General features: G+C 36.1%; 5 protein-coding genes across 7 annotated transcripts; 1 reads left to right on the top strand and 4 right to left on the bottom strand.

Annotated features, from left to right (window-relative positions):
- Positions 1-1,157: 1,157 nt before the first annotated feature.
- minar1 (membrane integral NOTCH2 associated receptor 1) lies at positions 1,158-12,663 on the bottom strand. Its single transcript, XM_088921933.1, has 3 exons — positions 10,414-12,663; positions 6,160-6,414; positions 1,158-2,022 (listed from the first exon to the last, which is right to left on the bottom strand). The coding sequence occupies exons 1-3, from the start codon at positions 12,661-12,663 to the stop codon at positions 1,825-1,827; spliced, it is 2,703 nt and encodes a 900-aa protein (XP_088778059.1). The 3' UTR covers positions 1,158-1,824.
- A 57,733-nt stretch (positions 12,664-70,396) lies between these two features.
- adamts17 (ADAM metallopeptidase with thrombospondin type 1 motif, 17) lies at positions 70,397-210,941 on the bottom strand. Its single transcript, XM_088921470.1, has 23 exons — positions 210,717-210,941; positions 209,568-209,950; positions 204,303-204,468; positions 183,625-183,797; positions 181,735-181,818; positions 180,969-181,126; positions 174,439-174,482; positions 154,146-154,251; positions 147,606-147,746; positions 143,263-143,413; positions 139,195-139,296; positions 138,718-138,863; positions 137,301-137,470; positions 133,600-133,727; positions 120,366-120,486; positions 114,034-114,114; positions 106,505-106,662; positions 102,843-103,002; positions 97,900-98,035; positions 93,454-93,658; positions 83,835-83,987; positions 71,499-71,676; positions 70,397-70,611 (listed from the first exon to the last, which is right to left on the bottom strand). The coding sequence occupies exons 1-23, from the start codon at positions 210,787-210,789 to the stop codon at positions 70,460-70,462; spliced, it is 3,369 nt and encodes a 1,122-aa protein (XP_088777596.1). The 5' UTR covers positions 210,790-210,941; the 3' UTR covers positions 70,397-70,459.
- A 5,814-nt stretch (positions 210,942-216,755) lies between these two features.
- Positions 216,756-245,025, bottom strand: cers3a (ceramide synthase 3a). Its single transcript, XM_088921469.1, has 11 exons — positions 244,856-245,025; positions 237,529-237,711; positions 236,986-237,103; positions 235,870-235,988; positions 235,239-235,296; positions 232,711-232,761; positions 229,165-229,257; positions 228,589-228,717; positions 227,741-227,847; positions 225,831-225,984; positions 216,756-220,114 (listed from the first exon to the last, which is right to left on the bottom strand). The coding sequence occupies exons 2-11, from the start codon at positions 237,699-237,701 to the stop codon at positions 219,977-219,979; spliced, it is 1,140 nt and encodes a 379-aa protein (XP_088777595.1). The 5' UTR covers positions 237,702-237,711; positions 244,856-245,025; the 3' UTR covers positions 216,756-219,976.
- A 782-nt stretch (positions 245,026-245,807) lies between these two features.
- Positions 245,808-250,814, bottom strand: lins1 (lines homolog 1). Of its 2 annotated transcripts, XM_088921129.1 has the most exons (7): positions 250,766-250,814; positions 249,431-249,861; positions 249,076-249,165; positions 248,660-248,801; positions 247,953-248,537; positions 247,320-247,509; positions 245,808-246,921 (listed from the first exon to the last, which is right to left on the bottom strand). In XM_088921129.1, exons 2-7 carry the CDS (start codon positions 249,806-249,808, stop codon positions 246,126-246,128), a joined length of 2,181 nt encoding a protein of 726 aa, XP_088777255.1. In that variant the 5' UTR covers positions 249,809-249,861; positions 250,766-250,814; the 3' UTR covers positions 245,808-246,125. The 2 variants fall into 2 exon arrangements, with proteins under 2 accessions (XP_088777255.1, XP_088777256.1); XM_088921130.1 differs by lacking the exon at positions 250,766-250,814 and having other exon boundaries at positions 249,431-249,871.
- Positions 250,815-259,065: 8,251 nt separating this feature from the next.
- Positions 259,066-275,014, top strand: asb7 (ankyrin repeat and SOCS box containing 7). 2 transcript variants are annotated; one of them, XM_088919943.1, is made up of 5 exons: positions 259,066-259,181; positions 261,024-261,126; positions 261,332-261,591; positions 265,802-266,407; positions 270,126-275,014. In XM_088919943.1, the coding sequence occupies exons 3-5, from the start codon at positions 261,381-261,383 to the stop codon at positions 270,263-270,265; spliced, it is 957 nt and encodes a 318-aa protein (XP_088776069.1). In that variant the 5' UTR covers positions 259,066-259,181; positions 261,024-261,126; positions 261,332-261,380; the 3' UTR covers positions 270,266-275,014. The 2 variants fall into 2 exon arrangements, with proteins under 2 accessions (XP_088776069.1, XP_088776070.1); XM_088919944.1 differs by lacking the exon at positions 261,024-261,126.
- Positions 275,015-288,358: the final 13,344 nt, after the last annotated feature.

Raw genomic sequence — 288,358 nt, 5'->3', positions numbered from 1 at the left:
GCATTTATTTGTTTTTTTCCTTGCCTGAAGTCTTTTTTTATCTTTTAAAGAAAAAAGCCTTGAAAGCTGTGGTAAAATTATCAATTACAAAATGCCACATTTGTTTCTAAAACATACAGTATTTTGCACAAAAAAACATTCATATTAGAAGATTTGCGTGAAATAGAAATAATAACTGCAAAGGACAAAAAAGAGTTTAGCTGGAAGAGATTTCAAATACATTCTTCCGCTATTGAAAAAATTAGCCTTCTATGAGAAACACAGATGAAATTACACTTTTAGCAAAAATCGTCCTAATGGAAAGAGCTGTATGAGGTTTATTTGGGCAGAAGGAAACAGAAAGGCACATGAAGTAACAGTCAGAAAGGTATGGTTTTATTATTCTAGTTGAGATACACAAGTGTTTACATAATGTGTTGGTAAACTGAAATTATTTACAAAATACTACAGTTGCAACGGCTCACAGTTTGTTTATAAAGGCGGAGGGACAAGACTGATCAGACAGTTTCTGTAAACTTATTTCAATCTAAACACTTCTCTCCCTGCTTAGTGATATTGATGTCAGCACCAAAGGTTATTCAGTTCAACCACATAAAATTCTGAGTGTAGAAATGTGTATGGAGCTATGATCAGAATACTGATCCTGGTAGGCAGTTTACTGTTTCTAAGGCCCCAAGGGAGACTACACTGAGACATTACTACTGGAAGCTCTGGAGGAAAAGTGTTTTTCTGAACCTGGCTTTGCACACATGGGCATCTCTTCTGCCTAAAACAAAATAAGGCTCATCTCAAAACACTGAGCTCCTCTTGGTGGATGATAAAAGCTTATAGTAAACCAGCTGTAAGGTATGTTTTGCTTAAATATGCCATTGCTATAGCTGTTAATGATGATGCTGACAACAATAACAGTATAGTGTATTTGCCTATAATAGTATGTTAAAGGCACACCTAAAGCTTATCCTGGTTTTCAGTTCATTCATGCTAGTTTGTAATATTTTAACTAAAACTTAGCCGTTACTGGTGTTAAAAATGCTTACTCTGTAATGATTTGCAAAATACAAGTAATTTCCATTACTAACCATCCACCTACTTTGGATCTCCCTGGGCTACAGTATCAGTTGAAGAAAAACAACTATACAGCTGACATAAAGAAATAAGGTTCAAAGCCACATTTAATTCTTACTTTCTAAGCAAAGCATATTCCTTCTTTTACATTTGAAAAAAAGATAAATGGTTGTTTAATATTTGGGTGCTTGTTTGTAATGAACATGTTTTTTTTTGCTTTCAGATTAGTTATACTTCCACCTCAGAAAACACATTGCACAAACCCAGTAAAAATTTACTGATTAGAACAATGTCAATAATGTTTCAGTTTTAGGGCTTAAAACATCTTCATTTCTCCCATTTACATTCAGAGAGAGAAATTATAATACAAAGCCAGAGCAAACACATCAATGCATGTCAATTTACTCAAAGAAAATCTGAATTATAGAACTCTCAAAAAATAAATATTTTTTTCATTTGCTATATAACCAACCTGTAGTGAAATTATGTTAAAAAACAACTATAAACCTCTTACTTAGCTTTTAAATAGAACAAAACATGGTAAATATTTAAAATGAAAACATTCGTAATGAAATTTACATATCCCACAAGATTGGTTTGTAAAAAAACCATAAATAATTATATAAATAAAAACACATACAAAAATCTTTCCTGTCAACCTACTATAATAAATATTATTTATACTGTATATATAATTTAAGACAAAGTAGCTGAAGGGTTACATTACAGCTGTATAAAATATGACAACTTGAAATATTTTTAGGATTTCATAGTGCAAATAGGGACAACAATGACCAAGATGACTGTGCAGGCTGCTGCTGCAATCAGTGCACCTATCTTACAAACCTTCGCTCTCCTGAACTTTGCCTCCCTGCGTTTCAGGAGAGAATCATATCCGGGAGTATAAATGTCCTCCATCCAATATTCTAAATTATTGGGGTTTAAGGACTCTTGAGTCTAGAAGGAAGAGAAAAGTAAAAAGGAAATGTTTTAGTGTGGCAATTGTTTTGCAAAGAGAGTCGTCTGATTTTATACAAGCTCAACTATGTGGAAAATGGATTGAAAGCACTTCAGGCCTTCAAATTAAACTCCAGTTCATGTTCAAGCACATCTTGGTAGATTATTGTAGCAATGCTGGCTGTCTAGATAGAGTCTCAGCAAGAGTATCTAGTCTAAAAGGTATTTTAACTACTTTTCATCATTAAGATACAACAAGCAAAAAGAGGGACATTGAATATAGCTGTTTGATAACAAAGATGAAATGACAGGGATTAATGTTTTAGGTTTTACTGTAGCAAACTTCAACAACAAAGAAGCTCAAAGTATGGGTTTTCAGATGGTAAAAGGTGTGCAGTAAATTAAAACAGCCTTGAAAATAATGACAAATATTGTGTTTCCATTGTCATTAAGAATTTGTTTTTGGGGGGGAGTTTTTTAAATTAAAATTAAAAATAATTATAATTACATTAGGATTCAAAGGCCTACCTCTAGCCTTCAAACTTTGTTCTGTCATGAATTATATTGGTTTGTTTCAAATTATAGATGCACTAACAATAAGCCCTGGAAGCTATAAACCACTCTGACATTGACCAAGAGATACATTGTACCAGGTAGAATAATGTTATCACCTTAAACAGGACATAAATAAAATGTAGGTGCATACCAGAGCCTATTCTACAGATTTTTGAAAAAAAAACAAAACAAAATAGTACTTCTTTTAATCACTTTTCTGGAGGTTCAAATAATTGATTACTATAAAATGAAGAGGGACAATTTGCCATTGAGTAGTGTGTGTACTAATCCATGGCAGCACAAAAACACCTTTTTATTGAACTGTTAGAATCAAAAACAACTGACATTAATAAAACTTGATTCAAATTAATTTCCTTATTCAAGGTATTACAGTTGTTTTGAATAAAATGGCAGTCTCTGTGTCAGCCCTCTGGGTAGGGCTGGGTTTGGTCGTCAGGATCCTCTTAGCTTTCGGCACATCAGCAGGTCCTGTGACTTGCATGGTACCTTGGAACTTCAGAGATAGACTCTGTACTCCAAACTGTGCTAGCTCTGCTGTTAATCATTTGTGAATCAAATGATGAGTGGTTCTGCAGGTATGCGTGTCAAAGGAGGATGTCTGCATGTCTTATATTCTCTCAAGTGGATACAGGAGTCATTCGAAGACTTTAGGCAATTGATGAATCCAAATTGTGTGGGTAGATAATAAAAAATAATTGGTGATTTCATTTTTTAAAAAGAGAGCTTTTCAAACTTCAGAAAAAAAAGCTTTGTGAAACTGTTACCTGCTTTGTCTCAGACTTGCTTAAAAATATACTGAGAGGCATTAAAAACACAACAAAGGTTATTGGTTCTAGGACTAATTAGTTGCATTTGTAATGCCTGTCAGTATACATTTCTTCAGAATACCAAGATTCTCATATCTAAACCATAATCAGAATTTGCAGAGTAAATGTGAGTAAAGAGAAATCATATTTTTATGTTTATAAACGCAGAAGAACAGGATAAAAAGGAAAGATATACAGTAATCATCCTTTCCAGCAGTGATGTGCTTATGTGGTAATGGAGCTATAAATTCTGTACTGGCCTTGTGCCTGAGTAGCTCAGTCAATTTCAAGAATTTTGTGCAAGGGTAACTACATAGCCTTTTGTTATACCTGGCTTTGCACTTAAACATTTAGCTCTTTCAGTTCAGGAAATAAAACACAGCTGTCTTTAATTTGGATAATGTATAATTTTAATTTTATGAAGCAGGTCTAAATGCTAATGTGAATTCCTTCCTCATTTGGTTGTAAAATTATTATTACAATGAGGGAAAGATTCAAGAAAAAAGAAATGAAGCAAACTTCAAGAAGGTGCAATGATCTCAGTTCTAATACCTATTTTATTCAGAGTTTTGTGTAATGATAATAATGGCTGAGGCCCAGACAAGGTAATCTTCAAACACTTGCAATTTTGTCACAATCAATTGCCTGGATCACTTGGCAGGATTGCATGTTACATCAGAGCAGAGTGCAGGTTTACTGGAATTAATGGTGCAGGTCTCTTAGTGATGCTCTTTTGCAGGTCAAGAAGCAAGTGATATTACTAGAAGAATCCTCACAGAAGATTGTAGCAATCACGTGTCTTTAGGATTAGCTGGGCTGGAAGGTTAATTTTATTTCTACTTTTGGATAACTGTCAAAATTGATCATAAGTAAATTAAAAATCACTGCTTTTTGAAGGTGACCGTTTTTAACAGTTCCTTTTTCAGATACAACAATTGGATATGTTACTGGAGTAGCACAGACCAAGGAGGAATAGTCAGTGGATGTTGAAAATAAGATTATTTTAGAGATTTGAGATTAAATTTTAGCTGCCACATTAATAATAGATTGTACTGCTACTGATTTTACTTTACTTCCCTGTGGACACAGGATGTTTTAAAGTTTAATTATTAAGGGTGAATGTCAAAGTCTTCACCTCAAGCAAAAAGCAAACAAGGGTGTAATACTGTATAAAGCTGAACCAGGGACATAATTAATGGTTCTAAGAAGAAATCCTCACACCTTAATATTTTACTTGCCATCAAAGCACAGCATACCACACCATATCATATAGTACCACGCTTGCTATTCTTTTACTGAAAGACACCACCCACAGGTCTGCATTATCAACCACCGTCTCCCTGAAATCATAAATTCAAAACTGGCTTTTGAAAGTTTTACAGTGTAGACTTAGGAATGGGAAAATTTAGTGTCCTGAAGAAGGGCTATTCAGGCAGACACAATGCCAGTTTTACACCACTGCAGAACACGTGACGTGGGAAGAGGAATCTGCACAGTGTCTGAGCAGCACCTGGCGTCTCCCTGACCAGCACTTGGAATCCTACAGCATCTTATTGATGGGCCACGTTATGACAGAAAGCTCATGTTATAAATCACAAGATATTAACTTGTTTGGAACCTTTTAGATATGATTTTATTCTTTGTCTCAAAGTCATACACACACAGATCACCACAGCAGCATTAGTGAGGACAGGGCAAAAAGCAGCTATTTCCAATGAGTTATTGGCTCAGCATTGGCTTCTCGCACATTATTTTGTGCAAGTGAGAAATAACTGCCAACCATGTTAATAAAAAGAGAGGCATGTTGAGCTTGTCTAAGGCTGAGCAATCCCTTTTATGAAAAGGAACGGGAGAGGAATACTAATAGAACCTGATGGCATGAAAGGGACTTTCAGCTCCATAGACAGTGACCTATTTGCTATTTACAGTGCAAAGAATCAGTATATATTCTAAAAATATTGATCTAAACAGTTACCAACCTGTATTTTGCCCCTTTTTATTGCCCATATATATAAGATGTGCACTGCTACAGTATGTGTCAAATGATGGGATACTATTGTCATGGAGCTCAAAGAGACTGTGCATTGTTGTAGGACCATGGTAAAATGTACAATCCATGTCAACGTAACAAATACAAATACAACGTAACAAATATTTGTATTTGTATTTTGATCAGTTAGGTAATATTGAAATTCACCTTTCTTCCAGTGAAAGACAAAATGTCCTTCGTGTGGAAAAACATTTCTGTATATACAATTTCTGTAAATAAGATGGTTTTATTTTTTTGGTTTTAACTGTTTAACTTTAACTGAGTTTGTAACTGAGTAACAAATACAAATATATGTTTGTTCAACCGTACCATCTAATCTCTCTTTAATCTGTACAAATAAAGCTTATTCTTTTTCAAGGAAGCATGTAACCCACTCCTACTGACCTACTAAACCCAGTAGTGACTTGGAAAGGATGATCATGGGTTCAAATCCTAAAAGGAGTGCTTCTTAATTATTCTCAATCGACATACCTGGTGAAATAATGTAGTAAATGAAAAAAGACAATAGACAGTTTCCTGTCATGTGGAATACTAACGTTCTGAAGAACCCAGGGGCTAGGTGCCAGTAAGAGACTCATTGAGCACTAGGAGCTGAGTTACACATAAACTGAAATATTGTAAACAAGAAGGTGCTCAGATAGTGGAAATGGAAATCAACAAACAGTGCATGTACCGTACAAGAGAAAGAAGATCATTAAGACTCACTTGCAGGTCCAAAGCTGCAAGCTTCCCTTTGTCTCCTGAGTTTCGTTTGTATTCCTCTATCGTCCAGGAGGGTTGAGGCCGCTTTGCCTCAGACATCTCAGTCAGCCTCATATCTGTGTACAGGGGGTTGCTCTTCATGTGCGCTTTTCCAGACACTGGGAAAGGGTGAGGGCTGAAGACTTGCTCTATCAGGTAGGAATCTTTTGGTTGCTTTGAAGTCCGGTGTGCCTGGGGAATTTCATACTGCCGGTCTGCCTATAGATAAAAACCACAAAAGTTCCTTAAGCTAGAAAAAGACGGTCCTTGAGGGAAACAATTTACAAGCTCAGAACACAGAAGCCACAAGGGAAATGAAAGTAAAAAGCAGAGCTACTAAAAGAAGGGATTTTAAACGCCCTTGCTAGACATTAAAACTGGAACGTCATATACAAGCAGTGTAATTCCTATCAGTGTAATGATTAATATTATCATTAATATTATTGGCTCCGTTATTAAACATAATATGTAAGGATGATTTTAAGCATTCCCAATGGACATATCATTATTTCTATTTGCACCTTCATCAGCAAACAGACAAAGGAGACCTCTGCCAGGCCACTAATTTATTAAGACAAGCACAGCAAGATTATGAGAACTAATGTTGGCATTTAATATCTTCAAGCTGATGATAAATTGCCCTCCAATGCAAACAGTCTTCATCACATGTAAACAAAGCATGATTTGAGGATGTTTTCCAGCATACACTGTTAAAATTGCCTCCTTATTTGCATGTAATTGCTAGCTCAAACAACACATCTACAAAGCAGTCTGGGATTGTCATAAAATACTATTTTCTGTTAAAATTTTCACAGTTTTTCCAAACAGTTTCTGACTGTTCCTAGCAGTCGGTAATTGTTTGCAGAATGAGTTATTGGTTTTGATAAGGATAATTCCAAGACGTAGTGCACCAGCACTACATTGGTGTTAGGTTCAAATGTGTCACAGTGGGGCATGTTAATCTTTACTTGTCTGTATTTGTTTAAAAGATTGAAGACCTGACCAGAGGGGTGTGCTGGATCCAGCAGAGTTGTAAAAAACAGTAGATTTAGAGATATAAGATTATGTGCCAAACATAGCCTTTTAATGGGAGTTATATATGCTTTTAGTAGCATGAATACATGCTTATAATAATCCTTATTTATATATGTATTATCCTATGAAACTAACTCTAATTCTTCCCTCTAGAGCAATCTTTTCATTTCTGTTTTATGCATAACCTTACTTGTACCCTTACATGATTTGTAAAGAAACAACATGCAATGCAGATGTAAGCATTCATTATATAGCAAAATCTGTTACATCTTAGAGGTTTTTCACTGAGCTTTACAATGACCTCTCAATACACCAAATACAAAAATATTGAAAGGAGAAAGTAGTTTTATTGATTCAAGCCACAAGAAAAACAACATTTACTGTCTCCCTAGACTAGATGTTTACTCTGCTGTATACATTAAATATTCTGTACCATCTCATACAACAGATTGCTAGCTGCAGGATGCATAAATATACTCAAGTGACTGACTTTTCATGAATTTCTATAATCCTCACGTTTTAAATATCAGACATTTTTAATTAAAAATATGGAAAATAAGAATGCTTTTCATAATTTTACATCTTCATATTCTCCCTGCCACAATAATGGGATTCACTAAAATGACAATACTTTTTTCTTCAAGGAAATTCAGTTCTGCTTTATTCTGCTGCAAGGCCAATTGGACAACACAAATTTACTACCCTTTTTTTTACTTGATATCGTCAAAGCTTGAGCTGTTTGGCTGTAAAAAATGATGTGAGGTCTTAAAACCCTTCAGGGAACCTTGCATGCCGGAAAGAGAACACTGCTACAAATTGTGTGGAGTGATACTTGGTTAGGGACTTTACAGATGGTTTTAACAAAATGACTTGCAAGGCTCATTGACAGTTTGAGGCAATCAGTCAGACGAGAGTGGAAAAGGATACTGTAAATGCAGAAAGACTGGGAAAAAGGCAAGAAAAAAGTGGCACAATCGGATAAGTTACTGCCCTCTGTCTATCTCTGACAAGGGTTTTAAATAATTTGTACCACATAATAAACAATCACTATTTAATGTGAAATATTAAGTTCACACTTCTTCTTAATAAACAACCCTGGGAAGGACCAAAAGGCCATTTGCAGGGCATTTTGGGAAATGACAACTCAAGCTGGAACATAGGTACTGGCTAATGCTGTTATTAATTAGACACAGAAAAAAAAATTGATTGAAACTTCCATAAAGCAGGGAGTATATAAGGAAGCACACAATTCAAATGAAGCTCCATCAGTTACTGTATATAAGTATATATCTAGGGTTAGTAAATTCGCATGGAAATAGGCTAGAGATTCCAAAAGCAGAAGCAGAGCAAATAAAAAGAGAGAATGTATCTGCTGGGAAGGATTAAACACACCATACTGAAAGGAGAGGTTGTAACACAGTTCTGCAGGGTGGTCCAGAAAATGTTTGGTCCCAGGAATACTTAAAACAAGTAGTAAACAGCAGGCAGGCTTTGGCAGTTGGCGGCCTTCTCTCTGGGCAAAGAGCCAGCAGTGAAGCCAAATAAACACTAATGTGTATAAGAAGAAATGAAAAAAGGTGCAGATAGAACAGTAGAAGAGTATGAGCAGATGATTCATTGACTACTGCGAATTGATCTTGCTGACAGTGATTGATACCGATTGCATAATTAGAACCAGAGAGACCCTATACAGCCATCTCAGCTGAAACATAGTTGAGAAAGCAAGTTATTAATTGGGAGCCGAGTATGCAGAAAGCACAACTGCTAGTGGAACATACTGTATGAGGACTAAAAGAAAGGGAGGACATTTTCAATGTAGAGACCATAATACAGTAAAAGAGACTACTTATACTGTATAAAATGGCTGATCTTTCTTTTTACACAGTATACTGTATATGTATGTCTTTGGTGGTATTTGTTCAAGTGTTCAAGAAGACATCAACATATTTGTTTAGACAAGACAATTTGAGTAGATCTCAACTCAGATTTTTATGCATGACCAAAAACAACACATTGGAGTTATTAACGTGCATCTAAAAGATGTTCTGCCACCTGACTGAAGAGATGTGTTTATGAATTGTGAAGTTTGGGAGACTGACTTGGTTTGGTCAAGATTTCATGAAGAAATCCAAGGCCATTGTTTAAGAAAAAAGAGGAGTTTGTATTTTTCATAGCAACAATAAGGAAACGTTAAAGTTTTGCATGATACAAAACAAAAGCTGCTTGACATTGCTTCTAGCTGCCCATAATGATTTAGTGTTTTTAGTGATTAAACAGCTGTGAAATAACCTTAAAACTTATATCTTATCATAATTTAAATCTAAAAACATACATTTCAGGAGCACAACCTGCTTACAGAGATCAAACTTACTAAATCTTACATGAAGATTTGCCCATAGTGAGCAAATCCCTGAGTCACTGAGCCTAACAATACTCTACATGATATTTTAAAGAGCAGCAGAACACCTGATGATTTAAAAAATACATCCACCTGTTGTTAATTATTCTACTAATCATGGTATGATTAAAGGTAAGAATGTGCTGTCAGACTTTGTTGTGTTTGGGTATGATTAAGCTTTAATTTAGTTAATTAAATGTAATTGTTTTGTAATGATCTAACTGTTTTGCTTGAGCACTATCTATCTATTGAAAAAATTACATTAGTGAAATCTGTAATACAAGAAATGGCTGCATAAAGTCCCTTTTCCTCTGAGCTCAGGAAGTGGATTTCACAAGAAGTGGCAAAGGAATGCATAACATAATTAGTCAGTTATGCAGGATCTGTCAAAGCTCATCAGATCCATAGTATCTTGTCAGACTCTCAGCAACAGAGTCACTGTTATTGTGCTGTTGTGTTTTGATAGTGTGCATAACAAATCTAAGGATTATAGTCAAAGAAAACAAAGCACCAAGGAAACATAATACATCAAATAAAAAACTACTTCTGTTCACAATATACAATAGTGAATGTACTATAAATTTGTTTTACACAAATGTGAAGATTAAATAAAATAACATAACACATTAAATAACGTAGATGTTTTATATTATGATTAATGTGACCAGGAATAACCAGGAAGTAAAATGTATTTTATTTTAAAGAACAAAGTTATGCTTTTGGGATGCAGCTATTCATTTAATTCAAAACCAATGTAAGTCAAAATTTTATATCATACAAATTACCTCTTTGGATTTTCTGTGTCTTTCTTTGCTGTCTCTATCTTTTTCCTTTACTTCCTCCCCAGGGTGACTGGAATAAGAGACAGCTCTCCAGTCTCTGGGAGAATTGGAGATGCTGGCAATTTTGGATTCAGTGGCACTGTTTTCTTCTGTTAAAGACCTGGATGACCTCCTGATGAAAAGACTCTTTTTCAAGGCTTTGACCCTCAGACTTTCACTATTACTCCCACTGGCATCTGAGCAGCACCACTCTGGGTTATTGTCTAGTTTGACGGCATGCCCAGTGGTGTGACACTGGAAGACCCTTGGTGAGATGCTTCCATCTGAATGCGCCTCGCTGGCCACATCTATCTCATTTGGTCTGCTGTTTGCTTCTGGTTCTTGAATCTTTTCATCCAACTTGTTCAGCTTTGCAAGGACTTGAGAGATTTCATCTCGTACGCCAGAGAGCGTTTCAAGCTTTTTCTCGATCTCACCTATCCTTAGGACCAGTTTACAGACGCTGACCTTAAGCTCATCATCAGTGTTTTCTAAAGAGTGAAACAATTTGTCCAACTTGCTGCCAGTCTTGTTTGATTTTACTGTGTTATGCTCAGGTGAACTATCTCCATCTGATTTTGTCAAATGAGACAGGGACCCATTGCTGTTGTAGCATGATGATTGTATGACTCCACTGGATCCACAGATACTCATGTCATCCAAGAATCGAAAAATGTCACTGATGTCATCACTGACTATTTCAGAGTCCTCATCAGAGTGTTTGAAGGAATGCCTTTCACTGTATTTTGTGTGACTGGCACTGGCAAAGTCCTTTAGTTTTCTCTGCTCTGACTGGTCTGTTTGAGTCCCCACGCTCAGTGTGTTGTCTACATTTGCAGCTTGGAAAGATGTGCAGTTAATACTTTTGTCTTTAAACCTTTTCATGCCTTCTCTTTTATCCAAACCAGGGCCACTTGACATTGAACTGACCTCTTTTGTTTTTGGCCCATTTGATTTAATGGCAAACCCTGAAGGTGAGATAACTGACTGTTCTTTGGAGCACTGATAATGCTGGTCTTTGTCCATGTTGCTAACATTATGGCGATGATTGTCCTTGGGCTGCTTGCCATTTAAAAAGGACCTTTCAAAATCGGGTCCTTCCTCCGTATTCAGGCTCAGGCTTTTCACAGGCCATGCTGACTGTTTGCCTTGTTTCCCTGAAGACCTTCTGGTGTTGATATTTTCTGTTACCGTCGTTGGTCCGAAGTAAGTGGATGCCTGAAGATCATCTAAACTTTCATGCTTTACCCGTCTTTTTTCTTGAGGAGGAGAAGCTATTGGCTCAAAGTAAGGGTTATTGTACGGTAGCTCAAAACTGTGGTTAAAGAAGGTAGCAGGCTTATGAGACTCCTTCCTGTGGTAGCCTCCAGTTACTTTACCACTCGGCTTGGAATCTGTGGTAATTACTTGAGGAGTGAAAGCTGCAAGATTGTGGAAATCCTCCTTGAAAATGTTCCTTTTCTGCACACAGGAGTGCACTGTAAAAGGTTCTGAATTAGACATAAAAGTCTCTTTTATCCCTGAATTCATATGCAAGGATTCCTGATCCGTTGTTGATTCACTATCTATATCCATAGGAAAGTAGGTGCTCTGCATTTCACAAGGTGGAGGACTGCTGCTGGAATACTGAGGCAGAAGCTGGAGCTTGTCAAGGGAAGCAGCCCTGCATTTCATTTCCTTATTAACTCCCAGCAAGAAATTTGGATCAGAAGTCGGGATGAAATGCTGAGTGCTGTTGCATTCAGCTTTGGAACAGGGTGATGTCCGTGTTGCAGAATGCCCTCTTGCATCTAAGAAGTCATAAGCTCGTTCACAGTCAGAATACTTGCACACATCAGTGTCTGATCGACAGGATTCAAAAGATTGATTTTTATGAAACTTGGGCCGTTGCCCAATGGGCAATTTTTCTTTGGCTGCCCCACCATTCATTTGGATTAAGTTGAACATGGTCACTATGTCTGCGGCCACCATTATTTTTTTGGACTGCTGGTCATCCATTGAACACCTCATCTTGTCTTTAAAGAGGGTAGCGGGGAAACTGGGATCCAGACAGGCAGTATAGAAGAGCAGACTCCTGAGCTTGGCTAGGTGAGCCAAGTCAAATCTGGCACAGAGAGATTTACACAGATCCTGGTAAGAAACACTGCTTTGTTTGGTGTCTAGCTCTTCCAGAATCCTGACCAGGAAGAGAGAATACTCTGGTGTCGGATCCATGATCAATTCGTTTTTCTTTCGTTCTTTATTTTAAAAGAATGTTGTCCTGGAATTAAAATACATGTGATTAGTAAGCAATCTACTGTATTACGGTTTATGATCAATACAAATATACTATTATTAGTAATTCTAATCATAAATTGAGGAACTGAAAAAATATATGAAAATATAGTATGGCAAATTCTTGATTTTGGATCACCGTTACAAATTATGTTACACCAGAATGACAACACAAAAGTTATTGTGCTACTCTAGCAGATTTTGCACTTTACACATAAAAATCAAGACCTGTACTGTTACAGTCTATAAAGTGTCTTTATCAATGACCTATAGTGTATATTTTTGAAGGCTAGAAATACTGATTCTATACATTTAACTAATTTGGCTTATTTTAGTATAGAAATAGTAGAAATAGAATCAAAGTCAACTAAAAAAAAGTAGATAATATCATCTTATCACCTCATCCATAAAAGCAAACAACCAGAGCATGTTCTATAGCTATCTTGGGCACTCCACATTGTTTGTAAAAGACCAGTCTCTTTTAAAATAATGCTTCATCCCAAATGTGATGGAAAAGCCATTGCCTCAGTTAATCTGAAGTTCTTTAAGGATGAAATGAAAAATCAGCTAAAATGAAAATTCAGCTTTCATGTTCCAAAGCGTATCTGTTTCTAACACGCTATTGTAATAATTAGCACTATTAAAGACATATTGTTATTGGCCAATCGTACTGTACCTTTAGGTACAAAATAATGTTTGAAAAAAGAAAACAAAGGAAAATTAAGCAAACTGGACGAGTTGGTTTCTTGAGGTGTCATTAGCATTAACAAAAGCAAAACCCCCTTTAAAATAATAACATTGAATATAACCCATGTCTTCCTCGTTACAGCACCTTGAGATGATGTACCGTGAAAGGCGCTATATAAAATTAACATTGTTATTATTATAAGTTTAAGTACCCTCGTAACAATGTTGATAGAAATGCACAGTTCCCACCATGTTTAAATAAAACAGCATGATGTGACAAATACGATACACACGTACACTTTTATATACACATACTATTTAATATGTGTGAGTAAGTATGCATGGACATAAACGCACGTTAACAAAATCAGGTTAAAATCTTTAGGAATTACAATGCATTTTTTTAGACAATCTGTTATTTGATTTTATAGCTAAACTGAAACATGATTCTTCGTAATTTAAAAATAAAAGTGAAGCACAAGTAAAACAAATACCTTATGTTCGGTCCTTTTTTGCATCCATCCATGCTATATTTTAAGTCAACGCTCTACCTAAACTGTAAGGAAGCGGTAAATCAAAGTTAACACTTAAAATATTCAATTTGCTTTCCACAGTTCATTTCAAAACGTTTTTCATTCGAGACTGGAGACGCACATTTGATTTTCACTCGTTTTCCTCGAGTCTTCAGATTCACAACAGTTTATTTCCCTTTACTGTCTTCTTTCTCTCCGCGACTCAAATTCTCAATCAATCCGTTTCAAAGACGGAGCTGTCCCCTGTCTGACAGCGGTGCTGAAAGGACCGAAGCGGCTTTGTTTCGACGGCGTATGACGTAATTCTACCTTCTCGCCAACTGCAGGGGAAGTACAGCAAAACTGGTTACCGTATTCAATTTAATAAGAACACTGCACCTTTACACCTTATGATTACTGCTGCCTCAACAACACCAAAAACAACAACTGCTACTACTGGCACTGCGACAGCAAATCTGCTGCTGCGTTTCCTGCTGCTACGTAGTCACTGTTCTTACAAAATCAACAACAGTTAGAAATAAGGTAGTATTTATTCCCATACATTTTAGAAAGGAGATTTTTTTGTGCAATGTTTGTTGGTTATCATCTGTAATACAGAGACAAGAATATCTCTTCCTCCTGGATTTGGTTGAATCACACTTTTGGAAAAGGCGTAAAAGAAAAGTGTTAGAAGCACCTGTCTCGAGTGCAATGCTAAATAAAGCAACCAATCAACATGGTAACAAGAAAAGGTGGTAAGAGGTTTAATTAGAAATTGCTTCTTTTGCATCTTCCATGTAAATCTTGACTGTCGATGAGGTATTCTCGTTTTCTGAAAAATAGATTAAGTGATCTATTTAAATCCGAGTGAATTTAATCATGGTTTGAGTTTAAAACAAGCCTTATATACTGTATGATCAATTAAATACAGGAGTTTCATCATTTTAAGTACGGGTTGTTAAACATCTGTGAGCAACTGATTTCCTTCATAGTAGTGAAACTGGGGGAATATTTTGAAGATTTTATCTCTGAAGATGGGAATGTGCGATTACTTCTTGTCATTTTGATAGCGTTACGTCATTTTGCTTTAATCTTACGTTTTTTCCTTCCCCCACGAGGTAACAGTAAATATGTTATATTTACTCAGGTCAGCTCAGACGGTCAGGCGATAGCATTATAAAATGCCCCAAACTATGCTTATACAGTACATTTTAATTGGTGCTTTTAAAGCTAGTGTAAAGTGCCTGCCCGGAGTAATTAACACTTTCTGGAGACTTCTGTTCGAAATACATTGAATTATTACAACTAAAACACCATCACTCCAACCATCAGGTCTATACTGTATTTTAAAACTTTTGTTCATGTGTTTACTTTCCTGGGAAAAAAAGTTAGTTTGCAGAATACAAAATCTTGATACTGTTTTTATAGTAAAGAAGGACATCTTTGAGGTATGAAGTAGTTCAAGTAGGTAGCTGCGTCAGCATACATAGGCTGCAATGGGCAAAGTAAAGGTTTATTCCATGCTGAAAAAAGAAGAAAAGAAACGTTGTGTTTACTGCAATGCAAAAAAATATTACTAAATTTGTTGAACTTTACAGAAACTCGTTATTAACTGGCAGAGACAGACCTACAAAATCTTCTTAATCTTCTAGAAAAGCTGCTATTTGAGAGGCTAATGGTGGGTGTATTTTATCATGCACCAATTTTTGATAAGTACCATTGATAGAAGACAGAACAAAGTTAATGGACACTAAGTATCATACAGATGGATCAATTGGTTCCTGAATAGCTGTCATGTATGTATTTCCTGCACAGTACAACTTCAATCAATAGTGGACAAGAGAGCACTGTGTATGCAAAGTTTCATGTATTTGTATTTACTGCCTTATGCTTTTTCCTTAAAAAGTCTCCTACAGTATATGTTTGTCCCCAGTTATATTGCTTTGAGTTTTACAAACTCTGAGTGAAGAACCTTACTCAAGAGCCAAACTGCACGTGGGATTTGAAGCCACAATTGTCTAATTACAGGCTGAGATTTCTAACCTAATTTATGAGAAAACAAGTTTTAAAAACTTTCCAGAAATCAAGTATGTCACAATATTTAATAGGTTTCACAATATTTTAATTTGCTTCCATGGCACAACTATAATCTCAAAAGTAAATATTCATATATTCATCCATCTATTCGTTTTCTAACTGCATCATCCAATTCAAGGGAGTGGGGAAGCCCACGCCTATCTCAGCATGCAGCATATTCTCATTCTATTTAATGACTCATTGAAGAACTATTCTTTCATGAGTCCTTATAAACCCCTCTTTTCCTACTATTCATTATGATTATCTCAGTCAACTGACCCTCTATTTGTGGATGAGAATTTCCAATTACTCACCACTCATCCTGTCCCGCCTCTGAGATGTCACTCAATCCTGATTGGTGAAGCATCCTCTGATGCTCATCAAGAAATGCTGATCTCCACAATGAAACTGGATTGGAATGCTGGACTTCTATTAGGTACACAGTAGATCAGATTCAAACAAGCTACAGTACAAGAAGCTCATTCTAACCTCTGCAACTAATGGATTCTACACCAACATATGATGTCTGACTCAATTCTTTTAGGGGGTTCAGGTAGTTTTGTTCTTATGGTCAGGTTGTCATTACTTCGGACAAGCAGGTTAAACCAATAAATCAGTCTAATTCAAACTTTTTTCCATTTTAATTAGGGTTTGGTTGGCATATTGAACTAAAGACAGAACTAAATTAGAGGAATACGTAGAAAACAATAGCATTTTAAGAGACAACCAATATGGATTTAGAAAGGGAAAGGTTGTTTAAAAAGCTACATGTGTATGACTAAAGTATTCAACATGATATACTGCATGTAGACTTGTAGAAAGCTTTTGACCCCCTTTATCGTTGATTCTCAATTGAAATGCCATACAGTATATAATGTATGCACATGGATCAAGTCCTGGTTAATGTATAGGGTACAGTATGTGATGTTGAGATCCACAGATTCCAGATAAGTAGATGTACACAGTGGTGTGTCATTGGGATTCATTTTAGGTTAATTGTCCTTCCTGATCTATGTCAAATATTTCAATGCAGACAAAGTTAGCAAACTAGTTATACAGTATATAGCAAACATAGAGACTGTGGCAAGGCAGTTACAAAGAGACTTAGACAAAATCATTGAATAGGCAAACACATGCTTAATAAAATTTAATATTAAGAAGTGCAAAGTGATATTTGTAGTGACATTTATAGTTTGAACATACAATCTATACAGCACATGGGCTACATATGAAAAGGGATCTAGGTGTTCATATTACTGTAGATTTTTGTAGTTCATCGTTAAGACATTAAGTGTGGGGAGGAAATAAAGCAATAGAATGTTTGTATATACTGTATAGAAGTTAATTTAAATTCAGACCTAATATAGAATATTGTGTTCAGTTCTGGTCACTACATCTGATGCTCTGTTTAAAAGTATGTTGAAACAGAGCATCAGAAGTTCTGGTTTCAGGGCACTGTCATATACTGACAGGTTAAGATAGTTCAGTCTTTTCGGTCAAGAACAAAAGAGACTGAGAATAAATTTGATTCAAGTACCTATACTGTATCTACAGTATACAGTATAAGGGTTATAAATACCGTAGGTTTAACCCAGGGGACTAATTCACACTCAGTAGAGAAACAAGACATGGGATCACAAGTGGAAACTTAAAAGGGGAGGAAGAGGAAATAATTCTTTATACCAAGAGCTGAGAATATCTTGAACAGACTTCTCATAAAGGTCATTGATGCCCACACTCTGAGCACTTTTAAGAAATGGCTAGCCAAAATTTCAGTTTCACTTAGCTACTAAACTACCAAATGACTTTTTCTCATTTGCAACTGACTATAAAAGCTCCTTTTGAGTCATAATTAAATGCATATTTTTTCTCCTAATGTGATCTGTTGTTTTAGGCTTCTTTGGCAATGCTCAACATTGAGGTCAGCATCTTCCTCCGTGTTTTACTCAGAAACACAGCTTTCATTTGCTGACATTATACTTAAACAGGTATTCAGGCACTCACATTTAAAAAAAGGAAGTTAAATTTCCAAAGTAGAGACTTTGACAAGTAATGATTTGTATATCACTCTTCTTTCAATTATATTATGAATTATTGTACAACAAAATCAATATCAAAGGACACCAGAAATTATCATCTTTTTCCCTCTGTGGTTTTGTAATAAATGAGAAGAGTTATTATATTAACATTTCCTTAATGCTTAATCACTCAAGTACCTGCCTAATAACTACTATTTTAATTTTCTTTATAATTAGATTTTTAAGTTTGATTGATACATAATATTTACATTTCCAATATTTTCACATATTTAGGACAATAAATGCAAAGGGGTAAGAATATATTGATTCACGAATTAAAGTTTTGGTGTATATTTCCTTTTTGATCTTTGTTCACCATGATAACTTCATAACTTTGCATTTATTTTTCATTCCCAATAAACTGATGAATTACATATTTCTCTGTAAAGGTAATTAGATTTCTAAGACATCAAGAACACATTGGACAGAATTATTGTACATCCCCATTGTAATGCGAGGAGTGCATTTTGTTATTGTGCTTTATGAAGCGTACTGTATATCATCAGAACGATCCTTATGATGTTGTCAAAGTCAGTGGTTAAATTGTTTCTGATTACTTATAATAATAATAATAATAATAACAACAAATAATTAATAATTATATTATGACTTCCACTATCTGAGCATTGTAGTTCCGTCTATACTGACATCAATATACATTGAAAGGCAATTACTTTTTGTAAACATTACAGAACAAAGTCACATTATTCAGTGATGACATTCAATGTATTTGTTTTCGTTTTTTTTCCACAGGGCTCTGTGTTGAACACTGCTATATCCTTGCCAGTACTTACCTGTGATGTCGAGGGTTATGGGTGTCTGGGACATGCTACCCAAAGCTGACCACATGGCCTCTTTCAAGAAATGGTTATGTTTTGTAATCTTCCCCATTCCTTCATAATCTGCTTTGTTAAAAACCGTGTTTTAGACTCTACGTGTAGAGTTTCAAGGTATACTTCAAAGCATGCTATTATGACAGTTTCCAAATGCAGTAGCTCCAAAACACATTCTTGTGCCTTCTAGTTTTCCTTCCAGCCAAGCTCTAAATCTCCAGTGCTAATTGACTTAATTAATCTACTTGCTTGTTTAGACATTTGTTAAATCTGTTTCTGCACTCAGTTCTCAGTTTCAAAAAAATATTTAAATATCCTTTTTAAGGGTATTATTTCCAATGACTTCAGTCCACAGTCCACAGAACTCAAATAGGTTACCCTTATTTCTGACTTAACAGCTCTTATTGGATGATTAGTTTATGAGGAGCAGAGACAGTTGGGATTGACAATGTATCAAACATTCCTACAATAAATATTTGTTTTCTTATTCAGAGGTCCAGTCGATTACATTTCAGGCGACACACTTGCATGAGAGTATTTCTGAAATTGAAAAGTTCGTATAGGGTTGATAACAAATACTTATCCCATTAGACTCTTTAAGAGCCAAAAGCAAATTTAAAAAAATGCCCCAATTACAAAATTGAGATTAGTTAGTCAGTTGTTAAGACATTATTCAGAGAAGACACAGTGGTCTCCGGGACCAGAAACCTTTTTCCTGTTTATTCTCTGCTCTGCTTTCCGTAATCTTTGGGAAAGATTAGATCAACCCAGGAATACTATCTAAAACGTGGACTGCTAAAATGAGTAGGAAAGCAGTTGTTATCCATATCTACCATTTAATCTTAATCCTTTTTGGTCATCCCTTTAGGGTTTTTATACTTTTAGATATTTCTCTTTATATGAGGGTGGTAAGTTCAGACGAGATGGAGATCCTTGTTTGAACCACATTCTCCTAGAATGCTGTGGGCAATGAGCTGCTGTCCTCAGTCACCTAACCAATTCTGCAAAGATGATTCTGCAAAGATGATCAAATTACTTTTTAAGGCAGAGGCAGAGGCCTCCCAGGTCTTTATCTTTATGTTTATGTTTGCAGAAAATAAGCCGATAGTCTGATATACAAACAGCACCAGAGAGGAAAGGAAACATCTGACCAAATGACAGGTAGAACTGTTATGAGTTCTGAAAGTTTAAGAGACAGTTTTGTTTTGGGGATGGTAAAGAGCTGAGTTGCCCAGCTACTAATACAGAGGGACTGAAGAAATCTAGTTTAGAAGCTAAAAGAGGAACTTAGGCTTTTGTTTAGTGTTTTGGAACTGATTTTACAGGATAAATAAAAACACTTACTCTTTACCTTATGGGTGCTTTGACAAGTTTTACCCTAACCTGGCTCTCACCATTCCTGAATTAGACACTCTCTGCTCCATGGTGTGGTTTGGAAAGTTGAATCAATAACTACTTCTTCCTTTTCGTCTTTTATTCCATGGCTCTGCATTATTACTGTCTGAATATGGTAGTCTGTAGCATACTCCTAGCCTGACCCATATTGTGTGTGAAACCACCACTGCATCTTGGGTACCTTCAAGTGCCTGAATTCACTTTTTGATATATGGTGCGGTGTATCTACGTCTTTTATGTTTATTGTCACAATGCTGAGAGACCATTAATGTTGTTTTCGTCTCCCTAACTCTTCATTAGTTATGTTTCAGTGATTCTAATTACATCATAATCACATGCTAATGTACTAGATTCAATCTTGTGCATTTTGTTCCCCATACTCCTGCATTTGTTATTAGCACTTAATTAGCTGGTCTTCTAATGCTTTTTTCCATGGGTTATTCTTCTAACTTGACTCCCTTTAGAGAGCAACCTTAAAGTAGGATTTCCACAATATAGGAACAAATATGTGTTGGTCGGGATGAGATGGTACAGGAATGATACACACAGGAACAGACAGGAGTTTAAATCTCAGGACAGGCAAGAAAACATGCTTTGGAAATGGGATAATAAAGAAACATAGTACCAGGAATGAATGCTCAGTCTGCAAAATTTGATTTTCTACCCAGCCAATCAATAATTGATATAATACTTTTTAACCAATTAGAACAAGAGATGCTTAAGTAATAAAAAACAGCCAGCTTTCCAATGCTCTTTCAAAGGGTAACAGTGAGAATTATTTCACAGCACAATGGCGGATGGGACGAAATTGTTTAGAAAGGCTTATCTTAATGAGAAGTGACAGTCATTTATGCAGTGCTGCAGGATAAAAGCGATGTTTTAGAAACATTTAGGTGGCTTTCTGTAGATTCAAAGGATATTGAAAAAAATAATCTAAAGTAAGTGATCTAAGTTTTAAATGCGACTCTACAGTGAAATATAAGTTTAAGTTGTATAACAGTGAGTTAACATTTGTAGATAATTTATGTTAGCATGATTTTGCACAGGAACATTTGTCATAAAAAGCTAAGAATGTACTTTGGTACTTCCAAATAGATGTGCTCAGTACATCACATAATGAGAGGGATGGAATTTTATTAATAGCATTACAGGACAGGATGTTACAGTATATGAAAGACTGGACGAGATAAGACTGGTAATACTGACACTCTCGTAGGATGGGATAGGAAAATTTTGACAGTACAGGATTGGACAGGACTGAATCTTTAGTCCATCACTTTTTATTCCCTATGTGTCCCACTTGCAGATATACTATAGTTCTATCTTTTCAATCTTTTAGCTGGTTGACATGTGTCTTATGTTTGTCAGAGATGAGTGCAGATTTTATTTTTGATTTGTAAGATTTCATATGGGTATTGCTTGTTTAAATGCACGCTTTTGTACCATGTCTGTGCATGCTGGTCTTCAGCTATGACCTGCTTTACCTGCAGGGAGTCGCCTCTAGCTCCTTTCTCGTTTTGAGACTGTTGTTTATGGCTCCAGTTTCTATTCCTCCCAGGCATCTTTCAGGATATTGAGAAGCTCTCTCAGGAGCAGCAGCTGGAATGGAGAAAATCCTGTAGATGTTTGTGGTTCATCCCTGTATGTAAAAGGCAAAAATAGCAGCTAAAAGTCCCAGTAGTCTTAATCTGTTTATATGAGTATAAGGCATTTTTTGTGTTTGGGGTCTTCAATTTCTATGTATTGATTATTTTTAATCAGTTTTAAAAGGGATCGGTAACTCACCCTGAGAGATAGTGGGCATGGTGATTTATTTGCACAACTGGAAAGTTTATGTAACCAGTTAGTAAATGAGTGGAGACTGGGTGGCTTGTCAGGTTATGATATTACAATTTTCCAGGTGATGACCAGTAGCTCTTATGAACAAATGATATACTTAAAAAGCAGGAGATTCAAAGTAAATAGAAAAATGATGCAGTAGGTGAGATGAAGAGAAAGACGAGAGTGATTTACAGTGATACAAACATCATCATCACTGGTGATCACCAATTTCTTTCTTAATTGATTAATTAAAATCAAATGTGAGGCTCTAAAGAGGCTCTAAATTTAGGTAAAGGAGTTGTATTTTTGTTATTTGTGGAATAACAATAATTTTCCTTTTTTACATCTGGCAGATCAGATTTGTCATTCTTCATTATTTAGATTCTTCATTGTTATGGATTAGTTTTTCTCAATTCTATTGTCAGGTTAGAGGGTGGGGTCAACCGTGAAGGGCTAGGTGATTTATAAACCAGTTTTACTTTTCTTTCTAAACATTTGTCCATTTTTGAATGCATTAATGTTGTCAATTTTTAAGGTTTTAGCACAGACATATAGATGTAACATAATGAGCTCCAAACCTCACTGCAATTATAAAGATGAGTTTGGAAGCATTTTATCTACAGCTTCAAAAGGAACATTTTAGGCTATAGGCTATGTACAGTAGTCTTTATTATCTCCACCACTAAATTGTAAGCTCAAACAGTAACAGATTTTCATGACCTTTTTCTAAAAATATATTTGTTAAAATCTTGGTTCCTTGATGCTCTAAATTCCAGATATGCTACTTTTTTTCTTATAGTGTACTTATTAAAGCTTGCTTAGACAGCTTTTGTTCTTGCACAAAAGTTTGCATTATCACCCACAGATTGTGTCAGCAGATCAATATGCATAGCTTTTAAGGTGATGGAGGACTGGGATAAATATTATAAATGCTCTATAAAAGAAATTCCCAAAGCAAGCTTTAAAGACAAGAGGATGAAGTAGCATACATGAACATCTGTACATGGGTCGAAATATACTGTTTACATTGCCATATAAAAGCTGTACCAGTCTTTAGCATATGTATTTAGCAATGTCAAGACAACTTTTTACACTATGCAATTATTGTTTTTAACCTTTTAGTAATGAAGACCCTTTTAACCAATGTCCGCCTGGAATTTCCTCCCCTTAAACATTTTGTTATATCTCTGCAGCAGAACATAGCAGGGGCCTGTCAGGAGTGACGTTTAGTAGTACCAGGTTGGACCCTATGCGGCGCTGAGACTGTAGGCGGTTAGTGTTTGGCATCCAAATTCCAAGGGTGAAAGGCAGAAGTCGTGGTCGAGGTTGGAAGGCTAGGTCGGGTAGCCAGAAATAAGATCGAGAGTATTAAACGCGCAGAAGAGAAAGCCAAAGGTTATTCTCAATAGTGAGCGAGGACTGAGTGGAGTGAGAGGGTATAACTAGGGAAGAGCATGAGGAATGACAATTGAATGACAATTGATTAATTAGTAGTTTTATGAAGACTGGACCTGGAATGAAATTTCTCGCATATAATAAATAAATCATAAAACATATTGAAAGCAATAACAATAAAAAACCATTGCAATTGCTATAAAAACCTTTAGACACTGCTAGAGAGCCTTTTTCTGTTGTTAGGGATTGAAAAAAACCTCGGAGTTGCCTTCTGGTGTGAAAAAAAAGGAGCACTGATAAGAAACGGATTGATTTCCCCTTCCAAGTCAATGATTGACAGCTAGAAGGCAAGCAGAATGCCTCCTGAGGCTTCTAGAGGAAGTCTCACCCCCTCTGAGTGGCTGAAAATACAATGAATGACAGCGTTTTTTACCAATCGGATCACCTTATTTCTGGCGGTCCTGCTTCTATCTATTCCAAAGTCAATAACGTTCAGTTTCCTCCAGGTCTGGAGGTGGGTTAGTATTACCTTTTTGGACATATATTGTGCTTCAGAATAAGGTAAAAACATGGGATGTATATCTATATATTTTGCTGGTTTTTGCTGGCTTATTGATTACCTTATCGATGCATTTTGGACGTTTGGAAGTAGATCTTCAGATAAAAAGTGACTTTGTGATCGAATGTCAAGTTCAAGTTCAAGTTCAAGTTTATTGTCATTACACTCATATACATGGTATATGGTATAACGAAATGCTATTTAGCTAGCTCTCGGACATAAGTAGTACAAAGAGAAAAAAACAAAAAAAAAACAACAACAACAATACAATTGTGTAGCAAAAGAAAGACAGAGACAACAGGCAGTGTGCAAAAAACAACAACAGACGGTGTGCAAAAAAACAACAACAGGCAATGTGCAAAAAACAACAACAGGCAATGTGCAAAACAACAAAAAGGTAATAGGTTATGTGCAAAAATATGCATCAACAGAATAAAATAAAGGGATAGAAATTATGGGGAGTGAGCTTTTGACATGTATGGTAGAGGTAGATTTTCAATATGTGTTTGGGTTTTTGGTAAGAAAGAATGAAAGGAAGAAGGCACTGTGAGGTTCAGATCATAGGTGAGAGGTGAGGTGAGAGTGAGAGTGAGAGTGAGAGAGGCTGGGAATTTAACAGTTTGATAGTGCGGGGGTAAAAACTGTCTCTGAGTCTGGTAGTCCAGGCCCGAATGATCTGGTACCGTTTTCCAGATGGTAGCATATCATAAAGTCTGTAGCTGGGGTGTGTGGGGTCTTTGATTATGCTTAGAGCTTTCCTCAAGCACCGTCTGTCATAAATGTCCTGTATAGATGGGAGGGTAACCCCAGTGATGGACTGGGCAGTTTTCACCACCCGCTGTAGGGCTTTGAGGTCAGCAGCACTGCAGTTGCCATACCACCTGAAACCTGTTGTCAAAACAACAACGTTTTTTTAAAGCTCTGGTTGTCCTTTTTCGACTGATAACATGTTTTTGTTGTTTTGTTGGTAAAAAACGATTAAATATGACTCAGGAATCAAAAGTAAATATTGTTTTACACCATGGACGCTTGCGACTATGCCAAGCACGGGACACATTTGATTAAATGAACGTTTTTTATTTCGGTTCTGAAAACGGTTTTGTGAAGTTCTAGTTGATCCTTTTTCGATTGATAAAAGGTTTTCTGTAAAGGTTCTGTGGATTTGGTGATGTAAAACGATGAAGTGAGATGCTCCTTTTAAATCAAGTTTCTTAGTAGCCGCAGGCAGTCACGTTTGCACTAAAATACCCTTCACTTCACTGTCCAGTTTATTCTTAAAGTTTCTTTTAGAGAAAATAATTACTTTTATTATATTATAATTATAATTTATTTGTATTATAATACTTTTATTACACTATAATTATGTATATTTTTTTATAAAAGAAGCAGTAGAAGAGAATATTGAGGGAAAGAGGCCACTAGGAAGATCTAGAACAAGATGGCACTCAGTGAAAGAAAATGAGGCAGAAATTGGTGTAGATGCCTGGAGAAATAGGATGCGATGGAGGAGGCTAGTGGGCGAGGCAATGGACAGGCTTCGGTCGAGGCGCCACCTCAGTAAGTAAATACTTTTATGCTTTGAGTGCAGCATAAAATCTTGCTAAATGTGTCCTTGGACACATATTTGCATGTTACTACAGATGGTATCACATTTGTTTTCCCGGGTTAGGGATTCACTGACTCGAGTAAATTCTCATTTAGTCACAAAGGTGACAGAGCAGCTGGTGGTCACATGGGGTGAATATCGAAATGAAATAAGCAGTCATCAATGGCTTGACAGAACGTCTTCTGTTGTGGTTTGTTTGACCATCTTCAACAGTGTAACCTGGGGTTGTCAAACTTACCTTGCTTGTAAATCACACATGCAATTTTACACATGACCTGCTTATATATGTACAGTGTGAACATGGATGACAAAAGAGGAAAGAAAACTGTAAATTCATATGTAATACCACAAAATGAGTCTTGTTTGGCTGTTGTCCTGGTGTCCCATAGGGATTTAGAGGCTAAAGACCCTCTTTTCTGTATGACATTAGTTAAATTCACTACTGTGAGTGGGTGGTTTTTTTACTAGCAGTTTGTAAAAATCTGAAAGGAATCTGATTGGAATCTATATCATACCAGTCTTGCATGGCCTGGCAATAGGCAGCGCTGGGACACCTTCCTGCCACTTTTAAAATGCAAAAATCGAGTACAGAAATGAAATACAATTAAAATAATTAATTGTTCTAGGGCGGCATGGTTGCGCAGCGGTTAGCATTGCTGCCTCCCAGCACCGGGACCCTGGTTCAATTCCATCCTTTCTCCCCTCTTGGGAGGCTCTGGCTCCCCCCTGGCCCAGTGTTGGATAAAGTGATGAGAAAATGGATGGGTGGAAGAATTGGACATTAAGTTCTGTTCCAACAGCTGTCTTGGTCACAGCAACAATAAGTTGAATGAGCAGTATAAAACCTTGGGATGCTCACCTTGCCACCTTTTGATGCATGAACATTAGAGACTCCTGAACAGTTTGAGTGAATGGCAATAACCATCTGTCAGGCTGTCAGCAAGACACCTGTACTAACACCCCATGGTGTCAACAGCTGTTACTAGGAAACTGAGAATTTTGACAATTTTGAGTCTGAGAAAGATGAACTGGATGTTGTCAACAATTAATAGCATTGGTTACTTGTTGACACATTCATTGTTAAGGAATGAGGTTTGATGAAAAAATCAGACTGAAAGATCTAGGACTGGATACATCTGATTTAAGGCTACAGCAGCTCCCTGAGAATGACAGAGGTAAGGAGAATGCTTGCAAGTTTCTGAAATTGTGGTATGAATAACCAGTGCGGTTAGATTTGCTGACTTACAAAATTAAAAAAATGCATTTTAATAATGTTGTACAGCTCTAAAGTAGTTAAAATTTTTTTTAAACTACTTTATGGTTCAACTTACCTGACCTATCTCAGTTCACCAGCTGCACCGGACAACACCAACCAACCATTAAAACAAGCCGAAATATCAACTAAAGATAGTGTTTAAAACCACTTACTCCTCTGAGAACATCATCTTAACAGAACTCCATAGAACTCAATAATTCTGTTGTTAATCAAGGTTACTGGCCATAATGGCTGTGGGTGACCCGGAAGGCTCACCCAGTGACTTAAAACAATAGTTTAATCAGAGCTACAAAACTTGGAGTTAGATTTTTTTTATGGTGGTTAACATTTTGGTTGTGTACACTGTAAATAAAACTCAGCTCTAGCAGGGTTTAACAAGTATGGTTCCCCACTGTGTCAGGTGCTCTGGGCCGTGATCGAATGAGAAAAGGGAGTTTAAATGTTGTGATCAGCACCCCGTTTGGTCATAGTATCATTACCATTCGTTGTTTGTCTCTCACATTTAAGGATACATGTCTTCCATGAATGCATACTGTAGGTGACTGAAAAGGCTAGTATGGGATCCCCTCTCTGGCAGGTTGAGCAGGTGTTGTCTTGGCAGAAATGTGATTATGTACAGTACTATACAATGTGGTTGTGGGGAGCTCTCTTCAGTGCTCTTGCTTTACGTTTTCTGACAGTAAGGTTTTTTATGTTTCACAGTGCTGTTCTTTCTCAGATACTCTTCATCCATTTGATTATGGCACGATTATCTCCAAGGGGATGATAATAAGGATCTCCAAAGATGTTCCATTCCTCCCTCTGTCCTTCTCTAGTGTGTTTGACTTGGCTGAGATGGGAGAAAACCTTCTTTGGGATCCTGGATAGTATAACTAAACCAGAGCTTTTTGTGATCATTGCTTCAATAATTATGCCTACTGTACAGAGAACAGTCTTATTGATTCACCTATCCTCCAGCTTGATGCATAAAATCTTATACAAACAGTGTTGTTGTTACAAATCACGTCTTTTTAAGTATTTCTTGTATGTAGTCCATGTTTCAGCCCTGTGTAAAGTGGGAAAGGAGACTATATGGTAGATTATCAGCTTGGTTTCAGTTTTGATATTGTGACCCTCACGCCTGATTCCTTAGGTGGCCAAAAGCTGCACACACAGATTTCATTTGATTCTAGATTACTTCATCAATATCAACCTTCTGTGAAAGAAAAATCCCAAGTTATAGGAAGAGCTCTAAATTCTATAGATATTCATTGTAAATTTGGAGTACACATTTGGAGATTTATGATGGAGAAATCTGGTTCCTCTGAATATTGAACCTAAGTCCTGTTTTTGCTCTTTTTTTCTGTAAATATGTTGATTATTGTCTGGAAATCCATTTTTATCAAGGCACATACAGCAGCATTATCAGAATACTAGCTTTTGATGACTGAAGCTTGAGTGAATTTAGTTTTGGACTGGAGTTGTTGAAGAATATTTTCTTTATTTTTGGATGATAATAATTCTCCATCCTTTTGGGAAGTCAGCTGCACTCCAGCAGGGAGCTTGTCTGTCATCAAGTGGTGCAGAATGCAAAAATAATAATAGATTTGCGGTGATGACACACACTTGTTCGACTCCATCTGGATTTTAAAGGGTTCTGTAATGGATTCTTTAGTAAAAATTACTGCATGCGTATACCATCAGGAAGCAGGCAAAGAAAGGAACAGCAATAAAAATTCTGACAAGTTATGGATAAGTTCAAGTAGTAGCAGTGTCAGCATGCGTAGGCTGCAAAGGAACAAATGAACAGAACATTTTGTCTGTGGACCTGAAGAAGGATCCACAGCTGAAACGTTGTGTCTCTTTTCTTTTCAGCCTGGAATAAACCTTTACTTTTTCCTTTGCAAGTGTTGGATATCCATACTTGAAAAGGATCTACCAGAGTTCTTTGTAAATCAAGTCTGTGAATGCTACATAGAGAGGTTGGTGTTCCTACAGTCATTTTTTATGGAAATTAAAGGCTGTAAAATCATCTTAGCCATGCCTTTCAAGGGCCTAAACCAACAATGCAATTCTGGGAGACATTCTTCTGATTTAGGAGAATTCTTGTAATGATTTTGTACATGATGTGCAGAAGGGAGATCTCTCTGAGTTTGTACATAACTGGATTTTTATTCTTTCTTAAATATTGTCACAGTCACACACTTCACAGTTAGGATTACCCCTTCATTCCAGATCTGTGTGTCGAGAGCGTGGAGGTGTACTGTTGAGACAGTCCTGTCCCCTGTGCTTAAAATTCTCAACAAGAATTCCATCACATCTTGCTATTTTATTGCTGTTCCTTTCTCTGATTGCTTTCTTCACCTCCTAAAAGAAGTAGCTCCAATCTTGTCTCTAACTTGGTTTTGGTGGGATGGAATTGAATATACTGTATTATTGTACTGTGCTATTAAAGTATACTGATTTGTCATAATAATATACATACTGAACACACATACCTTGAATTCCCAGAGTCTTGTTATATTCAGTTATGTTACTGTATATCACATAATATGAAAAATAGATTTGCAGATTCAAATCAAGAAAGGTTCAGTCATACCAACAGAAGCAATCTAAAAGGAAGTGTTGCACTTTTAGATATGAGCACATTAAAATATTGTTTACCTGTACTGTTTTCAAAGTCTGATATATTTGATTTATTTTCAGATTCTTTAATACTGATACAGAATAACTGGAGTAATTTAATGCAAGTACACCTCCTCAATTAGATGGCCCATTAATTATTGTAAATTGACGTCTGAGGTTTGGAACCGATGGAAACATAGTTCTGGACCAGGCTGTAGCAATAAAGTAAAGGTCAGATCGTAAAATCCAGCACTTCAAAATGGTGTAGTAAAATAAATGTCTGCTTTCTAAAATAAATAGTAGCTATGACTCTTTCATTTGCCAGAAACAGAGCTGTTATCATCCAGCCTATGAGAGACATCTTCTTAATAAACTTTCACTCATGACAAGATAGTGAGGCACACAAAATATCATTGCACAAATATTTAGCAAATGAAGACAGCCAGAGTCATTGTGGCTCTTTTCCTCATTGCTGTTTGGCTTACAAACCCATGCTGCTAGGCAAGCCCCCACTGTAGTAAAAGCTGGCCAAAGCTTTTCATTTTCCAGCTGACTTCACAGACCTTAATTGAAAGTTGGAGGAATTCTGCTCATTCAGGAGGGAAGAGTCAATCATAATGCCACAGGCATGTAAATGAAGTTCTGTGGTACACAAAGGAGCTGTTAATGATGTTGACCTGTGTGTGTCCTGATAGGAAGCAAGGTGGCTGATTAGCCAAGAATTAGTTGATGTTCCCTCATTCGTTTTGGGATTATTGCCCAAACACAAAATACCACAATCCAGTAATAACACAGAATTGATTGTTGAATACAGGCAAACACAATCAAGTAAGAAGAATACCCTTGTTCCTAACAAGAACTGCTTGTTTAGTTTTGATTCCTGCAACATTAGACAACTTTGTTATGTTTTTTTCTAGTGAGAGCATGTGATGGCTTTTCCTTTAAACAATACATACAAACATCCCTCACTTGAAATTAGAAAGAACCTTGTGACCTTGTGCTTGTGTTTCTTGTCCCTTGTCTGCCAGGGGTGTGAGGGCTTTGTAAAAATGCAGTGGACACTTGTCACATTGCAACCTCATTGAATTGCTCTGTTAAATTTTATTTTAGAGGAAAAAGAATTCCACTAAATGTTAATTAACTTACTGTGACCAGCCGCTTAATGTTATTTTTCCATTACTGTTTTCTATTCTGCTGAATTACAGATCAAGAGCAGTGTTTAATGTGTGCTTAAAGCTTCTACAGAAAGAGAGGAAATGAAATAAGTATACAGGGGCTGAATAGAAATCACAGACATGGTCAAGCAATGAAACAAAAATGATTTGCAGAATATATTGCTAGATTATTGAAAGTCCTTTATCTTAAAACTTTCATAAACTTTAAAAATTGTCTCAGTAACCCATTCACATGCTTCATCAATTTTTATGATGGCATAATTTTTCAAGCATGTGAATGTGTTCATGTGCAGATATTTTTAGCTTTATTTCTATTATAATAAAAATAATATTAACCATCAGCAACTTCAATAAAGGCCCCATGTTTCTCTTGGTAATACGATTTTTCAAGCTTTAGAAACCAAGCATTACTGAAACACCAAAGAGCTAAATTCTGGGAATGAATTAGGGTTGCTGGAAATCTGGCCACAGATCATTTTGAAGAAAATTGAACTTCTATACCTGTGTATTATTTGGCAGAGAGCTAGTGGATATACTGTATGTCTGGATGCAGCTAGAGCAGGTTGAATAGAAGCCTAGGAGCTAGCGTATGAGAAAAACCATATCATGATTTCATACATTTTCTAAATGTCCTACAAATGCCAAAGTGCTATAAATTTCTTGAATCAATTGATTTCAAGATGTTTACATTGCTCAACCCTACAATACACACAAAGCATATTGTTGCCCAGAATGTCAAGTCCTGGCTGGTTAAATTCACATACAGAAATACATAGTTTGTATTTGGACATATATACTGTAAAATCTCCCATTGATTTTAACTCAGATTTATGTTTTAGAATTATCTGGAGGAAAGATACATGTTTTTGCTAAAATAAATTTAAAATTCATTTTTTTGTGAACACTACTTCACTTTTTCTTTACAAGCCTGGCTTTTTTAACGATTTCAGAACACAACCTGGTATCAGGGTCACATTCTCAATACAAAGGCTCTGCAATATACTTCCCACACTCACATCTTCAACATTTTAAGTAATTACAATGAATGAAATACAGTAAATAAATCCCAGCATGTTGTGTAAATTTTACTTTCAATAGTGTTGCAGTTCTCCTTAAACTAGTAGCCACTAAATGGGCTAGATGAGCTTCTTATTTGCAGCTTTTTTAGAAATGGTTCTAATTAGTGCACTTGTGTCGTACAGGTACCTGTACTGTACATGTATCTGGGTTACTACACAAGAAACACATTATCTCTCTGTATAGGCCACATCCTCATCATAGTCCATTGTTTCCTATAGGAGAAACTTCCCCACATTTCATCACAGAACCTACTGTAAGCCAAAATTCTTTCTGACCCCACCCTTCCTATTGTCCATCATTCCTATTAGAAAAAATCACCTATATAGTTTCTCTGTAAGTAGCCTTTTTTGGTACCTAACCACAGAAGATATTATTATACCCTAAATTTGTACTGTTTAAATCTAAATTTTTATTCTAAGTAGAGGTAAAAGCAGAATATGTTTATTGCAGACACTATCTTTAGTGAAAATGCCTGTAATAAACACATTTTACTTACTCCTCCATCCTGAAAAGGCATTGTTTAAGAATAGTATGATTTAATAGTCTTACAGCACGACCCATTTCAGTTCCAAGCTTTGCTCAGAGTTGAGGATTTGTGTGAGTCCAGTGATACCCTGAAATTCGGGTATGTTAAGATAGGATGGAGACATCATTCTGAAGTACAGTACACTTGGATCTGCAGATTACCAAAAAGAACTGTATTACTATAATATACTCCATCAATTTTAGAAGGCAAAGTAATTAAAAATGACCTTTACATTTTCTCACTTTACAAAGACTGTATTAGTAGAATACCAAAAACAATCAATATGGCGATTCTCATTAAGCTTGTGATACATTTGTGAAAAATAGATGCAGTAACACATGCCTATAATGTTTATCTTTTAGATAATCTTATTTAAAATCCTTTACACCCTGAAGTATTTCAGTCTCAAAACACAAGTTTGAGAAAATCACACCCCTTTTTCATTAGCTTTGCAAAAAAAAATGTATTTGCCTAGCATGGAAGCAAAACAGTGAAATTATGTTGATTTAAGTGGGCTTTAAAGAACACCACTCTCACTTCCTTTGAATAAATTATTGTCAAGTGTTCAGTTCTGACATGCCTGGGAATGTTCTAAATGATCATGACTTGCTTGATTTTAAACACTAGGCAATACTGAGCACCACAAACAAAGTCTGCAGGAAACAATCTTAACTGTGTACTACAGATGAACTTCAAGGAGTATATTTATCTTGTGAATTACATTTGTGCATATAAAATCAACTAAAAATAAAAAGCACATTTGGATGCAAGCACTTTTAAATAAGTGGTACATAACTACTGTTTATCCATATTTTATTTTATAAAAAATAAAACACTTTTTTAGTAATGATACATTTAAAAGATTGCATTTCTAAGATTATAATGAACAAACACCTTTTAAAAGTCATGCGTTTATTTTATTAACAGTCTCAATATTTGCTGTGTGAGCTGCACTCTTATTAAAATTTCTTTCATAACATAAGCTCATAAATTCTCAATGAAAAGGACAGCAAGTGTAAGAGTCACATTGGACTGATTTGCTATCCGTATTCCAAGTCATAATGGCCAGAGCACCTTGAGTACTCCTTTTTCCAATGAAGGGCTGGCACTGAACAGATGCATTTTGTGCAGCAGGAAGCTCACCTCCTGCTGCAGTGCGACACCTTCATGCGAATCCCCTTCTGGTATCTCCTGCCTACTAGACACTTTAAAGGCCAACAGTAATCTTGAGAAGAGAAGACTACCATGAGACTACCAGGGGAATCATGTATTTAAAATCCTCAATGGTATTGAAAAAGTCAACCAGGTGGACTTCTTTAGAATCCCCACTGTCACAGTGCATCCAAGTGCAAAGTGAGGGAAAGTGCATTTAAATAGAGAACAGAAAGCACTTTTTTTACACAAATGGTTGTTAGAGTCTCAAAATAAGCTATGCAGTCATGATTTCAAAGCTATTTATGTAGCTTCATTCAATAAATGACTATATGACATCCTCTGATCGATTAGCTATGACATCATTAGACTGATTATGCATCAGGATTTATCCTATCAGTGATAGGAGGCATTGCTGAAGCCATGTGAGGTATGTGGAGAATGTTTTGGTATCCCAATTAAACATCCAGATATCTGCTGGGTAAGGCGACACACAAGAGGACCTCATATTCCCATAAAATGTAGAAGGCAGCCAGACATTTGTGACAGGATCATTACACCAGCTGTGGTAGAACACAGCATCACACAGGACTTCAGCTTCTCTGACAACCAGCACAAACATTACTATAATTCCATCACCGCTAGTGTGTCACCTTAGTTCCTCACATTTTACTGGTCTGTCTTTCATATTTCAAACCCTCTCCAGGATCATAGGTCTAGCACATCAGTCCATTCTTGGTACACGTAATTTCTTATAAGCTTCATCTTAACTCTTAAATCACTAGAGAACTCAACTTCATTAACTCCATGTCCCCCATTTTGCAATATTTACTAAAATTGGATTGGAGGACCTCAAGAATGGAGATATACTTCAATGCCCTCTAGACTTACACAAGGGGCTGTTCCCACCCATTAGGTGTAGAAATTAGCACAGACATTCTAGTATGGGACATGGAGGTGAACTCCTTTCATGCTGTGTCTGAAGACTTTGGAGATCGTGGTAACTTCCCAAAACTTTCAGGTCCATGGTGTGGTCATTGTAGTCAGCATGCACACATTTATGAATGCTGTGGTGCAAGCCAGGAGTGTCTAGTGTGGGGGCGGAGCCCCGGATTAAGGAAGACGCGTTTCTGTGGAAACCACACCTGACGTGAATAAGTGATTGAATGGCAGGTGTAGAAGTGCTTTAATTGGTAATATGGCCAGCAGCCATTTCAACCTGCAACTCACAACTGGCAGCCCACTGAAGCGAAGCAAGTGTGAGCCTGGTCAGTACCTGGATGGGAGACCTCCTGGGAAAAACTAAAGTTGCTGCTGGAAGAGGTGTTAGTGGGGCCAGCAGGGGGCGCTCACCCTGCGGTCCATGTGGGTCCTAATGCCCCAGTATAGTTACTGTAAACATTCGGATGGGATGTAAAACCGAGGTCCTGACTCTCTGTGGTCATTAAAAATCCCAGGGTGTTTCTTGAAAAGAGTAAGGGTGTAACCCCAGTGTACTGGCCAAATTTCCCATTGGCCCTTACCAATCATGGCCTCCTAATAATCCCCATCTATGAATTGGCTTCATTACTCTGCTCTCCTCCCCACTGATAGCTGATGTGTGGTGAGTGTTCTGGCGCACTATGGCTGCCGTCGCATCATCCAGGTGGATGCTGCACATTGGTGGTGGTGGTTTTACAGGACATTACCTGTAAAAGCGCTTTGAGTGGAGTGTCCAGAAAAAGCGCTATATAAGTATAAGCAATTATTATTATTATTATTAAGAGGGGGGAAAGATCCAACAGGACTTAAGTCTTGCTGTCGCTACAATTGCGGAAGCTCTGCTGTGAGAGAGCCGGGCTAAAGCATGACAGTAGCGGCTGTGAGACGCTACTAGTTGGGACGATGTCAGAAGAGCGTGCCACGGTGTATGAGTGAATAAAGAGCGACTAGCCGCTGTGTCAACCCCTTGAGGGGTGGAGAAGAACGACAATCCCAGAGGGTATTGTGAGATGAATAGCCTATGAGGAAAAGAGTGAAAACGTCATTCTGCGAGGAGAGTGACCGAAGAAACTGAGCTTTATGAGATCATTGAAAGATTTATAGGGACAGCATCCTGCTAGGGTGTGAGAGCAGGGCTGTCGTGTCCGCCGCATGAGTGAGTTAGTGTGTGTGGACCCTCCCCCTGGCAATACATTGGTATCTGGGAAGCGAGTGAATTCTATCTAGCTGCACTCTCTGGGAGATAGTGCAGTGGTGGCTGGGCACAGTGAGGTGCGCTGGCAGCTGCTTGGTGTAACGGAGTGGTGGCTGGGCACGATGTGAGGTTCACAACCTAACGGCGTGAGAGTGAGACGCCACAGAGGTTGTGAGTGTGTGTTAGAGAGAGACTGTGTTGGGTCTCGGCACGGTGTGTAGTGCGAAAGAGACTTGGTGATGTAGGTAGTGTGTAAAAGGAACCCAAAAGAGCTTATAAAGGGGCTTGACAGGGGAGAATAAGAGCCTGACCATGCCCAATGTGGTGTCAACTACCCCCATGGCACCACAATACCCAAAGGATCCATTGCCCTGTGTAAACAGTTAATAATGCCAAAATAAATGCAAAGGTGTAATTCAAAATGAAGACCCACAGAGGGATTGTAAACTTGAAGGGAGCTTCTCAGATGACCTCCCTCCTTTTTCTCTCGCAGAGAGAAACTAGTAGAGAAAAGGGGGATTAAACCATGTCAGGTAGGGCAGGATCACATTGGACTGATTGGGCACACAAACTCACCACAGGTCAGAGATGTTACTTCTGTGTTGGTGGTGACTGCATTCTGTCCTTGAAAAAGAAAATTGTGTTTTGTCCTGGTAAAGAAAAAAAGTCTCCGTTTGCAACAATATAAATAATTAAGCAGGGAAGCTGCAAGCAGCAGGGTCTTCCTGGGTCATTTGATTCTGATAATAGCAGTCAGTCATTAATCACAACCACAAGGTCTAATGTATGTCATTTGAAATGTATGTAATGAGGTCTGGGATTTGGTCACAGGTATTGATCTGACACTTTGTTCCTTGACTTAGACATTCCAGAAACTATTTAACTCACACTAGGTAGCCTTTCCGCATTTTTAAATTTTTGCTCCTTTCTTTGTAAAATCAACAACAAGCATTTTTTTTTGCTCACAAGACATTTCTCTTTTCTTGAAACAAGTCGTCACTCTTTAATAATTCATAGCATATACCCATGCATTAGCAGAAAGCTGATTATTCCTGGAAAGGATCCCAGTAATTCACCTCCTATCCCAGAATCACAGGGAAAGATGCAGGAGTATACTCTGGACAGTACAGTCATCAATCACAGTATATACACAAGTCATAGAGACACCAATTAATCTAAGTCAGTCTGTGTAAAGTGTGAATAAACAAGACTTCCCAGGGAAAACCCACAAAAATACTTTAAAAACATGCACACTCCACACAGAATGGACCCCAATCTGGAAATTTCCATACAAAAATACAAATAAGTCCACATAATAACAAATGGGGAGGCATGGTGCCATAGTGGTAAGTACTGTTGGCACACAGCAATTTGGCCCTGGGTTAAAGTCTGGACTTGGAGTGCTATCTGTGTGGAGTTTGTATGTTCTTGTCATGTTCATGGAAGTCTTTTACAGCTGTGGTTTCCTCCCAAATTCCAAGGACATACTGGCTTCTGTGGCCCTGGAGTGAGAGTGTCACCCATCCAGGGTGTACCGTCTTGTTCCCATTGCTTGCCAGGATATGCTTCAGCTCCCCTGTGACACTGAACTGGAAGAAGTGGTTAGAACATACTGTAGATGGATGGAATAATAACAAGCTACCACAATGCTCCGTGAGTGCTTGAAAAACAAATACGTCAAATTATATTTTCTTTACTCCACAAGAAAATGAGAAGCAAATAAAAAAATGCTAACTAATATTATAGCTAAATATTGAAATATTGATGTTTCGGTAGAGCTTTCAAAAGTGTTTAGCAAATTACAGTAAGTAGAATTCTGAGTTTGGCTTGCTTGTTAATATTATTTTTCCTGCGATATTCCATTTTCTCTAGAGTTCTCATTATCTAAGATTCACATTCTTATGTGTGAAAGTCAATATTCCCTCACCAAACACTGATAATTAATAATTTCTGAAGTTGTATTCAGTTATAGCTCAAATATTACTCCTACAATATTTTCAAACCTTAAAGGCAGTGTCCTCTGTGTCAAGATATCCCCAGAAATCATCTGTTTACATTTGAACACATAAATATGCACAGTGATAATTAAACAGATGAACAATTTCAGCTATTCAAAAACATCTTGAAAGTGAAAAGTAACACAAAGTACTTGAAATAATACAAAATAAGTTTCAATTTTTCAAGACATTTTCACCTTTCTTCTATCTGCTTTGTTTAAAAAATGTTCAAAATGCATTCATTTACTGTATGTGCTAGCTGACCAAAACTAGGATCTGGGCACTATTAGTTTCTTCCTGTTGGACTAAAGCCAAGTGTTGTAAAATTCATTTAGTGCATAAGTAGTCTTGGGTAATATGAATTTTAATAATGCTTTGAAGCAGGGGTGTATTCTAGTTTTATTGTGTACATTGCTTTTTCTGTTACATTAACTTATTAGCCATTTTTGACTAAAGGAAAAAGCAATTTTGCTGATTGTAGTTAATGTAAATGACAATGAGATGTTGTTATCTTACTTAATTGAGGTAAGATGAGACTGAAAAAAAATCAGGCTGCACAAAGAATTTGTCTTTGAACATCTGAGAAATAAATGTTGAGGACTGTAAAGCCCTCATGCATTGAATTAACTGAAGTCTAAAGTCCGGCAAATTTGTGAAAATGTGTGGTGGAATGTATCAAGATATAAAGATATTAAAGACTTATTAATGTCATTATTTTTACCTTTAATTTTGCAAAATACAAACACTTTTTTTACTTAAATGCTTTTGATGGTAATTCAAATTAATTAATGAAAGCACGTTTAATTTATTCACATTGCTGCCCTGAAAACTAGTCAGCATTTATAAACCATATGATATGACACTCCTCATAGCACACAAAAATGGAAAGGCTTGTTAAGATGTACATTTTCTGAAAGCAATTGGCATATTTCACATTGGCAACTACGGTAATAATTTAACTGACACTGCATCTAAAAATATAAGATGGTACTGAGCTGAAGCATTGAAAATATTGAACAAGTTTAGAAACAGCATGATGTCACCACATATTTTTAAATATGCTAATTATGCTGTAACTTTTCTGACATTAAAAAGTTAGTGATGTGCCTTGGAAATGTTGGAACTAGCATCCCCTTTTTAGCAATTTTTTTTACCTCCTGAATATACAAGAGAAAGACAACAAGTATAACGTAAAACATACATAATAAGAAATTTGCAAGTGATAGTTTGCATGTGCAAGGAAAAACATTTAGAAACCTGCTGTTACACTAACATAAATGTAAATCGAACTCACTCAATTTTGAATAATCAATCAATAACTCAGAACTTTGTGACAGGCAGTCAGCTTGACGCACTGCCTAAGAGGAGCCAACTGTTGATTTTTATACCACCTGACTGATGAGCTCTTTCCTTAACTTGCATTTCTCAGCAGAGGTGTGAGGTAGGTGGTAAACGGCAGTGAAGCTCACAGTGCAGCAGGGCTCTGCAGGAGAACCACCACACTGTGAGACAAGCTACAGATACAGTGTAAGAGTGACTGATTTGAGAAAGAGGCACAAAATTAAAAGAGTGCCGTTGTGCCATTTTTGTTTAATTTATGTTGTGCTGTCATTTTGCCATCAACCTATAACTGAGACTTTGACTAATATCATCACCCAAGAAATGGATAGGATTGAAGCTTTACTAGGAGCTGCTGGAGTCATCATTCCTGGCAGCACTGAACAGACTTTCCTCCACCATGATCTAGTCCTGGAAGTGAGTGTCTACTCAATAAGCAGCTCAGTATCAAGTCCTGAATATGGGACTACAATAGTGCAAGGCAAGGGACAATCAAGACTTGCTTTGACCTAAATTCAACATCGCACACTTGCCCTCTTTATTGAATCATAACCCAATCAAGATTAATGTGTCCATGTTAGCCAGAGATTAGACTGCTTCATAGACTCAATAGAAAAACGTGTTCTAAAACAATGTCACCAACGTTCTCAAACTAGAAGACACATCACGAATTGACCACTCATAGTACAGTACATACTGTACATGTTTCTGGCATGAATAAAAAAAAAAAACTTCATCCTAATTCTGTCTTAAATCTACCATGTTGTAGTCTGGTTTGTCTCTGATTATTAGTTTAGATTATTAGTTGTAATCTGCAGTATGTAGTTATGCCTCACAATGGATAAATATATGATAGCTTTTATCTAGCGACCACATGTGACTATATTTAAATATTTTTTACCACATAAGCAGCAGTGAATACTCTTTAAAAGCCACCTTTAAATATGATAATTAACTTTTGTGATTGCTTTATTTTTGCCTCAAAGTAATGGTATTCTAGCATTTCCTATCTTATTATATACTGAACATATAAATGTGAAAAGAAACATTATATTACAACTGAAACAAATAAAATACTATTAAGAAAATGACCAAATCTTATATAAGAGGTACTCTTACATTTTATTGAACAGAAAAATGTAAAAAATATGCTGATTAACATTTCTTTCCACAGGGCTGATCAACAGTGTATCTGCTGAAATGTCGCAGCCTGGTAGTGATCGTGGCCAATGCTGGAAACAACACAAACTATACTTCTGCTCAGCAAAGAATTGCAGATCCTAAATTAAAGGGGTCTGTCACATAATTCGGGATAAGCATCAGTCTGTTCACTAGTCAGTAAATCCTAAATGGCATATATCTCATTTCACATAAATGGTTAATCCCAAAAGAAAGCTTTTGTAATATGGTAGATTAAGCACACAGAAAGGGAAGCAGATGAGGTCAAAGGACTCATAGTTTTGTGAAGTCAGGTTGCCATTAATTGCTTCAGAGATGCATTGTAAACTCCATTTATTCAATACATAAAGTCTATATACATTCGTTTTCTGAAATATATTTGCATATATAAGAGCGATAACCTTCTAGGGGTGATTCTGACTTAAAGACATTCAGTCAAAATTCCTGTGGATGGTTGCTTAACACCATGGCTTCTCGGCCATATCTGGTGCATACACCAAATGTCTGAGCCTGTGGTTCATTACATTCCAATCAGGATTATCATTGCAGCACATCAGTAGGTAAAACTTCTACCCTACTCTAACTTTTTTACATGCTCAGTGTATAGTAATTCTTCAGTAACACACAGACATGGGCTTCCATTCAGTGGCAAAAAGTTAGTAATTTACTCTTTGAAATCCATCAGTAGATAATGGCGGAACCCATTTTGTAATTTGTAAATATCTTTCTTGGAGTTGCTGTCTAAAATAAAGATCATTCCTTAAAACTGTGAGGGCATAGACTTTGATTTTTGGACTGTTACTGTGCTGTTTAAAATTGATTGGGTAGGGGGGTCAAGGTGTTCCTTAATTGTTAAATGGGATTGTCACGAACACGGACTGAAATCCGTGTCAGATCTTATAGAAGACCCTATGCAATGCGGTAAGAGCTGGAGAAAACAGGAGGCATGGTAAAAGGGAAAACACAGGGGTTTAATAGTGCACAAAATAATAGTGACAGTCCGTGAGACAGTGTACGGGGAAGACAAAACGGCATCCAAATCCAAACGGGTCCAAGGGCAGGTCAAAGCACAGTCCGAGAGTCCATCAACAAGGAATCCATCCTGGGACGCGACAAAGTTAAAATCCCCGGGAGGGGGGAGCACACGGACAAACAAAACATGGAGGTCCAAGGGTGACGGGGCGAGATCCTCCAGACCCCGGGCTCAGGAAGCGGGAGGTGTCGGGGATGAGGCCTATGCCCTCAGGAGACGGACGTAGGGTTTCCTGGTGCTAGGCGGGCCTCGCGACATCTTACCCTAATGATGAGCCCCGAGGACTTGAGAAGCTGGTCTTTAAATAATAACTCTAAAAGGGTACACCTGGAGAGCTTAATCACACGGACAATCATGAGAGCAGTGGAGCGCCCTCTAGGGAGGGATGTCGGGCGTGACAGGGATCTCCTCCTTCAGATTGGAGACTGTTATTGTGCCACGTAATTTGAGTAGGTAGATTTATACCTTAATATTGAGGAATTGTGGTTACTGTATAATTTAACTTGAGTGGGGGTTACTGTTGTAACTATTCAAAAAATAAAGCTAGTGTGTTGTCCCATTTTGTGCTGCATACTGTATGTAAAGCTGTGGAAATAAGTCTGTCACACCAATAAAGCTGAATTGATTTTGAATTTGAAAAAAGAGTGGTCTTAGAGTCTTAATATACTGTATGAAGCAATTACAGTTGCTTTCAGGGAATTCTCAGGCATTATTTTTCCTGGACAAATTAGGAAGAAGTTACCTTATATTTTTCAAATGTGCCTTACTCTAACAAGGAGTAATGATTTTTCAAAAATGACAGTTGACCAATCACTCCATAAATCCTGCTTTGTAAGTCCTACTGTTTCAGCCATGGCTTCTGACAGCTGTTTGGTAACTCTTTACTTGAAGTGAGCCTACGTGTTAAGCAGAATGCTGTGGTAAACACTTGTCAGCACCTTGGCAGCATTTTTTTAAAATGCAGAAATGTAAAACAATATTATAAAGCAATATATGAAAGTAAGGTAGTGTAAATGAATAGTAGTGTATTGACAAACAACTGTATTATGTGTCAACTTAATGAGTCATAAGACTTATAATGTATAATATTTAAGAAATTATTTTTATTTGAAAAAAAAATGTTTCATAAATGGGTAATTTAGAGTTTAAAATTTAAATTTAATGAGCCACACAGTAACAGGCCAAAAATAAAAACCTACATCCTCCTGTTTTTAAGGAACATTCTTTATTTTGGACAGAAACTCCTAGAGTTATTAAATGGCAATGGGTTATTCCATTATCTACTTAACTTAATCTACTACAAACAATCCACTATTAATTAATTCTATTAATGTCTCACTAATACCACATGGTTATGTTAACCTCTCCAGGAGCATACACTGTGATCAGAAGTGAAGGTTTATTGAATGATAAATATTAATAAATGATTATAAAAAAAGAAAATAATAGTAAGGATCCATTAGATTGCCACAATTATACGCTATAAAAATGAACTGAAAAACACTGCTAATAATAATAATTATCATCAAGTATTTTGTACCTGCCCATGTTCTAGTTTCCTCACACTTCCAAAAACATGCAGTCGAGGGTCATTAGTGCTTCTAGATTTGTCTGTGATTTTCTACTTGTTTGTGCCCAGTGAAGGCCTGGCAACCAATCCAGACTAAGATGGGTTCCCACCTCGCACCCTGTGCTTTCAGGATAATAATAACAATAATAATAACAACAACAATTCTAATATTATTATTAATGTATAAATAAAATACATACTGTAAATTAGGGTCAAATTAAGAGATAAATCCCTAAAGTAAGAAAGGTATTCTCGACAGAATCAATCTGAATTTTTGCAATTCTGTATCTTCAGAGAAAAAAAAGACTACATGAGTACAATTTAGGCAGAAATCCTGCATTTTGAGAAAAGGAATATAATAGAAATGGAAAACTATTAAACAGAGTGTAGTTTTTTCTTTGAGTATTCCTTAAAAATAGGTTGTCTTATCTTATAACATCATTTTAATATAACATCATGTTATATTTAAAGCTTCATGAAAACATGGCAACAGCATTTACATAAAATGTCCCCCTGAAAAGTAACCTTGGGATGTTCTTGACACACCTACATCTCTCTGATTCTGTTGAGCAGCGTTAATCATGTTTTTCAAAGCTGCTGATAGGTGTCATTAGAAAAACCCTCAGGCATCCTATTTTAAAGCCAATGCATGTCCCCGTTTCACAGGATGAAAATTTTAAACTATCAGTCACATTGAGCAATTATCCACGACACAGTGGTTAATAACCCTGTAATAAAATATTTAATATTTCTATAACATTGTGGTTTACACAATGCAGAAGAAAAGGCTTATGAAGTTTCTCAATGGATCATTTACAACACAGCATGAAATGATTCTGTAAGTGTAGAAAAGGAAATGGCCCTAAATAAGAACTTATAGTATATCAAGATAGAAGTACCCCAGGTGGGTAGCTGCGTCAGCATGCGTAGGCTGCAAAGGAACAATTAATAGGTTTATTCCATGCTGAAAAGAGAAGAAAGAAAACTCAACATTTTGGCTGTGGAGCCTTCTCTGGGTGTCACCGAAGAAGGTGACTTACAGTATTTGGTCAGATTCAGATATATGCATATATACACACATGATGTAGATGATGGAACACAGGTCAGAGAACAGGTGGTAGTACAGGCATCTAATCCTAGCTAGATTGAGACTGACACTGAGTAGTAGGCAGTGGAAGATGCTGTGGCAAACCCGAAAATAAGCTTTAAGTAAGAAGGAATAAGTAAAGAATTGAGTAAAGAGTTGAGGGCCAACAATGTACCGGCTAGACACCAATTGAGGGGAGGGGTGGTTAAAAGAGAAAATGCCACTTTAGCATCCACGGTCGTGACTGAATAACAAATACAGGCTGGGTCCGAGGACGTGGTGTGTCTGACGCTTGACTAAAATGGAGAGAAAAAAGAGGGAAGACCAGAGCAAGTGAGATTAGAAAAAAGGGGACAAGGGGAAAGGCAGGACAACAATGTACCACCTGGATTATTTCTATTTTCTATTGGACGAAAGATACAGATAAATTAAAACTATTTTTTTCTTCGGATCAAGGTCTTGTTTTATCAAGATATACAGTATGTGGAAGCTTGTGTGCAGTACACAATTAAAGATGTCTTGCACAGATATCTTCCATCCCAACACATTCTAAAAGATCTTTGGCAAGCAGCTAATGATGAAGCTTTGTAGTAATGTTTGGAAGTTCCTTGTCACAATCAGGAACACAAGTGGCTGTTTCAGAAGGGTCATCCAATGGGTTGAGTCAGAACTGCATTTTATCAGCTGTAACTGCATCTAAGAAATCTTTTAAGCCTTTTTATAAGATCTGTTCTGGTCACCCCTTTAAGAGAATGGGTTAGAAAAGGTACTCTAAACATAGTCTCCCACACATGAGAGATCACCTATCTATGATTTAAATACACAAAATCAAGAAAAATGTTGGGCTAATTCAGTTGCATAAAGGGAGCTAGAAGGGAGCTGATTTCCCAAACAGATGGTAAATTTTTTATCTTCCATTCCAAACTAAATTCACCGTGCAGTCATTCATAGAATTCCAGTATGATGATGATGCTACTGCAGTATGTTCTTTCTCTGGTTTACATGATGGAAAATAACATTCCTGTGATAGTTATGATTACTATAGTATTTCACGCCATTAAAGCTTTTTTTGCTGTCCAAGACAAATGTTGTAATCTTCTCTGTCCACCACCTTCCTTTGTGCTGCATTGTTGTTGCCTTCCTCTTAGAGTAGTGAACGTTTTATGAGACTAGAGTTTCGTTGTTCAGGCTGGGTTAAGTTGCTAGTGTTAAAGGGACACTTCTCATAGAGTATACCTCATTATTGCAGTATTTAAGACTGTAATTTAGAGCACATAATTAATGTTATTACCTAAAGCCTTCTGGTATGCATACAGCTCTCAGAAGAGAAACTATTGCTATCTCTCTTTGTTTAGAGCAACCTATATTCACATCCAATTGCTTACATATTTTGTACTGTACGTTCCCATCACACATGGCTTTGCCTTTAGCAGACCAGGTTAGATGTGGATGGATTTTAATACATCATCTTTTGCTGTGACATTTTTCTGATAAGGCAGAGAAAAACAAGCTATTTGCTACAGCCTGATACACTGCTGAAAGAACTAAATCCCTTAATATTCCTGGGCACTCACCAGTGAAGAACAGCTTCTTTTGTTGATATAAATCCATTCAGCACACAGTGGGCCATTTATTCATGGCAGGTAGTTTCTCTACTAGGGAAAATGACAGACTGCTGTCACTGGGGCTGAAGTCCAGATATCTAGTGATAACTCTGGACTATTGCCTTCTGTCAGCACCATGTGTCATTTCAGGTATACTGCTATCTGGCTAATTCTACCAGAATTACAAATAATTTAGTGTAACAACTTTCACAAAATTGATGTCCATGAAATACTGTAGTAATTAAGGTGGGCTGCCACTGTATATAATACTGTTTAAGAAAACTTTAAAACAGGTTGGGCGAGTATCATAGTTTGAAAACTTTTTCAAACATACTGTACAGTATACAGTACTGTATTCTAAAATATAATATAGTTAAGTTAAGAAAGTATGGGGGTCAAATTAGATATTAGAATATCTATATCTAAATATACGATTTACAGAAAGCACATTTAGAGTAAAATGAGGAAATTGAGAAAAACATTTTTTCCCCATAAAACAGAAAATATTAACAGTAGGATTTTATGTTGAACATTTTTAAATGTGTAAACAACGACAATATTTACAGTACGATACTATCTAGTGAAGTAATAACGTTGAAAAGACATACTGCATGGCTATTAAATAATACATAATACTTCACTTAGATTTGTTAAATTCATAATAATCATTACATTATAGATCATAGAGATGATTATAACTAATTAAAAACAGTATGCAAAAAATAATTAATCACCATTACTGTAGTTTGTTATATTGAAACAATTGAAAGCCATGTCTTGTTGTTTACATACCAAGTTATGAAGGACCTTGTTTGTATAATGACAATAATCGACTGGTCCTTATTTTTTGTTACAACATTATAATACTGAGATATACTGTAAACCACAATTTTTACAGAAGGTGAACCTTTCTGTTTTTAATATGCATTTCTTTCCAAACTAAATTCCATGTATGTTTGATATATAACTGTAAAGTCCTATCTATACAGAATAATAAAATTTAATATAGTATGGAATTGACTACTCAGAATTAAATTAATAGAAAATGTCACTTCCACAATGCTGGTTAAATTGCTTAGAACACTGAAAGCAATGTAGATCCGTTCTGCATTTGTAATGTCATAGAAAAGATGCATTTCACTTCTGCATTTCATTGCACTGAACACTGTAATCTAATCTTCTTCAATGTAGCTAAGGAAAGTCTAAGAGCAATTGATAACATTTTGTAATTACACACAGAAATGTCAGCACTGTCACTTGATATAATGTACCTCATAAATCAAGAGAAACCTCAAAACTGCACTGTAAATTGCATGTTACTTTCAAAATGATTAAAATTAAAAGGAAAAATTGCTGTAAACCTGGTAATCAAAATTTAAAAAATAAAATTTATTTATCAAAATACTGCTGTATCATACCTACAGTAAAACCATAACCCAAACCCACTACAAACCCATAAGGTATCAAAATCTGGATGTTAATCTTTGTCCAGTATTTTAACATCATGTCACTTCAATATTCTTATTTAATACAAAAATGACATTTCAAAGTCTTAGTAGCACTTTAGGTTTCTAATAATAAGGAACATTAAATATAAAAGAAAGAGCACCCTACAAAAGAACAAATTAAAGTTTTTATTTTCCTGTGATAGAGAAGTAGGTTTAGACAACATGGAGAATGACTGAACTACATTTCCCAGAAATATGTAGGAAATTGCCATCCTCAATCACCTGACCAATTGCTGTATGGCAAGTGATTGACTGACAGTTTAGGTTTTCAGAGTTGATCATTATCTGTTATCTGGACACAGAGGGTCAAGGGTCAATCTTCTTTATGCAAACAAAACAAAAAAGGAAGAGAGGGAGTGAAGAAAATAAGCAAGTATGGGTTAATTGCAAAACACTGAATGCAAACATGATAAATATACAAGGTAAATACCAACTGCAATGAACTAGACGGCAAAATTAGTCCCCAGCTTCTGTACTACAAATGTTAACAATTGCAATGAACCCATGGTAGCAGTTTGTCTCCCTAAAGGATACTAAAGGATAACAGTAAGTTAGTACACTCTTGCTTACCCTTGCTGAGTTATCAGGCTAGTAGCTTGAAAATTTAAGTAGCACACAAACCTCTGTGTTAAGTTGTTAAACAACTTCAGAAGGGACAAAGAATGACTGTTCACAGATGTATGTTGATCCAAATGCTGTGAGCAGTGAAAACCATTATCTTCAAAAAGTCAAATTTTACTGGCAGGAACTTCTAACAGATCGTGAAAGAGATGCTGCGATTGCTATCAGTAGCCTCAAGTGTGTTTCGCAGATCCCGGAAATTTGAGTTCCACAAATATGAGCACTGTATTTCAATTAGCTGCATTTCAAAATCCTCAACACCCATTCACTGAAACACTGAAAAATCCATGTACTGGTATCAAAGCTGTCTGGTTTAATTAGAAAAAAAACATTGGGCCAAAAAAGTTGGAAATCCTCAAATCTGACAGAAAATTGTAGTTTTCCAGTTCTATCATGTACAGTACACTCCAAACTGAGCAACATGGGTTGTGCAAAGTTCTTTAAGATGTTGGAAATAGCAGAAAGGTTCCTTCCCAAGCTCCCCCTGCTGGCTCCACTAGCACCTCTTCCAGCAGCAACCTTAGTTTTTCCCAGGAGGTCTCCCATCCAGGTACTGACCAGGCTCACACCTGCTTCGCTTCAGTGGGTTACCAGTTGTGATTTGCAGAGTGATATGGCTGCTGGCTAAATAAAACACTCTTATTAGTGTCTTCTCAGAAGTGATTATTTATGACAGTTTTTCAGAACACTACTTCCTTCTCTTTTTCATGGTTGTGGTCCAATAATAACGGTGATGAATGTCTTGGAGATTGAACAAGTGGTTCATCTCAGTGTATAGGAAGCTTGGGATGGACTGCAAATAGTAATAATAATAATAATACTGCTAGCTCCTGGTGGATTGGAGCTGTTTTAAATCCTATCTCAATCTTTGGAAAATCAAGGTCAGTATTAAAACTGTAGAGAGCTACCACCAACAGTCAGCTCCATAGGTATAGATTAGAGAACATTCTTAGAATAAGTGTAGCAAATACACCACATGAAAGTACATAATGCTTACCTTAATAGTTTGCATACAGATAAATGTAGTCTATTATAAAAAAAAACAAATTTACTGTTAATTCTGAATCATACCTCCTCCAGATCCTGCTTGGTAGACAAAAACAGTGTTTATTCCTTAGTACTGTACTAAACATGGAGTTCGCTGGTCTCCAGCCTTGTTCTTCAGGTTTTTTCCTTAAAATTGTGCACACAGCTGGAGGATGATCCTGAGATAATATCAGACTAACTATTAACAAACATACTGTAGTATGCAGCCCCATATTAAATCTGCAAGATTGTTGCAATGACCCTATCTGACCAACCCAGTGACAGATGGAATTGTGAACTTTGAGTTTTGGTACAGACTTTTGCAGAGACTTAGATTTTGGAGCTGGGAAGCTGAGCTGCCCAGCTGTACTATAGGGAGGACTGTGAAGAAGTCTAGTAAGAAGCTAAAAAGAAGCTCTAGCATGGTATTGTGGTGTTGACTTACTTCTCTAGCACTGTAAATAAGAGCACTAACTCATTAAACATGTGTCTCATACATGGACCTTGGTACAGTAACTTACAGTACATTAGTATAGACAGAATTTTAATATAAAAATGTTCTGCTCAGTTACTTAACAAACATTAAGAATATTGTCAGAATAAACTGATTATACTAAAATGCTATACACAATTAAACTAAATGATAAATATTTAATCATAACGTCCTGATAAGTTAGTTACTTTGGCATTTTTACTGCAGCACAGTTTTCATATTCTCTTATGTTTCATTTTAATAACTGAAGTATGCAAACCACTATGTTGTTTTTTTAGAGGGAATTCTATATAAGCAATATATTATACATTATTAGTATTAGTATATTGTGATGCTGTGTGGCTCATTCGTGCAGACAGCGACCTGTGTTTTACCAGGGAAGCCTCCATATTTTTTCTCTCTTTCTTCATCTGAGCAATAACCTAACTGAGGAACCCTTTGCTCACAGAGTCCCAGGCTCAGAGACTTGTACATTAAGTCATCTTTGGTCATATTTTTTTCATGCCTCAGTCCTAGCTTCTATAGCATCCACTGATATGCATATAACATACTTGAGGTCCTACTGCGATTCTCACTAAGGCCTGTCACTGCCTGCGTCCCTAGCCCTTCAGGACATGAACAACTGCCTCTCACACTAACCCTCTCACTGGGTAGTAGCAGTGTAAACCCTCTCTCATCTGTTCCCATTTGGTCAGAACTGCCTTACCACCTTCATTACCTTACAGGAAGCCTGACACAGCAATGACTGAGTCTGCTACTATTTCAGAGCCTCCTCCTGCTTCTTGCTGTATCACTTTTTATTGGAGCACCTGCATCTCAGTTTAACTATATTTCGGACCACATGGTTCCTCTGTGTTCTACTGTATATCTCGGAGCACCCAAGCTCCTCCACACTAGCAGATACTGGCTCACTGGTTTTGCTAGTCTGCCACTCACACAGCCTTTAAACATGCTAAACTACCAGAGCACCTTGCACCCAGCCAGCGTGCTCTTCAACTTCCATTTGTATTGACATCACATCGGCCCTGGACGTACTCCATATCAACTGAAACAGCTGCCGGTGCACCTTGTGCCCAGCCAGTCTGCTCTTCAACATTTCATTGGCATACAACCTCCGAAGCCTCTGCCCCCTGTCACAAGGTTGCATTAATTAACACCTGCCAGTGTGCCCCCTCATGTCCGGTTAATCCTGCAATATAAAAAAAAATTCAACATAAGTCACTCATACAATATACTGTAAATGGAATCCGTCTTAAGAGGCTCCCATTCCAGGGAAGGAAGAGAAAGACTGCAGCCTGCATAGCCTGTTGAATTTGACACCCCACTCATTCTAATGCAGCCACCAGTGTCTTCAATGTTTCAATTCATCTGCAGGTGGATACATGTCTGTGGTTCTTTCCCATACAGAACATGCTTGCTCACTCACAATACAAATCAGCAGAGATGAGCACTATTGCATACAGACAAACACCCCTACATTTCCATAGCCCTGGCCTGCCAGTTCTACTGCCACACCTCACATTTGTTGGGTGAACACATCAACATAACACCCACACTGCAGTAGCTCAGGGCCAGTCAGATCTAATGCCGTGTCCCACATGTGCTGGGTGAACTACTAACAATGTGGCCCCACAGCACACTGATCAGGAGAAATACTCGTTTCCTTCTCTGTCCTGCACTGCTCTGTCTGTCTGTTTCTGCCTGTAGGGAGGCAGGCAGAATGTATAAGTAATACCACCCACAGAACAACTTTCTTCCCCTGGGATGGAGCTTGGGGGGAAGTAACACTCTTGCAGACCCTGTCTCAAGTGATATCACAGTATATAACATGGTCCTTTTGTATTAGAAATAAGAAGTTCTTTCCTATCACAAGCTAGTAAAGATTTGGAGTTGGTCAGAGATCAAAAAGCCGCATATTGATTGTGATACTGTAGAAGATGGCTTAAGAAAACTTCTAATTGCTGACTTACAGCACTTAAAGTGTTGGTTAAAAATGTGCATACCACAGGGTGATTTATCAGACCTGCTATAAGAACCTTCCTCTTTCTCCTCCCAAAAGCCTTCATTAAGTATTTATACCCAAAAAGTGTTGGTTAGCAAATATTAAACCTTTACACTCTGCTTTCTGTACACTTACTGTTGACAGGGTTATTTGTTTCTCAAAAAGAGCCTGCTGTTGCAGATATGCTTAGGGTAATGATGACTTAAAAAGCCATTAGATAAAATAGCATATTTAGGATTTTGTCTCCTAATGCATTATAATAACAACATATGTAACAATAAATAAAATATAACACAAAATCATTAATTCAAGAATGTACCTCCCCAGCATGAGAATGTTGCTTTAAAAGATTGTGGTTATTGGGAGAACTGGAGTAATACAGTAGCTTGTCTTGTCTAGATTGACCATTGGATGGCAGAGTAATGTACTTGACATTACTGGGTGATTCCATTGTGACCACCTACATTATGCCACCCAAGGACCACTATATCAAAGTGTAATTCTGCTGAGGATATACTGTATTGTTGTAATAGCGTTCTTTTACACAAGACAACAATAACTGGAAAACAGTAATCTAAAAATCTCCACTACTTATGTCTATTTGTGACTTGAAATTCACTGAATAAAACAAAATAACATCAGAAATCTATGTGTCTTGTATGGCCCACAGGTATAGATAACAGTTTTACTCAAAATATTGCCTTAAGTAATATGGATGTTATTTTGCAATTTTTATCATTTGAAGCATACCCTTAAGGGATAATGGTCCTTGTGCAATTACAGTAAAGTACATTTTAGACTAAATAGGAAAAATGTCTTTAAAAAAAATGTTATGGAGTTTGAAGTCTGGAACAAGCTACACAGCCACATTCAGTTATTAAGGCAATAGATTGGCTTCTTTCAAAAACAGCTGGATGAGAACATAAGATCTGTCATCATCTAAAATCCAAATGAGCTTGATGGGCCAATGGCCATCTTTGGTTGGCCATTCAACAGTCACACATCTGAAGGTCATCATTTTCCATCTACATGTTGAAGTTTTCATTATTTCTGAAGTTTCTCTGTGTTAACTGTAATGGAGCATCTTGCAAGTAAAATGGTACAAATAAAATTCAAAATCATTCAGAATAAACATGCTCTTAACAACAAGGATGTAGCATATTAAAAACTCACATCTTGCAAGTAAAATGGTACAATTAAAATTCAAAATCATTCAGAATAAGCGTGCTCTTAACAACATGGATGTAGCATATTAAAAAATCAATACTGATATAAGAATCAATCATTTGCTGTGGCAGGTTACTGAACTCTTATCTCATAGGATTTTCATAGAAGGAAGCTGGGACACATTTCAAGGATTCAAGCTACATGATTTATAGTCCCTGTGTAACACTTCCCTGGGATTTCTTAACCAGTTCCTGTGATGGTAAACCCTAAAGTACTTAATTTGTAAGTTATTTTATTTATTATTTATTTTATTTCACTAAATTAGTTTTTTTTGTTGTTGAACATACAGTAGGTGTACAGAGCCCTATTAAATTTCTTCGGTTTTCATTGTTACAAATTGTAAAGGAAAAAATCTATTAAAATATCTAATTTTAACACTGCAAAAGCAATCTTCACAACAGTAAACAAAACCTACATCTAGGGAATGGGTTTTATTCATGCAAGAAATGTTGATGATAGGTTAAAATGTATAAAAAATAATCATGCTGTATTTAGTTTATTCTTCTGATGACATGTTTATTCATGTCTGCTTTTTTTCCTTTCCAATCATAATGTATTCAAGAGGAAACAAAAAGCACTGAGGATGCTCAGTCCTCAGACCCAGAGGATCTTTCAGATGAACTGAAGTAAGCTCAAACAGGTCCTTGTAGATATATTGTGTATATATAATATATTTGTTCATCAGAAAAAAAGGAATGAAGTGTCTTGAAGTGCATGTAAAATATACTTAAAATTAATTACACAGAGTTTGAATTGTCAATATATAAATGAAATATGAGAACCTTTATAATAAAAGCAGCAGAAGGCGACTGTCGACCTTTTTAATTTGAAATTACAAGGCAGTGCAGAAACATTGCTTAGAGTCATATCTTGTTTGAATTTATGACTGAAAGTTATGGAGGACATATTGTGAGGGAATACGATTAAAACTATTTCCACAGAAGCCAGAGAAGTCAGAGATATAATAACCAGGTTGCAGTATTGTTTTCGTCTGACTGTATTAACAATTAAGCTAATTGCCAGGAAAGAGTAAATGAAAGTTCACAAAGAGAAGCACTTTCATCAAAGAAACCCCAGGTTTGGTTTTCAACCCACTATTTAAATGTTTTGTTCTATTTCATCAGACCGTGCTCCCCATTCGATCCTTCTTTCAGCTCCTAATTCAAGTGACAATTAAAGGCTACCAAGTGCAACATCATAAAAGTCTGTATTTATTTTACATTTGTGTAAAACAAAGAAAACTTTTCAAAATCAAGGAAAAATATACAAATGTAATAAAATCAGCAAAGGAAGGGCTAAATAGTATGTAAAATCAGTCACAAAAAATGGCTTAGCATACAGTATTATTTCCAGTACAACAAGGAACCTACAGTAAACACATTTCACTTTGAAGTTTCATTCTACTTGATGGGAGACAGTAAGTGCATTGGATTCAGTATAGTGCTACTTAATTCTTAAAATTAGACCTGAGCTTATTGCTGAAAGTATAAAATTTGCTGACCATCTTTATTTATGCACCACTGAAAAGCCATGACTTCTTGGAAAATTGGCCCCTGGTGTGAGTGCATTTGTCTATGTTTGCCCTGCAATTGACTGGCCTCCTGTCCAGGGTATATCCTCTCTTGTCTCTTTTGCTCGCTAGGATAGGCTTTGGCTCCCCCACCAGAACTGAATAAAGTGATTAGAAAATGTATGGATGAAAAGCCAAGTGCATTTTGCATTAAAATTAGTTCAATATCTCAAGGAAGTGGTATTTCATGACTTTTTGCTGAGCTGTTGTGTGAAATGTATGGACATACTGTTTCCATATAATGGAAAAATGTGATACCACGAGCCTAAGAAAACTGATATTTTTGTGCATTCACGTTCTTTGAGCTCAGCAGGCAGTATTAAAGCTCCAGTCAGTTCGGGTTACAGCTTCTGTACAGATGGAGTTAACTAGGAGTGAGGGTGAGAAAAATGTGAAGCTTTTTTCAGCCATTTGATAGGGTATTAATAGGATTTAAAGCACATAATCTGTGATAAGAGAATGCTGACCATACACATAACATCATAGTATCCTTGTGCTTCCCTGCCTTACATTTTCAACATTTGGACAGATGTGAAATGCAGATGGAAACTATATTTACTCAATGTTCTCATTATTTTGCATTTTTAAGCAAATATTAAAATTGTATCTGGATACAAATTAGTATACAAAAAGATATGAATCAATATGATTTGAAACCCTTTGAAAAACGTTATTTACACAGTAATAGAGAATTAATGCTGTTAAACATTTTTGAATAACAACACTAATACAATTTCTTTTATGACTGCTTTCAAGAACGTGAATAGCACACATATAATAAGCAACAGAATTAAAAAGAAATATCTACCTAAATGGATTCTAATAGGAAGAATTGGGTTAGGCCAGTTGGCCCTACACAATGAGTCACACTTAAATTTGAGTGATTCTTAGGCACCAGTGGGTTAGAACTTAGCTCACAATGTTAAGGTTAACTCACTTAATGTTTTGACAGTCATGGCTTAGTGATTTCTCTTAGACAGAAATTAGAATTGGATTGCTATAATTACCATGTTGTGATTTGTAACGCAAAATTTGCCTTGTGGCAATATACTGACACAGAAGCTCCTGTGCCATTTTAATTTCCCTCTCACTTAGAAACCAAATGTGGAGCTATACTTCTTCTCTGAGCTGTGTTACTTTAATTATCATGGAGAGTGAACATGACTTAATGCAGCATGCCTTTCCAGTCATAACAATGTGTGAGCACACAGTGAAAGCTAAGACCTCCCACAAGGTGCCAGCAGGGGGAGATGGGTCTAGTCAAAACACAAAGCAAAAGAAAAATGTTTGTAATAAGACAAAGTTTTTAACATTTTAAATTCTCTAGAATCATAGCAAATTCCACAGAGTTCATGAGATGATTTCAGTACATACAGTAAATAAGCCTTATAGACTGTTCTCAGATAAGGGCCCTCAGACTTGATTTAAGCTCCTGAAGGTACACAGGAAACATAGGTAAACAGGATAATTTTGAATTCTATCCCGTAAGTTAGTGATAGTCAATGCAGTTTTTCAGCACAGGAGAAATATCTGAATTTTACAGACTTGGTCAGCACTCGAGCAAAGTTCTGGACATACTGTGGTTTCTGAAATAATTTATTTTATGATCCGCTAATAAAACATTTTAGTAGTCTACACTGTAGAGGAGATAAAAGCATGAACTAATTTCTCAGCTGCAGTAAAAGAAAGAGTTGTCAGGAAATGTTTCATGAATTGAAGAAGGATGTGCTGCAGACTTTGTGGACGTGTGCTTTAAAAGACAGAGAAAGGTCAACAATCACCCCAATCAAGTTTTTAAGAGAATTTCAGCGATTTATTTCAGTCTAATTTTGAGACTTAATGAGTTGAGCCAATTAAAGGTATCAAGGTCTTATTCTTGTTTAATTGAAGATAATTTTAAGCCATTCACAGCTGTATATCTTAAAGGCATGTCATTATTGTTGAATGAGCAATTTGAGGATTCAGTAATGTAAGCAGGTAGATATGAGTATCATCAGCATAATAGTGGAAGCCAACACCATATTTCGTGAAAAATGAGGTCTAATGGCAACATATAAATAATGAAAAGGTAAGACATTGAGCTCTGAGGGACTCCAAAGATTCCAGGGGCAGGATCCGATTTAAAACTGCCAGGCTAACCAACTGTTGTCTGTCAGAAAGGTAAACTTAAACCATTGCAGTACATTGCCACTTAAAGCTGCATAACACTCCAGTCGATTAATCAAAGGCAATTGAAGGGTCTAATAGTATGAGATTAGAGGAAAAGCTAACATCTGCAGAGCTGAGAAGGTCATTCACAACTTTCACCACAACCTTTTTCAGTGCTATTGCCTTCCCTAAACATTTATTGAAATGTTTCAAACAAGGAATTGGGATGCTACCACACATTTTAATAGCTTCCCTTCGAAACCGCAAATTTGAAATTGGCCTAATATGTGAAAAATCTGACTACAGCAAAGCTTTTTTAAGAAAGGGATCATTTCTATCACTTTTAGCTGTGGAGCAATTAATGAAGTAGACACAGAAAAAATATTATAGAACAAATAATAGGAGATAATGCAGAGAAACACTCTTTAAATACTATAAAATGACATCTAGAGAACATGTTCAAATTCATTTTCAGAGATAAATGAGTTAAAGGGTGACAATCTCTGAATGTCTGAGAGCATTGTTCCAGATTGTTGATCTTATTCTAAAAAGAAGTTAAGAAATAACTTGTATATCTTGCCAGACAAAGTGAAAAAAGAAGTCTTTATTGGGTTTATTAAGTTAAGGATTGTAGTCACTTGCAATAATATTGGAGTAGTAAGCAGAATGGGTTAACCTTAGAGCCTTATTGTAACTAGATAAATGGTCTTTATAAGCCTCAAGGTGAACAGAAAGAGCACTTTCCTTCCACAAATCCTCAAGTCTGTGACCATGTGTTTTCATAATTCCTAGCTCATCAGTGAACCAAGGAGATGACCTAGACTTTGAAATCCATCACGTTTTAAAAGAAGCAAGAAAATCTGTGGGATTGAGAGCAGTACTTGTAAAATAATCTAATAGCTCTTTTAAAGAGGGCAGGCTTGCTGACTGACTGACACCAGAGGAGAGACTTGCTTCAGAATTGCAATGCAGGGAGTGTGAAATGCCTGTGTCATTGGTCTAAAGAGTGATGTCTGTATTACCAGTAATGACTAAGTCTAAAGTGTCACCATATTTATGAGTGGAAACATATACTGTACATGTTGAGATGTACATGTACAGAATACAACCCTCACAAGTCCAGTTGAAACCATTTCATCCACAGAAAAAGTCCATCAATCTAAATTACCTATGGTCAATTTTCCAGTTTGTTTTCAGTAATTAGCCTGCTGAAGCAGAGAGACTCTTGTATTAATGATGTAAGACATAATTTAGTAAATGTTAAAGAGTTTTTTAGTTTAAAAAAAATTATAATTTTCAGATGTGAGAGGGTAAAACGTCATCATAATGGCACAGGAACTATAATAGAGAGATTTAGCATTATTATGAAGATTTCTGTCGTATTTAATGCAAACTTCTCAGGTTAGTAATACATTGGTAGAACAGTGAAATTAGTTCCCATTCACTTGTGGACAGGTTTTAGACAGGAATATTTTGTCCTGGGTAGGACCCATACTGTATGTCTTAAGATACAGGTTTTTACTCTTTGGCCTGTTAATTAGGACCTGCATTTTCTAAATCACTGTTGACTATTCCTCAGAATTTAATTTCCATAAGTGATCTTCTAATTTAGTTATATTTCTTGTTATAACCTTATGTATAATAGAAGTTATTATGTTCTATATTTAATTGGTTCAGTTTTGTCCCCCATATCATAGGACACTACCTTTAGCAAGAGTTGTGTCAAAGGTTTATATAAAACATATTGTTTTCTTGAGTACAAATGGCAATATACAATCAGCATTATTCCTCTCAGTTTCTTTCGTGGCCTTTCTAATATTCTTTTGAAATGTTTTTTTAATGAGTCAGAGCCATGAACCTGCCAATGTGGTAGCTTGGACCTCATGTTATTTATTTCTAATACTCCTGGCATTTAGGTATGAGCACTTAATTACTGTCATGGAGCAGCGACCCCTAAACGCAGGAACTGCTTTTACTTAATAGCTGACTATACCACCTAACAATTATAAGGGTGTTAGCATTATTTTCCCCTGCAACAGATTCTTTTTATACCCCAGAACCACCAGTGCCAGACAAGAAACTCATATTAGAATTTCCCTTTTTATTAACTAGCAAAATGGAATATCTAATTTATCCATGGGATACATATTCCAGACCAACACAAGAACCCCATGGAGCCCGGTTACCAAAGCTGCAGAGAAACAGTCCAGCTGTACCATTGTCAAAAAATAGCTCCATTCTGTGACCTGGCAATCCTCCTCCCACCACGGTGAAGAAGCTCTGAGGAGTTGTTGGCTCCTCAGTCCTTGCTGTCCTAAACAATTATCCATTATGTGCCACATTGTGTCTCCACTACCCTGTTTTGTCCACCTTCGGGTAGGGGCATGCTGGAGACGTCTTCTACTGCTCTCTGTATAGTTCCTGGAGTCCTTTCCTGAGGCAGTGGTACAAACTACATTTCCTCCAGTTTCTTCTCTCTATGTGCTCCATACTGTATGTCCTCATGACTAGATTTTTTTGAAGCCTCCACATCATGCCTCAGGACTCGTTCTTGAAATCTTGGGTATGGACAGAGCTAACTGCAGATAAACATACTTAACAATACATTGTGTATTTGTACCCTGTTCTATAGCCTCCCTAATCACTCTGATACCCGGTTAGACCTACAATCCCACATGTCACCTCTAGACGTGTTGGTAATTAATGAGTGTCTGTGCAAGTAAGGTATTTGATCAATGGGGAGCTCAAAAGACAAGGGGGGGGCAACATCACATTCTTTGAAAACTCATAGTGAACACTGCCTCCTGAAGTCGCAGACACGTTTTTTCACTCTGACATTACCTGGTCCTTTGTTTTGTTTTTCTCCTTTGGTTCTTGTGTTTTGGTCCCCATGTACATTTTTTTTTTATTTTCTATACTTTCCCCACTCTTAAAAAAAGACAGAATACATGTACTTTATGTATATTCAAGATAATGCTGGCTGTTTGTGTGCTAAATGTTTATTTATAACGGGTGTCAACAACTAATGGCATGGCAAAACCATTTTTTTAATGACATCCAATGAAAGAGACGTGTAATAAAAGTCTAATATGCCATGAACAATTAAGTCAATTACAAAAATGATAATGTAATACTGTTCTGTAATTCTCTACAACATGCTACCCAATTTAAGCTCTGTTTAGAAAAACAATACACTATTTACTGCATTATTTCTAGTGGGGGTAGCCTATTGTTTTCACTGGAAAGCTTGTTGGTAACATTTTACACACTTAAGGGCAAAGTCAAAATGGTGGATACTAAGAAAACAAATTTAGATGTTCGCTCATTTCAGAACATTTAGAGATAATGAATATGGATCTGTGCTTTTTTTGCTCTATGTTGTGAGAGTGTAGTTTCTCACACATCAAGTGTCCAACATAATTTTCAGACAAAATACAACAAACACTTCATGGATGAGGCAAGTGGCTCAAACAGGCTGTAACAAGATCCTGAAAAACAAAGCAGCATCTTTACTCATTTCTGCGGGACTCAAAGTTCCAGGATGTGTCAAACACTCCTGAGGCCACTGAAAGTGATCACAGTGTCTCTATCATTGCCTGTTGGAAGTCCCTGCCAGTTAAATTTGACTATTTGAAGAAAGTGTGCGGATTCACTGCTCTCAGCATTTAGATCAACATACTGTGAACAGGTATTTTCACCCATGAAGTCAGTTACCCTATCTAGTAAACAACTGAACATTTAGAGGCTTGCGTGCTGCTTAAAGTGTCAAACCATTGTATGAGCCTGAGACTGCAGACTTCAATAAGGGAAAGCCAGGGCAAGGATTACAATAAATAGTAAGATGTGCATATTAATTTATTAAAAATATAAGTAGGGCTATTATTGGAATTTAAAAAAAGTATCAATGGCATCCAAATCTGTAAAAACAAGTGCATGAGCTAACTCCTAGCATGCCCCTTCTGAAATTTTGCTGACCCTTGAATTTGATTATACTGTATTTTCTTTCTCTTAGTTTTACCTTTAATATGCCTTGTCTGACATATAAAAAAAATAATTCTACACTGGAGGTATAAAATTGTGTTCTTAAGCTAATAAAGAAGATTACATTGACAGTTTTGCTATTATTGTACATTGTATACTAGCTTTCTGTGTTGTCATGCAAGTATGAAATAGGAGCATAGGATGACAGATCAGCTAGTCAGATTGGTTTCTGTACTTGATGAACTCTGGTGAGTTTGCTGTCACACTGCCTGGTTTTGAAGGAATCTGGATTCTAGTATAGCTCCCCTCAGTCTAACTGAGAACATCTTTTCAGGTGAATCTTAGGTTAGTTATTTGGTGCACACTGATCCAAAACATTTTTGATATTTTACACTTGTTGAAACAAACTGAAAAAAATCCTTGAGTGCCAGCTGAACCCACTTCTGTACTGAATTATCCCCTCTAAATGAACTAGATATGGAGTAGGTCCCGAAAAGCTTGTTTAAAGTTATACAGTTAATATAGTATAGAGGTTCAATATTTTTTAGGGGACAAACCTTTATTCATGAAGACAACCCTAATTCCAGTATTTACTTTCATCACTTTATAAAGAAAACTACTAACATATTTTACTAACATATTTTTTGTCTTTGAATCTGGGAAAACCTTTGTATACATACACTTTTAAATACCATGCATATTACATCTGTCTTAAAGTCTGAGCATTAATCAAGAACCACCATCTACGAAAAGAACAGAGGTCTTACAAAACCAAAGGGAGAGAGCAGCAGAATTTAATTACAGCTGAAGATGATTAATGATATATGATATAAATAATATATTTATATATTATGATAAATATGATGAAGACTTGCTAAGTACTGCTTATTTTTGGGAGCTTTAGCTCCATAAGGTATAATCCACAAAGACGTGAAGATGAAGGATATGGCTAAAGCAGTTCTAAAACAAAGTAATGATGGACCAAAGAGTTACAGCATGAAGGCACGTAACTATTGCAGCACACCTATCCTTGATTGAATACCTGGAGTGATGGAATATGAAACATAGTACTGTACATGGAATGGATCATTATTTGAAGAATGTCCAATAATCCGCAGCAGTGTGGGGTATTGTAGAAGGCCCTGCCTCTTCTGGACAGCCACTGAAATAGAGCTCACTTTCCTGTCTGTATTTTCCATTATGGCTTTGTTAACGCACAGCCTGTAATTTAGTTCATTTTTGGGTAGAAACATGAACATCAGAATCTGAATTTTACTGTTTGGCCATGCATACTTTCCATAAAAGCTTCTTCAGATATTTTTCCAAAAGACTCATATAGACATGGATCTTAAACATACTGTGCTCTTAATGGCTGCTGGACTTCAAAACAGAAGCATTATGTCAAAACTGTAACTTGATTCACCTGTTGTTTTTCATTCATTTTCAATGATTATGTTTGTCATTTATTGAAGATTTCATAAAAAGCTTCACAGCCAGCTGCTGTCCTGACATCTCTGAATGATTGAACATGCAGGAGAAAATTGACTTGCAAGTACTATATTTTCAGCTCCACCTCTGCCAAAACCCTATAGTCCACAATTACTCTCTGTATTAAAAGCAATTATAATAAACTGCTGCCAAAACAAAATACTATTTATTAAGTGGTTTTGGAGTCCATGTGTATACATGGCAAGGGTGCACAATTCTCTGTCATTGACATGTCACTTTCTCCAGGCTATTAACATACATAATTTATCTGTCTAGATTGAGTATGGAAAAACAGTTTTGTCTAGGGTTTTCTCTGAAAACATATATTTTTACAATGTGCAACAGTAGACACCTTAGTAAAGTGGTTTCTATGAATTATTAATAATACTTTGAAGTTGATACACCAGTAAAACAAACAATAAGCAGATTTCCAGAATCAAGTGCCAATTACAATATATCCCTGACTATCCTTGATGAGTTCAACATGCACAGTATGGCAAACATACATAAAATTGCATAAAAGTAGCATTTTTTAAATGCCTACAGAAATCCAAAGACAAAGCTTTAAGATGATCACCTTCTCTCATCAGCTATAAAAGATGGAATGATAGTGGTTGAAAAAACAAAAGTCTCATCAAAGAATGAATCCAATTATCATTGCTTTAGAACTTCTAGGAATATTATGCTTTTAATTCACCTGGTGATTAATTTTAGACATTAACACCTTCTGTCAACTGTCACAGCTAATGATGGTGTACATAAATGTTGGACAACATAGCAAAAAATAATATCATAAGAAGAGTCTGCCAGCTTTTCTTAAGTACAGAATGTTAAAGGGACTAATTTAATCACCAGTTTATGTATGTTTTATTTGGAAATGTCACTGTTAGATAATAGTAGTTATGAACATTAGAATATAGTTCCTCATAAGAGGTTATAAATACTGACGCGAGGGTAATTTCACGTTAAACTATTCAGCATAATTTCAGTACCTTAGGCAATCGCATGAAAAACATTGTTTCAGCAAATAAACCAATTAAAATTTGTATTTTAAAGTATTAAAACAGAGACTTGACAGCTGATTGAAAAGTAGATTTTTAACTTGCTAGAACCAGAAGCATGGTGACTTTAGGGAACATGTTGTAGACATAACTACCACTAAAGACAGAAAACACACACAAGATTAAAACAGTGTACAGTTCAATACTATTTGCTATTGAATTCTCTCAAGCATCATTAAAGATTCATACTTCCACACTATGGCTGTTGCACAGCAAAAACATTGTTGAGAACCTTTTCTTCCGGTTAATCTGTTTCCTGTGTATTGTGTTATTATTAAATGAAAAGTCCCTATTGCAACATTATTGATTTCCAGGAGGTGAGAAATATGATTTTGTTTCAAACTGTCAGTCCAAGTCAGTATCAGATGAAGTTTACACAAATTTACCAATGAAATTGAATTACTGGCCATGATTTTAAATCTTGAGGTTTTGCTCAAGGAGGTAGCAAAACCATGCTGATACTTGTGTTCAACATTTTACCACATATGCAGGATATGCGTAACAGTTTTGATGCAAAGAGTTCCCTGCCACCTTTAGAATCACAAAATGAAATAATAAATGGTTAAATAAAGTAATCTTGTTGAAGTCCAAAGAAGAAACATTTTCCCGTCTTAACAAATCTTGGATTCTTACAAAGTAGTCACAGCCACTACTTTCAGTTGTTTTGTTCCTGTAGCTAAGTCTATTGAAGAGAATCCCAGCGAGTACACTGATCATTACTACAGCAGATGGACTCTATTTTTCAAAATAAAGCTTAGTTTAGTTTGTAGAGAGAAATAAAACATTTATCTAATTTATTAGAACTACAATGCTGAAAAAATAAAAGCTGAATATTACTAAGATTATTTGTAACCCAGCATTTTTGTTACAACATTTGCACTATAGGAATAAAGCTGTCAGTGACACCTGCTCCAGATTCTTGTTTGACTTTTTGCTTGAGTGCTTTCCATACTGTTTAATAACAACCCATTCCCCTAGGAACCGAGTAAGCAAGATTTTAAAAGTCGTAAACCACAAGCCAGTACTGATTTTGAAAAGATAGCTTACATTGCTCCTTTTTTGTTCAATTTTCTTTTGTTGCAAAAGAGAAAATAAAATTGGATTGTGCCCTGTGGAGCACAGGCTAACCAATCATGAATTATGGTGATTCTGTATCACTATGATAATAAAAAAATAAGAAATTACAGCTGAATGTAAGTGATTAAGATGTTCAGCACTGTCATTGTTTAAGTATACTGCAACCCTGGTTTTGAAGATATTGTGGTACCTGAGCATACCAAGAGAAAGTAGAGATTTACAGCAGTGGCTTAAAGGGTCACCAGCTCACTCTCAAATTCAGCACAAGTCTTAAAAGTGTCTGCAATCAATCCGAATGAGTTCAAGTGTCAGGGCTTGTACATTTAATATCCCATGTGGTTCAAAACCCATCTCACTGCATTTATCTTAATGGAAGGGAATCCATTTGTTTATGAATAAGTAAACAAAACAGATCGACACTACCAATGCTTTTAGTACAGAGCCATTAACCAAATCTTTTTAAAAGCAAACAGAATGCCGACAGCCTTCTTTTGATCTTGTCAAATGGGATGTCTACAGAAAAGTGACCTTAAAAATGTTCTGCTGTAGGCCTGCACAAGCGACAGGTCACACAGTGGCAACACTTGGTAATTCCAAATACAATTAGTTAATCTCTCCGTGTCCAAGGCTCTATGCAAATCATCTTCACTTTAAAGACTTTGGATAACATCCTGTTGGTTTAGCTTTCTAGTTATGTTAAAAATAAAATAAATCCTTGCAGTCAACTATTGGTGATATCATGTCTTTATGAAAGTGGTCTTCTTCTGATTTCTTCATAAAATATAGTTTGTCTTTAGGTATACTACCAAACATTTTTATGTTCACTCACCATATTCTTCAAATAAGTTTCAACTAATAATAAGAGTGTGTTGTGGCATTGCTCAGTGTCAGAAGTTGTATTTTCATATTGCTTTGAGCAGAAAACACCATTATCTACTATGTAGTCATATCACTTTAGACAATATCAAGAAATTTGTTTCACACAAGAAACTGTGGATGCAGTCAGGGAGATAGAACTCCTATTTCCAGAAGGAAATAATCTCTGTTCTCTTTTTAAAAGGGGCTTTCTTGTCTTTATAACTTTGCACAATTGGATGTAAAGAAACAAAGTGCTGGGAGAGAGACAGGCAAACAGGCAGAAAACACAAAGCAAGAAACAGGAAAACTAGAAACAAACGTAGGCGCAGACCAAGACTCTTCAAGTGCCAAGAGTACTGCCAAGGCAGACCTTAAATAACCTGATCCTCCTGAGATGGTAGAAGTCATTAATAGCGCACAGGTTGAACAGACTTTCTGGCTGATCGTGTAGTCATGGCAACTGGCTGACTGACATGTGAGTACAGGCATCACTGGTTGCCGTGGTAAAGCTAGCTTTCACATCAGTGCTCCATTAGTGGCAAACATGACAATTGCAGTTGTTCTCTGGTCCTAACTGTAGCCCGGACAGTGCACACCTTCTTGTAGGAGCTGAACATACTCTACACTAGACAAGGATAACCAAGAGCTCCAGCAGCATTGGGTACTAACATCAGCTAGTCGTTGTCACCAAAGCATCCTGAGAATGCTAGGGGCATCATGTTTATGCTGATTGACATTGATAATCCTATTGAATGCTATTAAAAAAATAAGTATTATTTAATTAAAGTAACGTTATCAGCACGTAAACTCAGGTTCAGAATCATGACATTGGAATGAGACCCAGAAGAGCATCATGTCACTTTTCTTTTTTTCATGAGATTTTGAAATCACCAAGGCATCATGACAGGTGGAACAGTGATTTAATGTCCAATTCTTGACATTCACAAATCCAGGCTCACTTGGTCACCCTGATCATGGTCTGAAGATAATGTCATCATTATTCTGTACTGTAAGAATTTGTAGACAACACAAGCCATTGTGTAGTTTGATTGATTTCTTTCTCCAGGCAGGATTACAAATGTACAACACCAGAGTTCTCATTTGTGATTTGTGCATCTTTTGAAAAGCCACCATGTACAAACACTGCTGTGGAAAAGTTCTAGATATCTTAAATACAAGCAGGAGTTACAATAACATTGGAATAACACAATGAGCAAATGAAAAATTTATTCAAAACCAATATTAGTTTATAAAAGTATATTTTATACTGAAAGAACAACTATGGATATTATTACAGATAATTTAGTCAGAAAGATATTAAGTTCAACATATAGCAATGTTCAATTTAAGTTTATATGAATCTTCAAAAATGTGATCAGAACAATTCTTAGTAATTCTTTCAGAACAGCCAAAATGAAGCATTATAGCATTTACCAATCTAAATTCAAATAGACTCATTGGTCTTTGTCATTAATATTATTTGTTCTCTACACACCCGTAAAGCAAAAAATGATTCTTTATTGCTACAAAATACAGCTGTATAAGGAATAACTACTGTATTATCTGAAAAGAGATAAAGCTCTAAGCAAAGGATCACTATAAAACTGTTTACATAACAACGGAAAAATATTGACTGAAAAGAGATCAACAATGCAGAATGTGCAAGACATTTCACAGCAGTGTATCACTCTTATTTTAAAAAACGTTTGCTCATAAATGCACAGTAACTGTAAAAAAGAACAGATTTTGTTTCTTGAGATAGATGGAGTTCAAATCAGAAAACACCTTTGGCCATTTTAATTGGCCATCATTAATTTTAAATGCTTAAAGGTTGCAATTTTAAATAGCAGACATTCCTTTTCCTTGTCAGATGTCACACTTAAACAGGAACTCTGGCTTAATTCTTTTTGCTAGTTAATTTCTTTTTTTCCTACCAGCAACCAAATGAGCAAGATGGTATCTCATACTTTGCAACCTTGCTTACGTTCTTATAGAAAGTACAACAAGTGCTGAAAACACACTGAAATAATAACAGGCTAAATATGCATTAATTTAAACACATTACAATGCAATACAAAGCTGATTTAACATTTTGCATGTACTTTATGACCAGCATTCTATATAAATTTAATTACTATATCTATCCATCCACCTCAAACGTCCTATTAAATAAATCTATTAATCTTTCTCTAAGAACAAACTTTTATTCTTATATTCCTCAATTTGTTTTTTGTGTAGCCTACACAATTTGAGTATTGTACTTTACATACAGTACACATACGTACGTAAATTACAAACAAGAACATTTTACATTATAAAAAGAGAACAATACAAAAGACATTATGGTTATATCCATACGTAACAAAATCTTTTGTAGATATAATTAATACAATAATAATGCAATTTATTATTTTTAAACCAAAACAGCACCATAAAATATATAGCGGCAGTCTTTGTACCAAACAAACTGTGCAACTAATGTCTTACAGTACGGGAATATTAAAGAATACTGACAATATCATCAGTACAATAAAGCCAATAGCACCACAATTATTTGTAGAGAAAAAAGCTACATTTTAGCATTAAATAATATAACAATATTATTCATAATACAAACATAGATGTATTCCACAGTAGTGAAATGTCTTTTACTAGAAGTAGATTACTGCTATCTCTAGGTGATGGGAGACAGTACATACAGCTTTGAACTTCCAGATGTGGAATTTCTTGTCCTCAATACAAGAAACAAATCATTAAAAGAAAGAATTCTACTCAAAAAGCAACTTAAAACTGTTGAAATTCACATTTTCCAAATGTTGTCATTTTTTACTTATTTTTAAGTCTCCCATTTTTCAACTGCCCCAGTCACTACCTAATTCCTGAGCTGCTGAAGAATCCTCAGTGACTAATGGTTCTCCTCTCCTGTGTCAGCACCATGCCCTCTGTACTGTGCCACTCAGACACATAAAACAGATTAGATTCCAAAACAGGGTCTGCGCCAAAGATATTAAAGTATAAATAATCCTCGGAGACACTGAATAATCGCTTATTCCAGGAAGTTAGTGTGGAAAAAGTGTCTAATGTACAGTTTCTTTAAAACGTTTTATAGGTTTAAATGTAAATATTACCAGTCATTATCTTTGTTTGATTCTTTAGGTGTCTTGACTTGAGAAAAACTTAGTGTACAGTAGACCTTATTCATTTATTTAGGCTTTAACCATAAACTCTGGTTAAACTACTGGTTCTTAATTTTTAGCCACAGGAAAACAATTGTTGATTTTTTAGAATTTCGAATTTTAGAATTTTCTTTTTGACAGACAAAACATAAGACTTAACATTTACAATTAAAAGGTATTCTAATATATTGTACTTAAAAGTGCACACATGTAGTATACTATTTTGGGCAAAAACCGGGCAAGTGTCAGTGAAATAATTTCACACTGCATTTCGCTTGCTCAAGACAATTACGTAAAATCACTTTAAAGTAAGCCTCTTTAATTATTCTGCAGCTTTGATTGAAAATAAAAGCAAAATGTATACATGAAAAAATTAAATATAAAACAAAATATAAAATGGCAAACTTATTGTTTCAATAATTTTGACTTTTTAATACTGCAAATACATGTCCCCAATGTGTGCCCTTCACTGTTGATGTTGGAAGGATATTAATTACTATGGACAAACAGTACAATGTGTGAAAGCAAGCATGCCATCACTAATAAGTATACAATTGTTCTTTTTAGAATGTCTCACGTTGTAACATGTTAACAGGATTAGTAGCGGATTGAGCCCCTGTAGGTTATTAATGCACAAACTGTAATTAATAACAATAATAACAAAAGAACATTCCCAAAATGGCAATTTTTATCATAGTCTGTGTAAGTGTAGCAACCAGAGAAGCCAGGGCTTAAACCTGGCCTTGTCACAGCCAGATACAAGTGTAACCAACAGAATAGGTCTTCAGGTAGATAAAAATGTGGGTTGATTGTAGAGCTCAAGAGGTGATGGGAACATTCTTCATACATATGAGCCCATCAATAGTCATAACAATATGCTACTGTATGTTTGTCAGGATGTAGTCTCACCATAGGATTAATACAAAGTAAAGAAGTCTGTGTGCTTGATCTTGTTTTTTAAATTTTTTGTGTGTTTACGTAGCCCTGCACTGCTTCACTGAAAAACATCAGCAGAAATATATGTTATTAGTAATGATCAACTGTATTAGCTTTCTGAACCTAGAGCAGGGGTAAATAACTCCACTCTGGAATGCCGCATTTGTTTCTGGACTTCATTTAACATAAATCACCTTGAGTTAATTTAACTACATGGTGATAAAGTCAGGAACGAAGTGAAAGGATCTACAGGAACTTGATACTGGAGGACTGGAGTTGTCTATCCCTGTTCTAGTACACCATACTAAAGCACACATAGTGTAGTTGTTAAGGTTAGGCACCATTTATGCAGGAGGGCTTCACTTTAAATTTGTAACATGATTTTACATTGACATGTTTGTTGATCTCAATGGTAGCTAACTGCAATGTGCAGCAGGGTCTACTGTAGGTTTGTCAGTTTAAGTGGTTAAACTTGGCATACATAAAGTATCTATACTTCTAAATGGGTTGAACTGCCCTCCAGAAAATCTCACAGATTTCCAACGTAAATTCTATAAAAAACAGACACAGGCACAGAATAATACTGTAAATGATTAATTTGACTCTAGCCTGGTCTTTGGGCATAGAGATGACATTAATGATAGTGCCCTGCTTCAGACATGACATTACATTCAAGCCTTGCTGGCATGACTCTGTGGCACCAGGCCCTATTTTGCAGTTTAGAAATGTCAAAAAAACCCTCAAATATGCTGGTGTGGCCTCCATGACATCTCTTGGTGTCAAGCAGTAATCCATTATTTGTAAATTCTTCCAATCAAATCTGTGCCAAAATGAATTAAATCTCACCCTTTCATCCACAGATACTTATCCACCCATGTGAACTTGCTGAAGTGAGATTTTCAGTCACTAATGGCGCACTCTGTGGTTGGCATTTTGGCTTGACTACATGCTTTTCAAGCTGCAATGTTATTCCTGTGCGGACTGGCATGTGAACGTTTTATCAGTTTTACCCCACTTAGTAGTAAAATCATGTACTCTGAATAAACCCGCTGAACGCTGACAAGGAAAAAATCACATTTAACGTCAATACAATTGGTTGGTTATAGCACAGTCCCAGTATCTAGAAAGCCTCTGGACACTGAAACTGTGATATGGAACAAGGCCTAGACTTTGCCATACAGATGGACCATAACGACAAGAATTAATTGAAACAGAAAGGGGACCTTGTGGACTGAAGAATGCACTGCATTATTGACTAACCATCTCCATACAAGACAATGTCTGATTACAGTGAATAATGTGTTGTGCCTTTCTGTCTAGTAATGTATCCCATACTGTACATATTCATTCTGTCCATGACAGTTGGTTCTTAAATCGTGTGTCTCAGAAAATGTTAAACCTTTGTGCTTTAATTGCTTTGGCAATAATAATAATAATAATAATAATACTTGACCATGGAATTGAAATGAAACCATGTCACATTTGCCCATCTTAGGGTACTGGCCAGCCAGTGGCTTGTGAAAAATGTGGTTGACTGAAAGCCTTCATGAACCAAGGGTTGTCAAACATGCTGTACAACAGACCTCCTGACAACAGGTTCCTGGAAATAATGTTTTTAAGGCAATAAGTTACTATTTTGGTGTAACAGCATAAAAAATTCAAGTCATTATAAAAAGTAAGCTTTAGAATCAACGTGCACTGTCATATCTTGCATTTCAGCTGTTTTTTTTTTAAATCCACATCCCTAAACTTCATAACAATGTTTAAAAATGAAAAAGCATGATATGACACAAATGATAATGCAATTACTTCCTCTGATAAGTTCTACTGGCATAAAAGTCTCTGCAGGTCTCACAGCAGCGCAGGTACCACCTCATATCTGAGCACAAGTTATTCTCTCGGATCACCTGGCAGTAGACTTTCCACTGGTCTGCTGTACACTTGTAAGTGAGAGCAGCTGAATGGGAAGATAAAGAAAAGGGTTAAACATAACCTCTGTCTAATCCTCTTTTTTCAAACTTACAGAACGCTGCAAACACAACAAAGAATTCTTAGCTTTCTAAGTCAACTGGATTGTTTCTTTCATCCAATTACCTTTCTGAAAATTAAGGGATACTTGTTTGAAATTACTGTGTTACATGTGAGTTTATGCTGATTAAGGTGATTTTTTAAAGTTTTAGTATATTCTCAGGCAGTTAGAGCATACAGTGAACTGTACTGTGTATGATACATAATCACAAATAAACTAAAATTTATTCTTATACAGTACAGCACCTTTCAATACAGAGTATTCACAAGACACTTTACATAAATTACAGTATACTGTACATATAAATTGTACAGTATGCAGAAAAAGAGAATAATAAATTACAAAAAAATATATATAATAAATTAAAAGAACAAATTAAGCTAAGAATTGAAGGTCATAGAAAACAAGTTTTGCAAAGAGATTTAAAAACATGAGCAGAAGGAGCATTTGCAATATGGCCAGGAAGTGTATTCCAAAGACGAGGGGCTCCTGCTGAAAGGGCTTGGTTCCCTAACGTACAATGTGAAGTCCTTGGAGAGCTGAGCAGCCTAGAGCCGGAGGAACTAAGAGAGTGAACTATGATGTGTGGAGATAGTAACTGTTGAAGGCTCTTGAAGACAAATAATAAATATTCTGAGTCAAATTACGTAGAAAAGACAACAAAACAGCATTCCAGTAATGAGATCAGAGGCATCTAAGTGTTAATTGCTGATAAGTGCTGCCTTTATAGATGAGTTCCATAAAAAAATGAAAAAGCACTGTGACGGTGTGAATAACCTTGGAAGTTCTACTGATTATGAATAGCACTGTCTTACCGAGCCTTGGGGATGTGATGGTGTTCGCATTCACTCTCTCGTTGCACACCCCCTGGTGACACTGTCTGTAAGCTGGAGGCTTCAGCACAACTGGGCAGTTGTTGCCATGGCGCCCAGTCACTTTGTGCATGCACTGAACAACCCTTGACTGCAAACCTTTTCCGCAAGAAGATGAACACTAAAAAACAGTACACAAGAAGTAAAGATACAACTTTAATATTGTTTTAATATTGCCCAAATACTGTAGGGCTATACAACATATTCCTAATTCTCAAAATTCTTAATCATATTATTGTTAAAACAGGATGAATGCATTTTTATAGTGTTCAAGAACTATATGAGAGATCGCCATATGACTGTGCCCACACAATGCTAAATAACTATTTTATCCTTTGCAGGACTCTGTTCTCAATTTATCTCACTGTTAGATCATTATAATTGAGTTTATTTGTTTTTAACAACCTATCAGTAAATTATAAGCAAATGATGTTTGAATCAGGAAAAGTGTCTGTGCAGGATAGCTTCTGCAAATGAGTAAACATTACAGGAACTATAAAGTATATTTCAGAAAGAAATTTTAAGATTTGAAACCCTCACACAACCCAGCATCTGTACTTGACTTGACCTCGGATAATAACAGATACCGATCTGTCAAGGTGCTGAATGGTGGAGAGTAAGCCGGTAGCAGTGCCATAGACTTGAACATCAGTATTCATGTGGGTCGCCATTAAGAGAATGACATTTTCCAAAAATTAAAATACATCTGCAAAACCAAGGGATTCCTGCAATCCTGCACACAGTATCCTCTCTGAGCTATCAAGGTTTGAGAGACAGACACATATTATACTGTATATAGTAGTAGCTGCGTCAGCATGCGTAGGCTGCAAAGGAACAAGTAATAGGTTTATTCCATGCTGAAAAAAAGAAGAGAGAAAAAACACAACGTTTTGACCGTGGAGCCTTCTTCAGGTGTCTATATTATATATAGTAATAGGTTTATTCCATGCTGAAAAAAAGAAGGCGGCCTTGTCTTTCTCAGACCTGAAGAAGGCTCCACGGCCGAAATGTTGTGTTTTCTTTCTTCTTTTTTTCAGCATGGAATAAACCTATTACTTGTTCCTTTGCAGCCTATGCATGCTGACACAGCTACCCACCTGAGCTACTACATATATAAATACCGTAGGCTCCAAATTAGGGAGTAGGAAATTCATTACATACTGTAAATCCTGTTCAAAACGAGAATAAAAAAATTGTAATTTTTGAAGGCATAAAAAAACTGTTTAATATTGTTAATCACCTCCATTAAGTCTACTCTGAACATTCTTTGTAAAGGGCTAACTATAGTTGTAAAATGAAAATATGACCACACCCTTAAAAGGAACAAACACAGAACCGGTGCTTCAGAACTACAGATGCAGCCATTCAGAATGCTTGAGGTATAATGGGCTGTTCCGCAAGACACATGCCACGGTATTTTTCAAATAATCTGATGCGGGACTGCACAACTTATTGATATAACTTATTGATATTCAGAGACATTATAATACTTTGGTTATTTTAATTTTCAGCTACAAAAATTTCATTTTAGATACATAATTCCATATTGATATTTCATATTAATTGGGTTTAAAGAAGTACAGTTATGAAACAGATTAAATGAACTAATAATTTCACTAACATCTAACACACAAGTGCCCCCTATCGATTGGCTTTGGCCTGTGAATAACACAGCTTGCAAAGTGAAGCCAGTTTAACGTGACAATGAGTTTTACTGCACGTTCTGAATGGCTGCAGCTGCATTGTATATTAGGATAAAAGGAACAGCAATAAAATATGTCAGCCTATTAATACAGTCCGTGTTGAAAATGTTATACATTTTTATAAAATATTTCTAAAATTGGAAAAGCCAGTTATTTTTATAACCACTTAATTTGGAATACCGTTGCATGTTTTCACATATCAATTCTCAGCTATCATCCTAATAACTGCAAACAAGGGAGAATGAAGGGGAAAGGGGACACTCTGTCTAGCAGTTCCCATCCTGCCCCCTGTGGGGCTCAAACGTATTCAGCATTGCTGCAGATGTCCTCAGTTCTTGACTCCTCACTGAAAAAGGAACTGATAACTCCAAAGCCTCTCTCTTTCTCATGCTGAAACCCAAAGATGTCAGTTTGAGTAATAACAGTTTGGCATTGTAAATTCTCCAGTGACAACTTCCTTTTGAATAAACTAGATGCTTTCTTGCAGGTGAATATTATACCACATGTTTTCACAGATGTTCCTATGTACCTTGCATGGGCTGGGTGGTCGTGGGGGTGATGTTTGTTAGAAGTCTCTTTGTGTTTAAAAGTCTCAACATATCAATTAGGACTAAAAAGCAAATTAACAAATCAATATAAATAAAAATAATAAAGAATGGGTCCCCTCTTCAAATACCCCATTTGCTACAAATTACCATTTTAAAGTGTCAGCATTTACTCTGCCTTAAAAATTATTATAGGTAATAATTGTAATACTGTATATACTGTATAAAATGGGCCCATTGAAAAAGTTGGGTAAAATACTGAGAGAGATTACTAAACATTATTGTAATGCAAATGCAGATTTTGTTAAGAAAAGTGGGGAAATGATTACAGAATCATGTCTTTTATTATTTCGCCATCTGTTATTTAGACAAGCTGAAGTTAAGTAAAAATTTTGAAGGAATACAGATAAGATTCATCTGTTTGGTGACTGGTAACAGAGATATAAACCCAGTACACAAGGGTGGCAGTCTGCCAGTTGGCTGTGCTTGAATACATTGTTAATAAATGAATGCCACATTTATTTAAAGTGAATATGTTTATCTCAATGACTTTTTAATGCATTATAATAAACTTATCCTTCAATATTGTAAGAATAAATTAAATCAGGATGCCATCTTGCTTTAGGAATAGAGTGCTTTGATAATAGTTTAAAACAAACAAACAAATTTTTCTTCACCTCATGCAGATGACATTAATAAGATGCATGTACATTTTTAAAAATTTACAATTACTATGGCAATAGAAACGTCTTTTGCTTTCTTGTTGAGAAAGCAAAAGGATGTCACTGCTTAGCCTTTATCTTGTATACATTCATTTATTTCTATGACTTGCTTCAAGGGCTTTACAAGCAGGAACTGAATGTTTCACATTCAATGAAAACATACTGTATTGTATAATTAAACTGTAGCACATTACAGCACAAATACCATTGAAAAGAGGGAGAGCTATAACTTAAGAATTATTTGAAAATCCTTTACTAGGATTGTTTCATTACCTTCAACCAGGTAAAACCTGAAAAACATTTAAAAATATTCCTGACCTAAACCTTAACTCAATATCAATAAATGGTGGTGGTGTGGTAATACCTATGTGTATGCACAACAAAACATACTTTCTTCTAAAAAGAGATTCAGTTTAAGCTTCTGGGTCTTTAAACACTTTTGACCTTTGAGGCAGTCTGTGGGCCCCTATGTGTAGACTGCAGTTCCAGAACAAGTAATGTGTGCAAACACAAGTCCTTCTGGAGCACAGACACATGTTCAGAACTTGAATGAAATGCTGAGAACCAGTTTGAACCAGAAACCAGAGTTTGCATTTTGGTGGCTTTTCAGGTGGTGACTGTTCAGTGCAACTTTATTACTCCTACTGGTTATCTGTGCAAGACTACATTATACAACTAACAAGGAAAAGTTGCACTAACACTTATCCACGGTCATCAAGCAGCTCACAGATTTACAGAGAGAATAAAAGAAGAAATGTGTTCTAAATGCAACCATGTGCTATGAGTACATTTGTTTAAATTTCCAACAGATAAGGCAGAGAAACAACAAGGCACTGAAACTACAGTATCAATCACAACTTGGAGTCCTGAGACACTGACAAATCACATAATCAATTACATCATAAAGAAACCATTAAATGTTTACATCAGAATCATTTCTGTATAAAGCTTAGACCACTTCAGACATGCAGATCGAAAGGCTAAAAGATGGGAGAATGTGTGAAAAGGCTGTCATTGATTATTTATAGAGAGTGAACATAAGCCCTGCATAAGCTGTCATGTGCTTATGAGAGGCTTTTAAGCATGTGACAGAGGACACAGAGGAATCGGAGAACACAAGTGGAAAGATTAGTAGGAGAGTTAGTACGCGGGGATGATTTTGAAGCTGGTACTCAGAAACCTAAACAAATGCTGGAAACTAGAAAATAAATTATTGTATTCTTAATTGGTAGATGTTTCAAAAGTGCAAATATTGTGTGCTTTTACCAATATTAATGTGGCTACAAGTTGTATTTTAGCACACCAAAATGTAAAAGATCAGAGTATTGCATTGCTTTGGATGTCAAAATGTTATCAGATCTGTTTTTATTTCTCTGAGAAAAATGTGGCTGAGAATATTTAGTCTCTGTGATGATTCTGTGATATCACTGACATTGCATACAAGTGTCAAAAAGAACAAGATGTTATTGTTTTTTTTTATCTAAACTGTGTGTTATATTTGTTTGTCAGACAGTTTTAACAGCAGAACCAGATTGAGAGAATATCAATGTGCAGTAAAATGACATGATACAATCACTTCCCATTGTGGTTATGTAAGCAGCCCAGCCATTATAACATAGAGAGTTAAACTTCACAGCTGTGACATGACTTTCCATCTGGTATACATATAGCCCAGTATACAAATAAGCCCTTTATCCCAGAATTCCTGGCTCACATTCTACAAAAAACAGTTTGGAATCCTTACCCTGACAAAAATAGTTGTAAAAACTAAAAATTCAAATGCAGATGCTACATAGTATAATAACATAAGCTGAAATGACGCACTAGTACAGTATATGTCCCTTTAATTCAAAGAGACAAATAATGTTGAGCTCTTTCATCTTTCCAATATGCAATCTAATGCCTTTTTATATCGTTGACAAAAGCAGCTTCGTTAAATGGCTATCAGTACAATTCAATGCATTTGATTTCAAAGCTTACAGTAATTACCGACTGTATTGCTACGTGTTACAGCCTAAAGTTGTTTTTCTTTTAGGTCTGTGTATCGGCTATCTGTGCTATACAAATAGAATATTCAACATAGTGCATTTCTTGTCATCTAATGTAGTTAAAAATTATGAATCCCTAGTTTACATTTATACAAAAAGCAATAATTACTTATAATCCTCTTCTTGGAGTTTATTAAAGAAAATCATTAATACCACAATATCTGCAATTACAGGAAGCAATTTATGAGAGTGTCTTAGAAACCTGGTACTTTGGTTCATAACTTGGAGCATGTTTAGAAAAGACAACTGATGCTGAAGAATGGAATAGATTAAATAATTTGGTGTCTTACATGAAATTCAGGAAAATCTTTCATGAAATCTTCTCCTAAGGACTTGCCTAATGCTAGATGTTCTTTCCTTTTAAAATAAAAACAACTAAACCACATTTGGTAATCTTTAACTGCATTTCTGATGTTGTTTGAAAAAACAATTTTACACAGAGTACATACAGTATACCTGTACAGTCAAATCTCTCCTACCACAGACTAGGAAACAAGCTCTTGTGTAGGGGTTTTAGACTAGGGTGCAGTTCGATCTTTAGCACTGACCACTGTTCGCATCTTATTGCTGAGAGACAGCCTTTTGAAATTAACTCCAATGTTACATAATCTTGCCTGTAATTTTGCTTTGAGAGACTTGATGTGTTTTACAGATTTGTTAAGCTCTAGGGTAGAATTTAACGTTTAGTTATTCTGCCATTTTGAGAAACAAGCTTCTAAAGTTTGTCAGCATTTTTAATCATAAAAACAGATGTGGTCACAAAGATTATGCTGCAACATAAAGATCTGACCTTCTGGGGAAGTAGAAGGGGAGAAACAAACCACTTCACTTCATTGTTCTTACATGTGAAAGCGATTTCACGGCCCCTTATCACCCAGATGAAATGACCATCAAATGCATGTTTGGCATTTGTTCTTAAAAATGCATCCATTAAACCCAATATTAAATTACAGCACAAAAAAGGATTATGAGTAAGGAAAAAAAACATTTTAGGAGTGGAAATCTAATACACTTTATTACTGAGACAGGAAAGGGGAATATCGCTTGCCTAAATTTCCAAACATACTGTACTAATAGTCTACCTCATACTGTCAAGTAATCCAAATACTATTTTGTACTATTTCATAAGGTTTGCAGAAATGTTGCCAGATAATGATTACACTAAGTTAAGCCTTCAAAAAAAGTATTCTACAAACTTTAATATACTGAGCATTAAAAAAATGTTTTAATCTATTTATGTACATTTTAGGAAAAATAAACCATACAGATTTGGATTTTGATCAAATGTTTTTTGGCATAATTTCAATTGTTAATATTTGACAGTGATTACACTCAAATACTTTTTGACAACTACATAAGCACTAAATCACCTCATTAAAGTCTTGATTGGGCACAGGTAATGAGGAGATTATACTTCTTGAATGTCAAGCCTAGTGAAATTCATGGAAAAAGCACACAGAAAAGAACTAATGTGCCAAGCTTATGAAGAGAATGACATAATTGTAACAAGCAACCAAGTTGTTGAAACACTAATTTTTGTATTCTCGTTCTCTGTTATGGTACCATTTACAGAACCTGCTTGGTCTTGCTCTAAATACACTTCCTTGTTTTGTTTTACTTTTACTATTATCTCCAAACCCCTGGAAAAAACTCCAATTTAGGTAAATTCAGCAGAATTGAAAAGGCATATATGAAGCAGTCACATAAAGTGAAATGTATACCAGATCACATGGAACATTTTGGATTTTTGACGATTTAAGAAATTTAAAAATATCTAAATTAAAACATCATAGAGGTTGCTCTCTTAAAAAACACGGTAGCCACAAATCAATCTAATTTAAAGTCTATGTAATTAGCATGTACTGCATTGTATCTTAGTGGTATGGTGTACCAGATTTACTAAACTTCAAGCTGTACCACAACTGACATGGATCTACAGTGAATTTGGAAGTGAAATTTCAAGGTCTGGTCACATGATGCAATACCATGGATTTACTGAAGGAGGTCACAATTTTGAAAATTATTCTTCTTTACAACCAACGGAAATACAACTTTAGTGCACTATGTTACAGTACATTATTCCCTACGCGTTGTTTTTCCAGTATGTGTATGGTACAGTAGGTCAGATACATGGTACAGTATGTCCATCATTCTGGATTTGTTAAAAAAACATTCAAGTAACGTTTTCTCTGAGTATGTGGATGATTGAAATGAAACTTTGTGTATGCATCTAGGATACCTTATTCCTCAAGATTGATGCAACAAATTACTATATTAAAAAAAAGACATAGCTGGTTTAAGCCAATCATATCTCATAATTTGATCAAAAGCTGATGAATAATTACAAAGTAATAGTAGGCTATGGTAATTATAGTTCACAACTGAATACAGCTGATTAACCACATGATTGTATTAGCTGTACAGTATATGACTTCTGACTTGTCCCTCTGATCAAATAAAAGTAATGTATAACACCATAATAAATGCATACTGTAGGCCATTATGGAACATAATTAAGACCTCTATGTACTCTAGCAAAAAGAACCCTTTGCATGGCACAATCTTATAAATCCTTACACAGTAAACATCAGTGCAATTCTAGAATACCCATAAAAAGCCATATACTGATTATTGGTTGGTAAGTTAATTAAAAAATAAAGGATGTAATTTGCTAAGTATTTGCCCACATGTTAAAGCAAATTTGGAACCAATAACTTGTAAAACTTAGTAAAAATCATTGCCAAGCTAGTATATATGTATTAGTATCATTAATGTATTATTAATGACATTTATTAATGACATGATTATTCATAGGGTTGTATTTCCTAAAGATTGTGTTCGCTGCTTAATGCACAAATATCAATATTTACTAAATGCATTTCTTATACAGTATTTATGAGTGTGGAAGATCCCAGGCACAGACAGCAAGTGTCTGGAACTCATACATTTAAAACTTGGAATGGTAGGTAATTTTTGTGTTCCAAGTAATACAGTCTGGGAGACCCATGACATTTTTGTTCCTGGTGATCATGTAACTAGTCTTTTGTTCTCTGTTATGGTACCATTTACAGTACCTGATTGGTCTTGCTCTAAATACACTTCCTCTAGGCTCCCTAAGCCTATAATGGCAGTCGAAACTGACCGGTCCAACAGAGAGCTGCAGTGTTCTTCCCAGTGGATTAAGCTCTTTCTGGAGGTACCATTCCATTATAATCACATACTGTACATCTAGGTGATGCAAATCACCTTCATCTTTCTATGTCCACTGACTTTTGGTATCTTCATTGCAAGGAGAAAAACTTTTCACTTTTTCACTTTTGAGCTTCTGATAAAAAACAGAAAAAAACCTTTGTGATTTCAACTCCATGAACATCTGGGAACTGGAAGATCAATCATTTTATTCAAAGTGTTCTACAAAAGACTTTCCTATTGTTGTCTATTTAAAGAAAATACGTGTTACCTCTATGTACAAATCTCTCAATACAATTGCCTACAGTATTTGTGTACTTTTATAATGTTGATAGATACCATAGTCTTGTTGCTTTCATCTTCATAATTTTTAAATTCAATTTTAGTCTAATTACTGGATTCCACATTGTCCATCTGTCCTTTACCTTAATTGAACAAGGGCAAACTGAGATCCATGTATTATTTTTTCTAGTTTCTGTGCTGTTTCACTGTAAGTATAGAAGAGAAGCTGGATCTAGAGTGTAAAGTATGGGTTAGTCCACCAGTGGAAGGAATAAAAATACTTCAGATACACAGAAATAATGTAATCTAAAATATTTAATAAATTATAAAGGGTGTCACCTGTGTGAAGCTAGTTTTCCCTATATAAGGGTTCAGGGAGAAGATGGTTTTTACTCAGGTTTGGGTTAGACCTTCAGTGTCAGGTGTGACAGTGAGCTAATGGGTCTCACAGTGAGAGCCCAGTTACAAGACTTCTGAAGTAAGACTCCTGGTTAGGTCTCGCAGTAAGACTTAGAGTTATGGGTAATATCCTTGCTGTCAGCTGTGGCGGCGAAAATCTGGGTCTTGCAGTGAGATGCCAAGAGGGTGAAGATCAAACCCCAGAAAGTACGGGTTGTACAGCAGCAATCCCAGTGGGTGTTGGGGGGTTTTACGGACAGACTATTCTAGGGAAAGGACAGGGCTGTCTGAGGGAAAAGTTGGCTCAGATTTTAGCAAGAGATGGAGTCTTTCTTTTAGATGTTTTGCGGTGGGAATTCTAATAATTGTTTGTTCAGGTTTGGGTGAGATATTTGGTTGAGGTTACAGAGATAGTTGTTTAGTAGTGGAAGGTTAAAGGTTCCATCTAGTTTTCAGGGAGTAGGGAGACCCCTAGACAGAAATGGTTTTGAGAGGAGGGAAATCTCTCATGGAGTAGCAGCCTCAGTCGTTGCTGTGCTGGCCTGCCGGTAAGGTAATGAAAGCAGTAGGGTGGTTCCGTAATTGGTTGAGGAAACATTTTAATTTCACTGCTACTTATTCTCAAGGTACAAGATGGAGAAAGGTGAGTACATTAAGTGTTGGAACGAATTCCGAAAGACCGAATAAGGTTAAAATATAACAGTGTTGGTCCAGTCACCACATTATTTCGAATAAACAAGGGTTTTAATGTGTGCAGATTCTCCACACTCAGCTAACCTCAAAGGGTGATCTGTCACAGTAACAGATCTAGAACAGTAACAGAACAGTACCTAACAGTGTAAATGAATTAATAGTGCAAATAACATTTATTCATCATCCAAGATTAGATGTGATTTGGGTGATTACTCTGTGGAGTTACAAAACTGATGACAGACCTTAAATATTTCCTTACTGATTATTATAGAGTTTAAAAAGCAAAGACACTACATCAAGATTTCAGCCTTAGTTAAATGAAAAAAATGTGTTATAGTTCCAGTCCCATGGTCAATGTACTGTCCTTGAGTCTACAAAGTAAGGACGAATTTGTTTCCACTCATTTTCCTTCTGCAAAATATGGCACAAGCCGAAATGTACTGTAAGAAATTCCATAAAACTGGCCGGGTGCCTCTTCAATTCTAAAATGTTAACAAGGAATGTGATACATTTCACAAGGCTCCCTAGGAATTTAACAAATGAATCAGCATAGATTTCTTTAGGAAATATGGAAAAGCAGACACCTTTCAGAAGCAATGTGGGAGTCCACTGTTTGATCTGGAAAAGCGTCACAAGAACACAGAGATCTCCCGGCAGTATTGAGTACAGGCTATGCCTTATTGGGTTTGAACTAAAGGGGTCTGAATTGGGTTTAAAGATCTAAAAGAGTTCTGTTTAATGCACTAGCACAGAATTTGCGAATTAAAGGAGATAGGGCACAATTGTTTTACCTTGGCCATGAGCTATTACCACCTTCAAGGAAGTTTATGCCAAAAACCATCCTTATCAAAAGACATGTACAGTACAGTAAAAGTATTCTAAGGTAAAATAGTTATCTTTGTATAATCCCAAATGCATTTTCCTTAATTATTCAAGATTAATGAAAGAAAAATGATCAATTTTATATAAACCTGACATCTACTGCAATAAGGAACTTTTCAGATCTGCAACATAAGAGGAATAGCTCTGTAGGAAATTGTAAAGGGTTAATAAAGTGATGTTATTATTATTATGTGTGTCGAAGAAGGCCTTGCAGAAATTAATTCTTACGCTACAGAAGGCTATTTGTGACAGCTGTAGATCTGCATTATTCCCTGCATTTTAATATTAAATTTTATTTGACCTATTTTGTATACCGTACATTATTGTATTTACTGCATTACTGTTTTCATAATACTACATACATACACATACTAATACACTTATGATTGATTTTATTTGTTCAAGGGAGGGAAATAGGAGGGTCTAAGTGGGTGCTCTTGTTATATGCGATTCTGTGCTATGACTGGAACCTAACTACTGTATAAAACATGACTGTATTGTATTTTGAATGCATGAAGTTAGTAAGCAGCTGTGTTTATAACATAGGCACTAGATCTCCAGTAGAACTGCAAACAAAACATGTCAGACCCCATTAGGGCAGCACCTCTGAAAATCATGGCGTATTACAGCTTCCTATTGCAGATGGCAGCCTCGCAAGTCATGTATCAAATGACCTGGTGCATTCTAATGGCATATTTCAATAAGTCTTGCTCTGGCTTTCCAATTTCCTGCTGCCCTGCACCCCATTTGTCCTAATACAGATGAAATAACCAGAAATACTGAAGGAGCAAAACGAGACAATACGAAAACAGTTGTGTCAATGAAACACATACTTCTCAACAAAAAAAATTGGGAATATCTGAAGTAAGAGCTTGAGCTTCAGAGTCGAAAGAAAAAAATATGAATACCCAGGAAGGCTTTCAAAGAACTGGAGAAAATGAGCTGAGGTTCTACAGAGAAGCATGCACAGTATATGAATATGGATTACATCCTTTGCAGGATCTACAAGTATAATTTCACTACTAATTAAACTAGAATGTTTGCTATCTTTTAATTATTATGTGTGTATATTAGCTTGATTGCAAAGAGTGCTGCAGGGTATAGTCTGATCTTGGTTGAGCTGCACTCAATTGCACTTTGTTTACATACCTCAAGGCTAAATTAATTTAAGCAGGATTGAGATTTTGTAAATACAATACCTATAATGATTGCATGTATTCATTTTTATCATTATCTTTATTTCTAAGTCTAACAGCTAAGAAGCTTAAGAAACACTAATGATTTCAGCAAGAAAGAAACACAAACTCTAGTAAGAAAATAAGAGGTTTCTCCTTGGACATGCCAAGAGATATGGTTTCTGATTGTGAACATGAGCTGTTTTTGGCAGTGGTCCAAGTAACTCTGGTTACAATACCTCTGTTGATGGCAAAATTTCGTCTTTGTTAACAAATTTATTCTTTGTTTTTTGTGCAGTTTGCACTTTACCAGATGTTTCTGTAATTGTGTATTTTTTTAGTGGTTATACAGTACTTGACCTGGTGTTTGCATAAAAAAATGTTAAAAGCAATTAATTACAATTTTTATTAGTTCTAAAAAGCAGGTGATTTCTTTGTTTCTTCCCAAACCCCCTAGTTTGTTTTCTTTTCTTCTGATACAGGGAATGTGGTTTTAAAGCACATGCATTTATTATGGTCTAAAAGTATATGTAAAACTACCAACACTATAAAAATGTGTGAAAATGCCCCAGAATGCATGAGACCAAAATTATCGCAAGCTTGAGAGAGGACTGTGTGTGCTTTCCTGTACTTTACCATACCTTTGACCATTCTCCAGTCTTCCACTCATAACACTTAGAGTGATCCTCGCACTCCTCCACCTCAGGAGGCCGGGTGGTTGGGTCACATCTTCCCTGGGGGTTGCTGCAGGAGACGGTGCGCCTGTGGGTGCCTTTGCCGCAGTCTGTAGAGCACTGACCAAGACAGGGTGGAGACGGGGACAGTGTTACTCATTAAAGAACCCCCTCCGGTAACAGTGTTGCATTGCATTAACCTTTTCTCACAGAAAATGAGCTTTTTTAATAAAATGCTGTATAGTGCACAAGTGGAGAACAGCACTCTTCTAGTAGTTTAGTGATCCCTGACATAGGAAACTACTGCATTTTTTGCAGAACTTTTTTGAAAGGACAATTGCTCATTATGATGTGCAGTTTTAAATGTTGAATAATAACATATCCCCCTCCATAATCACTGCAGTAGGCATATGCTGTATTCTACTATGATTATTCTGCTCCAAAGTTATTTTACCTTTTTATTTTATTGTGTTTTCCAACAAATTATGACTAAAAAGACAAGAGAATAACATTTTGCCTACTCCATATGTACACCTTACTCACCCCCCTCAGTGTTACTCTCCTCTATGTTTCTACCTAAGAACTTTCTCAGGCATCTTTTCAGCCACGGTCACAGCATATCAACAGATTAATTTCTGTAGATGCGTAAATCCAAGATTAGAGTCACCATGTAGCATTGTACCATGTGCCATCACAATATATTCCTATGCAGAATACATGTAGCAAACAAGAAAATACTAATTTCCAGAACTTAGCAACCTACAGATAGTCCCACAAGAGGTATAAAAAGGTGCCCTGCACACTTCTTATGATACAATCTGGGGTTGGATACATCTTGTATCCTTGAAGGAAATGTAAGTGGGTTTATATGAAGATTGTTACAAAAAGACAGACAGTAGGAAGCCATTTTGTTTTGCTCCTGAGGCCACCCCCCAGGTGACACCATAAACACACATTGCAGAATGGGAAGACACACAAAAAAAAGGAAAGCCAAATGTTGCGATTACACATCCTGAATGAGCAAAGACCATAATAGTTAAAAATATCTGCTAAAATGTGAATTCCTTTGTCACTTCAGTATGGAAAAGAGAAATGGAAATTGCGTATATGCAGTTTGCACATGTACAAAATAGGGAAATTAATTGCGCAGTAATTTACAATTATCTAAGAAACACCTCAATATAAATCAAATTTTGATGACTATGACAAGATCAGGCTTTCTTCAGCTGGACCTTAAGATACAAGAGTGTCAGGGTTAAACAATACAGACAATGCATGCATAACAAAGGTGTACAAACAAAGCCAGGCCTCCTGAAGAACCTTCCTGATGTACAGTAGAATGGAACATTTAACATTGCAGTCGTTTCCATTCCGTATGAATTTTGTAATTCCAGAATGCAGTCCCATTCATGAATAGAATGCGTAGTGTACATATATAGATATAGAAATCATAGAATAAAAAATCATAGATGCATGTTGATTTTTATTTAAAAAATATGTGAGCTTGAAGAGAATTTGGTAAATTTGGTAAAATAGTCCATTTGTTCATGTCAGTGTTTACCTGGCTAAAAAAGTTATTTTTTTTATCCTTGCCTGTCTTATGTTGAGATATTTCTACATGAATTTATTTAATCAAGTTAAGACAATGGTAGCCTTACTTACTGAAGTATCTTCTAAGGTACTAAAAGGCTTTTTGATGTCCAGAATTCAGTGGCCCATGTACAAGATAAAAGTACTCTGTATCGGTCACATGCTTTGAAATTGCATTTGCTCCCAGGAAAATTTAGAGTACACTTTAGAGTTCTTTTCCTCACATCAAAACACAGGATTATCTTTAGGAATGACTGCACAATGAAAGAATGCAAGATCTATGGATTCTTGCATTCTTACTTAGTTGAAGTCTGGCCTTCACACAACGGACAATTAAGCTTTTCATATGCGGCACCACGGCTGTGGAGCCCAAATCCATTAGAGACTCTGCAACTGCTGACATTGTCAAAACTAAGACTTTTTACCAAAGGTAATGTGTGATTTAGTCTCGTCTGTCGTACAATTTTTCTTTCACTTTTGTTCCTATTGTTTATTGTGTGGGCCATTATACAGCACTTTGAGCTTCATTATCATCATCGTTGTAATCGCATGTAAAGAAGAGTAACTCAATTCTAAGGTGTCTAAGGTATTTGAATAGTATTACAGTCATAGACACTCCTGTGAAATTTAATTAAGAAAATTTAAAACCTGGTTCCAAGGGCCAATTATAAATAGCAAAGCTGATCAAAAGCCTTTTCAGCATCTAATGACAGAATGCCACAGGGGGAGACAATGTCTGTATTGGCATCCATCATGTGCAGAAGGCAGCAAACTTCAGGAGCAAGGACACCTTTAATTAAGTCGGTCTGGTCATGGGAACTAATTTGGACATATAAACCTCCAGCTGGCATGGAAATATCTTAGCATATAGCTTGGCATCCGAGCAAACCAGAGAGATGAGATGATAGTTCTCACAAAGTTTGGAATGTACATCTTATTGGAATTATAGATATAATAATGATGGTTTTAACACATGTCCAAAAAGGGCTCTTCTTAATGACTATGCATTATGATAAGCATAAAAAGGACCTAATCCCTTCAAATTGACAGATAAAATCCAGGAGGGATGACAGAAGATTTACTGTATCTTTGTCAGTCCTAAACTGGATCATTTAGCTCAGAAATGAATATAGGCACCTCTAGCACAGCCGTTCTCTACAGCACGAGTATGGTATTGGTAAATGAAAAGACTGGAGAAAACGTGCACTTTCCCAGATAAAACTAAATGTCTGAACTGTAGATTTTAGAGTAAAACATGCAAAATTACAAGTTAGTCTGTAGTGTATCTGTAATTCCTTTTTTGTTGATATGAAGAGTAGACAGTTAGCAAAATGTTAATTTCAATGGAGCTTCAAAATGTAATTCAGGTGGGTAGCTGCGTCAGCATGCATAGTCTGCAAAGGAACAAGTAATAGGTTTATTCCATGCTGAAAAGAGAATAGAGAAAACACAACGTTTCGGCTGTGAAACCTTCAGGTGTGAGAAAGACAGGGCAGACAGCAAAGCACAGAAGAACAAAAGCTGGGAGAGGGAAGGAGGCAGGAGGAGCAGGGAGGCAGAGAGGCCACTCAGGAAGTGCAAAGTGCAGAAGTGTGAAGTCAAAACCTGCATGAGAATAGAGATGATTACATGAAAACAAGTCAGTCATTGAGAGAAGGGGGATGGTGTGAACCTAGTTTCAGGATGAGTTTCGTTTCTGTTGTTTTTCTGCTATGGGAGTTGAGAAACCCTTCTTTGAGAACAGAGACGGAGAGATCAGTGTGATCATGGCCGTTTGAGGTGAACGATGACATCTGTAAAGGAATAGGAAGTGGTTAGAAAGCCAAACTTTTATTCAAAATTTAATTATTTTTTAATGAGGTTGATTTTCAGTGCAGTGGCCTCTGAAAAAAATAAGTTATAGAGCATAGTCTAGAAAAGCCAACTTTGTGGGCGCCTTTGTCGTAGTCTGTGGAGCACTGACCAAGGCAGTTTTGGTTAACAATTTTGTAAATTTATGAATTTTGTATTACAATAAAATATCTGTAACAGAGTACTTAACTGCATCTCACAAAATACACGAATCAGTGACTGAACTACAACAGAAAATAAGAAATATCACTATTTAGCCCAAAACTGCACATAAAATAAATCAGATCAATAAATTAGTAGCAGGGTATTGGAATACCAACAAGATCACTCAATGATTTATTAGTTAAAACAAATCTGCAGAAATTATCTTAAACTCTTATTGCTTGCTTCAAAATTTCTCATGAATTAGTTGAATAAGACCTTCCATTTCAAAATCCATGTCGGCTTTCCCTTAAATGTCATTGATTTCTAGGTATTATCCAAAATTAGCATTACCTGTAAGACTGATTGTTCTATAGTTATTTGGTTCAGTTTCTGCAATTCTCCAGTCAATCACATTTTAAGTGAGAGGTGAAATACCCTAGCTTGAAGAACATCCATTGTCTTAGGAATGTCTGTAAAAATACTGGTAATGTATTAATTGCTCCATCCCATGTAGAACCTAAGTATTAGTTATGTTAAAAGTAGCCAGTACCAAAAGAAATTCTATATCATGGGGAATATTCTATCTTCTATTCTAAAAACCCGTGTGGAATATTCTATAGCCATGTTTATACTGTAGATCATGGAAATGCTCAGTTGACAGCCCAGGCAGGGTTAGGGTTAGCATTCATATACTACTTAGGAACATAATAGGTTTATTCCATGCTGAAAAAAAGAAGAAAGAGAACACAACGTTTCGGCCGGTGAAGAACCCACCTGAAGAAGGCTCCACGGCTGAAACGTTGTGTTCTCTTTCTTCTTTTTTTCGGCATGGAATAAACCTATTATGTTCCTTTGCAGCCTACGCATGCTGACGCAGCTACCCACCTGAACTACTACCATATACTACTTAGACAATTTTTAAGATCAGCGCTGGATATTGGGACCCAATTCAGGTTTAGGACCAGTGGTGTTTGCTCGTATCTCAATTTTTTTTTCTGAAACTCTCTGGGCCCTGGATGGTGAGGAGCACTATGCGGTAACTGTATCCCAAAACTGAGTCGGTCGGATCTTAAGTTGAAATCAAGCATTATTGAATCTCATTCACTTGTAAGAGCTTTGATCAATGGTCTTGATTGTTTCCCAATCATTATTTTTGATTTGGGGAACATGTCAAAATCTGATGTCTAGAGAAGTTCATATATAGAATGTGGAAATGCTCAATTGACAGCCCAGTTAGGGTAAGGGTTAGTATTCACACTCTAATTAGACCATTTTTAAGATCAGCGCTGGAATTTATGACCCAAGTGAGGTTTAGGACAAGTGGCTTTTTGCTCCTTTTTGAATTTTTTCAAAGCCTGATCAGAGAATTATTTTGTTTCTTACATAGCTGAATATATAAAAATAGTCCACTATTACAGCTTGTTGTTGGCTACAGTGTGAGTGTATCTGGATGAATTATTAGTGATGGTTTTGTGATTTAGGATTTCTGTATGCAATTCTTTAAGTTAAAGTAGGGGAAAAAAGAGGACTGTACTGTCACCACGCTGCAACCGACATGCACCATCTGTTTGCCTGCCATTCGTTACAATATTAATAATGAATGACCATGGACGAGCTGTAAACTTAAGAGTTAGAGAAGACACGTTGAGTCTTGTCTTTTCAGCTTGGAATTTAACCTTTACAGCGATCCTTTTGGCTATATTTTTTACAGAGCCAGATGAGTACAAATAGATTGAATTAATAACTGGAGTAAGAAAAGATATTTCACACATACTTTGAAACCATACCGCTCTGGAACAGTGGGCAGCGAGACCCGGCTGGGAGGTGGGGCAGTCTTTTGATTTTCCTCCGTGAACTGTATTTGGTACAATACTATAATGAGTCCCTGAGGCATACTGTTCAAATTTCGGAATGATAAAAAATAAACCTTTGTTGAGTTTGCACGAGAGACAAAAGATACTTTCTGAGAAGTTGTGTACTGCTTGCAAAGTAGCAGATTTTGACAAACAGCTAATTTTGCTTGAAGAATTTAAAATCTGTCTGTATTGTAGCTTTATTTAATTGAGAAGAAAGTCACCTTGCTCTTACAAGCAGCTCTGTTAAGCAGAGTTTGTGTTAACACACCACACCCTTTGAATGAGGCACTTTTCCTTCCCTCCTGGTGTGAGGTGACAATGCGGAAAACATTTTTTTTTATTTTACAACTTAAGCTATAAAACTGAACAGGTCAGGGAAAAAGTTTCCAAGTAATCGTGGATGAATGAGTCAAACTTATGCAGATGTTTACAAAGAAAGTGTACTACTGTAATAATTTGAGCTATATGAATATAATTATATCGTTAATAATTTCTTTAGATAAGCGATTCCATATTATTTTCCCTATTAATCAAATTCTATAAAGTATGCGTTTTTTACTGCGATTACGAGTGCAAATATTCATAGAAAAGGTTAAAACATTATAACTTTTTATGAAGTATATAAACTTAATAAAGTCAGAAGGAGCATATAAAAACTTTTCCAAAATAACCACAGTATGTAACCGAATGAAAGATTTTGATGCTTAAAATGTTTATGAAGGAAGTGGAAAACTGGTGTGTATTTTTTATTTAAACTACTGTTACGTCCCAGTGTGTGTTCTGTGTATGTTTTTTCTGTTACAGTGTATGTCTACACAATACCAGCCATATACAGTTTACATAAAGTGTTAATATTCCTAAATGAATATCATTTATGACCTTCAGACACGTTATGCTCCTTTTCTTTTTATGCTCGGTTACTAAACATTCCCTTTAGTTGTAAAATTCCATATTAATATTCAATATTAAGCAGATTTAAACATGCACAGTAAAGAGATTAAATGAAGCAATCAATTCACTAACAACCAATGCATCACTTTCGGTCATTTTGGCCAGCCAATCACGTACTGTGATAACGCGCTAAACCGTAGATAATTTCACATGGTACAGCGTTTTACCATGCATTTTGAATGGCTGCATCTGTATATTGATCCTCTATTATTAGTAAAAACTCATCCTTTGACAAGCACCACTTCTCACATACTATACAGTATATACCGTAAAAAACAGACTACTTTAAACTCTTTCCTGTGAAACCTGACTTTGAGTCGATGGTTATGTCTTAATTGGGCAGATGATGGAAATGCACCACAGCTTTTTGCATACTGTCAAAGATTCATGTAACTTTGAATTGTCCAGCTTTTTCAAATGCAATGTTTACACAAGAAAAAAATTCTGAGAACAAACTAAGTTTGTGCCTCTCTGTTTTCAGCAGACTTCTAAAACAAGGATATTACTGCATTTCTTAGACTCTGTTACGGTTGTGGAGCTGCTTTCAGTTTTAGCCCTTTACTTTCTATGATGATTGAATCCAGAGTATTTGGAGTACTAATCCATGGTATTCTTACTAGTGGTATAAAAAAGGTTACGTCTGTCACTAAGAAAAGTTTCTACTTTGCACAATTAGCTGCCATTACATTTTTAGCTTACAGCAGGCCTGTAGTACAGGCCATTCTGCTTAAATTTCTAAATAATCAAATAATGACAATGACGGCAATGAAAGAGTGACGTATGAGCACCTCTATGAGCAATCTTCATGTATCCTGTGAACCCTCTGCATAAATTAGGTCTTGATGTGTAAGATTTTGGAAACACTTAAGGACAGCTTTGTTCAGGAATACAACTTCATCACTGTAGTGTCATACTATTGGGCAACCTCGTGTCGATCAACATAGTAACAGTTCTGATTCCAAGAGACTGAATGAGTAACATTAGGCAGTAAAATGGACTAAGCTGGGTTCCTTTGACCTGAACCAGCAGCTGAAGTGGCTCCATCCACCACAGAGTTTATATTGTACCTCTTTTTCTAAAGGAGCACATTTGTGGTAGCTAAAAGTTTAACCTATGTCTAACAAACCAAAACCAATAACCCGACAGGTGAACAGGTTTTATCAAATGTTCACTTTGGTGCTGACTCTAAAACTAACCTAACCAAATGACTGATCTCACAACAAGATCTATCTCCTCCTGTGTTCTTTACCTATTTATAGAGAAACCTATTGAAAATCAGCTGTGTTTGATTCCTCTCTTAAAAACTTATGTGTAGGACTACATTTATTTTCCCTTTGGAGCATTCCTAATCCGCCCTCTAGTGGATTAAATTTACACAGGCATTCCAAGATTCAGCTGCTCTGTTACATTTCCCTGATGTTATGTCCCTGTGTTCTTCTTAATAAGGTTGCATTCTACTAGTAAAGGCCTGTGGACATTCAAGCTATTACATTTGTTGATGATGATAAAGTGAATGTCCAACTTTGCCTGGCTTATGTGAGTGAAATGAAATTAAAAACCATTTCACATGATATTGTCTGGAACTACGGAGCTGAATGATTAACATCCAAATGACTGGGGTCACTAAACAAAGATATTCTATACTATTTCATTAAAATTATTAAATCACCAATGAGGAAAAATGTGGAGCCATTCTGTTAAGCATGGATTGTGTCCCAAATCCGCCAAGCAGCATTTCATTAGCAGAGTTTGTGGAGCTTGTAAAGACTCCATCTGAAAATGTGCACCAGTTTAAGTTTAACAGCAGACTCTGTGTTTCAGGTGAGTCTAGAGTGGGTTTTGGCAAATCTGAAACAACATTGCAAATTTGGGAGAATACTGATTGACATGCGCTATGACTGACAGGTGTGCAGAGTGAACAGTGCAGTGCCACTTACTTTTAAAAAGCACACTTTGGAACTGCTTCTCTGTTGATTAGACATGTGAGCAGCCCATACATTTTAGAATTAGCATTAATGAATACCTGCCCTTAAGAGAAACCTTATGATATTGAAGAGCTCAAACATCTGGAAAAATCATTATACATCTTAAAAGATGTTTCCTTAGTTTACTTGCCATGAGCATCTACTTTAAAAACAAATCTAAGAATCATACTGGAAATACTGTATAAACATCCCTATACTCTCACTTTATTGTAGTACGTTACAATAAAGTGTACCTACTTATATTTTAAGTTAGGCCATATCACCCTGCAACTCACAACTGGCAACCCACTGAAGCTATGCAGGTGTGAGCCTGGTCAGTACCTAAATGGGAGACCTCCTGGGAAAAACTAATTTTGCTGCTGGAAGAGGTGTTAGTGGGGCCAGCAAGGGGTGCTCACCCTGCGAACTGTGTGGGTCCTAATGCCCCAGTATAGTGACGGGGACACTATACTGTAAAAAAAGATGCCGTCCTTCGGATGAGACGTAAAACCGAGGTCCTGACTCTCTGTGGTCATCACAAATCCCAAGGCGTTTCTCGAAAAGTGTAGGGGTGTAACACCGGAGTCCTGGCCAAATTTCCCATTGGCCATTACCAATCATGGCTTTCTAATAATCCCCATCTATGAATTGGCTTCATTACTCTGTTCTTCTCCCCACTTACAGCTAATGCGTGGTGAGCATTCTGGCGCACTATGGCTGCCATCGCATCATCCAGGTGGATGCTGCACATTGGTGGTGGTGGAGGGGAGTCCCCATTACCTGTAAAGCACTTTGAGTGGAGTGTCCAGAAAAGTGCTTATACTGTATGTGTAAGCAATTATTATTATTGTATATTACCATCTGGTTTGAATTACATTTGTTTATTGTAATGTAAACACTGCCACACTGTCTTTTAAAGGTAAAAATAAGTCATTTCACATTGTACCCTGACCTAAGAACCATACCCTTAAACAACATAACATAACATCCTTCATAACAACATGTTGTGCAAGCTTTAGATATACTGTACACACATATAAGTGCATGGGACAGAAATTCCTTCCAAAATGAAAAACAAAGGGAACTCCTCAGGGAAGAAATTCTGCTTTTACAATGCTAACAGCAGGCACATCCGAGCAGTGTCTTCTGTATTTTTCTCTCTGTTGTGGAAACCCAGAGAGACTGCTTCTCACAATAAACACCCTACAGTCTGCAGTGGGGAAGTCATACCTTGGACCACTCGGAGGCTTCCCAGACTATGAGGCAGTCCCGACCCTCACAGCCCTGCACCATGGCGGGCTTGGGCCCCAGGCAGTAGAGGTCTCGGGTGTTAATGTAGGAGCCGTTCTGCAGCTGGTACACACAATACACGTCCCGCAGCTGGAGCCCTTTTCCACAGGTGACAGAACAGGAACCCCATTCGCCTGCTACCCACCTGCCAATCACAGGACAGGAGAGACCACAATCATCACTGCAGGTCAGAGCAAACAGGCATAAAACTCACTCACTAAAACTGAACTGAGGTGCTTAGGAATGAAAATGGAGCGCTGAGCAACACACTGTTATCAATTACCCTTCTTTAATAAATAACGTAGCTGCCATGATAAAAGAAACCAACACCTTATTTCTCTGATCTACTAAATAATCTATTAGAATTAAAAACAAGAAACCTTTCTATCCAGATTGTCCAAAAGACCTTAAACATTTTTTTTCTGTTCACACTTGATGTTTCTTAGTTAGAAGACTATACTAAATCAGCATAAGAGGGACTCAGGTACAATGGCAAATGAGATCTAATCAGGTCAATGTATGTCATTGTGAACAAACAGCTCATAAGTGGTAGGTTAGAGTAAAGTAAGTAAGTTTTCAGAACATAATGCCTCAGAAAAACATATCAACACACAGGGATACCAATATTGGCATTTTTAGGCTTCTGCTGAAGAAGGGCTATAAAGAATCAGACCAACAAAGACCAACAAGTGCTTGGTTCCTCTTCAAATATCAAGAACAGTCTCTCCAGAGACTATGATATTGATACTAAAATATATGTACAGTATATTTAAATTAAAAAGAGCACCCAGACAAAAGAGTGCAAGTCACAAACCACAAAAGCATGAAATAAAAATTCAACAAATGTTGACTTGTGATTAATAAACATTGTATGTCTGCATATTTTAATTAATAATCAATGCTTAATGATCTGTAATGTTAAACTGTTTTCTTTACAAATTCATGTTCTAAAATAATATTGTATTTCTGCCTACTTTTATTAATGAAAAATGCTTAATGATCTGTAATTTGTTGTTAAAGGTCTGATATTTTCTTTACAGATTCCTATAATGTGGTTTTGGCGCTGTGATTTTTCACTGGGTTATGTAAAAATGGTATTAAAACAAAAAATCAAAATATCTTTTGACAGATTATACCAAAAGGTAAGCTAGATAACTTTACTACAACTACCAGGTGTAAAAGGAAAAGCCATTACCATACAACAATATGTAAACATTTATTTTGATTACTTGCTGTTAATGAAGTGCATTCTTATTAAAAAAAACTTAAATGTCTTTGACTTTGAGACTAGATAGTGGAATAAAATATGTTTAGGCAAACGAGGCAAAAAAAGGATGAATAACTGAGTGGCTTCCAGCTGAGGTCAATCAGTGTGGAGAAAGTCTATTTTCTCAAATAAAAATTTTAGGAAACAAAGTTTAAGATGATAAAAAGCATTTACCTTTGCAAGAAATAAAGAAAAGTAAAATGACAGATATTAGTAAAATCAATCAATTAAAATCAATGAAGATTTTTTTTAATTCTATATACTGTAGCCTATGAACAGACAACGTTTTTTTATAAGAAAACAAAATACTGTAATCTCAGTATTTAATAAAATATACATGTACCAAACTACAGTATGCTCTCAGTATATACTGTAGATAATATTGAACATGTTTGTAAGGATGCTTGCAGACACAACAGAATACGAAATTGTTGTATTCGTATAATCGTAAAACCATTTTTTGAGGCGGAGCCCTTGTTGAGTAAACTATGTGTTGCTAGGTAACCACAGATGAACAGAATCATGAGTTAACGTAATTCAGCAGTGGGACGTCTTTAAGAGCAAGCGTTGTACTTTCCTGAGAGGAGACCAAGCCAAGACCTCAGTTCTGCACTAACCTGCAGGGTAATTTTGGCTTCCTTAAACAAGCGTCAAACCTTTCCCGTTCTCTCAATGATAGACTCGTCTCCCAACCCTCTTTATTCACTGGCAGGTTTTCACTTCCAGCTCTCCTCCAGTTCTCCCCAAGTTTCGAAAATCCTTCTCCCCTATTTACTGCCTCCTCTTAACTACCCTGTCTTTTGTTCTCCCATGCTTCATTAACTGCTGGTTTCCCTATCTCCTAACACCTGAAGAAGGCTCCAGAGCCAAAACATTGTGTCTCTTTTCTTTTACTTTCAGTGAGATATGAGCATGTAAGTCTCGGAGGAGACTGAGGAGAGAAATTGTGTGTGTTCCCAAACTCCAGAAGGAACCAGGAAGATCTATAATTTCAGAGGGAATCAGAAAAGTAGGGAGTAGAAAAGGCCAACAGTGTCAGCTGAATGAGGGTGAAGGAAAGGGCTCATTTGGTTGCTGACCTCTGTTAGAAAATGAGCTAACTTCTGAAGTGAATGAGAGTTGAGTGGGAGCTGCTGATTTGGTTGAGAAAGCTGAGTGGGCTGGGCACAGGGAAAGGTGCGTTGGCAGCCACGTAGACAGCCTGGGAGGAGAGAATGAAGTGTGTTATTAAGTCTCACTGTGAGAGTGAGGTGCTGAAGACTTGGTATTGAGAGTGTGTTTGAACCTGAGCATGAGAGTGAGATGCTGGAGACTCATATGTGTATTGAGAGTGTGAGACCTAGCCTGATGGCATCGCGAGAATGTCAGCGGCTGGAATTGGATCTGGAAGTCTGGGGCTTGATTGGTGGTAAGAGACCCAATAGCCATTGTAGAGTGAGAGTCATCTGGGTGGAGGAGGCTCCTAATGAGAGAGTCAGTGTCATCGAGGTGCAGGGAAGGCCTCAGTATCCTTGGGTAGTATCCTTGGTTGTTGTTGTGCTGGTAAGGTAAAGAAGGCGGTTCACTGAGTCTGGCCAAACAAGTTTGACTGAGTCAAAGGCCATCTACTGCTACTCCCCAAAAGGGATGAGCCAGAGGGTGAAAATTGTGTGTGAAGCTCATCAAGTCCAGGAATCCGCTAGTAAATGGCTCAGCGATGCAAGGGACCTGAGTAATGATCTCGGAAGAGATCATATGGGACAGTAGCATAGAGAAACCAGAGATCTCTGAATATGTGATGCCACTGGGGTAGTGCCTGCCACTGTAGGCGTGTCAATCACTCCGAACATGCCCCTCACAACATGCTTGGGAATGTTTTCGTACTATTTCTCCCTTTCCAAGCACTCTCCTCTGAGAGTGGTGATGAGCACAGCACCCTCATCAGGTCTACCAAGACACGTGGTGCACATATTCGGAGATCTCTGATCTGCCTTTTCACTGTGACAAGCCCTCCATAACTGGTTGCGTTATCTACAGCAAATCTTCTTGAATTGAATTTGCTGCTTCTTCATTTTTTTGCCAGTCTTCCTAATAATCTAGAAACTTGACTAGCTTATTAACTATTACATTAACAAGATTACTGATATAAATTAAGAAGATATAATCTCCGCTGACTTCCCTGTCTTTCTCACAGCCGAAGAAGGCCCCACAGCCAAAATGTTGTTTCCTTTCTTCTCTTTTCAGCATGGAATAAACCTTAACTTTTTCCTAAATTAAGAACAGCAGTAGTCCTTGTCCAGATCCAAGTGGTACTCCCCTAATTAAATCTACCTAATTTGAGTAAACAGCCCTTATCTGTACCTTCTGTTTTCTATTTGATAATAAATTCTGAATCCTAACACTCATGTTTCCCTGAATGCCTACCACCAATACATTGAGAATTAATCCTCTACGTGGAACTTTATGAAGTCTTCAGAAAATCTAAACAACATATCATATGCCATGCATTTAAAAGAACAAATTCTTTTGATTCTAAATCCAGGCTAACAATTTTAAACAGGTTTAGTTCTAATAATTGTTACTTTGCACTTAATTGAAGTCTACAAGTCTTGGTTCAGTTTTCACACCTTTGTTATGGATTGGTAATACAGTACATTAGCTATTCTCTATTCCCTGGGTAAGCCCCTGTTTTAAGGAACTGGTAGAAGAGTTGCTTCAATGACTTTTGAATAACGTTTTTGATTTCCTTGAGTAGAATTCCATCAGGCCCTGGGGATTTATTCATCTTCAGTGCTATTTGTACCCAACATACTTCTGCATCTTCTATGCTAATATTGTTTAATGAAAGAACTTTGTCCTTCCTCTGCCCGACTCATGTTGTTGACTTTTTCCTTAGTGAACACCTGACTGAAATACAGTATGCATTGAAAACATCGGCTATTTCCCCTTGCCTAGAAGTTTGCCATTATCGTGCTGGATATAATTTACTTCATTCTTAACAGTTCCTTTACTGCTGTAATAGTGTATGAACTTATGTATTTCAGCCTCCATTGTAATATTCCTTTCAATTTCTAACTTGTAGAACTTGTAAAAAGTAGAACTGACCAGGCTGCCGAAACCTGGCAAATTTAAGTTCTCACCTTGACTGGCAGGGGTGGACATTGCAGTGCCTGACCTGAGGGGCTGGACGATTTTCCACCCAGCAATGGCTGTCATTTGTCACAGCCATGGTTTTGTTAAGAATCTTCATGCACGATACAACAGTTCGTCTTTCCCCTAAGAAAACAAAGTAAAACACACATTAGAAAATTCTGATGAATGTGATTAAGAGTAAAAGTTAACACTAATGTTAATCTATATATAATTTCTAAAATTCTACTGCTAAGATAGATGGTAATGATGGCAGAGGAATCTTAAGACACCTTTTAAGCTGTTATATCCATGTAAAACATATTGGTAATTCTAAAAATCATATAATTTTGCCAAATAATATGTAATCAAATCAAAATCAGTGCTGTCAACAAAAAAACGTTTGTTACACTTTTAGATGATAAAAGGCATTATTAATCATATCAATATTAATGTGTTAACTAATGACAATATAATACAGTGTTTATGATCATATCTCATGTGTCTGTGTAGATGTTTTAACTAGTAGACCGGAAATGATGTGTAATCTTTCAGAATCAGCACATTTAAGATGTCTTATTTGAATTTTTTTTATTTGCTGTGGAAATTCTGAATTCCTTCTGCACTAATGAACAGACATAACAATCATAACCACTGCTGGTGGGGTTTTCACTGCCCATCTGGCCTTTCTGGCCCTGGCAATGTGACCTGTAGCTGCCAAGTTAATTATGTCTCTATAACCAACTCATTATAAAACTCTTCTGTGTACTGCTATGGAATAATGGCCAAGTTTAATGAATTTTAAAACCCATTTTACTAGTGACTGTAATAGGATTCACATCCTGCAGGGAAAAGCTAATGAATTAATCCTCCATGTCACCTGGACTTGCAACTTCATTTAAAAATGTTCACTAAAAAGACCCCAAGAAACAAGGAGAAATAAAGTTTTAAATTCTCTTATTTTTGTAGTTACATGTCATTGTCATACATACTGTAGCTTTCCATTTATATTTTAATGCCAATCATTAGCTAACAATTTTGAATGCCAAAATATAATAAACTACAATACCTGTCTACAAAATATTTCTCACTACAGGTCTAGACTACAACCTAAATCAACACATGATTAATTAAGGTAGTCAGGCTCCTATACAAAAGCAAATGATCCAATATTTCAGCATAATTCATTTGCCACTTTGTAAACCTACAGACTAGATTTGTATAACTAGGAAGCAATTACAAAATACAGTTTAGAAATATTATTATTACAAAAGTAGAACCCATCTTTTTAAGATAACATGTATCCTTTGCTCAAGGAAAGAAAAATTAATTTTGCTTACAATTCATGGCAGCCAACCAGCTTTGAGGATTGGTCAATTATTTTCTGTTACAATAAGATGCAGGAATATATAGCAGTTTTTTTAGTCAAGGCAATAGATACTGATAACATTGTAGTAGCAAGGACAACCAATAATTCTTGACAAACAAATACTAGTGACTTTTTTTAAAACACCCATATGGTACTTGCTTAGCCATCTAAGTTTTGTAAGGACTGGATGTATTATAGTTGAGAAATTGTGGATGGTCTTCTCCGTTTACTAGGGGCTGAGGAGGAGGTAAATTAGGCCTACTGCAAGTGTGAAATCTATATCATTCTAGATAGGATGGGTGGGTTGTATGAAGAGAATACAGAGTCCTGGTAGCATGAAATTCATTCTCTGTAGAGATCTCAGATTTCAGGTGGGCACAACTCATTTAATTGAAAGGAAAAGAGCTTCACACTGTTCAGACTGTAAGTCACAAAATATTACTCTGGAAGAGGCAGGAATCCTGGTAACCAAGGAAACAGCTGATTCAAGACAGGGATGTAATGAAACACCTGCCTCATTTAACAGTCTCTGGGGTACTGTATGTCTCAATAGTTTTTAGATATCTGTATTGGGATAAACTATTTAATTATTTGTAACTTCTTATTTTGGGATGCTTTTCATGTTAGTCAATGTACTTTACATGAGATGTGTGAAGAATCTGTCATTTAAGGGCAAAAGCAGTTAAAGCCTTACAGACTCACATATTTTTAGTTTTCAGTGGAACAAACATTATCCGTGTCAGCTGTGCTTGAAGACTGTCACACTTTAAGTCTTAAGGCTAGGGCTGTAAATATTTTTCTCAGTGTAAGTTGCAGCAACTGTGGAAAGGAAGAGCTTTTCAAGGGCTTAGTCATAATGTTATTAGGCTTAATGAAATGTTCCATTCAATCTTAAGTGACCACAGAAACTTTCTAACCAAATTAGAAAAAGTTACCAAACTAATGAGGTTACTTGTTACACAGCTGCATTCTGATTAGAATTTTCCAGGGGGCAATGTCAAGAAATAATTTGCACTTTTGATATATTTGTTATTTTTGCAGCTAAATATACATTTTAGTTTGACTAAAGTTTTATTCACATGATCATAGGTGAATCTATATGGAACGTACAGCCAATAAACCTTTCATATCTTCTTGCAGTTAGTAGTCTAGGATAAAAAGGGATCCTATATAAAGTACAATGTAATCCAGAGTGGATTACAACATGAAGGGATCATATTAATATATGATTAGTTGGTAATTGGGTCAAAAACCTATGACCCTGCCTGTTATAACTCTGAATATGTTAGTTTAAGAATATTTTTTCTTTGTACTAAACTCAATTTCAGTGTGTATCTACAAAATATACAAATATTAGAAGGAATAACAACACCCAACAATTAAGTAATATTGAATATGCTTATTGAGTGTTTTAGTCACAGTAAGGTTGGCTTAACCCACTTGGCTGAAGCGACAGCATGAGGCTAGGATCCCCATGGAAAATGGGAGGTAGGGGGGGCGTGAACTATGACTATGATTTGCTGCTGCTCATCCTTTCCTTCTGCAATTCCCACATCTCTCACACTGGTCACAGGTGAGGTCAGCAGAGGCTCACATGAATAGCACTCAGCACTAGGGTTCAACCTCAATGATCAGAAAGCATGCTCACCCTTCACTTTAGGAAGCACCACCCCTCACTGTCCCCTGAATTCGCAGAATCTCCCTTTGTCTTAGTCACTAATTCGCAAAAAATCCCCAAGCTAAAATGAATAAACATGGATGAGGGAATGAAAAGGGCTATATAACCTATTGAGACTACTCACAAAAATCAGAATTCATCAAAAACACACTGTATATTGAAAATGGTCTGATTGTGTAGAAGAAATTTCCAAATACAGGAAATGCTTCCAGATACTGCACTTGGCCATCATCCGATACAATACTGTACATAAAGGCGTAATTCCACAGAATTTTAGGGGATCTGTGATGTCTGCATTAATTAGTTACTACACATTGAGACCATCTACACAATAAAAATACAATACACAAAACATCAAGCCTTTCTTTACATTCCATGCCTGCAGAAAAAACAAGTTGTCCGCAATTTCAACTCACAAAAATTATAAAATCAGTCACGCCCATAAAAGCTCTTATACCAAATTTCTGTGTCCTGCCAACACTTCATCCAAAGACATTATGTCCAATTTCAAATGAGGAGCAGCATGATTCAATTACATAAAAATAAGACTTAATGAAAACAAGATGCAAACAAATGTTTTTAGATACATTTTAATTAGCCATCTTACTGTACTAAAACCAAAAGTAAATTCAGCTGAGTGCATGAAGAGTTTTGCACAGTAACATCATCCATAGCAATAAAAAGTGATCCAAAAATTGCCTAGCTCTTGGTCACATCATTAACCTCATTACTAGATCCTTATTGCAGGCTCCAGATTTCCAAAGAGATACAGAAAAACTCATGTTCTTGCCTTGTACTGACATAGCACTGTAAGAGTGAAAAAACTGCAAATAGCTTCTCAGGAACTTGCATAGAGATTGTGACTAAAATATACTGTTGCTAAAATGCACCTGTGCCAGTCAGCAATGTTTTTGTTCTTTATCTGTATATGACTGTTACAGTGAGAAAGAACACTAAAACCTTTTAGGTTTCTACTGTAACTCTGAGAAAGATCATAAAACTCTGATGGTAGGACTATGTCGTATACCTGCTTGGCTTTGCTCAAAGACCATGGTGTCCTTGTGCAGACTGCCTTGTGCTCTATGGGTGGAAATTTGGTATCGTTTAAACTCTTTATGTCCTGTTGGGACTTGATCATTCACCAACAGAAAAAGTATTTTTGAACTTATGGAACTTCTGGCAGGAATGCAAACTCATGTCAAAAGAAAATAGACTGCAGAACCAATTTAATCTCACAAAGAGCCTGGTGTGAGTTGTGTGCCACTAACGATGAATCTCAATTGATCTTGAAACTGATCTCCATTGTACTCTTGTCATTGTTTGTGAGTGAATCTTTATTCTATAAATGTATCTCACTGATCATCCTTGAAAAAGGTATTAAGCTCATAATTTTGTGGATGTAATGAAAATATACTGTACCTTGCACACCATGTATCAAACTATTTTACAACCTAAAATAAACATCAAAAACAAAATATTCAATATAGATGAAGAAAAACATGTAGCGACATCTAGGTCCCGCTGTCTTTAGTGTTGTGTAAGAATGAAAACTTTGAGTTGTTTTCTATCAAAAGAAGCACTACTATAGTATTTGAGCACATTTTATTTTTTCCCCACAGAATCAAAAATACAGTCCATTGAGGGTTAAACAAGAGATGGAAATGCCATTATTGATACAATATCCTTTTAATAACTCTACCACAGTCAAACTGATTTTTCCTGTGGTTTTACCATGCTCATGCGTTGCATTTAGTGCATTTAGCAGTGCCTTGGTTTGCTATGGCTTGAATTATCTTTAACACACTCTGGCAAAGATTTCATTCAGTTAGGCTACACTTTATTCTGCTTTTAGCACACTAAGCTTCTACAAGGAACAATATTGATGATGAGTGATGATGAGAACTCACCTCCTCCACACTGGACGCTGCAGTCCTCCCAGCTGCTGTGAGTCCAGATGTACAGGGGCTCTGGCTCCCTCTCTGGTTCACTCCTGTTCTCCAATGACTGGTTCAGTGAGATAGTATACTCATAATGGATTCCACAGGTCTGGTCATGAAACAGCAAGACCTTGTTTGGAAATAATGAATTGGAATTCTATTTTAAAACAGAAGCACTTGCAGGATAGGGTCATGGTCAATACATACATTTTTACCACTCTAGCGCTTTTCAAGTTTGACAGTTCATTTTGCAAAAATGTTAAAAAATCTTTTATGTACTGCTTAAATTATTTTTTTATAAAATATTTTTTATTAATTCTGGATGACTATGAACGTTATATTATCATTACATTTTATCTTTTGTTCAGATCAGTGATTTGTCATTTTTGAATTTCAAAATTAAAACTGATTTATTTTTCAGTCAACTGAGTGGTGAAAATGTAAATACTGGGAAATATTCTCAGGCCTTTTAAAGCAGCCCTCACTTCCAGAGAGGTACAACACTTTTGGTACATAAAAAACAAATAATCCTGACTCATGAGTTATTCTTTTCTTGCATAATCTTCTGAAAACTATGTGTGTGGAGAGTTAGGATTACTCTGTTTGTGAAAGACAAACTTTGCTTTTTTTCTTGTCATTTTTATTAAAAGTTCCTATAGACTTTCAAATAAAGACCCCCCGAAATCTGAAAAGGTCAAAAGAAAATCTTTGCATGTTTCTCTACAAAACTGAGAATTAACTCAGCTGTTATTCAAAAAGAATTAGATAGTCATGTAAATCATTATTAATAAAATGTTGCTTATACAAGCAATTTATTACGAATTTCTTTCTGCAAGTAAGAAAAAAATAAAAGGAAAAGGAAAGCCTCCAGTTATATGAGAGATAAAGGAGGTAGAAATCTACTTTGCACTCTGTGTTTCAGAATGTTCAATAAAGCTTCAATGATGTTTAGATCTGTTGACTGGAGAGTACTTGAAAGGTCTTTGATTTCATCCTGGTGTTCACAAAACCACTCTGTATGTGGGTATTATCATCTTGGAATATGGGAACACCTTGAGGAAACAATATTTAGGTGCACCAGGTTGCCTAAGGTGATTTTGTATTCCTTGGCCATTATTCTTTCATGCAGAGTAATAATTGGACCCAATTATTCCCACGAGATGGCTGCCCATTCCATAACAGATCCACCACCATGTTTAACAACTGGGAACAAACAGTGTGGGTTGAAGGCTACCTTTCTTTCTACCTTTGACTTTCTCCAAACACAAACCCATCCAGATGTAAAAAAAAGAGAGTGGAAGATCACTCATCAGACCATATTACTTTCTTCCATTGCTAAGAAGTCTGGGTTTAATGCTCATTCACCAGGTTACATTTTGTTGCCCATTGGCCTTGTTTACAAGTGGTTTCTGAATGGAAGACCTACAATAAATATCAGTTTTGTGAAGCTCACAATACACAGTTTTTGTTGAGACTGGGTCATGGAGGTATAGATGCAGTTCTGTGGTATTTTATGAGGCAGTTTTTTGGCAACTATCCTGTTTAGCATCCATCTCTCCCTGTCAGTGAGCTTTGATTTCATCCTGATGCTGTTTTCCTTGTTTGGAGTATGCCGTCATGATTTTTGACACCGTTTCCTTTGACACATAAAATTATTTTGCAGGCAATTCAGAAACCAACTACTTGACCTCTATGAAAATCTGTTAGATTTCTTGTGCTGTTCTAGAAACCCACATTTTAAAGTGTTTATTTTAAGACATTTACAGAAGACACACATTGGTTATTAGTATTGAAATTAATCTGAAACATATGCAGAATCCTTTATAATTGTAATTTAGTTACTTCAAATACAAGTTCTTTTAATTAGGCGTTTCTATTATTTTGTCCAAGGAAACAAACATTTTCTGTAATCTTTCAGTACTGTTTAATTTTTAATTGTCCAAAATCCTGACTGTGTTACAATCGCTCCTCTGACTCCACTCGCTATGAGTCAGGTGTGCATGTTTTCATTTTGATTTGGACAGCACCTTCTTGATATGACGTACTTCTTTAACAATCATTTTGAAAATATTTGATGCTTGTAAGTATCAAATTTATCTGAAGCACATCCAGGGATTGCAGTCAAGGACGCTGCTTGAAGCAAAGAATGTCTCAAATAGTAGGGAAGTAATTCAGTGCAGAGCAGCAGCAATTAACCAGAGCATTCATTCAAGGTCAGGCGTTAACGTCATGGATTCCAAGAGTGCCTTCAGGCTTATGAATAATGCTGTCAAATGTTAGTGAAAAGATGAAAATGCTCACTTTATAAAATCACAGCTTCAGACGAGGTCATTTATTACTGTATATGTCTATGGAAACAGACATAGGGACGAACATGAAACCTCACATTTATTGTTAAGAGATATTTAGTTTAGAAAAAGTGAGATGTGTATAAACTCAACAGTTATCTAGGAACATTAAAGAAAGTTCACAGTTTTCATTTGAAAAGCTGAGTCTTATTTATCAATATAAATAACTTAAATATTTTAGCAAACCTTTAGAGACATTAACCAACAGAAATCAAGCACTCTTTAATTCCTTTAATACAGTACTGGCTCTAATAAGTTAGACTTCCCTGCACTATTGATTTCAAAATAAAGCTGGTCTGCTTTTGTGAGTCAACTGACACATATACAGCATTGTCCTCTTCTGCAAGACAGATGATTGGTTTAATTTTTAAAGTAGCTGATTCTTGTTCACAATTGTTGGAATTGTAGCCATTAGATAACTAAAAACTGAAATAGTGCATCTCTCTCTCATTATGCAAAGTATTTTCTTAAAAAAGGAAAAATGACATTCACAATTTAGCATTTAAAAGCTCTCTCATTTAAGAGATACTGTTTCAAATAAGTACTTATTTGTTGAATTATCTCTAGAACTTTGTGAGATATTGGCTAACAAATCACCCATGTTTAACACTTTACACTTAATAAATGCTTTCATCTTCTTAATTATCTATATACTGTAAATTGGTCCAACCTGGATGCAAAGGAAAAAGTGCTAAATTTCAGGTGAAATTTAACACCCGAAGAAGGCTCCACAGCCAAAACGTTTTTTCTTTCTTCTCTTTTCAGCATGGAATAACCCGATTACTTGTTCCTTTGCAACCTATGCATGCTGACGCAGCTACCCACCTGAACTGCTTTAAAATGTATGGCTGACCAAAATTCTCTGACAACATACCACAAAGAGAGAAAGTGCTACAATTTCACAAGTTTCTTATGCAAATAAACCAACCAATTCCTGTATATTTGGAATCACATTCTCTCAAAATATTTTTAAACTGTAAAGCTACATTCTCTCAAAATATTTTTTTAACTGTAAAGCTACATATCTCTCAAAATATTTTATTACTGTAAAGCACATAGGGATGGTCATTAAAAGGTGCTAATGATATTCTAAATCATATAGATATACTGTAGATCATGATATACTAAATCACTAAAATACGTTTACATTTAAATACTTTAATTTCTTGAATTTATAACATAACTCAAGAGTTCATGAATTTGTAAAAGAAATAAAAATAAGCTCTGTCTTGAGGTTGAAAGAAAGCCTTCCCTAGACAAACAAACTTAGGGTAATGACTTTACCATTAGGTGAAGGGGTGTTTTAGTGGGTCCCTTGGCAGACATTTTTTCCCAGAGTCCCCTCCTCACGTAGCGGACAGTAGTGCCAGCAAGCTGGAACTCCCCAGGAAGTTCAATCTTCCAGTCGCTGTTAATTGATCTCTTGCCAGAGTCTTTTAAAGCTGAGAAATTCAAGACCATGAGACAAAACAAGGCAATCAGTGCAACGGCAGCTCCCCAATAATCTGAACTGTTTAAGATGCACTCCAGTACTACAAGGACATACAAGCACACATCTGTGAATTTTAACAGAGGGGCTCCAATGGTGAACCATTCCACATTGTGCTCTCACGTCTTTTTCCCCTTCTCTCCACTGCATTTAAGGAAGCCTTTCCCAGTTAATATCTTTTGAGCAGGTTTAATAAAAGAGCTATGAATCCATAATGAAGACATGGTAACTATTACAATATGTTGATCTCTGCAGACTTGTTGAACTCCTTTTTTAAATAGATTTGGATTTGCCAATAATTTATATGATATGCACATTTAATATAAAATTGTGTCTTTGTCTTGGCTCTCAGGATCCATCATGTATGGATGTGCAAGTCTGGAGGAAACCCAGAAAGTTATTGTCAGGGGTTGCTGTTCATATTCAACTTTATTTGTCATTATACTTACACATAGTGCACAGTATAGTGAAAAGTGTTTCTCATTAGATAGAACAGGAGACAAGACAATAGACAGTAACACAATACAAATACAGTGTAATCAAAACTGTGCAAATACGCAAACAGAGAAAAGAAAACAACAGGACAAAAACAGTGCAAAAGTAATTCGGGGAACAGAATTGTTGTCCTGTCGTCCTGCAACTGAAGAGAGAAGTTCACTGCTGCTTTGGAATCCTGGTCTCAGTCAGTCAGTGAGATGACCCGGGATTGAACATGTGATGTTTGGATCATAGACCTCAACCTTAACTCAGAGTTAAAGCCTTTATTGGTTAAGGCTCTCAAGAGCACCACACTTTTTTGATTTGTTCTTGATTTTTGCTTTTACAGTTATAAGTATACACTTATTTGATAAAACAGCAAAGGTGAAAATAAAAGATAACACAAAGGCACAATAAAAGACATTTGTGCAGGCCTTTGGCCTAATGCATAATACCCACAACAAAGGCATGCTGAGGTGTAGATTGAGTTATGAAGGCATAATTTAGTTTACTGACGTTTTTCTTCTCAAGAAATGGTGATATTTTTGTGCATTGGCTTGATGTGAGAAATACTGTGATTTTTATGTAGATCAAGGCAAACAGAAGAGACTGAGTGGATGAGACATTAAAATCTGTGAACACACTGCAGTATATACACAATATAAAAACATGCAGAATGCAGAATGACAGCATGCTATCTCTGTAATTCTATTATTAAATTACAAAGGCTTTTTCAATGTAATCCTGTACAGCACTGAATTTTGTCACGAATGAGTAAACTATTCAAAAGCCGGACAGAAAAAAACTTTCAAATCTCCAAGAGTCCTTGATTTGAATTTTTTGTAACAAAGCCAAAAAAAACGCTTCTCCAAACATATAAGTTTTAGGACACTTCTATTAAGAGTCTTTGTGTGACTGCTCAGACTAACCAAACTTTTGAAACTATGAAAAACTCTGATACCTCAAAATTATACTTAATAGTTATGATTATTTTAGGAGATGGGCAGGACAGATGGAATTTATTTTAAAATGCCATTCAAACAATTAAAATAGAACTATAATTTAAAAAGATCATTTTTACTTTCCTTGAGTAAAAGACATCCATTTCTACACATGACATACTGATTAATGAGTCTAAACTCATTAAAAAAAATCACAAAAATGTGGAGCTCGTAGGAAGAGGGAAGATGGAACAATACAACTCTTCTCTATGTCTTTCCTCATCTCCAGGGTTACTCTGTGTATCAGAAAAGCAGTTTGCAAGAACAAAGTCCGCAAACACTGATAAGTGAGAATCTTCTCACTTCTGACAAGCAGAATATAACCATGCCTCCTGGGCATGGCACTGCACCAGTACCAGTACCTGACACACCCTGCACCAGCACAACACACACGCTGCCACACTGCACCAGAACAACACACACTGCACAAGGACAACACACACGCTGTACCAGGACAACACACAGACTGCCACACTGCACTAGCACAACACACCAGAGAAGTGCAGAGACCTTTAGGTGGGCAGTGGCTCAAAAGGGGAAAAGGGGCACTTTCCAGGGCAGGATTTGTTACATTAGAGTACCCTGGACACAAATCAGTGCCCGCTTATATTTCTACATTACTGAAGAAATGTAGAAATCTCTGTAATTACTACTCATACAGCCTGTATATGTTTTGTAAATAGGCTACAGGCAGTTTTGATATTCATCAAAAGTCGTAGAACATTTACTAATGTAATCATTCTTGTGAGGCAAGACTCTTCTGCTGCTAGCTGTGACCCAGTTATGAAGCAATGTACTCCCTTTAGCTGCCTCCCTAAATTCTTTATTTTTTTTCCTTCTTTTTTCTGAAGGCATGCTCTCCTGTTTCTGTGACTGAACCATATATACTGTTTATATATGAATATGCATGTTAGCTGTTTAGATCAAATACAAAAAGGTTGGCTTGTCTACTCAGTTAACTCAATTTTCTTAAGAAAATTTCAAATCTAGCTAGATAAGTAGCAATGCAGACAATAACGTGGCGATTTGCAATAGGTGAATGAAAATAGTCTTTTTTAAACACAAAGTGCTCCATATGACACCCTTGGTGTGTTGCTTTTGTACAGTCCTTCTGAAAAATCTGTGTATCTTCTCACCGCTCACAAATGTTTAACACGACCTCCACAGGTGTAGTAGCCCACATTGCTTATCGCTGCTTTTTTTCTCCACATTTTACAATGAAGAGGAGGCGGGCACTTGTGCTCGGATGAGATAAATTAGGTCCAACTTTTTTTTTTTCCTAACGGGAGATATGTACTAAATACAGAAGCAGAATCGTCAAGTGGCGAAAAAAAAATGCAATTGGTTGGACTTTTTTTCTACAAGCAAAAAAGGGCACTTGGGCCAATGAGGGCAAAGGGGCAGGGGCTTGAGCCACTGTAGCCACCCCGCTCCGCACGTCCCTGCAACACACACAGTATGCTGCCACGTTGCACCATCATAGGACACACACCAGCACTGCTTTGACCAGGTCTCATGATACAGTAAATGCTGTGTCAGAGCAAGAAAGAGCATAGATTCTTGTACAGCCACTGACTTTCTCCTTTTACATGCCCTTAATCCACAAACAAAAAATAGTCACACTATCAGGCTTACAAAAAATTAATATTATGGTGCAAAAAAAATTATACAGTAAAGGCAGACCACCTACTAATGTTTTTCCCTGTTGTGTAGCAACAGAAATATCACAGAATATTATCAGGATTGTTTTAATTAACAAAAAAAACTAAACAAATGAAAGCACCAGAATTACTGTACAGCTCAGTTCAGGCTCCTGTTTAAGAATCAGTTTGACACTTCCTCTGATTACAGGTTAAAAACAGCACAGGGAAAAGACTAAGGTCTTTCTCCAATCTACCATTTTTTAAAGAAATATCCCTGGGTTGTTTGCAATAAAGTGTAACTCAATACAACATGTGTGGAGTAATACAAAAGGAAACTGTTTTTTGTGCTTTGAAGAACAGATGTTCTCCGCTCAAAGGAAGAGCATTAAATTTACTTCCAAAGCAACTTTGTGGATTACAAATGCTTTCTGTCTTTGAAGAGCTCATGTACAGAGTTAAATCACTTCATATACAGCACCTTATTTATAGAACTAACTTTATATACACTGTAATTTTAAAATAGTTTCAACACACATAGCAATTTTCCCATGCTTACATATTGTTGTGAATATTAAAGATTAAACTAGACTATTCCACAGGACTTTTACACAAAGGCTATAATAAAACCATAAATGAAAGAAACCTGATCCAGAAAGTCTGCAGACAATTTATCCTGTTTCTAAAAAATAACCATTTGCTCCTCCCATAATAATATCTTTCTTCTTAACTGTAGCTGCTTTTGCCATTCACTATTGGGCAATTCGTGAGAAGAGCAGTTTTTTAAAAGATCCCTAAAATAAGCACTGGGTAGAAGAAAACATTTCAGTTCTGCTACAGTATATCCACTGTGTATTTATATAGTTTTAAGCATATAAAAGTGTGCTGAAAACATTTCGATAATATGTGAAGGGTCACAGCTTATCCACTGATGTTAACTCTTCAAAGATCCATTCTTCATACAGTAAGATAAAAAGTCTCCCTCTAAAGATGGGGAAACCTGAGAATTTGTAGACCCACACGCAGCATCCAGAACCCTTTCACTCATCTTCTTATTTATATTCTGGTTTCAAACAATCAAAACAAAATATTTATAAATCTTTTAATTCCCAATCCAGAGTGTATATAATATGTGGCACAGTGCTGGTGAGATTTTCACATTCTCTATTTAATAATCTAATATATATTATATCATATATAATTAATAATAAATATATTATAGTTCAAGTAGGTCTTTCAATAATTATATTATATATTATAGTTACTATTATTACCTTAAATATAATGTGATGGGGCCCATCCCCTGCCTGCAGGGTGTTGCAGACCTCTAAAGTAAAGGAAATAAACTAATTGAGAACTTACCTTTGTGTTTGCAGTGTATACTGTATGGCGGTAGGAGGCCAGAAAAAAAGAAATAAACAAAGGAGAAACATAAGGGATGAGGTTTGAAACTTGGAAATGTTTGTTGGCTTGCAGTCATTATTTGTTAGGTCTGGCCCATCCCTTTGGTAACACTGGTGTTTTAAAAATAACTATTCATGTAACAATTTTTTATAAGGAAAGTATATTGAAGAAATAATTTGTTGGTGACTGTGGTATGTTTTATGTATTGTGTTTAGTTATAATGGTGTACTTATTAGGTGTAAATGTACAAAGGGCTATGGTACTGTATCTTTAAGTATGGGAGGTTACAGGGGATGGAGCCTCCACAATAAAGGGCAGAGGCTGAGAGCTCCTAAGGGGTTCAGGGAGGAAGGTCTCCGGTCCTTTTGTAAAAGGCATAGAGGAATCTATGTTGGTTTTTGTTGTAGCTCCATCTGCTGACTTATAAATAAATTATGAATCTTTTTGTGGATTAATTTAAATTGACACCTACTAAGAACTGATTGTAGGGAAAGAGCAAGCATGTGACACAAGAATATACTGTATGAACCATCCAGCACAAACCCAGCAATTAATTTATCTTTTTTTTGTATTTTGTTGGCCAACACCACTTTTACACCTCTTATTATGTCTGAACTGAATGCAAAGTGAAACTGAGTACATTGTTTTTTTTTATCTATCGGTTTCTTAACCCTCCCAGTCATAACCAGCTGTTTTTAAGTGATCACACAAAACACTTCAAAGCTGTAGAGATTCCTCAAAGCTGTTCAGAGCTTAGTCTGATTAGGTCCTATTATCAGTGTTTCCAGTTGTAAGTTTAGTGGATGATTCATGGGTTCAAATAATAAAAATGTACACTTAATGTAAGCTGTCTTTAGGTATCCATATTAAAAAAAAACATTTAAACATTAAAATCTGTGTGTTTCACATGCCAGAAATCTAATTATTATACCTTAAGAACATAGATGTGAGGGGGACAATTAAAAACAAGTTGCAGAAACAAGTTGAAATGTTTAACAAATTAAAGAGGGAAAAATAATATGAACATTGGACCTTTGGTCATAAACATGTGGTTTAATTCACTAAGGACTGACAGGTGTACAGTATAAAGTCGTGTAAAGTCTGATTGCAGGTCAACCAGGAAACGGAATTGAACGCCTGAGATCCTTCATCTCTCTGACAGAACAGCAGTTAGGAACCAAATGCCATCCCAGTAGGCCTACCTGCAGAAGCCCAGGACCACAAAAAGTGTAGAGGACAATGGTGCTAAAGACATGGCACAGCATGCGCTTGTCAGGGAAGGGACTCCCGTTGCAGATTGTGAGAAACAGTCAGATCAGAGCTCACTTTCACTGCACAGCTTCACGTACACTTGAATTACTGTGTGCTTTCGTTTGAAAGCAGAGCAGGTTCACTTTATATGCTCCTTTAACAAAAAAAAACCTAGGGCAAATGTTTTGTACAGCAGGTGCAAATAATGAAAAATGTTAATGCATGTGAAACGTTTAACAATGACTAATTATGATTTATAAAGAAACTTAAGGAGAGAAACACCAAGAACAACTATTTGTATTCAGCAAGCCGAGTGCATTCCATTACCTTATAAAACAGATACAACAGATACACGTTTGAAGGATGAAGTATTTTTCTCACGGTAATATCTTAGGTTTGTTTCTTAAACTAGACCATAAGTCAAAACATCTAATATTAGGAATTGGGTTACTTGACAAATTAGGGTACTGTAACGCATCCAAGCCTTTTAATTACCTCGCTTTTGACAAAATGTCACACATTAATACTTAGGCTAACATTTAAACAAACAGTTAACATGAGCTGACAAGAATTAATTTCAATATTAAAGGATGAAGGGAGTTTCAGATTTACAGCAACAACATAGGATGCCTGTATTGTTCTTACACCAAACTGATAGGGTATTATTTCTTAACGTCTAGTATAGCAGTTCCCAACCTGTGGCTCTGAAGCTCCAACAAGGGGATATGGAAAAGAAAAAGCTAATGTGGCATTAGATTTCATTCTAAAAGAAGCCATTGCTTCAAATTGATGTCCTGTGTTTGAATCAATGAAACAGCACCAGCCATCATTTGATGTACAGTAAGTTACCCATTATACACATTCAGCGCAAAACAGGAGTAAGCATGATGTGTTTGTGTGCAAAAATTCTTGAAAGTTGAAAAGGACTCCAGAGAGTTGAAAAGGTCAGGAAATGCTGTTTGAGTGAATATAGCATTTTATATGCAAGTACCTCAATTAGAAATGTACAGGTATGGGGGAAATCAGACGATTTACTTCAAAAGGACAATTCCAGTACTACCTAATACAAAACAGCACCAGTTTATTGCAATAAACTATTGCAAACTTGACTATGCAATCTGTTAGAATTTTTTTCTCACTAGCAAACAAGTACATGATCTCAAGTACTTTGAGCCACAAGCTCAAAGCTCCTTAGAGAGACACCTGGAAATACCTTTGAAAGTTCCTTGCCAAAGTCATTAAAATCTATAATTAGCTCCTACATGCAGTGGCAGGATTGAAAATGTTATCAAACAGTACAAAATAAAACCCAGCTTTCACAATTATTTCAGGGAATTTTTCTGAGCTCATACCACATTTAACAATGAGGACCAGACAAGCACAACACTGTACAAAAAGTCTCTATCAAACTCTTAGGGAAACGAATGCTGTTATATAGAATGCTGTACACTGTACTGTATATTTGTTTTGTTCTTCTTGGCAAAACATCACTCTTGTGGACAAAAAAAAAGTTGTTAAACTTTTTAAAAACAGAAATAAATTACTATTTACCGAGAAAGCTGTGTGATGGCTTGTCCTCTACAACTTTGATTCTCCGAGCACCAACAGGGATCACTGCTGCCTCAATGTAACCTGTAGCAATAGAAGCTCATGTGACGAAGGGCATCATTACACAGCCAAGACCTGGTTTAAGATAGGAGGCACAGAGAAGCTCACCACACACTTAAAGTCAAATGTTTTTTTAATTTTTGTTATGATCATTAATCTGGATAAAACTCCGTTCTTAGTACTTGATATAGCCTGAATCTTTTTCCCAACGCCCAATTCATCATTCTTTTCTTTACAACAGACATTGGTGAACTCTGACAGGTAAGGAAGAAGGAAAATGAAAATGTTCCAACAGCAGCTGTAGGTGATAGTTATATCACATTGAGCTTGAAGACATGACATACAGTAGTTTTCACACTGACTAGGATTCAACATTTTAAATTTAAAGTGGAAGTGAAGGCTGATTTACTAAGTTAGGAAGGTTTATGTCTGAATGAACGCCTTCATGTTTATCATGGGTTCCAAGACATCAGTAACTCTACACATTAACAGAAAACAGTGATCATGATTGAAACTATACAGGTACACAGTGAGTCATAAAGGACATGTTAAGAATGTTTTCTTTATTATCAACATGTTTTCCCAGAACGGAGTTTTATCTGAACTAACCATATGATAATGTCTGAGTCCAAAGAGAACATTCACAAGCATGTTGTGATGAATCCCAGGTTCACCCTTTTCTGGTGTAGCTCCTGTTCAGAGCTCAGGCAGCAAAGGCAAAAAGCAGCTCAGTGTCTTGCAATGGTTTCAAGAAATTAAAAAGAAAATGTATATTCCCGCATGAACATGCTAAATCAATTAATGAAAAACAATGTTTAGCTGCATTTTATTATGTATTTTGTATTACTGCTGCATCCATGAACAGTGGTACCACCACTTTGTACCACCCAAGTTCGGCAATTAGGGGAAAGTCAATATATTAAAACATACAAGTAATAGGTTTATTCCATGCTGAAAAAAAGAAGAAAGAGAACACAACGTTTCGGCCGTGGAGCCTTCTTCAGGTGTGCCCACACCTGAAGAAGGCTCCACGGCCGAAACGTTGTGTTCTCTTTCTTCTTTTTTTCAGCATGGAATAAACCTATTACTTGTTCCTTTGCAGCCTACGCATGCTGACGCAGCTACCCACCTGACATATTAAAACATATTTTATGTGCAGCCGCTTTAAGACTTTAAAGTTCATTAACACTGGAAATATACTTTTATTCCTGGCAAGCAGTATTTCTGTGCCAGACTTGTAAAATTCTTCTCCACATATTTGTGCATTTTACAAGTCTGTATTTAAGAATACTTCAAAACAAGACTGGAAGGGGGAAGGTTTTGAGTGATTCTTTCCAGAGAACCAGAGACATTTGTTGGAGAAACCATTCTAAAACACTGATTAGAGGAAAGGTACAGCTTATGTTCTCTGCTAGTACAGTACCTTGCAAATGTATTCAGACTGTTCCTGTGGTGTTCCTATTTTGTGAAATTAAAATACACATTTTTTAAACTTAACATTTTATTCAAAACCTGATTGTGCAAACTGAAGAATTCTAAGAATAACTTACAATTAAAAATTCTAAAGTGAAAAAATAAAATAAGCTGATTGCATAAGTATTCAGAACTCAATATTTTGTAAATGTATCTTTGTCTGCATTTTTTTTGGGGGGGGGATAAGTCTCTACCAACATTGCACATCATCTTTATAGAGTTCTTGCCCATTCGTCTTGATGTGTGGAAGATCTCTCAAGTTGGGGGTTAAATTATGAACAGCATTTCTCAAGACATTCCACAGATTCTCAATAGGATTCAAGTTGGGACTTTGACTGGACCAGTGAAGCAAATATTTTTTATGCTTAAACCACTACAGCGTAGCTTTAGTCTTGTGCTTTGGATCATTGTCCTGCTGAAAGGTGAATTGTCACTTTAGCTTTATGCTGGTAGCAGGATTTCCTCTAAGATTTGCCAGTACTTTACTCCATCCATGTTGACAAGCTTCAGCTGATGCAGAATTGTAATTTAATGCCGTCTCTGTCATGCTAGACAGTGAGAATGGTGATGACTGTGTGAAGCACTCTGCTGGATTTGTGTCACACATACATCTTTTAAATTAGAGTAAAAAGTTCCACGTTTTTAGCACGTTTGCAGTAATTTGTAGACTGTTGCAAACCCACTACAGGATTTGAGATGTTTTTTTTTCTGTTCCATAACATACCCTTTATGAAGTGATGGAATTTGAGATGGGTTTTCCATTCTGTCATACATACTGTACCAGCTTTTTGGAATAACTAGGATGTTGCTGACTCATGGACATTTTCTCCCATCTCAAGTCCATAACTCTTTCAAAGTCACCGTTGACCTCATGGTGACATCCCAAACCAGTTTCCTCTGTGCCTGACTGCTCAGTTTGAACAACCTGATGGAGGCAGTGTCTGAGTTCCTTCCATTTCTGAAGAATTGACTTCCCACACTCAAAGGGATATTGAGATTTGAAATGTTTTTATACCCTTTCCCTGATCTGTGTCTTTATGCAACTTTATTACTGAGTTACTTTGAAAGCTCCTTAGTCTTCATGGATGAATCTTTGCTTGAAATTCATTACGTGAGCAAGAAACAGGATTCTGTGTTTTCTGTGATGTTTTGGATTCTGAAATAATGAGAACCACTATTATTGCTTAAAGAGGTCACTCAGCTGGCTTGTTAAAGTAATTTCTGCACCTATATTAATTTGTTTGCCACAGCAAGGAGTTTGCACACTTATGCAATCATGACTATTCATTTTTCATTTTATTCATTTTATATACAGTATGTGGAAGAGGTTATATATATGTATAATTAACATTCATTGATACTTTAAAAGTCAGCTTTAAAGCAAAAAATGTGAAAACTGTGTAAGGATCCAAATACTTTTGGAAGGAACTGTAGCTGTATTGTGCATCAGTCAGAACTGTAAAAATGTTTAGCTGGTACTGAATTTGATAAAACCAAACAAAACCATTCAATTCAGAGCAGATAAAAATCTCAATTTCAAATGTCTAACTTTCAATGAGCTGCTTTATGTTTACCACCTGACACTCTACACAGAATCCACTTTGTATTCACCAGCGCATTCCCCAGTCCCAATTACTACCATGCTGTTACCAATTAAAAAAACACATCAAACGATTGTTAAGAAGCACCCATCACCATTATCATTAGGTTGCTTATGTCTCACCCAGACTGTAGATAGTTAATCCATAGAAGAAATGAATAATATGCACATAGATAACATCATCAAAGCATGTTGTGCACAAGGATGATGTCACCATTGCATACTGAGCACAATAAGAGATCATAATTCCTAGCATTTTCTAGAACTGTTTTTTAAGTCTTATATGAATTATTAAAAATTAATATTTTTTATTAAAATTAATAAATAATTATTATTTATTTGCTAGAAACCAAAAATATCACATGCTAAGACACAATTTGGTTCTAAAATTACAGTAAAAATATATGGAAAAAAAATTAAGAGGTATTTTAAATGTATATGTGACATTTATTTCAGAGTGGTAACAAAGTCATTTAGTAGTGTGGCCACTAACTGATATGCTTGGAGGAATAATCCACTTCATCTTCATTTGACTTCATGTAATCTAAACTAATCCTGGGGAGACAGAATTTCCCACTCCTAGTTTTACACTGCCCCTCATTTGAGCTATCCTGGGAAAATAAGAGTGATTTGGTCAAGACTAGCATGATAAATTTATATTTCTGAGAAAACTGGATTCTTTAGGTGGATATTTCTTTATCTGACAAAATATTCCACAAAGACATCAAGAAAATCATTAAATAAGCTTGTTAAACAAGTTAGAATGCAAGGAAATCCTCTTTCAATTTCTACTGTATCTGGGATGTCTCTAGATTAATCCAGCTTCTCCAGTATGTCTCACATATGATTATAGCAAGATTGTTTTCAGTAACATACAGTACAGTGTTTATTTTTGTACTTTTAAGTAAACCCATTTTGCTGAATTTCTGCTGACTTTGTGTTTGGATTTCTACTCACTTGGTGTTATTTTGTCTTCTGCATGCTAGCTTACAAAAGCTAACACACTGCAAGAATCAGAAGACACATAAGATGGCAAAATAATATATTTTAATATGTTACAGGTGACATCTTTCAAAAATGAAAAAATATAATACTGACTGGGGCAATTATGTTAATCAGAAATAAAAAATGGAAGCATATTACTGAATGTTTTTTATATTTCAGTAACTCTTATTGTATGACAACAGCAATCCTTTCTGCTGAAATAGTCTATATTTATACTGTACATTAATAGTGTTAAGTACAGTCTTAACATTTTAAAGATCTGCACAATGGAGACTTCAGTGACTATACATTACATTAATGGTGGTTAAAAAATGAATTAATTGTTTTCCATGATACAAAACTTCTGCATTAAATTCATGCTCATCTTCTATGAACTGAAATGGAAAAATGACTTCAGGATATACAGTATATTGGGCACTCACTAAGTTAAATATCTGCAAAATGTTTTTTCCACTTTTCCACTTCCACTTTTGTTATTTTAAGGTTTTTGGATAAGGGGCTACTGCCATTAATATAATGAAAGATACCCAACAGAATAAAAATCTGATTAAATGTCCAAATTCTGTCCAAATGGTGCAATATGGGCTCCAACCACTCTGTAAACTGAAATATTTTTCTGCCTTTTCCTGCTCAGACACCACTGTTCTCTTATACAAAATCCCAGGAGAACCCAATGAGAAGTGACACACACATCTGTGGTCATTAAGTACCAACCGGGTAAGGTGCACATTCACAACCAAGTATCTTACACGAAAAACACTTGGGAACAGCCCTGGGTTTTGACATCACACACGTAGAAACCTTCTTACAATGGCTACTGGTGACTGGGAAACAGAAAATGATTTGTGAAGGTTTTAGTCATGCTAAAATCATAAACGTTGCTGTTGTTGTCTTCACTGTAAACCCACATATCACATACTCAGAAACAGATGCTGAATACACATTCTCACAATGTAGAACAACTTTTGTGTACAAACATATCATTAACACAGCTGGATGGGAATTTCAGACATAAACAGGAATTAGGATTCTTGCAGCAAATTTAAAAATATGTTATGGAATATAAAGTCTTAATGTCCTACATAATACATTTCTTCTACCTGTTCAGCATTCATGTTCATTCAGGAGATATTATTATATGTATAATCATCATATCTGTAGTCACATCATCAGTGCTGCTTGGTTTGTTTCATGGATGTGAAAGAGTCCTACTATGAATTATAGAAAATCTATTACAATCGCTTGAAATCAGTCTTGAAATGAATAGCAGTTAGTTTCTGTTTGTTAAATACTGTTTATATTAACAACAATTGTGTCCAACAAGTTATAAATTAAAATTTATCTCCGGGACAAATGATTTGCTTTAAACCCCATAGTGGTTAAAATCGAAATAGAAAACAACCCATCGCCCCTACTGGACCTTTGGTTCTAAAGGAGCCTTGCAGCCACTGTTCTTTCTGCTGATGTGGAGAAGGACATGACACTGCTGTTTTGTGGCATCAATGCAGTATTAACAGTATACTTTTCAAAAGTCAGTCTTGGTAAATCTGCCACTACAATAAATAAAACTGGAAACAATACGTTAGACTTTTGTACAGAATTTGCTGCCCTTTTCACTTTTTTAACAAAACTTACAAATTTTGTCATGTGAAAACTATGCCCAATTAAACCATTGCACCTCACCTTTCACACAGTATTCCTTATAATAAATTAACTGTTCTGATTCACAAAACCAGGCAACACATTTACCATTTCTGTTTCTGAACATACGTTTTTACTGCAATAAATTCAACGAGACAATCTCTGCGGTCTCCTTCCCTATTTTTGTGAACCACTTCAGCATTTCTTCCAGATCCAATGCCATAGTAGGTGGAAAAGTAAATGAGTTCATTCTCTCATTTTTAAAAACATCGTTCTGTGATTTTGTAATGTTTTTTTCCGAAGATTCCCTATCCCAAGGCAAAAGCCTGTGAAGTAAAAATGTGTGTGGAATTTTTTTTCCAAGTCACCAGGGGTCACTGGTTGCCTTAAAGGACCAGATCACATCCTGTTGACCTGCTGCTTCTGTTCTGGCATCAGTGATGCTATTAGGCTGGAATCAGTGCAGGAAAGCATCAGATGTAACCTAAGCCTTTAGAATTTGTCGAACACCCTGCTCACATTATTTCTTACAGACATGGAAATAGTTTTCACTCACCCATTCCCTTGGTGTGGTTGAAATCTCCCTTAACTATCTTGCAGGATTTGCCATCCCCATTACACACACCGCAGCGGTCCTCTTTGGCTGAGGATCCAATGATTCCATCACAGCCAATTTTCTGCCAGTAAAAAAAGAGAAGCAGCCAGAAATCTTTCATTATTCTAAAGATATTCAGCATCAAATGAATCAGGACATGCCTGAGGAAATAAGGAAGACATTGTTTTTGTTTTTGGAACACATGCATAATTACTCTAGGATAACAAAAACAAGGGATGGGTTATAACTTCTTAAATATATACAATTATATTTCACACTCTCCATATGGGAAGAATTTGTATGTAATCAAGTAGTTACTATCCAGCAATTATTATTTTAGTTAGCCCAATGAGACTTCAGACAATTTCCCCTGTCCCCTCAAACATTTTGTAATATCTCTGGACGTTTTTACAGGGGAACCCTGGTTTAAAGCTTAAATTAAAGCAAACTCCTTGGAATTAAATGCAAACCATCAGACTTCCTAGATGTTTTACTGTGTCCACTCACCAGACAGAAATTTCCAGAAAAAAATTCAATAAATGATTTTTTTTTGTCCTGTCTTCAAAGATAAATTTCTCAAGTTGTGGCCCTGGAAAATGGCTGAAAATACTTGTAGATCTTGCCCTAAGTGTCTACGAGACAAACTGGACAAATATCTAAAACAAAATCTACATAATTTGTTTGTGAAGTCAGGATCTGGAATTATATGTTCACATACACAGAAAATTATATTCAGAAATTATTAAAAATATTAAAAGGTGTAATAGCTATTGCAATTACTATGTAAACCTCTAGGCAGTGCTAGAGGATTTTTCATCGCTTTTTTTACTGCCATCTTAGCAACAGGTGTGAGTTGCTGACATAGATAACTCCTAGATGCTATGTCAACAAACATCTTGCTAGATAGATACTACAAAGCCTGGCTGAGGTTTTTTTTTATTTCCCCAGTCATGTTATAGAGGCAGTGACATCTCCTAGGACTCTGAATGGTCGAAAAATAATGAATGACAGCAATTTGAACCAATTAGACCCCCCCTTTTCAGACTTCATTATCGTGGACAGCCAAACACATTTACTCTGTCGGTTTACATTGACCCAGTGGTTTAGCAGGTAGGTATACCGTTTTTCAGTGGGTACAACATCTAATTGTGTATATCGTGCATTTTGGTTTTGTGGGATTGTTGTTATTATTGTTACTATTATTGTTGTTATTATTGTTTAAATTGGTTTAAATTCCTAAACAGGGAATTTAATACAGTGAAAAAATACTTTTTGTCTGTTCTGGTATTGCTGTTCCTTTTAGAAGATATTGGGTTTCACTTGTAAGTTAAAAGTAACCTGATTAATTATGATTACGAATAATTTATGTTTTAGTGTGCTGCAGACGCCGGTGACTATGTTTGGTTTCAGTGGGCCTTTATACTCATACTTGCAGCATCTCTCTGGCACATTACACCTAGTAAGTGGGGAAAGAGGTGGGGTACATTGCTTGCTTTGTTTTTTAAATCATTAATATGTGTCAAAGGAAACCACACAAGTTGAGGCTTGTGAGACACACTGGTTGCAAATAACTAAGTATCATAAAGTAAAAATGATAATAAAGGTTAAAAACAGGAGCAGGCCATGTAGCCTGTTAAGCAGTTAGCAGCTAATTGAGTTGAGAATCCAATCGAGCTGCTTCTTTAAGAAAACCAGGATATCAAAAACATGAACATTCACCTCTTATCTGTAGTTTTCTATTTATTAACACATTCTCGGTCCAAACACATAAATGCCCCTGAATGCCTTCCACCTGTAATTTGAGAAATAATCCTTGCAGGGAACTTTATCAAAATCTTATGAAAAAATACAAGATATCATACCAAATACAACATATCATAACACCATGCATGCAATTCTTTAATTTTTAATAACCTTCAGTATTAAACATAAAAAATATTTAAAGTACTTAGTGGTTACTGTATGTATAATTAGACAGGCAGGTAGAAATGAGCCCCTCCTGACCTACAGTATGTGTCCTTACTACAGTTACATCATTAGAATAAAACTATTTTGCTATATCCACAAGTGGTACAGTATGATTGTGCACAGTATATACAGTAGTTATGAGGCCACAGTATCTACAAGTGTGACATGGGCCCTTGAGTAATACCTTTTGAAATTGAATAAAATCAGATGATTCTCATTCTAAATTCACATAAAATCCATAAGTGCTGTTTAAAAAAGCAAACACAACAAAGGAATTTGTTTTCTATAAATCCTACAATATTTTGCAGAAGATAACTCAAATTATTGTGACATGAAGAGATAAACAACAGCAATACCAAATTTGAAGTGCATTTTGTGTAAAGGGAATCAGGGGTACAGTGCTACCAGAGCATACTAAAGCACTACTCTGGGGCCTTAAATCTGTCTCACCTGTAGATAAGGACCATCATTTCAAAACAAAAAGTGTGTCTAACTAAAACTGTATGCTCATCCCAATCTGAAATTATGCACTGTATCTTGTACAACTGAAATCCAAAAGCAGAGTACACAACAGTACTCTGGCAGAGTTTGCTTACTCCAGGATACATGAGCTCCCTCTATACCCAAATGAGCTGAGGTTTAACATCTCAGATTAATCTAATGCTACATTAATCAGGTGTTTAATATTTATTACAGAATGGTCCTATGTCCTTAAAAAACACATTTCATAAAACTGTTTTTACATACTTAGAGGACACTTTCTTTTCTTTATTTATTCTGCATTTGGGCAGAAAGTATGCACAGCATTTTACTAAAGTCAACATTGTTAGTAATGTACCTTGTACCACCAGTACTTTGTTGAAATCGGACATTTAGCAGATACTTTTATAAAAACTTCCATGGTCTTTTTTATCCCTGCAACTAGCATATGTGTGGTCCCCAGCATTACAGCACACAACAGATGAACACATCTGCTAACACAAGGAGATCAGTCCAGTGATCCAGCATATCGCTCAAGCTTCAAAATACAAATTTACAGGCTCACACCAAATGAGCTAATTACACAATTAGTTGTGTAATTAGTTTGTGTTTCATTGTACTGTATGTACCTGTATTTGCTGTCTCTTGAATATGTTGCTCAAACTTCCCTTTTGTCTGCCCCCTTAATAACTAGACATCAGTCATTTTCAATAATTTCTCTATTTACATATTCTTGTCATTAATGTTCAGCTTTTAATATTGGGTTTTAACAGCATCTGAATTGATCAATTCTAACGAAACATTAATTTTCATTAATTTAGTTTTCAGAAGTTCAAGAACTTCTCTTAAACACAGTCTTTCCACAGTCCAAAAATATACTGGTAGGTTAATTGTTTTCTCGGAAAATTGGCCCTAGGTGTAAGTGTGTGCATGTCTGTGTCTGTGTGTGCCCTGTGATAGACTAACGTCCTGTCCTGACGTATCTTCCCATGTGCATGTTGCTTGCCAAGATAGGCTCTCTATAGGCTCTCTTTGCCAATCTATAATTCCTTGGAAGAACAGCTTGCTTCTAAACTGTCATAATATTTCAATGGAGTTTGAATCCAGACTTTGACTTGACCAATTCAAAAAGTGAAATTTCTTCCTTTACACCCATTTTGTTTAGATTCGCTTGTATATTTAGGATCATTGAATCACATGTGTCACCCACTTTCGGCTCTGCTTCAGCCAATGTATAGCATGACATCCTATTTCAGAATTTGCTGATATAACACTGAATTCATGGTTCCATCAATGTTAGCAAGCCATCCAGAGACAGCATAGCAGCCCCAAAACATATTACTCCCACCACCCTGTTTGATGGTTGGAATAAGTTTCTTCTGTTGGTTTCTGCAACCTAAAAAAATTCTCATTGTTGCCTAAAAATTCAGCTTTCCCTCTCCAGAGAACATTCTTCCAATCACAATAGGCCTGTGGATTGCCCACATGCTCTTTGGAGAGCTTGAAAGAGGTGGTAAAGTTATTTTTAGAGAGCAATGGTTTCTTCCCAGATACACTCCCAAAAGAACCATTTCTGTTCAATCTTTTCCTGATGGTTAAGACATGAACATTAGCTAAAGTAATAGAGATCTGTAGATCCTTAGATGTCACTATGGGGTTCTTTGTGACTTCCTAGTTGATTTACTGGGTTGTTGTTGGGACTACAGTATCTCGGCAACACAACCTGGGTGCAGTCACTATTGTCATGAATATTTTCTATTTCTAGACTGTTTAACAGTGGATGGATGGTACCCCAAATGATTATGAATGGTTTTCTTACCCTCTCCAGATTGAGGAAGATGAGCCTTTTTGAAGTCCTCTGAAATGTCTTTTATTTGTGGCATGATGCGATATGAATAAACAAGGTTATCACTTATGAAATTGTACAGTAATTCAAATAATTATATTGGGGGGTTAAAAACTTTTTCTCAGGACTATCTCTTCAATTTCAGTTCTTTTTATTATTTTCTATTGTATAATACTAATAAAACAATATTGCATGTGTATAGTCTACTAAATTAGGGTTCTGAGCCATTTAAGATGACAAACGGGCTTTCTTTTGATAGTTTACATGACCCAAGACAACTCAACGAAATATATTTTGATTCACTACAGCCTATAAATTCTCTATGTACTTACACACAATGTTATCTTTATCGGTTAAAAGATCCAGCATTCTAGTGCTTAGATTTAAACATGTCTTCCTCGAGCACAGCATATGTTAATTTGCCCCATATGCAGAAACTAAACTGTACCCTCAGATCATACACAACTGCTGACAAGACTTGCCTCATCCCTCCAAATTAAGAGAACAATTTTAGAAGTCGTAAGTGCAGTACACTTGGGGAAAAGACTGCTCCACCAGCTAACCCTCATGATGAATCGGTGCTTATTTATTATCATCTGTATGTATAACACATGAGATCGGGTCAGTCTCTCATCACAGACTCACCAAATTAATTGGAAGCAAATGCGAGTCTTTGCCTCCTTATGTAACCCAGCTAAGGCAGGCAGATCGTTAGACTCCTCACTTAAATTAAAATAAATGTCCCGGTAGAATTTGATACTTTTCACCTGAGATGACACAGAAAGCAAAAAGTAAATGTTAGCTTAAGCCGACTGTGTGGAGACTTGAAAGTGAAACCAAACAGCAACTGGTATAAAACAAAAATGTCAGCAGAAGAGTAACACATTTAAGACATTTTAATGAGTAAAACATTCAAATGTCATATTTATTATCATTCATTTCTAAAATGCTGATTTATAACATTAGTTAAATTACAGTTAAAATCAAACTAGATTTAATTAATAGTAATGTATAATTCCTTACATTTCTATTGTGCTTTTCATCCCAAGGGATCATAAAACACCTAGCATAAACTATACAGTACATTGCCTACAAATGGTTTTAGACCATTGCCTATTTTTTCACATTTGGTTTTTAAAGCTTGCAGTCATGACTTTGAAGTAGCAGTCAATATTTCTATGCACAACCAACAACACATATTTAATGTACTGTATAACTCTAAAAAACAGGTAATTAGATAATTAATATGAAAGAAAAATGGAAAAGCAATGATTGCATTAGAATGCAAACATTTTTATGGCCTACCTAAATTAATTAAGGTGCACAAATTTACCTTAATGGGCCATAACAAGTTTGTATTAAAATGTATTTTATTACAATTTTTTACCCGTCTCTGAACAATAATTGTGTTTAACATGATTTTAATAAAAACATCTGACCTTTGTGAGGTCACGTAGAGAATTTCAAACACAGGCTCAACCATCAAGATCATGAACCTTTCTTTCAAAGCAAGCCAACGATAAAGTCACTGAAAAGCACAGATTAGAAGGGTTTATGACAACCTGTATGAGCACAGTCTACTCAGTCATCAAGAAATGGAAGTTGCATCCTACTATTAAGACACTGTCTAGGTCAGGCTGTCCCTCAAAACTGAGCAGCCAGACAAGGAGGAAACTGGTTAGGGCCACTCATAAGTCAATGACAACTTTGAAAGAGTTACAGAGTTCAATGCCTGAGATGGAGAAAATGTACAATAGTTAATTTCAAGTCAGTCTATAATATCCCTATCCCTCCATAAAGCTGGCCTATAAAACTAATTTCATATCACACATGCAGTCTGCAACAAAGCACCAAAGCAAGAGTGGTTCCGCAAAAATCCTATAGATAGGAGATTACTAGCAGGAAAAAAGGCAGGAACACCTGCTTCAGTCTGCCAAACTGAAGGTTTAAAACTCACAATGAATGAGTGCTCAGCTTCTGAGATATAGCCAGAAGGCGGCAATACTGCTGTAAGATTTCCACTTAATAAATACATATGTAGAAAGAGTCAGGTAATTAAAAGTACTCCAATCCTTGTAAAAGCTGAGATAGCATATCTTCCCTTTTTTGTTCATGCATAATAAATGCTAAATTGACACAAGTGGCACCATTGGTACATTGGCATATTGGCAACAAATCTGTATATTCTTGATCATATTATTGTTAAAACAGGGTGAATACATTTCTACTGTGTAAACATTTAGGAGATTACTATAGGACGTACACCATACTTAACTTTTCATGCCCAAACGGGCACTGGTGATCACACATAGGACAGCACACCTGGCGTTGTTAGAACATGCTCAGGCAGACTTTCACAGCGTGCATCTAATTAGTTTATTATTTCATGAATTGTTTCATTATTTGTTACATTTACTTTAAATACTTGCCTTGCCCTTCACTCACGGCTCTGTCATTAATAATAATAACAATTATTATTATTATTATTTGATTATGCAACGGCAGCCATAGTGCGCCAGAATGCTCACCACACTTCAGCTGTCCGTTGGGAGGAGAACAGAGTGATGAATCCAATTCATAGACTGGGAATTATTTGGAGGCAAATGGGAAATTTGGCCAGGGCACCAGGTTTACACCCCTACTCTTTTCAAGAAACGACCTGAGATTCTGAATGACCACAGAGAGTCAGGACCTCATTTTTATGTCTCATCCGAAGGTTGGCGCCTTTTTACAGTATAGTGTCCCCGTCACTATACTGGGGCATTAGGACCCACACAGACCGCAGGGTGAGTGCCCTCTGCTGGCCCTCTTCCAGCAGTAACCTTAGTTTTTTCCAGGAGGTCTGCCATCCAGGTACTCACAAGGCTCACACCTGCTTAGCTTCAGTGGGTTGCCAGATGCAAGTTGCAGGGTGATATGGCTGCTGGCTCCTATGGATCCTGAACACATTAGCTGAGCTACTGTGCGTTTAACTAACCTGTCTTGTGTGGGACTCTGTAGTCATTATATCTTGTCCAAATGATTCATTACCCTTGACATTTCCTAATCTCCTAAATGTTTACCCTACCCTTGACACCTTTGGTCCTTTAAAAACTTGAACCATCTTCTTCTCTCGCCCTGCCCCCTGGTACAACGACCATTTGCGATCTATGAAGGCAGCCTCTCGGAACCTTGAGCATAGGTGGCATCATTCTGGCCTAAATGTACTGTACATTATCAGGCTTGGAGAGATTACTTGTCTGAATATAAGGTTACTATAGAATCTGCTAGATCCACCTACGTCTCTCCCAACATTGAAAATTACCTACCATATCATTTCCATACCTCCTCCCTCCTTATCCAACTTTTCTGGTTCCCTTCTCTCCAGTTTCTCTCTTCTTGACTTAGCATCCCTCAATAAACTAGTTACACAAATGAAACCCACCACATCTATTTTAGATCCCATTCCCACCACTTTATTTCAGTCCTGTTTCTCATCTCTCTGTCCCATTGCCCTCAATTTATAAATGAATCCTTGAGCACTGGCATTTTACCAACAGTCCTCAAAACTGCTGCCATTACCCCCGTGCCAAAAAAGCCTAACATGGCTCTCAACAATCTTAACAATTTTCGCCCCATCTCCAACTTACCCTTTCTTGCAAAAATTCTAGAACGTGCTGTCACATTTCAGTTACATAAACACCCCATGACAAATAACCTTTTTAAACCCCTCCAATCTGGCTTCTGTCATCTTCACAGCACGGAAACTGCCCTGGTCAAAGTCACTAACGATCTTCTAATAGCTTCTGATTCTGGTTCTCTTTCTATACTCATCCTTCTTGATCTCAGTGCTGCTTTTGACACTATTGACCATGATATCCTACTTTCTTGTCTTGAGACTGTGTTTGGAGTTTCTGACACTGTTCTCAAATGGTTCAAGTCTTACCTCACTTATCGCTGTCACTTTGTCTCTCTTAATCGGCATAGGTCTGAAATGGTCTTGTTACGTGTGGTGTTCCTCAGGGCTCAATACTGGGCCCCTTGCTCTTCAGCATTTACATGTTTCCACTTGGTCAGCTTTTAAGATCACATGGCCTCAGCTATCATTTCTATGCTGATGATACTCAAATATACATCCATACCAAACCTGACACTGATGTGGCTGTCTCTATTCTATCTAATTGCATCTCTGACATAAAAACTTGGATGACTCAAAATTTCCTTCTTCTTAACTGTGACAAGACTGAAGTCATGCTTATTGGCACCCCCATCAACTTCGTAAAGCCAATCCTGTAACCCTATCTGTAGATGGTTCTGTACTTGAGCTAATGTCTAAATTGAAAAACCTTGGAGTGATATTCGATTCTGGATTAACATTCAACCCACATGTGCAGCATATTGTCAAAAAAGGATTTTTTTTTCACCTCTGAAATATCGCTCGACTACGCCCTATACTATCACTAACTGTGGCTGAAAAGCTGATCAACACATTTATGTTCTCTCAAATTGATTACTGTAATGCTCTAATCTTTGGGGTATCTAAATCTACTTTGAACAAACTGCAGTATACAAGTGATCACATTACTCCTATCCTGGAGTCCTTGCTTCCTGTCAAATTCCATGTTGGAATTTGCTCACCTCATGCTCACCTATAAGGCTCTGCATGGTTTGGTACCTCAATACCTGTCTGAACTATTATCGCCATACTCCCCACCTCGCAACCTTCGCTCTTCAAATTCTGGTCTCCTTACTGTCCCCCAAGCTCGTCTACATTGTATGGGTGACAAGACCTTCTCCTGCTGTGCCCCCAAGCTCTGGAACTCTCTGCCCAAGGATATCAGAGAGTCACCTTCTCTAAACTCCTTCAAATCCAGACTCAAAACCCTCTTCTTCAGAAAAGCCTTTACTTAACTGTTCCATTCTTCACCCCTCTGCTTTTCTTAGTACCACCATCCTCAGTCTCCTCTGTATATTGTAATTGTTTTATCTTATGTATTCTTTTTATTTATTGTTGTTGACATTCTGTAAAGCGCTTTGAGAAGCCACCTTTAAAGGTGCTACTGTATATAAAATAAAGTTTATTATTATTATGATGATTTGTTGTCTAACAACCTGACATCAGAATCATAACTAACATTTGATCGTAAAATCGTAACTGACATTTGATCTGAAGTACTTGCATAGGATGGCTACTGCCAATGAAATCAACAGGACATATTTCAGATATTAATAAATTTGGAATTTGGAAAAATAACCCTGCAAAAAGATTACAAACCCCTGTATCTGCACTAAATTTTACTTCTGGTTTAGACAGCATGAACAATCTGTCACAGTGAACCTTCTATCAAAAAAATGAAGGCTCACGAACAGTGTAATGAAAAGTTCTATCAAGAAATCGAAACTCATTTTGGTGCTTTTTATTCATGCACATTAAGTTTCACTGGATGTTGAAGACGCTGTAAATAACTTCATTAGCACGAGTACAACATAAAAGAACACATTATCCTTAACAGCAGTATGAAGCTTCATTAATAGTAAGAACTGTTTTACCATTTCTTATAATTCATGAAGGAAACGGGGGGCAGAGAGATACTTGTTAATGTGAATACATTTTAACACAAACACCTCCAATAATTCTGAAAAGTTGCAATCCATTGTTTACATACAAAATATTAAATTACTTATTGTACACCTACAGATCACTGCTCGTAAAAGGTAAATATGTTAATACACCATAAGAAGACTATTTTAGTTTTTTACAGGTTTTTGGTTCATAGTTTAAGCTAAACAGTTGACGTGTGTACAGTTCACACAGCTACTTAAACCAAAACACTTTAAAGCTTTATGCAAAGGCAGTCTTATTTTTGTCTTGTCATTTCTGTCTAAGCTTTTTATGGGCTCTGCCTGACTGGGTTCCTTGGTTATTTGCGATTTGTGTGATGTTGATGGATTGGATATAATCTGAACTAAAAATCCTCTCAGTACTGTATATAATGAATGTAGCTGGATATACCCCAAAAAGAGAACATCCACACACTGTCTCTACATATGCAGTATCCATCTAACCATCTAATCTTTTTCAGCGCATTGCTCCTGTCCCTGTTCCAGCTCAGACAGCGATTACAACAGAGAAAATGCTAGACAGAGATTATATAATTGATACACTGATGTGAGAGCTGAGGCTTACATTTTGTGTCTTCATTATCTTGATAGAAGCTTTACTCTGACATATTTTCTTTTTATTTTTCTCTTGTTTTTGTTTCTCTTTCAACTAATTTTATTTGACTTTGCACGAGGCGATGGGGAACCCAGGAAATACCAATCCTGTCTCGGACTTCTTCTACAAGCAAAATCAGGAAGAACTGGACTCTCATGATTTGGATCAGATGTCAGTGTTGCTTTGGGAATTACTCTCAATGGACAGGCAAACGTAGATGGTGAAAATTAAGACAGCAGTAGCGACCTCTCTGACTGGATTTTAACTGAGTACTTAAAAGGTAAGATGGTACATATTCCTCTTCTAAACTGGACATTATTTTGGGAGAATGGTGGGTAATGAGCAGGACACGAAGTTCAAAAAATCTGAAGAGCAAGGAAATTGAGTTTGAAGATCACTGGGGATTAAACAATATTTGAATCACGGCCTTATTGTAAATTTCTAAACATGATGATACAGTTAAATTACAGTACAAAATGATCTAAAAATGGTTTCCAAATCTGAAACTTCTTTATTAAGAAGAAACATAGGATACATGGAGATTGCGTGTCTAGAGTCCATGACAGGCCCTAGGTACTATCCTTGTCACTATCACATCACCATATCAATTTCAACAGATTTGGTTTAACTAATAAAATTCTTAGGTCCCTTCTGGTTTCGACTACCACGCTACTACCACTTTTCAGAGAAGTCAATTCTGTGATTCTTCAGTTTTGCAAGAAGGCCATGTGCCTCTTTGCAAACACTTCACAGGAGTGGCTTCTGACTAGTCACTATCCCAAAGTGGCTAAATCTGTGTAATGCTGTGTAGTGCTGAAGCATTTGTTGTCCTCTAGACAGGTTCTCTGACCACCTCTGTTAGGGTGGTCATTGGATTTTTGGTCACTTCTTTGACCAACGACCTACTTGTCTGATTGCACAATTTGGGAGGAAAGACTGCTCTAGGAAGAGTCTGGGTAGTTCTGTATTCTTTCCACTTCCGAATTATGGACCTAAGCGTGCTCTTGGGAGCTTTCAAAACCCTAAATATGATTTCTGCCCCTTCCCAAATTTATGCCTCCTCACAATTCTATCAAAGAGTTGCTCTTCATGGAAGAGGTTCTGTTCTGACAAGCACTGTCAAATGAGGCACCTGATATATATAAGGGTGTATTATTTCTGAAATCATGTTATTCAATTAAATGGACCACAGTCATGTACAGTATATGGAGAACACAGGTGGACTGTATTCAGGCATTAAAGTGATGTTATAAGGAAACTGGAGTGCTGTAGGAAAGGAGGTGAATACTTTTCAAATCAAGACACTTATTTTTCTTTTAAATTACAGGTACCTTTCCACTTTAATTCCACTTTGACATTATAGAATAATTTGTGCGTTTCAGTGATCTCATATAAATGTATTTCTATTTGAGTTTGCAACATTAATTATGAAACATCCACTGGGCGAGGGACACTTTTTGAAGGCACAGTATAAAGATACTGGCACTACATTGGGAGCCTCCACATTACCTTGCATCACTGGATCCTGACTTGGCTTAACATCGTTTATATGGTTCTGCTCTCTACTACTAGAATCTATGGCGAAGGCTTGGAGTGCTGCTGCTAGTGCAGTAAAAACGTTATTGCAAGGGGTTCCTGTTGTAACTGTTGTGTTTTGTGGGTTCTTGACTGGAAAGTCTAGTGTTGCTGGAGTGGAGCTGTTCTTGCTTTTATATTTCTATAAAATTTAAAATAAATATTTGGTCACACAAAAAGAGAAAGTGTTAGATGAGGCCATGGCCATCTGAGGAACTGTGCTTTCAGGAGAAGTCAGTGTTCTCTTCAATTCAAAGAAATGTGAACTGGGATACAAGTACCTGCTTAGACGTGCTATTGAAACTTACATGGTCACAAACATTGGGAGAAGTAAAGAAACAATGTTCTTTTCAAAAGTTCATCATAATCTTTATTTTATTTTAGTGCCTTTAAAGTCGGCTTCGCAAAGCACTTTACAGAACGACAACAACAAAAAATATATATACACAAGATATACACAGTGAAAACACACAATGAGAGGAGACAGTAGATGGGGTACTGAATACAGCAGGAGCAAATAGGGTATATAACAGAAGTTAAGTAAAGTCCCTTCTAAAGAAGAAGGTTTTGAGTCTAGATTTGATCAAGTTTAGGGAAGGTGACTCTCTGATATCCTCAGGGATAGGGATAGGAGAAGGCCCTGTTACCCATAGCATGTAGATGGGCTTAGAGGACAGATAGGAGACCAGAAGTAGAAGAGTGGACGTTGCGAGGTGGTGAGTAGGATGATAGCAGCTCAGACAGGTACTAAGGCGTCAAGCCATGCAGAGCATTATAGGTGAGCATGAGGATTTTGAAGCTAACATGAAACCTGACAGGAAAACAGTGCCAGGACTCCAGGATAGGAGTAATGTGATCACTTGCACTAGACCTGGGCAGGATGGTGGCTGTTGAATTTTGGACATACAGTACTGTACCAGTGTTTGTTCAGTGTGGATTTAGAAACCCCAGTGAGCAGAGCATTACAGTAGTCAATATGGGAAAAGACAAATGTGTTGATCAGCTTTTTAGCAACAGTTAGCGATAACATAGGATGTAGTCTGGCGATGATAAATATTAAAGAAATCTTTCATTATCCAAGGGCTGATCTGTATTATAAACATCATTTATTATATACTATCATTCCTTACCTGACATTTTCCATTGACACACAAATCTGTCTCATAAGGTCCACATGGAGTGCCATCTAGGACTCTTTCTGCTACCATCACAGGTGAGTCTCGTCCCACTGGACTGCAGAACAAGACACAGGGCTTTTCTGTGGAGAAGAAAATATCAAACATATTTTAGAACAAACATATAATGCACACTGGGCAATTTAAGGAATGATAATATTAAATTTACCTCATTGATTTATTTGAAGAATACACTTCTGAGTAATTGATATCAACTGTCATTTACATTCACATAACTGAACATTATGAATCACTGACTGATTAGTACAGCTGTTGTAAACAGTAAAACATTACATAAGAGCATAAAATTGAATACACAAGTAAAAGAAAGAGAAGTGTAAATCTGTTCTGCAGGCCCCAAGCACCGCATATCAGCAGTTATTAGTTCTGATTTTCACAGCTTCATTCAGTAGTAGAATACTGAAAAAAACACATTTTTCACAGAAGTCGGCCTTATTGAGATTAAGAAAGCATTAATAAAAACAAGCAAAACAATTAAGCCTACTGTAGCTCATTAAGACTAATGCTAGTGATGCACTGTATTCTTCATAAATGCTCTTAACTTAGCTGACCTAGTCAGCAAGAGTAGACACTAGTATGGCACAAAAAGAAACAACATCAGTGATTAAAAATCAAGATTTGGAACTTGCTGAATTGAATCAGATGAGTAATCTGTACAAATATGGTTCCAATCAGTTGTTTAATGTTAGCTGAGGTAAAGTATTTTGGATGGTTAAAATAAAAATTACTTAGCGATAAATTCAATCTGAACAGTGTCTTACGGTATTACAATATGGCAGGCCTAAATGAAATGTATTTAAAATATTACATCTACTTTCATAATGCAGTTTTATCCCTAAAAACTATTTTGTAGCGAAAAGGTCGAAAACTCTACAAAGCAAATTTAATCACTTAAACTGTTTAGGCAGAAGTAATGGGAGATAACATTGGCTTAGATTCCACCTTTTGAATTAAAGTCAGCCAAGCAATTACTGCTGCTCTCAGTAGGTAAAGAGAGGGCGTATTGTAATTTCCACTGCCTTCACAGAAACAGCTCCACATCCTGTTATGAAAGTTAAAATAGCATACATTTGGCCAGCAGCTGTAATAATTTTATACTGTGACAATGGATTGAATGGGACACTGATTAAAGACTGCATATTCATAGTGAAGGCATTTAACTCCAAACACACCCAGGCAAAATACAATTACAGTATTTTCACTATTTTGTACATCTAATGAAATACAGTATCTGTCAAAACTAACACCATATCAGCATTACTGTTTACAGAAAGACAAAACCAATGTGCCTAATTAGGTTTTTGCCAAAAAACATATTTTCAGGAGCTCCAAATAAGAATAGTTTAACCTTGGCCAAAAAAAAAACAAAACAAGCTTAAATCCAAACAAATAATACCATGGCCAGGTGGCTTGTTCCAGCCTCCCACTACCCTTACCGTTAAAGATGTGTTTCCTTTCTTGGTTTTAAATGCACTTCAGCCTAGTTTTCACTGTTCCCTCTGGTTCATGTTTCATTGTTAAGTTTGAAGAATTTTAAATACTTGTAATAGGGTCTCTTGCACAATTCTTTGTTCAGGACTAAAAAGGTTTAGTTCCTTCAGTCTGTCTGTGTAGGTCATTTCCTTAAGCTCCAAAATGTATCTGGTTGCTCTTCTCTGAACTGATTCCAGAGCAGCATTACCTTTTCTACAATGTGGTGACCAAAACTGTATATAATATTCTTACTTGGGTGTTATACAATTTTAAGATAACATCCTTTGTTTTAATTGTGTTTTTAACTTTACAGTACATACTAACATTTTTTTGCCTCTAATAAGTTGGTTATACAAGACCAAAATCCACTGTTTTCTAAATCCATATTGGCAGTTTCCAAGGATTTTATTTCCATATAGGTGATCCTCTAGTTAGGTTCTAACAATTGTAATAAAATAACCTGCCATGTAATACAACAGTAGTTCTCACAAAAATGGTATACAAAAAGGGAACTGTATGTAAATCATGCAGATCTCATCTTATTAAAACATATTACCTTTAAGGTTTAGCAAGCTGTTTTGTACAGAGTTCAAGAGTGTGTTTAAAAGTTACCACCACCTGCTGTAGTGGTGCAGTGTATGGGTATTTTGCTGTGAAAGGAAAAAGGGCTTTTATTGTGCAGAAACCTGGAATATTATATACTGAACCATGTAGCTGCTCAAGATAGCAGAAAAATATGACCAAAAAACCAAATATTCGGTGCATTCTGCCAGATTTTAGTTAAATAAAGTTTGAGCTATGGTTATGGCTTGTAACAGCCATTCATTTTCTAACCGCTTCATCCAACACAGGGTTGAAAGGTAGCTGGAGCCTATCCTGGTAAGCAAGGGGCACAAAGCAGGATACACCCTGGATGGGACACCAGTCCATTACAGGGTACACACTCACACAGATATGCACACATCACACCATTTGTTTGGATTTGTTTGTTGAACATTTCCTTGCATACTCAATGAAATGAAACATGTCATCTATGAACATTCTATAAGTTATCTGTGATTTCATGGCATTTTACACTCATATTTTTCATATTATTCTTTAATTTTAGCACAACATTTCTTAAAATATATATCTTTCAATTAATTTTCTCCTTTCTTTGGTTTTCTGCCAGGTATAAGAGTTGGAGCATGATGATAAGCAACATCTGTGAGCATTCTGCAACTCTGAAAAGTGGGTATGTTGCTAATTTAAATGTTTTTTAGTATCATTTTCTGTGCCATTAGTATGACAATATGATGAATGCTAACACTTTTTGAATGTGCCTGAAAGAGATCTGTGCAAATAACCTGCACATGAAACGTCACTAGACTGTTATTTGCACACGGTACAAATGAGAAGTGGATTTTAATCATTATCCTTGACACAAGGGGAAAAATTGTTCAAAAACATTGAAAAAATGTTTTACTTTTAATCAGTCTGCAATACAAAAATAGGCAAGACAAAAAAGCAAGTTGCCATTTCTTAACCGGACATTTTGCAGGGAGACACCCTGGTGCTGCAGTGGCTGGCCCTGGAACAGGAAATTGCTTTCTGTTCTAGAGGTGGGAGACGGGAAACTGGTGATGGAACTGGACACTTCCCTGGTAAGCCCAGGGCCTTGGGGACACTTAAAAATGAGCAAAGATGCATTTGTGCTATAAGTGCTCCCAACACCCGATTGTTTAACTGTATTTGAGTTCTTCAGGTTGGTTTAGTTGGCTTAGACCTCACTGTAAAAAGTTAAAGGCATTAAACTTCGGGTATCTGCAAAGTGGTCTATTCTGGATTTTCAAATTCCTCACACTACAGTATGCTTTAGCACCTTTGGCAGTCCACCTACAATATTCCAACACTGAATTAAAATCTTGTGGGATACCTTCAGTCCTTTCAAATTTACCACAGGTTTAAATGGGCCCTCTACACTTGCAAGCTAGCACTGGAAAAGGTGAAGCCATACCTCACAGAAATTAGGACATAGATTGAAGGAACACAGAAACAACAATCATACCAATAAAAGCATGCATTGAGCAGTGTTTGCAGAGTGTATGAAGTTTTTAAAATGGAAGCCTGTTGAATCTCCTTCTGGGAGCAGAATTAGTCTGTAATAATTTAAAGTGCCTCACCATCGTTAATGACAGCAGTCCACATCCTAGCCTTCTTCTTGCTGGCCTGCCTGTCATGTGATTGGCACTGCTGGTCCCTGAAGCTGGGAGTGCCCTTTGTGCAGGGGGGGCCCTCACAGGCTTTGTGCTCCACACTGGCCTTCGGGCAGTTCTTCCCTCCAGGCCCAGGGCTGTGAAGAGCAGGAACCCACTGATTAAAAACACATACATTTCCCTCTCCCTGCTCACTGTGCTGCTCACCCCCAAGGAAAGTCCATCTGATAGGACAAGCCTCAAACCAGATGCACCTCATAATTCTCAATATGATTGAGCTGGATACATCCTTTTCCCCTGCTGGCTCAAAGGCAAGTAAGACAGATAGGCAGATACCAAGCTTTCTTGTTAAATAAAGTTTTCTTGGCTCTCTCTGTAACTGTTAATCATTTCAAGCATAACCTGCCCAATCAATCTAACAGTTACAGTTACAAAAGTCAGACACTTGATAGAGGATTTTAAAATAATTATCTCATACTATTGGACTACTTTAAAAATAGTACTCCTCCGGCATTGCCACTAAAAACAACTGATTTGAGTTAGTTCTTACACAGCCCCATGAGCCAGGAGTGCCTTCTTTCTCTGGCAAGGTAGTTACTTTCCTATTCATTCTGATCTATCCTTGTTGTGTTGTTCTCTTGAAAATTATATAAAGCAGCATCAACAGCCAAGATGCAAATAAAAACAGCATGTCCTTTTCATGGATTTCCAGGTGCAGTAATACACACTGAAACAGACCCTACATTACCTTTTGCAGGGTTTAATGAAATTAAGGATAGATTAGAGCCAAAATCATACTTGAGGTTGAGTGAATGTTTCCATGTATTGTCACCATACATAATGATATAAAATTATTTGTTCACTTTGTTTTAATGTTGATTATATGCAATCAAAGTCCTGAAACTAACCTTCATAGAGTCAGTATTTAAGGGGAAGGAGAACGTTAATTCAGTTATTCTTCAGTAACCACCAGTACTGGGGAAAGGCTATTTTAAAAAGTAATCCATTAATCGATAGCACATAAATTACTTCTGTAAGAGATTACTGGTTAATTTAATTTAAAATTAACAAAAAGTAGTGGGAAATTATTAAACGGTCATCTATAATGTCTACATTACAATCATCTATAATGTAATTGCTAGCATTACCTCTTAAAAGCAATGTCTCTCAACTCTTTACTGATGTAAAAATTACGATTAACTGACTCAGAACTATAATTTTGTACCTATAAAAGACTATTTTTAAAAGAGAGTTCCCCAGCACTGTCTACAAATAATTAAATGCCTTAGTGTGAAGGATACTCATAAACAGTACAAACTGGCTGTACTGGCATGCACTTAAAGACCTGAGTTCTCACACGACTTCAGTTTTTTCAGAAACGTACGGTGGATTATCGCACTTCCTCTGCCTGAACCTGGCGCCTGTCCCACATGTCCGGCTGCACATGCTCCACTGGCTCCAGGCGCTCCAGTCTCCATCTATGTGCTGAGGGATGGGGGTCTTGCTGACGCAGTCTCCAGCCCTGCACCACTGAAACAGTCCCAGGGCAACAGTGAGTGTCTCAGGAATGAATGACTGAGGCACATCAAAGACAAATCTGCACGGTAAAGCTGCAGATTCTTGGTATTTTACGGTGCCCACCAATAGAACACACAATAGGGCTCATAATCATCAGAGCTAGTGACTCATTCCACACGTGAAAAATTACTCTTCAAGCAAACTAATCGGACATGAAAGCAGAACATCAAAGGTTGCGTGAATGTAAAACCTATTTTTTATGCAGTAGTGTTACGAAAATCACAATTATATACAATATATAGTATATAGTTTAGTACATACAGTATACAGACATTTTTCTTACCTTGTCAGGTCCACATTCAGTTCCATCTAGAGGGGGGTCTAGCTTGGTTTTGCAGGACGTATCTCCTTCCACAAGACACCACAGGCCCGCGCACATTAGGTGCTGAAGTAGAGTATCATGGAAGAGCACTCATTCTTTTATACTAAACAAAAAAACTCCATTGGTGTCACAACTGCAAAATCCTACATACATGTCTCAAAAAGAAGAGTAGTATCTTTATCCACAAAAAGATGCAACTTACTCGGTAAAAAACAAAAATGTGGATAACATTGTACTAGTTAATTTCTAATACATTTCTCTTTCTCCAAATTATTACAGCATGTTTTACAAGACAAATTCTTTAGGATCAGGATTTCAATATGTAACGATAAACAAAGTAAGAGATTTTCATGCTTAAAGACCACAAACCACAAAAAAAAACCAGAAAAGAAGCATGGGAAGTTTTTATTGCTTCCCCATTTGTCATAGCTTTGAGGAGAGATGATCAAAAATGCTTCCTACCAAAACATGCACTTGATACACAATGTATGGTGCATGAGTATACATAAATGAAAGGGCTCATTTGCTTTAAAACAAAATATTTCCACTAACCCCAACCCTGAGACATCAGTAGGTAATGCACAGGTTTTGTTCTGTCATTAGTGATGTACCAACAGAACTTTAAGGCACTGGCAATTGTTTGCCTATAGGGGAGGGATAAAATCTCCAGATAATTAAACTTTTTACTGCCCTAACAGGAGATATGGTACTTTTACAGCTTGAAGAACTACTTTTACAGATGGTCGAGAATGTAGCATTCAATGGGATCTGCCTCCCAGATCATATATTTATCCAACATCATAAAACTGTCAACAGGACAACCCTTTAAGCTTTACTTAATATTTTTCCAGCCCCACGTCTGAAATAAAATAAACCTGACAATGATACCAACTGTTTTATTCTCATTCAAAATACAGTGTACATTGTTGAACAACATCCATAAGTGAGCAAAACAGGTTTATGTAACCATTCTATTTTTACGCTGTACTGTAATTGTTGTTTTTCAGAAAAAAGGTCATTTTAGGTCAAAAAAAGTTTTCACAGCTTTTTAAAGATAGAAAGAAGAGCAAAGGCTAGACTCATTTGAAGCTATTTTGTATGGAAAAATTGACAAGCAGCTTTTAAAAATGAAAAAAAAACATTCTTTGAAAGACAATGAATAACTGTCTTTCTTAGCTGAAACAGATTTATTAAGTTTTCTTTAATAAACTAATTAAGTGGTAGTGATATAAACTGTAAATAATTGACTGAACTACATCAAAGAGATTACCAGTAAAGAACTATTTTCAACAGATCAATCCAAACATTGTTTGCCCAGTGAGAAACCTGGAACATTTCTACCAATGCTAGCAGCATGCCACTGTGTCACTTCCTGAATGCAAACGTAAATTACAGCCTGTCAGAGACAAATTCAGTATTAGCTCCGCAGGCAACCCCACAACACATCACTTGACAGGCACACCTCACTCCTGTCATTTCTCACTGTCGGAAACTTGTAAACTATAGAGGATTCCTTTGACATTGACCTCACACAAATCATGCTACACAATTTTTTAACATGACATAATATGTAACTCAGTAGTGGAAAAATAAGAGAAATATGCAGTAATTCATCACTACTCTAGAGAAACATCTGAATTTGTAGAAGAACATAAAGTTTCTTTTAAAATAAAATTTATAAATTTATAAATGCTATCATTCAGTTTAAATTCAGTAAAAAAAAACAATGCCTTGATAAGATTGATGAAGATTGATGTAAACTGAATTTTATTACCAATTATACCATGTGATTCCGACATTTGTCCATTAAAGATTTCCATTTGTATATGACATTCTCTAGATAGCAAAGTAATCGCCACAAGGTAATTAACCCACAAGCACACCATCTTCACATCATTCCCACTTCAGCTACGTTTTTACATTATAGCTTGGCTTTGTATGAAATGCTTCCTTTGGGTTTAAACTGTCATCTGGTTTGAGACAATACATAGGCTCCTAGCAATTACAGTACTTAAGCAGTCTATGTAAATTAACAGCAATCGTACACCATTAGGGACTGCTGTGCTGTTTAACATGCAGCTAATATCTTGCCTTAATTGCTGATCTCAGTGTATTTTAAAGGAACACAAAGTGACTTTGTTAACCTTTTATTTCTTAGGTACTGATAGTCTTGGATTTCGAAAAATTACAATATAATATCAATGCAAAGTAGATTCAATAGTTGTTTCAGAAGACTTCAAAAACTAAAAAAAAATAATTGTGAAATTAAAATGTCAGTAAATTTAGCTGACATGCTAATAAAATGAACATTTGTCAATGATGTACCATATTATACAAACTGTTTTTCATGTTTCCCCAGTAAAGTGTAATTTATTAGAAGTATTACAGTAAATCACTTTGTACAACAAGTCTAAGGGCCAATGGGAAATTTGCCCAGGACGCCGGGGTTGCACTTCTACTCTTTTCGAGAAACGCCCTGGGATTTTTAATTACCACAGAGAGTTAGGACTTCGGTTTTACGTCTCATCCGAAGGACGGTGCCTGTTTACAGTATAGTGTCCCCATCACTATACTGGGGAATTAGGACCCACATGGACCGCAGGGTGAGCGTCCCCTGCTGGCCCCACTAACACCTCCTCCAGCAGCAACCTTAGGTTTTCCCAGGAGGTCTCCCATCCAGGTACTGACCAGGCTCACACCTGCTTAGCTTCAGTGGGTTGCCAGTTGTGAGTTGCAGGGTGATATGGCTGCTGGCAATGTGTCAACAACATTCCTGCGAAGCATGGGTTTAGAACCAACCACTAAATATTTATTTTCTTGTGTAGTCGGCAGAAGTCTTTAACTATAGTTCACTCAAATGTTGATCATGAACACCAGCTAGAGAACATAAAGTAATTAGCATATTGCTTGTTCCACAAAAACACACATTTCTGTTTCAAAATAGTACTTCTAAGTTTCACCTAGTGCATACAGTTGAATGGAAAGAAACATAATATGAAAACATAAAGCTTTCAATGGATGTGAAATTACATCGTGTTCCACTAAATATTTAGTTTTATGAATCCTGTCTATCTGTTCACAGTACTTCAGGGAGAGTGCTGTTACAGATTCTGCCTGAATGTATTGGTGGATAGCTATATCAAACCAATTGGTTTGAAAAATTTAATTTGAAGCAATGCTGATCGTTTGGCTCATGTGTCTATTCTGTGTCCTGTGACTAACCTGTCATGCCCACAATTTTCCAAGTAGTGGCGCACAATTTACTGAACACCACCAGGGGTAGAATGGAATTAGTGACCCAGGGCTTTCTGAGATCTTATCCACACAGTGACCCCTGTGACTGCCTGTGCACTCACCAACAAGGGACTCCAATCAGCACTGCACCACCAGCATGGGGCTCTGTTGCTAGTGATATGCCAAAAGATGAAAGTCTTGAAGATGGGAGTACATCTGAGAGGACAGATTCCTACCTATTATTTTTCCATGTACAACAAATACACATTTTAAGAATAAGAGACTAAACTGAACAAAAATATTTCAGGGATTTTTTCAAACTACAAGACACAATACTTTGCTTTTTTCACAAAGCAAATAGTTAAGCATATCTGCAAGTACTTTCCTGTAAGTATATAGTTTTAAACTCTGTGTGTCTCTTTCAGGGATACAAACTGAAAAGGCTATATTCTTCATGGCTAAAAATAATATACAGTAAATTAGCACGTGAAGATTTTGTGGTGAAAAAGAAGCAAACACATGCTTTGCCTGACACTGTTGTTCTATGTTCTATGTTCAAAAAAAGGCTGGATTCAAAGAGAATCAGACAAGTCACAAAGGGATACTCGTCCAAACCCTTGGAAATGTTCCTGCAGATAAATCAAGTGCATTAGAACAATATACAGTAGCATTTTGAATGCAGGGGGACAATCAGAAAAGCTTGCCACATGCCTGATGAAGCTGTCTGAATCCAGGGTATGATGCACAGAAACAAAGAAGATCCATAAAGAAGATCAAAGAAACATGAAAACAAACCTCCATATTATTGCAGAATGTCGCATTGGTGCCAAATAAAATCTGGCACTGCTCATCCGCACTGTAGTGCATGCCTGGCAGTTTGGGAGGAAGCCTCACCACAGAACGGCTTCGAAGATCTGTCTCCAGCAGGCAGGCACTGGCCTTTGACCTGGGAGCCACAGGGATTGCACAACATTAGAAGGAATGCTGAGAACCAAATATACACAAGCATTACAAAACATGGAAAAACAAATCACACTACATTTGCTTTTCCCACAGGAAAATAAGAGGCATTAGAACATCTTCTGACCCTCTGAAGTTACAGCAACATGCACTGTTTGTTCAAATGGAGAGTTTTTGTCACGTCTTCGAATCTTAGAATAAATAAAAAATCAGGTTTTGCAGTATTTATTTAAAGGAGGGGGCTATTTTACTAACTAAACACATCAAACCAAGGGAAGATACAGTGCCATGCACATGTATTCACCCCCTTCTGATGATGTTTCACTATGCTGAATTACTAATGATGTATAACATTTTTAAAGCAAATTGTTTCACTAGAATTTGATAGAGAAACAAATACTTTCATTGTTGAAAGTTAAATGTCAGCAGAACCTGCAAAGTAAAATCAAAAACTAAATTATATTGATTTGATTGTGTGATTATTCACTCCACTGAAACAATATTTGATGGAAGCACCTTTGAAAGCAACGGACGCAATTCCTTTTGGAAAAGACTACATTATTTGCACTCTGGGATGGTGCAATTGTTATCCATTCTTTTTTGCAAACTTGCTCAAGTTCTGTCAAGTTGGCCGGGGATCGTCTTACCACAAATTTTTTCAAGAATTTAAGTCTGAACTTTGACTGGACTATGGTAAAACATTGGATTTTTTAGATACTCCAGTGTAACTTTGGTCTTGTGCTTTGAGTCATTGTCCTGCTGAAAAGTGATTTTTGTCCCACTTTTAGGTCTTTTGTAGACTAAAATAGGTTTCCATCTAAGATTTGCCTGTACTTTGGTCCACACATTTTTCTCTCAGTCTTGACAAGCTTCCCGGTCTTTACTTATGAGAAACTGGTCCAAAATATAATAGTTGTAAGGTTTGCAGCATCCAGCTTGGGATGGCTACAATGGCTACAGCCATTGAATTCTGCAGCTCTTTCAAAGTCGCATACAGTATGTCACATTTCCTCTTCACATACCTGTTCAGTTTGGAGGGACAGCCTTATCTAAGCAGTGTATATCTTCCACATTCTGATGATTGACTCCAGTGTGGTCAAAGGGATATTCAGTGGCTTCATGCAACTTTATCCCTGAGTTATTTGTAAAGTTCGTTTGTCTTAATGGTTGAATCTTGAAAATCAATACCTGATTTAGGGACCTTACAGACATAGATGCATTTATTATTATCATGTGAACCACAATTATTGTACACAAATGGACTGCATTAAAATAATTGCGTGATGTGTCAAATTATTTTGGGCACCTGAACTGATTTCCTTTTTCTATACAGTAGCAAAGGGGATGAATACTTATGAATCCAGCATATTTTATATTTATATTTTGCGTTTTTTTAGAAATTTAACTTCTTTCACTCTTGAATGTGTTCAGTGTTAACATTCAAGTTCTGATAAGACATTACTTTCACATTGAAATATGTATAATATACTGTATGTCAATTGTAATTTAACAAAATGTGACATTATGTTAAGGGTATGAATACTATTGCAAGGTCATCTATATCATATGTTTTTCCTCATCAGATTATTTAGGCATCACTTTTTTTTTCCACATGAAGTTAAGAGTGAGTTGAATGAAAAGAAAAGAAGGAAATTTTATCTTCAAAAAATGGTATATCCAAATTGGTAGAAGCCAAATGTATTTTAAGATGATGTTATACAGTAAATTAAAAAGTATTTGAAGTGTTATGAGCGATTTTAAGTTGATGATATGCTAATTATTTTCTGCATAAAACCCTTGATTCTTAAGAGAATTCTTAAGTTTTTCACAAAGATCCCCTAGGTTTTACAGTGGACTGTTCTGCCCTCCATTGTCACTTCATCTGAATCAATGAGATTCTATGCTGTAATATTTTTAGACATAATTGTCTGACATGCTTCAGAATGTTTTGTAGCAAATACCTCTGAGCTTATGGAGTTAAACATTTCTTTTAACCAAAATGTGAAACACTAATGTTTACATCTCTAATTTGTTGTACTGTATTGTACTCAAATTCTCATTTGGGCAATATGTAAATGTCCATTAAAGTAAAATTCTCAGAAGAATAAAAATATCATCCTGTAAATGCTGTCTGTTCACATTTGGTTTGTACCACTATAAACAGTTTTTAGGCAAAGTTCCAAATGACCATAAGGAAACAATGCTTCAAAAAGAGTCTTTGTTTCTTTTAGTTCTTTACTTCCCATGTCATCATTTGATAGTAGGCCTAAGATAATACTGAGTAGTATGGTTTCTCTGTCTTTTCTTTCATCCCACAGAAAGATGCTCTTTGAAAAATGTCCCTTTCCAATTGCAATTCATTAATCACTGGCCTCACAGTTTTCAGAGATATTTATAAGCCCAACTAAGTCTGAAAAACACTTAGTTAACACTTAATATCTCAAATATTACAGATATACAACCCCTTTTGTAAACTCTTACCATTAATTTTAACTACTTAAAGAGATATATTCTCCATTCCTACAGCATTGTGTGTGCTTACTCTGTTTTTCACAATGTACAGATTTAAAGTGCTACGATCAAGCAAAAATTCCAGTGCATTTTTGCACTATGCTGTTGTGTTGTAACTTAATATCTACTTACAGTTCATCAGTACATCGCAAAGGCACACTTGGGCCATAATGCTCATTTGGTTGTATTTTCTATAATTCCATTGCAGTGTTCCCAAATCCCCCCCATTCCCAATTCCCTTGAAACCCATCCTGTAAAAGTATAACAGAGTAGCCAATCACACCTAACCTGGGAGGTGGGAGGAACCAGACCTAGCAAAACCCCATTGAGCATTAGGGTAACAGGTACATTCCAGATAGGTACTTGTTACGTCCCAGTGTGTGTTCTGTGTGTGTTTTTTTCTGTTATGTCCACACTGCTAACCCTTGATTGTTCTCCTTTCTCCATTGGCCCACCATTACACCACACTTTCAGTATGACATCATCATCATCATCAATTAGCTCTCAGCCAATCAGAACACATCTTATTCAGCATATAACATGGAGGTTTTTAGCAAGAAGGGGCCTTTCGTTTGACTTCGGTCCCGTTTGGTTTTGGTTATTGCTTCGCTTCGCTTCTGGTTATTGCTTCGGCTTTGTTTGTTGGTTTGTTTTGCTTTGTGTGTGTGTATTTTCGTATAGCTTCGGCTTTGTTGTTTTGTTGGTTTTTTTGTTAGTTTCTTTGTACTTTCGTTTGTTTGTGTGTTCATCCTTGTTTTGCCATTACCTTGTCCCAGTGTTACATGTTCAACTTTTGTGTTCTTTTGTACCCTGCTCCTGTTGATTACTCTTGTTTTCCCTTATTTGTATTCCTGGTTCACTTGTGTTTTTGTGTGAACTTTTGTATATAAGGTTAGTTTAGGTTGTTGGGTACACTTACACACTTAGTTGATTTTGGATTAGTACACTAGTTTAGAATGGGTGAGTGCCGTTTGTCTTGTATGGTTTTGGGTAGTCAGTGCAGGTTAGCTAGGGTGTTGAAGACGCCGAAGACCGTGTGTTTCGGGTTTTCTTTTGTAGTCAGATTAGCTTTCCCTCACTGTCCTAGCCAGCTCCATTTTGTTTGTCATTTTCTTTTCTTTGGCACCACTCTAGTTCCTTACCCTTGTTATCACGCTTCCTAGTCCCTCACCAAAACCCCCCTGCTTCCAAAAGAATTATCCTAAATGTTACACCCCTTTACCCCTAGACACTTTGGGTCGTAACAGTACTCAAAATGGAATTCATCTGTGAGACAGCAGTACTATCCAGTACTCCGACATACTGCCAAGCCACTGCTCATTTAGTCACCATCAGCACATCATAAGCTGCCATTAGTCTATAGATTTTAGGTCTGAAAATGAGAACTTCAACAAGTGAGCAGAAGATGAGTTTACTGAAATTCAGCCTGACAATGTTCTTTATTAATATTATTGATAAATGTGATGAGGTCTTTAAATTACAACTAACTTTTAGAATGCTCAGAAAAAAATACTATGTCTAGTTTATGTCAGAACTTTGTGAATAGGAAATTCCACTTACATTTTAAACACAAGGCCCTTCTGACCAAAATACTATCTCTTTGGTTTGGCAGATTTGCAGAGAAAGGAAATGACAATTAATTGTTTGCTCTGTATTTCTGAACTCACCTAAGGAATTTTTCCAGGTCATCTCGACTGCAGGACGACCAGGAGAGATCACTGGGGTTCCTGCCCTTGATCCATTCCCCTGACATGATGTGGGAGTGTCCTGCACAGGTCGGGTGGTCATCATCGTGGCTCATGCCCATGCTGTCCAGAAACCAAGCACAGAAACAGATGTGATCTCCTTTTTTTCAGAGCTGCTTGATGTTTCTTCTTCAACACAAGCCCAAGCAGACAGAGTCTAAAAACCACAGCAAAGCCACACTGAAGTTTCCCTCCATTCAAATCTGGCTAAAACATATGCAATTGCTGCAAAGTACCACATAAAAGATTTTAATTCTTAAATTATTTTGTGGATGAGGTTTTTCCTATTTCCATAAGTCTCCAACTCATTTACAGTAGATGAAAGCATTGCAATGGACTTTATAGAAATTTTAGAGCTAAATGATTTCAAAGCCAAACTTATATTATTAAGTACACAGATTTAAAGAATCTGTTCAGTGCTATTAAAAATAATCTTTAATTGAACGTATAACAAAAGGAATGAAAATTCAAATTCAAATTACGCAAGATAGCACCAAATGCTTTTGAAACAAACAATAAAACATTAACTTGACCGAAACAGATTTCCCTTTTTGAACAGATAATGTATGGTGTTTATGGCAAACACACTGTTAGAAGATAAAACAAAAGACCAAAATAACCAAGACAATTACCTTTAAAAATGTTTACGTGAGATATTAAAGTAGGGTAAAGATTGAAATATACATTTAATTAAAGAACGTGTTTAAGGTGAATTGCAAGAAACAATTCTTTCAACAAATGAGCCTGACTCATAGGAAGAGGAAACGAGTGGGTTTAATTGCAAGAGTGAAACAGAAGAGGTCTAGACAGAGTAGCAATGGCCAATACTACAAGGTCAAAACATACACTGGAGCTTGGCAGTAACCAGGCCCACCACACAAATCCCAAGACAATGTGATTGTCTGATGCAACAAGTCAGCTGCAATTTATGATCTGAAAATTCTCTTCAAGGCCAAAAATGAGACTGCCAGGAAAGAAAACAGTCTGTGCAGCATCTGTAATTGTTACTGCAAGTGTGCATAAGCTGCGCCAAAGACCACTGTCTTTCAACTGTGCTGCTTTGTATTGTGAAGGCCTGAATGCAGAACAGATTATTCACTCTTCTCATTTATTCTCTGAATTGCAAGGCCTAGGATATGGAAATACATTTCAAGATTCAGCACCAAGAAAACCACTTTTTTTAAAAATCAGTACAGTTTTGATCTACAACTGCAACACTAAATGATTAATTAGTAAATGCATAATTAGTGAGCCCCTGCTATTGAAAGACTGATTCTCAAGCGTCTACTTTCTGGAAAAACTAGGTTAGTTATTGATGTTGTTTGGTTCAGTCCATAAGTGAGAGATTTGACCAACTTAGCAGTTCATGTCCAATTGATGTGTGTAGGCAAAATATCATTAATAGATGTGTAGAGAGACCAAAGCACAGTGCACAGAGGCTAGTAGTTATTTGTTCTGCTCTCTGTTGTCATGTACATGATAATCTTACTGTGCTAATGAAAAAGCTATGAAATTGAATGTTGGGCAGTTTAAATTTCCCATCTGACTAATGAAGTATATGCTTTGTGAAACATGCCTTGAGTCTTTCATTTAACAGAGTCTCTTGTATACATTATACCATAATTATTCATTTAGATATCTCGGTCATGCTCTTCAATGGGTCACTGACTTTTGATTTATCTTTGAATAATTCTTCAATGCTTTGGAGAATGTTCATAGAGCCTGTTTTTTTATTAACAGTCAACATGTCAACACCTTATTGGTATCATATTTTTAAAGAAGCACCATACACTAATCTGTTAATTAATGCATATTAATGTTTAACATCAAATGAAAATCATGGGGGCATCTATAACATGGGTGACACTAAGCTGAAGTGTACAACATCAGACTATACTATCCCACCCACCCCACAATGAATATTAAACACAGCAGAAAGCTATTGAATTGTATGTCTCTTTTCTGTTGATCATTTTTTCCTTAACTTACAACTTTGCAAATAATGCTATTAAATTGATTTATTGTGCATGAGTTTTTTCAAAAGAGTTTTCTATTTATTTTGCATAATCTGTACTTTGACAAACAAGAACAGCAATTAAAATCCATATTAGTTTGTGTTCCGCTTGTTTTTTCTTGGAAAACATCCCATCACAAAAATGTAAGAATATGCACGAATTGAGTCATGGTATATAGTCTGTGTCTGCTTTATCCAATGGCCATGAAAAAGGGATGCTGCTGCTATCAAAACTACTATAAATCTAATTTACTTATTATGGCTTATTATACTAATAATTTAGCTATTACTGAAAAAGGAATACTGCATGGTTTTTAATTAGTTTTCCTTTTAAATGTTGATAAATACATCCTCTAATTCACCAGTACACATCATTATGATGTTACCTGGGGTCACTGGATGTTTCAGGTCATTCAACATCAGACCCATTTGCCCAGGAGACCCAGCAAGGGTTGATCAAGCCCCTAACTTGTGTCCAGGTGTCATTGTCACCCATGGATCACACCTCTTCTACATCATCAAACATTGCTGCATCAATATGCAAGCTGCAAAGGTTCCAGTAGAGGTTATACTGAAATGTAGAAATGAGAAAAAAACTTAATTTCAGCTGTGGAGCCTCTTCAGGTATGAGGGAGAAAGGTGGGGGGGGGGGGGGGGGGGGGGGGGAGCTGGACTATGAAGCAACGGTTTAGGGAACAAAAGAAAGAAACTGTAGGAATGGGCACAACAGGTCAGAAAGACTGTCCAAAGATACTGAAATCTTGGAGACAAGCTCCAAAAAAGCTAAGGTGAAGGTGAAGGTCCTATAGGATCACTTTCTTGGCCATATATTATTTTTTAATTTAAATTCTTTCTTGTATTAGGAATTTGTCTTTTCACATACCCCAACTTGCTCTCCAAGAGACACACAGACAGGGAGAGAAGCTTGGGGTCAGAGCGCTGGGTCAGCAATTTTACAGTGTTAAGGGGTTAAGGGCCTTGCTCAGGGGCCCAACAGAGTAGGATTTCAAATGTGGGTCTCCATTTAGATCTGATTGCAAACAAAGGAAAGTGTCTGCATTACTTGCAACAGAACATATCACATGTACACTTTTCTTTAAAAAGTTATGCCATGTTTCATTGGGGAAAAAAAAAAGAATTATGGCACACAATTATGGAATTATGTTACGACCCCAAGTGTCTAGGGGAAAAGGGGTGTAACATTTAGGATAATTCTTTTGGAAGCAGGGGGGTTTTGGTGAGGGACTAGGAAGCGTGATAACAAGGGTAAGGAACTAGAGTGGTGCCAAGGGAAAGAAAATAACAAACAAAATGGAGCTGGCTAGGACAGTGAGGGAAAGCTAATCTGACTACAAAAGAAAACCCGAAACACACGGTCTTCGGCGTCTTCAACACCCTAGCTAACCTGCACTGACTACCCAAAACCATACAAGACAAATGGCACTCACCTGTACTAAACTAGTGTACTAATACAAAATCAACTAAGTGTGTAAGTGTACCCAACAACCTAAACTAACCTTATATACAAAAGTTCACACAAAAACACAAGTGAACCAGGAAGACAAATAAGGGAAAACAAGAGTAATAAACAGGAGCAGGGTACAAAAGAACACAAAAGTTGAACATGTAACACTGGGGCAAGGTAATGACAAAACAAGGATGAACACACAAACAAACGAAAATACAAAGAAACAAACAAAAAAAACAACAAAACAACAAAGCCGAAGCTATACGAAAATACACACACACAAAGCAAAACAAACCAACAAACGAAGCTGAAGCAATAACCAGAAGCGAAGCGAAGCAATAACCAAAACCAAACGGGACCGAAGTCAAACGAAAGGCCTTTTCTTCCTGAAAGCCTCCATGTTATATAGTGAATAAAATGAGTTCTGATTGGCTGAGGGCTGATTGATGATGACATCATATTGAAACAGTGGTGTGATGGTTGGCCAATGGGGAAGAGAGAACAATCAAGGGTCAGCAGTGTGGACATAACAGAAAAAACACACACAGAACACACACTGGGACATAACAAAGGGGTTAAGGGCCTTGCTCAGGGGCCCAACAGAGTACGATTTCAAATGTGGGTCTCCATTTAGATCTGATTGCAAACAAAGGAAAGTGTCTGCATTACTTGCAACAGAACATATCACATGTACACTTTTCTTTAAAAAGTTATGCCATGTTTCATTGGGGAAAAAAAAAGAATTATGGCACATTAATCAAGAGAAGTGTAAATTTATCTACAGTTTTAGATTACTGCTTTTAAACGGGTTTAAAAACCTGTACTTAAAAGTTTAATATTTCATGTTTAAGGGTTTTACAGAGTCAGTACAATGGGGGATTTTATATTATATAATATTTTATAGTATGCAATCTTTTGTGGCACTTGGTCCATAATTACATTACCAGTAAAGCCAGTAAAATGTGGCTTTACTGTCTAAAGGTCTACCCAGCAGGAAGACAGCATTGCTTTGTGCCAACTCATTACACCCTGCCCATTAAATCTGACCCGGGCTTACTCAGCAGAACAGCTACATAGGAAATTTGTGATAATTCTTGTGAGTTGGCAGAGCTTCAAAGCATTTAACATGGTTAATATTTTTCACAGTTTTTCCAAATTAATTTGGTGTTTGCTTTATTCTACTTATACTGAGTGCTTTACGTAAGAAAAAATTAATAACCATGTTTGTTTTCCTTTTTAAGACACCACGTCACCTCAATCTGTTAACAAACAAAAAGGCCAACTTTAGCTGTAAACAATTCTGCACAAAATGGAATTGCAACTGATGAACAAATTAGTTTTACCTATTTTATCTAATGTTTCTCAGACTCTTCATTGAATTATAATAGCACATTCAAGAATCTAACTAGAATACACAATGAATGGTGAAAATGGAACAATCACATTAGATAACAGAAGTAAAATAAGAATTGGAATTATAAATCTCCCAACAAGTGAAATAAACAAAAACAGTAACTGGTGCATTCATGTGCTGCTAACAAACTGTGGCGACTACAGAGTATGAAGGCATAGGAAGCATGCACATTTCTGAATTATCTCCACTACACCATATATCACTTGCTACATTTTGAACTTACACCTCTCCCATACTCCTCCCATGTCTCCTGTGCTTTGTCTCAGCCAAGCAAGCTTTCCTCTCCTGTTCCTCAGATGTGTCCCCACAAACCCTTCCGCAGGTTTATACAGCTGTGCAGGGTGTGGCAACGCCTGCTTGACCTTTGGGGTTTCCCTACAGTTCTGCAGAAGCTCCAGTATGGCTCACGCAATGCTTTTTATTTATTGAAGGGGTTTGGATTTAATTGAATTATATTTATAGGATCCTAAAATGTTAAAATGTGTCCTAACCACCAGAATAGTTGGCAAAGAGATGGGGGAAAGTCTTTTTGCCACACACAGTGTCCTTAACAGCTGTCATCCAATAGCAGCAGTAAAGGGCACAAGTCCAAATCTTCACATTGATCATACATCAAAGACTCTGAATATAGATACATGTCACAAGACATTCACATCCCTGTGTTTGTACAGCCCTAATTATTCATGAGTTTTCAGTGAAACGCAAAACAAATGTTTTACTCCTGCTTTTCTAATCATCCTTCTCTTTAGATTTATGTGGAAGTGTGTATACTGTTTGTTTTGCATCCATCCCCAAAATCACATCTAGCAGCTGTGAGGTTGTTGATTTTTACATACTGTATGTTTTGGGGAGATGTACTGTAGGTAAATCTTGGAAACATGTCTCTTCTTTATACTCCATTATTCTACATAGTGATATTCGCTCTTCTCACTTGCTGCTCTTGCTAGATGATGACTGTATTATAGGCCTCCCTATAATACTATAGCAGAAACACAGATCCATAGGCTCGCCTGTCTTGATTTAATTAACACTGGAGTTAATACCCCCACTATTGCTAAAGTTGCTGTAGGATTTTAACTACAAAGCAGTTTAACATCTTATCCAAAGGTCCAGAAGGAACAGAACCAACTCCTATTCCATCAACACCACTTATAGCAGCAATCTGTTTTTCCCTGAGGGTCTCCCAGTCCAATAATGACTGGGTGCAGCCTTGCTTAGCTCCTGGTATCTGAACGGATCAGGCAACAAGATGGCAACAGTTGTTATGGAGCTCTCTACTGCTCAGGTCCATGGTGCTGGATGAGTGGTTGGGGTGAGGGGTTCATAGTGGAGCCTAGTTGTGCTGCTGTTGCATGTTGCTTTTGTTGCAGTTGTGTAATTTTAGTATGGGGATCCTTTGGTGGGTTACCTAAAGAGGGATACCACTAACGGTGGTTGAAGACATACATGTGTGTTTTATTTGCCTGTATTTTTTCTGTTTTATTCAACTATAAACTAACCAAAAAACTTAATCACAAAAAACAGCAGTTGCTCAGTACAAAGGAAGTTTTTTCATGTCTCACTTACTTGTGACCAAGCTCATGGGCAATAGTGAATGCCAAGTTAAGCCCATTGTCTTCAGCCAGCACACATTTCCTCTTGGGGCTGCAGGTTCCTCCCAGATAGGCAATTCCTATTGAAGAATCAAGAAATCAACACTGAGAGGAGGCCACTGGCACACTAACACAATTATCCCATTTTCAGGTTTTATATGAGCTTCTAATTTGTCACAAAAACATTTGCCTCATGTTTGTAGCATCATTTAAATGCTTTGTAGAAAATTCCAAGTGGGATTTAAGATGAGTTTGCCTCTGTCACGCAGGCCAGTGTTGACTGTAAATTGCTGACTAATAATACACATTCTCACTCAGCTCAGCCACTGAACTCTATAGGTCTTTCAAAGTTGCTATTGGCCACACAGTTGCATCCCTAAGCAGTTTCTTCCTTGCCCCGGTGTTCAGCTTAGAAGGACAGCCTAATCTGGGTGCCTTCCATTTCTTCAGGATCTATTTCACCATAGTCAAAGAGTTATTAAGTGTCTCTGAAACAGTTTATCCTCCAAATGTGTAGCTTTATGCAACTTTATCCATTCAGTTGTTCTGAAATCTCCTTGGCCTTGGTGGTTAAATCATTTCTTGAAATTGACTACCTGAGAGACCTCGCAGAGATACTGTAGACAGCTATTTATTCTAAAAAATATGAAACATTATTTTTTTCACACAGACACTGCCAAATTATGTGCACCTGAAATAATGTATGTTGCCACAGCAAAGGGTCTGAAAACTTCAATCTTGACTTCTCAATTTTTTTCTTTAACACTAATTATTTACTTCATTTTGTTTTATGCTTCAAATATGTGGAATGTTTTGTGTATATAACTAAGTGTCATGAGTGGAAACGTTTAAGAAACAAAGTGTGAAAACTACAGTATGTAAAAATACTTTCTTTCTGAATACTGTTTTGAGGTACTTTATATGTAATGTGGCTGGCTGAGTAATGATGTAGCACTGCAGCCTCACAGCTCTTGGTCCTGGGTTGAGTTCCAGTCTGAAAACAGCTTGTGTAGATTTTGCATGTTGTGCCAGTGTTTGCATGGGCTTTCTCTTTTTCCCACCTTCCCAAAACATGCTGGCCAAGTTAATCAGTGTTTCTAAATTGTCCCTGTGTGTATGCACCTAGCTCTGTGATCTATGATTCCAGGATAGGCTCCAGTTTGCTGCAACCTGTGTCAACAATAAGCAGCCTTCTGATATTGGGTTTATGTAATGCAAATACACATAACGGAAGGATAAACTCACTTCGCCTGTTTGTGAAAATTAGTATAATGAACAATACTTGCAGAAACATTAACATGGCTGCCATGGGGGTCACGCTGCTTTGCTTTTGTGGGTTTAGCACTAGTCCTGGCTGCCACATATAATAGCTTATTCTACACCTTAGAAAACAATGTGCTGCACATCAGGCCAGATGGTCCAAGAATCTGATTTACCATACGTAATATTTCCAGTTTTTATAGAAAAAAAACATGTTTTTTCATGAGCTGTTTATAAGCACATTCTATTATAAAGAGAAATTGGATACAACAAAATCTGGTTAGTAATTATTTGGCTACTTTAGGGGAAATAGCTTGAAATTGTCACCTTAAACTCCTATCTTCTCACTATTCATGTTGACTCAGGAGTGTGGCCTTTTGTGGTCCACTCCAATTTACTAGAAGGCTATCAGAAATACCGTGAAAGAATTTTAAGGAATAAGGCAGTGATTCCTCTGATTTAGTAGGGTCTATAAAATGTATGTCTCATTGTCACTGGACCACACCTGCAGGAAGTGATGTGGGAAGAAAGAATATACACTCCTGGGAAATCACTAGGAAAGAAAGTCTAGGTGTATTTGTGAAAATATTTAACCAGAACAATTACCAGCTTCAGAGTTGGGCACAACCTATTTACAACAACATAAATCTATACAGCGTTTTGGACTCTTAAAGGCAATGGTAAAGGTTTCAGTGTAAAAAGGATTGCCTTGCCATGAAATACTAGTTAAAATATATACTGCTGCCAAACATATGGCTTCACTCAGTGCAGTTTTTTTAGTTCAAAAACTTTTAAAACCCACACATAAGTAAATATACAACATACTCCTTCAGCACTGTTATTATGCTGTGTAGGAGAAGTTGCAGTTCTAATTAGGTAATAGCTGAAGACAGTGTGGAAATGTTACGGTAGGGATGTTCAAGTGAAATTAAATTAGAATATTTCTGGACCCATCAACACAGTACACTACCACATAAGAAGGGGTAATTTGCTTCCACAAGCATCACTTGTACACTCATTTTAAATATGACTAAGTATGAACAAGAAGTAATTTTTAATAGCTTTGTAGAGTCATTTTAATCCATTATTCTGATTTAAGAGACCCAGTGCAATACTACAGGAAGTAAAAAGTGTATATTTTGCTTTATACCTAATTATATTTAAAACTTATTTTTAGATCTGTGTTTTCAATACTTTGGATGCACCGGACAACAGGAAGAAATGTATCAAATAGGCTTCTACTATGGATGAATGGGACAGTTATACAGAAAAACTGCCTGCAGTAGATTTATAGTTTTATCTTTTTAATTTTTTTTCCTGCAGTTTTTCCATAAAATAGTCTTAACATTTATTGTTAGACATACAAGTAATGTACACAGGTGCCACCTCACAGGGCACCTGTGCCCTCTCACTATTGTTCAGATTAGAATATTATAACTTTAGCAAAGCTGTTTCCAGCGATTCCTGGCTGAAACTTTACACTGCATGTCTACTGTTCTTCAGTAGATCAGCAAGCCTGGCTAAATTCTACAGTAAGCTTCTTTTGTTTTACAAGGGTCTGTTCATATGAGTCCCTGACACTAGTGAAAGAAGTGTGCAGAGAACCTCGATCCTGAGACTGAGACACACTGCAATCTGCTCTGGCAAGCTGCCTCACAAAAACATTAGCTGTGTCCCCCTCGACTTCTTTAGGAGAGGCAATTTTTTAAAACTGATGTGTGAGTATCATTCATGGTGAAGGCTTGGATTATTTCCTCTCCATTTAGATTTTGTTCAGATTTAACATACAAAATACTTTTTCACTACTATGTTTGGTCTGGACTTTGAAACTCCTTTTTTAGTGTTACTTTACTGCACCCAAAAAAAAACTTACGGTTGCTCTTAATGAGATAGGATTCAGATAAGCACTACAGTCCAACATTCCCTGTTGAATTCCTCCTCACTTCTCAGCACTACAAAGGATTTAGCAGGAGGCAACCCAAACAGCTATGTGTTCAGAAATACTTAATTAGGCAATTTAATGAACTCTTAAGTCCCATACTTAAGTCCCTTAAGTCCAGTATGCTTGATTTATACCAAAGCAGATAACATGGTCAAAAATCAACAGCTTCCAGCACACCCTTCTTTCTGCCTATGTTTTCCCAAGTTTCCCAAAAGGAAAAATAAACAAGAATACAATTTCAGCCCCTTAATATTTTCTCTAATATGCACTGCCAAATATATTCTAAAATGTTTCCAGACTTATTAGACATGTTTGTCCTCTGTATTAAAAGATTTCACTGATAATAAGCCAGAGGCTGGATAAAATTCAGCTTGCCTCTGATACACTCACATTTAAAATCTGATGAAGAACAGAATACAATTTCAGTAGAGGGTATAAAAAGGTGCCGAAAAAAGATATTACAAAGTGTTTCCAGTTATTGGACAGACTCCAGCAGTCTTTAACATGGCTCAATTAAAACACTCTGAAATGAACTCAGCTGTACAGGGACATGAGCCATGACATTAAATGGTCTTCTGTATTAGTCTGACAACAAGAAAAAAAATAAAATTTATCTTGCTTTGCCAGATCTTAAGAAATCTATTTGTGGATCGCAGCAGGTGATTTCTCCCAGTACCCTCAAGTTAGACTTGATATCTTATTCACCATTTTGCAAAAAAATAAATCTTTAGCACACCAGGTGGAGAGTAAGAGTCACATGTTTTGTGTATTTTCCTGGTGTGTAGTACAACAGCATTAATGACACCTTATTCCTTGGAGACGCTCATACTCAAATATCAAACAGTCTGACAGGGAATATAGTACACTACGTATTTTCCATAGGCAGGTTAAAAACAGTCATTGTAAAACTATGACATGATGTAATTAGAACCTTATGTGCCTTCACCTCAAATGACTTCAGTAAAGACCTTATATAAGCATGCTAATCAGGGACTTTGAATAAAAGGATATTTATCATGAGAATGTCTTAGATTAACACTACCCTGTTATGGTCACACTACACTAATAACATATTTTTGTTATTATTAATATAATATGATTATATAAGTAATAATAACAACACCTAAAACATCCCTTAATTCAATGGAACCCTAATGCAAAGAGGTTTGGATTGCATCTTCAGCAGCATTTCAATGGATAGGATTCCACTGCGCATCCACTGGAACATTTGTTTAAAAGTCAAAAGTTCCACAGAAATAATATCACGAAAGATCAGGATCCAAAGATACTAGAAGCTGCAATCAGGCCAGCTAACCATTTCTGCCTCTTTGAGAGGCTCGGATTAGATTCTGCATCCAGCAAGACCAAGCAGAGATTTCAAAATCTTTAGGACCCATTTAAGGAAGACATCTCTCAGCTGAGACAAATTTCATAATAGCAGTTTGTCTTTCAAGGAATGCAAACAAAAAGTGGCATTACTTCTGATTTAGCATGTTAAATAGTAGTTAGTAAATTAATGATTTTGAGCCATTTCCAACAATACATGACTTGGCTTTCTGCACACTCCAAGTAAAAGTGCCTTATTTTATTTTTAAAAATGGTAATAAGTTAATGTTAATCTTTATTTGAAAATGACTCCTTGCAGGCAGTTTAAAGATGTTGGCCCTAATAACCAACTAATGAAGCAGTGGATCAAGAAGACTAGCACAATCCCTCAGGGAGTATCCACTGACTTTAATTTGCAAATTCAGTTATATAAAGTATTACTCTTTCCAGCACAACAACCAGAGAATCCAAAGAGATTCAGACCAGTCTGCTGTCCCAGACATTAAAAACACAGAGCTGAAAATAGTCCCTGGAAAATTGTGATATGAACTCCAACAGGTTAGAAATACCTTGAAAGTATTAAAGTAAGTTTTCCAGAAACTTAAAATAACTTGAAACATAAAGGTTTTGATTGTCTCTCATCCAAAAATATGGGTTTGTCCTTATGTTAATATGGCCTGTTAAATATTGTCTCTTGAGGTTTTAACTTTATGTTTTTACAGTAGTCAGTCCTTATCTATCAAATGTTTCTTAATCCAGAGTAAAAAATATTGTGCATGATTGCTGTTCCTGAACATCTAAGAAATTACAGTCGACGTGGCAGAAAATAGATACTGCTTCTTACTGTGAGTACTTTTACAATTCTCCATATGCAGACCTAAAAGTATTCATGCAAAAATGAAAATCAATCATGAACTTAATTCTATTATACGCCTGGTTTATGTCTGACTTTAAAAAAACATGACCCTGACAGTGAGGGATAACCATACTATGCTATCTTTCACATGAACAATTTACAAAATGCATTCAAACCATTCATATTTATTGAAATACATAAGAAATCTGTCAATCTATTTATGCATGTAAATTTCTAAAAAATAAAGTCCATTCATTTCTTGATATTGATTAAATGTCTTGGACATCACGGGGGCACAGTAATTAGCACTGCTGCCTCGCAACACTGTGGTATGATTCCTGGGGTGCTATCTACTTGGAGTTTGTATGTTCTTATGTCTTTTCATCAGTTTGAAAACCATTACTGTAAATACTGTAGTATTATACTAGTGAAATACTGTAGAAAAGCAAGCAATTTGACAGTTTGGTCACTATAGAATGGATGCTGTGATGAACAATAAGAATAGTATAAGAATTATGCCTTTAGAAACATAACTACTAACTGATTCAACTGTATTTCTAACCAAATTGACTTTGGCCTCTGAAATTAAAAGATTTATAAAATTTTACATATCTATATACAGATGCAGCCATTCAAAATGCGCGGTAAAACCCTGTACCGCGCGAAATTACCTGCAGAATAGCGCGGAATACCGCAGTATGTTATTGGCTGGCCAAAATGATGAAAGGTTGCACTTGTGGTGCACTGGTTGTAAGTGAAACGATTGCTTCATTTAATCTCTTAACTGTGCATGTTTAAATCCACTTAATATTGAATATTAATGTGGAATTTTACAACTAAAGGGAAATTTTGATAGCTGAGCTATAAAAATAACTTACTGTGGATATTTTGGAAACATTTTTACGTGCTTATTCTGACTATATTAAGTTTATATACTTTATGAAAAGTTATAATGTTTTAACCTTTTCTATGAATACTTGTGTTTGTTATTGCAGTAAAAAATACAGAATTTGATGAAATCGCATATGTAAAGAAATTAATAATGATATTTAAGGATTTATTTATTTTCATATAGCTCAAAGTATTACCGTAGTCCAAGTTCTTTGTAAACATCTGCATCAATTTGATTCACCCGTGATCACTTGAAAACATTTTGCCTACCCTTTTCAGCTATAGCTTAAGTTGTCAAGCGGTGTGTTGGTGTAATGGCTTTGAGGTGTGACTCGCATGCTGGAGGTTGGGGGATTCGAACCGAGCTCCCGGCATGAGTTTTCCTTTAACATATAAACATTTCTTTGAAAAAACGAAAATATTAAATATTATGGAAACTATATTGAATTTTTTTGGTATTTATAAATATCACAACATGTCCAAAGTTAAGTGATTTATTAATAGCAACTAATAATTTCAAGCTGCTTGTATTTTAAAATTGTATTTATTTTGGGGTGATTTGTCACTGTTTTCACAACCTTCAATTTATTAAATGTCTATTTTTGAGACAGGGTGTTCCAGACCTCTTTTTAATTTCTGAAACTCCCTCTGTATTTCCTGTTTTCACACAGATAAGAATAAACTCCATATGCAAATCTTTTCACAGGCGGAAAGATGTTCTGTGCTCTTACCACAGTACGCATTGTTACATTTTTAAGCATCAATCGAAGCATTCTGAAGTCTATTAAAATCGTAAAAAATGATACCAAATAATATTGGTGAAACTGTTACCTGTCCTTGATATAGCAGTTAGAACATAGATAGTTGGATTTACACTTATAAAAAATGTTCAAATTTTAATGCGATACAGATGATAATGTTAATAATAAATTACCTTGGACAATCTGTAAACTGATGATTTATAGAGGAGATGCGTTGTCCTGTTTTTCTCGGTACTTTAGGTTTAAAACTTGAACAAAGACATGCTACATGAATACAGCGCGATGTTGTATAGTTTAAAAGCCACTACAGTATAGCTTGTTGGAATTACGTTTATTTGTCCTGAATCAAAGTTTAACTCGTTCAGAGCACCCTACATTACAAACTCAGAGTGTTTCATTGTCTATTGCAACAGTATCGATAGCAATGTAGTTAAAAGGAACATGTCGAAATGTTTCCAAAATAATCACAAGTGAACAAGTTGAGGGATTCGATAATAATAGAGAAATCATAACAATAACCCTGAGCTGTTTCATGTTAATCTTGCAATCCAACTGAAAGAAGGACACTTAAATCAACAAGAAGACACTATTGTTTCATTGACAAAAAGAAACGTCACACTCTCTTGTTTAATCTGATTGTTTTGTTGCTGTGCAGACTGTTAAACCAGAGGAAAAAAGCGTCTCTTTGAGCATTTCGTTTATCCGATTGCGTATTCGTTTCCAATCAAAGTAAGTTTTGAGAATCTCCGATTCACTGATTCACCATGCCTGTAATGTTTTCCCAGAGATTGCAAGGCAAGGCCCTTTTGCCTCTGGACCCGTCAAAATTTATGGATGTGGTCCACTCCCAGTAAATTTCAAATGTCACAAAATTACGAAATAGAAGAGCGGTGTAATGGTCGGCTCTGGCGTTCCCATCTGTGCAGATGCACCACAAGTACAATCTCTCCTCCTTCTCTTAACTGATGGGCAAAAGTTGGATATCTGGGAGAACTGTACATGACATTGGCATTTGTGAATTCTGCTGTGGTACAGAGCCTTCAGACCACAGGCATTTTAAAGATTGCAATTATTGAAAATGTTCACAGCTTTTATTTTAACAATATCTAGTACATTTTTAGAAACCTTCGTTTGAAAAAAGCAGGTCCCATGTTGTAAGCGAGCTCATAATTTGTTATATTTTTATGCATCAGTTGAAACGTTCAGAAGTCTCTTAAAAACATAAAAATGTAACATTGTATGGCATGATGGGCAACTGACTCTTTCAATTTTTAAAGAAAATAAGAAACAATCATGTGTGTCTGTCTAAATTAGACATTGCATGACTTTAAACAATCCATAAACAAACGGGTTTAGATAGTTAAAAACATGTTTTGTGCACAAAAAACGGCACGATCAGCTTAGAGTCTTTGTGTAAGCTGTATGTTCTTTTTACTTTTTAATTAAACATTTTAAACACTTTAATTCTGTAAACGCAACACACATTTTGTACAGAAATAAAATAATGTTTTCTACAGGTGTTAAGCAGATCAGCAGGCTGCTGAGAAAATAGCACACTGCCCACTAACTGTAAATACCGTTCTACAGCTTCTATTTTTTAAAAAACATTTAGAAAAGTTTCATCTATACAAATACCACAGACTATTCTCAATTGTTTTTTCTGAATGTCACACTTAGTTCAATATTTTATTTACTAAAAAAGAAAGTCAGGTGTTAGCATAAACTATTAGTTTAATCAATAATCAATAATATTAACATTTGCAATAACATTTCCACATCTTGTAAAAACATTAATTTACAAGACTTTGTTCAAAAATATAATTTGAAATTAAGACGGGACACACGTTTTTCTGTCTCTTCCTACTCTCTCTCACCCGCTTTGATTCGGATACAGAATGATTAAAAATGGGATTATCATCTCGCACCAGAGGGAAGGGAAAAAAGCTGGTAGTGCTTGTGTTGTTTATTTCAGTCTCCATCACTTTGCCCAGTGATATAGCTTTTATATAAACAAAATCTAGTGTATATTCCAGTCGCTGTAGGGGGAGGGTGTGTGGGGAAACGTTTAGGCTGCAATTGAATTGGGGCTCAGTATTCTTCACACCTGAAACATTGTTTTCTCTGAAAGCGTTTTCTTCCCTCTTTAGCTGATCTTTTTGTAGCCTTCACATGCTGACACAGCTCCCTACGTGAATTCTTGTTCTTGACTGAGAAAGCTTTAGAGAACTTTACAACCATTTTTTTCAACAAATTGTAAATATGACGTTTACATTGGCGTTTTTATTAATTTTCCACTTAAGCGTATGGAGGAGTGTCAGATGTCAAGGAGAGCCCCCCCCCCCCCCCCCCACCACTACCACCACCACCTTCCCCCCACCGACAGACTGACAAAGCAATTGGGAAGTATTAACTATTCAGCCATTGCAAAGGGTGCAACTGCAGCAGCCACAATTAGATAAAAAATCCTTTTTTTCTCCTGATGGTAATTGTAACAAATTGTCACATTTCACTTCCTTGCGTAACAATCATGACGTTCTCATCCAAACAAAGGTTTAATTTTTTTAAATTTTGAAACCATGATCTTGTTATGCAGGTGTGAAGTAGAGTTAACAGCTTCAGATTTAAAAGGTAATTAAGAATATCTTCCATAGCACATTAACATTGGGATGTTCTTAATGTTTAATGTCAAAATGTTTCCGAAATGTCAACTTGTGATATTTTAGCTGCTTACTGTAGCTATACGATTCCATATTAATATAACAATTAATAATCAATGGGTATTAAATAAGTACAACTTTTTTTACAATTACAGCAAGTGTTGTTCTTACTACGTAATCTTAGAAAAGGATAAAACGTTATAACTTTTTACGAAGTACAGTATATAAACTTTATAATATTAGAACAAACACATTAAAACCATAACCCACTGTAAGTTACCAAGTTAAAGACTTTGATGCATAAAATATTTATAAAGAGGGTATAACAACGTTGGGTAAGTTTTCATATTTAGTTATCACCACCATCTACGGTGCACACATTAGGTTACTATGTGTACAGTATTACATGAAAGTACTGTTTTTGTTTTCAGCTACCAAAATTTACCATTGGATTTTCTCTATGTAAATGTAAAGCTGAAAAAGGCACATCACGGTCACAAGCTACTGCATAATAACAGTTTAAAAATAATAAAAGTCTAAACAGTGTACAGATTCAAAACCAAGTGTTTTCTGGTAGCAGCCCAAAATGCTCCAAATGTCCCCTTGGAGGTTTTACAAAGAACTATAGTCACATTACTGAAAATATCTAAAATGCTGCGGACGACCCAGTCTACCGCAACCTCGCACAGTGTGGCACAGCCGCTCAACCGAAAACTACTGCAGTATCCCTTGTGCGTTCTAAATGGCTGGATTAACCCTAACCCTGAACCACTAATCCAGCACTAAGTATGTGAAAACAAAAATAATGATGGGCAAAAATTAACAATGTTTCTAAACTTTACTTGGGCCCCAAAGTACAGCAATGAGGTTAAAAATGCTCGAGTACTAGAAGAATGCTAACCCTAACCCTAGCGGGTGTTCAAACTGAGCAATTCCGGAATGTGTCTCTGAAGCCCTCCATTTAACAGATGTAAAAAATGTTCCTCAATCTAAAAAATAGGAACTTAAACAATCAAATCCGTCCATCTTCTTCATTAATGAACCCACTCTGAGTATTTGTTTTTCACTTGAAAAATTCTGTTACAGTGGTATTAAATTAGGATGCAGTTCGGGCCAGACTAGGGTTAGGGTTACTAGATCTATCCAATTTTGACATCAATTATACTTCTTTTTGCACTTGAAATGACAAATTTGAGAGTTTACCCAATAGAATTCATTTTCTTAACACTTTTTTGACATAGTTTTGTATGATAAATCCTGTATTGTCTAGTGCAGCACTAATCCAGCACCAAGTGTGTAAAAAACAAAAATAATGATGGGCGAGAGGTATCACTGCTTCTAAACTTGGGCCCTGTAAACTGTATGTTAGAAATATATGGTTCTTAAAGCCATGGACACCGAGTCCTTATAAAACATATACTGGTGTATTTACTACAGTTACTTGCCTAATTATTAACTGTTGATTCCCTTAATGATTTTCGATAGCAGAACTATAAATATATGCAATGTTTCAATTCAGCTATTTGTTATTCAGGAGGTTGAGAAAATCTGCATCTTAGTTAAATGACCACACATTTTTTGAGAATACTTATTTGCATTATGGGCTATGTTTCTCAAAAACTTATAACTCATTGCAGGTGTGATAATTATAATTCCATCTTTTCATGTTTTGGTTGTCACAGGACCTGAATTCGATAATAAATTCAATGTTTTCTCTGTGTCCGATTTTACACTTAATTAGTGTAAACTTAATTAAGCCTAATTAAAGAGACTGCATTGTGATGCATTTCAGTAATATTTATGGCTTAATAAGTACTCTGAAGCCAGCTGTGGTGATAAAAAAATCAGTGTTACCAGAGTCAGAGAGTCAGAAAACAGAATAATGATTCAAATTTGTTACTTCCGATTGCCTTCAGTGTCTATGGTGCTTGACTGGTATAATCTTGCTTTGGTTGCTGAAAACAGGTTAGTTACTGTACAAAACAATTATTGAGTTATACAGTAAAGAAACTCCTCAGGTGTGGAATTCAACAAGTATCAAAAAGAAAGGCATTTTCTGTATAATCAGTCATTTCAGCAGAAACAGGTTTTTCCATTCACTTACAGGACCCTCCCACGCCTTCCCCCATGCAGAAAGCCCTAAAATCTGACAATTCAGCACAACACAAACAGGAACAGCTCTGCGTATTTGGCAATGTCATTTTTTTCCCCATGACATCGACTTCCCTGAATCGCCTCTGCTGGATTTCGTTAAACTAAATCAGCTGATTATGAAACTGTCAGTGCCCTCATCTTACAACAGCTGAGCATTATATAATAATAGTATTAGCCTAGTGGAGTACGCGAAGGTAGAACTCCTTCTTTTCTTTTGCAGAGTAAAGCCAAACTCAGGAAGTGGGATGCCACTGGGATATTACCTCAACATAATTAGTTTTCCCAGTCGTCCTAGTTACATCATTCACAGTTACGCCTCCTGTTTTGAAAAGCAGCACTAAGAAAATAAATTATGAAACAAACAAAGAAAACTACAGCGATAACAAAAGTTATTCATGAACAGCACACCCTACCATGGAAACACTGAAATACATTCATCGTTTTCAGAAACTGCTAACTGCCCAGTACAACATCAGAATGAAAGTATTTGATTCTGGAAAATATGTTTTTTTTATCTTAAACTCTAAAGATGCAGCATCTTGTATTTTGCATGTATAGCAAAATAACATTCTTATTTGTCGTGCGTTTATTCTGATAATGTGGCATACAGTATTTCCATTATGCTTTAATTATTGTAAATAGGATTCATTTTTCTTCTTCAAATTACAGAAAACAACAATCATAGCAAAATTATTTTCCATTGATTTCAGCTTAATTAAAACATTAGTAGTTCCCTTAATTTCTCCATTGTTTTACCCAAAGTATCCTTGCTTTAACCAATACTGTTTATTGATACCAGAATCTGGAAAAGATATTTGTATTACTCTCATTAACCCACACTGAAATATGTGGTATTTCATTCAGTACCAAAATGTATTTTATAAAATGAACAGAAAATGTCACTTAGCTCGTACAAATTGTAATTCTTATAAACTTTTTGTAGTACAGTAGGTGCCATTGGATAGATTACATAGCTGAAAAAACAAGTGTGACAGGATAGCAGAAACAAGGATATTACTTTTGGCTGACATTCTGCTAGAGGTCATTCAGGCATCTATTACAAATAAAAGGCTCACATGTAGTGAATGAATTAACTGATTAATAAGATGACTGATAAAGTGGTTAGAATAACTTTCTCACATGGGCTTAAGTTAGACCGGTTTGCTATATAAAGGGATTCACAATGTCAGGTTATCTATAGTAAGTATTTCTTTTGTGTTTTGTAAAATTTTGGTAAATTTTCATGCACAGTATTTATTTTTCCATTGAGGTTTGTCCATATGCCACGTACTGAGAAGTAGGCCTGTCGCAGCATTACGCTGATTTATTACCAGAGCTGATCTTCAGAGGGTTTACTGTGAAGGTCAAAGGCTGGTATCAGGTGGGGGCGCTGCTGGAAATAAGCACTGTACTGTACATCTGTGATGCATGCTTTGAACCACGTTACAGGTGGTGTTTTATGAGATTCTGTCCCATTTTTCTCATAAAGGCTGGACAAGCGTGTGTCTGTTCACTGGTCTCTGAGCCCCAGATGCGATGATACCACAGCTTAAGCGATAAATGTTCCATGGGGTTTAGTTCTGGAAAGTAGAGCACCTCTTTCATTTTGTCATCTTGAAAGAATGACAATGTTACGCAAACAGCTAGAAGACAGGCGTTGTCCTACTGGAATATCATATCATCATGAGCCCACAGGAAGAGCAGCAAGCGAGGTCCCAGGACCTCAGTTCCCAATTGTTCAATGTAGTACTGTGCAGTCAGGTTGCCTTCAATCACTACAAGCAGAATTATGTAGAAATTATACACTCTTGCCCAGTCCATCACCCTTAGTTCTCCTCATCATTTAATATGTGAAGTATAAGTAAAAATTAGGGCATTGTTCTGTGTATCTGCTAAATACGTACTGACATCCATTAGGGCTGCTAACACAAAACCTTGCTTCAAATGTTAAAGATGACCTAGTTCAATAGATACATCACCTACTTTGCTCTGCCTGTACATATCAAGTTATAATCAAATTTGATATTATATTATCATATTACAATATACCAATCCTAATTATAAATAATGATTTATATATTGGTTACTTTCTGTATTCTTCCTGAATGTCACTATGCCTGACATTCAACAGGATAAACCACCTCATCACCTGTGCCACCCAAATGTTATATAATCAGTTACAAATGATCAGGTAATCAAAATTAAGCTAGGAATGTTCAATTAATTCCTTGAATCTGTATCCTTCATTTCTAAGTCATAAATACATAAAGAAATTGGTTTATTATATTTCAGGTTATAATAAGAAATTAAACAAATCATTAACTTCAATATTTTATTAGATAAAATTTTATTAGACTAGATTTTATTAGTGATTCTTGGAATATTTTTTAAGTTGTATGTTATTTAACTCATTGTTGCTGCTGCTGTTCTGTGTTTATGTTTTCGTGTTTCCTTAATGCCTAAGTATTGAAGCACACATGCAAATAAGCATTTCATTGCATTTGTGCATATGACAAAAAACTGAACTGAAAGATATTTCAGCAGTTTATTGCAGTCGTATATCTAAGAAGAGTTAAAGTAGGTTTTATGTCTACAGAGCATTCTAGTGGGATGATAAAATCCAGTCATCTTTTTAAAATTCTATAATGGGTTTAAATGCACATCATGGAAAAAAATTGAATATTTTCTGAAAATAGAATATTTCCCACCCACACCCTTGTACGCCTTGCAGAACTGGTACTCTCACTTAATGCATTCTCTTTCAGTAACCTTTTTTACCAGCAAGTTAGTGGAGTTGCCATGGGCACCAGAATGGGACCCAGCTATGCTAATTTACTTGTCAGCGGGGTAGAAGAACGCTCCTTCGCTTCCTACACTGGCTTTGTCCTGGACCTCTACAAGTGATACATCGATGACTGTGTTGGTGCCACCACATGCTCTAATGACCAGCTAGAGCACTTCCTGCATCAATTCACTAACTCTCACCCGTCCCTCAAATATACAGCTAAATATCCTCCACTACTCTTCTGTTTCTAGACATAAACCTATCCATTAACACTCCCCGACTCTCTACTTCAGTCTATTACACACCCACAGATTCACAGAGCTGTCTTCTGTACAGCTCATTTTACCCCAAACACACTAAAAACTCTCTTCCTTTTTCAGTTCCTTCGGCTACAACAACTCTGCAGTGATAATATCAATTTCCAGAACCAAGCACTCAAAATACACTCTTTTTTCATCAACAGAGCCAAAAACAGCCCATCGGACCATCAACTCGATCAGGAACTCCTGGCCTAACAACCACATTCCTTTGGTGTTTCCCTGACACCCTAACGCACTCTCTATCCCCGGGACCGCTAACAACAACTTTTCCATCCTACAGGATGATCCCTCCATTGGGGCTCTCTTCCCTGACCACCTAATCTGTGTAAACTTCTTATTCACAGCTCCCTTGACCACCCTCAGCAATCATCCACACCAGGCACTTTGCCCTGCAACAGATCTCGCTGTATCACCCACAAGTACATATCTAATACCACACTCATTCAAGACCCCTCAGGACAATTCTGGATCACTCAGGTGACATCTTGTAACTCCAGCAACCTTATTTATTGTATCTCTTGCAGTAAATGCCCAGCTATCTACATTGGGAAAACAGGAAGGAGACTTGGAGACCGCTTCAGAGAACATGTTAGGGCTATGAAGATTAAAGATTTCACCAAGCCCATAGATTCTCATTTCACCTCTGACGGCCATGATCAGACTGATCTCTCCGTCTGCGTTCTCAAAGTAGGGTTTCTTAACTCCTATACCAGAAAGACATCAGAAACTAAAATTATCCTGAAACTTAATTCACACCTTCCCCCTTCTCTCAACGACAAACTTGTTTTCTTCTAATTCTCTCTATTCATTTGTAGGTTTTGTTTCACACCTCTCCTCACCTCTCTCGACCTCGCACCACTTGATTGGCCACTCTGCTTCTCCCCTGCTCCCGCCTCCTCCTCTCTCCTGGTTTTTGTTTTCCAAATATATAAGATAAGATATAAGATAAGATATATCATCTTTGCTGACTGCCCTATCTTTCTTACACCCAAAGAAGGCTCCACAGCCAAAATGTTGTGTTTTCTTTCTTCTCTTTTCAGCATGGAATAAACCTATTACTTATTATTTTTCAGAGTAATGTGTTAGATGTTCCATTTGCTCTATTGGAATAAAAGTAGTGATAGTCTGATGGCAGGGACCTGAAATGGAGTAAAATATACTGTAAGTACATCACTCTGCTGGCAGAGGGAGAGTCTGAAGAGGGCGTCTAGAACAAAATATCCAGCCAATAGCCATGCTATTGAAACTGAATCTTAGAATCTTTCAAGAAACAGCTGGATGAGATACTTGGATTGATTTGATACTACCAAATAATTTATCAAAATTTTTAGATTATGTACTGATTAGAAGGATAACCCTGCCTGTAAGACTCTCCTCTCGTCTCAAATGTCTGATATTCAGGATTGGGAAGTATCTTACGCTTCAAGGCAAATCCTCAGGATTAACCAGCCGCATGAACACGCTCTCAGTATATTCTGAGAAAAAATGCTGAACATGGTGCTTTGTTTCTAGCTAACATGCCAGGTCTCATTATCACGTTATAGTTCTCCACTGCATCATGAGAGCAGCCAGCTGAATCTGCTCTGCTCCAGTATTCCATGGAAAACATTGTTGGCCTTGTTGAAATAGTCATTTCTTCAATAGTAGCTCCTGTAAACTGGTTTTATAATCAGTTGATATCTGATGTTTCCCAATGACATTTTCCAAAACTAAAGTGGAATTAGCATTCTAACAGTCTAGAATCCACACAACAGAAACTGAAGTTTGTATTCCTTTTAATCCGTAAAACAATTAACACAACAATGACAGTAAAATGAAGAAAATTAATCTGTTTGTGAGAACAGAAAAAAAGATTAAGGAGTTTTATATACTCACCCATATGCTATCCAATGCTTTTAAGTATTACAGGTAAATAAGTGATAAGAACCATTATGAATTAAAGATGCAGCATATTCAAACAAAAGAATATCTGTTATATAGGTTATATAGGTTTAAAGTAAATCAGCATACAGTATCACTGCTGAAGATCATAAAAACTAAAATGAAGCATATTCTGCTAATGCTATGCACTTGCAAAAAAATTCAGCAAGGACAGAGTTTACATGTAGTAAATAATAATCTTCAATGAATGATAATGTGGTTTGATAAATAACCTAGTTACATTGCATGCTTTGGAAATCTTAAGCTTAGTTGTTATATTTTCAAAAATCAGTATTAGGTTACAAGTTGTACATACTGCAAAGCTAAACTTGTCACTACAGAACATAAAACAAGAGGCTGATTTTAAAGGTACTAACTTCCTGAAAATTAAAGATAAATAAAACGGGAGCTTCAGTAAATGTATCATCCCTGTGTTCTGAATATCTTAACAGCCACATCACTGGATCACAAAAAACAACCAGGCAAAATTTAGTGACATCTTACATAGTTCCACAAGCTCTATGATCTCAGTCTGCAATATTTCAAATATGAAGGACAGGGCCCCCTTCATGTTTTCAATTAAGTAAATTATCAGAGACTGTATGGCAATAAATACAAATGGGGTAGAGACAGAATGACAAAATGCCAATCACCATTGCTACACATTAATCTTACTTTTCATTTCTTCACATTTACTAGAAGCACAAAAATGTTTAATAAATATAGAAAAAGATTCTTAACATGTCCCTTGAACATCTGCAAAAGAATAAAAATGCACCATATTTGCTATGGCCAAGACAAACAAGAGCAAATGAAAGGAAAATAACACTCACTATTGTAACTGAAAACATGTCTGGTATCTCATAATATTGGTCCAATAACTTTTCTGTAATAGTACTGAAATTTAAACTAAACCCTGTGGGCAAGATGAATGCTATAATTACAAAAGAATACATACAGTACATAGTTCAAGTAACATTAATATTACTGTAGCAGAAAAAAAATAACACTCAAACGCTTTTCATGTATTCAAACCCCTTCATTGTATTGCTCCTCAAATATTTCATAAGAATGCAGAGATTAATCATAGATATTTTGCCCACTTCACTCCTTTAGCTATGGAAATTCCTTTTTTCCTCTTGAATCTCTCATAGTTTATTGTGATGTTCCTGAACAGTATTTGGGTTACTTAAAAGTAAAACTGAATCTGTTCTGGAATCTTTATAACAAGAGATTCTATTTTTTTATTGCAGAGAGGGTTTGAATTATTCATAAAATAAGGACAAGTCGCCCAGAGGCTAAGAGATTCTTTTCGTTTACGTGTCAGAAGTGTCTTAAAAGACTGAACCAAAAATAAGTAGCACAAAGGAAAAAGTGCAGGCAATCATATTACTGCACAGCTCTATAGTTTTTTTGGCATTTGAAAAAGAAAAATCCAGTCTATTCCTTGGATTCCAAAGGCATAAATCTTGGAAATGGACACATTCCAGCATTACATAATCTATAATGGAAACAATCCTAAGAACTAAACTTATGTATGAAACACAAACTGGTGTGGAAAACAAATTCTTCTGTTTAAAAATGACAATTCCTCAACCATCTCTAATCCAATTTGACCTTGAGACTGCCACAGACATTTTAGATTTATAATGTAAGAATAGTGATTATAAAACATAGCTCTAATACTTCAAGGAATGAATTTATGGTATAACTTTTAAATCATCTTCAACAAGCCTCTGCTCATGAAATATTTCATCAGTCCATCTCATATAACTATCATACTCTTTTGCTAAAGCCATAGTGAACAGGATAAGAGTCAGAATTCTAGCCTTTTTATTTGTTTTGGTATTTATAAGGCACATACGTCTTTACAAGGAAATATTTTATGCACTATTCTAAAGATCCTGATGTGATAAATATAAATTCCACCAAAGTACACAATGACCCCGCAAGCACTGCAGGAGCTGAAACCCTGACAAGGTGTCTGTGTCATCATATTCAACTACGCTTGCTGGTGATCTGAGCAGAGGCCACCCAGACAGTAGAACAAAAGCCTACTGGCAACCTATTCCACTTACACATTCCTATGCTCAATGCAACCCATTGCAGAGCACAACAAGGTTGCTTTTTCACCTACCGACAGCATATATTCTAGAAGGTTACAGGAAATAAGATTCACAGCCTTGTATTTCTGTTGTGTGAACTATAACTGAAAACTAGACCAACTCACTGTTTTGAACAGGTTATTACTGTCCCTGTAAGAAAAGTTTGCAGTGTGTTGCTTGTGTGGCTATGTGAGTAACAAGGTGAGGAATACAGAAACAAGGAGGCAGCAGCTGTTGCTTTTTAGAGAGATGAATTCCAGGGGTCTGACTGCACTGGTATTATAGGCTATTGTAAAAATCACACCCAAGTTAACTTCCAGTTTATGAAGCCCAGTGTTATCATAATGTGCATATAACAAAAAAAAATCTAGTTCTATCTACCGAATGTATGCATGGTTACAGAATTGTAATGTTTCTGATCTGGCAGGGTTGAATATTGAGACAATGGTTATAAGGAGTTAACTTAATTTAATCTGACATCAACTTACTTTATAAACACTATATAATTGTTTTAATTTTTTTCACCATACCAAAAAAAGAACTTATAGCCTTAGAAAGATTTCAAGAAGAACAAAACGAGTGAAAAATGATTCCTGGAATTTGTCATTACAGCATAAGGCATATATAATCCTCTTCAGTCTGGAAAGAATTTGAGAGGAGACGTAAATTAAATATATATGATCCTCAGAGGTACTGATAAGGTTGATTTAGGACACTATTACACAACCTGTAGTGAAAGTAGTACATGGGATGACAATTGTAAAATAAGACCTTAAATGTCTGGGCAGTTTTAAGAAATTGTTGAGTGACACTACAACTACTGAACAACTAAATTAACTAAATGAATGAACGACTAAACTAATGTACCTAATAAGAAAAAATGGGCCAAAAGGCTATCTCTTGTTTACATTCTTTCTTAATTTTGTGAAATTTACATTCTATAAGTAATCCTTGATCACAACATTGATGACATATTTCTAAATTCTCCTTAATTTTCCCTTCCATGTTGTAGATTATAGGATTTGGTCTACTTTTGAATCTGTTAAACACAGTAAAACTGTTTAAACCTCCTTTCTGAAAAGGACTGAAAATAATAAAAGTTTTCAAAGTCCCTTACTTGCACATCATTATGTGTGTGAACAGACTAAATTTAGCATTTCCCACATTCCCAGAAAGCTGTTTTGAAAATGTATTCTTTTTCCATTTTAGTGAAAAAATAATAATTCTGATGTTAATTATGCTTCATCACAAAAACATTCACAACAAAAACAAATTTCTCAAGTTACTCACCTACAGTGTCACAAGGTTCATCTTTGTGGACACAAAAATCAGTCCTAAAAAATTAAAATACACAGATGTTAATCAAAAGTCACAGACTTGCAGACTTGACACTTAATTTATCTGAGTTTCCACAGTTTTCTTTCAACAGTTTCAGGGTAGAGATAATAGGCAGTAACTACAAAATTGCAATCCTGATGTCCCCTGATCCATAAAAAGGTGGTTAAAAGCCAGGTAGGTAGTTGCAGAACAATAAGTCTTACTTTTGTTTAATGTGAATACTTTTAAAAAGTTGGATAATTAATACTAAAATAGAGGATGTTAAAAGGATTTTAGGAGATATTTAACATGGTTTTAGAACAGATAAATATTGCTTATCTAACCTTTTGTAAGCAACAGCATGTTTAGGTTTTCATAGTGTATTTTGCTAAAGTAACAAAATATCCACATAAACCATTATTAAATATTAAAGGCCAAAAGCGTTCAATCTAGGACCAAACATATATCTGGGTTGAGAACAAGTTAATGGATAGAAGATAGAGAGCTCAAATAAAAAGTAAATGTTAAAATGAGGGTGATGTACTGTAATTAGTTAAATAGCATAGGGTCATGTATTAGGCCTGCTAGTCTTCCTAAATTGAAACTGATTTGAACATATTTAAAAAACAAGTCAAATTCTCAGATGATACCAAAATAGGAGGATCTGCTGACACAGAGAAAGCTAAATACATTCAATAAGATGATATTTTCAATAGACAAACACAGAGTGTTACTAGTTTGCTGCCAATCACAATAGACCCTGATGAACATCCCTATTGATAGCAAATGTTAATCAGCATAATTAATGTATATCATGTTTGTTCAGTAAAATGTCAATGCACCCGCTACAAATATATGATGTCTTATTCCTCTTAATAACTTTGTGAATTTGCTGTAGATATAAATAATAACTGAAACTGCCAATGATTTTTATGCTTGTTACATACTGCAACATGGAAAACACTGTACTTGAAGAAGGAACTTAGGAAGAAAACATAGGTACTCACATTAATACATCATTTTCCTCCTCTAGATAATGTGAGGAAGCAATAAAAAAGCCAAACAAAATGTTAAAATATACAGTTAAAATTCAAGTCAATGGACCTAAAGTTTAAATCCCTTGAAGTACAGTTAGACCTGAATATTCATGTGGAATACTGTGTACAGTCTCTTCATTACAAATACATTATTTCTTTGCAATTGGTCCAAAGAAGAAAGACCAGATATATTCCTTAAAACAACATCATATACTGACTGGCTAAAAGAACTAAAAATGTTTAGTCTTGAACCGAGAGGAGTATAAGAGAATCTGAAAATTCTCTTTCGGAAAAAGTAAACCCAATGGTATGTCAGGATCAGAAAATCATGAACAAGGGAACATAAAGAGAACTGTTTTTAGAAATGAAAACAAGATGCAGTCATTTACTTTAAAGGTTGTGGAAGAGTGGAACAAGCTACCCAGTCATGTTGCTAAAACACTTTGACGTCTATCAAGAAACTGGGGTGGCTTCTTACTAGAATCCAAGTGAGCATGATCAGAAAAGTGGTGTAATCTTATTTGTAATCTTTCTTCTGTTTTAAAAAGAATAAATTAATCAGTATCATAGAGTCTTGAATAATAATACTTTCATTCAATCAAAACCTCCAGAGAGAAAATAAAAGCATGGCTGTCACCCTTTGCAGAAACTATGCTCAGATTAGACCAAAATGGGTATGCTTAATTATTTTTTCTCAAGATGAAAATGAATGCTAATATTAAAATTCAACATACATAAAACTAGATGGCACGATGCAGACGGTTTCTTCTCAAAACATAGGTTCAAATCAGGATAGAATGACAATTACCCTTCCCTGCAGGATTCAATCCTGAGGAATGGTACACAACACAAGTTACACAACTGGAGTTTAAAATTAACTTTTCTTCCTGTTAATCACACATAAAACAATCTGCTTGCCCCAGGGTTAATGGCATAATGTTCCAGAGAATCTTTTATCTCTTTATAATATGCAAATTGAAAAATAAAATTATTCCAATTTTTCGTAAACACTTCAAGCTCTGTGAAAACAATCTGAAGCAGAGCTGCTGCTGTAGAGGTTTTCTGTGGGAAACATTAACTCAGACAGAGTTAATACAGAGCACTCTGGAAGGCCATCATATTATATGTAGTATAAGCATTATATACAGTATAGTATCAAATCATGAACACAATGTATATAAGAATATACAGTGTGTATGTATATGTATGTGCAAATGTAACACTCCTACCATAATCTGTCACTGAGTAATGTGCAAGTAAAATTTCTACTAGTGCTGAGTAATTGACAAAGACAGAGATCTCTGGTTCTTCTTAGAGGTTTAACACATACTGTACAAGTGACTTGTGTTCCTACTTCCTACTAACAGCCCATGTGAATATCCTGTTAACCAGGCAAGGTGTGAACAGCTGTATCTCAGCATCTGGATATGGAGTGAAAGAATGTTTGGAATGTACAGCACACCAGAAAGCAGTGATATCTGGGAAGGCAGTTACATAAAGTGACCTTTGTTTAAATGAGCATGAAAAAAGCAGCTGAACCAATCCAGCAGAAATGCTTTTATTTCTGCATATTATTTATAATGTTTATATTTATTATAATTATTTCGTGGTTATGTATGTAGATGGTTGTTGCCTGCTCTAAATCATTTTGTTCATTGAATTAATATTTTAAAGGTGACTATACAGCAATGTATGGCCTGAATAGTGACACAAATCTTAAAGAAGAAAGGTTCTGACAGCATACAGTGGTTCTTTTCCATAAAAATACAAATTTAATTTTCTGTAGTTCAAGTAGGTAGCTGTGTCAGCATGCGTAGGCTGCAAAGGAACAAGTAAATGTTTATTCCATTCCTTTCCATTCCAAAGAGAAGAAAAGAAACAACGGTTCAACTGTGGACACTTCTTCACACCCGAAGAAGCCTCCACAGCCGAAACATTGTGTTTCTTTTCTTCTCTTTTCAGCATGGAATAAACCTTAACTTGTCCTTTAATTTTCTGTGTTCAAAGAAACACTTTTAATGTGCAAGAGACTTTCTTCATAAATTTTTCTATCTCGAAATGAGGATGTTAGGGAGTATAAGGAGTTAAAACTGCCATCTCAGCAGATTCGACTCTACTTTTAAATTGAGCATTACTTAAGAGTTTATTGAAGAAGGTCATCAAACCACTTTTAATTACATTGGTCAGCCTGAGTTCACACAGGAAGCTACTTTGAACTTGCAATTAGCATGTCAAACCCAACAACAAAGTTCAGAAAATTACAGAGGATCGTTTAGTCTAGATATACATAGCCAGATGATGTGTGTGATACCACAACAATGCTGGGATAATACCGTTAGCTCAGTCTTTCCTTTTAATTCAGATTGGCAAGGAAGAAACTTCAGTCACAGTCCCAAACCCTGTAATTTAACAAAACCTAGTCTTACATATCAATCTGTGAGTAGTTTTCAAGTAAAGAAACAAAAATGACCCACATCCTATTATGTTGATACAGCAAGACTTTGTTTACTCTTACAGTATATTAGTAAAACAAATATTTTGGTAGAATTTTTAAATTAAAACTAAGGCAAATACAGAAACCTAACTAACACCAAAGCCATCATGCAAAACAAGCACAGTCGGTACACTTGTTCAGAGTAAAAGGAAAGTCCAACTTTTACATCTGATCAGTTGGATTTAATGCTTGTCAAAAGCAGCCATGATTGCTGTACATTTTTTTTGGCAATTGCATGAGAGCTAAACATTTCTCTTTATTGTCAACCAATTTCAGAAATTCTCAAATATCTCATGATGAATGTTTTTGATTTGTTGAATTTAAGGATAAAGTGAATGTGATGCTCCGCTGGGTGGTAGAAAGTAGTTGGCCATTTCAGTGCTTTGATTGCAAGGAGAACTGGGAGAAAAGGTGGTAGCAGGATTGATGCTAGTTTACAGTGACATCTGAGAACAGATGTGACAAATCTCATATGATCTACTCCAAATTGTCACAAAAAGGCATTTATTTCAGAACCAAAGAACAGGGTTGACAGCACAGCGTGTACTCACATGCAAACGTTTTCCACATTTTTTGACTGCTTGGAACAGAATTATTAAGATATTAAAGACAGGACAAAACAGCTTTACCCTTCTTAAACTTTCAACACGTGTACATTTCAAAAATGGACATTAAGGGTTCTCCAGAACCAGAAAAGAGAGAAAAAGGAGTACTTTCAAAGAGTTTATTTTCCTGCCAAAATTATATTTTGAAGGTGATTATTATTATGTTATAGTGTGTTGCAAAAATATTTGGTCCCTTCCTACAGTGTCCCATTTAGTGAAATTAAAAATTATGCATACACTTTTTTAAAGTTCATATTTAACTCAAAACCTGAATGCTCCAACAGAAGTCTTCTAAGGGTAAGATACGTTACAGAAAATGTCAAAAACTAGAGAAAAAAATGAAATAACTTGGTTGAATAACTTTTCTGACCTGTAAATTTCATATGTTGTAGAAGCAACTTTTGCAGTTACTACAGCCACAAGTCTTTTGGAGTCTTTTGGAGTACATATCTATCAATTTTGCCTATCAAATTGGTTCAGTTCTCACCCAGTTCTTCTTGGCAAATTTAATAAAGCTCAATCAAATTACTTGGAGACTGATAATGAGCAAATCCTTTCACATATTCCCAATAGGATTGGCTACTTGTGGTCATTCACTTTCTTATTCTTAATCCAGTGTGCTTTTGATTGCTGTTGTACTGAAAGGTAAAATGTCATTCCACATTTTTTTTCAAATTGTATTCCAATTGTAGGTCTTTAGCGGATTGAAGCAGGTTTTCCTCTAAGATTTGCCTGTATTTTGTTCCATTTCTCCTCAGTCTTGAAAAACTTCTCAGTACTTGCTAATAGGAAGCAGGTCAAAGGCCAAAGAAGGTCAGCTTTGACTCATGGACATGGTCTCCCATCTCACCCATTGAACTCTGTAGCTCTTTCAAAGTTTCTGTTGACCTCACAGTTGCTTTCTTAACCAGTACGACCCTTGGCCGCCTGTCCAATTTGGAGAGATGGCCTGTTCAAGACAGTGTCTGGGTGCCTTCCACAACTTCAAGTTCAACTTGGTACAGTATGCTTCAACGGTACAGTAATTGCTTGAAGGACCTTACAGAGACAGGTGTATTAATTCTGAAATCATGACTAACAGTATTATTTCATAGAGGTATTTCGACTAATTGTGTGCCCCAATAAGGTGATTTTTTTTCTCTAAATTAATTTAGGTTTGCTACAGCTAAGCGTTTTAATACTTATGATATCATGACTTTTCCTTGTTTTCTTTCATATTATTTCTATTTTGTTTGTTTTTACTTTTAATGTAAGGAGCAGGTTGTATATATAACAAATATCATTTGTTACTTTATAGTGTCATGACTGCAAGCTTTAAAGCAACAAAATGTGAAAGTGGTGCAAGGGTGTGAATACTTTTGAAAGGCACTTTCAATTTTTTAAATGATTACTTTGTATTCACAGTATTATACTACAAATATACAGGTTCAATAAAGGCAACAATGCATAGAAAAAGTATTAATCTGATGGACATAAAAATGTCCAATTCTAGTCACAAAAAGCTCAGTTTCTTCAAAGCCAAAACATCTGAGTTTCTTTCAACACTGCTAAATAAATTACTGTTTTATCGCAAAATATAGAATGATAAGCCCGCAGAGGGCCAGTATTGTCTCTAATCAAAGTTATTTAATGACTTTTAATCTCATCAGGAGCTGTTAACAGGATGCCGTCTTCATGAATGCTACTTTAATTTATCTGACGTGAAGATTATCTTTCCTGTAGACTCAATACTAGTACTTAGCAGAGATGTTACACTGAGTGTTTTTTTAAATTAAACTACAGTTCAGAAGGCCAAAATATAATTCCTGTAGTATATGCTCTTGTCTTTCAAAATGATCTCTACATTAAACGCATTAGACAGATGTTCATTCTGCATACTACGTCTTCATAGAGAGGCCTTCTAGGTACTCAGATATCATATTTAACATGAACTGAACAGTGAACAAAAGCCTTCATTGTTTAAACATTCCCTGTGTCCTTTTACATTGGACGCCTTGAAAGATGAATAGCATCTGACATGCTACATGGGAATTAATTTAAACAAAAGAATGCTTATTTCCAGAGAATTATATCAGGTAACAATACCTAAATCAAAATATGGAATGTGTCATTTTCTGCCCATAATAATCCTCCTGAGTATTATGGCAAAGAACTGGATGCAGATTCCCCACTGACAAGGACAAACATGAGTAATTAAGACCATTAGCATTATGCTTACAAGATTTTTAATCTTCCTCATAGAAAAAGTCTAAAGACAGGTCAGTCAGAAAATTCCTGCTTGTCATTTGCTAGGCAGTGCCTGAAAAATTGCAGTCAACAGGTCATCTTGACAGCAGGCTCATAGTGAAAAACTGGCTACAGAAGCACCTTGTAACGAACACGGCCACGTCCACAGGGGGAACATCATCCTTCCCTCCAGGTACTTGATTGTTTCCAAGGTAACGAGCGCCCCCATACTCCTCCTGCTGCCAGTGACAAAAGCTCTCCAAAGACCTCTCTCCATGGTGTCCAATCTTTAGCTTCTCCTGTGAGAAACAATCAACCAAAACAGCAACATAAACCTCTTGCACCCCATGTTCAAACCTGGCCTGACTCAAAGGGGAATCCTGCAAGACTGTTCATATTTAAATTTAAAGCTTTGACATGGGTTATGATCTCTTTTGTCAATTACCTTAGTGATCTATGGAAATAATATCAACTGGACTTGTATTATGTGTATTATATTTGTTTAAAAACAAAAGGGTATTGCGTACAACAGTAATTCCCAATTCCCATAGCGCACATGTTGAGCACAAGCAACAAAAATATTAATCATTTGTTCAGGAAAGGATCATCCACACATTTGTTTTCAAAATAAATCAACGCTCAATACACTGTGAGCAAGTAAAACATGTGTTTCTTTTAGCTCTTCAGAGATATTACCAGAAAAGAACTGGCCTATAATTAGGACTTTACCAATGATAATCTTATCTGCAAAGAAAGAGGCATCCAGTTCTGCTATTTAGATAGTATTATCATTTGTCAGAAATGATATCCCAAAATTAAAAAAAAACATATTTGCTAAACTCAGCCACCAGTTTATTATAATTTAAAAAGCAATGTATCTGCAATAAAAGGGTTCAGATGGACTTACTGGGCGGCTGTGGAGCAGGACCAGCTTCGTGACACGGATGTTGAGTCTGATCCCCAGGCTCTTATGATGAAACATATTGTAGACCTGTTGGAACAAAGAGTTATTGCTGGCCAGCCACCAGTCATATCCTTCATTATACAACAGCATAAGGAACAAAGTACAGGACTGTGAAAAAAGGCTGCACTGAGTCTCACTTGAAAAAATAAAGCACTGCAGTTTTCCTGAGCATCTGGTTAAATAAAATACAAGCTCATTCAGCTCAACAGTTTCAAAGGTTTTTATGACAGAACATGACGAAAGCAATAAATGCGATTTCAGTACATTGAGAGCAGGTATAAGTTGCTTACACTGTCAGTGGGATCTCTTTAATATGAAGAGAGATAGATTTTATGGTATTAAACTCTGTTACTCATAGAAAAAGGAAGTTAAAAATTCTGTACACAATCTACCATAGATATCAAAATCCTCTTAATTAAAAGTTTACTTACTGCCTACAATAAAATGTATCACACTGGACTAAAATATAAAATGCTTCTTTTACTAGAATCAAAGTTTCCTGCTGTGAACAACCCCAAAAAGCAGCAGACAAGTAATGGTAGAAAACTATTTTACATAATTAGTTGACAACAATATTGTTTATGGTAACTTCTGATAATTCCAGACATACAGTAACAATGTTACAGTGACCACCTCGCATATAATGTTACAAACATCCATGAGAAAATCAAAGGTCACACCATCACAAATCAAACATGAGCACTCAAAATATTCATTTGTTTCTATGAAAGAAATCAATGGCAATGTGTGCCAAAGGAAAAAGTAGATATTAATTCCACATTGAAAAGCAAAGAGAAAAAAGAAAAACATGATATAGAATTTTCTTGATGTGTATTTTCAAGTCTTTACACAGATTCCACAGCTGAAATTTGTGTTTCCTTCTTTTTTTATTTTTCAGCTTGAGGTCAAACTCTACTTGTTCCTTTCTAACTATTGCAAGCCATATAGACATACTTTTCTTTACAATCTTTCCACATCATCGAGGTCCTAGTCTTCACAAACTAGCATTGCAGATTGCATGTGGTCAGCTAGATGCCAAGACAAACTTCTCACTCCCTCACAACTCCCCTGCACTTCACTGGCTTTTGTTGGCCTCAAAACTGCAAAATATACTTTTTTACAGCTTTGAATCTAAATACTTTTAATCAGCTGGCAGGTTTAGCACTTGGTAATGAGGAACTGCAGGGCGTGAAACATCAGTATGGTTTCTGATACTAGCCAACCCCTCGAGGTGTTGAGGCTAGCCAAGAGAAACACTGAATTCCTGTTCAGTAGAGTGCAATTTAAAATGACTTACAACCTTTTACACAAAGCATGTAGCATTTTACATTTCACACATATTGCTATAGTTTGAGCAACACAGAGCATTCAAACTCCAGCTAAACTTAAGAAAGACAGATGAGACAGGGCAAAATGATGTAAATGTCAGGCTTAGCTATTAAACAAAGTGTAATCTGTATTACAAGTTACATTAAAACAAGCCAATTGTACTGAGCACAACAGCCTGTAAGTATGGGCTCCATGCTCATCCTTTAGTAAATGTAATAAACTGATTGTCAAAAGTCTGTCCTTTTCCTAGCATTGCCTTCAAAAATACCTTGTAACAGTTATTATAGTTTTAAGTTTTAGGATCAAAGCCCATCAATTTTACTGAAAGGCAGCAATTTGTAGGATTTTTCATTATTACACTTAAATGGGATTTCTGCAGTTTTTATACATGGTTTAACACACCTCTTCTGCACACTTAGTTTGTGCCTATGAAAGTAGTGATTTTGTTTTGGCACTGCTTGATTGTGTCTGTGGTTTAAAGACCATTGTGTTGACATCTCTTACCATGTTCATGACGGTGAGGATGAACCTCTGCGCAGCCTCAGCTCCGTGATACTGCACCATGTCAGAGTCGGCGACAACCACCGTTTCCACCACATATTCACTGTGCAGCCGGATGGCATTTCTCTTGCTCCTCCCATCCTCTGTTGGTTTGGTCTGCTTTAATTTCTTCTTTCCTGCAACACACCAAATAGTACACTGACAGGCGAAACTACTGTACAGGCAGATAAAATAAATGGAAGTAAAGATCGGGATTTGATTGTCAAAGAAGATATCCCTAGTTACTTCATGCTGGGCTCATAAATCACAGTAGAAAATTAGCTCTGCCTCAGTGAACCTTTACTAGAAAACACTCAGAATTAATGTTTACAGAAGGTTGTATTGCAGCAACTACAATCTCTACTTAGGATGTCTAAACAAAACTAAATTCCTGTCTTAAGTACATATTTCTCTGCATGTAACAATTAAATACATAAACATTCATTCTTTCCTTTTAACCAATACAAGACTTCTTTAGGCTCTGACTGCATGCATTCTGAGGGTACTGCTCAAAATTCAGAAAGCCAGAACAAATATTTATCAAGTACTGTATAGGTACTTTTTCCAATGGTGCAAAAAAACTGAAAGACATATTCAGACATTTTTCAACAATTTTTTTCAACATCAGATTTATAGGGAAAACAAAGGAGCGTAAAACTGATTCATCATCTTTTTAACTCAGATTTTATTGATATACAGCAGCTTTAGATAAATATTTCCTTAAAATCCAATAAAATAGAGCTTTTCCAGAAACTTCAGGGAGGAAAAACGAGCTATTATTGTAGCCAGGGTCAATGCTTGGGTTAATGGAATTAGTCTACCATGATCAGCTTTCTTGTGCACGGCCTTTCTGCTTTCATCATGACCTCCATATTTCAGTAGCATGTGGAGAAAGAGCAAATAGAGAATTCTTTCAGTGTAGCTTATGTTGTTTTTGGCAGTTCCTTCCTGAAGATTTCAGTCTAGTGATCTGCATTAGTGTGGAGAATCACTTCTTTAAAATTAGTAGTTTTAACAAAAAGTAGTGTCAATGTCATTTAATTATAGCTAATTTTACACCACAGTAAGAACTTAAACTGTTCTGGGAAGAGTACATGATAGGATTACATCTCCACAAAATTAATATGAAATAAAAAAAATGAAAATTGTGATTTTTGGAAAGAGTAAAAGAACTGGGCACCACTTTGTGCTGTTCTAGATCACATTTTTTAGCCACTGGCAACATTTTACAAATAATGAATTTTGAGATTCTGTCTCTGGGTTTGTAAACATTCTTGATGGGTCCCATGTTGTCAGCAGCAGTAAAGTCTTTTTATCTTAATTAAAGCCAAGAGTAAACAATGATGCAAACAGCTGGTATAGTTCAACAATCCAAAACTCGCCTTTTGATTTTGAGTAGCCGGTATGTGCCTGGTAAAGGTTGTAGGATGTGCATTATAAGACTGAACATCAGGGTGTTACTAGTTCATTCCAAAAAGCAAAAGGCCATGCCTTGTAACTTAACAGAAAAAAAAAGTTTGTGCATTTCTCAAAAAAGGGGGGATTATGTTCTCTATTCTCACAAAGCTAAAATCTTTCTGCTATTGGAAAAAAAGAATCCTGTACCCTGGGAAAAAGCTGAAAAAGTGCAGAATTCAGGATAAGGTGGAGTGTGTTATACTGAAACCTCAACCCCCATGATACTCCAAAATTACGAAATTCATTACTCGAATAATCATCTTGTTTGCCAGAAGGCTGTTGCTTTCACCCTGTGGAAATGTACCATCACGTGTGGGGATTGTAATATGAAGTAGGCTGCTAATGTTTGAATGCTATGTTATTAACTCCAGTAGATATTCAATTAATCAGGACAACAGAGTGATTGCTTTCAATTAATCATAAGCAATGCTGATGCACAACGCCTTCACCTTTAGGCCTAATCAAAATCATTGTTTGTGATGAATTAAACATAAATCTAATCAGATCTTGCTTTTAAGTATTTCTGAAAGAGTCTCCCAGAAAAGTATTACAGAAAATGTCCTATGATTATACTGGCAAATAACAACATTGTAACAAAATCATTTTTAACAATAGTTTAGAATTACCAAATATTTTACTATCTAGCTTGTTTTTAGCTATGATTATACTGGCAAATAAAAACTTTGTAACAAAATCATTTTTAACAATAGTTTAGAATTACCAAATATTTTACTATCCATCCCTCAGTTTGGAAAAGAATTTCTGTGCATTTTAGTACACATGACTCTCATATCTGCTTAGGGATTAAAAGGAAAAGCAGACAGGCTCCCCTCTCCTGTACATCTTTCAAGATATCCATCTTTGATGAGCTAAAAGTTCAGCAGCGCCATACTGGGAGGGAGTGGTATGTCCCTGCAAAAATACAGGAGCCCAAGAAACCACAGGAGTTGTTTATAAAACAGAGATGAGTGAACAGTTTGTTGTTGTTTTCATCATATGGTATGGCTTTGAATTGTATTCTGGAACAGTACTGGTTGAGCCCAAAGCAAAGGCTAACAATTTCAAGAAAGCAGACTAAGAGGGATACTTCAGGGCTTAAGAGAAGCAGAAGGAGAGGGGTAATCCTGAAAGAGAAAATTGATAGTAACAAACTGCTAATAAGCTGAATAAATATGTCACTCACAGTACTGCCAGTGAAACAATAGACATCCTGCCTTGGGGTGAGTAAAGATAAAGTTCTATATTAAATAGTGTAAAGTATAACAGAGGCAGTTTAAGACAAAAACACTTAAAATAAAAAAGCCTGATGGTATTCTACCTATTGTATATAAGAAAACAAGATGTTATTCAAAGGTTGTTAACAAAACTCTTCCAATTTTCCATAAAGATAGGAGTAATACCAACTGAATGGAACATTGTAATGCAGCACCCGCACATACAGTAAATAGGTTTACAAAATTTAACAAATAATTACAGAACTGCACTTCTATGACATTAAAAGGTTAAAATGATAATCAAAACTAAACTAAAATTCTCTGTACGGTAATATGATTTTAGAGTGGTGATTCCTCAAACCTGTTTCTGGAAGAACATGGTTTCAGTTGGATTCCAACTGATCTTCTTCAGTGCTTAAACTTTTTTTTTCTTTGCTCAGTTCCGAGTGTCAAATATACTCTAATTCAAGGGTATTGTTTCCAACTTCAGCACACAGAAATTTACACAGCACTTCTCAGCTTGCTTGCTGTTATTTCTGATTAAACAGCTCTTACTAGTTGATCAATGTGTAATGAGCAAACTAACACTAGGTGGGAATGACACTGCAATCAGACACTCCCACAGTGACAGTGAGGTCCAGATGGTTACATTTCGTGGAACATTACTGAATGAGTGCAGTCCTGAAATTCAGATGTTGGTACAGCATTGATAACAATTACCATTCTTATTTGACCTCTTAAAATCTGAAAACAAATTTATAAATATATTCCACAAAGAAAACAGAAATCAATGAGCCTTTGATTAATAACTCATCAAAAACCAGAAGACACTGTGTTCCTCCAGGACAACGGTTAGGAACCACTGCTCTTGGAAAATACAAATGGAAAAGGCAATTCTTGCTTGTGCCAAGAAATAAAATACATCATTTACATCTTCTAGGCAATGTAGAAAAGTTGTGCAGTAGGAAACTGAGACCCCAGGTAGTATACTCTTTACAAATTGGTCACCTTGAAAAGCAACTTCTGAAATCCATCTAGAGAAAAGCAAATAGCTAAATTACCGGACTACAGTGACAGGCTAAAAACCAGAATTGTTTCAATATTTAACAAGAGAAGACTATAATGTTACCTGATTCATGCATTCGCAATCCTGAAAGAAACTGATGAAGTCATTCCTATGGATTATTATGCATTTTGGTATGAACACAGAAACACAAACCAGAAGACACAAATGGGGAAATGCATTTAAAAACTGTTACAGGAGGCTCTGTTTTACAGAAAGCATGCCTTTAAGGACTTGAAATATTTTCCTTGAATCAGGCCCTCCTGAAGTCTTCTCTGTTGAAGAGTTCTTTTAGCCCATAAATGTATAGCATTCCTTTTTGGCCAGAATGTGTGCTGATTGCTATTCTAGATCATTGGTATAAATGAAGAAAAAATAAATCTTATATATAGATTCCTAAAGTGTCACAGTCACCTTGTCATGCTATCTTGGCAGAAACAAGACATTAAATCAAATATTTCCTGTATTCACTGTCTGGTGCATGAAGGGTAAGATGAGAAATTGTAAATTTTAAGTCTTAGGTTGGAAATAGAGGAAAGCTGAGGCATCAATGTCGTGAGAAAAAAAATTCAAGAAATGCCTTCCATGTTTCAAAAAGACCCATAACAGTTTGATCTGCACCTCGCAGACGGAGATTATGTTCATTCATACTGTATATGTGTGGTAATGTCTGCAAGAAACATTAGTTTCATAGTCTATTTTTGGTCCAGTGGCCTGACAATCTGAGTTGTCAATGTACAGGTGCTTACTAGAAGACGTTTGAGGGCACAAGATGAAGTGCAGAAGGCAGTGAACAGGATGCAACACCTGTAGGTGCTGGCTCAATCCATACAGGGAGAGGAGGACTAGGATGGGGACAGCCACTTTGTCTATGGTCCAAAGCCAACAAGAAGGCACGTAAAGAGATAGTTGTCATGGAGTTGACAAAGGTGGAAGAGGAGAGATGTGTCACAGCTTTCTGATCAGGCTGGTCTACAACCCTCCTACAAACCTCCACAGGTGGTATATGATAGAGGAGGCTATAGTGGAGGAGAAGCGATAGGACTGGAGGCCAAAAACCCCTAATTAGAGAGAGGCCAGCTGAAAGGGATGGCAGGGAGACGTCCCTGTCTTAGCCCCGTCACTAGGAGATGTACCAGGGTAAGGGGCAAAAAATTTTGATGAATGGAGGTCCCTATCTCCACCATCTCACCAATTCATGGAATTTTCAAAACATGGAATTTTCAATTCAAGGTGCTTTATTAGCATGACCGATGGGTACAATCAGTGTTGCCAAAGCAAATGAAAGTAATGATATTTACATTAAACAAAACAAAAAATAAAAGTAAAATAAAATCTACAGACATATTACAGACATTTACAACAAAGACATATTATAAAATATTGACATATACTGTAGGCGGCTGGAGCATTATTGGGAGACAGACTCACTGTTCCTCAGGCTGTGACAGGAGATCACATACTGGGCTGCCAGTTCAACTGAATTCCCTCCTCCCTCTCCCAGTAGGATTGGGACCCATTGTGATTCTGGCAGGTGTGGGAACTCTGGGATTAGATTTCTGAATTTCGGGAAGAATGTTTCTCTAATCCCAGAGTATCTGTCACAGTGCAGTAGGAAGTGCACCTCTGTCTCTATTTCTCCCTGCTGGCAGTGGGAGCACAGCCTGTCCTCTCTGGGCAGCCAGGTCTGCCTGTGTCGCCCAGTTTCTATGGCTAGGCTGTGGTCACTGAGCCTGTACTTCATAAGGGTCTGTTTCTGTTTGTTGTTTCTTATCTTGGTCAAATATTCAGCTAGTGTGTATTGTCGTTTAGGGTTCTGTAGCATTCCAATTTATGTTGTGTTTGTGTGTGTGTGTCCCAGTGTGTGAGATATTGCTGTTTGACCTGTGCTGTGATGTGGTTGAGTCTGGGTTGTGGTGCTCTAGCAGTGCTGTCCTGAGGCTGGTTAGTGTCAGTGTGGCTCAGGTCAGTGAGCCTCAGGACCAGCTGGCTCAGGGGGCTCTGTTTTGGCCTCAGCTCTTGACTCAGCAGGGCTTTGTGGTGGTAGGAATTTTGGTCGCTGTTTTTTAGGTGTAGCCAATATTTTAATATTCTTTTCTGTATGTTCATCAATAGTGGGTACTGGCCTAATTCGGCCCTGCACCCGTTGTTAGGTGTTTTTCTCTGCACACGGAGGATGTTTCTACAGATCTCCATGTGCAGAGTTTCTGTGGGGTGTTTGTCCCATTGAGTGTACTCCTGGTCTGTGAGGGGACCCCACACTTCACTGCCGTATAGGGCAATGGGTTGGATTACACTTTCAAATATTTGGAGCCAGATTCTTGTTGGTGGGTTGATGTTGAAGAGCCTCCTTCTTATTGCGTAGAAAGCCCTGAGTGCCTTCTCCCTCAGTGCCTTCACTGCCAGGTCAAAACTCCCAGAAGAGCTGATGGTGAGACCGAGATATGTGTAGCTGGATGCGTGCTCCAATGCGTTGTTGTTCAGTGTGAATTTGTACCTGTTTCCCTGAGGTCTGGCTTTCTTCTGGAAAACCATAACTCTGGTCTTGTCCAGATTGACTGTCAGTGCCCAGGTCTGACAGTACTGCTCCAGCAGTGCCAGGTTCTAATGCAGCCCCTCTTCTGTGGGCGACAGCAGGACCAGGTCATCGGCGTAGAGCAGGAACTTGATTTCTGTGTCGTGTAGTGTGAGACCAGGAGCTGCAGACTGCTCCAACATTCCTGCTAATTCGTTGATATAGATATTGAACAGTGTTGGGCTCAGGCTGCAGCCCTGTCTCACCCCACGGCCTTCGGTGAAGAATTTAGTCCTTTTGTTTCCAATTTTCACTGCACATTTGCTCTCTGAATACACTGATTTAATTATGTCGTACACTTTGCCCCCTATGCCACTTTGGAGTAGTTTGTAAAACAATCATTCATGCCAAATCGAGTCAAATGCTTTTTGGAAATCGACAAAGCAGGCAAAAATTTTTCCTTTGTGTTTTTGGTGGACGTGTTTGTCTATCAGTGTGTGTAGGGTGTAAATGTGATCAGATATGCGGTGATCTGGCAAGAAGCCAATCTGACATTTACTCAGGACATTGTGTTCGGTAAGGAAGGCCAGTATTCGTGTATTTAGGATACTGCAGAATACCTTCCCCAGGTTACTGTTCACACAGATGCCCCGGTAGTTGTTGGGATCGAGTCTATCTCCACTCTTATAGATGGGCGTGATCAGTCCTTGGTTCCAGGCCTCAGGGAAACATCCAGCTGTCATGATGAGATTGAGGAGTTTGAGCAGGGCTTGTTGCAACATTGGGCTGCTGTGTCTCAGCATCTCATTTATGACTCCATCATGGCCACAGGCTTTGCGTGGTCTGAGGGCCTGGAGTTTGTCCAGTAGCTCCTGCTCAGTGATTGGGGAGTCTAAGTTTTGGTTGGGTTTTGGTTGTCTTTGATAGCCAATTCCAAAATTTTGAGTTTTTCATAAATGGTGTTTTGGTCTGATTGATTTGTATTTGGGAGCTTTTCATAGAGATTTTCAAAGTATGTTTGCCAGATTGTTCCATTTTGGATGGCCAATTCTTCTGGTTTTGATTTGTTTAAATTGTTCCACTTCTCTCAGAAACAGTTCTGATTTAGTGACTCCTCAATTCCTGCAAGTTGTTTGTTTATGTATGTGTTTCTTTTCTTTTTCAGCGTGTGTTTGTAAAGTTTTACCATGTCACAGTACCTGAGGCGCAGATCTGTGTTGTGTGGTTGTCTGTGTTTTTCATTTGAGACTTTTCGTAGTGCATTTCTGATGTTTTTGCACTCCGTATCAAACCACTTTTCTTTTGCTTTTGTTTTTTGGTAGTTTTTTGATTTAGTTGTTTTTAGCTTAGATTTTGATGCTAGTTTGTGGAATAGGTGATTTAGTTTTTGTGTGGCCAAGTTTATGCCTAATTTGTTGGTTTGATACGGAGTGTTTAGGAATGTGTCCAACAGTGTCTGAATTTCGTCATCGCCCAGTGCAGTTTGGTATCTGTCTAAGCTGTCTGTGTCCCATCTGTATGCCTGGTTGAGGTCATACAGCTGGCTGGGCTGTGTCAGTGTGTCTCTGTGCTGGTGTGCCCTCTTCATGTAGAGTGTGATCTGGCTGTGGTCGGAGAGGGGAGTTTGTGGCCTGACAGTGAAGGCATTGATACAGGAGGGGTCCAGGTCGGTGATGGCGTAGTCCACCACACTGCTGCCCAGAGCTGAGCTGTAGGTGAACCTGCCTAGAGAGACCCCTCTAGTCCTGCCATTGACGATGTACAGGCCCAGCCCTTGACAGAGCTGGAGCAGCTCGCACCCGGTGCTGTTGACTGTGGTGTCGTGGCTGCACCTGTGTGAGGTGACCGGTGTGTGGTACAGAGGGGATTGTCTGAATACGTGAGTGCTTCCCTGTGTGCTGGTGAAGTCTGCCAGTGTGCCTGTTCGTGCATTGAGGTCACCACAGAGCAGCACGTTTCCCTGGCCGTGGAAGTGACCTATCTCCGTGTGGAGACTGGGGAGAATTCCCTCACTGTAGTAGGGGGATTCTAAAGGGCGGGATGTAGACAGCACACAGGAAGACCTTATTTTCTGTACAGATGGTATTTCTTTTGATTTTAAGCCAAACTCGTGACTCTTCTTTCTTTACTAATTGTATGGAGTGACTGAGCTCCGCTCTGTACCACACAATGATCCCCCCCAGAGTCTCTGCCCCGGGTGATTTGGGTTTTTTTGACAGAGGGCACCATGATCTCCTTGTAGCCTGGGGGACAGTGGGTAGCCAAGTCTCCCCGACACCATGTCTCCTGTAGGATCATGATGTCTGTCTCCTTTACATCCTTGATAAATTCAGGATCAGTGCTCTTCAGCCCAAATGCTGACGAGCCCAGACCCTGAATGTTCCACATACTTATCGTTAGAGATCTCATTGTTATCGTTTGAATTATCTTTGCAATTTGTTATTGTTTTCTGGAACTGTATCAAATTTGTGTCGGACATTTACATCATCAACAGAAACAAGTATTGTGCTGGGTTTTTGCCTGTCGCTGTGGGTGATGGAAGTTCAGCTCATAAGCCAGGTGCAAATGAGGTTCAGGAGCTGCCGGATTTCTCCCAGCTCCAAACCGCTCGGGAACGCTGGTCTGGCCAGGGCTGCAGCGTAGCTGTGCAGGAGGGGCTCGGTCCAGCTCTGCTGTTGTGCTGGGTGGGGAGGGGTTGTGGTTCTGGTCCAGTTTAGCTGCTGGTCTGGGTGAGGGGCGTGGGGTGTTGCTGGTTCTGTTCTTTGTGGGTTGAGCTGGTCTGGGTTGGGGGTGTGGGTGCTGGGGCATTCCTCTGGTTGTCCTCCTGTTTCTCTCTGGGGTGCTGTTTGGGTGTCTGCCCAGTGTGGTGTCTTTCAGAGTTTTTGTGAAGAGTCCAATGGTCTGTTTTTTGAGGTGTTCATGGTCGTGTAGATGCTGTGGTCCAAGGGTGGAGTGGTGGGCCAGGTAGACGTTTGGGAGCAGGGCGCAGCACCGTGAGATCTCAGCGTTGATTCTCTGGATGGTGTGGTGCTGCTCGTCCTGTCTCGGCAGCAGGGTGGAGATGACAATTCGGGCGCGAAGGAACTCCTGTATGGCCCTCTCTGCCACTCTCCTGATGGACTGGGCCACCTGCTCCCTCTGGGTCCTCAGGTCGTTGGTGCCGGTGTGGATGATGATGTGCTGAGGGGCTCCCAGCACCGACCTGGACAGCAGCTGCAGGGCCTTCTCTGTCGTCGGACACCAGAGCTTTGCTGTTTGTAATCCTGGGAAGAGCCTGTGCTCATCGATGTACCTCCCGTTGGAGTCCCGTTGGAGAAGGGCTACTTCCATGCGTCTGCCTCTGGTGTCCAGTCTGCTGGAGGGGCGCTGCGCTGCAGGACGGGGGGCTGCGTGGGGGGATGCAGTGTGTGAGGTGGAGGTGTTGGGTGGGGCCGGGTGTGTGTGTGGATCACCCTGGGTTTTCGGCAAGGTGGATGTGCTTTTGGGCAGTGGTGTTGTGAGGGGATTTGGGGTGCCCGGGGGTGCAGTGGGTGTGGTGTTTGCTACGGTGGGGGTACTGGGTAAGTGGGAGTTGGTGGTGGGGGTTGTAGGGGTGTCAGGTTGTGTGGAGGTGGGTGTGTATTTGCGGGTTGGGGGTGGGTGTTGTGTGTTGTGTGCTCTGGGTCTCAGGGCTGTTCTGTTGCAGTCGGGGCTGCAGTGGGAAGTAGTGAGTTTCCTCAGCTGGTCTTTGAGAGTCTTGCTTGTCCTCTCCGCGAGCTGCAGCTCCTCTCTCAGCTCTGCTACTTCCGACTGCAGCTTACTGTTGTCCTGCAGCAGCTCTTCCATCTGTGCCCTGAGCTGTTTGTTGGAGGTTTTGCATTCGTTCCTGTGTTTGTTAACCTCGTCTCTTAGCTGTTGTGCTGTCTGCCCCTCTGTGAGTCACCCCAGCATCAGCTCCTTGAACTCAGTGAAGTCCAGCTCCAGAGCAGAGAGTTTCTCTCTCAGGAGGCGCACTGTGCTGTGGTCACAGGGGGGTTGGTGTGGGCTGTGTGTGTCTGGGTGGTGTGTTTCAGTGTTGCCGAGGGCTACACTCTTGCTGGGCTGTTCTGTAGCTGTGGCTGTGTTTGTGGGCTCAGAGTCAGGTGGAGCTGAACTCTCCGGTGTGGTGGGCATCAGGCTGCTGGGTCTCTCTCCTGTTTCTGGGGGAGGTTTATCCAGGTCGGCCTGTGTTTTAAGGTCTGTGAACTTTTCCTCGAAAAGCTCCAGAGCGGCCTCACTGCCCTGTATCATCACTGTACCATTGTGGTAAGTGTTGACGGTCAGGACAGTGTCTTCTACCTCGCTGTCGGCCCCTATGGAGATTTGCCTGCCTTTGCTGATGCCCCTTCTGGTGGTGTTTGTATAATTCTTGCACATAGCTGTGTGCCAGGCATTTGGATGCTCAGTAAAAAAGAGCAGGTTGGTTTTTATGTGTTTTTCTCCTGCCTGGCAGTAGTCAGCGATAAGGGTCTCAGGATTTTCCTTCATCCAGCAGTCTTTGTACTGTTTCCTGGTCTTAACGGTTTTCGCGTCCTCAGGTTACTGGAGTACTGTGCTGAGGGGGCAGGGCTGGTCCAGTGGGGCTGTGTTCTGCTCTGTACTCATCTTGCTTCTTTTAAATACACTGGGCCCAGGTCAGAAGAGCAAACAGACAGCCTGGCTCGGCTTTTGAATACAATCAGCCCCCCTGTTGCTTGGGAACAGGTTCTTCAACAGGTTCTTCAACTTTGGCCTTTTGAGTTTAATGGGCCCAAGTGGTATTTGGTTTAGTTTAAACTTTAAGGTAACTTTTTCTAAAGACTTTTTTTAACTTTTATTTAGCAAAGCAGTTCAATTTTAGAGGCCTCTTCAAAAAAGGAGAAGAAAGGACAGGGCTTACCAGGTGTTTTTCGTGTTGATGTCTGAGTTCTTGGCTTCTCTTGATGCTGCTTGTATTTTCCCTTTCCTTCTTGTTTCTTTTGGTGTACTTTTTCTTTCTTTCTTGTCTTCTTATCCTTATTTCCTTGTTTTAATTATTCCTTTTCTGTTTGTTCCTCTTCATCTCTTGAGGATTTTTCTTTTTGGAGTTTTTCCTCAGGTCCTTTATCCTCAGGTGTAGCTGTCTTATAGTTGATCTTCAGTTTTTTAGATGCTTGCTTTGTTGATTTTTTTTTTCAATGACAAATTATTTCTTAACTTCTGTGGTTTTCTTTAGTTTTTGTTAGATGTTGCCTTATTCCTAGACTATTTGTTCAGTTCCAGAAAACAATAAAATCTCAAAGAAATTACGAGCTCATCTTCTGTGCTGCCTCTCTCTCTCTCTCCCCACCATCTCACCATCTCATCAAAAAGGGCTGAGAAAAGCTAACAACTAACTTTGATTTCTTAGCGATTACCGTTTTGTCCAAAATGTTTGACTTTACACTTCAAAGAGAAAAATGTTATCAGTGCTACGGATTGTGAGCTTTCCTATGAAAAACAATAGACTAGCCCTACTAATAATAATGCAATAAATAAACCAAGTGATTTTTTTCACACCAAAGAGCTTTCATTGGGTAGCATGTTGTAGAGAGTCATAGAAGAGTCAAGCACAGTTTTAATAATTTTTATCATTTTTTAACGTAGTTTCTTTGCGGCTTATTATACTTTCATTGCATGTGCTGTTAAAAATCATGTGTCCATAACGGTAATGGTGCCATAGGTTACTGACCCTTGGACTAGAGTATCCTGCTTGGGTGGGAGAGAGAGAAGATCAGGTTAAAGAAACAATCCCTTTTTGGTTATTCGGCTACTTGAACTACTGACCTCAGCAGGAAGCTGAGGGGTTTGACTGCAGAGGGGAAATGTAACACTAACTAATCTAAGGTGGTTGATAGCATCGGACAGGCTCTCACCAACAGTTACACCATAAGATTAGGGGATGTTCTGGGAAAGGGTAGCAACCTGAGTTACAGTCTCACCAGTGATGCTTAAGGACAGGACCATAGAAACAAAACCACAGGCCACAGAAATGCCACAGTCTTGGTATCAGAGGGCAGCAAATCCATGTTCTAGCAGTGCAGAAATCAGCATTGGCAGCAACTCTATTACACAAACTGTATTACAACAATATTGGGTGAAAATAATTCCATGTTAGAGGAGACCTAGATGCACCTTTATCAACAATATATGCATTTAATAACTACCCATTATGCAACAAAGTGCCTTCAGATAGCAGCACAGCCTGTATAATCCAAAAAATAATCCTGTGAACCTTTAAATAATTTCTAAGTTTTAAATATCAAAGCAACTGGGTGACTGTGTCCTCACAGCTCTTGCACTCTAGGTTTAGTAACAGCTGGGGTTGCCTCTGTGTGGGGCTGGACATTCTCCCCATGGAACTGTGGGGTTTTAGCAAGAACCTAAAATTCACCAAATTTTATGGTAATGTAAAAAATAGCATGAACATGCTTTTGACAAGTTTGGCCTTTTGGTCTGTTAGCATTACCTGCATGTGCTTTGCATAAAATCTTGCTGGAGAGCTCATGTTTTTTGCATTTTCTTTTGTAATTCTTTGTAATGCAAACTTCCTGCCGTTAACAGATGCCTTGACACATGATCCCCACATCTACAAGATCGATGAGGATTTACCTTGGAAGGAAAAAGCACTCAAATAGCCACACCTTGCATTGTTTTCATGACCCCAGGAAAGATTTGAATGTCTACCTTAGCAGCCTAAATGTATAATCTGAAGAGGAAAGACCACACAAAGAAAGATGTTCAAATGAATTAGCATTTAGGAAATGGAAACGCTTACTGCAGTTAAACAAGTTCCAACATATTTTGAATTCCCTCTATTTCTGAAGAAATTCACAACCTAAAGCCAATTTCATCATAACACCTGTCTAAAACTGAACGACTCATTCCTTAGAAGTGTCCACTAATTGTTGAGAACAATGTGCTTCATTGTTTCCAGGAGTATGATTATTTTTCGGTTTGGAATGTTATCCTAAAAAGACCAAAAGTTTAATAAACTGCATCGGTACAAACATCAGCAAAATAAAGAGTTATGTTAGTATTATAACAGTAAAGGACAGAACAAAGTGTTTCAAGGATGATAATAAGTTTAAAATAATAAAATGGTAATTTCTTTTGTTATCCTTTTCAATGAGACACACGAGAACTGAGACTTTGATATCTTATGGCACCACGGACGTAATTTTATCATTTAATGGTTGTTTTAATTTGCAGCACAGCACTCGCATACAGGGTAACTCTAATAACAAACAGGTCTACACACAATATACATCTCACACTTTCCTGAAAGAAAATGAATAAATAAAGCATATCCCTTGATCCCATTACTACTACATAAAAATGTTGATCTTTGTTAACTAAGCTATGCCTTTACTACAGAGACCGAAGCAGGACAGGTGAAGATGCGCAAGTGTTTAGGCAATTTTAGTCCACAAACGCGGAAAAAGTGGTCACTAAAAACTTTGCACGAATGGGTGAAATCGCTAATGTAGAGCCCACAAATATTGAGGTTTTACTATATTTTGAATCCTGAAAAAATTCAGGACAACAGACCTCTGTCACATTAAGTGTCTTTTAGAAGTTCTTTACCTTGCAAGTTACCCATTTGGCTCTGGCATTAAGGAGTTTTAGATATTCTGTCTGGTCACAGATAACATGGTTAGTTTATTACTTCAAAACATTAACAGTTAACACCTTTTACGTAATATAAAGCTTCTTCCATTGCAAGGAATGTGCAAGTCTTTACATACCTGTGCATCAGCATACATCATTAATAAAAATAATAGTCAAATACAGTCATATTAGTCTCAGTAGATACTGTATATGTCTTTTCTTTAAAAGAGTTTATGTGAATTGCTTGCCACAGTACTAGTATTTAAAACCTCTGTTCTCATTTGCTGAACGTTGTACTGTACTGGTTGCAATAAATCCACCAACTCTTTACCTCCATCAATTGTTCTGCTGTTTTTTTCTGCAATATGATACAATTTTATACATCCAGATTTTGCAGCTGTACAAAGAGCACTTCAGCTGGCTGGGATATACAGTAAATGGTAAACTCTATGAAGTATTCAGGACATAGAGTTTAATGAATATAAAGTCTGTTCCAGTCAGTATCCTGATTCTCTAGGGATGCAGTGGTTGAGGGGGAAAAGTAAAATGGTCTCCACCTATTGAAGCTTTTTAGCAGTCACTAGGGAAGAGGAATCTGGCAGGCCCCATTTCAATCTCAAGCAGACATGAGTGCAGAGGAAAGAATTTCCAAATCTGGCACCTAATATTACCATTCGTGCTCAAAGCCACCAGGTGATAGAAAGTAGTGAATAGTTATAACACCTGTAACTATTTTATTGTCCAAACCAAAGCTTTTACACCTATACAGCTGGGGCAAGAATACAACAGAAGTAAAGTGATAGTCATATAGATATTTTTCAAGTCACTATTCAGAGATAGGAGCTTACAGAATGCATTTATTTAAAGATCGTCAAATATTTTAGTGGTATGCAGTAAACAATTGCTATAAAAGTACACTATCACAAAGCATAAAAAAAGAAGTAGAGGTTTTAGTATGGAGAGACAGTAGTAGCTATAACATCAGTACATCGGATGAAATTATCTCTACTTTGCTGACTAATAACTCATGAAAGCAATTCTGTCACTCTGGATGAAATGCTTATAATATTAAAACCCAAACCAAAGCTTCTCATCTCAGGACCATGTACATGATATAATAAACTATTTAATATATATTTAATATATTTAATATATTAAATTGATTACTATTAAAGGCAATAATTGAGAACATGAAAAAGGTTGCAAACAAGAGGACGCCATTAGACACAATAGTTTTGGAGCTGAAAAAATCTCAAATCTGTCCAGCATTTCTTAAAAGAAGGCAGATTTTGGGCCAATCTGGCTGGGAATCCTTTTCCAAATACCTACAAGTCTGTGAGCAAAGAAGCATTTCCCATACTCCGTTTGAAATTAATTCCCTTTTAAGTTTTTAAATGCTTGGACCAAATCTCCACTCAATCTCCTTTGTTCTAGACTGAAAAGCTTGAGCTCCCTTAAAGTATCTGTATGTAACTGTCCCTTAAACCCAGGAATTGAACTTGTTGCCTTTTTTAACTCTTTCGAAAGAAGATACAATACCCTCTTTGTAGCATGCGGACCAAAAGTGAACACAATATACTTAGTGAGGTGTTACTGGTACATTGTAAAGCTTAAGCATATTGTCCCTGGATGTGAATGCTACATTTTGTGCTGTATACTCAACGTCCTGTTTGCTTTGTTATTGCCTCCCTGTATTATTTGGGGACATTGAATATTCTATATAAATACCCAGGTCTCTTTTATTTGTAGCTTCCTGCAGCACAGTATTGTTCATGCAATATGTATAGTGTACTGTATATACCTACTACCAATTTGGATCATTTTGTGCTTATCAAGATGAAATTTCATTCATCATGGGTCTCCCCACTCCACGATTTCTCATGTCAAAGTCAAAATTTCTTTGAAAATCCCTTGATGCTGTTTCTGTGTATGCTACCCTGCAAATCTAACTAGTAGGTGCTTCTTTTATAACATATGGCATGTTAGTGATATCTTCAATTGTAAAACCTTAAATGAAAAAAAATAGTTGTCCTGGGTTAAGGAAAGACAAAGTACAATATTGAATGGTACTAGTAGGAAGCAAGTGTAAGTGTTACAGGTACTGAAAGCACTTAGGATTTACAAATCTTCAGGAACTGAAAAGGATGACAAACACTAACAATAGAATTATAGACCAACGAACTTTATTTCTATTAAATGCAAGGTTATGGAAATTAAAATTAGAACTAAACCACAGGATAATTTGTACGGCAATGGGAAGCTTGGAGATGATAAGTTCGATTTAGAAAAGGCAGGCTTTGCTTAACTAACAAGTTAGAGTTCTTTATACAAGCAAAACCAGTAATAAATACAGACAGCACATATGGTTCTAAATATCTAAATATTCTTCAAAAAGTAGCTCATAAAAAATTAAGTCTTTAACTTGTGGAGAATTAGCATTCAATGTAATGCATGTTACAAAATCGCAATTATTTTTTAACACCCACCTTTTGGAATTGCCTATTATGTGTTTTCACATCTCGCCTCATGGCTACAAACTCCAGACCACACACAAGAGAGAATGAGGAAATATAAGCAGACTCTTCTGACCCACCCACCTCCCAGCCACTGATCAAAGGTGACAGCCCCATGATCCAATCAGGCGCAGTGCTGATTGGAGGAGAGGTGTGTTCATCACTGGCAGCAACCCAAGTCTATAGGCATCTGAGATGCTACAAGTATTGCTGTGTTGCCAAGAGAGTCCTGGTCAACTAATTTCATTCTACCCTCAGCAACACTCAGCTAACTGTGTACCAACTCTTGCTGAAAACAGGTCATAGTCAACTAGTGACATAACACAGCTAAAAGGAGTGAGTCCTGGACCACAGAACTCACTCACACAGGACCTGCACTCAGGTGAATGCCTTTACCAGCTAAGGCACTCCACAGGCCCCTGTTATTTTAGGATAGAAATATCTTTATATTACCATGTTCACTATGTAGCTTGTCCGTGTCAAATTTCAGAAGTTTCCCAAAGTTGGGCCTAGTCAGTACTGGGATGATAGACCTCTGAATAAAACCAAGTAGCCATTGATGAACCAGTAGGTGGCACTCTTCCATCTGGACAAGAATTTCCAAATCAATGCCCCAGTGATTAGGGACACTAAGCTGTAGAAGTTGTTGTCATTTGAATTAAATATTAAAGATCCCCTGACACCTGGGTGTAGGGGTGCACATACAGTGTAGGGGTTAAGTTGCACTTACACAATTTGGCCTAAAAGGTCTCCCTTAACTGGTGAATCAGTTTCTCACTTCCCTACCTGATCTGCTGTGCAGTAACACATCTGGCTTATAGTTGCCATGCATCAGTTGGGTGAGTGCTGCACATACTGTAAGTAGTGGATGAAGTGGATCTCAAAAAGCTATACAAATGCAAATAATTATTATTACATAACAACAGTATATGTTGTATACCTAGTTTTAAAGTAACTTTTATTATAGTGAGAAATGTGGAAACAGTAAAATGTACTTATGCTGTTTTGAAATTATATAATACATGAGTAAAAACTCATTTAGAATATCACATACTCTTGAGGTCACCATGTTACAAAAAAGTTCTAGAAGCAATTACATTGTTCTTCTCTTAATAAAAATACTGAGTGTCTGCAGTTTTGAACAGAGAATATTACGAGGGGACCTCATTCAAACATTCCATATTCTTAAAGACACTTACAAAGTCAACCCAATGGACTTCTTCAGAACATATAGTTCTACATGGACCGGAGTGCACATATAGAAAGTATGAGGAAGTGCATCTAACATTGAGATTAGGAGTCACTTGTGGTGGTCAAAGTCAGAAACAAGCTACCCAGTCATGTTATCAGATTGATACCCAGGCTATTTTCAAAGTTGCTAGATGGAACTCTTGGATCAATTATCTAATAGAAACTAAACAAGCTACAATTAGTGGATGAAAAAATATAAACACTAGGGTAAATGAGTGACACCTAGTATATTGAAAGCAAAGTGCTTCTACAGAGGCATTGATCATCTATTAAAATTAAGGAAAAACTTATCAGCTTGCCCAGGGTCAGGTATTAAAATGCTGGACAGGCCTAGCTGCCTATTATTATGCCTGAGGAGGCCTCAGTGACTTTGAAAAGGAGTGGTTGTGGGAATGTGTTGGCAGGTGCTTCTGTAACCAAGACTGATCAACTTGCCGATATTTCATAAACAACAGTGTCTAAGATGATGTCAGCATTGCTATTGATATCTTTCCCTCAGAGATCAAAGGGCAACAGCATGAAGAAGCACATATTCCAAACTTGTAATATCTATACATTAAATCAAATTGGAAGGCAATTACAGGGAAGCAACTGACTACAAAATTCAACCTGGGGCATAATCACAAAATTTAATAAAAAATATTCCACCAAAAACTCCACATAGTGGATACCACAGTCAGGTTGCAGTGGATAAATCTCTCATCTCACAAGCCAATGTATGTTTATAAGCTTAATGGCTTAAAAAATCATAGGCAATGATCTCTGGGACAGAGGAACAATGTGATATAGTCAGATGAATCATCCTTCATGGTCCAAATCGACTTCTCTCATTTTTTAACCTTTATTATGTTCTTAACAGTACAGCATAATCTTCTTCAGCCAAAGTTGCAGCATCCTGCATGGAGGGGAATCTACTAGGATGACAATGTCCCCATCCACAGAACAAGTGTGGTCTCCCAGTGGTTTGATGAGCCTGACACTGAGGTTGTCCATGTCATGGCCTTCTCAGTCACCAGATCTAAACCCAATCAAGCATTTGTGGGATGTACTGGAACACCTGAGACAGCATTTTCCACCTCCATCAAGAGGGCATGAATTGACTGACTTCCTTGTGGAAGAACGGTGCTACATCCCTCCTAGAGAATTCGAATTGCTGGTAGACTTTATGCCATGGTGTATACTGGCTGTACTGGTTGCACATGGTGACCCAACACCATATTAAATAACCTTTCAATGATGTTTCCATTTTTTGTCCACTACCTATAGATGTGCAGAATTGCCTTTGTCTAGTTTGTAACCTTTCTTATGTTCTAGAATATTTGTACACTAATGGTACAGTACATAAAAAACACAGTAACATAATTATACAGAACATAGTCTTCATAATTACTTTGAAAGTAACCTTTATAAATGTCCATGGTCTCCAGCTGGATATTATATTTGTTATCCTATTCATCATGAAATGCTAAATCAAAAGACAAAGATACTGACTCTTGAATATGATGAACCGAGGCACTCTCACGGAACTAAAAGGCTTTCAGATGCAATGATTGGCAATCAAATTCGTAGAAAAACTACAAATCCCACTGTACAACAGTGTTCCAAAGATTTTTCCTTTTCCAAAGTTTTCTAAAATAAGCAGGGCCGAAGGCTTTGGCTCTATCTCAAAAGATGAGAGGCCTATTCTCACAATATGAATTTCATGGTTCAAAAATCTGGAAACTTGGCAAAAGATGCCACAGGGCTTCAAATGTGCAAAACATTATAATGTAAGACAGAAGGGGATAGACACATTTTCATCTGATAGCATTCATAGCTGAGGAATAGCAGGTTCAGACAAGAGTTCAATCACTGCAATGCACATAAAATGTAAGAAACAGCTGTGCTTTCTCACAACACCTTTTCAGTAAATACAGTTAAAACATCAAAGCATTACCAATACTTTTAAATGTTGCTATGAGATGGAGATGATTTATTACTTTTGGTTCTCCACAATTGTTAAATAATTGCATGGGGACATGATGAGTGTAAACAGTAGCAAAGATTAGCAAAGGAAAATTCAATAAACTTCTAAAGAAGAGTAACACAGATTGAAATTCATATCTACTGTATGTTTTCAAATTAAATTATTAACTTTCCCAAATAACTATCTGAATAGACCAGTTATCATGCAATACTCAGTTATTGTCATTGAAAGACTGAAATACCCAGTAAATTAATTTCTAGCAAATGAAAGGAAACTGGGTTTTGACAGAGCAAAAAAGCAATCACAATTACTTTGGTACAGAATATGCCATAGTTGAAAACAATACATTATCACTATACAATATCCTCCTAAGTTTATGTGTGGAAAAATGAAGGTGTAACCAGTATTTCTCCTCATCATAATGGCACAAGTTTCAGATACAAAATCATCTACCAACAGTGCTGACTAAATAATCTGGCTGCTATAGACAATTACTCCTCCCACTATTATTTTATTAGCTATTATTTTAACTGCATTTTTAAGTGCATTTAGTTTTTCAAATGTAACCTCTTTTTTATTCTGTCCACTCAGTTTGGATTCACAAATTGTCAGCTCTGCTAACTACTGTACTTAAATCCCTATACAGAACAGTAAGAATGAGGACATTCAAGCAGTCCTTCAATCCTTCAATATGATCACCTGTCAGCTTCACTGACTGGAAAAGTGGAGCATCTTTCACTGACAAAAAAAGTATGCAGGGGCACAGCAGGTGTTGCATAATGAGCTATGGAGAACCTGACCATCTCAAATCTACCCAAACCCACCAGTGCTCTCGAGCTCTGGACCATCACTTGGGAATCCCCATCACAATTAACAATTAACTAATGACGCAGCTTGGACTTGATGTAGCTATGGAACTTAATCAATGATAAATGCTCTCAGAAAACACATTTACCTGTTAAGAATGTTTTATTTGATAGTAAATAAAATAAATTATTATCTGTTAAAAAACAGTTTAAACACTGTTCATCCTTACCTGGAATAGTTGTGCAGTATTCAGGATGTGTTTTAGAGCTCCGGGAGCTTGAACGTAAAGATCGTTTTTGTCTGATTACATTGTGCTCCATGCCAATGAAAGAGTTTTGGGTGCCATTCACTGGTTCAATAAGCATCCTCTCTTCTCCAATTTGGATAAGACCAGTCTATAAGCAAAAAGACAATAAATAAAATCAGGATTATGAGAAATGGAACCAGAAACAATAAATAAGTACATACAGTAAACCACCCAACAAAGTAAATACATTCTTACACCTCCTTAGTTTTAAATTTAGACAGGTAGGCTATACTGTAGTTTGTCACTCAATGTATCATTTGGAAACACACACAAAGAACATAGTGTGAGTATGAGCAGGAATTCCAGTAAATACAATTATACTTGAAAACAATTTCCTGCATGTTTTAAAAGAAATCTGTTCTAACAGATCAGTTTAAAATGTAAGTAAGGCCAGAACTGGACTCATTTTTGACTCATGCTCTGCATGTGTTCTTACACAGCACAATTCAATGCATCAGCTGAAAGTGTATATGCTATTCTAGAACAATTCAATTACAAATAGACTCAAAACATCTGAATGAAAACTGCCAAAAAACAACAAATATTCATGTGAAATTAAAAAATAATGTACACATCTCCTGCATAGATGTTGCAGGTCTGTTGTAAGAAAATACACTACGTCTTACTGCAGGTGCAAAATCTTCAATGTAATTCACTTATTTGTATAATAATGTTGTTTAATATCCATATATGATCATTAGGAGCCTAAAAGTCTTGATTCTAACTATAATAAGAGCGACTGGATTAAAGGATGTCTCCGATACCCTCAGGTTCGACATGCAATTTATCAGTATGGGCAGGTTATGATAACTCATACATTATTATATAAGAATGTTCTTGTCAAGTAGTCTTCAACAGAGAGGTCTTTTGAAAAGAAATTTGTTTGTTTTGAGGCCAGAACATGTAAAAAATATAATTGACTATAGGGATTAATTAATGTGATCTAAAGAGTTTCTTTAGATACCTCTTCTTCCTAGAACTGTAAAACACACAAAGCCAAAAAAACATTTCCATTCCAGTAAATCATACTGAATTGTTGCCATAATACTGAAATGTGTTTTTTCCTTCTAAGATATGCAAGTACACCCATTTCTTTGAAAAAAGTATAGTCACGTCATGCTGATGAGCCCTAATAAGAGCAAAGCAACTTTCTGTGGCAGAATGTAAAGCAGAATCAGAAGTTTCTTAATAGATGGTTCTTCTTCCTAGCGATGTGACACAGCCAGGGCTAGTTAAAATTCATATTTCCATAATTAATATAACTGTCTAATATCACTGCAAGGAATCACAGTGGTTGGTACACTAATTAGGAATCTGCTTGTCAAATGTCATATAAACACAAGGCAAAGAATAATGCCACCATTGAACTGTTACAGACCAGGAGTTTTCCCTACCACACACACAGTGCTGTCAACTTCAAGGCACTTACCAAATGCAGTAAAAATAAAAAAAGATAAAAGCATTCACAAAACAGATGTATACAGGAGATTTGAACCCTCTATTTAAGTTCCACTGAGATGCCTCAGGCTTCAGTGGGAAGAACACTTCAGTGTACAAAGTGAGAACACCCTGGTGTGTTCTGCTAAAAAAAAAAGCTTCTCTCTCAACAGATGAAAACATTCGGTCCATACCATACGCCTTTTTGATAAAAATATTTACACAAAGGAACATATGGCATGCAGTATTAATTAATGACAGTTTTAATTAATTTGCATTCTGTATAACTGGGATTTAAAAATGAATGTGCTAATAAAAAGTGTAAAGTTTCACCTGGAGTGCCATTTGATGTTTTCTTCTCTCTGTACAAAGCATGCCAAGCTCAGTGATAGCAGTGCCACTTGCACTATACTATCACTGTCTCAAACTACTTCTGTAACTGTAGCTATCACTCTGGATATACAAAGATAAGTGACCCCTCTAATTACAGTTCATATTAACATAATTTATAGGCATCTCAAAAACCAGCTGCACATAACTGCATCAGAAGAAATACATTAAAACAATGCCTTTTCCTATATGTTTATATTTGTTTTTAATTATTCCATTACCTTTTTCCAGTGAAATAATGATAATAGGGAACATTTGATCACACTGACTCAAATGCCAAACTGAAAACACCCACTGAGCAGCACTAGAGAGATGACTCACTATGTTGCTTCTGAAAGAAGCTTAAATAAAAGAAATAAAGAACAAGTAGGAAGGCATGGGAAGATAACATACAGTATTTTCAAATAAGTCTATTACTACTTAGTTAAGGACATCTCCTGACAACTGTACAGTAGCTAGGAGCAAAGCTTGTCAATGGAAACACGCTTGATCTATTTATTATGCTTGACAGACATGACTTTGTTATCACAACATAATAATTGTTCAGTCAAGCACAGAGTTATACTTTGTTTTGGATATTATTTAAAAGCTCCAGTAAGGAATCTTATATATATATTTTTTCTATTTCAGATGCTACAATTTAAGGGTTTGAAAGAATGTGTCACCAGCTTTTACAATCAGTTATATGATATAGGTGGAAAGGTATACCTGGAAAAAAAGTGTTTTTCCATCTACACCTTGGTATTACAAAATAAAAAGGAATGGATGAACAAAGTGATTCCATATAAAGTTATGAGATATTATCAGGCGAATGTGGGTTATTGATTGAGATCCTTATGATCAGAAGCATCTCAAATAGAGAAGAAAACATAAGGCAGAAAACACACACTGAATACACATTAAACAAAAATGTTAAAACCTGAAGTGTTACGACATCTCATCTTTCCACTTCTCATCAATTTTTTGCATTTCACATAAGATTTTGCATTTGGATATAATATCATTATATATGACAGCATATTTCTTAGATTGTCCACATAAAATCTTCAAGTTGGTTACTCCACAAAAGTGTAGACAAAGTGGAAAATAAAATTATATAGTTATATAAACTTTAAGTAGTTATATAAATAATCCCTTTTTCCCTTACTGGAGTAGTAGAAAACAAAAAGGTAGAATAAGTGTCAGGACAGAATTCTACAGATTGCAGAATGAATAAGAAAGTACAGCAGGTACTTGTTAAGGAGTTCCTTCATCCAAATGCTTTTAAGCAGCAGCTGGGTTATGTTATGTAGTCAGTGCATTGTTTCTCAAATGCCATCTGCAAACAAGCAAAGTCCCACCCCACCGAAGAGACATCTGCTGGTCTTCCAGGCCCCAGTGATACAGAAGGAATGACTTTTAAAATGTAATTCTAGCCTATGTAAGGATTTCTTTCTAAAGCTCAAATGAATGTAATATCTGCAGCACAAAGTACAATTTTGACCAATACTTCACTCTTCAGTGAAAACTATCATCTAAAACTGTTACAATAAATCCAATTGCATCCACTAGGTGGAGATTAGAAGATTCTGTTTACATTGAACTTCTTCCAAGAGCAGAAGAGATTTTACAGTACAAATACAACTGTCTTAAAGTGCCACTGTATGACCTACTGTACATATTACTTTGTAGGTTTGTTTTACTGTTGCTTCAAAAACTTTTGATTTGGCAAAGAGTTATAGAATAATGTAACACAAGAGACCATCACAGCTCAGCCCACTGAAAAAAAGTCTGCATTTTCACTCATTGTAAGGATATGTAGTGACATTACATTGTAGTTCATCGGGCATCTATTATAACTCAATATGTGTACTTTATAGATTAAATCTTTTTTTATGATTTTAATCATTATATACCTGTTTTTCACTTTATGTCTGTAAAAATAAACCTTCTTCAGACTACTCTCTATGAGCTATAGGGCCATTGAAAGTAGACACATCAAGCATAAATCATAATGATGCCACTACATCACTACAAAATCACTACATTATACTTTCTTGTAATGGACAATGCATGAAAAACAACACAATTCATTATTGTAAATAAAGTACCTGTTTACCAGGTTTTTATTACTATTTACTACTGACAGTATTTAACAAAATGAAATGGAAAACATTTTTGATCATGCAAGTCAAATGACTTATGTGTATATAATGACATATACAGTATGACAATGAGCGTAATGACAAGAGCAACATAACCACATTTTGTACTCACTTCCAGCAAATGTAAAACAAAAAGCTCTAAATTAAAAAAGAACTGACAGCTATGACAGCACGGACTGATGATAAACAGCTCAGTACTGCAGAGATTCTTGGCCACTCTAGAAGTCTACCAATCACAGGCAACAAGAAGGACTGTCCAACTGTAAAATCTGGATCATTCTCAACTGGCCGCTGGGTCAGACAGGAGGTAGCACTGCCCTAACAATGCCTAGGGCCTCAGCAACCCAGCCCAGCCTCTTCAATAAGCTGGTTCACTGCTTATCATAATAGTGTTACTCAACCCTTTCACAGAGTTCATTCACTGACTGCTTGATTCTGCCTCTGTGTAAACTCTATCAGCTTGCGCTGTCCATTCAATTCAAAATACACAACTGATAGCAAATAGAAAAAAAAACCACTTATCTATGCCAAAACTGTTAAATCCTTAACAACAATAAACTGTTAGCTCCAACTAAAGAAAAACCAAAGACAAAGAAAATGGCTGTTTATTCTTTTGAAAGTCATTACCCATGCTAACAGTTTGTCTTTCAGTGCTTTTTTATGTTAACAATACCCACTTCTGCATTTTAAATCTGCCATTACCAAAGACGGATCTAACAGACAGTATCCAGTTTTTAATAACATCACAATTGGTACAAATAGGAGGCGGCTGTTTGGTGCATCTAACCTGACAATAGACAGGAAGACATGCTGAGCTGTCAGGAAGTGTAGCACAAGACTTGAAATCACACCTGTTGAAATGCCTAAGACCCAGACGCAGTGCCTTAGACCACTTGAACAAAAACAACATCCTCAAAACTCAGATTAAGAATGAGTTTAAGCAGCAAACAGTCTGTGTGTGGCCCTAATGCACCCTTCTGCTGATACACTAGGCAAGGGTGTGGCAGTTCTCAGCTGTCTGGTATTGTATAATGTTGGGCTCAGCTGTGAATAGATGCCATTTGTGCATGGCTATCAGCTGGGAAAACTTGAGTATCAAGTTAGCTGCTCCTAAAATAAATGCACAACTTGTCTATAACCATCATAATTGTATCAGTATGTCAATTACCCTCCCACAGACTTAGATGAAAGTACAAATGTGATTAAAAACTTTTACCAGGCCGCTGCAAGTGCTGAGTGATGCAAAAGAGTTGCTGTAATTCAGGACTCGTCCAGTGTAGAAACACAGCTGATTTTGAGGGATATGCGCCAGCCTCGTTTTTTTATCTTCCTTCTCCTCGATCTTAAAACCCTCTGAGAGGAATCCTGCATCTCTTTTAAGATACAGATACAGCTCTCTCCCAAACGCCGGCAATCGGAGAAACAAGTTTTCCTCATGTTCCCCGAATTTCGAGTCTTGGCTGTCGGCGTCTGGCAGAGAGCGGTGTCCCCGGTATCTGTGCCGCCTGCTCCGTCCGGCTCCTTCCCGCAACAGGTGGATCTCGTCTGGGCTCAACGCAAAAGGGACAACCAAGTCCGTCTCGTCTCCGGAATCCGCTGCTGAAATAAAATAACTTTTATTAGTGTGCATAAATCTTAACTCAAACCGAATAACGTACTGAAGATTTCAACAGAGCTTATTGTCAGAGGTTCTAACAAAAGACACGTGCGGTACAGTCGTCGTACTATAGTCGAATAGTTACTGTCAGGGGGAGCTATTTCTGAAATGTGTACAGGATAGATCACACAGTTATCGTGTTATATTGGCTTCTTTTCAACATGAAAACAAATGCAATAAAACAAAAGCTTCAGACTAACACGAACAGAATGGAATGTGTAATTCAGGTAGACCCTCTCATTCAGTCCTCAAGTTTTAGAGTCGGTCGCCAAGTTATAATGAATGGAAAGTATGATCCATCAACTTTAACAATTTCCAGAAAACTTTGAAAAACGTTTCCCTTTCATCTTCATTTAGATTACTAAGCATAAACGGGAAAAAACGCACTCATCTCCAAAAAATATTAACATTATCGGCCCATGCATAGCAACTAAAGTTCATTTTATACCTCGTGAACCAAACGATGACAATTTCGGTTTCGTGATTCAATGTAATGTTTCATAACTCGCAAATGAATGCAACAACAAATTATCCAAACAGACGACCCTGGCAGAAATCAGCGTCTGAACACGAAATACAGCATTTATGCAAAGATGATATTTCAAGAATAATGCATATTTTACGTTATATAAATAGTGTAGTCTGATCAAATTAAACTGAAATAATTGTGGAAATAAAATACGTTACTATTTTGATACAGTAACTTACCTGAAACGATACTGAATCCGATGCTCACCAGAAGAGAAGAGAGTAAAAGCTGGAGTGCATGGTTGTCACGCATGGTACACAATAACTCAGTTCTTCAGCTTTTTAGCAGAGGACAGGACGAGCTCGCCTGCAGAGGAAGCTATGGCTGGGGTGAAGTTCTTCAAACTTTGCAAAATTAATCACCAGTGCAGGCACACTGAACTTGAAACAACAGACCTGCCTGTTCTGATATCCATAAACGTCTCCCGTCGGGATTGGGCTAGAAATGTTTGCAAAACAGACCCTCAAATTTGGATTCGCTATTTCTACTGTCAATCACAGTAGTGGGAGGCAACCGTACACGTGGTTTCGGTGGAGCTACAGAAACTGACACTGGCTGACATGTGGTTATTTAGGGTTTACTCAGCCTTGCCTAAATATTGCAACCTGTGGTTTTAATTCTGAATCTGCGGCTAGTATGATTTATTCCTCTAATAGCTAAGGGAGGTTTTGGCTCTATATTTCTAAAATTATAAACAGCGCATTTATAATCCATTCATCCATCCATTTTCTAACCACTTCAAGCCAATCCAGGGCTGTGGAGCATGCTATACTGGTAACCAACAAGCACAAAGCAGAGTACTCTCTGGACCAGACGCCAGTCTATCACAGGGCAGTTGCAGACATGCCCACACTTACAAAAGGGCCAGTTTTCCCAGAAGCCAATTATCTGACCAGTATGTTTTTGGACTATGGGGGAAAACTGGAGCATCCAGAGGAAAATCACGTGAACACAGGGAGAACATACAAACTCCACACAGACAGTGCCCCAGGTCCAGAATTGAACCCAGGGCCCCAGTACAGCAAGGTACCATCAAGGCGAACCACCACACCATCATGCCAACCTTGCTCTTTCATGAAGACAAATGAAAATGTAACTTTAAAGTAATCAGCAATCGTTTAAGGTATTTTTACCATCAAATGAAGGATTAACTGTGAATAAGAAATAATTTAGCTCATTGTAGCCATAAGAAACTATTTGTTATGTAGTACCTATGACTTGAAATACCCCAAGGCATATAATAATCTTAAATCATTATGTGGAGGTAAATATCTCCGAATTGCCTACATTAATATTGTTAATAACCACATTAATTGTAATATAATGCAGCCAACCCAACTAATAATACAGAGGAAAGTATTTTGTGAATAGCATACTTTATATTATATAAGTCAAGGTATTGACAATGTTTTCTTGTGTCGCCGGTTTAGTTCTCATTTCCATGGAAATTGGCGTATGTAATATGCCTATTAAACGGACGCAACAAAACTATATTTCAAAGTACATATGTACAAATGTTTAAGATTCTGATCACAGAATGGTGAAGAAATGCAATGTAGCAGTAATCCTCACTCTACCCCAAAAGACTTGATGACTAAAGACTTGAAAAAATTGGTAATTAAAGCTAATTACATCAATAAGCGATTCAGTTCAATCAAGTCTTAAGCTCAAGCTTGAGCTCAACCTGGAATGAAAACCAAATATAATAATATTTAATGAAATATACAAATAAATGTTCTTGCTGAGTAATGTCCCCATCACCGAGCAGGAAATGTTTCTAACAACTATGCTACTGACATTTACTAATCCATCTCTTTTTTTAAATAGAGTTTTAAGAGATCATAAAGCTTAGAAATTGCACTGCTTGTTTGGTTTTGCTAGAAACTGAAAAGAGGATGCTTGTTTCATCTTTGTACCAATTCCATAATGGAGATAATTGCAATCTTTACCATTTTCAATCCCACAAAATAAACAACAAGGATTTGAGATACCATACAAAATCTGGCTGGCTTGATGCCAAGGTGAAAGAAGTGTGGAGCTATCAGAGAAGATTCCTGATTCATGTCTTGACATATCAGCAAGTGAAAAGTGAAGCCTAGAAGAAAAAAAGCACAGCTGTGTTTTCCCTTACTCACATACAACTTTCTCTACAGTGATTGTAAGCTACATTAATGCTATATTAATGCAGAATATTAATGCGTTCTTAGTACTCATTAAACCTAAGAATTTAAAGAGATACTTAAAGTATATATAAGCTATATTCATATCCACTAAAAATTAAAGGTTAAGAGTTAGATTTTGTAATGTAAATATGCATACTTATTTTAAATCTTTCACTACGTAAACATTTTTAAGTGCATAGTTAATCAAGTTACTAGACAAGGAAATCTCTGCTCTTATTTGAATTGTAAGAATCACATCAGGTTTACAGGCTAGTTACAGAAAGGTGCAATTGTATTTCAGTTAAATGTTAGAGAAGTGTAACTCTTTGGAAAAATGTTTCATATGTTTGATTCAAAAGTAATAAAGCATGTGGGATCTGGTATTTATAAGTACCACACTGGATGTACAGACGATAAAGTTGTTTATGTACTGTATTTAAGGACATTAGCATTACTAGATTATTTTAATGTCTTTCTCACAATTTCAAGAGTGGATTGGATAAATTGATTGAGATTTCTGGAGCGTGTCAGGATATATCTCAATATTTCTCCATATTCATAGCAGAAATGGAAACTGGTGGAATACATCAATTGCAAGGAGCATTTTTGTACTTAATAAAAAGGAGCCTAAAAATAACAAACATAGAAACCAGAGGCAAATAACACAGAACACATGGCTGCACTTCAAATTAAATGCCTCTAACAGCTCTCACTTAACTTTTTTTATCATGTGGTTATTATAAGCAAGTTAATGGTTTGTTAAAAAACGTAATCAAGGTTTGATTGCAAATAGACCAGAAATGTATTTTCAGTTAGCAGAAAATAGATATACAAAGAAGTTATTTGTGCATAGTAAGTGCTTTACCCCCTGCAGGATGTTCACAGTGTTTAATTTTCCCAGTAGGTAGGTCAGGTAATTTCCATATCCAAGCCACAGCAGTCAACAGCTCATCGGGTCAGAGCTTATCCTGGCTTCAGTTGTGTTAAACTCAAAACCCTGGATGGGATGCTGATCCATTGCAACTTTCCTAATAGATTAACTCCTAAATAGGGGAATTATTTTTAAGATTATTTAGTTTTATAGTACTGAACTATATGTAACATGAGTTTTAATTATACAGAACTATACTTAAAGGCACAGTTTAACCCAGTTTCACTTTCAAACAAACAATGGATTGTTTGCCTTATACAGTACATGGATGGAGTAGTATAGAACTCATTCCTCATACAAGCCAGTACCCAGTTATTCCAAAACCATATTATTTAATCATTTTTCCCATGCATTAATTTATTATGAATTCATTATTTAGTAAACAGGTGATTTAATGCTCCACATACAGGAGGCATTAAACTTAAAACACAATGTCACTATTTGAAGACAAACAATTTTTGAACATAACAATCCGCTAAGGGAACAATTCACAATTGAGCCCTAATTAGACACATAGATTCTTGCTGTTATAATGGTGTATTTTGTCGCATGACAAAATGAGATAAAATTACAAAATAAGACATTATAAATGAGAGGAGGCCATTTTGAAGAAGTAGGTTTTAGGAGTTTGAAAAAATATATAAATTTCCATGTTTGTAAAATAACAGTTTTACAACTTTTTAAAAGCTTGTACGTTTATAATATTTCCATTTTTCTGCAGTACAGTATATATCCTTACAGCGTGAAAAATATGTATTTGCTCCAGTACAAATACAGTACACGTATTTAACCATTTCACTTACCAGATAAATTATGAATTATGCAGAGCCCCTTGGTTTGTATTCTTATTGCTACGTATAAGTGAAACATACATTTTTTTAGTTTTTAATTATAACCTAGTGGCATTTTCTTTTATCCTTGTGAAGGTTATGACAGTTTTTTAGTTGAACTTGAATACAGTGCATTTAAGGAAGGGAAAATGGATAATAATTCAGTGCTAAATTTCTTTTTATATTTAGTAAATAGTTACAGCGAGAACGGTTTAGAGTGAAGCCAGTGTTTTGTGTTTTTAACATAACTTAACAAGCAACACAACAGAGCAACTGATCAGATCTCTTTCTCGATATCTCAGCTACAGTGGCTTGGCAGAAAACTCCAATACAGCCTATTTTCATGAAAGACATTTTTAGTTAAATTTTTTCAACGTTTTTCACTTTTGTCTTTTATGTTCTGTAAACAGGGAATACTCCATAGTGTAAACAGGAAGTGGCACCAAATTGTATTTAAAAAGCATGAAAAATGACAAAGCTGGTGGAAATGTTATAGTTAATATGAACATTTGTGGGCTTATTGGTGCTTTTTCCCGTTGAATGAGAGTTTTGCACCAGAGAAATAATGAATGAAATAATAATTTATAAAAAACGATACATTGAAAGATTAAACGATTTATCCCAAATCCATCTGATAAATGGAGGTGAAGAACACGGACTTTTGTGCCTAATTAGAAGTAAATGTCACATGGGAACCCCCTAGTGGACAACAGTGGTTAATGCATGTCCCAAGCTTTAAGTACTGGTCAATCCTGTACTCAGTGTCTTATGGTTTTCATTACTGCTGGACTCCCGATGACTTATTTGAATCCTTAATTGAACTGAAAATTTAATTGGTTAAACCACTTTATTCTCCTCCAGCAAATGTGTAGTTTTAGTGTTCGTGTGACGTAGGAATATTTAAATACATTTTGTATTCTCAATTCTCTGTATATTAACTACAGTATTTAACTCAAACTCTTAAAACAATTCTAATTATTAAAATATAAAATATTGGTTTTAATCAAAGCATCAAGAGCTCAAAACACAAAACAGTATGAAAGCAAAAACATCAATACAGCACACACTCATAGAATATCTATCTTCAAAAGAGTTAATAAATCAAAAGTTTGAATTTAATGTGAGAGATTTTTTCACATTGTTTAACTGAGGAAAGCTGCTTATAAATATATATTAAGCTGATTCATAATCTTTAATTGTAGGATCAATGCATTTCACTTAATTGTAGATGAACATTTGCTACCCGTTTCTGATAAATCAATAGAGAGCATTTACTGTACTTCTTAGTTTTCACCGTCCCCCTCCTCCTTGATTCAGATGATGAAAGTGTGTTGAATTTAGACGACATGAGAACTAGCTGCTGGTGAACGTGAGGTCTGAAAAAGCCTGTGAAGACTGACAGCTCTGACATTCGCAATGGACACCAGGATGGAATTAAGCTCCCTTTTACAACATGTGAATGGGTCCCTGTGTAATCCTTTAAAGGGAATCCAACTGAATATGTCCTCGATTTTGTGTATTTCTGCAGGATGGGTCATAAAAAGGATTAAGCCCACTTCCTTCCCTTGATTTCTCATTTTGGGAGCCTCAGGTTTTTGGCATGATTCCTCCTAGGACCTTGATTTCCTCTCCAAGGCTTAAGAAGTCAAGGTTCTGTCATGACAGAGTCAGCGACTAGGGAGCTTAGAGTATTTTCCCACGGGGAAAGAATGCATTGTGTTTGATTTTTAATCAGTCCAGCAGATTACACTAAGTAATTAAAGGGCTTCCAAGCTTATTCAGGTTACATTGTTGCCCCACAATTTATGCCAAGCAATTACATACAGTATATGTATTCCAGACATGTAAGTGGGTTTTACTACATGCTTCCCATATTCTTATTTTGTATATTTTCAATGTCAATCCAGCCCCCTGATACACTTTTTTCCTAAGAAGGACAGAGAGCGTTGGAGCCTAACCTGGTAGACATAGGTTGTAAAGACTACATCCCTGAAAGAACTAAATTATGTCAAAGGCAGGCACGCACACTTTGGTACAATTTCTTAATTAACAAACTGTCTTTTCACTGTGAGAAAACTAGAGTAACTATAAAATACTCATATAGGTATAGAGAAAACATGCAAACTCCACACATAAACCTCACCATGTAAGAAAGGTGGGAAAAAGGTCAATTCAAAGTTCAGATACCTTTTGGGGGTTAAAACTGCTAAAATACGTCTTAATGTACAGAAGACAAAACATGTTAAGTGTTCTTTGCTGATTACACTAACAATATTATAAAAACATATTATATTATAGCTGATCCAAATAATCAAAATATTTATTTAATTTGAAATCACAAGAAATGGTTTAACATAAAATTACATTTCACAAGCAAAGGATAATGAGCGAGAGTGGTAAAATGTTTGGCTCTCTGCAGATTCAGCACAGATGTACAGTAATTGAGGATTGCAGAAACAATGAGCCTTGATGTTTGACTCATACAAGAAGGCTTGTAATAGTACTACAGACACTGTGCAGCTGTGAAGGTTGGGATCAAGATGTACCTTGTATTTTTAAACTAACTGTACTTTTAATTCCAGTAGTTGTCAGAAAACTGTTGTTTTTTTTATTTTTGTGCTCCCCGTACTCAAAAATAACCATTGCACTAAGGGAAACAAACTATGCATAATGCTGGACCTTACAAACACCATCTGGAATGTGTTACTTTACTTAATACTCATTTTATATTGCTTCCTTTTTTTGATGTCATCTTTTTGTTTCCAGTCAGTGTACTTCTTCATCTTCATTTAAACCATTAGCGTGTCACTTGAAAGACAGTACACTGGACCCTGAGGGAAAAGGAAGTCAAATTTTGGAGGGAAAATATCATAAACCAAATAGGGGTTAAAAAATGAGGTGATCTTACAGTGCTTTTGCTGTCTTTTTGACATTTGCAAAATAACAAAATTGGAATCTAGACAACAATATAATCTTTACACAAAACAGAGTTTTTATATGAAAGGCCAAAGCCAAACATATGCCAACAGTTCATTTAAAATAAATGGTTCATGTTTTGTCAAAAGAAAACTACAACTGTACAGTAACTGGAAAAAAAGATTATTTCAAAGAGATTATTTCACAATTTATTCATGCTATTATACATTTTCTTACACAAAATACTGCTATTTACACTTTTCAGTTTAGAAAACTGCAATCACTGTACTTGACAGTTTTCACTTGAGTTTGATGTGCAAGAGAATTATTTTTCTTTCTAAATGCAGAACCATGAGAAAACCAATCAAATAGATCAGTATGCTACCTCTACCGGAACAAAAATTAACCCTTTCAGCAGGTTGTGAATGTGAAATTCATATATGCAAAGTTTGAATAAAAAGTAGACAGAGATAGAGTGGACTTGAACAAGCCCATAAGCCCTGGGCTTTAAAATGATGAAAGGCATTTTATCATTCCCAAAGGTATTTAATTGGATTCTATTTCCTACTTATTTTACTAAGCTGTCACACAAATTATCTTGCTGTGGAATGGACAAAATAATTTTTCATGCTAACAATGATCATACAGAGCTGGCTAATATGCTTTATACATCACAATATTACTGCAGTGCATTAAATCTCACAATGTTTCACATTTTCTAAGAAATAAAGACATACACTGTAATAAGAAATTACAATTTTGCCATACTTCAAAGTAGCAATTTTAGAGTTACAGTACCTCAGATGTCCATACTAATTTTACAGTAACTCTGCAAGCTTATGTTTGCTGCATATCAAAGAATTTTAATTTATCATAAATCTTTACTTAGTCTCCAAGGTAATTTTTAACACATCATGCACTCAGCTTTTCTTTGTTGTAATGCCTACTGTATGGTCATTAAAACACAAAACACTGACAAGTTCCTGAATATAAACAGACATAATCAGAGTTTATATGTAACATCTACACCAGTTAAACCTGAATGCTTATTTCATGTTGTTTATTTGATCAAGATTTCCAAATAGCGTCTTCATTAATCTACATCAATAAACATTGTTTACTGGTGTCAGTTCACTGTTCAAGTACTTTTAGAACAAAAAATATATATTTTGATGTATCCATATATAAAACATTGTCAGTGAATCAGCTTAATCAGAATCTTTTTCTGATGGATGGACAATCCAAGATGAATCCTGTTTTTTATCACTAGGATCTGCAAGAGTTATTTTAATGCTGTGATGATTGATTAATTGTATTTAAACTGCCATTTAATAAGCCATTTTTATTCAACACATTTATTCTATTCACCTTGTTTTTACAAAAAACAGAATCATTTTGTTTTCACCAATTAACACTCAATATTCATATATATTGAAGTCTTGAATACATTTAGTATACATTTTTCATATTTCAGTACTTTAAGTTCAAATTTTTGCATTTTAAAGTTAAATCACTAAATCATACTATGTTAAAAAATCTGTCTAAAATAGAAAAGGCTCTTGACCTTTATTTAAAACACAAACAAATTTACAACCTACTGTAATACATTAAAATGATAAGGCTCCCTAAGAATAATTTTTGCGCAAATATTTTTAAACTTAGTGACCCCTCCCACACACATGATATGTTTATGGAACAAATCAATCAGCAACTTCTCATTACCAAAGTTGGTGTTTCATATTATTATGGTGAAAAAAGGCAAAACAATCTCATTATCATTGGTATATTCAGAAACTTATTCACATAATAACTGTATTTGTTTTCTAAATATTAACCTAAAAAAAGATGTAAATCATAATACTGTCCCATGTTAAATACAACACAGTGTCCATATAGTAAAACGTGAATAAAAGGCACTGCTCCTGTTATCCTACATACAATCACATCATTCGGAGGGAATTCTCAGATGAGTTTTAGATGATAAAAAACAGCTGTAGAAACATATATGTATAAATAAGAACCAGCAATTTCACCACATTTATTTTACAATGAGAAATTCAAGATGAAGCAGTGGAGTGACAGCTAGCCTGCCACATCTACTACTAAATATCAAGCTGGGTCTCATGAGTAAACACTAAACCTTTTTTTGTTCCTAAAAAAACATGCTCATATCAGCAATGAGGATGCAGACATAAACAAGTAAACCTTTTATTTTCCGGTTTGTTTTGTACAAGAAACCTTGTAAAACCTTGGTAAAAATTTGCATCTTCTTCAATTATGTTTCATAATGAATGAGAACATCTGTAGAAAAGAGCAATATTTGAGCAAATTCCTTGACAACTTAGAATCTGAGTGTGAATTTTATGAAAAGTTGTTGACATGCTTTGATGGCTTAAGCAATTTTGTTTCTGTAATGTGGTACTGTAGGTGTCCTGGGTCACATCTTGCATCAATAAATCAAGTAAGTATAATTTTTTTTTGTTCTTGTCTTTTCTCATCGACACTTGTCTCTGACAGAAGGCTTCACACTTCATTGGGGCTCTGTGGACTTTCTCCAGGACTGTCCTAGAGAAGCTGCAGGTGGTGGGACTGCATCAGTGCTAATGGTCACACTGGCTGTCCACAGCAGCATCTCCAACTGCTGCTGCGCCATTCCTCACTTTTCCATGTCCTTCATCTTCTGCTGAATCGCTTACATCCTCCTCCTCTTCATGGTCACTCCTCTCGTCGCCAACCAGCTAGAATCAGGGAGTCAAGAAAAAAAATGATTCCTCATTAACCCACTCATTTGCATTTAAATCATCACAGCTTTATAATTAAGTCAGAGATGAATGAAGTGAAGTCCTGTCGACTTTCTGCACAGTGGGTTTAAACTCAGCTGTGTTTAAACTTTCAAAATCCTGTGCCAGTGTTTTGAAATTAATTTCCTGAAAGAAGTACATTTTTCTCTCAGCTTCCCTAGACAAGACTTTAATCCCTTTGTTGGACATGACATTCCCTCCTATCATATGAGTACAGAATGCAACAAGATTACTGTGAACCCAACCATCATTTCTATATAGAATATAAATGGAACCACGTTTTAAAATAAGGATAACACAATGCTATAAATGTTTATGCCTTGATATTTTCCTCGTAGGTATCAAAAGTCCTGCTCTTTCATACTCTAACCTCAGTATTGCCAAATGATACTTTTAGAAGTAATTACTTCAGACTTCTGAAAATGAAATGAAATGAAAAAATAATGTTTTTTGTTTAACACAAATGTTTTAGCTAATCTGTCCTTATCAGCTGTATAAATCCCAAAGGCTTCTTACATATATTAAAAAGTTTAATTTTTAACTTAAAACATTCAGTAAAACACAAGTAATTGTGATCAGCCGAAATAAACTTCTGAGAACTGTAGTTCTGTGAATTATGACGTTCATTAAATCACTCAAGATTATGTGCCTTGAATCAACAGGCTGCTAATAAACTTATTAAGTGTGGTAATTGATTTTGGAACCTTTTCAATTACATTTATCAAGAAACAAGCACCTTGGCAATTCCACGGTAATTAGAAAGTCCTAAACCACTCAGTCATTTACATGGTCTGTAAAATAGGAGTAAGTAAAGTCTGCTGACAGTAGACATGCATGAAAAACTCCAGAGGAAAAATACTGTGCTTATGTATTGCAGATCTAAGCAGGCTGGTCTGTTATGGCATCCGAGAACAAACAGAATGGCAGGATGGTTTTTCCAGAGGAATTTCACACACTCTTTTTTTGTCCACAAAAGTTGGAAAGTTACTTTCTAAAATGTAGTAATGCAGTATTTATTGAGCACAGCTGTTTTGCAACGGGCAGTGAGTAAGATGTTTAAAAAGTCTGCATTGTGCTCTTAAGGAAATGCTGCTGAAAAGAAAAACAGCTAGTCTGCCTACTCTTTCGTCTACTCTGTCATGTCTTTAATCTGATTAATTAGTGTTTAAGAATAAAAATATTTAGAGAATAAAATATTTTATCTTTAAGAGCTATCATTAATGTTTGTGTAATATTTTCTGTTTTTACTTCAATTGTATCTAATTAATGTCAAATATAGATATTGTGATATAGACTTTGTGGATATAGGAATGTCCACAAAAGAACACAGATGACTATTTTGACTATAAGCAGTTCCCTTGGATATTGCAAATCACACACTACAAATATTAATTTCAGTACACAGTGCCATCCAGTGGCCAAAATAATTAGTTCACAATATGTTGCAATGTATCAATCCCCAGACAAACAACTATAGCTTTTGTTCTTTTATCTACTCTGTTTGTATTGCAGCTTCTCTACAATGACACCTTTTACAAAGCAGAGGTGGAGATACTGAAGTTACTGAAAATACAGTAAATTGGCAAATAAACTTGCAACATTCCTACCTTTCATCTTAACAGAAATAATTTCATCATAAAGCAATAAATAACAACATTTTAAAAACTCAGAACAGCTCATATTGCATTTAATTTTATTAATTGAATATACTTTGTTGAAATGATTATCTAATTATTAATTTTCTCAACAAAATATGAGTACTTGCTTTCTTGAATTGAATGTAGTACACACAATGGCACCCAGATAAACCTGCACATGTTTGATGCCCTTCATTATGAACAAAGCCCAGAGATTTGTTCAGATCAATTGGGCTTGCATCAGCTAGAGTAGATCATGTTTCCAGGGGAAGGAGTCAAGAGTGCTTCCTTTAAATTGCACAGTATGAACTGTATCTGGATATGTACAGTTTCTCTGTTATTTAGCATCATTATACAAATTTTCCTTACTGTAACAGTATTCCACTACTTACTTTGTATTCCAGATAACAATTTGCCAGACTTTGGCTTTGGAATAGATAGAATTCCCACTTATTGAACTGGTATTTTGGCTTTTTCAACCATGAAATTAGATGCTCCAAACTCTTTGGCTAAATTAATTTTTGAATGATCCCTTTTCTTAGTACTTGATATGAATTTTATTATCTATATCTATGTCATGATAGGTCTGAAATTGAGACACCAAAGGCATTTTCTTCTTGTTTTTTTTTTCAATTTCACCCCACATTGGAGAATCCAGAAAGAGATACAAGGATTTTTAAGCTCTTGTCCAGCCACAATGAGATTACTTTTTGGTGACTATACAGTATACTGTAGATTCTACAGTATAGAAGGTCTAGATGTATCTTAAAAATCACACACATGGACAATAACTTGGTTTACAATTTGTGCTTGTGGATGCAATTTCCACAAATACTATGCCCAGCTACTGTACTAGAAGAGTTTACGGGAATTTTAGGACTTCTGTTACTGAGTTACCATAGCTCTCAAACCCAAGTGAATTTCTTGCCATGTATTTTGAAGGAATTACATGTATTTCTGCTTCAGGCTGTAGAAATCTTTTTCCATTACGTATAAGCCTTTTATACTCAAGAAATAGCTTAATCTCTATCCATCAAATGTTCAGTCTCCTTCCTTTCACCTCTCTAAGCATTACTGAAATTCATCCATGAAGTGAGTGTTTTTATAACAATCAATGGTAATTGGATACTCAGCATGAATTCCAGAACTGTTTCTCAATTCGTGATGGCAAGGAATAGAGGACCAAGGTGTTTTGAACTTCTTGCGGGTTCAACATTCTCTGAATAGGGACTACCAACTATCTGAGAGGAATTAAAAACCTGAGAGAGTATTGGTTCCAGTACTATATACCAATGAGAAATAGCTCAAGAGATGTAGAATGGGACTGGATGACTAAAACAGAAATTTAATAAGATTTAGAATTCATGACCGGGCAAACACCTGGCAGATGAAATCTTATTTAGACAAGTGCAATGTAGATAGAAAATACAAGTTATTGATACGGAATAGGAAACACTGAACTTAAAGAAGCTGCTTTTGAAATGGACTGAGAATTGTGTTTATGTTGACACTCTATTGACATCTTCCAGTAAACCTGAGAACATAAAAAAAAGGTTAATAGAATGGTAGGACAAATAGAAAGCATAGAATAATGTGATGTTATGTTAATATTGTACAAGTTGATCGAAGCATTACAAAAATTGATTTCTACTCCGGAATCACTCAAGAGCAAGAGATTCTGATACACTCCTGACATAAAGTAGTGTCCTACATTGACAGGTTAAAGGGAATGACCCTTAATTCTTGAACATAGAAGATTGAAGATTGATTTAATCATAGAAGATTAAATCAGACAGAGACCTGATTTAAGCAAACAGAATCTTCAAAGTAACTGACAAAGTCAACCCGAAGAACATTTTCAGTAATGAACACAAACTGGTTAATGCAAGTGGAGAATTCTTGGAAGTGAATTTAAAACTGAGAAAGAAAAGACATTTGGGGATTTTAACTCATGGCTCTCTATACAGGAGTCCAGAGCCCTAACTACTACTCCACACTACTGCATTTTCACATTGTTCCAGAATTCAGCACAGTAATTCTAACTTTAGAGTTAAGAAAAATAAAACTGCTTGTCTATGGTGAGAGAAGCAACCAAATTTTCAACAATGTTCATGTGCAGTTTATTAGAAGCACAATATCATTTTTTTAATTCAAGTATTTACAGTTGTGGACTCCAGCCTTGTACTATTAATCTTTTAAAAAGCCAGGAACAGCACATGTGATCCAGCTGGAGTCTTCTGAACTGAGTTGGACTAGAAAACTCAGTGACTCTTGAAACACTCACTTAATCTGACTGAAAAAGCTAGTCTAGGCGTGAAAAATACGGCTAACCTCTAAAACAGATTGGTTCTGTTGTATACGATACAATTTCTTTTCCGAAAATCCACATTCAAAATGAGATTATATATTTCCCAAAAAATACCATGAGATTATATATTTCCCCCAAAAATACTGGTGCAGGTCTTGACTGACACAACAATGAGACTTGAATGTGCTCTTCCTGTAAATGTCTCTCCTTCAGTAATCGTTCAGTGAAGCTTTGGTACTCTCATGTCCCATTCTGACTGACATTAGTTCACTAGTTCAGGTGGGTGCTCACACCTGAAGAAGGCTCCACAGCCGAAACGTTGTGTCTTTTCAGCATGAAATAAACCTATTAGTTCACTAGTACTTGTGTTAACAATACAAGGAAATTACCTTTTAGTGTTGACTATATATTTACTTGAAATGGAACATAATCCACTTTCAATGAAAAGAAGAGTGAAAAGGAAAAGTAATAAAACTGGTTTGACAGAGAATATAAGTAGTTGCATCAGCTTACAGGTTTCATTTACAGTGTGTAACAGAAATCTCCTCTTTAATTTAAATACATTAATATGTTGAAGGTGTCACATGACACCTGCCTATTGAAAAGAAAAGACAGAGAGTTCATCTAGTGAAACTGACCTACAATATACAAGCTAATATTACCTTAAGAATTAAAAGATTTAAATTCAGTTGCACTGGCCAAAGCTCAAGATTTTTCCACTGCATTCTAACTGCCAACCTGTCATGGAAACGTGGTTGACTGACACAAATGTCTTTTCTTTCTCAGTTTTAAATTCACTTCCAAGAATTCTCCACTTCCATTAACCAGTTTGTGTTCATTACTGAAAATGTTCTTCGGGTTGACTTTGTCAGTTACTTTGAAGATTCTGTTTGCTTAAAGCATAGTGTTTTATAAAAAGACTGAATGCAGTGAGATACATCCTGCATGAGAAACACTGCATAATTCTTCTAAGATTTACAATATTGGATGTAATTATGGAAAACGAAGACAGAATGTTTATATGCAAAGTGCATATAGTAGAATAATCCTGTTTTAAAAATTAAGCGTTACCTAAAAAAGTATTGCGTTTATGTGACACATGTAATTGGTAACCAAACAACCTTACAACTATGCAAGTCCAGGCATGCTACAATCTGTGAGTTTGAAACAATATGTTGAACACTATGGATCCTGGAAAGGATATCATACATGATAGGCAAAAAATTTTTTTTTTAGCTAAATAAGGCTATTCATTTCTTCAGACTGCGGCATGAAGTACAGTACAGTTTCATTTCATCCAGTGGCTTACATAAAACCCTGAAGAGAACGCTGTGTTTTGGGGGCTGTTGAGAAGGGAAGTGGTTGAGACAAAAAAAACAGAATTCCCTTTGTGAATGTCTTTATGGCAAGAACAGTTCTTTCTTCAAGAAGAGCAAGACAGGTTAGCACAGAATGGTCTCCATTGGCATGCAGTTGCTTGGAAACTTTTTCTGACAGGAGGAAACAATACAAGAAAGGCAACAGAAATGTAAGAGTGCTGTGGTCAAACCTGGATAAAGATGCTCTTCACAGGCGAGTTCAGGTTTGAGCTGCTTAGTAATAATCAGCAGAAGTTTGTTTGAAAATGGACTGACCAATAATACAATAACCAATAAACAAAAAACATGTACATGAAAGTTCTAAGGCCACTGAATGTAGATGTACTTACATTTCCAAAGAGGAATTTTTTCAGCATGCACAGAATGAGATAGGCCCAAAAAATGTGCAGGAGCTGCAGGACCACAAGCATCACATTGAAGAAGTAATAGCCAAAGAAAGCTGGGAATCTCTGCACTGGATAGACCCATGTGCAGTGGATGAGCCTGGAGAGAAAACAAGGGAAATAAATAAGAGTAACGGAGATGGTACGTTTTATTGCACTTACATATTTTTTTAACAAAACGTTTTTGTAATATAAGATACATATATTATAGTAATCCTACTAATTAAGGCAGATAAAGAGCAGTATGAAAAGTCTCATGGCACCAGTACATTGGGTTTTATTGAAATACAACATATGGTAATGCACTTCTAAATAAAGTAACATAAATATTTCATAACGTACGCCTTAATTTTGATCATTGATCCAATAATTCTATAAATTGTTCATGTGGTAAAAAAACAACAACAGTCATGAAACATATTGCTACATTTATTTGCATTGCTATGTTATAGTGCTTCAGTTAAAAGGATGAGGACTGGGCTTTGTTTAAGAGTTTAGAATAAGCTGATGGACAATTTGGAATGGCATTTATCTTTACAAAGTGTATTGTGTGATGTTAGCTGTGGATTACATTGGATTACATAACATAAAGGATGTTTTTACCGAGTTTCAGAATGTCTTCTGGCTTACAATGTGAATGAAAAAAATCTTTGACCATTTAAGAATGGCAAAGCAATGATTACTGTTCTTAAATTTAATTGAGTTTGATAGTTTTATAGAAATAAATGTTTGTCATTACTGTACATCTGTATCAATATTTATTATTTGTAGTTTAATTACTCTATAGTTCAGTAAATCTTTTAAGCCTTATGAAAAGGCTTTGTAAAAAGTCCATAATTTTGTGAAGACCTTTTAATACATCCAAATCTATGTGTCCATCCATCCATTTACTAACTGCTCTGTCCAGTACATTGTCACAGAGGAGCCAGAGCCTCCTCTCTGCCAGCAACAGATGCAATGCAGATTGCACCCTAGATGGAAAGCCAGTCCATCACAGGGGAGACACACAGATACAAACAAGCAAACACTCACAAGAAGGCCAATTTTCCCAGGAGCCACTTAATCTACCACTACGTCTTTGGACTGTGGGAGGAAACCAGGGCACCCAGAGGAAACCCATGTGAACACGGGAAGAACATACAAACTACACAGACAACACCCCAGGAACTGAACTCAGAAACTCAGTGCTTTGAGGCAGTATCCAAATCTATATAGTTCAGGTGGGTAGCTGCGTCAGCATGCGTAGGCTGCAAAGGAACAAGTAATAGGTTTATTCCACGCTGAAAAGAGAAGAAAGAAAACACAACGTTTCGGCCGTGGAGCCTTATTCAGGTGTGAAGAAGGCTCCACGGCCGAAACGTTGTGTTTTCCTTCTTCTCTTTATAGCATGGAATAAACCTATTACTTGTTCCAAATCTATATGTTTTCCATAAAATTAGTTATTTGAATAATACAATCTGCCCTGAACATAAATAAAACAAAAATTGACAAAAAATCAATACCATTATTTAAAAAGTGAAAATGACAGGTCTGTTTTCTTCTAAACTAAACTAACCTGTACTAACAACAATATAGGAAGCAATATTTTTAAACAATGTTAAGACCTGACAGGGTCTAAGACTTGTGCATTTTAAGAATACACTCAAGGACTGAAGTTCAATTCTGTTTACAATTCTTGACATTACAATGTAGTTCCCTTCAGATCTACTGTAGTAGAAATGACAGGACACATATAAGTTCTTTGACAAAAAACACTTACATTATAAACATTATACCATTGATATTTTCAGTGAAATGAGTAAAGTTAATGTTTTTAAAAAATAAAAGTGAACTAACCAGAAATATTTGTGTCTTACCAAAAAGGAAAGATGATCAGTCTGGTGATGAAGAATACCAAAGCAAATAACACAAACAGCAAATTGCAAGTTCTTGTCCATTTGGCATAATTAAATATCTTTGCTGACTAGGATGAGAAATAGAAAAAAAGTATTAGAAGACACGTAGATAGTATCTGAATTAATTATCACATCACAGCTGATATTCATGCTTGTGCTCTTCCTCTACGTATAGACAGCTGCAGTTCAATGGAGGAACTCTTTCCCTGCTTGAATTATCTTGCAAAAGTTCATGGTCATTTGGATCGTTTCCGGACCACTCACATCCCTGGACAGGATGCCAGTTCATCGTAGTTTATGTAAAATATTCACAATAAAAATTAATGATGTCCTTTTTAACAGGATATTTCAAGAATTACCTACTCATATTTCTCCTTAGTAGTGGCTTTGCAATAGAGCTTTATCAAAGTCCAAGATTTGCACTTTGTTTAGTAGAAATATTTGAAACACTACAGCCGGGATCAAAAGTTACCATGAACAATGCACATGGCTTTGCTTGTTTCCTCAAAATAAAAAAAAAATAAAAAGAGCTGAGCTTGTTGTTTAAAAAACAATCTATTTGGAGAAAATAATTATATATTACCAGAAGCTTACTTCTGGTATTATGAAAATTACAATTAAGAACTCATAAGGAGTAATTAAAAAAATGTAAGACACTCATGTTTCTATGTCAAAACTGATATCGCTTATATTTTTTTCCATTGTCTTTGTGTTCAGACAGCTTTGCCAAAACAGCTTATGATAGCTGAAAAAGAGCCTAACAGATTAACAGGATACTGTGGTGTATTTACCACGTCAACATTACTTACCTCCAGTAAAACATCAGAAGCATCATGTATAACCATCACAAGGGTCCCGATACGAATGTAATTGGCAAACCAGGAGAAGCCCAGCAGAAGAAGTGTTGCCAAGTGATGCACAATTTGCTCTTTAAAGTCCTTGCCATTAGAAAGAGAAACAAAAGTCAAACTGTTGACATATGTCAAACAAAGGACAGCTCACAAAAAATGGGGTTAAACAGCTCACCAGGGCAATCATTCCTTTGCAAGTATCTCAAACTCAACCACTGCATAATCATTTTATATAATACTGAAATGCTATATGAAATTATATTAATTTACAAATGGAACCGATGACTAACAAAGCAACTGCTCTAAATAAGTACTTTTAAAAATGCTTTTTTTTTACTTGCACAGCTTTGCTTTTCCCTTGTTTTAGGGGACGCTAAAACATAATAGAGATCATGTTGAATTAAAAAGCCTCTTATAAACTGTATAATAATAGATGAAATAGTTGCTTCCCAGAGTGAAGTTGTAACATTTAGGCTTACATTTATCTGATCATATAAAAATGGTACATTCAGAAGATTTTACACCCATATTTACCTTCCTTTTGACATCAAAAGCAACTCTGAAGAGCAGAGACCAGTAGAAGCTCATCTCAATTATGTAATACCAGTACTGGGACTCCAGCAGTGACTGCAAAAACACAGACAAACTGGTAACAATATACTACTTATCGGGGATAATAACACCAAAACTCATATGTTTGTTATAAATTTGCAGGAATATAATTCTGAATCACATTTTGTTGCCAAAATGTGGAAAATTCCATTAAAATATTGTATTAAACAAAATATGTGTATTTATTTATGTGTATTTAAGAAATTTTCAGTAGTGGCATTAAAATACTTGATTAACACCTAAACCGCAGACTTGAATTCCTACACTTTTAAGATTAAGCTTTAGACAGTCTTGAGATTAGTTCTGTTTTTCTTTTAAATAAGGAATACATATTTACTGTAAATTTAAGCATTAATTAAAGCTGTGTAAATGACCCATGTAGTGATTTGCAAACACTATCAAATTTATCATGAAACTTGTCAAACCTGTCAGTATTTCATTCATGCTGTTAATGCTAAACATTGAAAAATCAATTTTGCATTTGATTTAAGACACAAATACATTAATACATTTAAGTTTGTGTATTTGTTTAAGCTAGTAGAACTTCAGCATAAACGTTATAACATTTTTTTAATTCTAAACTAAAATGATGATCGACCCAATAGGCTGACAACATTGTGGCTCAGGAAATAAATCGATGAAAGGAAAGAACAATTCATAAAAGGTATATAACATAACAAGCAAAGTTAACAATTGCAAGTGTAAGACAGAAAAGGTTTAATCACACAACTGAACAGACCTATAAATGAAGATGCCCAATTTCAACTACTGTAGCTCTGCAGATTGTTCCAGTAATTGTCAGTGGCAAACTGAAGTGACTTGCTCACTAAGTTGGTAGTTTACTCTTAGAATGTTTAGTTTGACAAAAGTACTACAGTGTCTCTTAAATTTTAGGATAGTCCAGAGAACCTTACTTAATAAATTATTAAAAATGGTCAACTGTGAATAATAAACCAGAGGGCACTTGGAAGACTGACAATGCAGAAGTATGTTATTATGTGTTTTGCCATTACAAATCTGAAAATTAATTGAAACCAGTGCATTTGCCTAGTATGCAGAGGACCAATTAATCAAAGAATAAATGTCACAATGATGAATGTGATAGTGGCACAAATGATCAATTATATGACAAAATGACATCAAATTTTTCAATAGCAGCTCTAGTGGCTATTCTGTAAACAACATTACCATAATCCAAGAGTAGAGAAATTTGAACTGGAGGAACACGTAAAACAACATTTGTTGTGATAACAGAAATCAAGTTATTAATGCAGGTCTTGAAAGTTAAAGCAATGCCCATCCAGATGCCTAGATATTTATAAACCATAACATGCTTTTGTTTTGAAGTAAAAACCTTCCAATCATTATTAAACAGCCTGAATTATTTTAATTGAACACCATTGAGACGCAGTTTATAGAAAGCCTGGAAATTTTATGAAAACTGACAAACTCCCTATATAAACAACAAACAAAAAACCTTTTATAAAACTATAAAGTTAGGGTCACATTTTCTAACAGTAGATTTTAGTTGAGAGCAGTTATATGAACATTTGTGGATATTGTATCCAGGTGCAGAACAAAAAACTGACAGCATATGAAATTAAATATAGTTGGTCAAGTTATAACAAAGAACTGTTAACTTTTTAATGATCTTAAAAGTTAACAGATTGTTAACTTTTAAGTTAACAATCTGATGGTCAGCAGATTGGATATTATATGAACAGTAAGTGTAATAAAACTAGTTTAATACCATCATAACCAGCAGACTATAAGTACTTCTAGTTCTCTAACTCAATATTCTGTTAAACTGAAGGGACTCTGTACCACAATTATTTCAACTTGAATCGACATTATTTTTAAGTATTAAGCAGTTTTTTTTATTAGCCACAGTATTGTTTTCTTAAGTAATACTTTCTGTAATTAAATCTTGTACATGAGAGTGTAATGATTTGCTTTCAATTAATCAGTCACAATCTTTTATGATTGTTAAACAGGTTAAAGATTTAATGGCTTTGATATGTATGATGTTTAATTTAGATCTCTCAAAGTTCCTTTATTTCTAATTTGTCTGAAGGAAAGCCAGTCAGTGAGATTCTTAGAGACTCTAGCTGTCCAGAATAACAGAGCATCTTGCTTAATAAAACTGACAGCTCAGGGATAAAACCTGGGCAATTTTGGACTCTAAACCTCACAACTGATGCTTATTATTAATATTGCTAAAACAATCTTTTATACAGATTACACACCTCATCCTCAACTGATGGGATAAAAATAAATTTTGCTCCAGTTCCTAAAACTTATTTTAGATAAAATCACAGGGGATGGGCTCCCTTTAAAGTAGCCTCTGACAAACAGTATAAAAAAAATGATCACTAAGAATCTCACAAAATACAGTTGACTGCTACTTGTGTCTACTGGAGTGTTTGCAAGTGTGATGATAAGCAAGGCAAACTTAGGAGACAAGTAAATTCTTAAAGGTTTGGTTATAATCAAAAGCGGGCCAAAATGATCACACTAGCTTTTAACACCCCAATTGTAAGTTGGTAGAATTTCCTAAATTCAGTCTCCCATAAAATAAACGTAGTGCTCCAAAAATGGAACACAAAATAAGATCAGTATATAAAGTTATGGTGGATGCAGCAGTAGAGGACGGTCCATAGCCCCCTTATGTTTGGAGACCTGAACTTTTATTAAGAAATCCTTTTCCCTGTGCTGATTCTAATTTTCAGTGAACCTTCTGCATTCTCCCTGAACATTTCATATATCAGGGGAAGTCAATTGTTTCAATACTCTTTAATGAAAACTCAATTTAGAATTGCCAAATTATAATAGAGAATTTTACTTTTACAAAGATCAGACAATATATCTGTTTCACAAATGGCTTTAATGTAAAACATAATGTCATGCAAGATCCTGACTAATTAGTAGATAATTACGAATATTAGTGAATTTGTGCTTCTTTAGAGATTAAGAAACTAATTTAAGACATCCTACCTTTTAATTTATGCTAGTCTTGAATGATTTTTTTACCTTTATACTCTTTGTCATCCTTATAAGTAAAACTCTTACCACCTTGCAAAATCAAGTATAGCATCAAAATGTCAGGGGAGCAAAATATTTAACTCTTTGATTTAGAAGTTCAGGATATTTTCTTACATTTTCTCCACTACAGACATTGTGAGCTAGTGGTATCTACTGTATGTGTGTTGATAACACATACATAATAAAGAACTAACAGTTCAAGAACAGAATCAGAGTACTTTACTGGAGATACTGGGTTTGCATTTGTGAACAAAAAACGATTTTGCCCCGAATATTTTATCCGCTATGTCTGTACATTATAAGTAAAACACATATCCCTGACTTCATACAAAAAACATGCTTACATATTTGCAGTGGAGGACAGCTAACCTAACTGTTATGATTCTGTCAGAGATATCAGTGTTATTAACATGGGGATAGACACACCTGTTTTGGAAAGTCACCCCACACTTGTTGCATGTCATAGAACCATGGTTTCTAAAGAAAAGAGAATTATAGGCAATAGTTACATACACAATTTTTGAAATAATCATATAAACAAATATGTAATAGTAAAAAGATTTGTATTTCACCATATCATTTAAATGGTATCAACAAAAAAAACCCATGACAGTCTGGATCTGCAGCTGTTATTTAACTCTTTTTTCTTAATATCCTTTATGTGCCAGCACAAAGCCTAAACCAACCCAGAAGGAGACAATTCAGAAGAAAGTTGTTCTCTCTGAAATTAAGCATCTTTCCTTCTTTTTGCCTTCTTATATGGTAATGTTGATTCCACCTGCTCATATACTAAAGCGCAGCCCTTCAGTCTTTTCAATTCAGAGGGGACATATTCTGCACCTTCTGTTCACTGCTGTGTTGACTACAGTGTACCAAGGGCAGTGAGCATAAAACCTGTTCCTGACATAAGCAGTTCCAAGGTGCAACAGGTACAAAATAAATAAGAAGCAGAGCTCATTGGAAAAACCTTTAGCAATTATTTCCACAGATCCTATTATTCTCAGGCCTAAAGTGCCTATTTCACTCATTTAGCCCATCAGAGAAGTACCTGTGATGGCATTGCACTTGCAGGTGTGCATGTTTCAGGTAAGAAAACACAGGTTCCTTCAAAAGCACGTAAAGACTTCTTTGAGGGCTAAAAGCAAATCCATTTCAAGGACAATAATCCAAATATAAATGGTCAAAGGTCAGGGATTTTGAAATTGAAAGTTACTGTACATACAGAATTTAGAAATAAATGTCAGATTAAACATGTTGCTATTCAAAATGAAAATCCTTCAAACCTCTTTGCATGGCCTTATTGTACATTGAATATTAAGACCAACAGTGCTATAATATTTCAGGAACTCTATGTGAATTTTTTTAAATCTAAAGATTTTTATAGATTCATATAGATTTCTTAAAGATTTATCTATTGAGATTAAGCAAATTTCTTTGTAATTTCTAGGACAAATGCTGTAAATTGGCAAGATCATAAACGATTAGATAAAGCTCATTATAAAAAAGACAATGTTAAAATAAGATTAAATAAGCTGTTGAAATAAATATTGACTAATATCTCTGCAGTGGGGCTATTAAAAATATATTTTGAATTAAATTTCTCCTCTGACCGAACAGAGTTAACATAATCACAGTACCACTTCTGCCTGTTGCTTTTACTCTGATATAAACAAAAACCTATTAAATCCATCTTTACATTCAGCTTTTGATGAGAAAGTAGTTAAATTTAAGACTGAGCAAGCACATGGCAAAAGACAATACATAAAGATAATCAAGTGCTACAAGGAGGCAGAAAAATCAAATTACAGATTTTACCTGTCTACTTACAAAAACTATGAAGCAATGTAGTAAAAAGGCAAACAATTATAGGATGTATATTTAAAAGTGTAAAACTTAAATCAATTAAGGTGAAATTTAAAATGGTACAATGTACCAAAGTCTCATTTAGAACATTACAGATGCCTTGCAAAAATATCCAAACTTATCCTATGGTATCCCATTTTGGGAAATTACAAAAATATGAATACACATTCTTTAAACATAATAATTTATTATTTCACAGTAAGGTCAGAAAAAGCTGAAGAAATATGTTGATTGCATAAACGTTCACACTCATTAACTCAATATTTGGTAGAAGCACCTTAGGCAGTAATTATACCTGCAAGACTCTACCAGGCTCTATCAAGCTCTCTCATGTTGCTTGGGGACTGCTTAGGAACAGCAGTTTTTATGGTTTTGCAAGTCACTGTATCTGCAGTTTTGGTCACCACTTTACAAAAAAGATACAGGCTTTTTTTGGAATTAGTTCTGAGAAGAGTGACCAAGTACATTCCCAGGCTAAAGGAAACAAATATTTTTAGTCTTGGAGAAGACAACAAAGGGACCTGATACACTTATTTGAACTACTTAAAAGTATTTGCAAAATTAACATAATGGACTTCTTCGAACTGCACAGTGAAACACAAATCTGAAAACACAAGTAGAAAGGATTAGGAAGTGCATTTAGCATTGAAAGCAGGAGCCAGTTCTTTACACAAAGGCTTGTGGGAGTCTGGGACAAGCCGCACAGTCAAGCCGTCAAAGTTGTTCCTCTAGCTTCTTTCAAGACATGGCTAGCTGAAATCCGAGGATCAATAAGCTACTAATAATTAAAAAGACACATATACCAAATGTTTAGTTCAGAACATTTCTTGTTTTAATTTGATTGACATTTATCAATGTTGTTTTCCACATTACTTGTCTAAAATATAGGTAAACAAACACTCCGTTTTTCCAATACTAACTGTTTAGCTTTCGTTCATTTTGCTTTCTTCACTATACCATTGTCATCCTTGCTGCAGCTCCTGGGCTTGTTCTATCTATTGGTTATCTGTAATGTGAATTTATAAAAACAAGATTCTTTTTGTTTTCTGAAAGACAAACCTTAACAGAGAACATTTTGTTGTAGTACTTACATCATAAAGTGCCACTAAGCCTCCAATGAATGCTGACAAATAAAAAGTGAATCTCCAACTGCAGTGACAGAGAAAATATGTATTACAAGTTTTGAAATAACAATATAGCACTGATGTGTCACGGATGTTGGAGAGGATGAACCGTGGAATGACAGGAGAGCAAAAAGACCCTATGCGTAGCGGCGAAACGGGGGTTAGCCTGGGCTCAGCTGTTCAGGGAATGCCATATAGAAACCTATGCCCTCAGGTAGCGGACGTGGGGCGACCTGGTGCTAGGCGGGTTTCAGGACATCCGAACTTCAATGCTGAGCCAAGGCAGAGTGAAAGACCCGGAAATACATAGCCCCAGAGAGAGAAACATCGGAAGGACAGCAGAGAACCGGATATGAGAGACAGGACAGAGAAGGAGCGCCCTCTGGCTGCAGAGGGCGTGACATGATGTTTATTTTAAATATCGATGTTCAAGAAGGAGTTTTTATGTTAATGAGGCTACCTATGCAATTTCAGTTTGAATGTACCCACAATTTCTCTGTCTAGAATGCATGCTGTACATTCCCTTCAAGATTCCTCTTCACAGCGTTGTCACATGTCTACAGTAAGTTAACTGTAATGTTTAGGACAGTTTTCTTACCTGGCCTCCCTAAACTTCTTCAATATTCCTGGTCTTTCTTGGTTGCGTCTCCTCCGAAACCATCTTTCCACTTGTCTCTCAGACCAGTTGCATTTTTTTGAAAGGCCATTAATTTCTGACTGTATGAAATATATATATACTTTATATGTCAGATAAGGGCCAAAACTAATCATGAACTTTGTATGAAAATATTATATTCAGTTATTTCAAAATAGAGGTATTTAAAAAAGAGCTGAGTTTCCTGCTCTCCTGTATTTTTCCCCAGACTTTGCTAATGATCTTATTGTGTATGTACTGATGTTACATTTCAGCATGAAATTATCCTGTTGAAACATTGCAACATTAAGAAATTGAATTAGATTTCTATGAGGAAACTGCATAGACTGAAAAGAACATTGGTATAATAAAATCCATGTAATGTGATGCTAAAATAAGACATAAGAATCTGATCAAAGGGATTAAGGCCATAATACCATACCCAGTCCACCATAGAGAACATCCATATGAACTCAACTTTTGTGTTTGTGAACATCATAGAATTAAAAAAACCATGACTCAGACTGATTTATTAGAATATCGGCATGGATACCATAATTAAAAAGACTACTTTGAAAATTTTATGAATATTGAATATATTCCCTCATGCATTAGGCTTACATGTGTTTTCAGCCATCAATGATGCGCTGTTTAGAAAGGCATTGAATCCACCCGCTAAGACCATTATTTTAGTTGAAAACACAGTCTTATTTATAATACTTGACCTGGTCAAACACTGCGCAATATTTTTTTCCAAAACATGTCATATCACATTCCAAAATAAAACACAGTACAGTACATTTCAGGATAACAGTTACACATTTTTCCAGCAGTCAAGTTACTGCTTATAACTTAGTTCTTATTTTTGAAGGATTAATCCATCATAAACTAGGCTAATAGTTTTCTGTTTCAATAGGGTAAAATATTTTTCTTTTCTTTGTGTTTGACCTTGTCAAAAGCTTCAGTAAATCAACTTAATCAATACAGTGCAATATTGCAGTATAATACAATAAAAGGAGGGTTTCATCATGATAACTATCAGTAATTTGGTGTGGAACCCTACATTTCTCAGAAACCTACTTGTGTTGGGTTCTTGGAGTGAGAGCAGAAATACTTCTCTAGGACAGGGTTGTGAACAGCCTTCAGTCTGACTGTATCTTTGATTCCGAAGCATTTTGCTACTGGTGTAGCTATAAGCCTGCAAGAAATAAAACAGAAATGAGAGAAATCCCAAGACATTGATGCTGCATCAAAATGTGTGGTAACAGGGCTACTACAATAAAAGCTGGCATTGTAATACATACAGGTTTTTTATCACACTGCAAGTAAAGGCAATGCTTAAAGTGTAATGATAGTCAGCTTTCAATTATTTTTTCTCTATCAATCATTCTTCAGACAATCACAGTTACAGTATAGTGAAAAAGTATAACATACTGTAGACTAGTCATTGCAAAAGGATAGAACAAAACACCTGCTCTTGTAACAAACTAAATTGTATAAACTCCACAGTGTAGTGTTGTCCAAAATTTCTAAATCTAAATCAATGGCTATTCTGCACTTGGCCTAATTTAACCTAGTAATGTTATAACAGCCGTTCAAAATGCTTCCCATTCCATATCTTACCTTTCAAAGACATGTCGAATGATAAGGAAAGCTACTGCATATAGTATTGTGATGTATAGATGTGATGGTTTGGCATAGACACATCCATCTTTGTCTTCAAGATCAGCCCACGTCAGATTAACTGGAAGCCAAATGCGGTGCCACCAAAACCACTCATGTATGGTCTGGAACATCCTATTAGCACTGCGAAAAAGCAAATGATGACACCCACATGACTACTTGTAATCAAGTGTGATGATATAGTCAAACAGGAATATATATGTCAAGCCATGGAAAAGGAAGAAAAAGGGCTCAGTAAAAGAAACACTGTAAATATCTTTATTAAATCAAATGCAAGGGGCTGTTTAGTAAAGTGCCTAAACGTTTTTCTCCTTGATGTTAAATAAGCCTCCCATTAACCGGAATGTTAAATTTACACAGAAGGGATTAAATTTGGTCTCTGTATTCCTATTAAGCTACATATTTTAGATTCTCTTAACTCTTATATTACCAAACAAATAAGATGGGTCAAATGAATCACCTCTCTTTTATTCTGTTTGTTTTTTTCTGCTTTTTCAGTGTAGAATATTGCATTTTAGTGATTGTAGTTATACAATTAATGTAGTTAATAATAGTTATACAGTTGTAGTTGACTACTACATATAGTTTTCAATAACAGTTTGGCCAATTGTGTAAAAAAGAGAAAGCAAAACACTAAGCAACAGTGAAAATAAAGTAAGAAAAAATAATTTCAAGTTTTGTTGAAATAATAATTTCTGTTGTTCTGAAATAAAATATAAGTTAGAAAAACAACACTGCTTAATACAATTGTTTAAAATTGTTCTTCATTGTTTTTGACAGTGCATTTTAATTTATTATTTTTCCATTTTTTCAGGCTTAGCATTTTTTAACATTAATGAAGAATTCGCATGTGCATACCACATTTCATCGCAAAAAATCTAAAACACTTCACATATTGGGGGATCAACATATGCAATGTGAGTAAAGCACTCACAAAGGTGGAGAACTGAAAATTAATTTAATTCATGGGATTAATTTTGAATTTAAATTAAAACAATTAGATTATATAAATCTAGAATAGAATTTAGTTATAACACCAGGGTTAACACTCCTACTTTTGAAAAAGTCCCATGGGATCTTTAATGATCAAGCAATCAAGACCTTAGTTTAAGATCTCATCTAAAGATTGCACACCTATGGAACTGTGTCCCTGGTCCCCATGGTGTGGCAGGCTACTTATCTAATGACACCACTTACAGCTGTTTTTTCTTAGATGTTTCCCAATAACTAAGCCTAGTCTTGCTTAACTTTTTTAGATCTGAGGAGATTGGGCTACAAGAGTGAGATACTACTCTCTAATTGTAATAGTTATAGTAAATTGAGACCTTCATGAGGTAGCCACCTTTCAAGTGCATTCCAAGTTGCCCTTTTTAACTGAAAAGAAGTAAAGACCAAGCATGAAGCTTAGCAAAACAGGGATTGAATTTTAAGAATACTGCTACTGTATGTGCAAAACAACAGAAACAATTAAAACAACCATCAAAATGTGACTTTACATGGATGTTAAATTGTATTCTCAGTATGCACGTCTTGCCCTAGGTAACGTACATAAGTGTGGTTATAAGGAAAGGGGGACTTTTACATACAGTACTACTGACATGCATTCACCAAGGTACTGTACAGTGTTAACACCAAAAAAAGATAGGTAAAACAAACAGTGCACACATAAGCATATTTGTTTGTGAACTATTGGAGGCTTGTATTATATGCAGGGCTGTGCAGAGTGAATTGCACAGCTGCAACTCTGTTTTGACCAAATGACTTTCTGACATACTGGGGATAAGCTACAGTAAATGTTCAAAATGAAATGTTCAGATGTGCAATTTAGAACAAAAGAACATTAACCTTGTGTTTGAATGTACAGACAACAAACACTAAATAATAACTGCATACAGGGTCAGGCACATGAACACATAAGCATGGTTAATGTTTGAAGGTAATGCTATGTCAACTGTAATAGGGCAGTAGGTTCAGGCAAAAGTGTCTGAACTATGTTTCCCAAAACGCTGTGGGGAATAAGCTGTTGCCCTCAGTCAACTGACAAGTTGCTGGAAGACATATGGTCAGGTGACAATTAAAAACAACTGTTGGTTTCTGGTCATTTGGGGGCACAGAGGACAGGTCCTCTGTGTTCAGCTTTCACTGGAGTGAAGGGAAAAGGAGGCTACTGACTGTGAGTCAATGGAATTGTGGAACCTGCCAGTTGAGTTTTTGTGGAGTCTCAGAGACACTTTGGGTTGGTTTTGAAGTTGGTAAGCATCAGAGCTGCATGGCCTATTTGGTGAGCACTGAAGAAGATAGTAGCTCTAAAAGGAGCTTAAGAGTTAGGAGCTTAGGAGTTTGTTTCTTGGTTTGTGTCCCCTGCACTGTCAATAAAGAGCACTGATTTGTACCTTACGGCTAGGTTTGTGCCCATTTTCCTGGGCCCGCCTATCTCAAACATCCCGTTATGACACACTAACACCCAGGTGTGTCAAACAGCCTGCATAGACTGAATCTATCATATGAAAGGGCATGTTCAAATTACCCATAAAGAAGAGATGATCTTTTTATCTTTTATTTTTAATATCATTTAAAAGTGTGTAAATGTCATTCAACAAGCTTGCATTGTAGTTTGAAGAAAACAGGCAGCTATAGGTTTCAGATTATTCATAGCTTGTGCATACCATACTTCACTTGCTCCTGCAATCTCGATGACAAACTGCTAATGTCACCTTAATTAAGGTGGAAAGCAGAACACCTTACATTTTTGTTTTCAATTTTCTAATATGAACACTGCAATAAACCTTGACATAAGGATGACTATTTCTAAAAAATAAAACAAATGTAACATCTTTTTGTTTTGAGTATCAATTTAATAATCCAGTTTTCATTCTCCACAACAACATAAAATTTAAATGAGAGCAATTTTTGAGAGATTTTGAGAAAATAAAAGGAAAATCTGTAACATTTACATATAAAGACAAGGGTTTTAAAAGTCTTTAATTATGATTCATAGATAATGAAACCCTAACACAACTTCCATACAAACAGAAACAATATTTACTTGTAATAGTGAATAACAAGTCTTGATGAAGGTATAAATCACAGTTCCTTATCTAAACAAATCATATTTGCAAAGCTGAACCTGACAACAGAATCAGAAAACTAATCAAACAAGAATGAGGTTTGTGCCTATGAAAACAGAATGCAGTGTTAGAATGTGGTGTTAGAGTTTTCTATTTTACAAGCAAAAATAGTTTTGTAAAACCTTTGACAACAGGAGTCACAGAACAGTCCTTGGAACTGGTCCTGCTTCACTGAAGTAGCAGTTCATAGCCCAGGGTTAGGGATAACCTCCATGAAACCTCTTGCATTATGCATTAGAAAACCATACATGTAATGCCCTCAAACTGATTTTAAAAAATAATTCACTAATTCAAATGTTAAATTACTTAACAAAGTAATAAAGGTTATTGTCTTCCAACTGCTTAGTAAGAAATTAGTTAGAAATCTGTTTTACATCAATAAATATGTCTCATTTATAGTATGTCTCATTCTTCCCTGCCTAAATTTTCATATAAAGGTTTAGTGCTTGTACATTCTGATTAAATCTTTTTTTTAAATGTTTCCATTATGAGCAGATCCAAATTAGAAATAACCCTCATCAGAGTAGCCTTAACCTAAGGAATAGTTACTATTATGCAAACTTTGGTCATTAATAAACTCAGCAGACTTAACAATAAACAAAGGAATAAAGGAATAAACTTTTACTTGTTCCTATGCTTTAACCCTACTACAAAGCCAATTCTAGATTCTAGATGTGGAAGCAGGAGAAATTGACATTGCAAACCTTTTATAATAGGCAGTTGTAAGAAACTAAACATTGGGTTTATAAAAAACATTAACATGTTATATACAGTTATTTGCAGGTTAAAATGACCGAACTAAATAGATGTATTATATAAAGGTAGGGGTGTTTTCAAATGATACCAATTTAGGATAAACTAATATGATAGAAAAGAAAAATAAAATTGAAAAAGATTTAGATAATAAACAAGACTTGGCAAACACCTGGCAGATTATGTTTAATGTAAAAAAATGTCACATACAGGAAGGAAAAACATACTATTCAGAATGGGAATCACTGAGACAGTAGAGGCAAGAATTAAAATGGTAAACAATGTTTTTTTATACTGTATGTTAAAATGTTGTTGCAATTTTAGTCACTAGTTTATAGAAAATATATTGGTGCTCTAGAATTATTCCAGAGAACAGCAACCAGTTTTATCCCAGGGCTTAAAGGAGTGTCTTATACTGACAGGTGAAAAGTACTAAACCTTCATCTTCATCTTGAACAAAGAAGACTGCAAGAGGACTTCATGTAAGTATTCAAAATCCTTAGAGCCATTGTCAAAATCAACCCACAGCAATTCTTCAGAATGAACAGTAAAACAAGAACCAAAGGATATCAGAGTATACTACAGAAAAATGTATTTAGAACTGAGAACAGGGGGCTATAATGTACCTAAAGAGAGATGTAGTGTTGAACAAGCTACTCTGCCATGCTGTTGAAGGCGATACCCTGGCTTCTTTTAAGATCCTTGGATCAATTACATACTATGAAAAAGGCAATATGGTCTGATATCCCCCTCTCATTTGTAACCACTCTGGGTTTGCATAATCTGACCCCCCTTTAAAATAAAAGTTGAGTCGTTTTCACAGTGCATCCTACATTTCAATTAATTTATTAAAATGTGACATGGCAGCTATTTGCTTACTGAATTACAACATTCCTTGCAAGCTGCTGAACACTAGAGTGGATAACTTTTGAAAGGGAGCTTTGTTTCATGTATTTCATGGCTGAAAGGTGAGGTATGGTTTCCTGTTAACCTTGTAAGGATAGGAAAGAGAAGATGAATATTTTGGTAGGGATGGTGTTAATACTGACCTGATTTCATTCAGAGATCATCTTGATGAATGAGGAATTACTAAAGGACCAAGTCAGGAACCTCTGCACTGTACTGTATTAAAAAATCATATACTGTATGTACAGTATGTCTAGATTAACGTGTAATTTTGTGATTAGATTGTCATTGTTTCTTTCTTGAGTTTGCTGTAGAATTTATACACATAGCAATATACACATATCTATATTATTCCCGATTTAAAGACAACCATCTCAGGAAATCAACAGTGCCTACTAACTATAGAACATGTCAATTAATGATGGTTTTCACAGGTAAATGTAGTTAAAATTATAATCATGATAAAAAAAGGCAATTATTTCAAATGTCTTTGAACACCTACATTGGAATCTACTGTACATGGAAGAGCATTTAAAATTGAAAACAGGTGGCCCTACTTTATACCAAGGGTTGTGAGAATCTGGAATAAGCCACCTAGCATGCAGGAATTTACCCTTGAATAAACTAATGAAAAAACAAAACAACTACATCAGTACTACATCATACTAATCAGTATTCCTTATTTATAACCGTTCTTTTGTTCTCAGGAAAGTCCTGCAGTTCAAATGTAATGCAAAAATCTTGGCAGAACAAAATGGATGTTGCAGAAAGACAGCCAGAAAGACGTGCGGAAGATGAGATCACCTCACCATATACATAAAAATGAGGAACTACAAGGATTCTTCCAAGACAGGTATAACTTGAAAATCAATTGAATTGCGAAACTGCAGAAACACACACTTCTACGCACAGACTGTGCTTAGAAGATATTTTATATTTATTTTTAAACATATAATTATTTAAAAATAAACAACTAGAAAAATGCATAAAATAAGGGGTCATCTTTGTCCTAACTCTAAAGCATTAAAAAAACACTTCAGACACAACTACACAATAAAGAATAAATTACATACAAGTGTATTTTTTATTTTAAAAACTTGGCTGCTCTTTGTATTCCCTTATTATAAATCTGTGACAGAAATCACTATGAAACAGAGCTCCATTATGAGTCTCCTACTCAGATCATAATTCTGAAATTTTAGACTGATTGCAGTTTAGCTTGTGTGACTATAGTTATTTTAAGGATTTGATGGATCTTTCTTAAGATTTTAGAAACAATTTCCCATTTCAACACTGTACAGTCTGTAAGATAAAGCACTTGATGCAATATGTTATACTGTATATACTGTAAAAACTGTATACATGGGAGTATAGAATAATTCTGCTAAATCATTTTCCTACTCCCTTCCATAGAAATAGTAGAATGTAGTCATAGTCTTAAATTTCCATCATCTTGTGCAAGCATTATATAAATTCAGAGAACGTGAAGAGAAATGAACTAAGAAGCAAAACTAATGGCAATAGTAAAATATAAATTTGCAATTTTATAATTCATTGTGAATGAATAAATTAGCATTCTCTGAGATTTAAGAGAAGACATAATGGTAAACCATCACCATAGAAAATACACTTACTGTAAATCTGATAAAGAAAACATCTTGATTTTCAGCTTATAACATTTTGCATTACAAACGTGCATGACTGTTTACTTTGCACTGTATATATTATACAGTATTTAACTATCTATGGGGATCTGTGCTTTATAAAGAAGCATGTTCAATCGCTTGAAAAGTTTTACCAATAGCTACAGTATACAGTACTGCTAAAATCAAATCGGCACTTATTTAATCACATACAGTAGGAATTGTACAATGTTGGAAGGACTGTCAACATACAGTATGGGGCCAACAATTTAATTAGTATTTTATTTTAATGTTTGATCTCTGAAAGCAGACACTGTTTAAAACAGCCTATAATGTTTCGCAATAGGAATGTAGTCCTGCAGAGTATATATTGGCCAAAGCACCTGTTTTATCTTGGAAGGAATGACTCACAAAAGCTTCTCAGACATGGCTCTAAAGCAGAAGTTACTGCCCACTCATAATAATTTATAAATACCAACATAAAAATTACCTCCCCATATAAAACAAATTAATTTCCTTTTAAGAGAAAAGGATACCACTTTTACCTGAAACAATCAGGAAGTACTAAACAACTGTATTCTCTCAATGAAATGAATATTTTGCACCACAATAAAGTAAAAAACACATACTACAGTATGTCTATCAATCTCAAAACCAAGCAACATCTCAAACTGGATGAACCTTAAAGAATTAATAGTTGGTTAAACACAAGGATCTCTGAATAAGTCATAAAATGTTCCTAGCCTTACTTCAGATGATATAAACATCAGTCATACCTATTACCGATACTATTACCTAGTTGGAACACAAGCAAGAGACAGCATAAAGTTTACTTACCTTTTAAAAGTCAAATCCTGTTAAAGAACAAGGCAGAAAAGAAGCAAGTCAGGCTGAGAGTAGGTTTTAAAGTGTCAGGTCAGAGTCTGATAATGAGAAACCAGGAAAGCTTGACAGTTGCACACACCCGGCCACTCTTTGTTTGAGATTCTTTACAGTCACACCCAGCTAAGTTGCAATTCACGTTTTTTAGGTTACCAGCTGTGTGACGTCACAGCTAGCTAATACTGCTTAATGGCTCTGCCTCACCTTCAGGAGAACATGCCCAGATTAAACCACTGTGACTTAAATTTCTGTGCTTTATGATAAAGTAAAAAAAAAAAACATTTCTAGATAACAAATTTTCATAGCAATTAAGATAATAAAAAGTAATGTGAAGGACAGAGAATAATGGTAAAAACTCAACCCAAAGCTAAAAGTTCAGTTGTCTTAACTGAAATAACAATGAAACCCTCTTAAAATGTATTCTAACTGTCAAACTGTCTGTTGGGTTTAGTAATAATGGCACAATCAGGTACCTTCTTATTTAGGAGGAGGAAAGGTTTTCTTGAAATTAAGTCATTGCTCAAAGCGGACACTGAATATAATAAATGGAACATCTTCCCTGAACAATAAATCACTTTTTTATTGTTTATAGTATTTAATCTCCAAAACTTTTTCGTGTTTTTTAAGACCTCTTGAATTCTAACCATTAAGATTCAGAATAACTTATGCCTGATGTTATAAAATTACCATTATGTTGTTTTTGCCTTTTCTACAGTTTTTTTCATTTTTTTTATATGCTTATAGAATTAGTGATACAGTAAACCCTCAGTTTAATGGACTAATAAGGGGGAAGGGGTGTCTTTCATTGTAGTTTTTTTCACCCCCAAAACAAATTATTATATTAGAATATATACTATATATATGTGCTTATGGATCTTCTCTTATTTATTAACAACTGCAATCAACGGTCAATACAAATTTTGTCTGTGCCTTTTTATCATAAATATACAAGCACCTTACTTGATGTGTCACACAAATATTGTATAAATTTAGCAAAAGCATACAAAGCACAAACATTAATGAAGACACTTCTGCCATACTAATATAAAGATTGATGTTACAAAATACAAAGTGAAATATTTAAACCTCTGATATGGACTCCTAAATTAGTAATGTTGATCTATGACAAAATAATGAACATTCAAGGTGAGTTATGTTGTACACTTAAGAAAAATGAAAACAGTGTAAACATGGCATTGTGGTAAATGCTTTCTGAACATGTCCTTCATTCACTACATCCACTATTTGCTTCAATATGCATTAGGAGTTTAAGAAGAAAGTTGGGCTTGTAAGGAAATAGATGTCTTCTTTCCAACCTGGAAATCACTTTCCTAAGCCTTATGAGAGACACAACAGTTTTCTTGAATATTGTAGCAAGGGCCTGATGCTCCTTCTGCAGTTTCTCCTGACTGCCTAGGGATGAACTTAAATAAGTTCTTGGATCCTTTGTAAGATTTGATGAGCTCAGTTTCTTTCCTTTAATGCTAGTACTTTTAAACTCTTCAAAGTTTGTTTCTTTGCCGGTTGAGGAGTGTGAAATGTTCAGTTCTTCTGGTTCAGACTCTTCTGAGCTTGCATAATCAACCAAGGGACCAAATGAAGACTTGATAATCCCACTGACTGAGCATTTAGAATCATTCCACTTTGCATCATTTTTTTCTGAGCTCAAAGCAGGATCCACTGAGGACATCATCTTCCGAACAGGTTCAATACTTCCAGAATATAAGGAAGCTGCAGAATGTTCTCCACAGGTACATTTATTAACAGCATGTTGTGTGGAATAATTTTCAAAGTGCTGACAAATGTAGCAGAAATCTTGCCAGTTTTCCCGGAGAATTTTTAAATACCCAACAAAGTACTCCAAAAAACAAGTTTCAGTGGAAATTAAGAAGTCCAGGAGCACAGTGTGGTCAAATGCTACACTGTTCAGAAAGAATAAGAAATGGCAGTGGGGGTTACAGCCATATTCATGGGTCAACTGAACAAAAAGTTCTGCATCACAAACTTCAGTGTTGCTCACTCTGTAAGCAAACATAAAGACAAATGAAAGATCTCCTATTAAATGCCAAAATATTAGTAAATGGTCTTAGCTCACAAAGGGTGAAAATATATTCTTAAAATTAGAATATGAAATTATATTACATAAAATTATTAGTACAGATCTGTTCTGCTCACGCCTGTTACTGAATCAAAAGAAGCCAGTTGAGGTCGTTTGAGCACCTGGTGAGGCTGTTCCCTGGCACAGCCTACTGGAAAAAGACCCTGGGGCAGACCCATGACCAGGAGGAGCTGGAAACTGTTGCTGGCAAAAGGGAAGTCAGGTCTGATCCTGCTCAACCTGTTACTACAGTGACCCTCACCAGGAGTAAGTGGGTAGAAAATGAGATGAGAAAAACCTTTAGTGCTGCATTAAACTTACCTTCTGAAATGCAAATACAAGGTAAGCATGGCTTTTGCTGCCTCCATCATGTCATCATCCTGATCCAGAAACACCACAGAAACCCAAGAGCAGGGGTGACAGAGCTTCTGTTCTGTAGCGTTTAGATGCTTCTTCAGGAAAAGCATCAATGAGGGCAGATATCCCTGAATTTCGAAACCAGGTACAGAGCCTAGAGAAACACAGAATTTACAGAGAATTTTTTAAATCCAGATTAAATTTAAAGGGTGTTACAAATGGAACTGGTGTTTCAATTTTGCTATTTTTTTTTACATTTCTGTAATTCTCAAGTAGATCTTAAATGTAAACATTACTGACTAAATCTGTTTGACATTCATAGTAAAAAGCCTTTCCACCCTAACAAGAGGGATTATGTATTACACTCCAAGTTAAAAATGTTCAAATTCTACATTAAAACAAAAATTTCCTGTCACAGTTCTGCCTGAATCTGATTACCTTATGGCTGCCCTCTGTTGCATAACAAGTGCATGACTTTCTAGTTTTTAGAAAGTTCCTTCTAGTATTTTGAAGATGAATCTGAAACTCAGTTTAAAAGTTTGAAATGCAACTTCTATATGGTATGAAGGTTTACAGTTTGAAAAACACTTGTCTCACCTGCATGCAGGACTATATATTCCAGTGACTTGATCAATGTCAAGATTGCTGCCCTGAGCATCACACAATCTGCACCTCCCAAAACATTTTCACCTACGATACTAGTTCCTCCAAAATAACTGGGATTAGAGCTCACAGAGACACTCTGAAGCCAACCTGAAAAAGGTGACTGTAAAACAGCAGTTGCCAGCATTAACATATCACTGTCCAAAATATCATCTCTCATTAAAGAACCCTTTACTTGTCCGATAGAAAAATCTTCACCAGCCTTCTGGAGCAGACATCTTTTCAAAAGGAGAAGCATTTTCTTTTTCACTGAACAGTGAACAGGGGAACCAACTAGCTGCAAGGCCAATGATGTCTGAATGAATAAAAGTCTTTGACTTGAAGCCGATGTCTTAAGCTTGGTTCTTGCAGCAATAAGAACTTCAATTAAGTCAATGAAGGAGGCCAGACTTGTTTCAAAACCAAATTCATATTTTGAGGAAGTTGAGAGCTCTTGACTGAAGTCAGCGAAAGAAAACATGGTTGAATGCAAGGCAGGCAACACTGGGTCTAATAAAGTCAAAAGTTTCTCCAACATTTCTGGAAATAAAAAGGTAATAACATTAGCATTAATAATTTATAATTCATAAATGTACAGTATGTGTAACATCATGAAATTGATCAAAGTTCTATTGATATCATACTACTAAAAACATCCATACCCATTTTTTGCTGAAATACTCCTCTCAAAAGACCCTTTATTACAAATGTAAGAGACCACAAACATCCATTCATCTCATTGCTAGGGCAACGTTTCTGTAGTGTCTGTAAGCACATCTGATGCCAGTGAAGATCAAACGAATTCTACAAAAGAAGAGAATGGCTTGTATCACACTGTCAGTTACTAAAACACTGAAAGCCCATACAAAGCCAAAACTACACATTCAATAAATAGCTAATACATATTGCTTCTAGGGAGCTAGGTAATTACCATATATGACATGTACAGTCTGCAAATACTACTTAACAGAACCCTATATTCAAACAAAATGCGCCAAATGTTTTTTTTTTTTTAATACAGAATGAAATAAGCCTATTTGACTTTTCTAAGATACCTTCTGGACATTATAATACTCACAGTTGAGCCAATCTGAAAAAGCACAAGCGATGAAGCACATTTCACAGCTAGGTGTGATAATAACTTGTCCTGGATCCCAAATAAAGAAACCTAAAATGACAACCCAAATGACATCATAAAACATTTTCATTAAGTGAAGGTTTATTCTTTTATTCTTGCTTTTTTAACTTCCATAATAATAGATAAACTATGATTGTGTAGCAAAATGTGGCATACTTAATCTTTTTTACTAGTGTTATTCAGAAGTTAAAACATGATATTACAATATTGTATTTTCAATACTTGCATTAGTACAAAAATGAACACATTCATAGATACAATTAAATACTGTATACCAGTTATAAAAGAGACTCACAAGTTTTGACATGAGGTTCTTTTCTTCCAGTAATATTCTCAAGATATCATAAAGACTGCCATGTTCTCGGCTGATACAAGACTGCACTTTGGAGCTCATTATCTCTATTAAACTCAGCACGAAGCACATCATTTCCATTTGTTTTTCACAGTGATTGTTTTCATTCATTGAGGTGACTGGACAAGCATATGACATGTGCTGTGCACTTCTGCTGCTGTGCTGGATTGAAAGAGAATTAACTGAGGCTTCAGGCCAGTGGTCAGAAATGCCTTTGTAAATGACAGATGCTACATCAAAGTCCCCCTTGTCCAAGGTCACTCCTGCTAGCAATCTTCTGTATACGTCTTGTAAAACTAAAAAACTGTTATCCATTTCCATTTTTTTTGTCTCTTCTCCAATGCGTTTTCCCAAGGTGAACTACTGATCTTATGCTGAAAGACATTTCAATGACAAGAGAACTTCTTACTTCATTGTCCCAGGTGGAAATTCTGATTTGCACCAAGATAAAAAGATGTACACAATACATACAGTAGTACATTTAACAGAACATTAATAAATGAAACACATACTGTACAGGAAAACACTCTTCTTCATCTCCCAAAAATGTTTGTAATAGTTCAATACTTTCCTCATGCAGATGTTAAGCATCTAGTTTCAAGCATGAGAACTGTTTCAGTGCTGGAGGCAAATTTCCGAGTTGTCTCCCCATCTATTGTGTATGTTTAATATCTTGCACTCATAAAAAATATGTAAATAAAAACGTGATCTAGAGTCAATTTTGTATTACATTTTAATTATTTTAGATACGTTCACTAATCTATACTAATCACTATTAATAGATTCAGACAACAATTTCAGCACAGAATCTTAATTCAATATTTTAACATTCTAACTTCAAAGGCCATTCGGATTTTTACCCCTGTATTATCCATAGCATGCCAGTTTTTCCCCTCCTAAATACGTACGGTTTTGGCAAATTTTTCACACTATACTAGGATGCAGTAAATATGTGGAAACATAAAATACGTCCTTCAGACCCGACAAAAAAAATCTGTTTATGTGTTTAACCCCTTATACCACATGTCGCTAAACTATATTAAAGTATTGTACTAGAGAATTAAATTGTTTTAATAGTATGAATACACATTAAGTGGCTGGAATTATACAGTAACAACTAGAGGCCATTGTAAAAAACCTCGAGTGCATGATTTACAGCTTCCGTTCTGAAGAACTAGCAAATATTTATTAAATGCCTATACAGTATATACAATTTCAAATAACTGACAGTACCAAAACCGTCAGAATATCTGTTTACATACGAACACTCCACTCTACCTCTAATCACACCTGCTCTGGTTGCTTCCTCTATGTCGTCATCGCCATGCGCTGTATTTTCATTGCTCATTCGTATGTGTTTTATGGGTATTGTAGTAAACGTAAGATTTTACTAATGGCCTCTACCTTCATAAAAAAAAACAGAAATAAGCATTTTATGAAGCCCCAAATAATTAATTTCCATTTAAATAGAATCTACCACTCTTCATTACATTTATTACTACATTACACAACAATATCTGTGTTGTGTCTGACACATGAAGAGAAATGCAATGCCCGACTTTCTTTTCCGGTGCATCATGGGAGAGGAAGTTCCGCTGATGAGTGGCTGCTGAAAATATAATCTGCTTAAAATGTAAAAACTGATGTTTCATATTACATACATTTCTTTTTAAATCGACTACTTTTAACACGTTCGAATTATTTCTATTATGTATATATTACTAGTAGAAGTGCGGTTTGAATTTGTAGGTTGTTTATGCATATTCGTACAGATATGAATGTGGAGTGATTAAAGAGCGGTTTCTGTTTGAGCTTTGCAGTTGTGCTTGAATCGTCCCTTGACAACTGTGCTTATAAATGTGCACAAGTCCTCAGTAATTCGACAGCACTTCCTCTAAGAGAGTTCTTGTAGCAAAGGAGAATCTTTTCCAACTTTTTTCCTTCAGTTCAGTTTATTTGTCATATGCACACGTGCAATTAAATGCTTATTTGCATTTATGCATCGATACAAAGACAGATAAGGTGTCTTAATAATCTTTTCACCTAAGCGATTGTATCTGTATCATTTGGTTTCCCAGCATATTTCAAGATATGTAAATTTGCACAAAAACCAATCTCACACATTTCAGACAGCCGACAGCCGTGCTCCCCATCTCTAACAGTAATTTCATTCTTGCAGTGAGAAACCTAGGGGATACGGTATTAGGCATCTGCTAATAATGCAATGTCTGGCTGTTCAATTTGGTATCCACTGCCGATTTCAAGAGAGGTGACTCCTGCTGAAGAAATACAGAGGATTATCAAATATTTATTTTATATGATTTCTATTGTGTACTATGTCTCACTTGCTGTGCTATGAAGTCTACTCCCTCTTACTGATAAGAAGAGTCTGCAAGTAGGGGTTGCTTAGCTATTATCAGTTGCTCAAGGTCCTTTTCTTCTAAACAAGTTGTTTTTGTATTTTTTTTTATTTTTCTATCTTTGTTTAGCAAAGCATTCTGTTTACTGAGCAGAATATAAAACTCTGCTTGCCGTTAAGATGTCAGAAAAAGTGTAATGCATTTGTAAAACTGTAACCCTCTGCGACTATGGCACTTTCCCACAGCTACTCTCCCCTGCATGCCTGAATAAAATAAAAACATCCACTTGAACCCTGAGTAATCCAATCTAGGTCTGAACCATTCCCTTTTCCCTGGAAGATTTATTTTGTTTCTAGTTTGATTTTTATTGTTACAGAAGGTGAGCTTAAAATAAGAATTTTTTGACCTGGCATCAGGTCAAGAAGAATCTTTTTAGTCTGTCTGATACTAACGCAACAGGAGCTCATTCTGATTTGATCAACACTGGGGTGATAAAGAACCAATACCTACTGTAGCAATTACTACTGGCCTGGAATGGCATCAGATATGGAGAAATGGTAAGTTTTATATTTTATGTGTTTCTGTCATTAACAGAAAACTATAATTCACCATGCCGAAAAGAGATTTAATAGTTAAAAATTCTGCAATGATGTACATTTGCACATTTTAGAATACCCTGAATGTCAAAGAAAATGGATCCCAATAAAAAAAGGCACAGCATACTCTCTAGTAGTGGTATCTTTAATTATTTAAGAAATCCAGACAGTATTTTACAGTACTATTATTATTTAATGTTTTTGGTACATAAGCATGGTAACATTTTCTTTTCTACACAAAGTTTGTCAAGCTTATGGATAAATTATATTTGCATGTATTTATCTAATACATAATTGTTTACTTTATGTTTGAAGTGTAAGCAAGTGATGGTGACACAAAGGAGACAAGCCTGGAAAGGTAGACTACAACCATGGAAATGTGTTTGCACTAACACAGTAACAAACGAACACAGCTCTATGACCTGGGTAATATCCTGCCATGTTTGTACGCGTTTTGCACGCTCTCCCTTGTCTGTATGGGTAGTCCGTGCAGCTTATGTTAATTGGCTGCAGTAAAGTGTCCTTTAGTGTGTATGTAGGTGTGACCGCGCGGTTCCACGCGGGCTCGTGCCCTTGCCACTCCACCCCGCCGGTTCATCGCGCAAACCCGGGTCTCCGGCGTAATGCAACAGGGAACCAGCCAAATGAGCTAAAGGGGACCTCCCTCAGCCATGGCGGCTGAGGTCCCTGCTATGCACAGGGAGGGCGATGACGTCACCGTGCCCAAACTAGCTCCGCTACATAGGCTCCAGAGTACCACACACAGAAAGATTGAGGAACTAAGAATAGCAAGTAATCTAAGCATTGCTGTTTTGAAATGATTGCTGAATAACTTTAGAATCCACCCATCCAATTTCTAAGTGCTCATCTAATTTAGGATCATGGGGGAGCTGGAACCTATACTGGCAAGCAACAGGCACGAGGCAGGATACACCCTAAACGGGACTCCAGTCCATCACAGTGCAGACATACAGAAATGCACACACTCACACTTAGGGCCAGTCTTTCCAGAAGCCCATTAATCTACCAGTATGTCTTTGGACTGTGGGAGGAAACTGGAGCACCTGGAGGAAACCACAAGGAAACATACAAACTCCACAAAAATTACCCAGGAATCAAACCTAGGGCTCAAGCACTGTAATGCAGCTATGCTAACCACCGTGCCACCATGCTGTCCTGTATTAAACCATTCAGGCTGTATTTTTTCTACACTTTGGACTTGAAGAAAGGAGAATGAGAGTTACTAACTAGTAACGGATTAGTCAAGGGTAGTAGTAAAGGGTAGTCTTGCTGGACCAGTGCTTATGCATGGAGGTGTTGGCACCTGAAGGAGTGGAGCATCATCTGCCAAGGTAGCTGAGAAAGGAATCCAGACACCACACTCCCTTTGCCTTAACATCAGCAGACATGGTCTCCAAGAGTTGCTGCTGTGTAAGTAATGCAGATGTTTGTTATAGAGAGGCATCCTTGTCTAAGTGAAGAGTGAGCGTGAAATGTTGAGTTTAAGTGAATAATGTGAAGTGTAAAAACTGAGAATTGGGTGACAGTTAATCAAGTTAAATACCCCAGTGACAGTGAATCACAATAAGCTAATTTTGTGATATAGATCTTATAGAGGATGGTAGCTTGCACAAAGTGTTGGATCATAATAGTCCCATAATGGTGGCATTAATATCTTTCTTAAAAAACCTTTTGTGTAAAAAAGCCATACAGTATGTATCATATCAAGCAAAAGAGGACAAGGTGTGCCAATCAAAAAGCAGACATATCTGCAAAACATTACTTTGCAGTCTCAAAGCTAGTAATTGGGTGTATCAACCATCATTTAAATAGTTCAGGTGGGTAGATGCGTCAGAATGCGTAGGCTGCAAAGGAACAAGTAATAGGCTTATTCCATGCTGAAAAGAGAAGAAAGGAAACACAACGTTTCGGCTGTGCAGCCTTCTTCAGGTAAGAGAAAGACAGGGCAGACAGCAAAGATTATATAGCATAGGAAAACAAAAGCCGGGAGAGTGGAGGAGGCGGGAGCAGGGGAGAGGCAGAGTGGCCACTCAGGTGGTGTAAAGTCAAGAGAGGTCATTAAAATAATTATTTTGCTTAGATCTATGTATAAGAAAGTGTGTGCACTAAGAAATTAATTAATTAATTTTTCAACGTGGTATTTTTTCAGTGCATACTCCAAAGCTCACAATCTTTTCCTCATGGTGTATTCTGGATACCTGGAACATCTGGTCTCTCATTTACTACCCATATAATGACCATCCAGAAGACATATACTGTATATAGCTATATCTATCTAGGAATAGGAATGAATATGTCTACAGGATAATGGTAATAGTTTCAAATCAAAATCAAAATCAAATCAAAGTTTATTTATCAAATGCACAACAATACAGCGTGCAGCAGTAGTTGCTGGCAATGAAATGTCTTTTCTGTGAGCTCACAAAAATCACAAAATTAAGGTTACGGAAATAAGGTTACATAATAATAATAATGTAATAGAAATTGAATAAAACTCAATATGAATAAAGCTGCTATGTGTCCATGGTGTATGCAATATATTATGTCCGAGTAGTGCAGTATGCTGAATACAATGAAAACTGTATGTCCATGTAGCCATTACGGGTGATTTGCTAAAGGAGCTGCAGGTTGGCTGTTTAGCCAGTTCCCCCATGATCCTGAATTGGATGAGGCGGTTAGAAAATATATAGATGAAAGTCTGTCTTCCATTTTAGATTTGGATTGTTTCGTTTTAGGTCTTTGTATTTTAGCTTCAGCAATGTTTTTTTTTGTCATAATTATTTAAATGTGGTGAATTATCTACAACTTAAGTGATATTGAAATGTTTCTGTGAGTAAAAATGTCTGTAAGTGCATACTGGTATGTACTGTATGCATGTAAGGTTTCTTTGGAATTTGATCAATTCTCTGTAAACAATTATTACTTTTAAAAATAAATCTTGTGAGTTTAAATTATATGTCTCTTCTCTGTCATTGATGCTACAGTTGTTCACCAAATTAAAGAACCCTGTACTTTTGGAACTTCCAGACAAAGAACTGAGAGGTCCTAGTTCTCTATAGTACTAGATAGCATAGAATATATTGTCTTTTTATTAAATGCTAAAGCATAACCACTACAAAACGTCAGCTACAATGTCTCTTTCTAGAATGGTTTAGCATTAAGACATTAGCAGGGTTCACATGTGTATTTATCATTTAACAAAATCTGTAGAAATTTGTGTGATCTGATAGTAACATTGATTGTATCTTCACATTTTGCACCACAAAAAAAAAAACATAACTAAGAAAGCAAAAAATTGTAAACTCTGGAACATAATTTGTGTCTGGATAAAAAAAAAAGATTTTTCTTAAAGGTTAAACACATGCCACTTATCTATTGCTCATAGACCAAATGTACAATTTCCTAACATGGCAGATGCCTGAAGATTTGTCTTTTTTTATTTTGATCTATTGGACATGTGATTCATGACAACATTCTTACCTGAACTCAGAATCTATCAAGAGGGTTGGTTAAAATCTGGAAAGGAGGAACAATGGAATGCCGTGGCAGTAACTGAACAGATTTTAGTATTTTTCTTCTAATATTATTATTACATATTCATCTATATGGTTCTTCCTTAAAAAACAACAATTCCCTCTAAGAATACTACAAAGATACAGAGGTTTCCATAATAACACAGATTTAGTTGTGTTCTACCAAAAAAAAAAACTTAAATCTTTCCTAACCATTTTACAATTAATTCCCCAGACTATTTTTATGATTCTATTACGATTTCAAATGCATTTGTCATGAAAATGAATTGCTTTTGTCCTGCAGCACAATTACGGGGGAAAGGAATCAGCATACTGTTCACTGTAGGTATTAAGAGTTCGGAGGCCTTTGCCCCATCTTTAAAGATCTTTGCCCAAGAATCGTTTCACTTTTTCCTGACTGGTACAGGTGTCTTAGATTAAAATACTAATTTTGTATCGGACTCAATTCCAAGGAAAAGGAATCGCCTCTCAAGTGTCCACCCCTTTTCATTACTTTACTGTAAATTAGAGTTCAGATGGCCTTTTATTGGTGGTAACATCAACACCATAAATTGTAACAGGCTGGGAAAATTAGTGACGATAACAGTAAAATTATTGTGGGACATCACATAAGCCTAAATGCTTTCTACAAACAAAGGTTTGTAAAAAAGCCTAAGAACATTTTGGAGTGTTAATTTAAATTATTCCCATTTAGGAGATTTTTTGTTGGAGATGTTGTTGTATTGTTTTGGTGGATATACATTAATACATTTCTCCAAGGGGATAATAATGTTTGAATTTAATTTATGGTAACCGAAAGTTGTTTTAAAGTACTGTATGTACAGTACTGACCAGAAAGGAAGAGACAATAGTATTACACTGTTCTCTGTTCTCCTAAGATGCCTTTTTGTAACAGAGTAAACCTCTTTTCAAATCGAAAAAAAAACGGCCCTGCGACTTCTTGCATACCTACACAGTTATTCTGATTAACATAATCAAATAGTGTACTGCAAACGTTGCTAAACTTGCTGAAATTCAAAAGTACATGAAAGCTACTAACATGTCAAGTTTACAGATAATACCAATATAGGTGGATTATCAAACACAAAATTAAATTAAAAAAGATCTTGATAAGATTCGTGACTGGGCAAACAGCGGGTATACAGTATGTGGTAGACGATGTATAATGTAAACAAGTGCAGCCGGTAAAACTGAGCTATAAATACAAAATGGAAAACGCAGTTAGAAGAGGATGCTTATGAAAAATACTGAAGTGTCTCTATTGCTTCATCATTTACATTTTCAACGCGGATAAGGAATTAAAGAGGCACACGAAACATTACAATACACATCATAAGTACTGGACCGTGAAGTAAAAATGGCTATTCTTGCTGTATACTCAGGCAGTTTAGATTTAAGATAAAAAGATGAATAAAAGACAAAAGTAAATAATATATTTTTTTTATTTCTGGGTATTTCTACTAATATATGCTTTAAAGTTTTAGACTACTTTTATTTTGTGTCCCACCCCCGCCTGGGGTAGGTGAGCTATTGAGTACACATTAACTTGAAGTAAAATAATATAAATATAAGTATTTGATTGCAAATACTTAGTTTTTTAAGCAAACACTGTATAAAAAGTATAAAATTAGACGAGAAGTGTTATTATTTAAAATACTAAAACCTGTTCAGTTTTCTTTAGCGTTCCGTCGTTCCGGGTTTTACCCAGTCTATGGGACAGCTTCGACAGGGATCCCGACAGAAGGTGAAAAAGTCTGTTTCGAACTTTGCAGGTTGACAAACTGAAACAAAGTCACTTATTTTTCTGAAATGTTTATTTTCAAATATGTCAATTTCTCCATTTTATCGGATCCTGACCCCAAAACAGAAATTTAAGAAATCGTAAAGTTTTCTGAAACTGAAAAATGTTTGATTTTCAAGTATTTTCCTAAACAGAATTATTACAATCATAAATTGAGAATTTTAATTATTATTGATTATTTAGCATGCATTATTGGTACCCTCAAATAGGTGTACAAAGAAATACAAATGCAATCCGGTCTGCAGTACATCGCATATCCCCTCATAATGGCAAGACGGATTACTGTATATCTGCCTAAAGGAAAAAATCAATACATCGTGGAGTGTTGCAAGGAACGAAAACGAATTGGTCTTTTTATTGATATTAGTTTAAATGAATTCCAGTGTGAAAATAGGAATGTGTACGACACATTCAGCCAAAACACAGCGGCGGATCGGTAAAGAAAGTCAATGGAGATCCTGGATCCTGAAGTGCTTATAGAGCGCCGACATTGGTGCTAGTCGGTATACTAAGAAAAGTTTTAAATATAGATTTTAACTGTTTACAATATACTACTACCGTTACATAGCTTATCATATTATTTTTATACAATACTGCATTATTGATAATGTAACGCAACGGGGGCTCAGGCGGGCGCCCTTGCCGCATCAGGTCGGCCCCACACCGTCCGGGGCTCGAACCCGGGACTTCCGCATCTCTCTGCAGCGACCTAGCCCCGTGAGCTAAAGAGAGATCTCTCTACAGCACAGTAGCTGTGGTCCTGCTATCACAGGGAAGGGCGGTGACGTCACCTGCTCTGGTACGCCGGCTCTTACACAGTACCTGTCGGCCGTAAGCGTTACAATAACATTTAGAGAGGTTACCAATTAACCGCACGTTGTAAACCGTCAGATATTTCCGGATAAGAGAAAATAAAAAAATCTTTTAATCTTTTAAAACTCGTTAAGTATAACAAACTCCCAGTGGGCTGTTCGTTTAGGCAGCACTGAAAAACAAGTTTTCCCTCTGTTCTTTTATCTTTTAATGGCCGCAAATGAACTAGACCTATTGTCGCGACGTCGCTGGCGGTCGACTGTTTTTGCAGCAGTTTGCCCAACTAATTTACGGCAGCTCGAAAACTGATGTTTCTTGATGCTGATTGGTTATCATGCAATGGTTCCTCCCCAGTAACCCTTCTGAATTGGGTTGGTTCAGTAAAGTCAATATAAATTGAATCAATTATTAATTTTTATTTTTTAAAAAACAATCTGTTGTATCAATTGTGTCGAAGAAAACAGCAACCACAACGTTATAGAGGCGGCGTTTTGAAATATGGGCGCCGGTGCTTTATTTCGATTGTTCGAAACACCAGGGGAAAAACTCTAAAATACAGTCTTGTGGAAGGTAAAGTCGAATTCTGCTTCAGTAATCAATTTATCCTTTTTCGTAGCACAATTTCAAGTTTAGTATTTTACACACTTGCCAGTTAAATCCGGATTATCGAATGGTGAGGAGATTAAAACAAAACAAAAATAAAACTGCTCAATTTGAACGGAAGTCTGAAAAGGGGAGACCTGGAAGGTAACACTCTATTGTTTGTATAATAATGGTCCTCTTCACTTCAGAACTCTTGTATTGTTATTTTACAAATTTGAAGTCATAAAACTGCAGCTCTGTGACATGTGGGGCTATTGTTTGACTGACTTGGATACAATATTGAAATTTTATTTGCAAAACAATGTGACAAGTGCAGTAGGAGCACAGGTCTGTATATAGTGTATAGCGCACAGAATATTGTAATGATCTAGGTTTGGGGTTGGCTATTACGCATTTAAACTGAACAACATCCTAACGAATCTGTATTACTTTTAGACACGGTGTTCCTAAAAGTTATGTTTAAAGATTAAATCAGGTGTAATTTTGCGATTTTTAAATACTTGTAAATGCCTCTGATATTAGTGGTAGTGGCTTTTGAAAAGGCAAAGGTAGAGACTCGAGGCAGTGTTTACAGCTACATCGGGCTTTTTAGTTGACTGTTGCATTGAGTACTTAAGCACATCAATGGTAAGTATTTTAGCATTAGCTATAGAACTATTTGGAAATAATCGATGTTGAGTTATTGTACTGTATACCATAACTTGGACTTGAAACCATGAACTTTAAAGGAAAAGGTACATACTCTGTAAACAAAGTAATTATACATGGAACCATTTGTTCTACATTCTAAATTCTTTTGAGTATCTATCTAGAAATCAAGTATTTGTATATCCCATACTACCACAACTAAAAAGGTGTTAACTGAGTGAATTAAAATTTCAGTCAATAATGCAAATTTATGGACAACTTTTAAAGTTTTCTGGCTTATTTCTTAATTGAGAATTGTTTTACTGTGGCAAAATATTCTTAAACAGTAACCATAGCCAGCATAATAATCTCTCCTAAAAGAAAGTGCTAGTGGTGTTTCACTAATAATTTATTTACAAGAATTAAGTGGTAAGTGGACCAGACCCATATTGTTGTAATTCCACTGATTGCAAATATATAGCTATAAAGGTACCAGACAAAAAAGGAAAAAAAAAACGTGTAGTTGTTTAATAGGACATTAATTTAATAGTGTCTGGAATGTCGGTCAACTCCTGCATGAAATCTTAAGTCAGTAGGTTTGCAGTTGCTTTCTTATTTTGCCTCCCACTTCAAATTAATGCACAGATATAACATTCTTGAGCTATGCGCTTCCTTCTACTTGTGCCCTTTGCAGTTGCTATCTTGCTCAGAGATTTCCAAACTGACATCTCTGTAGAGAGTTGCTCCTAAAACATCAGTAAATTGAGCTGCCTTGGTGTCTGAAAATCCTACTAAATGCACCTCAACAATCACCCTCCTTTCAAAGCAAGAGGTCAATTCTTAACCATAATTATAGGCAGCCAAGGTCTGGACAGCCCTTGTGTACCTGGCCTTAAGCATGCTGGGATGTTATTTACACGTGTGGAAGCTCTTACTTTCAATTTACTTGGTGTTCAACATATCCCCAGTTGTTGCCATTTTTTGTACCTTATGCTCTGAACTTTAGAGATTTACAACACTTTTGAAAAGTGAGGATAATGTGAGATATCAGACATATTATTTTTTATTTGAAAGAAGTTACTTTTTATGGAGCATACTCAGTATGAAGTTGGTAATAAAGGATATATTTTTCCCTTGTCTATGAATTCTTATTGACATTATGTATTATGGTCTTTTTTTTAGATATGTGTGTCAATTTTCTTGAATGATGATCACCTCTGGAAGATGCATCAGTATGTTTAAAGGGTTAAAAAAATGTGTTGCACATCAAGAGCTTTGAAACAAGGTAATATGATCAAATCTTTAATTACAGAAAAAGTGCTTAAAGACTGAGGTTTGATGTCAGAATTGCACACTGAATACTAGTGTAGTTTGAACCAGGTAGCTTGTGATGTGTTGTACACTACATTAATAATATTGTAGACTGCATTTATGGATGTTTTGTCCATAAATGTGAATTATGTACTTACCAATGATGTTTCTTGTTTTAGATGAAAATCTGAAAGTCCTGATGAATCCCTTGTAACGAGATGTAACAGGATGCTTCATCACCACTGTCGAAGGAACCCTGAACTGCAAGAAGAGCTGCAGATTCAAACTGCAGTTGCAGCAGGAGATGTCCATACGGTGCGCAAAATGCTGGAGCAGGGCTACTCTCCAAATGGCCGTGATGCCAATGGCTGGACCCTGCTTCACTTTTCAGCAGCAAGAGGGAAGGAGAGATGTGTCAGAGTGTTCCTGGAACATGGAGGTGGGAAATGTGGGAAAATGTACCTAATTTTTTATTTTGACTCTGAATAACTTGCCAAATGAATAGAGTTGAGAATAGTTTAGATCATATCAATAGATAATCTTATTTGTAGAGAATCTGAGTTAATATCAACATCACTAGTTGATATTAACTCAGTCACTAGTTGTTCGTACTGGTATTGTCTGATAGTCTCAGAACAAAATATCTGAAATAGTGTTTGCAACAGTGAATCAATTGTTGCAAAATTTCACCATTAATCTCAATGCATTTTCCAAGCAGAATTACTCAGTAATCATAAACATTTTTAGGAAGAATACATAGTGAATACTTACAGATATTGATATTAAATGCAGATGATGGTGAAGACAAGAAAGCAGCCGCAGAATATTATAAAAGACGGATGCATAGCAGTATAAGAACATATCGAGACAGTTCAATAAAGGGACTTTATTGCTTTTAAAAATTTAAATACTAGACAAATACAGTTGCAAGAAAAAGTTTGTGAACACTTTGGAATTACCTGGATTTCTGCATTAATTACTCATAAAAATGTGGTCTGATCTTCAACTAAGTCACAATAATAGACAAACACAATCTGCTTAAACTAATAACTCACAAACAATTGTACTTCTTGTCAGCTCTGAACACATTGTTTAAACATTCACAGTCTAGGTTGGAAAAAGTATGTGAACCTCTAGGCTAATGACTTCTCCAAATGCCAATTGGAGTCGGGTGTTCCAATCAATTCCCTATAAAAAAGGCACACAAAGGTTGGTTACTGGCAGAGTCTGCTCTTCTCAAGAAAGAGCTGTTCATGTGAACTATGCCCTGATCAAAAGAAATATCAGAGGACCTTAGAAGAAGAATTTTAGAGATGCATAAAGCTGGAGAATGCTACAAAAGCATTTCTAAAGGCCTTGGCGTTCATCAATCCACAGTAAGACAAATTGTCTACAAATGGAGGAAATTCAGTACTGTTGCTACTCTCCCTAGGAGTGGGCGTCCTGCAAAGATCACGGCAAGAGCGCAGCAATGCTGAAGGAGGTGAAAAAGTACCCTAGGGTAACAGCAAAGGACCCGCAGGAATCTCTTGAACTTGCCAAAGTCTCGTTCATGTGTCCACTATAAGAAAAACACAGAAGAAGAATAGTGTTAATGGAAGGACACCATGGAGGAAACCACTGCTCTCCAAAAAAAAAAAACATTGCTGCATGTCTCAAGTTTGCAAAAGACCACCTGGATATTCCACAACGCTTCTGGGACAGTGTTCTGTGGACGGATGAGACAAAAGTTGAACTCTTTGGCAGAAATGCGCAGTGCTATGTTTGAAGGAAATAAAGCACTGCACACCAACACCAAAACCTCATCCCAACCCTGAAGCATGGTAGAGGGAGTATCATGGTTTGGGGCTGCTTTGCTGCCTCAGGGCCTGGACAGCTTGCTGTCATAGAGGGAAAAATGAGTTCAAAATTGTATCAAAAAATTTTACAGGAGAATGTCAGGGTAGTGGTCCGTCACCTGAAGCTCAATACAAGTTGGGTGATGTAACAAGACAATGACCCGAAACACAGGAGTAAATCAACAACAGAATGGCTTAAACAGAAGAAAATTAGTGTTCTGGAATGGCCAAGTCAGAGTCCAGACCTGAACCCAATTGAGATGCTGGGGCATGACCTGAAGAGAGCTGTTCACGCAAGGAATACCAGAAATATCAATGAACTGAAACAGTTTTGTAAGGAGGAATGGTCTAAAATTCCTCCTAACCATTGTGTGAGTCTCATCAGCAGCTACAGGAAATGTTTGCTGGAGGTTATTGCTACTAAAGGAGGTTCTACCAGTTACTAAACACAAGGGTTCACATACTATTTCCAGCCTGGACTGTGAACGTTTAAACAACGTCTTCAGTACTGACCAGAAGAAGTACAATTGTCTGTGTGTCATTAGTTGAAGCAGATTGTATTTGTCTATTATTGTGACTTAGTTGAAGATCAGACCACATTTTTATGAGTAATTAATGCAGAAATCCAGGTAATTCGAAAGGGTTCACAAACTTTTTCTTGCAACTGTAAATACAAATAAATGCTTTATAGAAGTGGAAGATTACACATAAGGCTTAAAGCAAAATTCTCTAGAAAGCCCAAATAAATATTATACAAGGATTTGAAGAATAAATCACAAGGTCCTCTAATTGGTTAATGTGACCAAAAAGAAAATTTATTTGAACAACGCCCTGTCAAGTGAATGGACATTCAAAATAAAGCTGTTAGACTTTGTGTAAAATAAACTGATTAATCTTAGTAAAGTGTTTTGATAACATTTGTTCTATTTAGGCTGTGTCAGACCACATTTTTCCCCCACTAATGAACTGCAGCATGAATGGAGAAATGTTTGCACAGCTTTTAAGAAAAAATAGTGCTTACTATGAAATTTGGACAATGGGTTCATAGAATATGGTAATTTAGCGATGTTGATCTTAGATATTACTGATTTACAGAATCTGTCTTAAATGCAGCCATATAAGATCACTTTATTTGCCATATACAATATTCAGTAATAATATGTAATCAACATATATTTAATAATATGCATAATATACATATTTAAAAATTCCATCACCTCAGGCTGAACTTTCCAACAGAAAAACCTTGTGAAAGCACAGATTTTTGTTCTTAAACTCAGAATTTGTTCTTAATCCTTTTAATTACGAATTATATTGAATACTTTTTTTTCTTTTCTTTTGTCTTCTATTTAAATGTACAGAAGTGCTGGGTGTTAGGAATGGATGCAATTGAAGGACATAAAATACAGAATAAAATATTTTCCTTATTTAACAGTTTTGATGGCAGTTGGGTTCACAATCTTAGTTCTCTCTTATTTTGTTTTGGATAACAATTTAAATTTTGTTTTTTGCATATTGTGTTAATGATCATTATCATGAATTGAATGTTCTGGGACAGTTACAATTGAGGAGGGATTTATTTTAACAGCTTAATGTTTACTTATTTAATTTAGCATTACATTTTTAAATAAGCTCTTCAAAGGGAAAAAAGTGCTACTGCTACACATCTCTGCAGGTACTGTATATGCATCAGAAAAGCACTGGTGATGTTTTTTGCCAAGAGATGGCAGCATATCACTTAGAAAAAACAACTTTAATAAAGTTTAAGTACATGATGTATTTTGTGTGATTTATAGATGTTTCCTCTGTAAAATTAATAACTTGCAATAAAAAAGTAAAGTAAATGGTAACCTAGTTTTACAATTTTAACCAAATCGAGTTTCAGCAAATCACGTCGTCCCCAATATACATTGGGGATAAGAACCAGAGAGTTGAAATATGTCATTTCATTACATACTGTATATAGGAGAATATTTCTTCTCAAGAACAATGTAAATGTGAAGGTTTCATGACCTTAAGAGTGTAATTTTGCTTAGCTTTTCCTCTAACTTAGTGGGATGGTTTTATCATAAGAATGAATGGAATCGAGTCAGGCTAGGGACCATAAGTTAGAGTGTGTTTTAGTTGTAGTTAAGCAAATACAGTACAGTTGGTCCTGTTAAGTAGAAGTTACATTCCTAAATAATGCAACTTGCAGTGAAATGACTTAGAAAGGGAATTAATATCCATAGGGAATAGTATTATTAGCTAGAGATATGTCTTGAGTGGGGCCTAAAGGTTCATAATCTAAGTCATGTACAATACCATTGTCAACAAAACAAATAATTTTTAATGTTAGATTTTGCTCACAATATATTTTAATTTCCATAACATAATTATCTTCATACCACTTATGTTCCTGGCTTTTGGTGCAAAACAACATAGTGCAGGTCAACTTATAATGGAGACCACCTTAAGTGTATTTATACAAGAGAACAACCCAATATGCTGAGCATAGAAACAAATATATTACTTTATTAATCTTGTATGTTTAATACATATACAATCAAGTGTCTTGGGAATAACAGTGCACTGTTGCTTGTTGTCTTGGGTGTTGACAGCTTGCACTTTCTAACTCACCCTTAGGACCAATGACACAGTTTTTAAAAGGTGCATTACTCTTTTTCATTAAGAGAAGTTAAAAAAATATATATAATTTAACTAATGGTCTTTTTACACACATACGCATGGTTAATTTTGTATTGTCTCAATGCATTCACTTAATCCTTTCTGATGGATTCTTATTTTGTGTTTATTTCCTCTTTTTTTAAGCTGATCCAACGGTGAAAGACTTAATAGGTGGCTTCACAGCTCTGCACTATGCGGCTATGCATGGCCGGGCACGGATTGCGCGTTTGATGTTGGAGTCAGAGTACCGAAGTGACATCATCAATGCCAAGAGTAATGATGGCTGGACACCCCTCCATGTGGCAGCCCATTATGGTAGGGACTCGTTTGTCAGGCTCCTCCTGGAGTTCAAAGCTGAGGTCGATCCACTCAGTGATAAAGGCACCACACCACTTCAGCTGGCCATTATCAGGGAGAGGTCCAGCTGTGTGAAAATCCTGCTGGACCACAATGCCAACATTGACATCCAGAATGGCTTCCTTTTGCGCTATGCTGTGATCAAAGGCAACCACTCTTACTGCCGTATGTTCCTCCAGAGGGGGGCAGACACAAATCTGGGGCGCTTGGAAGATGGACAGACTCCCCTGCATCTGTCTGCTCTCAGGGATGACGTTCTCTGTGCTCAGATGCTGTACACTTACGGGGCAGATACTAACACCAGGAACTATGAGGGGCAGACACCAGTGGCAGTGTCTGTCAGTATGTCTGGAACGAGCCGGCCCTGTCTGGATTACCTACAAGAAGTCACAAGTATGCCTTTATTATTTTTGTGCTTTATTATAAAAATTAAGTTTTCATTTAATGCAAGTCATGTTTCCATTTTAAACATTTTCGTTAAAAAAAGCACATAGAAATCAAAACCTGTGTAGTTGTACATTTCCTTCTTTATACTAATTTCAATTACATGAATTTGAAAAATGAATTGAAATTGGTTTGAAACAAGGAATTGGAATAAAAAAAAAACTAGAACTGACCTCAAAACGGGTAGAGGCCTACAATATAGTAACTTTTTTAGAATTAATGGGTTCTCTTAGGACCCAAAGGTACAAGATCTATTTATACAAGATTTGACTGTAATGTAATAGTGTTTGTCATGCAGTGCCTATCACGAAATCAGATTTCTAGGCGTATGTCAGACCTTCTTGCCTGATTAATTAAAGGAAAAGAGCTCCCCTAAGGAAACAGCTGCCTAACAATTCAGTCCAGTGTTGCATACTGGAGAATCTCACTGTGCCCGAAAAACAATTAGAAACAATAATTCTAATAATATTTGCACTTCATGAATGGGTGATGACTTGCTTTATGCAGTATTGAAGTTCAGCACCCACCTGGCATTCTGTGCCAGTTGTACCGCTACATAACAGATCAGGAGAAGAAGGGAGAAATGTCTTCATTTGAATATTGGGAGAAATTTAGGCAGAACAGTGTTTACAAGCCAGCAACCTTACCTATTTAACAATGTGCACATTTCAACATTTTGTCAGTCCTAATCTTTCCTGTAAGGCAGTTATTACAGTGACAGCAAAGAATATGTATAGAGACCTTAAAATGTTGACTTAATCCAAAAGTAGATATTGTGCTGCAATGTAAACAGCCTAGCTACTATATTTGGAGTTTGCCTGACTTGTAAGTAATGTTAAATTTAGATATTAAATCCCCGGCCCGGAACAGGAACATTTTAATTCTTTTTAGTACTTTATTATATTTTGTATTGCACTTCTGCTCTCTAAAGACAAACATTGTTTAAATGAGCAATTTTATCAAATCCAAGTGTTTAGCACAGGTAAGTGCAGGGTTAAAATCCCTGCATTTTTTCTTTAAATAGTGTGTGCTGTAAGCATGAGTTACTGGCAAATGAAATAGACACAAGCAGCTTTTTAATAGCACCTACTATTTTCTGATAATTACCCCTAAAATAATAAAAAATCTTTCTTTATGCTTGTTATATATGAATATTACTGTTTTCTTGTTTTCAAAGGTCCCATATATGATTAAAATTATGAACTATTTCTATATTGAATTAAAATTAATTCTTGATAAAATTCAAATGTAGTATAAATATGATTGTGGAGTAGATTTTCCTACAGTAGCACATTTTCCTATAGACAAGGAAGCGCAGACTGGTGCAAACTCACAAAGTGAACTCTCTGCAGGTACAGTAGATTAGAATCAGACTAGATTGTCTGAACTTGAATCAAGCTCCAGATACTGTGACACATTTGCTGTATTAATTTGTTCATGGTTGCGGGCCTTTGTACTGTCCTACTTTAAAAAATGGTTTTACACAAACTTACAAATATAGTGCACTACATTGCTCAATATATGGAGCCTAACACCCCAAACCTAGTTTTGGAATAATTTTCCCAAACAGTAGTAAAACTGCTTGTAAAGGAAAGCCCCAATCTTTTATCAGCTATTCTGTATCACCCTTGATTCAGCCTACTTGCTGAATCCCTCCTGAGAATACCACTGACATTCCAGAGTCAATTTTCTTTTGCCATCTAGGGACTATGTAGAACAATCCAACACTTGCATTTGATCTATTGTTTCTTTATAAAATAAGTCAGTACAAATAAAATATTGGATGTTGCAGTAGGGAGCAGCAGTGTTACATGTGCATGTCTCAGATCTCGGCAAGGTTCCAATAGGAACCACCTGTAGCAAGGTGAGGGTACCTGACGTTGGCATGGCAGAATGAATTGCACTATTTAATTTGGCTGAATCTACCTCTGGAGTTGTAATTGTGCTTGACTTTTGATTTACAAAAAAGTGGAGCTTTAAAAATATTAATCTGCAGATGTCATTGTTATGAAAAAGACTTGCTTTTTTGAGGGAAAATGTCTAAAGCGCCCATATCGACTACTCAGAACTCCCAAAACAGAATTACAATGTTATTCTCATCATAAAGAGTGAAATTACTTTATAATTTAGGTTGTAGACCTGATACTAAAAGGTCTAATTACAAACAAAAAATAGAACAGGGATTTTTCAACGTTCTCATATACAACACATTATAATGATCAGTGTGTGATTCAGTATTCACTTACACAACAATGAAAGGTATGAAAAGGAGACGGCCTTACCTGGAGCAGTAATGATTTACTTAGCACAATACCAGCATTCCTTTCCATTTACTGAACTTTGATATCAAGATATCAAAGAGATTTGTCTTAGGCTGCAGTGTTAAATCAAACCCATTTGGAACTGGATGATTCTTGTGATCGGGTTTCAGATAGGTTATGGATTACATATTAAAACACGCAGTAGCCTAACTGCGAATGCTGTTTATTTCATCCCGTCATTGTAGGTTGTATTGAACACCTGCTTTAGAGGAAGACACTACAGAGGCTTTGTTTGATCTGCATTTCCCATAAAGAAATAGAAAAGGTAGTTAAAGGGACATGACAGGCATGCAGATGCGCGGAACTTAGTCAGTGTTGTGTTTTTTTGAGACAAAGTTTGTTTTTGACTATGTCCAATACAAAAGAATGCTGGAGGCTTCATTCCCATTAATCCAATAATGTTTTGCTTATGTAGGTGAAAAGTAAATGCAGCCTCTTGTGAATTACTTTGACTTTCTTGTTTTGCTGTTTTAATAGGACTGTAGCAGACTGTAGGGAAACTTTGGTTTAATTTGAATTTCTTTTAAAGACTATTAAAATCAACTTCCCTGAACGAAGTACAAAAGTTGTTGATTAAAGTAGCTAAGGGTAGCAGAAAATGCAGATTTTTAATGTACAGAGGAATGAAGCATATTTTTTACTGTGTGGCTCATAAAATAGAGACATTACCCAATACCCCAATTAAACAGCATTATTGACTAAATGTATTACGTTTGCAGCAAACATCATTAGGATTTGACCATTCATTGTGTTAAGAGTGCCTGCTTGAAATTGTCTTATTTTAGCTTGTGAACATTGTCAGCTCTTATCATTTTACCTCTGCCTGGGAACATGAGGATTAAATACAGAGTTTCATTGTGGTTGATTTGCCTTTTATTCAAGGATTTCTCAACTTAAGTCAAAGGTTTGTTTAAGGGCAGGCCCTAATCCCATATTTATTGAGAAGCAATCAGGAATAAGTAAGCTCTGTAGACACCAACATCTACCGTAATAAAAGGCAGCTGCTTAAGTAACCAAAGAATTTTCGGGCATGACCTTAGACTTCAGTTAGCAATTCCTGTAAGGAGGACCAGGATGTTTGGAAAATCCCTTTGATTCTTTACAAATTGACACCTGCTAAAAATATGCTGTTTGTAATTTTTTTTCTATTATTAATAAATAACCACTTCAATGGCATGTCAACTTTAATAATTTATCATAATTTCAGGTTTTAAAATAGTTTTTTATGAATGTTTTGTATATAGCTTTAAGTGTTTTGGGTTTTTTTTTGGTGATTTTTAGCTATTTCTAAATGGTTATCTGAACTGTAATTTTATCTCTGTACATTATTTCTGTTTCTCTTTCAGGACAACCAAGAAATTTGCAGGACTTGTGCAGAATAAAAATTCGACAGTGTATAGGACTTCAGAATTTAAAACTTCTTGATGACTTGCCAATTGCCAAAGTCATGAAAGACTATTTAAAACACAAATTCGACAGCATCTGATCCGTACAGTCTACACAAAGAAAATGACTGCAGACTTACATCCTCAATGAACTCCTATGCAAGTGCTGACTTTTGTATGTGAAAGCTCTGAACAAACTTAGATTTTGTATAAGCTGCAGTCTTACCTTTGTTTTTCACCCCAGGTTTCATGAAAATTTGCTTTATTAAAGTTTTTTTATGAAGGTCTTTTCCATTTTAACAATATTCATACAGCTCATGGGGAAAACAGAAGTTCTGAATCTTTGTTCTATAGGCTATATAAATTCTTGAAAAATTGTGGTATCTGTCTGGCTCCTGAGGGCAGTAGTAAAGTGGGAAAATGTTATTGAGAAATTTGCTACTTTATGCTTTTTTTAAAAAAATAATGAATTTAGTTGTTTTTTAAAATTTAAATGAAACATTATGCTCTGTTAAACAAGTTGTTTTCAAAATGTTTTCTTAAAAGTAAGGTTTTCTCAGAGTAACCATTCTCAGATTGTGTGTTCTGAAAGTAAATGTTAGCCTTATAATTTGAAATTCTTGGACACAAATTTTTACCTATTATAAACTGAGTCTAACCGTAATTTTGCAATTCAGCAATTTTGTGAGAAGTAATTGTATTACTGAAAAGTCTCAAATCCGAAGGCCATTCACATCTCAACCTCCTTGACAAATTACTGCTTTAGGGTAGACATGACAATCTTTCACTTATTTCCAACCAAATACTTTTTCGTCATGTGGACTATGTCTAGTTTTGGCAGTATGCAATGGTTTCGGAGTGTAGAATGATGTCATATTGTTTTGTAAAGCAGGACATAAAAAGTTTAAATAATGATTGAAAAATTATTTTTTTTAGTATTTGGGGAATAGTTGATTAATATTCAGATACTGCCCAGTCACAAGAGCTTTTCCTAGGTCATTTTATCAAGGGTGAATATAAAGTGTGTGGATATTGTCTGCCAAACTGTTTTCATCTGAGTTTAACTTAGCCTGACCTTTTAATTAAATTTAAAGAACAGTGCAATATAGGCTCCCTCTTCAACACCAGTTGTTGGTATAGACAAAATCTAAGCAGGATGGCTTGAAGTAGCTAGATTTATTTTTGAAGAAAAGCAGCAAAGTAATTTCATGAACCAGGCATGAAAAAGAAAATGTTTTCATATTGTCACAGAAGGGATTAATTTGAGAACATGCAGTAGCTTGTACAATTATTCACCCTCCTGCAAAGTTTACACGTTATTGTCAGCTTACAACTGGGACACTTTCAAATAGGACTTTATAGGTAGAAGATTAACAATCCATTAACTGATTAAAACAATGGTGAAAGCTGATTCAAAAAATTTAGGAGATTCACATTTACATAAGTACTCAACACCTTTGCTAATGCAACCCTTAATCAATTAAGATGTGGGAGAATTTGATGACACACTGAAACCTTTGCATAAATGTTTGACTCAAGAGTAAATATGTATGTCTGTCTAAATTCCCTCAGACCCTTACTGCATTTCAAGCAACAACTCACTAGTGATGTGATATATCAATCAAGTTTTATGTCTAACAGTGGAGTCACTAATTTAGTGGCAAGAAGGAAGGCTTTATGGGAAAAGAGTTATCTTAAATCTCTTATTAGACATGTGGCAATTTGGGGTGAAATGAGAAACAAATGGCACTTTTTAGTCTATATGTAAAGTGATACACCTGGTGCAAGCCCGACACAGCACATCACATTTTCAGCACATTCCAAAGGTCAACCATGGTGGAGGCAGCACCGTGTTATGAGGATACTTCTTACCAGCAGGAACTGAGCACATACAAGTATATTCTACAGGAAAGCAATTAATTGAGTGGCACAAACTCCAATAGAAAATATATGGCAAGCTTTGGAGATTGCAGTGTAAAGTACAGACCTTTTCCATTGCTTTAAGCTGGTAGAGACATAAAAAGACAGCAGTAATTCCTGCCAATGTTGCTTCCACTGACTTGGGGATTGAATTGTTGAATTAAATCTTCTTTCTGGGTTTCCCTAACATTCTGGTTTTATCAAATACGACAGCATTCAGTTTGATAGCTATAGTTTTGTATAAAACGGTTGATGTGGGGAAAAAAAATGTATGTATTTCTTGAAATATATCAAAATGTGATAATACTGGCAGGTGGGTGAATACTTTTGCAAAACACTATATAAACTTTTTTTTTTCTTCTCTGAAGGTTTTATCCCTCAACTTTTTCAGAGTATGGATAATGCAGAATTAAATTGATTTGGACTGTTTATCCACTCATGAGCAAAGTTTAAGAACATAAGAAAAGAGTTAGGGTAACAGCCTTGAAAACGCATATGGGTAGAGTGTTCCAGACTCCTACAACCCTCTTTGTAAAGAAGTGCCTCCTGTTCCTAGTTTTAGATGCTTATCCCCTTTCTTCTCATTTGTGTCTTCTAGTTTGGATTTCATCACTGATTCTCAAGACATCCCATGGGTTGAACTTGTTAATGCCCTTGAGCATTTTGAGTATTTAAATTGGATCTCTGTCCTCTCTGTTTAAGACTAAAAGGCTTTAGTTTTTTTGTCCTTGAGAGCACAGCATTCCTCTACCTTAGACTGATTTAAACATTCCATTTTATGGCTCAGTTTTATACGCAGTTCTTTTGAACAAAGCAACATTTTACTTAATTCCACATCAATAATACAAGGAAAAAGGCACTGCAAAGACATAACCTTGGCATTGTGGTACATGGGGAAATATGCACAAAAAAATGCTAAGAGAAACAAATTCTTTACTAGGAGTATTTTAAATAGCTGTTAGTGAGCAGAAGGTGTAATATTGATTAGTGAAAGCATTTTTCAAGGAGTCTGCTGTTATGTATAAATGAAAGACTTAATCCTATCACAGAAATGTAAATATTTGTGTTATAAATGTACAGCAGATATTTTTTTAAGATTATTTAAAGCTTCAATATTTCATTCTAACAGTGTAAGGAAAAAAGTAATTGTGCTTGGTCTGATGTGGCTTTTTCAGTGTCTGTTTGCACAGTGCTGAGGTCTTTGAAGTGGTAGAAGCCATTGTGTTTAACCAGAGTGAATTGGAATTCGTTTGATCCATCTGGAGCCATAATGGGTACAGTGGATGAGGGATTAAGGAGTTGGTGAACAGTAGTGGCCAGACCCGAAGAGAAAAAATGCACTGCACCTGTTTAATTATGTTTCTGTATCTTAAACAGTATTTTAAACACATGCCTTAAGTGTATGATAAGACCAGACATCTTCAGCAAAGGTTGTATCCTTTGGTAATGTCCTTCCACATTAATTGGACAATGGATAAAGAAAAGTTTTAAAACCTTGTGTTATATTAATTTGGGGATTTTCCAGAATATAACTATTATATCAGTGGTGTTTTGATTTTTTAACTTGCCAAAATATAATAAATGTTGGTTTTGAATGGTGCTGATCACACAGCATGATATAGAAATGTTTTGTGACATTTCCCTTTGTTTTTTTCAAACATAGGTGAAAGGCTATAGGAAATGTGATCCTTTGAGCCCTAGGTCTAGTTACTGATGGTCCTATAAAAAACAAGTATTCAGCCTTCTCTTAAGAGTTGTGTAAACCACTTATTATTGGCCAGAGGCAAAAAATATATTTTCAAACATTGATCACTTAAGAAAGAGCAACACTCTCAGATTGTCTTGCTCATTTGGTAGTTTCGTAGCTGCTTGAATCTAAAATTGTGTTCAGACATCTCTTGAATGATTCCAGAGTTTGTGCCACAACCACCTGAAATGAGAAGCTTGTCCCTAATGCTGCCAACAGTTTGTGTAAAGAATTGTATTATTCTCCATCTTAAATTAATTACATTTTAGTTTCAAGTTGTCAACCTCTGTCCTTGTTTCACTGATTCTAAAATAATGCTCTGGGTTGATATTGTCCATAAGCTTTAGGATTTTATATACTTAGATAAAATGTCCTCAACCACCTTTGTTTTAGAGTGAAGTAATTTAGCTCCTTTCCCCTACCCATATGTAAGAATCCCCTGAAAACAAGAATAATACTTTTTGGAACAGGTAAAGGTTGACAAACAACATTCTGTCTCTTTTCTTTTACTTTCAAACATGGAATAAGCCTTTACCTGTCCTTTTGTAGCTTATACGGCACATATTGACACAGATACAACTACGTACTTGGAACTTTATAATCCTTTTTGATCTTTGTACTGGGGCTTAAATATCCTTTTTGGTCATTACTGTTTTCACATCTATTAACAAAATCATTGCTTCTAAATTAATTTCTCAATAAAATAGTTCTGGTCTTCACAGTGCATTGCAGTTCTTGAAGAGTATCACAGAACTGTACAACAAAGTGGTGATAAATTGGTTCAGCCTTCACTTCAAAAGGCACTTTTGTCCATTTGTCTTTAAGTGTAGTTTATTGGTAAAAGTAGCATTAAAATTTCTGTATCAATATTACAATTTATTAAATTATGCAGCACTCTTTATCCATGCTTTTCCAAAAGCAGCCATTGCTATCAGCTGTCGCAAGCTTAGATATCCATCTAATTTATAAAGAAAAAGTCATATTAAATATTTTGAAAGAGAATTGTCTAATTTAGCTTGTATAGAGATTTTTTTCAGCAGTAAAGAAGAAACATCTTCTGTTCACCTCCAGAGTCTTCCAAACTACCAACTGCTGAATGGTGGGGAAAAAAATAAACAGTGCTGAAAACTGTCTGATCATTTGTAAAATGTAAAAATCTGTGAATAAAAAAGGGAACTTACAATACCTTGCTTCTGTGTCTTGGAAATGTGGATATATCTTTAAATACTCGCAGGCATTAAAAACATAACAAATACAAAATATGTATTTTTGTATTTTTAATGAGAGCTAATATATTGGGATCATAAAAATGCCCTTTTTCATATTCTTACTTTTTTTTGCAGATTTGGAAAAACGAATCTACTATTTTTTCTATTAGAAAAATATTACTGCACAGTTTAATCCAGTTTTTTTCCGTTAATGGATTTCTTTGATAAACAGTTGATTTTCTATATTTTGTTATAAATTCTAATGCTAAATGTACATTAATCCTATCAGTTCTCACTAAAATATAAATCTTATTGCAATGCATTCAGATATCGATCAAAGAATGCACAAATATTACAAAAACAGTAATCATAATTTAGTAAGTAAAATTTGCTCATTTTAACTAAGGGAAGTGTGGATAATATCATGAACATATACCTTTAGCTATTGAACTGAACATATAATTATGTTCCAGTAGAGTGACAAACATATACTCTGTGAAGACTTATTTTATCTGCTGTTTTATCCTTTGTATGTTTATACCAGATTAGTCATCATAATGACTAATTTTATCATAATGGTCTTATCTTAAATTTCATCTGGAAGATCCAATCTGATCCAATGCCTGTATAATTTAGTTTTAAAAAGTAGTTATTTCTTAGAGATTGAATTTGAAGGAAACAAAAGCAAACTTTTTTTGGTCTTAAACAGATTCATTAATTCTTTGCATTTCTACCCTCTCTTTAGAATTATGTCTGGTGATGTCGAAGGAGTAATTGGAGTACTGTACACTAATTTTCAGCAACTATAATTTTTCCAGATAGATACCACTGAAAGCTAACTACTAAATATTTTTACTAAACTAGTCACTAGGAGTAATTAAAACTTTTTTGTTTTTGGTATGACATAAAAATACCGTCAGATATGTTGCTATGAAAACTCACAAAAGCATACACATGGTGGCATTTTCCAGAACATTTCATGGCCAGTATCCCTTAGCATACAATAGATGTTTTTCCTTTCTAGTTCTGAGGAATGTGGTCATGAATACACAGGTTTCTTATTTCTTCAAAGTGTGCACCAACATATAACCAACCAAATATTGGCAGAGGTTACCTAATAGAATTGAAGATTTATTTACGTATTGCTTTACAAAAAATTAGGTGGTTTCATTGAGTGACTCATGGGTAATATTACATGAGAAAACAATAACATTTTTCTGAGATAACGTGGTCTCAACCACAGAACTTTTCAAAGCTTGTATTGTTCCAAGCCTATTGGGTTTGAAAGAAATTATGTCAGTACTGTTTCTAAAAATAATGATAACGTCACAGGAGGACAATCAAGGTAACTCCCTAGGTAAATCTGAACAGATAACCATACCTATCTAATGGAGTAAATTCCATTTTATAAACATGAATTGTATGTTGTGAGCTAAATGGTAAGGTTCTGGCAAGATTGGAGCTATGCAAAATGATGCATTGATGACAATGGGATTACTGTTACCTATAATGAGAAAAGCTTAATCACCAAAACTCAAAAGGGAAGCTTGTGTTGAAGACAACAGGAAAACCTTTACATAGACTGCTGGTAACCTTTGGACTGATTTAATGATATGATATGGAACAGAGAATAAAAGGAAAATGCAAATCTAAAAGTGGGAATATGACTAAAGGGCATTTTTATCTCAGCACTGAATTAAAATGTTGCATGTCAGTATATTGATGCATTTTAATGTTGAATAAGTGTTGGGTGGTTATAGGGCTCTGTAATTTGTACCTCTGTTAATCACAAGCATGTTAATAACAGTGACCTAAGCAATATTTTAGGGTGGTTACAGCCTTTACTACTGTCATGGAAATTGGTCCTATGGACTCTCTAAACAAATTGACTATTGGATATACTAACCATAAACCTGTGTTTGATTATGTTCAGTTTGTTTACAAACCCTTTTGCCTCTCAGTCTTCTTGAGAGTCAATTTTTTATGGATGTATGCTTTCAATTGATAGTTATCTTTATTTTGGCTATTAAGTTAATGTTATTAACTACCTTTTTGAGTAAAAGGATATGTACTTAAGCATTACTGTCTGTACATAAATCTTGCAATGAAGCATAAAATTCTCAAGAATGAAAAAAAAAGCCTTAATCGCGAAATACGTTTTTTCAACATCTTGTTTATGGGGATACTGTGGAGTTCTTTGATTGAATTCAGCTAGTGTTCAGTCACTCTTAACATTAAGAAATATTTTAAAGTTTATTAATTGAAATACTGTGATATCTGCCCATTGGATGCAAAAAATAGTTGTATATTATCCAGACATTTTAGAAATTGTCATACTATTTCAAAACATGTTCAACATGTCTTCCTTTGTGTCACATTCCACAGGGTTTACAGTCAAATTGCTATCCAATCTGAAGTAGGCCAATAGGAATTGAAAAGACTTTCTTGTTTTCTGCCTTTAAATCTTCAGCAGCATGTGGTTTAGCTTGAAATAGTATCAGGTATCCCCACAGGTAAAAATCACAGAGATTCAGATCAGGTGACACTGGTGACTAAGTTGGGCCTCCACCATCTATTAAAGGTATGTGCAGAAAGTTGTTAGTGCATTACAAAGTTCAAACTCCTTGAAATGTTTCTCTTCACAATCACAACAGATTTTCTGATCTGATTTTTCACAATTAGCACTATTAAAAAGTGTACAGTGTACTATATAATGCTAGCTGGATTCTGGTATATCAGCTTTTAAAAGTATAATTTCTCATCCCTTTTGTAGCTTCATAATCTTAATTCATGACAAAGGTTTTTAATATTTTACAGAGGTCTGCATCATCTCAAGAAAAAGTGGGTATTTTGTGTGAGAGTTTCTTTTTTCATGAACAAAGAGTCCTCTTTTTCCACTTTCCAGACATAGACATGCATGCATTTTCACTTTCCTTCTGATGATAAATGCAACACATTTTTCATTCAGCTGAAAGAACAGCTCAAAAATGAGTTTCACTTTCATCACCACTGATACAGATGACTACTGCAACATACAAACGTGTCTGAGTGTGGACAAGTGCTAGACCACTTCCAAAAAGAGTTTGAATTTGAGTACAAAATTACCCTGTACATTCACAAAAATTAATAAAATCATTTTGCAATGTAGAGCTGAAAGTTTGTACATTTTGCTCATTAAAAAAAAAAGCCTGTTTCCTTAGTACCCAGTTCAGATAGCCAATTCCTGTGCTGGGGGTGCTGATGGAAGACATCAGACAGAAGAAGGGAGAAATGATAATTAAGTGAAAGATACATATATCTTGGAGGCAGAAGATCATGCCATGTTCAATTAATTCATAGGGACCAGGGCACAATAGAACAGCCACTCAACCCAAACTTATACAGTATGTCACTGAAAGGAAACGTGAAAACCTACACAAACATGTGAAGACTAGGTAATCTCCACAGTGAACACAACTGAATATCCAAGGCAGTATTGAGCCTTGCTATGCCACTACATCACATGGTAGAATATTCCTGCTTTTAGGCAAAATAAGAGAAACTGCTCGGTCATACATCTCTATAATTTATTCTGCAGCTAGAATTTTATGAAATTCTAAATTGGTTGATTGCTTCCTCCAAGTAAAATTATTGTTATACTTTCTAGACCTTTAACAATTGAATCTCAAAGTGCTTTACAGTAGGTGTAAAAAACCATGCACATGCAGAGGTCACGTCCTCTATCATTTCTAAGACACATTACTTTCTTCAATACTTCTCTACTCTTTTTTGTGCATTTGCCTTTCTCTGTCAGGTAAGGTTTGACATAGGCAAATAAAGATGTTTCTCTTGTTTGTAAAGCAAGTATTTAAGACCAAGACCAGTGAAGATGTATTTCCTTTCTTGTAAAACGAATGCTCAGATGTTCCAGGAATTCCTTTCATTCCTTCTAGTTTTCCATGCAAGGGACATCCCACTGGAGAGATATTAGGCATTCTTGTTTCCCGTATCCTGAGAGGCTTTCATAAGGCATTCATTTGCTTGTCATTTAACAACTAAAAACACAGCTCAAAGTCTTAGTTTCTGGGAATTTTTGTGGCTTAATGCTGTGACTTAATAAAAGAAAAACCCAAGCTGTTGTTATCTGACTGGAAACATTGTGTGTATAAAACATTCGTTATCAAATATTAATTTTCCCTTGAAAGCACCTAGTTTTTCTGCCAGATGTACAGAGCACTGATGCATGACGATCTGAAGGGCAGACTGTGGAATTCCCTCCTGCTGGGTTACTCATATAATAATCTACACTACAGCTAGTTTGTCTTGTTACAGACTTCTCTACTATACTGTATGTCATTGTGTGCTGCAATGTAAAGCCCCGATGGGGATTAAGGAATATAGTACAGGTGTGCCAAGGGCTTAGAGAACTAAAAACCTTCTCAAAGGTGGAAAAAGGGTTTATATGAAAGAGAGAGATATGATATAAAATTTTGAAGTAAGATTAGTAAAATTAAAGATTTCAGCAAAAATAAAACATCTCTCTTCAGTGATTACCTTCCAATTCAATTCAGTTATTGTCTTTTACTACTCCATATATATGTTGTAGTCTTTGTAGTCTTTATGAAATGTAGAACATTGAAGAAAGAAGAGATTATTCCCTCAGCTCTATTCATTCTTTGTGAACTCTTCAAGTGATAGAGGATATTCAACTACTCTAGGTGCTGCAGATGTACTTTACCTCATGAACAGTAATTCCAAAATTGAATGGTAAAGTACACACACAGGAACATCTAATTTAAAATGTCCTTATAAGGCAGGTAGTAGATTATAAATCATGCTCCTTTCCTCTCTGAATGAAGCTACAGTACACTCTGGTTAATAATGGGTGTATTATAGAACAGTTGTTCTCAGATAATAGGGACTTTGTCCATGTAATTTTGAAGAGAACCTAAAGAGATCAAAGAGTGCTTGCTTTATTTATGCCACCTGTGTGCCATATGTCATTATAGTTATAAAAATGGTTTTGACCAATTAGTGATATACCACAAAAGCATCCTGACAGGACTCTACTAAGGTATTTTAGAAATAAAAGCTTTTATTTTAATACACATGTCAGATTTATAGTTCTTCTTGACCCCATCTATGATTGGGCTGAATTTTCATTACTTCAACATAAGTATTTTTTGTCTCAGTAGTAGCTTGTTGTTTTTCTTTACCTGCTTTTTTGTCACTTTTAAGTTTTAAACTTGTTTAAAAACTTGGATTTGTTGATGTTTTAAAAAATTAAAAAGTAGAATCAGTCTGTTACAGAACTTTCCATAACTGGTTTAGTCCTCAGCTTGATACAGTTTCTTATTTTCCATTTTATGTTTTAAGAATGCATATTACTGTACTAGTAATGTTTGTAAGATTCATTTTGTTCTGTGCAACTCAATGTATCATTCAGTTTCCCCAGGTATATCCATTGCTGTAGTAATATACACTCAGTGGTGAAAATATTTAGAAATCCCCAACAAATAAGGAAGTTCCTAATATTTTGGCCAGTGAGTATACACAACCAGTAAGGTATTCCTAACAAAACGTATTTCGTGCATTCCTTCATGACATTAATGTTTTCAGTGTGTTCTTCAAAATTCCAGATTTGTTTTAGTATGAGTAATTGAATGTATGGTAAAAAATTAAAATAAAGGTTAGGAGTGGAGGAAGGTTTATGCTTTTTGATTAAATCACATCTGGGCAGCTATAAATCTTGTTCTCGTGATTTGTACTTTCACTAATTTTATTTATTTACACCAACAAAAGACTCAATTATAAAGTAAAGCTAATAGCCTAAGCCTAATGATTTGATCTAAAACATAGAGTAGATTTAGGCCTTGTATACTGTTTGCTCAGTAAGCACACAAAACATATGCAGTCATTCTGAAAGTTCTTGATTAGCTCTGCTTTTGAATCACAATTACATCACAGAAATGGAATTCCTTCTGAAGGCCTTGTTTTGCATGTCTAAAAGACCTTCAACACATACTATTATAAAAAATTTTGAAAAGAAAGGTTAATATAAATGACAGAAACAAAATATTTATAATTAGAGATAGTTTGTAAGTTTACTTACTGTACAGTTAAGTTACCCATTAAACTGCAGATTTGTATTATTCCTTTATAAAGTTTTATGATTAAATGTTATCACATAGAATACACCAGTGTATATTTTTATTATATATGTACCATACACATAATATATGTTAACATCTAACATATTTTAGTATAAGTAACATATATATGATGATGTTATGATTTGGCAATAAGATGAAAAAATGGCACAAAGCTGCTAGTCTGGTACAAAACTGGTTTAGAGCTGTGACAGGAGTCAGACAAGGAGCTGAATAGCATGTTGGCTCTGAGTCTGGTCAGACAGTCGGGCTGAATATGGCAGGGTAATCTTCTCTAGGCAGGCTGGTTGTGCTGAAAGCAATTTCGTGACTTGAAAGGAAGCTCAATAACAGAGCACTGGACCATTGGCAGATCAGGTATCTTTTCTGAATGTATGGTTGTGATATTTGTTTTTTATATTTTTTTTAAGTAGCAGAGTGCTTGATCCCTCAATGGTTTTAATAAGAAGTTACTCAAACAAATGTTATTAATTGCCAAATTTCTTTTATATCAAAATATTATTTGAAATATTTCAGCATGAGGATTTGACTACAATATTTGTAGTTAAAGTGGGAGTACTGTAAATAGTCAGAACTGCTTCAATAATGGAATGTTTGTGAGCTTTCTTGTATGCACAGCTCTCTTTACATTTTTACTTTAGCATTTTTATGGGGTTTAAGTCTTGGCTTTGACCCGGTCTTTTGCAAAATTCTGAATTTCTTCTTTTATAGCCATTCTATCACAGATTTGTTTGTGTGTTTTTGATCACTGTCCTGTTACATGATCAACGTTTGGTTCAGTTTTAGCTTTCAGACAGATGGTTTCACACTTTCCTATAGAATATATGATATAGTGTGGAATTGATGATAGACTCAATCATCGTAAGGTTTCCAAGTCCCTAGGCAGCAAAGCATGCCCTAACCATCACCCCACTACCACTGTGCTTGGTTGATGGTTGGTTTCAGGCTCTTCTGGTCAAAAGCAGTGTTTGGTTTTCATCAAACATGATATTTAGCACTATGGCCACTTCTGGTTTGCTTTTGACTGATCTGTACAGAGCACATTGTTCTGTACATCTTGTTTTTCATTCTATTCAAGTGATGTTTTGCAAAGTTAAGCTGTGTAGCAATATTCTATTTGGAAAGCAAGGGTTTCCTCCTGGCTATCCTTCCATTAAAGCCATTCATATTCAGTCTTTTCCTGATGAACTGCATGAACTCTGACATTTACCATACCGACAGAGGCCAGAACATCCCTGGATATAACCTTGGGGTTCTTTGAAACATCTAGGAGCATCATACACTCAGATCTTAATATTTTGGTAGGATGACCACTCTTGGGTAGAATGGAAATGTTACTTTTTAAATCTTGAGTTTTCTCCAATTTTACATCATCTTTCTTATTGTGGAATAATGGACTAAAGCACTTGAATGCTTAAGACCAAAATGAAAAGATTTATGATTTTATAGACAGGAGAAATTACTTCCTGATGATAACTAATCATTTGCACATGATTTGGTACAATTGATTCTCCACACTGTCTTAACTGAGTTGGTAGAACTGAGGGTACACTTACTTTTTCACACAAAGATATTTAATGCTGGCTAATTTCTAAAAAAATAAATAATGAAAAAGTAGAATTTTGAATTGCAAATAAGAATTTAATTGCACTGTCAAATAAAGTTTTAACTACTGTTAGGACTTGGTGAGGACTAGGTGAAGGTCACATATGTACTGTATAAAAAATATGTTAAACCAAAAAGAAGATTATAAACATATAGTGAATATGTTGCATGAATATTTCACACAGGTTTTAACCTTGAAAGAGCGACAAGTTCAAGTGGTTTAACATAACTAACACTAAGATTTTACAAGTGCTTGAGTAGATAAAATCTAGACAATCACAAGATCCTGACAAGGAAAACAACTATTTCGCACTCATACTCAAGGAAATGAGAGGTGCTATTCACAGACCTCTAGATGGTATATTTTAACACACACTTAGAAATGCAGCAGTACCAGCAGATAGGAGAATTGCAAATGTAACTCCAATTTATAAAAAGATGGATAGAATTGCTATCCATCTATCCAACAGCTAGATCTTTGGAAATTATAGGTAGAGCTAAAAAAGTATGATATTTTTTATCATATTTTAAGCATTTTAAGAAATGACCAACATGGATTTAAAAAGGGAAGGTCTTGTTTAACTTGCTAGAATTGTTCAAATAGTACAAAAACTCAAGCACATGATAGGATATATTTAGACTTCCAGAAAGCTTTTGATAAGATTCCTCAGAAAAAAGCTGATTCTCAAACTAAAAGCCACAGGAATCCAAAGCAAGGCCTGGCTAAGAAACAAGTAACAATGCAACATTTTACTTGTTAAACTTATTACTGGGCAGATGTAAGCAGCGGTGTGCTACAGGGACCTGCTTTGGACTTGATACTCTTCCTTAGACTTACTTAGATTCTGATATAGCTGGCGAACTAAATTTGTAGGTGATACAAAAACATTGGGAGTAGAAAAAGTAAAAATTGATACAAGGGAATAATATTGGAGACGTGGAGAAAATCATAGACTGGGAACACACATCAGAAATTCAATTTAAGCATTTATGAGTACAAAGTGGTCCACACCCGTAGTGTGGACACATGAGGATTTCCGAGCTGCAGGAAGCTACGGATTAAAGGGATCTGGGTTTATGTACATTTATGTGTATCCACATCAGAACAGTGTTGCAAGGCAATATAAAAGCAAACATAAAGTTATATTAAGGTATATTACAAAAAAATTGCAATTCGTATCTAGGTTATGCTCAAGCTTTTCAATGCTTATATCAATTCAATGTTATTATCACCCACTCCATCCCTCTTTTTAGAGGTCAGTGACATTTGGAGGCTTTCTTGCTTCATAATTTTTCTTGCCAAAAGAAAGTAATTAATTTAGCTCTGTTTGAAAAAGCTGAATAATATGCTACAAATCCTTTTAAAAACATGTTTATAAAGTACATCTATATTATTTGTATGTACTGCATTATGCATGTTTGCGTGAGCTTCCTCCAGGTGCTCTGTTTTCTTCCTACAGTCCAAAGATATGCTGGTAGATTAATTGTCTCCTGTAAAGTTGGCCCTGGTGGGAGTGTTTGTGTCTTGTGTGCGTCCAGTCTTGTCTGTCTGCCTGCCCATGGCTTTCCAGGATAGGCTGCCACAGTGACCCTGAAACGGACAAACGGTTATTGAAAGTGATGTTATGATGATATTTAAGACCCATGTGAAAAAGGAAAATCACAGATAGAACAGGCTCTTCAAAACAGTTAGCCAATGTGGCATTAAACCACATTTTCCCAGGAAAAATAACAAATCAATTACAACAGTACCATATTTGATATATTCACAGTGTGAAGTTTTATAAAAGTATAAATACCTATTACCATTTACCATACTACAATTCTATTGCTTTATGTTCACCCTTATAGAAAATAATTTTGAACATTTTAATGTAAGAATCAATAAGAATTTGTGATGTTGCATGAGAGAATGAGTCACATAAAGTCTCTATAGATCAATAAAAATAAAACTATGCTGATCTATGCAATGACATCATGTTAAGGATAATGGGTAAAAAACCATGACACGTTTGGCAAAAGGGGGTTTATAACTAAACCAGAACTGGAACCAGTTACTAAACCAGAGTGGAAAAATATCTGGGCTGAGCTCTGCGGTACTCAGATAATGTCCTAAGCATGATCAATGCAAGGAGTAAGGCAACTTGCAGTTACACCCTCCATTCAGACTGCCAGTGATTCTTTTGGTAATTATGGCAATATTGCAGTTGAGCAGCTTTCAGCCTTTTAGCTTTGTGTGGAAAAGAACCATTATATGTTATAATGAAGGGTTCTAATGAAAGCCTCACATACAGCAAATCAGAGACAAAAGGCACCATGAGGTCATTAAAAAATATACTAGACACGTATGGATAAACATACTGTAACTCTACTCCTTTAAAATTTAAACTATAGAACCTAATACCTTCACTACTACATGTATGCATAACTGACAAAATAAAAAGCATATACATTGTGAAATTATATGCATCTATCTTTCAATAAATCACCTACTGGTGGTACAGAATTACTCGGTAAACAGTAGCGTCATTGTATAACAGTCTGATCGTTTTGCTGATGGATGACATTCTTCTTTTTTACATAGGAAAGTTAAAAATGTGATCAAAGAAATTAATTTATGATGGGTGGATGAGCATAGATAGAAAGGGATAAACAATAAGACCTTGATAAAAAATTGACTTTAAATTCAAGAATGTGTCACTATATGACATCTTATTTAGTCTTACAAATCAGCATGTGCTGAATTATCTTAGCACAAATGCATGAAGACTAAGGCTATTTATCCATTAAAGCTACTTCCCATGGGGATATTGTAACGATAGTATTCAAAGCAAGTGAGGTTATTAATTTCCAACATTTTTACTTCTTGACATGGATTGTGGCTTACACTGGGGTTTAACTTGGTCCACTGTCTTTTCCACCGAACCCTCACATGGCTGGCAATTTGACCTCCAATATTTCCCTCTATCCTCAGGGAGGAAACATAACAGTAGTTGTAAACAATCCTTCAACTTTATTTGTATCAAGTTTGGCACTGTCAAAGACACAAATGTGAAATTTTATGAGACATTAGGTTTGTTTCTCCATCAGTGGATTTGGCAGTCCCAGCTTGTAATGTTGGTGAGCCCACACTTTGTAGAGAAAATTCTAAATAAACTAAACTAGAAGTAGTGAACCTTTTTATATGAAGTTCTATCATAATTTATTGGTAGTTGGAAACACAGATATGTGCTGAAACAGCTATTTGAATTTCTATATTGTTTACTTTTAGAATTCCAAATATTTTGAAGGGTTGTAATTTCCCATGAAACAGTACTTTCACACACAGGAACTATTTTCATTTCATGGTTTTGTGTATCTTGTTTTCCACAGATGAACTGCCAGGCCTATGGTCTGTCTGCATTTGAAAAAGTAAAACTGAGTTGCTCATGGGCAAATGATTGGTTGTTAACAAAATAATCAAAGACTGAAGACTTCAGCTAAAGCAATAATGCAAAGATGATGCAAAGAGAGAATTAATCAAGACTCATGAAATGTCAAGTGGAGCTCTGGGATTTTTAATACATCAGTCTCACAATAAGGTTCATATTGTAGAACATAATTCAGTAGTTATCACTAGTAAAACTGTTTTAATTAATATAATGAGAGGTGTTGAAAACACATCAAATAAAAATCGAGCCAATAGGATTTGTTGCAATTTTAATGGCTCTCAGTATCTTAAGCATAGTATCATAACTTATTCTACTCAATATTGTAGTGTGTACTGGCATTAATGTCAGCCATAATAATGTGGTCACTTACCTTGCAAGGGTTTTTAATTAAGATGTCTGATGTTGTCATGTTTTACTTTGTGTTCATATTCTATCCCATTATTGATAAAAGCAGATTGTGAAGTATTGCTAACTATCTTGTACCCTAAATGAAAAATCAAAAAGGACCAGAAACTGAACAAATGTGAAGGCAATACAGAGAGAAATAGAAAACATAGAAGGAATTAGAAAACAGGTAAAAAAATGTAATGCATAAAAAGTTACAGCACAGAAACATATGAAAATGTATGATCATTTCCTCAAAAGCATCTACTCTAAGTTGCTTATATAATTGAAGAATTGGGTTGATAGTTTTGTTTTACTGAACCTTAAAAAGCACCCCTTGAAGCAGTATTTTCCAGAGCAGAAACTAGTTTGGCCAGCCATTGGCACAAAACAATTGTTTTATTGTCAGAGGATATAAATAGAAACAAAATATGTCCCTAGTATTGGCATATGTTGGTACTCGTTCAGACACTTATCCCCACCACAACTTTTCATCTTCTTATCCATGTACACTTCTCTCTATTGTAAGCTACCCCCATTTCATATAATACAGAATCACACTAAATGCTACCAAATGTCAGATCTGCCTCTACCACAGACAGAGCCATCCATAAACAATTTTCCCTGTCTTTGTGCCACTTGTCATTTAAGGCACTTTTCTTTTGCCATCAAATGACTTCTCATACGAAAGAAAGTAATGTTAAATCTACTCTGGTGCTTTTGTGGCTTGCCAAGAGCTGACCATAGTTAAAGTGAGTTTATTATAGTTTGCCTTATGTTAACACTGTGATATTTTCTTTCACAATGTAAAAAAATCAATGCTTGCTTACTTGTATATAAAATCATTTAGAATTAGTGGTGCACATCTTTAAATACAAAGTTGTTTCATACAAGTTGTAATGACCAAAATGACCACAATTGGAGAAGACCGAAAACAATTCCTTTGTGGAGACACTGCAGTTCAGCCAGTGTTAGCCATGGTTTAGCAGTGGGATAAAGGGGCTATCAGGTCTGGATGAGTTTCAACAGATCTCCAGCCAGACAAAGCATTCTAAGAGCCCTTGTCAAGGACACTAGCTTATACAGGTAAATGAGTCCTTTCTGAACATTGGGAGAGCTGGAATGCCATATTGATAGACTGGATAGCTTAATTTTTCCAGACAAGAGACTGTTTAGCCTTCCCACAAACATATTTTCCTGTCAATATACTATTCATTCGATGTTACACCCATCGTGTTACCAAGTTTTTCTAGACAGTACTCATGGCTTTCATAAATTTATAGATAATTTACTTAACTTTCACTGTTTCACTGTCCTTAAGTCATCAAGAATGGTCACATTTTAAGAGGAATTAAAAGTAACCTGTATTCCAAGATGTTAACCAAGACATGAACAAAAATTCCTGTGTATCTTGGACTCTGTAACAGCATAGTATGTGTTGGAAAATGAGTTGTCTGTACCTAACAGGTTGCAGTAGCAGTAGAGGTTCAGCTGGTTTAAAGATGTTGTCCACATAATGTTGAGCAGTGAGACTAACATGATATCATGACAGATCTATAAGCAAAGCTCAGAATAAACCAAGATTTTTCTGACAAAATTACATTTCCTCATCTTCTTTTGACTAAGAATTTGCTGCCCGAAGCAGCAGTGCAAGTTGATATTGATGAATAAAGATTTGATCATGACAACACATTACTATTATTGTAAATAATAATCTGTTGGACAGTTTTGTTGGTACAAGGTTGATTTT

The sequence above is a fragment of the Atractosteus spatula genome, chromosome 7 (genome assembly GCF_055471065.1).
Source record: "Atractosteus spatula isolate fAtrSpa1 chromosome 7, fAtrSpa1.hap1, whole genome shotgun sequence".
In the NCBI taxonomy this organism is placed as follows: Eukaryota; Metazoa; Chordata; class Actinopteri; order Semionotiformes; family Lepisosteidae; genus Atractosteus; species Atractosteus spatula.
The sequence above is the reverse complement of the archived record's forward strand: the minus strand, read 5'-3'. Positions and strand labels throughout refer to the sequence as shown.

Bases quoted from the DNA above. Each gene is read 5' to 3' on its own strand.
- minar1 (XM_088921933.1), bottom strand. From the start codon at position 12,663: ATGGATCCGACACCAGAGTATTCTCTCTTCCTGGTCAGGATTCTGGAA. The intron at 6,415-10,413 runs GTAATTTGTATG...TTTTATCTATAG, and splicing joins GACACAGAAAATCCAAAGAG to GCAGACCGGCAGTATGAAAT. The intron at 2,023-6,159 runs GTGAGTCTTAAT...TCTTCCTTCTAG, and splicing joins TTGCAGCTTTGGACCTGCAA to ACTCAAGAGTCCTTAAACCC.
- cers3a (XM_088921469.1), bottom strand. From the start codon at position 237,701: ATGTTCCAGACCATACATGAGTGGTTTTGGTGGCACCGCATTTGGCTT. The intron at 228,718-229,164 runs GTAAATATGGGT...TCTAATGGCAAG, and splicing joins CTTTTGATGTCAAAAGGAAG to GACTTTAAAGAGCAAATTGT. The intron at 220,115-225,830 runs GTAAGTACATCT...CCCTGATTCTAG, and splicing joins AAAAATTCCTCTTTGGAAAT to CTGGTTGGCGACGAGAGGAG.
- adamts17 (XM_088921470.1), bottom strand. From the start codon at position 210,789: ATGCGTGACAACCATGCACTCCAGCTTTTACTCTCTTCTCTTCTGGTG. The intron at 183,798-204,302 runs GTAAGGATGAAC...GGTGTGTTGCAG, and splicing joins ATACTGCACAACTATTCCAG to GAAAGAAGAAATTAAAGCAG. The intron at 133,728-137,300 runs GTGAGGCACTTT...TCTTCTCCACAG, and splicing joins GACTGCTGTCATTAACGATG to AAAAGCCCTGTGTCTTGTTC.
- lins1 (XM_088921129.1), bottom strand. From the start codon at position 249,808: ATGGAAATGGATAACAGTTTTTTAGTTTTACAAGACGTATACAGAAGA. The intron at 248,802-249,075 runs GTGAGTATTATA...CTTCTTTTGTAG, and splicing joins TTTTTCAGATTGGCTCAACT to AATTCGTTTGATCTTCACTG. The intron at 246,922-247,319 runs GTAAGTTTAATG...GTTTGCTTACAG, and splicing joins TTGTATTTGCATTTCAGAAG to AGTGAGCAACACTGAAGTTT.
- asb7 (XM_088919944.1), top strand. From the start codon at position 261,381: ATGCTTCATCACCACTGTCGAAGGAACCCTGAACTGCAAGAAGAGCTG. The intron at 261,592-265,801 runs GTGGGAAATGTG...TCTTTTTTTAAG, and splicing joins AGTGTTCCTGGAACATGGAG to CTGATCCAACGGTGAAAGAC. The intron at 266,408-270,125 runs GTATGCCTTTAT...TTTCTCTTTCAG, and splicing joins TTACCTACAAGAAGTCACAA to GACAACCAAGAAATTTGCAG.